The sequence below is a fragment of the Hemiscyllium ocellatum genome, chromosome 7 (assembly GCF_020745735.1).
Source record: "Hemiscyllium ocellatum isolate sHemOce1 chromosome 7, sHemOce1.pat.X.cur, whole genome shotgun sequence".
In the NCBI taxonomy this organism is placed as follows: Eukaryota; Metazoa; Chordata; class Chondrichthyes; order Orectolobiformes; family Hemiscylliidae; genus Hemiscyllium; species Hemiscyllium ocellatum.
The window spans coordinates 4,521,692-4,725,019 of NC_083407.1; the positions used below are offsets into that span (position 1 = coordinate 4,521,692).

Here is a 203,328-nt window from a genome sequence, read left to right on the forward strand (position 1 = left end):
TCAGAGCCATAATGTCATGCTGTAACTATACAAAACATTAGTGCGGCCGCACTTGGAATATTGTGTACAGTTCTGGTCACCCCATTACAGGAAGGATGTGGAAGCATTGGAAAAGGTGCAGAGGAGATTTACCAGGATGTTGCCTGGTCTGGAGGGAAGGTCTTATGAGGAAAGGCTGAGAGACTTGGGTCTGTTCTCATTGGAAAGAAGAAGACTAAGAGGGGATTTGATAGAGACATACAAGATGATCAGAGGATTAGATCGGGTAGACAGTGAAAGTCTTTTTCCTAGGATGATGATGTCAGCTTGTACGAGGGGGTATAGAAGTATCAAAGAAGATTGATGAGGGCAGAGCAGTAGATGTGATCTATATGGACTTCAGTAAGGCATTCGACAAGGTTCCCCATGGGAGACTGATTAGCAAGGTCAGATCTCATGGAATACAGGGAGAACTAGCCATTTGGATACAGAACTGACTCAAAGGTAGAAGACAGAGGGTGGTGGTGGAGAGTTGTTTTTCAGACTGGAGGCCTGTGACTAATGGAGTGCCACAAAGATCAGTGCTGGGCCCTCTACTTTTTGTCAATTACATAAGTGATTTGGATGCAAGCATAAGAGGTACAGTTAGTAAGTTTGCAAATGATACCAAAATTGAAGGTGTAATGGACAATGAAGAGGGTTACCTCAGATTACAACAGGATCTGGACCAGATGGGCCAATGGGCTGAGACTTGACAGATGGAGTTTAATTAAGAAAAATGCGAGGTGCTACATTTTGGGAAAGCAAACCTTAGCAGGACTTATACACTTAATGGTAAGGTCCTAGGGAATGTTGCTGAACAAAGAGACCTTGGAGTGCAAGTTCATAGTTCCTTGAAAGTGGAGTCACAGGTAGATAGGATAGAGAAAAAGGCGTTTGGTATGCTTTCCTTTATTGGTCAGAGTATTGAGTACAGGAGTTGGGAGGTCATCTTGTAGCTGTACAGGACATTGCTTAGGCCACTGTTGGAATATTATGTGCAATTCTGGTCTCCTTCCTATCGGAAAGATGTTGTGAAACTTGAAAGGGTTCAGAAAAGATTTACAATGATATTGCCAGGGTTGGAGAATCTGAGCTACAGGGAGAGGCTAAACATACTGGGGCTGTTTTCCCTGGAGCGTCGGAAGCTGCGGGGTGACCTTATAGAGGTTTACAAAATTATGAGGGTCATGGATAGGATAAATAGGCAAACTCTTTTACCCGGGGTTGGGGAGTCCAGAACTAGAGGGCGTAGGTTTAGGGTGAGAGGGAAAAGATATAAAAGAGACCTAAGGGGCAAGTTTTTCACGCAGAGGGTGGTATGTGTATGGAATGAGCTGCCAGAGGAAGTGGTGGAGGCTGGTACAATTGCAACATTTAAGAGGCATTTGGATGGGTATATGAATAGGAAGGGTTTAGAGGGATATGGGCCGGGTGCTGGCAGGTGGGACTAGATTGGGTTGGGATACCTGGTCGGCATGGACGGGTTGGACCAAAGGGTCTGTTTCCATGCTGTACATCTCTGTGACTCTATAACTACAAATTGAGAGGTGATAGATTTGAGACAGATGTCAGAGGCAGGTTTTTACTCAGAGAGTGGTAAGGACGTGGAATGCACTGCCTGCCAATGTAGTTAACTCAGCCACATTAGGGAGATTTAAACAATCCTTGGATAAGCACATGGATGATGATGGGATAGTGTAGGGGGAACAAGCTGAGAATAGTTCACAGGTCGGCGCAACAACGAGGGCCGAAGGGCCTTGTTCTGCACTGTATTATTCTATGTTCTATATTCTATAACCTGGTGTTGTGTGATGTTTAACTTTGACCTAGTTTCATTTGCCAGTGTTTGGTCCATATCCCTCTCAGCCCTTCTGATTCATATACCCATCCAGATGCCCTTTAACTTGATCTAATTAGAGTCATAAAATTAGAGAGATACACAGCACAGAAACAGACCCTTCGGTCCAACTTTTCTATGTCGACCAGATAACCCAACCTAATCTAGTCCCATTTGTCAGCAGTTGGCCCATATCCCTCTCAACCCTTCCTATTCATACACCCATCCAGATGCCTTTCAAATGCTGTAATTGTACCAGCCTCCTTGACCTCCTCTGGCAGCTAATTCCATACACGTACCACCCTCTGTGTGAAAAAGATGCCCCTTAGGTCTCTTTCATATCTTTCCCCTCTCATCCTAAACCTATGCCCTCTAGTTCGGGACTCCCCCATTCCAAGGAAAAGACTTTGGCTATTTACCTTAACCATGCCCCTCATGATTTTATAAACCTCTATAAGGTCACCCCTCAGCCTCCGATGTTCAAGGGAAAACAGCCCCAGCCTGTTCAGTCTCTCCCTGTAGCTCAAACCCTCCAATCCTGGCAATATCCTTGTAAATCTTTTCTGAGCCTTTTCAAGTTTCACAACATCCTTCCGATAGGAAGGAGTCCAGAATTGGACACAATATTCCAAAAGTGGCCAAACCAACATCTTGTACAGCCACAACACGATCTCCCAACTCTTGTACGAAACGCTCTGACTAATAAAGGAAACACACCAAAAGCCTTTTTCACTATCCCATCTATCTGCAACTCTGCTTTCCAGGAGCTATGAACCTGCACTCTAAGGTCTCTTTTTTCAGCAACACTCCCTAGGACCTTACCATTAGGTGTATAAGTCCTGCTAAGATTTGCCTTCCCAAAATGCAGCACCTCACTTTCATCTGAATTAAATTCCATCTGCCACTCCTCAACCCCTTAGCCCATCTGATCAAGATCCCGTTGTAATCTGAGGTAACCATCTTTGCTGTCCACTACACCTTAATTGGGACCCTTCAGATTCAGCCATCTTTCTCTCTCTGTAACGCAATCTCCCTGCGACTTTAAACAGAAATGAGTTCAATTATCAGCTGGACTTCAATTCTCTGAGAGACCAAACATTGATCTGTCCCAGTATTAAATATATCCAATAATGATGTATCTACAACCTTCAAGTCCCAAAGCTTTATAACTTCTGCATAACTGAAGATGGATCCCTGAACTCAAAACGCTAACTCTGCTTCTCTCTCAGACCTGCTGAGCTTCTCCAATGTTTTGCAATGTTTTTATTTGTGTTTCAGATCTCCAGCATCTGCAGTTCCTTTATTTTGCTAAGACACCAGGATTACATTCCAAATTTATTTAGCTGTTACTTTCTGTTAAAGATGAAATCAAATTGACCAATAATCTCGCAGGTATTAATGCAGAAAAGTGGATCTTGCAAGAGCAAACCCTCCATTGTGTTCAGTGAGATGAAACAGCTCAGAACTGCTGTTAAATAAATTAGACCTTGTACACGCTCTGAAAGAGTGTGCACACAGAAACGCGACATAGATTGGTAAATTTCAGCATTTTTGGTTTTCGGTTTGCTCAGTCCAGTCCTGTTTAGAATGTATTCCAAAAATACAATCTGGGAAAATCAGATTGATGCATTCCCCCATGACCCCACTTTGTAAATTGTTGGAATCGCAGACTGGACTGGATTCCCTAGCTAAGATGAATGGACAGGAAGCAGTGAGTCTGACCACTGTTTACACAACCCAAAAGGTTAATGGATGACGTCTCATTGCATGATTCAGTATTCAGTGGAAAAGCCTGTGATCTCATTCACATGTTCATCACTGACCTCCTCCTCACCTTTTTGGGTCAACACATATCTTCACACCTAACTGCACTGATCCTAAACTGGACCGTGCTCTAACGTAGGGCAGTAGGGAGCATACCCTCTTTTGCCATGGTCCTCTCTCACCACGGAGACAGGAGGTTGTTAGTTTAGTTCCATGGAGAAAGTGAGGACTGCACATGCTGGGGATCAGAGTTGAAAAGTGTGGCACTGGAAAAGCACAGCCGGTCAGGCAGCATCTGAGGAGCAGGAGAGTCAACATTTCAGGCATGAACCCTTCATCAGTTTAGTTCTATCTCCAGTGACTTGAACAGACCATTTACCCCGTCCTTCACAGTGGAATACTGAGGGAGCGCCGCACTGTTAGAGGGTCAGTACTGAGGGAGCACCGCACTATCAGAGGGTCAGTACTGAGGGAGTGCCGCACTGTCAGAGGGTCAGTACTGAGGGAGTGCCCCACTGTTAGAGGGTCAATACTGAGGAAGTGCCACACTGTCGGAGGATCAGTACTGAGGGAGTGCTGCACGTCGGAGGGTCAATGCTGAGGGAGGACTGCACTGTCAGCGGGTCAGTACTGAGGGAGTGCCGCACTGTCAGCGGGTCAGTACTGAGGGAGTGCCGCACTGTCAGCGGGTCAGTACTGAGGGAGTGCCGCACTGTCAGAGAGTCAGTGCTGAGGGAGTGCTGCACTGTTAGAGGGTCAATACTGAGGAAGTGCCACACTGTCGGAGGATCAGTACTGAGGGAGTGCTGCACGTCGGAGGGTCAATGCTGAGGGAGGACTGCACTGTCAGCGGGTCAGTACTGAGGGAGTGCCGCACTGTCAGCGGGTCAGTACTGAGGGAGTGCCACACTGTCAGCGGGTCAATGCTGAGGGAGTGCTGCACTGTCAGAGGGTCAGTGCTGAGGGAGTGCCGCACTGTCAGAGGGTCAGTACCGAGGGAGTGCCACTCTGTCAGAGGGTCAGTGCTAAGAGAGTACCGCACTGTCAGAGGGTCAGAGCTGAGGAGTGCCACACTGTCAGAGGGTCAATGCTGAGGGAGTGCTGCACTGTCAGAGGGTCAGTGCTGAGGGAGTGCCGCACTGTCAGAGGGTCAGTACCGAGGGAGTGCCACTCTGTCAGAGGGTCAGTGCTAAGAGAGTACCGCACTGTCAGAGGGTCAGAGCTGAGGAGTGCCACACTGTCAGAGGGTCAGTGCTGAGGGAGTGCCACACTGTCAGAGGGTCAGTACTGAGACAGTACCGCACTGTCAGAGGGTCAGTGCTGAGGGAGTACTGCACTGTCACAGGGGTTGTTTTTAAGATGAGCTATTAAACTTTTTATTCATTTTTTTGGGATGTGGGCATCGCTGTCTGGACCAGTATTTATTGGCCAGTTTGGAGGGTCATTGTGAACCTGATGGCCAAATAGCCTCTTTCAGCACCGTAAGGATTCCATGATTAAAGCATTTAAAGAAGAACATGGCAGTTGTTGCTGGTGTCCTGAGTTAATGTCAGGCAGGGGCAGATAATTCAGTCACTATGACGCTACTCCTTGAGGGAACTTGCTGCGTCCAAACTGACTTCCTCAGGACAACACTTCAAAAGTACATCATTGGTTGTAAAACTTTTTAGAACATCCTGAGATTATGAAAGACATTTTCCAAATGTACGAGTAAAAAGTGAGGTCTGCAGATGCTGGAGATCAGAGCTGAAAATGTGTTGCTGGTTAAAGCACAGCAGGTCAGGCAGCATCCAAGGAACAGGAAATTCGACGTTTCGGGCCTGATGAAGGGCTCTGGCCCAAAACGTCGAATTTCCTGTTCCTAGGATGCTGCCTAACCTGCTGTGCTTTAACCAGCAACACATTTTCAGCATTTTCCAAATGTAGGTTATTTTTAATGGACATGGCGATAGGTACATGTATAAGAAAGCTTTGGAAGGATGTGGGCCAAGTGCAGGTAGTTTGGGAAACCTGGTCATCAGACCGAAGGGTATATTTCTGTGCTCTGTGGCTCCATGAGTCTGACTCTCGTTGAGTATTTGTGATTTGCTGGGACGTTCAGTGTGGGAGGAGAAATGCTGAGTACTCCCTTGGAAAAAGAGTTTGTGAGTTTCCATCAGAGTTTGGGATAGACAGAGGTGAGTTATGGGGGGTGATGGCCTAGTGACATTATTGTGGACTGTTAAACTAGAGACCCAGGTAATATTCTGCAGCCCCAGTTCAAATCCTGTCATGGCAGATGGTGCCATTTGAATTCAATTTTAAAAGTCTGGAATTAAGAGTCTAATGATGACTGTGAATCTATTGTCAATGGTCACTAATGTCTTTGAGTCTTTACACAGTCTGGCCTACATGTGACTCCAGACCCACAGCAATTTCATAGAATCATAGAGATGTACATCATGGAAAGAGACCCTTTGGTCCAACTCATCCATGCTGACCAGATATCCTAAATTAATCTAGTCCCATTTGCCAGCACTTGGCCCATATGCCTCTAAACCCTTCCTATTCATATAACCATCCAGATGTCTTTTAAATGTTGTAACTGTACCAGCCTCCACCACTTCCTCTAGCAGCTCATTCCACACATACAACACTCTCTGTGTGAAAAAGTTGCCCTTAGGTCCCTTTTATAACTTTCCCCTCTCACCCTAAACATATACCCTCCAGTTCTGAACTCCCCCACCCCAGGAAAAAGACCTTGGCTGTTTGAGGTTGACTCCTAACTGTCCTCTGGGCAACTAAGGATGGACAGTAGAAGCTGGCCTAGCCGGTGAGCTGCCATCCCAGGAAGGAAGAAAATAAAAGTCTTGTCATGGCTCCGCTCCCTGCCTGTTATTGCTTGGCTCAGTCTCAAGGGAAGCACCTGGTTAATCTCACTCAGCACTCTGCCCTGACTGAGCCCCTCAATGCTCACAAAATGAATCACAGGCAGAAGCAGAAAATCTGTGTCACTGTCACTGGCTCCTGCCATTTCGGACCTCTCCACCCGACTCAGGTGGAGGACCTTGCCATTTTGGAACATTATACAGGCCCTGTGTTCAGCCTTTCACTAAACCAGTCAGCTCAAGACATGTATTTTTCACTTTACTTCATGAAAGTGTGAGCTCATGATGGGACACTGACACTGAGGCTGTTTCCTGTGTGGGAGAGTTGAGAGCCAGAGGGGCATCATCTTAGAGTTAGGGGGTCACCCTTTGAAGACATAGATGAGGAGGAATTTCTTCTCCTGGGGGGGGGGGTGAATCTGTGGAATTCTTTCCCACAGAGGGCAGTTGAGACTGGGTCATTCAAGGCTGAAACAGACAGATTTTACTCATCAGTGAGGGTATCGAGGCTTGTGAGAAAATAAAAGAAAGTGAAGCTGAGGGTGATCAGACCAGTCATGATCTCAATGAAAGGTAGAGCAGACTGGATGGGCTGAATGGCCAACTTTTGCTCCATTGTTTTATGGCCTAAGGTCTTATAACAGTTTATTTCCTGAACTGATCCAATTTTAACCATAAAGACATTGAAACTATTTGCCCCAGGAGGAGGTCATTAATATGAACACATGAATCAGGAATAGAAGAAGGCCACTTGACGCTTCGAACCTGTCGCCATTTGATAAGAGCCAAGTATTCCACATTCCCTCATACTCCTGAGAATCTTGTTTCTCTGTTTATGATGCCTGTGCTGGCTATCCAGTCTGATCCCACCATTCAGCTGTTGATCAGTAATATTGTCTGTTATATAGCCAAGGTCTTTTCAGTAGAATGAGGCGTTCGGTTTCCACTTTCCCCTCGGGTGGTGAGGTTCAGATCCCTACCGCGCTCTGGTGACAAAATAATTCTTCAACTCCACTTTGATTCTTCCTTAGACGATGTTGAATCTTTGTCTGCGGTTACAGAGAGGCTGTAAGGGCAACAGCTCCTTATAGTCTCCTGTATCCTGTAGCTCATAGTTTTATAAACTTCAATTAAACCCCTAATCCCACTTCTGCTGATAACCATCTCACACCCTCCAATCCTCACGGCTGGAGAAATGAACGAGAGAATGATGGAGAAATAAATTCAATCAGGGAGAGGAAGAGAGGGCAAGGCCAGTTCAAGAGAAAAAGGAGGGGTCGGCAAGATGGCGGTGATTCTGTAGAACTGCCGTGAACAGCTCTGCCTAACAGCCAAGGCATACCGGTGATTTTTTTACCATCCCTTGCCAACTTATATGGAGGAATTGTTCATTTAAAAACTTGAAGAACACATATTGGTTGACAATTTGCAGTGGGTAGCTTGCCAGGAAAAGGAGAGAGCAAACAGCAGCAATGAAAACACTCCCCTCCAGCACTGGGCATGCAGCAGCAGCCTCTCCCGAACCCCCCGAGGGACCTGACGGACTCACTGGAATTAAGAGTGGCGATGGCCAGGCCTACTGTGAAGGTCGAGGCTGCAATCGAGAAGATCTGTGCCCAGGTGAAAGATAAAAGCTTTAAAGGGGATACACATGGAAAGTACTTTACGCAGAGGGTGGTAGGTGCCTGGAATGCGATGAAAATGTGTTGCTGGTTAAAGCACAGCAGGTTAGGCCTCATTCCTGATGAAGGGCTTATGCCCGAAACATCGAATTTCCTGTTCCTTGGATGCTGCCTGACCTGCTGTGCTTTAACCAGCAACACATTTTCAGCTGTGATCTCCAGCATCTGCAGACCTCATTTTTTACGCCTGGAATGCGATGCCAGCAGAGGTGGTAGAGGCAGGAATGGTAGAATCGTTTATGGTGCGTCTGGACAGATACATGAGTAGGTGGGGAGAAGAGGGATACGGATGCTTAGGAATTGGGCAACAGGCTTCGACAGTGGATTTGGATCAGCTCAAGCTTGGAGGGCCGAAGGGCCTGTTCCTGGGATGTAAATTTTCTTTGTTCTTTGGACCAACCCATCGTGTCCATGCTGCAGAAGCATGAGCAGGAGTTCCAGGACCTCGGGGAGTGGATGGAGGAGGTGGAGGGTCGAGTCACAGCCTCAGAAGCGGCGATCGAACCCAGGTACTAGAGCTGGAAGTATGGGCCTTGCGAGATCAGGTAGGCAACCTCGATAATCGAGGTCAGAGGACAAATCTTTGGTTAGTTGGGCTCCCGGAGGATGAAGAAGGTGGGTAGCCAGTCAGCTTCTTTGTAAACTGGCTGCCACAGTTCCTGGGCATTCAAATTGAAACCAGGCGGCTGCATATTGAAAGGGCCTATCGGGTGGCGGTGCGCAGGTCTGGGCCAGTACAGTGCCCCTGCCCGGTCCTAGTGCACTTCCTCACATACAGGGACAAGCAAAGAGTGATAGAAGCCTCCAGATTACTGGGGAAAGATCCACGGGCACTGCTGCACAAGGGGTCAATAATCATGTTTTTCCAGGATTACTCGACAGCTTTCATTCAAAAGAGGAAGTCCTTTGATGAAGTTAAAAAGAGGCCAACGATCTTGGGCATCCAGTACTCCATGAGGTACCCCGTGGCGCTTTGTTTCAGCCATGAAGACTCAGTTTATACGTTTGACTCGGTGGATAAAGCCAAGAAAGTAGACACTTTAAAATAGACTGATGGGTCTGAAGAATACTGTTAATGTTCATCCTCTTTTCCTTCCTTCCCTGTGTTTTCTCTTTTCCTTTTATTTCCTCTTTCCCTAATAATTTTACCAAAAAAAAACCAAAAACCTTGGAATATGTTGTTCCTATTATATGTTTATAACTGGATTTGATCGGGGAAATTTTGTGGGTGCCCTTTGTTGTTTTCCGTTCTTTTTCTCTTTTAGTCACAAGTCGGGGAGACATGGAGCTGGGATGGGCGGAGTGCTCATCCTGACTTTGTCTTCTTTGGTTGACTTAAGGATCACTCCTTGTTTATTTACTTTTTTTTGCCTAAGGCTAGGGCACAGTCCTGAAGGAGCTGTGCAGGAGGGTGAGTGCCCTCTCTGGGCAGGGGGGGAGAGAATCTCCCCTTCAAGGTTTTATAGTTGTTTCTTTTTGTAGTTTTTTGGTAGCAATATTTGTTTGTAATTATGATAGATTAGTTTTTGTATACACGATTCTGTGACTCTGAGTCTCCATTTATTTGTGCTTGGCACATTGCAAACAGGGTTCTCCCTCCCAAGGGTTCAAGGGTTTCTGAAAGGGGATATGGCTAAGTATCTTGTTAAATAGTGCATCTGGAACATCAGGGAAAGTCATTCACCTGTTAACAGGAAAAAAGTGCTTTCTAGTCTTAAGAGGGAAAGGGTTGATATCACCTTCTTGCAGAAACCCATTTTGATGATGAGGAACACCTGAAGTTACAGCGGGGGGATTATGATCAGGCATTCTTTTCTTCTCCTTTACTACTAAAAGTAGGGGAGTGGCTGTACATATCCAGAAAAATCTTCCGTTCTCATTATTAGAGCAGGTGAAAGATGAGCAAGGGCAGTTTGTGATACTTAAGGCTGTGATACGTGGGGAGGAATATGGCATTTTAAATGTCTACCGTCCTCCGGCACATCCCCTCAAATTCTTGATTAGTGCCTTTTCTAAGTTGAGTGCCTTTGGAACAGGGCACATTATTAAAGCGGGGGGGGGGGAGTTTCAATGGCCTTTTGGTTCCGACAGACGACAGGATGCCTCGTGCGCTCCCAACTATGTCTTCACAGGCCAAGCAGGTGGCTGACTTATGTGTGGAGTTGGGGCTGGTGGACATTTGGAGATGGCTTCACCCTACCGGCAGGGAGTTCACTTTTTTTTTTCAAGCCCACATAAATATCACACAAGGATTAATCTTTTTTGGGTCCCTCGACCCTTCTGGATTCGATTATGGTTTGTAAAATTGGGAACAAAGCTCTCTCTGATCACGTGGTATACTTGGAGGTTAAGACCAAGAGTGAGGGGCTAGGATTGCGGCACTGCTATCTGGATCCTTTTCATCTCAAGGATTCCAAACTTGTGGAATGTTTTTGAGGGAGCTTCAGGAATTCTTGACTATTAACTCAGGCACGGCTAGTAGTCCATCAATGCTATAGGAGACGGCTAAGGCCTTTGCTAGGGGATTAGCTATTTCCTATTCGGTAAGCCAGAAACGACCAAAGGGGGAACACCAGAGTCTATTTGAGACACGGCTGATAGCGTTGAGGCAGCACATTTCACGCGGCCTTCGCTGACCAATTTACAGCGGATCACGGCCCTTCAGGCTGCCTTGAATTCAACACTTACACAAACCACAATAAAAGAATTTGCTTTTGCTGGACAAGGGCTGTTCAAGTAAGGGGCATCTCCAATGTGTCCCAAATGTAAAATATGTGTAGGTTCTCTTACCCATTGCTTCTGGACATGCCACAGGCTCCGTGTTTATTGGAACGCTGTGGCGGGAGACATAGGGAGGGTTTGAGGACCGAAGTTAAAGCAGACCCGATATCTCTCCTTCCGAATTTATCAACTTCAGACAGGCATGGGAGGACAATATTTAATATTCTTGCACACTGTGCACGGAGGAATATTCTGATGAATTGGGTATCTGACAACCCGCCGGGATTGCTGGGATGGCGGGAATTAATTATGGAGCACATTCCGTTGGATTTTTTTCACAAATATGGTGCACCACACAACAGACTTTTTTTATTTGACATGGCAGCCCTTTTGGAGTTATTTGGACACAGATCTGTCTGCTATCTTAACTAGGGCGTTCGTTTAACTAGGATGGTTAGGTTTGTAGAGCCCTGGGCCCTGGAGAGGGGGGTCTCCTGAGTTAATACGGGTATACATACAACGCTCCTTTTTTGTAGTTTGGGAGCTTTATGCCAAGCATTGTTATTTTGCATTCTTGTGTGTTCTTTTGTTGTTGTTTTTTGTTTAATTAGTCACTTATTTATTTATTGGTGCTGTTTTCACAGTGTTTGGTTTTGTTTTATACTACAGGGTAGGTTAGTAGTTAGTACACAGTAGTTGTACTGTAATTTGCGTTTTTTTAATATACTGGTATTTGTTATATCTTCAATAACTTTATATTTTTCATAAAGTCAAAAAACACTTTTTTTGCTCATAAATATATTTACAAAAAAAAGAGAAAAAGGAAAATCTCTGACAACAATTGACAATCAGGCTGAATTATTCCTGTTCCAGGTGAGAGGGATTAATTGATGCTGCAATGTGATGATTGTCAGATTGTTAAATAATGGGAAAGTTGCCATTGTCCCACTGTCATGTTAAGGAGATAACTGGTGATGGTTTAAACTTAGGGTCAGGTGAGGGGAGAGGTTGAGAAGGACAGTCCTTCATGGTAACCTCACCCAGTGCAGGGAATGAACCCAGGTTGTTGGCAACACTAACCAACTGTCCAGCCAATGGAGCTAACCAAACCCCACGTTGTTAAATGGCGATTGAAATTATTAGTTACCAGCCCAAACATGAGTTGAATTGGCAATTAACAAGTCTATAAATCTTATCATATAGAAATGCGGCAAGTCCCTTAAAAAATGACATTTCTGTTGAGGAGTGGCAGATGGAGTTTAATTTAGATAAATCAGATGTGCTGCATTTTGGAAAAGCAAGCCAGGACAGGAGTTATACACTTAATAGTAAGGTCCAACGGAGTGCTGCCAAACAAAGAGCCCTTGGGGTACAGGTTCATTGTTGCTTGAAAGTGGAATCACAGGTAGACAGGATAGCAAAGAAGATGTTTGATATGCTTGCCTTTCTTGGTCAGTAAGTATAGTAGTTGGGAGGTCATGTTGCAGTTGTACAGAACATTGGTGAAGTCACATTTGGAATACTGTGTTTGCTGCTGGTCTCCCTGCTGTAGGAAAGGTAAGAACAAAGAACAAAGAACCCTACACCATGGGAACAGGCCTTTCGGCCCTCTCAGCTTGTGCCAATCCAGATCCTCTCTCTAATCCTGTCACCTTTTTTCTAAGGGTCTGTATCCCTCTGCTCCTTGCCCATTCATGCATCTTAAATGATGCTATTGTGCCGCGTCTACCACGCAATGCATTCCAGGCACCCACCACCCTCTGCATGAAGAACTTCCACACATATCTCTCTTAAACTTCTCCCCCTTCACGTTGAACTCATGACCCCTAGCAATTGAGTTATCCACTCTAGGTAAATGTTTCCTGTTATCCACCCTGTCTATGCCTTTCATGAGTTTGTAGGCCTCAATCAGGGTCCCCCTCAACCTCTGTCTTTCTCATGAAAATAATCCTAATCTACTCAACCTCTCTTCATAGCTAGTGCCTCCTCTGCACCTTCTCCAAAGCATCCACATCCTTTTGGAAATGTGGAGACCAGAAATGTACACAGTATTCCAAATGTGGCCAAACCGTAACATGACCTGCCAGCTCTTGTACTCAGTACCCTGTCTGCTGAAGACAAGCATGCCATATACCTTCTTGACCACTCTACTGACCTGTGTTGCCACCTTCAGGAAACAATGGACTTGAACACCCAGATTTTAGAATTAGAATCCCTTACAGTGTGGAAACAGGCCCTTTGGCTGAACATGTCTACACCAACCCTTCGAAGAGTAACCCACCAACACCCATTCCCCCTACCCCATATTTACCCCTGACTAATGCATCTAACTTACACATCCCTGAACACGATGGACAATTTAGCGTAGCCAATTCACCTAACCTGTACATCTTTGGATTGTGGGAGGAAACCGGAGCACCCGGAAGAAACCCTCGCAGAAATAGGGAGAATGTGCAAATTCCACACAGACAGTTGCCCAAGGGTGAAATCGAACCCAGGAACCTGATATCTCTCTGTACATCAATTTTCCCCAGGAATTTTCATTTATTGTATAGTTCATTTTGAATTGCATCTTTCAAAATGCATCACCTCGCATTTTTCCAGATTGAACTCCATCTGCCATTTCTCTGCCCAACTCTCCAGTCTATCTATATTCTGCTGTATTCTCTGACAGTCCCCTTCACTATCTGCTACTCCACCAATCTTAGTGTCATCTGCAAACTTGCTAATCAGACCATCTCTTCCTTCATTTATATATATCACAAACAACAGTGGTCCCAGCACAGATCCCTGTGGAACATCACTGGTCACGGTTCTCCATTTTGAGAAACTCCCTTCCACTATTACTCTCTTTTTCCTGCTGCCCAGCCAGTTCTCTATCCATCTGGCTAGTACACCCTGGACCCCATGCGACTTCACCTTCTTCATTAGCCTACCATGGGGAAGTTTACCAAATGCCTTACTGAAGTCGATGTATATGACATCTACATCCCTTCCCTCATCAATCAACTTGTCACAGCTTCAAAGATTTCTATTGGTTTGTAAGACATGATATTCTCTGAACAAAACCATGCTGCCTATTACTAATAAGCCAATTTTCTTCCAAATGGGTATATATCCTATCCCTTTGTATCTTCTCCAGCAGCTTCCCTACTGTTGATGTCAGGCTCACAGGTTTGTAATTACCTGGATTATCCCTGCCACCCTCTTTAAACAAGGGGTAAATATTAGCAATTCTCCTGTCCTCTGGGACCTCCCATGTGTTCAAGGATGCCGCAAAAATGTCTGTAAATGCCCCAGCTATTTCATCTCTCGCTTCCCTCAGAATGCTAGGATAGGTTCCATTTGGACCTGGGGACTTGTTGGCTTTAATGCTTTCTAGAATACGCAACACTGCTTCCTTCCTTGTGCTGGCTCGAGTAATTAAAGATCTATCCCTAACCTTAACATCCATCCTGTCCCTTTCCTCAGTGAATACCGATGCAAAGTACTCGTTAAGAATCTCGCCCATTTTCTCTGACTCCACTTTCCTCCTTTGTCCTTGAGTGGACCATATCTTTCCCTCGTTACCCTCTTGCTTCTTATATTTGAACAAAAAGCTTTGAGATTTTCCTTAACCCTTTTTGCTAAAGATATCTCATGACACCTTTTGGCCCTCTTAATTCCTCATTTCAGATTGGGCCCTACATTCCTGATATTCTTCGAAAGCTTCGTCTGTCTTCCATTGCCTAGACCTTATGTACGCATCCTTTTTCCTCTTAGCTAGTCTCACAATTTCACCTGTCATCCATGGTTCCCTAATCTGGCCATTTCTATCCCTCATTTTCACAAGAACATATCTCTCCTGAACCTCTCTATAAAAGCCTCCCACATATCGAATGTGGATTTACCTTCAAAAAGCTGCTCCTAATCCACATTCCTCAGCTCCTGCTGAATTTTGCTATAATTGGCCTTCCCCCAGTTTAGCACTCTTCCTTTAGGACCACTCTTGTCTTTGTCCATGATTATTCTAAACTTATGGAATTGTGAGCACCAAAGTAATCCCCAACTGAAACATCAACCACCTGGACGGGCTCATTCCCCAACACAACGGTGGTGGCATGGTGGCTCAGTGGTTAGCACTGCTGCCTCAGAGCCCCAGGTTCGATTCCAGCCACGGGTGACTGTCTTGTGAGGAGGTTGCACATTCTCCCTGTGTCTGCGTGGGTGTGCTCCGGTTTCCTCCCACAGTCCAAAAAGACGTGCAGGTCAGGTGAATTGGCCATGCTAAATTGCCCATAGTGTTAGGGGTATTAGTCAGAGGGAAATGCATCTGGGTGGGTTACTCCTCGGAGGGTCGGAGTGGACTGATTGGGCCGAAGGGCCTGTTTCCACACTGTAGGGAATCTAATCTAAATAAACCAGGCCCAGTATGGCCCCTTCCTGAGTTGACTATTTCCATACTGCTCTAGAAAACCCTCCTGGATGCTCCTTCCAAATTCTGCTCCATCCAGACCTCCAATACTAAGTGAATCCCAGTCAATGTTGAGAAAATTAAAATCTCCCATCATCTGTCGCTCCTACATCTTTCCATAATCTGTTTCCATATTTGTACATCCATCTCAAGCTTCTGTTGGGAGGCCTGTAGTTCAGCCCCAATATTGTTACTGCATCCTTCCTATTTCTGAGCTCTGTCGATATTGCCTCACTGCTCGAGTCCTCCATAGTGCCCTCCTTCAGCACAGCTGTGATATCCTCTCGGACCAGTAAGGCAACTCCTCCACTCCTTTTACCTCCCTCTCTCTCCCACCTGAAACATCGATATCCTGGGATATTTAGTTGTCAATCATGCCCTTCCCTCAATCAAGTCTCAGTAACAGGAATAACATCATACTCCCACCTGGGATGTTGTGAAACTTCGAGTAAAAAGTGAGGTCTGCAGATGCTGGAGATCACAGCTGAAAATGTGTTGCTGGTTAAAGCACAGCAGGTCAGGCAGCATCCAAGGAACAGGAAATTCGACGTTTCGGGCCAGAGCTCTTCATCAGGAATGATGCCCTGATGAAGGGCTCTGGCCCGAAACGTCAAATTTCCTGTTCCTTGGATGCTGCCTAACCTGCTGTGCTTTAACCAGCAACACATTTTCAGCTGTTGTGAAACTTGAAAGGGTTCAAAAAAGATTTACAGGGATGCTGCCAGGGTTGGAGGATTTGAGCTACAGGGAGAGGCTGAACAGGCTGGGGCTGTTTTCCCTGGAGCGTAGGAGGCTGAGGGGTGACTTTACTGAGGTTTATAAAATCATGAGGGGCATGGATAGAATAAATAGACAAGGTGTTCTGCCCAGGCTAGGGGAGTCCAAAACTAGAAGCCATAGATTTAAGGTGTGAGCAGAAGGGTTTAAAAGGGACATAAGGGGCAACGTTTTCACACAGGGGGTGATGCGTGTATGGAATGAGCTGCCAGAGGAAGTGGTGGAGGCTGGTACAATTACAGCATTTAAAAAGCATCTGGATGGGTATATGAATAGGAAGGGTTCAGGCAGATATGGGCCAAATGCTGGCAAATGGAACAAGAGTAATTTAGGATATCTGGTTGGCATGGAGGAGTTGGGTCGAAGGGTCTGTTTCCGTGCTGTACCTCTCTATGACTATATGATTCTAATTGAAGCTCAGATGAGAACATAGAACAGTACAGCACAGTACAGGCCCTTCAACCCTCAATGTTGTCCCAACCTTTTATTCTACTCTAAGATCAAACTAACCTATATACCATTCACTGTACTATCTTCCAAGTGACTATCCAAGCATCGCTTCAATGTCCCTAACGTCTCTGACTCTACTACTACCCACTGGCTAAAACAGCTGTGCTGAGGGAGGGCACTATGGAGGACTCGAGCAGTGAGGCAATATGGGCAGAGCTCAGAAATAGGAAGGATGCAACAACAATGTTGGGGCTGTACTACTACATTCCACACACCCACCACACTCTGGGTAAAGAACCTACCTCTGACATTTCCCCTAAATCTTCCTCCAATCACCTTAAAATTATGCCCCCTCGTGATAGACATTTCCGCCCTGGGAAAAAGTCTCTGGCTATCCACTCTATCTATGCCTCTGTCTTGTACACCTCTATCAAATCACCTCTCATCCTTCTTCGCTCCAATGAGAAAAGCCCTAGCTCCCTCAACCTTTCCTCATCAGACATGCCCTCTAGTCCAGGCAGCATCCTGGTAAACCTCCTCTGCAACCTCTCTAAAGCTTCCACATCTTTCCTGTAATCAGGTGACCAAAACTGAACACAATATTCCAAGTATGTTCTAATCAGGACTTTACAGAACTGCAGCAAAACCTTGCGGCTTTTAAACTCAATTCCTCTGCTAATGAAAGCCTTATGCCTTCTTAATAACTCTATCAACTTGGGTGATAACTTTGAGGGATCTATGAACGTGGACCCCAAGATCCTTCTGTTCCTCCATACTACCAAGAATCCTTCCTTTAACCCTGTAATCTACATTCAAGTTCAAACTTCCAAATGCATCACTTCATACTTTTCCAGGTTGAACTCCATCTGCCATTTCTCAGCCCAGCTCTGCATCCTCGGGTAAAAAATGAGGTCTGCAGATGCTGGAGATCACAGCTGAAAATGTGTTGCTGGTTAAAGCACAGCAGGTTAGGCAGCATCCAAGGAATAGGAAATTCGACGTTTCGGGCATAAGCCCTTCATCAGGTTTCCAACCCAGCTCTGCATCCTGTCAATGTCCCATTGCAACCGACAACAGCCCTCCACATTATCCACAACTCCACTAACCTTTGTGTCATCGGCAAACTTACTAACACACTCTTCCACTTCTTCACCCAATACATTTATAAAAATCACAAAGAGCAGAGGTCTCAGAGCCTTACTTCAATCACCTTAAAATTATGCCCCTTCATGATAGCCATTTCTGCCCTGGGGAAAAAAAGTCTCTGGCTATCCACTCTATCTATGCATCTATCTTGTATACCTCTATCAAGTCATAGAACATAGAACATAGAACATAACAGCTCAGTACAGGCCCTTCGGCCCTCGATGTTGCGCCACCCTGTCATATCAATCTGAAGCCCATCTAACCTACACTATTCCATGTACGTCCATATGCTTGTCCAATGACGACTTAAATGCACTTAAAGTTGGTGATTCTACTACCGTTGCAGGCAAAGCATTCCATACCCTTCCTACTCTCTGAGTAAAGAAACTACCTCTGACATCTGTCCTATATCTACACCCCTCAATTTAAAGCTATGGCCCCTCGTGCTCGCCGTCACCATACTTGGAAAAAGGCTCTCCCTGTCCACCCTATCTAACCCTCTGATTATCTTATATGTCTCTATTAAGTCATTTTGGACTAGATGGCTAACCACTGTGCCATCATGCCACCCTGTATGTGTGTGCATAGGAGTGTGTGTGTGTGTGTGTGTGTGTATAGTGCAATGGTGGTCACCTGTAATGTGACATGAACCCAAGGTCCCGATTGATGCCCTCCCTATGGGTATGGAATTTAGCTATCAGCCACTGCTAGGCCACTTTTCGCTGCTGCCTGTCCCGAAGTCCGTCTTGGAGGATGGTTACCCGAAGGTCCGAGGTCAAATATCCTGGACCGCTGAAGTGTTCCCCAACTGGGAGGGAACCTTCCTCTCTGTTGATTGTTGTGAGGTGCCCATTCATCGGTTGTCGTAGCCTTTGCTCGGTTTCCCCAATGTACCATGCCTCCGGGCATCCTTGCCTACAACATATAACATAGACAATGCTGGCTGAGTCACATGAGTACCTGCCACATACACGTTGAGAGGTGTCCCCACGCCTAATGGTGGTGTCCCTGTCCACACTGACATGTCTTGCAGCACCGAACGTGACAGGGTTGTATGGAGTTGTCCTGAAAGCCGCGCAGTTTGCTACGAACAATGATCTGTTTGAGGTTTGGCGGTTGTTTAAAGGCGAGCAGTGGAGGTGTGGGGAAGGTCTTGGCGAGGTGCTCATCCTCATTGATAATGTGCTGCAGGTCGTGAAGACCATGGCGTCATTTTTTGGCTCCTGGGAAGTACTGAACAACGAAGGGTACCCTGTAGGTTGCAGCACGTGTCTGTCTCCTGAGGAGGTCATTACAGTTCCTTGCTGGGACACGTTGGAACTGGTGGTCGATGAGTTGAGCATCAGACCCTGTTCTTATGAGGGCATCCCTGAGTACTACCAGGGAAACATTGGGGAAACTGAGCAAAGGCTAGAGTAATGGATGAATGGGCACTGCACAACCATCAACAGACAGGAGTGTGCTCTCTCAGTTGGGGAACACTTCAGCGGTCCAGGACATTCGACCTCGGACCTTCGGGTGACCATCCTCCAAGGCGGACTTCGAAAAGTGGTCGAGCAGAGGCTGATAACTAAGTTCCATACCCATAGGGAGGGCTTCAACCGGTGTCTTGGGTTCATGTCACACTACAGGTGACCACCATTGCACTACACACACACACACACACACACACACACTCCTACACACAGACACACGCACATACAAAGCCACTCCTATGCACACACATACAGATGGACACACATATACACGGACACACACACACTCCCACCCTCACACATGCATCCTCTCACAGACTTAGACCACTCTATATACACACACCCACATACATATACATTCTCTCTCACAGATACTCACAACTGCCCACCCCAGACACACACACACTCCTACAGACATACACACTCCCACACGCACCCCCTCTCAGACTTAGACACTCTACACTCACATACACACATATATACACACACTCTCATACTCACAACCCTCCATCCCAGACAGACACACACACACACGCACACATATGCATATATGTTTGTGGGGTGAATTTGTGCTTGCAGAGTTACAGTGTACTTTGCTCAAAAACTGTATGAATTCATGTAAGACTCTGTTAACTCACTTTTTAGATTAAAATCAGTCTAAACATTATGGCACAGACAGGGAACACACGGGGCTAACACCTTCAACATATTGTCTGGCTAACACCAATTATTACAGTTAACCTGAGAATGTAACTTTTAAAAAAAGGTTTTGTGATTTACATATGAAAGAAGTGAAACTATCATGGTATTTGAAAGATCAACAAACAATCAAGGTATTTTTTCAATGTATAATCTCAGTTACATCACACTGCAAACTTTTGCTATAAATTCTGTGCCTTACACTTGTGTTCTCCACAACAATTGATGAAGGAACGTCGCTCCGAAAGCTCGTGCTTCCAATTAAACCTGTTGGACTATAACCTGGTGTTGTGTGATTTTTAACAATCTAGGTTTGTTCAATATATCGTAGCAGTTGTGAGACACTACGATTTTGTGTTATAAATTCTGTGTCTTATGATCCTGTCCTACTAGCTACCTGACGAAGGAGCAGCGCTGTGATGGCTTATACTTCCGACTAAACCTGTTGGACTATATCCCGGTGTTGCATGATTTTTAATTTTATACACCCCAATCCGATACCAGCACCTCCTCATTATCATTTACAGTGGGACTGTTAACACAATGATTATTCAAAAAAATTCAATCCAATTGGGCAACATTATCTCACTTCCCTTATTTCCAATCCACCATTTTTGTTCACTCATGCCTGTCACATGACCAGCAACACACTGGACTGAATAGAACCAGGCCTGATACAAATTCCCAGCAGTCCCACTCTCTGTCTCACACAGCACAAAGGCTTTTACACCAGGGCACCCAGTGGGACACCCAGAGTCAATCACTGCTCAAAGCTCACCTTTTTAACAGATGTGTTCTTAAAATGGTTTCACAAGATGTGGCTGTTGCTGGATTGCCCACCCCTAGTTCCCTTGGGAAGGAACTGGCGGTGAGTCATTTTCTTGAACTGTTGTAGACTTCAGGCAGGAAGAAAGTGAGGACTGCAGATACTGGAATATCAGAATCGAGCAGGTTGTGCTGGAAAAGCACAGCAGGTCAGGCAGCAGCTGAGGAGCAGGAGAGTCGATGTTGAGCAGAAGCCCTTCACACATTTGTGAGCCTATAAAGGGTACAGTAAGGGGCTGAGTACGCGGGGTATCGGTGTTGAGGATTTATTGTGGAGGTGTTGTCACCTATTCTTACTGTTTGCGGTCTATGGGTCAGGAAGTTGAGGATCCAGCTACAGAGGGGGCAGCAGAGACCTTGATCTGAGAGTTTAAGAATGAGTTTTGTAGAGAGTGCTATCTGGTTTATTGTCCCCAGTTCCCCGGTTCTGAGATGAGGTTGAGGTAGTGGAGTGTGGTGTGGTGGAAAACACAAGAGGCGGAGGCTTCAGACGCAAAGGAAACTGGTTTTATTGATAACAAGCAAATTGAATAAATGTACAGCAATGAGGAAAAAAATGAATATTTCAAAACCCAACTATTATAGATCAAAATCAAATGGCGAAGACTTGCCTGACAGTTAACTTGAATCCCAGTCAATCCTTACAGCCCAGACATGATACCACATGTTTAAAATCACCAGTCAGTAATTACTAACTAATGGGTGGCAGAGAAAAGGGAGAGGGAAGAAAATGAAACTGACTAATCCCAGAGTTCTACCCTGCTTCCCTTCCCTGGGGATGCCCTGCACTGTCAGCCCCAAAGTCCACTTCCCCTTATCCTAACTAATCAAGCTGAGAGAGGAGATGTCAATGACCCCTGGAGTAAAATGCAGCCATAGTGCTCTCGTCCATAGCCTCCTGCTGTAGTTGGGCTCTGCTGCAGACGGTGAGTGCTGATCTTTCCTATTGTCCTGGATGGCGGTGGATGTTGCTGCTGCTGCTCCAGTCAGGATCATCTTTCTCTCTTTCACTGTTTTCGAGATCAGGGATCCCCCAGTTATAAGCAACTGGAGGCACCTCATCTCCCACCACATCTGGTTTCGATCACTAGCTACAGTTCATCCTCTCGGGGCTGAATAGGCCTCCTGATTACTGGATGGGGTGTAAATGGTTTCTCGATGGTTGGGAATGTCCAGTATTTCCCTTGATTGGTGCTCGTTAAAAGTTTGACTTGTAATGTGAATGGTTTTACAGGACAAAGTGAGGACTGCAGATGCTGGAGATCAGAGTCGAAAAGTGTGGTGCTGGAAAAGCACAGCAGGTCAGGCAGCATCTGAGGAGCAGGAGAGTCGATGTTTCAAACATAAGCCCTTCATCAGGAATTCCACACTTTGACTCTGAATGCTCTTACAACCAAAGGTGAGATAGGTTTACATGTCGCACAATGGGGTGGAATGTGCAGTATTTCTGTGCCCGAGCACTGATTGCAAGTTGAATAGCACTGTACCTCTGTGGACTCCAGAAGGTTAAAGTTGGTTTGCTCTGGGGTCTGGTTGGTTACACTCGAAACGTTACTTCTCCACCTGCTGATGCTGCCTGGCTTGCTGTGTCCTCCCAGCCTCCTGCTTGTCTACCTTTCATTGTTTTAAGCTGGGGCGTGAATGGGGATCTCCCTTTAGCTTTGCAAGCTGATCCCTGTTCCAGACAGCTGTCCTTAGGCTTACATACCACAGTCTGACCCAACAGTCTGTCCCATACAAAACGCTGGTGCGGCCACACTTGGAATATTGTGTACAGTTCTGGTCACCCCACTACAGGAAGGATGTGGAAGCATTGGAAAAGGTGCAGAGGAGATTTACCAGGATGTTGCCTGGTCTGGAGGGAAGCTCCTATAGGTCTGTTCTCACTGGAAAGGCGGTGGCTAAGAGGGGATTTGATAGAGACATACAAGATGATCAGAGGATTAGATAGGGTAGACAGTGAGAGTCTTTTTCCTAGGATGATGATGTCAGCTTGTACGAGAGGGCATAATTACAAATTGAGGGGTGATAGATTTAAGACAGATGTCAGAGGCAGGTTCTTTACACAGAGAGTGGTAAGGGCGTGGAATGCTCTACCTGCTAATGTAGTCAACTCAGCCACATTAGGGAGATTTAAACAATCCTTGGATAAACACATGGATGATTTTGGGATAATGTAGGGGACGAGCTGAGAATAGTTCACAGGTCGGTGCAAAATCGAGGGCTGAAGGGCCTGTTCTGCGCTGTATTGTTCTATGTTCCAACCAGTCTTCCCACATTCAGGTGAGGTCCATAGCCTCTGGAGTCCAAAGGTTCACCGAATTTTAGTCCAATGCACTTTCTATAAACTTCTCCAAAGTTCAGAGGGTTTTAATACAGGCATGTCCACAAGCTGGTGAGGAGTTTTGTCCAACCTTACAATTTGTTTGGAATTACGGTGTTGCAAACAGATGTTCCAGGGATGAGTGGAGGGCCAAGGAAATGGCACCTGCCATGGAGCTGTTGCGCCAGTAGGTAATTTGCAAAGGTCAAGGCAATCTGTGAGGCTGGAGTGGATGTGAGTCAAAATGTGTGGTGCTGGAAAAGCACTGCCAGTCAGGCAGCATCCAAGGAGCAGGAGAGTTGACATTTTGACCATAAGCCCTTCATCCAGAATGGAGTTGATGTGAGCACTTCCTAATAGAGGTCAGAGCCACCAGGAAGTAGTCATTGAGGCACACCGTGCTGGGATGATGGTGATCGTCCTGAAGCAGGTAGGGACTGCAGAGTGTAATGAGGAAAGGTTAAACTTCTCTGCAAATATCCTACCAACTGGTCCACACAGGATCTGAGTGCACGCCCAGGGTCTCTGCGCTGGTCGCTTTCTGCGGGTTCACACTCAAGGCCAATCTAAAGTCTACAGTGGTGACCATGAGTACAGGTACATCCAAGGCAGGAGTAGTAGTAACATCATTTCACTGACCTTCTGTCCAAAGCAAGTGTGGAATTCATTGAGCTCATTGGGTAATGATATACTGTTGCCTGCGATTCTACTCAACTTCACGTTGTAACCCTTGCCAGAAACGCTGGGTGTCCGTGTGGTTGGCGTGGGTCTCCAACTTAGTGCGATATTGCCTGCTGGTGTCTCCAATGGCCTTATAAAGGCCGTTCCTGGATTTCTTACGCAGGTCAGGAATTACGTACATTTTTAACAGTAGTTATTGTAACTTTAGGCTTTCTTTGGTCTCTGAGTTAGGAATAATGGCTTTTCCATGTATCTGAAGCTAATAATTAACAAGCCAACTAACTGTCTTGCAATTTCTTTTAACAGGCAATTTTCATGCGAAATCACCTTTGACATGGAGCTTAAGTGTGATGCAACATGGTCAAAGGCTTCTTTTCCTGAGACATTGCAATGAGTTGGCAGCAAGAGATTAGGAATGCAAAGGACCTTTCATTGTTTGACGTCTGGTGAATCCGCTGCACTGCCTGACTCAGTCTGTTAGTTTGGTGCTTCTTGCTTCGAACACTCTTGTTAATTCACTACACAAGGTTTACATTTACAAAGCTCACCCATGAAGAACTTCTGAAGCCTCCAGCAGCTGTGCTTTGATACAGGATCTGAAACCTCCAGGCTCACAATCAGTAAGTAGTTTAGGAAATGCACTCACAGCCGAATGCCCAATTCTTCAGAAAAAGAACTAAATTTTTACAGGGCTGCACCCACCTAGTTCAAGTCAAACAAAAAATCTTTTAAATAACTATACTCTAGAGAATTGAACAAATAAGAATATACATTTGAATTTCAGGTTGAACTAGAAATTGAAAGTCAGAGGAATGTATGAATTAGGAGCAGCAGTTCAATACAATTGTGGCTGATCGGATTATTCCATATTTTCATCGACCTTTCACCTCCTCGATTAACATGAATCCATCCAACTCTGTCTTTAAAATATTCAAAGGCTCTGTTTCCATTCCATTTCGTGGGGAGAGTTACACAGACTTATCACTTTCTGAAAGAAGGAATATTCTCCTCCTCTGTTTTAAGTGGGTGACCCCCTGATTATGAAACAATGAGCTTTCATCCCAGATTCTCCTGAAAGGGAAACATCTTTTCCACTCTTTAAAACAAAAAGATCAAGTTCAACACCACCCCGCTCCCCAAAACCCCACCACCACCCTCCACACAACACTCTCCATCCTGGGATGAGGACAGCACCAGATCAGGTCCAGAGCAAAGCTCACTCTACCCTTTTCATAAGCCCATTCTTGATCAAGAGTTTACGCTCGAAACTTCTATTCTCCTGCTCCTCGGATGCTGCCTGACCTGCTGTTCTTTTCCAGCAATACACTCGCGACTCTACCCTTTTCAAACAGAGTTAGAAATCTCAACACCAGGTTATAGTCCAACAGGTTTCTTTGGAAGCACTAGCTTTCAGACGGCTGCTCCTTTATCAGGTGATTGTCGAGTGTAAGATCATAAGACACAGAATTTATAGCAAAAGTTTACAGTATGATGTAACTGAAATTATATATTGAAAAAGACCTGGATTGTTTGTTAAGTTTCTCATCTTTGAGAATGACCATGTTGGTTTCAGTTCTTTCATATGTAAATCACAAAACTTTCTTAAAGTTACATTCTCAAGTGAACTTTAACAATAGGTGCCATGTTGGCCCAGATAATGCATTGAAGGTGTGAGCTGCCTTGTGTGAGACTGTCTGTGCCCCAGTAGTCACAGACTGATTCTAATCTAAAAAAGGGACTTACAGAATCTTACACAGATTCATGCAGTTTTTGAGCAAAATAAAATGTAATTCTGTAAGTACAAATTCACCCCACCAACTTGTGTGTCTGTGTATGTCTGTGTGTGTGTGTGTGCACATGCAGTGGGAGGGGTATGAGTGTCTGTGAGAGAGCATATGTGTATGAGAATGAGTTTGAGTGTGAAGTCCTACAGACCCATACACTCATGCAGATCCTCTCTCACATGTTCACACATACACTCCCACACACGCAGCCTCTCACAGGCTTATACCCCTTTACACTCTCACATATACACACACTGTCTCACACTCATACTGCTCCCTGTCCGCGCTCCCCCCACCCCCACCACCCCCACCACCCCCACACCCCCCGCTGCTCCCCACGGTGCTCTGAAAGCTAGTGCTTCCAAATAAACCTGTTCGACTATAACCTGGTGTTGTGTGATTTTTAACTTTGTACACCCCAGTCCAACACCAGTGCCTCCAAATCATGACTTTTCAGACAGAGAAGTAAAAGATTCCCCATGATCTGATCCAAAATCAAACTTCAGTGACTCTGGACAAAGAAAAGCAACAAATAAATAAAAACTGGCTTTTCTCAACTCTGCCCCCACCAACCACTGCTTGGAGTAGGGACAACAAGGTACTAAAATATGGAATAAATATTTTTTGATAAAATAAAAGCCCCCAGCGCTCTTCCAATGGGTCAAAAATTTAAACAAAGGGAAAATAAGACAGCCCTCTTCCTGGGGCACCAACCCAAAATCAAACAACTCAAAAGGCTAAATGGAAATTTATACTACAGAAATAAAAAGATTTACTAAATCAAAATCTTATAGCTCAGGTTTGTGAAGCCCTCCAGTGCCCTGGTACCCGTTGGTCACAAAAAACCTCAGCCATACCAGAGAGCACCGCGTACTCCCTCTCCAGAGGCACCGCACTGATGTAATCCCGAAAGAGGGGCAGTCAGGAACAATGAGACCCTCCCTCAGCCCACTGCCTGGACCTGTTAATGGCCATTCTGGGCAGAGCCGGCAGGAGATCCCACGTGAAGGCCCACTGACGTTTCCACTCCTCCCCTCCCCACAGCAGGTGCCTGGAGATCAGGAACATGGGGCTGAAGTGCAACCAAAATCTTAGCAGCAGCCCCTTCAAAAACTCAAAAGGGGCTGCAGATAAACACACTCAACATACGAGTGGGAGCATCCTCTGCACAGCCACCCTGTCAAGATCCCTCAGTATCTTCCCCGTTTTAATCAAGTCACCTCAAACTTATCCAAACCCCAGTCCAGCCTGGCCAACACTCCCTCCAAAGCATACCCCTTATTCCAGGTATTGATCTGATGAACCTTGTCTGAACTGTCTTCAATACATAAGAAATTTATCTCTGAATTTGAAAACTATTTCATGCGCCAGTAGGGTATATTGTTGAAGTAGAAGGATTGACCTCAATGACATACTCACAGCTTCTGTGCGTGGTAGCCCTTGAGACAGCTACACTCAAGCACTCAGACCCCACAAAGTATGAAATGTATCAGTCAGCTTGTGCACAGTAGGCAGCAATTGTGATAAAGACCAGGTTGTCTGTTGTATTGGTGATGGTGGAGGAAGAAATATTTGACCAGCAACACATTTGCAGCTGTGATCTCCAGCATCTGCAGACCTCATTTTTTACTCGAAGATTTTAACCTACTGCGAATCCTCTTACAAGGATGCCTTCCTTGAAGAAGCTCTCTTCCTCCGTCTACAAGGATTTCAGTGAGTCCCTCTCTCACTGCACCCCCCAGGTCATCTCCTCTGCACAGAAGCTCTTCAGCCACGTTCTCAAACAGACTCGTTACCACAGCCACATCTCCTTCCTCAGCCCTCAACTCAGCACCGCCCTCCTAACCTGCAATCCTCTTCCTGACCTCTCCGCCCCCACCCCACTCCGGCCTATCACCCTCACCTTGACCTCCTTCCACCTATCCCACCTCCATCGCCCCTCCCCCTAGTCCCTCCTCCCTACCTTTTATCTCAGCCTGCTTGGCTCTCTCTCTCTTATTCCTGATGAAGGGCTTATGCTTGAAACGTCGAATTCCCTATTCCTGAGATGCTGCCTGGCCTGCTGTGCTTTGACCAGCAACACATTTGCAGCTGTGATCTCCAGCATCTGCAGACCTCATTTTTTTACTATTAGAGGAAGAAATATTGACCATGACATAGCCCAAATATCTAATAAATAGAAAAGCAAAATACTCTGGTGCTGAAATTAAAAACAGAAAATGCTGGAGTGACTCAGCAGGTTTGGCAGCATTGGTGGAGAGAGAGAGAGAGAGAGAAACACAGTTAAAGGCAAGTGGTGAGGATGAGTTAAAAAGTATGGTGCTGCAAAAGCACAGCCAGTGCTTTACTCCAACCAGCATCTGATGAACAGGAGAGTTGATGTTTTGACCACAAGCTCTTCGAGGCATTCCTGATGAAGGGTTTATGCTCGAAACATCGACTCTCCTGCTCCTCGGACGCTGCCTGCGCTTTTCCAGCGCCACACTTTTTGACTCTAATCTCCAGCAATTGCAGTCCTCACTTTCTCCCAAGTGGCGAGGATGATGCAATGAGATGGCAGAGGGGTGTAGGCAGCTTAAGTAAGTGGACAAAAACTTAGCAGATGGAAGATAACGTGGGGAAATGTGAGACCATGCACTTTGACAGTAAGAATAATGGAACTGGACATTTAAATGGGGCAAGACGACGGAAAGCTACAGGACAACGGGATTTGGGATTTGGGAGTCTCTCTCCATGACTCACAAAAACCTTGTATCTGAGTTCAGTGGAATGTGGGGAAGGCAAATGTAACGTCGGCCTTTATCTCGAAGTGGATGGAGTAAAGAGATGGTAAGGTTTTACTCAAAGTATACAAAGCTCCAGTCAGACCACACTGGAAGACTGTGAACAGCTTTAGGCCCCTTACTAAGATAGACTGGCATTAGAGGCAGTTCAGAGAAGGCTTACTCGGCTGACACCAGGCATGGAGGGACTACTCATGGAGACGTTAAGTAGATTGGGTCTATTTTTGGAAGGAAATTAGGGTGGACCCTGTATCTCTCCTTTTGGGCTTTTCGAACCTCTCATTTCTGGATATGCACGGGAAGAGACTATTTTCTATTCTCTCTTTCTGTGCAAGGAAAAATATTCTGGTGAACTGGGTGGCTGAGGGCCCCCCTGGACTTTCAAATTGGCACAGATTAATTATGGAATATATCCCCCTTGACTTCCTCACAAATATGGTGCACCGAAAGACTGAATTATTTTATAAAATATGGCAGCCCTTTTTGAATTATATAAATGCAGATATTTCGGCTATCCTAACAAGGGCTTTTATTTAGTGAAGATTTCAGATCTGGCTGCTCCGGGGCCCCTTGGGAGAGGAATCCTGCGCGAATACGGGTTTTATTATATTTGATGTTTATACATTCCGAGCATGTAAGAGACTTAGGTATACACTCTGGTTAGTTATAGGTTAGATTAGTAGAAAGTTGAGTTTTTTTTTTCTTTTTCTTTCTTTCTTCAGTTCTTGTTTTTTTTTTCTTTTTCTTTTTGTTTTCTTTCTTTCTCTTTTCTTTGTTAAATTATGACTATTGTATATATGATTTAATTGTACATCAATGTTTGTATTTGAGAGTTTTGTTTATTTTTGTAAATTTGCAAAAATGTTAAATTTCAATAAAAATATCTATAAAAAAAAAAGTAGATTGGGTCTGTACTTATCGGAGTTTGACAGAATGAGAGGTGATCTTATTGAATCATACAAGATTTTTAAGAGACAAGACAGACTAGATGCAGAGAGTTAAAAATCACACAAAACCAGGTTATAGTCCAACAAGTTTAATCGGAAGCACTAGCTTTTGGAGTGACGCTGATGAAGGAGCTGATGATTTTTAACTTTGTACACCCCAGTCCAACACCGGCATCTTCAAATCATAGATGCAGAGAGGCTGTTTCCCCGGGTGGGAGAGTCTAGGACCAGAGGGCAGCATCTCAGAGTAAAGGGTCACCCATTTGAGACAGAGATGAGGAATTTCTTCTCTCAGAGGGGGTGAATCTGTGGAATCCTTTCCCACATAGGGCTATTGAGGCTGGGCCATTCAGGATACTCGAGGCTGAGAGAGACGGATGTTTAACTAAGAAGAAAATGGAGGGTTAGGGCAAAGGCAGGAAAGTGGAGTTGAGGAATACCAGGATCATGACCAGATGGGCCAATGGACTGAAAAGTGGCAGATGGAGTTTAATTCAGATAATTGCGAGGTGCTGCATTTTGGGAAAGCAAATCTTAGTAGGATTTATATACTTAATGGTAAGGTCCTAGGGAGTGTTGCTGAACAAAGAGACATTGGAGTGCAAGTTCATAGCTCCTTGAAAGTGGAGTCACAGGTAGATAGGATAGAGAAGGTGGCATTTGGTATACTTTCCTTTATTGGTCAGAGTATTGAGTACAGGAGTTGGGAGGTCATATTGCGGCTGTACAGGACATTGGTTAGGCCACTGTTGGAATATTGTGAGCAATTCTGGTCTCCTTCCTATCGGAAAGATATTGTGAAACTTGAATGGGTTCAGAAGAGATTTACAAGGATGTTGCCAGGGTTGGAGGATTTGAGCTGTGGGGAGATGCTGAACAGGCTGGGGCTGTTTTCCCTGCGGCGTCAGAGGCTGAGGGGTGACCTTATAGAGGTTTACAAAATTATGAGGGGCATGGATAGGATAAATAGACAAAGTCTCTTCCCTGGGGTGAGGGAGTCCAGAGCTAGAGGGCATAGTTTTAGGTTGAGAGAGGAGAGATATAAAAGGGACGTAAGGGGCAAACTTTTCACGCAGAAGGTGGCAAGTGTTTGGAATGAGCTGCCAGAGAAAGTGGTGGAGGCTGGTGCAATTACAGCATTTAATAGGCACTTGGATGGGTATATGAATAGGAAGGGTTTGGAGGGATATGGGCTAGGTGCTGACAGGTGGGACTAGATTGGGTTGGGATATTTGGTCGGTATGGACGGGTTAGACCGAAAGGCCTGTTTCCATGCTGTACATCTCTATGACTCTATGATCAGCTGTGATCTCAATGAATGGTGGCGTAGACTCGATAGACTGAATGGACTACTTCTGCTCCAACATCTCATGGTCTTAATATCTCATGTTAATGACCTTTTATCTAATGCTCCAATTAAGTGAGGGGGGCAAGATTTAAAAAGGGACCAGAGGGGCAACTTTTTCATGCAGAGGGTGGTGTGTGTATGGAATGAGCTGTCATGCAGAGGAAGGTGTGGAGGCTGGTACAATTACAACATTTAAAAGGCATCTGAATGGGTATATGAATAGGAAAATTTAAAGGGATATGGGCCAAATGCTGGTAAATGGGACAAGATTGAATTAGGATATCCGGTCAGCATGGATGAATTGGACCAAAGGGTCTGTTTCTGTGCTGTACATCTCTACACCGACTCTCCGAAGAGCAACCCACCCAGACCCATTCCCCTACATTTACCCCTTCACCTAACACTATGGGCAATTTAGCATGGCCAATTCACTTAACCTGCACATTTTTGGACTGTGGGAGGAAACCGGAGCACCCGGAGGAAACCCACACAGACACGGGGAGAATGTGCAAACTCCACTCAGAGTCACCTGAGGCAAGAATGCACCCAGGCCTCTGGCGCTGTGAGGCAGCAGTGCTAACCACTGAGCCACCGTGCCGCCCCATTTATATCTGAGTAGGCAGCCTCAGGTTTCCAGTCTGCTCTGAGAGAGGGTATCCCTGACAGTGCAACACTCCTTCACACTGGATTTGTGCTGAGGATTCTGCATTGCAGGTGTAAACCCACAACCTTCTGGGTTGGAGCTAAAAGTGAATACCTCAATACTTCGGAAATAAATAGCCGATAACAAAGATTCAGTTGACGCTAGCGTCACTGCCGCACATTTGGCAAACCCTTCGGAAAATTTTTCGCCACAGTTTGAAATATTCCTTGTTGTTGAAGACTAGGATGAAGGGGACAAAAGCAGCACTGCTGGTTCCTAAACAGGACAGGATGATGCGCGTCCTCGAACCACTGTTTTTCACAAAGAACGAGACGTGGATGAAAACAATGTAAGGGACCCAGCAAACCAGGAAGGTTATAAACAGCATCATGACACACTTGGTGTATTTAAAGTCCAGTTGTTTCTCAAGAGAAGCTGAGTCACTGTGCACTGCTCGATGCATCTTCTTAATTGCTTTCATTTGCTTTCGTGCCACGTGGAGGACTTGGCTCGTCATTGCTGTGATGGCTAAGATGGATGGGATAAGCAGGCCGTACATCTCCAGGTAGATGTAGGCTGGGGGGAAAATCCATTTGAAATAGCAATGCGGGGCACCAGGGCTCCAGTTGTTCCAGCCAAACAGGGGCAACGAGGCAAACAGCAAGGGCAGGAGCCAGGCGGTGAATATGACTATGGGGACATACTTGTGAATCCAGGAAATGGCATACTGGAAAGGAGAGATGATGCAGACGTACCTGTCATAGTGAACCACCAGCAGGTTGGAGAGGAAGGCCAGGAAGATGAAGTTTGGGAAGAGATGGAAGAAGAAGCAGACCTGGAAGGCAAACTCACTCTTGAAGTTCATCATGGGGATGGAAGGCAGGATGATGCCAGTGGCGAGGCCAGCCAGCAGCAAGCTCAGGAAGTAGTAGTTAGTGGGGTTGTGAAGGCTCTTGTTGCCGATGATCCCCACCATGATGAACAGGTTTCCTATGATGATGATGCTGGAGAGAGGAACCGCGATCAAGGTGATCAGAGCCATCTGGGAAGCAAGGCATGTGTCTGGATTTGAGATGTTGAAGCATTCTTCATCCAAGCTCTCATTCATATCACACACCCTGAGCTCTACCTTCAGGTGCAGAGAAATCCCATCAAATCCCAAGACTAGTCTGAGAGCAATTCAAATTTCAGAGGCTGACACATCAGAGAGTTATCAAGAGGACATTGAGTGGGATTCACTTCTTTGAAGAACAGGTCTGAGCCCACTCACCATCTATCCTCCAAGAGACTTGCTCCTATGAGTTTCCCCTTCCAATGGCAGGGTAACTGGTTAAAAGCTGCGATCCACCAGAGGTCACTTTCTGCACTGGGTTGAAGTTGAAGGCAGTCCTGATCCTTGCTTGCTGTAAAGTGAAGAGGAAACTCCGATTTAAATCATTCCAATAGATCTAACGGAACATTTGATCCTGGTTTAATTGACTGAGTTTCTCTGGATAAAATGTTGTTTCCTGTCCAAACAGTTTTGTCTTATGGAGACGGTGTTTGTATTTCCTGAAGCTCTCCAGGATGTTACAACTAAATGTATCAGTCTTCTGTGGAACAGAAACAGAATGCAGTTTCAGTCACGGTCTAAGTTCATGATTAAAACCTGCGACTTTCTCACAACTGAACAAGCTCAATGCTGAGTATCAGCGGTTGCTTAAAATAGCCCGAAATGTTCTCTTACGTATTTGTGACTTTATCAAATGTTGAACTGTCAGCTTCTGATGGAGAACTAATCGATTCATCACCCAATCACTATGCCTTAAAGTCCCTCTGCCCTACTCCTCTCTTCTACAGTCTCCGCCTCCTACCATCCAATCCCTCCCCACCCCATACCCCAAACCCACATCATCATTGACTTCTGGCCTCTGTATCCGTGCGTGCGCAGGCATTTCAACAAGACTTAGGGTTACTCAGGATCATTCATTCGTATGAAACGCTGCAGTGCCAAATGTCCTGACTGCCCTTTCAGCATACATAAATTATTCCAAATTTAAACTACCATATAAAAAATTCCAATTATTCCCATGATTTATATTCACGAGGTTCTAGGTCACAATTTTAAAGATCAACAATATGTACATCATGAAACATACAGCCCTGAGCTCCTCAATTAGATTCCAACCTTTAACTCATTCCCAGGTACCTGGTGGTCTATATATAAACCACCCAGAACCCATCAAGTAGATTCCAGTCTATAACTTAATCCCAGATGTCTGTTATTCTATATACAAACCACCCTGAACCCTTTGATTAGATTCCAGTATTTAACTCATTCCTGGGAATCCGTTACTGTACATACCACCTCAAGCCACTTGATTCAATTCCAGTCTGTAACTCACTCCTGGGTATGTTTTTCTATATATGAACGACCCCAAAATCCTTGATTAGATTCCAGTCTGTAACTGACTGCGGATATCTGTTATTCTATATAAAATGCACCTAGAGCCATTGTCGTACTTAAGGAGTGTAACAGATTAGTGCAGAGTTGAGGACATCCAGCCTCATCAAACAACACCCCTTTATTACCCTGCAACAGTGGGATAACTGCTAATGGGTGATGTCCTCAGGGTAAACTGATAGATTCTTGATGAGCTCAACACTCCTGATGTAACTCCAACCACAAGACAATATTTATCCCCCCATCCACTCCTAAAGATGTAGACTGTAAATGATTCACATTCACATTTGGAACTACTCGGGTACAGATTAATTCACATTCACATCCAGAATTATTCAGATTTGAATAAGGATTGACTCAGTTTCCCATTCAGAATGACCTCACCCCGTTGTTGACATTTTCCACCACTTTCAGTGCAATAATTGAGAGGGTGTTGATAGGGTGCCAATTGGCTGGGTCAGATTCATCGTTCAGTCTCTGAGCAATGGGTCGAGTTTCGACGTGGTCGCCTGAAGGATATTCAGCAGGAGTGAGCCCACAGTCAGCAGGAACAAAAACAGTTAATCCAATGAGCTTCCTGAAGTCAACAAAGTTATAAATCACACAACACCAGGTTATAGTCCATTCCTTCATCACTCATCCACTCCTGCCACAACCGCTTGATGAAGGAGCAGCGCTCTGAAAGCTAGTGCTTCCAATTAAACCTATTGGAATATAACCTGGTGTTGTGTGATTTGTAACTTTGTACATCGCAGTCCAACATCAGCACCTCCAAATCATGAAGTCAACAAGACTTCCTAATATGGAATATCTCAGTGCCAGCAGGTAGACCATCAACAGGACAAGTAGCAGAGAGTAGAAACTTTAAATACCAGTGTGCAACTTCACTAATGTCCAACTAACCACTCAACTATTGTACTCCGAGGAGGACCAAGCAATCAGATACTAAAGGAACAAAATACAAGACTTTAGTAGATCAAACATTAGTGGTTATTTTAGTCTGCGGAAGTGGATTATCAGATATTTCTCAATGTTCAGAAAGTTAACCCTTTAGATTCTGAAATATCTGATTTGCCAAATTAATTTGCAAAAAAAGAACAAATGCTCACACGGAGTATTCAGGTCAGAAATGCACTATCAAGAATGACACAGGCAAGTCCAAATAAGGCATTCAAGAGAGCACAGGATGATTATTTAAATGTGGGAAAGCACAACGACCATCCAGAGAGTCAGTGTGGACACGATGGACCAAAAGGCCGCCTCTTGAATTCATGTCCCCAGGCCATTCGCCCGAGGCCTCTGATTACTAGTTCAGTGACATTATTAAGATGTCACTATGTCAGAACAAGTAATAGGGCAGACAGGACAGAAAGGGTCAGGAATCTAACTTCAGGCACAGCAGGTCAGGGGACCACTATGAGAAGGGAGGGGCAGTTGACACAGGGCTGAGGGTGTTGCACTGAAATGCACACAACACCCGAAACAGGGTAAATGAGTTTGAAGCACTGATTGAAATTGGCAGGTGCAATGTTGAGGGTATTGCAGAGACATGGCTGCACTGGGATCAGGGCTAGGAACTAAATCTCCAAAGATACACATCCTATCGAAAAGGACAGGCAGATAGGCAGATGAAGCAAGGTTGCCTTGTTAGCAAGGAATGAAATTAAATCAATAGCAAGAAGGATGCTGTGAAAATAGAAAAGGTTCAGCAAGGATTTACAAGGATGTTGCCAGGGTTGGAGGGTTTGAGCTACAGGGAGAGGCTGAGCAGGCTGGGACTGTTTTCCCTGGAACGTCAGAGACTGAGGGGTGACCTTACAGAGGTTTATAAAATCATGAGGGGCATGGATAGGGTAAATAGACAAGGTCTATTTTCCTGGGGTGGAGGAGTCCAGAACTAGAGGGCATAGGTTTAAGATGAGCAGGAAAAGATTTGAAAGGGACCCAAGGGCAACTCTCACACAGAGAATGGTGGGTGTATGGAATGAGCTGCTAGAGGAAGTGGTGGAGGACTTGCATACCCTAAGGGGTATGGGGAGGAGAGTTGAAGTGGTCAGCCACAGGGCAGTGGGGTTGTTTGTTGTGTGTGTCCCAGAAATGTTCTCTGAAACATTCCACAAGTTGGCATCCTGTCTCCCCACTGTAGAGGAGACCACATCGAGAGCAATAGTTACAGTAGATGAGGTGTTTGGATGTGCAGGAAAATCTTTACCGACTCAACACGGACATTCACTATAAACCGACCAACTCCCACAACTACCTAGATTACACCTCCTCCCACCCTGCCCCCGTAAAAACGCCATCCCATATTCCCAATTCCTTCACCTCCGCCGCATCTGCTCCCAGGAGGTCCAATTACAATACCGAACAACCCAGATGGCCTCCTTCTTCAAAGCCCGCAATTTCCCCTCAGACGTGGTTGATGATGCTCTCCATGGCATCTCCTCCACTTCCCGCTCCTCCGCCCTTGAACCCCGCCCTCCAATTGCCACCAGGACAGAACCCTACTGGTCCTCACCTTCCACCCCACCAACTGCCATATACATCGGATCATCCTTTGTCATTTCTGCCACCTCCAAACAGACCCCACCACCAGGGATATATTTCCCTCCCCTCCCCTATCAGCATTCCAGAAAGACCATTCCCTCCGTGACTCCCTCGTCAGGTCCACACCCCCCACCAACCCAACCTCCACTCCCGGCACCGTCCCCTGCAACTGCAAGAAATGCTAAACTTGCGCCCACATCTCCCCCCTCACTTCCCTCCAAGGCCCCAAGGGATCCTTCCATATCCGTCTCAAATTCACCTGTACCTCCACACACATCATTTACTGCATCCGCTGCACCCGATGTGGCCTCCTCTACATTGGGGAGACAGGCCGCCTACTTGTGGAACGTTTCAGAGAACACCTCTGGGACACCCGCACCAACCAACCCAACCGCCCCGTGGCTCAACATTTTAACTCCCCTCCCACTCCGCCAAGGACATGCAGGTCCTTGGCCTCCTCCATCGACAGACCATGGCAACATGACGCCTGGAGGAAGAACGCCTCATCTTCCGCCTCGGAACCCTCCAGCCACAAGGGATGAATGTTGATTTCTCCAGCTTCCTCATTTCCCCTTCCCCCACCTTATCCCAGTCCCAATCCTTGGACTCAGCACTGCCTTCTTGACCTGCAATCTTCTTCCCGACCTCTCCGGCCCCACCTCCCCTACGGCCTATCACCCTCACCTTCCACCTATCGCATTCCCAACGCCCCTCCCCCAAGTCCCTCTTCCCTACCTTTTATCTTAGCCTGCTTGGCACACCCTCCTCGTTCCTGAAGAAGGGCTTATGCCTGAAATGTCGATTCTCCTGTTCCTTGGATGCTGCCTGACCTGCTGCACTTTTCCAGCAACACATTTTTCAGCTCTGATCTCCAGCATCTGCAGTCCTCACTTTCTCCTAATAGACTAGATGAGATTGGTTTAGGATATCTGGTCCGTACGGACAAGTTGGCCTGAAGGGTCTGTTTCCATGTTGTACATCTCTATGGCTCTAGGTGATTTAGAGTGAAAAGACACAGAATCCGTGTGAGTGGACTGAGGAACTGCACAGGGCAAAAAAAAAGACTGATGAGAGGCGTGTACAGGCCTTCAACAGCAGACAGGATGTGGGGAAGAAAATAAATCAGGAAATAGAAAAGGCATGTAAGAAAGGCACTATTACAATTATCGTGGGGCTCTTCAACATGTAGGTGGATCATCTATTGCATCTGCTGCACCCAATGTGGCCTCCTCTATATTGGGGAGACGGGCCGCTTACTTGCAGAATGCTTCAGAGAACGCCTCTGGGACGCCCGGACCAACCAACCCAACCACCCCGAGGCTCAACACTTTAACTCTCCCTCCCACTCCACCGAGGACATGCAGGTCCTTGGACTCCTCCACCAGCAGAACATAACAACACGACGGTTGGAGGAGGAGCGCCTCATCTTCCACCTGGGAACCCTCCAACCACAAGGAATGAACTCAGATTTCTCCAGTTTCCTCATTTCCCCTCCCCCCACCTTGTCTCAGTCGGTTCCCTCAACTCAGCACCGCCCTCCTAACCTGCAATCTCCTTACTGACCTCTCCGCCCCCACCCCACCCCAGCCTATCACCCTCACCTTGACCTCCTTCCACCTATCCCACCTCCATCGCCCCTCCCTACCTTTTATCTTAGCCTGCTTGGCACACCTTCCTCATTCCTGATGAAGGGCTAATGCCCGAAACGTCGAATTTCCTGTTCCTTGGATGCTGCCTAACCTGCTGTGCTTTAACCTTAACACATTTTCAGCTGTGATCTCCAGCATCTGCAGACCTCATTTTTTACCCGAAAATCAGGTTGGCAATAGATCACAAGAAAGGGAATTTGTGGAGTGTCTACAAGATGTTTTTTGGGAGCAGCTTGTGGCAGAGGTCACCACGGAGCAGGCGGATCTGAATTTGGTGATGCGTAATGTTTTTTATTTATTAGGATTTATTGTCACACGTATTCAAGTACAGGAATACAGGGGTATGGTAAAAAGTGTACAAGTTGTCATCCTCTGCAGCCTGTACAAAGACAGGATTAAAAACAGGAGCAGAAATAAGAGAAACGGTCAAAATAAAAGGAAACATCCAGATTAATCCTCCGTCTCTGCCATGAGTCCATCCCCCAGTCCCACGAACACTCAGATCACACCAGCACCTCCATCATCAGGTCCCCAGGCCCAGCCATGTCCTGGAGCCATGCCCACTGCTGCTGGCACTGTGTTGCTATCCTCGCCTCCATTTTGTCTCCATCGACATCGTTGCCACCACGAGTCCCCACTGGGCAGAAGCTAGCAGTGCAGCCACCGCTGCCGTGTCTTGAACCGGGTTCCGAACCCGACACCAAAGCAGCCAGTGCCACATTCTGGGTTACATTGCCACCTTGTGGATCTGCCATTTCAGCACAGGAACCCACCGCTGCCCACACTCTGGGAAGGAGCTGCTCCCACCAAAAAAAGAAAGAAAAAAAAAACAAAAAATGGAAGGCAGGTGGAAGCAGATGAGCCCAGGCTCTGCAGCCAGCCCCAAACACTGCCACCAAATTGGATATTTGTGAAGTATTTGCAATGAGACAGACTTGATTCAGGAGCTGACTGAGAAGGGACCCCTAGGGGACAGGGACCATAATGTGACAGAACTCCCCTTGCAGGGTGAGAGGGAGAAGCTGGAATCAGATGCAATGGCATTACAATTCAGTAAAGGTAGCTACAAAGACAAGGAAGGAGCTGGCCAGAGTTGATTGGAAGAGGACACCGACAGGGAAGATGGTGGAAGAGGAATGGCAGGAGTTTCTGGGGGTAATTCGGGAGGCACTGTAGGAATTCATCCCAAGGATGGAGAAACACACTAATAGGAGGACGAGGTAACCATGGCTGACAAGGGAAATCACAGACAGCACAAAGGCAAAAGAGAAAGCATACAATGTGGTGTAGCGTAGTGGGAAGCCAGAAGATTGGGAAGCCTTTAAAAACCAGCAGAAGATAACTAAAAATGCAATATACAGGACAAAAGATGAAATAGGAGGAGAAGCTAGCTGTTATATAAAGAAGGTTGAAAGGGTATTTTTAGATATAGAACAAAGAACAGTACAGGCCCTTCGGCCCACAATGTTGTGCCAAGCATTTATCATAATATAAGATCAATCTAACCTACACACCCCTCAATTTACTGCTATCCATGTGCATGTCCAGCAGTCGCTTAAATGTCCCTAATGTTTCCGACTCTACTACCACCGCTGGCAATGCATTCCACACCCCCCCACTCTCTGCGCAAAGAACCTACCTCTGACATCTCCAATCACATTTTCCTTCAATCACCTTAACATTATGACTCCTCGTGACAGCCACTTCTGCCCTGGGGAGAGGTCTCTGGCTATCTACTCTATCTATGCCTCTCACTACCTTGTACATCTCTATCAAGTCACCTCTCTTCCTCCTTCCCTCCAGTGTGAAAAGCCCTAGCTCACTCAACCTCTCTTCATAAGACATGTCGTCCAATCCAGGTAGCTCTCTGGTAAATCTCCTCTGCACCCTCACTAAAGCATCAACATCCTTCCTATAATGAGGTGACCAGAATTGGACACAATAATCCAAGTGTGGTCTAACCAGGGTTTTAGAGAGCTGCAGCAAAACCTCGTGGTTCTTAAACTCAAGCCTCCTGTTAATGAAAGCCAAGGGTATAAAAGATAAGAGGCAGGCTGGGAAAATGAGGATACAGAATTAATAATGGGGAACAATGAAATGGCAGAGGAACTGAATAGGTACTTTGCATCAATTTTCACAGTGGAAGGCACCATAGAGTCATAGAGATGTACAGCACGGAAGCAGACCCTTTGGTCCAACCCGTCCATGCCGACTAGATATTCCTACCCAATCTAGTCCCACCTGCCAGCACCCAGCCCATATCCCTCCAAACCCTTCCTATCCATACACCCATCTAAATACCTCTTAAATGTTGCAATTGTACCAGCCTCCACCACATCCAAGGTGGCAAATGGAGTTCAATGTAGCTAAGTGTGAAGTCATTCACTTTGGTAGGAGTAACAAGAAGATGGATTACTGGGCTAATGGTAGGCTACTTGGTAGTGTGGATGAGCAGAGGGATCTTGGTGTCCATGTACACAGATCTCTGAAAGTTGCCACCCAGGTAAATAGTGCTGTGAAGAAGGCATATGGTGTATGGGCTTTATTGGTAGAGGAGCTGAAAATGTGTTGCTGGTTAAAGCACAGCAGGTTAGGCAGCATCCAAGGAACAGGAAATTCGACGTTTTGGGCCAGAGCCCTTCATCAGGAAAGATGGTAGAGGAATTGAGTTCCAGAGTCCTGAGGTCATGTTGCAGTTGTATAAGACTCTGGTGTGGCCTCATCTGGCGTATTGTGTGCAGTTTTGGTCGCCATACTATAGGAAGGATGTGGAGGCATTGGAACGAGTACAGAGGAGGTCTACCAGGATGTTGCCTGGAATGGTAGGAAGATCGTATGAGGAAAGGCTGAGGCACTTGGGGCTGTTCTCATTGGAGAAAAGAAGATTTAGGGGTGACTTGATAGAGGTGTACAAGATGATTAGGGGTTTAGATAGGGTTGACAGTGAGAACCTTTTTCCGCTAATGGAGTCAGCTGTTACTAGGGGACACAGCTTTAAATTAAGGGGTGGTAGGTATAGGACAGATGTTAGGGGTAGATTCTTTACTCAGCGGGTTGTGAGTTCATGGAATGCCCTGCCAGTAGCAGTTGGTGGACTCTCCCTCTTTATGGTCATTTAAGCGGGCATTGGATAAGCATATGGAGGTTATTGGGCTAGTGTAGGTTAGGTAGGCTTTGGTTGGTGCAACATCGAGGGCCGAAGGGCCTGTACTGCGCTGTATTTTTCTATGTTCTATGTACATCCTCTGGCAGCTCATTCCATACACGTACCACCCTCTGCGTGAAAACGTTGTCCCTTAGGTCTCTGTTATATCTTTCCCCTCTCATCCTAAAGCTATGCCCTCTAGTTCTGGACTCCCCGATCCCAGGGAAAAGACTTTGCCCCTCATAATTTTGTAAACCTCTGTAAGGTCACCCCTCAGCCTCCGTTGCTCCAGGGGAAACAGCCCCAGCCTGTTCAGCCTCTCCCTGAAGCTCGATCCTCCAACCCTGGTAACATCCTTGTAAATCTTTTCTGAACCCTTTCATGTTTCACAACATCTTTCTGATAGGAAGGAGACCAGAATTGCACACAATATTCCAACAGTGGCCTAACCAATGTCCTGTACAGCCGCAACATGACCTCCTAACTCCTGTACTCAATACTCTGACCAATAAAGGAAAGCATATCAAACGCCTTCTTCACTATCCTATCTACCTGCGACTCCACTTTCCAAGGAGCTATGAACCTGCACTCTGAGGTCTCTTTGTTCAGCAACACTCCCTAGGACCTTACCAATAAGTGTATAAGTCCTGCTAAAATTTGCTTTCCCAAAATGCAGCACCACGCATTTATCTGAATTAAACTCCATCTGCCACTTCTCAGCCCATTGGCCCATCTGGTCCAGATCCTGTTGTAATCTGAGGTAACTCTCTTCGCTGTCCACTACACCTCCAATTTTGGTGTCATCTGCGAACTTACTAACTGTACCTCTTATGCTCACATCCAAATCACCACCACCCTCTGTCTTATATCTTTGAGCCAGTTCTGTATCTAAATGGCTAGTTCTCCCTGTATTCCATGAGATCTAACCTTGCTAATCAGTCTCCCATGGGGAACCTTGTCGAATGCATTACTGAAGTCCATATAGATCAAATCTCCTACTCTTCCCTCATCAATCCTCTTCGTTACTTCTTCAAAAAACTTAAACAAGTTTGTGAGACACGATTTCCCACGCACAAAGCCATGTTGACTATCCCAAATTAGTCGTTGCCTTTCAAAATACATGTACATCCTGTCCCTCAGGATTCCCTCCAACAACTTGCCCAGCACCAAGGTCAGGCTCAGTTCCCTGGCTTGTCCTTACCATCCTTCTTAAACAGTGGCAACACGTTTGCCAACCTCCAGTCTTCCGGCACCTCACCTCACTTATTGATGATACAAATATCTCAGCAAGAGGGCCAGCAATCACTTCTCTAGCTTCCCACAGAGTTCTCAGGTACACCTGATCAGGTCCTGGGGATTTATCCACTTTTAACTGTTTCAAGACATCCAGCACTTCCTCCTCTGTAATCTGGACATTTTGCAAGATGTCACCATCTATTTCCCTACAGTCTATATCTTCCATATCCTTTTCCACAGTCAATACTGATGCAAAATATTCATTTAGTATCTCCCCCATTTTCTGTGGCTCCACACAAAGGCTGCCTTGCTGATCTTTGAGGGGCCCTATTCTCTCCCTAGTTACCCTTTTGTACACCAGCAGCATGCCAGAACTTCAAGAGAGTTGGGGACAGGGGTGAATGTAGTGGCCATCACTAAGGAGAAGGTGCTGGGGAAAGTGAAAGGTCTGAAGGCAGATAAATCACCTGGATGGACACCCCCAGGTTCTGAAGGAGACAACTGAGGATATTTCTGGAGGTATTGGTAGTGATCTTTGAGGAATCACTGTAGTTAGGGAGGGACCCAGAGGACTGGAAAATGGCTAATGTGACAGCTCTGTCAGCTTACAGATGATTTAGACTTGAATATGAAGGATTGGTCCATGAGTTCATGGTTGACAGCAAAATTGATGGAGCGGTAAATAGTGAGGAGGATAACCTCGGATTACAGGAGGATATAATTGGGCTGGTCAGATGGGCTTTCATTTGTTTGTGCTTTAAGTATAGTGTTTAAATAAATTGTGTTTTGCTTACAGCCAAGTGGTTTGACCAGATACATCATACCTGGAACACGAACTTCACATCCACCTTTAAAATAAGAAAGAAAGTTAAGGTCTGAACTACTTTCTTAAAACATATTTTGAGGAGGTCTGGCCTGGTTCATTACGAGGTTGTTAATTATCTTACTTTATCTCAGGTCTCGTACAGCCTGGTCACCATTTTGCTACCTTGAAAACATTTTTTGAGCACTTTATCTAGGCTAACTTTGGCCTCTGATTTTTTTCAGTCTACATTTAGACTTCGAAGACTGCACCATTGGAGGGTCACCACAAAGGTAGTGCTGTATTGTTGGGCAGTCAATATAGGAGAACTTACAGAGAGATGGTGAAAGATTGGGGAGTAGGATGAATAGGATATCTCTACCATTGGCTTGACACTGAACAGCCTGTTATTTGCGTTGTACATTCAGACTGCACAAAGATGGTCAGATGTTTTGGTGACGATGGGTTCAATATGCAGGCTTGGGCTGAAAGGGGCAACAGCCACACCAGTGTCAGACAATGACTATCTCCAATAAGAGAGAATCTAACCAACACCCCATCACACTTGGGTTATCATCGCTGAAACCCCCATTATCAACATTCTGGGGGTTACATTGACCAGAAACTCAACTGGACTCACCACATAAACACAGTAGCTATAAGAGCAGTTCGGAGGCTAGGAGTCCTGCAGCAGGTAACACAACTTTTGATTCCCAAAAGCCTGACTGCCATCTACAAAGCACAAGTCAGGAGTGTGATGGAATACTCTCCACTTGCCTGGATGGGTGCAGCTCCAACAACAAGAATACAGTGGCTCAGTGGTTAGCACTGCTGTCTCACAGCACCAGGGTCCCAGCTTCAATTCCAGCCTCAACAGACTGTCTCTGTGGAGTTGGCACATTCTCCCAGTGTCTGCGTGGGTTTTCTCAGGGTGCTCCAGTTTCCTCCCACAGTCCGAAGATGTGCAGGTCAGGTGAAATGGTCATGCTAAATTGCCTGTAGTGTTAGGTGTGTTAGTCAGAGAGAAATGGGTCTGGGTGGGTTACTCTTTGGAGGGTCGGTGTGAACTGGTTGGGCCGAAGGGCCTGGTTCCACACTGTATGGAATCTAATCTAATCTAATACCATCCAGGACAAAGCAGCCGCTTGATTGGCACCACATTCATTTGCTCCACCACCAACGCTCAGTAGCAGCAGTGCGTACCATCTACAGGATGCACTGCAGAAATTCACTAAAGATCCTCAGACAGCACCTTCCAAACCCACGACCACCTCCACTTAGAAAGACAACGGCAACAGATACATGGGAACACCACCTCCTGAAAGTTCCCCTCCAAGCCACTCACCATCCTGATTTGGAAATATATCGCCGCTCCTTCAGTGTCACTGGGTCAAGATCCTGGAATTCCTTCCTGAAAGGATAATTGCTGGGTCCAGCCAGCGACATCCATGTTCCACGAGAGACTAAAACAAAGTCAAACTGGAGTGGAATGTATTGTACACCAGTCTAATAAATTGGTTGGAAGTGGAATGTCTCCTCTGTGTTTTTGCTCTGCTGAGTTTCTGTTGTCTTACGAAATGCCATTATAGCAACAAAGTAGAATCAGGTGGCTTGGGAATAGGGTTTTGGTCAGGATGCCTGAAGAACTCCCTTCAACTGGTGTCAGAACATGAGGAGTTCCCTGGAGCAGACACAGAATTCAGAGGGAGTCTTGGGTTAACATCAAACCGAAACATGATAAACACAATGCTTTCCCTGGTCTCTGTGATCAAGAAAACATGCTTTAAAGTTGAAAGCCTCACTTTTGTATTTCAGGAATTTATAAATATATATAATTCTAGATATTAATCTGTAGAACTGACGCAGAAAATTCCTGAGACATTGTTTTAACAAGTTGCTCCTTCTACTGTTATCCTCTGCAGTTGACTTTGTCCAAACTAAACAAGATTCAGTCAGTGTGGATGGAGACAAGGTTTAGCATATACAATGCATACCAAATGTGGTAGTCTCTGCGAAAGCAGTCCGAATCACTAACAGGAAGCTACATTCTGAAAAATAGCAGCAGTAAAACTACAACCTGCAAACTCTGCATACTGCCCAACCCCCAATCACTGATCAGGCACACAAATACCAGGCGAGTCAATCCTGTCTATTTCTGTTGCTTACCCACCGTTACGTTCTGCTTCCATTTTACTTTCTGAAGGTTTAACTAGGCCTACATCTAAGTGTTCACCAAAACAGAAGAAACAGCAGCCAGATGACTCTTCTGTCAGACTGTGTACACTTTGGGGTTTAAGTCTCTGTACCCCTCAATTCCCTGAGAGATCAAAAATCTATTGACCCCAGTCCAAACGTGTGCAACAATAGAGCTTCCACAAATGTCTGGAGCAGAGAATTCCAAAAATCTACAAACCTCTGAGTGAATAAATTTCTCCATATCTCAGACTGAATTGGTTTGCTCCTTATCCTGAAACTGGCTCTCCACACAGCAAGAACCAACTCTTACTGTACTCCAACAGAATGTCCAGAGATAAGAAGGATGCTACAAATTGTTAAAAACTATACTTACCTTTTCTTTTGAAAAATTATTTTCTAGAATTCTAAGTGGCCACACCACTTACAAGTTTGCCAAAGGTGCTGGAGGCTTCTCTCAGTGAATTGTAGGGGGCCAAAGCTGGACTGATTAACCTTTCTTTAATTCACCTGTGGAATGCAGACTTTGAACACTTATTGCCCGTCCCTAGTTGCCCCTTGAGAAGGTGGGGTTGATCTGCCTTCCTGAACCGCTGTAGTCCATGTGCTGTAGGTAGACCCATAATGCTCTTGGGAGGGGGGGAATGGAGGGGAATTCCAGGATTCTGACCCAGTGACACTGAAGGAGGTGATATATTTCCAAGTCAGGATGGGGTATAGCTGGGAGGGGAACATTCACGGAGTGGTGCCCCCACGTATCTGCTGCCCTTGCCCTTCTAGATGGAAGTGGTCATGGGTTTGGAAGGTGCTGTCTGAGGATCTTTGGTGAATTTCTGCAGCGCATTTTGTAGATGGTACACACTGCTGCTGCTGACCATCAGCGTTGGAGGGAGTGGATGTTTATGGATGTGATGCCAATCAAGCAAGCTGCTGCGGCCTGGATGGTGTCAAGCTTCTTGAGTGTTGTTGGAGTTGTACCCATCCAGGCAAGTGAGGAGTATTCCATCACACTTCTATCTTCTGCCTTGTAAGTGGTGGACAGGCTTTGGGGAATCAGGTGAGATACTCACTGCAGTATTCCCAACCTCTGACCTGCTCTTGTAGCCAGTGTGTTTATGTGGTGAGTCCAGTTGAGTTGATGGTCAATGGTAACTCCCAGGATGTTAATAGTGGGGTATTCACTGATGGCAAAGCCATTGAATGTGAAAGGGCAGTGGTTAGATTGTTTCTTATTGGTGATGGCAGAAGTGGGCACTGCAGATGCTGGAGATTACAGTCCAGATTAGAGTGGTGCTGGTAAAGCACAGCATGGCAGGCAGCATCTGAGAAGCAGGAAAAGGCTGACGAAGGGCTTTTGCCTGCAACATCGATTTTCCTGCTCCTCAGATGCTGCCTAACCTGCTGTGCTTTGCAAGCACTACTCTAATCTGGACTCTTATGGGTGATGCTCAAAGCCTGACATTTGTGTAACATAAATGTTCCTTATCACTTGCCAGCCCAAGCCTGGATATTGTCCAGATCTTGTTGCATTTGGACAAGAAGAATCAAGAATGTTGCTGAACATTATGCAATTATCGGTGAACAATCCCCCTTCCAAACCCTACCTTCATCATCACCATTTCAGTTTCAGCTCTCAAAAAGGACTCAAAATCTTAATGTCGTTTCTCTCTCCACAGATGCTGGCAAACCTGTGTTTCACAGCAAAATCTGTTTTTGTGTTATATTACTTCTACAGCCTCCCCCTTATCTCTTTTGCTTGTTACCTCAATTCTAGTAAATCTGTATTGTTTCCCCTTTACAAAGCCACATTGATTAAATTCTGCATTTCTAACTGCTCCTGCTACTACATCTTTTATAACTGACTCTAACACTCTCCCAATGACAGATGTTAAACTAATTGGCCCATAGTTACCTATTTTCTACTCTCTTTCCATTTTTGAATAACAGTATTATAGTGACGGTTTTGTTTTAAACTTGAACAAGGGCAGTTTAAAAAGTATGAAGACACTTCATAAAGTGAAGTGAGCTGGCAAATTAGTAATTAACATTATTTTCACACCAGCATACACACACACGTGGGTGCTGAGGAAAATAAGCACTACCGCAGTTGGGCGGTAGTGTGTGGGGTTGTAATAAAACAAAAGAACCAGGAGTGTCAGAGGTTCTGTTCACTGAAGCTGGCTTTGAGGGAGCTGGATCAGTGAGAGTGAAGGACTCTCCATCTTGTAAAAACAACAAACAGGAGACTGACACATCCTGTTCACTCAGAGCTGGCCCCAAGGGAGCTGGGAAAAAAGAAAAAAGTAATTAACAGTATACAAAAAGCAGCGCACCTTAGGGAGGCAATAGCAGACATTTAAAGGGTGTATTTGATAAGTCTCAGTACAGACTTACTCCAGTGACAAAGAATGATTCCTCAAGAGGGATGCATCAAGTTAAAAATAGTTTAAAACTGAAAGATCCATAAATCTGTAATGTGAATGGATAGGTGAGAGGAATGGTCAGAGACTGTACAAGAGAAAGCCACTGGTAATATAGAAGCACATGCTAAGTGCTTCAATTATTTAAATAGGAAAAAGAGTAACTAAAGCTAATATTGGGGCTCGAGAGAGAGAAAGAGGAGAATTGATACTGGAAAATGAAAAAAAACGGTGCATCATTTCACACATTTTTTGAATCTCTCTTCACTAGAAAACTTTGGACTAACATCCCAAAGGTATTTGAAAATTAAGGGCTGATCACGGGATGTGGGTTTTACTGATGTTGCTTTGTGCCCTCATTGTCCAGAGGGCAGTTAAAAGTCAACCTTTTGCCGTGGATCTGGAGTTAAATGTAAGCCAGACCAGGGAACGATGGCAGATTTTCTTCCCTAGTGAATCAAATAGCTTTTTCCTGACAGTGGTCATCATGAGGCTCTTAATTCCAGCTTTTTATAGAATGCAAATTCCACCAGTAACCATGCTGGGATTCAAACCCATGTCCCCACATTTTCCTGGGTCTCTGGATTAATAGTCTAGCAATAATATCATAGGCCATCATCTCCCTCATTAAGACAATCACCATCACCAGGGAAAAGATGCTGGATAAAAAAACTTTAGACTTAAAAGCGGTCATGTGCTCAGAACCAGATAGTCTTCACTTTGGACCTAAAAGAAATGGGTGTAGAGATGGTAGATGCACTGATTATAAATCTAAGGTATTTTGGAAGATTAAGGATCTCTGTGGATTGGGAAATAGCAAACGTAACACCTCCATTTAAGAAAGAAGATATAAAGCAGTAAACCAAAGGCTAATTAGCCTAATATCTGTCCTCGCTAAGTTGCTAGAATTTATAGCAGGACACCTGGAAAATCATACTGCGATGAGCAGATTCAATGTGGCTTTGTGAAAGGGAAATCATATTACAAGTAACAAGCAAGATGGATAGGGAACAATTAGATGCTTTTCACAGATGTTGGGACTATCTATTTATGGATTATTTGAAGAATTGGAGTATATTGAACTGTTTAGATACTTTCCAGATAAAACAGTTTTATAATGTCAAGAGCCAAGCAATGTTTTTAAAGAGTAACAGATGGAGTTTATTGCTGTTAAATTCTCGAAAATATGAAGACAACATAGGGCCCTGTACTGATAGTTGCCTAGCAACCCTTTCAGACCATGTTTTTTGTCTCAAAAAAAAAGGGAATCAGAACATAATCTTTAAAACTTGTAGTAAGGGCAAGTATCTCTTTTCTGAGATTCTCTCTCAGTCTGTGTGTTGAGAACTGAGATAAAGTTTCTATGTCTCAGTATCTCAACTATCTTGTAAAACCTGCAAAGGGTGAAACTGTGAGCACTTTCCAAAGACTTGGAAACGATTCACATTGCCATTCGGGCTGTAGCTTGCTTGTAAGATTTCCCATCAGTCTATGGCTGTCAACAATTCAGTTTCATCAGCAAGACACCCTCAGGGGCCTGAGAGAATTTGACAAATTCTACCCTTTAGTATCAGATCATTAGCCACTTAATCTACTTCTCTATTATTTTGCTCTTTAGAAATATCATCCCTGCAGTTGGATGACTATGCCTGGAGTTAAAGGGAATATGGTTCTAATTCCAGATTTTAACTTCGTCACTAACCGATTTTGTAACTTGCTTCTAGCAGTGGATTTTTGTTTCATAAACTCAAAATTAATTATTTTATAGTATGTGTCCAACTGATAACATCTTATTGTGGACAGCAGTAACGTAAAGGAAACTATTGGGTGGTTTTGGTCATTGAATCAAAACATTTACACTAAAGATGTGAATCATGGGCATTGCTGCCATCAGTCATAACAAAGGATCCACATAAGGTATTAGCATTGATGAAGGATTGTTTAGCTAACAAAAGGCAGACAATAGAAACACAAGTCTTTTTCAGGTTGGCAAGCTCCAACTAATGGAATACCACAGGGATCAGTGATGGGCCTTGACTATTTCCTATCTTTATCAATGATTTGAATATAAGCACCAAATGTATTATGGTTACATTTACAGATAATATCAAGATATGGGGGAAAGTAAATTGACAAGACGACGTAAGGAATCTACAAAAGGGACATGGATAAGTCAAGTGACTGGAGAGAAAATACTGGCTGATGATGTATAACGTGGGTAAATGTGAACTGTTCCACTTTGATGAACAGAAAAGCAAGTTGCTATTTAAATGGAGAGATTGCCAAACTCAGTGGTGTAGAGGATCTGGACGTCTCACTACATGAATGACAAAACATTAGTATGCAGGTACAGCAAGTAGTTAGGAAGGCAAGTGGAATGTTGCTTATTACAAAGGGGAATAAAATCAAAACGTTGGGAAGATTCACTGTAGCTGTACAGAGACTTGGTGAGACCACATCTGGAGTCATGTGTCAGTTTTGGTCTTATTTAAGGAAGGATATAATTGTTTTAGAAACAGTTCAAATAAGGATGGTTCAATTAACTAATTCCTGGAATGAAGGGCTTATATTATAAAGGCTGAAGAAGAGTTTCACAGAACGACAGGCCATCGTATTTAAAGATGCAAGCTCCGAGGAGGATAGGGTGGATACTGGCAGGAGTTTCCTTCTTGGGGAGGAGACCAAAGCGAAGGGACAGACCTTACGAAGAACAGGTATTCCTTTTAAGGCAGAGATGAGAATTAATTTATTTGAGAGTTGCTAGCCTTTGGAATTCACTTCAGAGAGGAGTGGAGGCTGGTTAATTGAATTTGTTCAAGGGTGGTTGAGATACCTTTTTGATAAGACAAATGAATCAAAATTTGTGAAGGTGCGGCCCATATAGGAAAGTGAAGCTGTGGTGATCAGATCAGCCATAATCTAATCAAATGGTAAAGCATGCTAAAAGGGCCGAGTGTGTTTGTGCTCTGAGATCCAGCATTTCACACTCACGTTACATTGGCACGGCATAACTCAAGTTCTGAATTTTCATGACTTCGTCAATGGTAGTTATCCCTTCAATGCTGCAGCACCAAACTTTAAGATTTCCACATTAAAACGCTCCAACGTTCCACCACCCACTCATCTAAGATTGTTTGTACAAACTACCACTTTACCAAGCTTTTTCACTCCTAACAGCTTGATGGTCAAGTTTTGTTCAGTTACACCGGTGAAGCATCTTGAAGTGTTTTGTACAGTCAAGGCACTGGGTGAATGTAGGTTAGTGCTGCAGGAACATGCCTGCTCATACACCGGTTTACCAACAAGGACCATCCAAATCCTATATCCATTCTTCACAAAATGCTTCTATGGGGAGCTGCTCACTGAGGGAAACAATAACAATTAAAGATTTCAGAATCATCTCCTCGTACTCTGCAGAGCAGCAGATCTCACTCCGAGATACCAAACACTTCAAGGAATCATCAAAGCTTACACCACACGGGGAGGCTTCCATTAGCTTTTTGTACAGTCAGTCCCACTCCCCCTGTGAATGCTCCCTTTTCAGGATATCCAATGGCAAATCATTACAGAAATGGGAAACAGGGAAACAGAGTGATATAGGTGAAGACAGGCAGGAGTCGGAATCAATGACAAATGATCCAACCATTTCCCTTCTGCTGTTCTAGAGAAGGCAGAAATTGTGATCAATCCTGTTGTCTGCTGAGTAATGTACTCATCACAAATAAACCGCTGCTAAATATCCTGAAGAAGGGCTTATGCCCGAAATGTTGATTCTCCTGTTCCTTTGATGCTGCCTGACCTGCTGCACTTTTCCAGCAACACATTTTTAAGCTCTGATCTCCAGCATCTGCAGTCCTCACTTTCTCCTCGCTGCTAAATATCCACCTAGTTTCAATAAATAGCCCAACGTAATGTCATGTTCACATTACGCATGGCAATTAAACAGGATGATATAAAAATATACTCCCAAGCGAGGTACAGCACACGGTCAGATACAGAGTCAAGCTCCCTAATCTTTTAGGTTGCACTAATGTAAAGCTACTTCTACATTGCTCCCCACTCAGAGTACAGGTATAGCATGGAACTAGATATGGAGTAAAGCTCCCTCTACACTGTCCCTATCAAATAATTCTCAAGACAGGGACAGCACAGGGTTAGATACAGAGTAAAGCTCACTCTATGCTGTCCTATCAAACACTCCCAGGACAGGGACAGCACAGGGTTAGATACAGAGTAAAGCTCACTCTATGCTGTCCTATCAAACACTCCCAGGACAGGTAAAGAGTAACAGTGCTCCTATGTTCAGTAGCACCAATAATTCCAGCATAAATGGTATTGACCAAACAAACCTCTTACGCAACTGCTCCAGGAGCTGAAGCTGTTTGGAAAAGATTCACGGAGATTTGAAATTTTTTTCCTGCTTCTGTCCCAAAACATGGCTTTTCCTGACACTTAGAGCAGAAAATGCAAACATTTTATTTTTTCTTTTAAAAGGTCCATCAGAAAGAGTCCTTGTTGCACAGCACAAATCACGTAACACAAGGGGCTGCAGCTGCTGAGTCTGTAAGCTGTGGGCTGTGAGGTCAGCGCCGTTAAAAAGAGATGAAATTGTTTCTACCGGTCGGGCCGCTGCAGGTGGAACACTTTTGCAGTTCGGTCTCCAGAGGCAGTGACAACCATGGATGCTTCCCTGTTGGGGAATAAACAAATCGTTGATTTACATCTAAAAGAAACTGGGAATTTAGGAACATGAACTCAAAATAAAAATGCTGAGTATACACTACAGGCTCAAACATCTTTTACAGAATAGAGATTGTCTCATGTAATGTGAAAAGGTAAAGCATTGGCAAATGGCAATTTAGACTGTGGGAGGTCAAGAGGTAAAAACAATGACTGCAGATGCTGGAAACCAGATTCTGGATCAGTGGTGCTGGAAGAGCACAGCAGTTCAGGCAGCATCCAACGAGCAGCGAAATTGACGTTTCGGGCAAAAGCCCTTCATCAGGAATAAAGGCAGTGAGCCTGAAGCGTGGAGAGATAAGCTAGAGGAGGGTGGGGGTGGGGAGAAAGCAGCATAGAGAACAATGGTCAAGAGGTTTGTCATGTGGCATACTGTATTACAAAGATGAACAGGAATATTATCCAAATCTTTAGGGACGTCAAGTAGCAGAGAAACGAGTGATTTTACACAGCCTGGCAGATCCCATTTGGAGCAACCACATTCAATTGCAGGTATTACACCTGAGAGTGGGTGCCCAGAGACTCCCCCTCAGACCGTTAACTATAAATCTGTCAATCTCTGCTTCAATTTTGCTCCTACTTTCCACAGCCGTTTGGGATGGGGAGCTCCAGATTTCCAAGCTCCTTTGTTTAAGAAAGTGCTTTCTGACATCATTTGGCTCCAATTTTAAAGGTTTGACCCCTTTCGCCCTCACTCACTAGCCACAGGAAATAATTTCTCTCCATCAAACCTATTAACTCCTTTAATCATCTTTAACAGTTCAAATAGACCAACTCTTCCAGACACAAACAAATACAGGTCTAGTCTATGGAATTTGCCCTCATAATTTAATCCATGAATTCCACAAAAATATGCAAAAAAAAAGCTAGTTTAGAGTCATAGAGATGTACAGCATGGAAACAGACCCTTCGGTCCAACCTGTCCATGCCGACTAGATATCCCAACCCAATCTAGTCCCAGCTGCCAGCACCCGGCCCATATCCCTCCAAACCCTTCCTATTCATATACCCATCCAAATACCTCTTAAATGTTGCAATTGTACCAGACTCCACCACTTCCTCTGGCAGCTCATTCCATACACATAACACCCTCTGTGTGAAAATGTTGTCCCTTAGGTCTCTTTTATATCCTTCCCCTCTCACCCCAAACCTATGCCCTCTAGTTCTGGTCTCCCCGACCCCAGGGAAAAGACTTTGTCTATCTAGGTAAAAAGAGGTAAAAACTGGTAAAAACAGTTCTCTCTCCACCCTTCAGGCACTCTGCCTGTATTCTTAATGAAGGGCTTTTGCCCGAAATGCAATTTTCCTGCTCCTCGGATGTTACCTGAACTGCTGTGCTTTTCCAGCACCACTCAAATCCAGAACTTTGTCTACCTACCCTATCCATGTCCCTCATGATTTTGTAAACCTCTATAAAGGTCAGCCTCCGACACTCCAGGGAAAACAGCCCCAGCCTGTTTAGCCTCTCCCTACAGCTCAAATCCTCTAACCCTGCTGGTTCAATAATGTCTTTTAAGGAAATCTATACCCAGTCTACACGTGACTCCAGACCCACAGCAATGTGGGTGACATTTAACTGCCCTCTGATCAACTAGTAATAGACAATAAATGCTGGCCCAACCAGCAACTCCCTCATCCAATGAACAAATAAAGCAACTGCAAAATCATATCTAATGCTAGCAGTGTACTGCAGATTTTGCAAACATGGACGGATTGGGTTTGGCCAGTAACTTGCTTGCTGCAAACAACTGAAGAGAAATGCTATTTGATATAATCCACCAGTCGTTGTGAGGTACTGTCTGTATCTCGTTTCGGATCAGCACTGAAATGCATTCTCCACGTTACTCATGGTTACGCATCCTGTTAGTACTGAAAACCACTTGAGCTATAATGGTATAGTGGCAGCATGAAACAGCACTTGCATGGTGTGGCTGTCAGATGTACTAATCCTCCTGATCACAGTGATGCCAGAGTGTGGATTCACTTCCTACACCAGCTGAGGTTAACATGAACACTCCACCTTCTCTACTTTGGTCCTCACTGGAGGCTTGGTAACGCTCAGGTTAAACTCACCACCAGTCCCCTCTCGATTTAATCAGACAGCAGTCCTACAGTCCTCCAGCAATATTATATTATTTAGGACATTAATAGACAGGGTCCCATTATTTGCAGACAGAAAGAACAGGCATATGCACTTGTAGTGCAAACACAATAGTGGCAGCCATTCTCTCTTTCAAGGATCCCAGTTGCAGATAGTTTACTTAAATCGCCCATAGAGTCAGAGATGTACAGCACAGAAATAGACCCTTCAGTTCAACTCGTCCACGCTGACCAGATATCCCAACCTAATTTAGCCCCATTTGTCAGCACTTGGCCCATATCCCTCTAAACACTTCCTATTCATATACTCATCCAGATGCCTTTTAAAATGTTACAATTGTACCAGCCTCCACCACATCCTCTGGCAGGTCAATCCATACACGTACCACCTTCTGTGTGAAAATGTTGTCCTTTAGGTCTCTTTTATATCTTTCCCCTCTCACCCTAAACCTTGACTCTCCCACCCCAAGGAAAAGACTTTGTCTATTTACCCTATCCATGCCCCTCATGATTTTATAAATTTCTATAAGGTCACCCCTCAGCCTCTGACGCTCCAGGGAAAACAGCCCCAGCCTGTTCAGCCTCTCCCTGTAGCTCAAATCCTCCAACCCTGGCAACATCCTTGTAAATCTTACAAGTAACAGAATAAATAGTCAACTTTGATGGATGAGGTTAATAACTTGTCTGAGTATGTGTGCGCATGTGATATGTGTACATGTGTGAATATGCTTATGCATGCATCTGTGGGTAAAATGCTTTGAATCCTGGAACCCATGAAGATGAATTGTATTCAATCTTTGCCAACCCTGGGCTTCTAGAGACAGAAGACAGGTCACACTTACTTATTCACCATAAAAGCCAGGATTTCTGCAACATGGCCGCAGCATTCACCCTCCATTCTTCCTGACCTGGCGTCCCAGATGCGCACGACTCCATCAAGGCTCCCTGTGTATATGATGGATGAGTGGTCCTCCCACAGAAGCTGCACAATACCAGCCTGAAAAATGGACAAACTCATCAAAGAGCCCACTGACAAACCATCCAGACTGTCAACACATTGACCCAGTGGTCTTGCCTATGTGTGTGCAGATCCAAAGGCAGGGTCTCCTTCCCAACAGCCGATCTGACAGTGAGAGGGGCCAAAGAGTTGGGGGAGGGTGGGTGCACATGGCGGGAGCCAGGGCTGGTGGGAAGAAGTAGGGGTGGGAGAGAGAGTTGAAGAGGGAGAGGGTGAGGGTTGGCAAGGTAATGGAAGGAGAAAGAGGGTTAAGAGAGAGCAAGAGGGAGTGGGATTAGACTCTATTTAGTTATTTCAATAATATGTACCCAAGTACAATGAAAAGCTTTCGCGCAAACAGATCAGGCTGATCATATGGTGCTTAGACAGAGTGGGACACACAAGGTTACAGCTGCACAGGAGGTGCACAAAGCAAGATTAACATTAGATTTGAAATTAGAAGGGTCCATTCAGCAGTTTAAGTGACACAAGTGAACCTGTTGGTGTGTTTAAGCTTTTGTATCTCCCACATGATGGAAGAAGTTGGAAGAGAGTATTACCGGGGAGGAAGCAGTCTTTGATGTCGGCAGCCTTTCTGTGGCAGTGAGAAGTGTAGGTGGTATCCCTGGATGGGAGGTTGGCTTCTGTGATGGTCTGGGCTGTGCACACAACTTTCTGTAGTTTCTAAGGCCCTGGGCATAGAATTTGCCACACAAGGGCACGTGCACCCAGATAGAATGCTCTCTATGGAGCATCTGTAAATGTTGGGTGAGGGTTTTTATGGGCATGCTGAATTTCCAAAGAATCCTGAGGAAGGAGAGGTCTTTTTAACCATAGTATCTAGGTGGGAGAATCAGAATAGATCATTGGTTACTATCAAACAGGAGCTTTACGCTGTCCACCCGCTTCACACACCCCTTGATGTAAATAATCAGTTCTTTTATTTTGCCAACATTGAGGGAGAGGTTGTTATCATTGCACTACGTCACCAAGCACTCTATCTCCTTCCTGTACTCTGACCCATCATTGCTTGATATACATTGCACCATGGTGGTGTCGTCAGTGAATCTATAGGTGGTGTTCATATGGAATGTGGCCACACAGTTGTGGGTGCACAGCGAGTACAGTAGGGGGCTGAGGATGCATCCTTGGGGGACTCCAGTGTTGTGTGTTATTGTGGAGGAGGTGTTGTCTATCTTCACTGACTGCGGTCTGTGGGTCAGGAAGCTGAGAATCCAGGTGCAGAGGGTGGAGCTGAGACCAAGGTCAGAGAGCTTTGAGATCAGTCTAGGGGGAATGATGGTGTTAAAGGTGGAGCTGTAGTCAATGAGCAGGAGTCTGATGTAGGTGTCCTTGTTGTCCAGATGCTCCAGGGATGAGTGCAGGGCTAGGGAAATGGCGTCCGCTGTGGACTCATTACATCAGGGGGATAAATGTAGGGGATCGAGGCAAGCTGGGAGACTGGAGTTGATGTGGGGCTCTTGAAGCACTTCATGATTATGGAGGTCAGCCACTGGGCAGTGGTCTTTGAAGCACGTTGCAGGTTTTTTCTTTGGTACTGGGATGATGGTGGTCTTCTTGAAGCAGGTGGGGACTTCAGATTGCAGCAAGGACATGTTGAGGACCCAGCCGGTCCATACAGGATCTGAGTGCACGGCCTGGGGACTCCGTCTGGGTCCGCCCCTTTCCTCGGGTTGATTCTCAGGGACTGAGCTGACATCAGCAGGTAGTGACGGAGGGAACAGGTGTGTCTGGGGCTGTCGGGGCAGATGTCACCGCGCCACTGGCATTCTGTTCAAACTGGCCATCGAAAGCATTGAGTACATCAGAGAGGGAGGTGTCTGTGTCTGGTATCTTGCTCTGCTTCATTTTGTATCCTGTAATGTTGGGTAGACCTTGTCCAGGTGGTTAGTTTGGGCCTCAACTTGGTTCGGTCCTGCCTTTTGGCATCTCCAATGGCTTCACAGAGTCATATCTGGATTTCCTGTATGGGCCCGGGTGGTCCAACTGAAATGCCTCACGCCTGGTCTTCAGTAAGCAGTGGATTTCCAGGTTCATCCAAGGTTTCCGCTTGGGGAACACACTGACTGACTTCTTTAGCACACAGTTCTCTAACCCCTTGCTAGTGAAATCCGTGACAGTGGTCTAGGATGTCCGCTGAATTCCTGCAAATGGTCCAGTCCACCTGAGTAGCCCCAGAGAAGGTCTACTGCTGCCTCAGACCAGAACTCTACTACTTTCAGTGAAGGATCCTCCTGGTACAACTTCTGCTTGTATCTGGGAGGAGGGACACAGCGCTGTGATCTGATTTTGCAAAGTGAAGACGGGGTATGGAGCGGTAGGCGAGAAGGTGGGAGATGAGCGAGAGGGAAGGAGGCCAGAGTGCTTGTTGAAGAGACAGATGGAGTGTGAAGGAGGGAGGGGAACAGAGATGGAGGACAACGGAGAGGAAGATCGAGTAAAGAATTCCAGGCCCAACACTGGGCCTGCTGAGATCCTGACACTGAGCCATGCAGCATCTTAGCGACAACTCAAATCCCGAGCTCGAGTTGTATGACATTGGGTAAAAATCTGGGCCTGTCCTTTGTGGTCTCAAAATCAAAGTGTGGTCTGGTATCTCCCAGGGTTCTCTCCACCCTGAAGGCTTCCTGCCTCTATTCCTGAAGGGCTTATGCCCGAAACGTCGATTTTCCTGCTCCCCAGATGCTACCTGACCTGCTGTACTTTTCCAGCACCACTTTGATCTAAACTCTGGTATCTCCCACAGGCTACCCTGGCACTGACACCAGCCCAGAAACAGGTGTCTTCCCAGCAGGAAGACAAGGCCCTTAAGGGAAAGGACAGGTTGAATTGTGGTCACCCATAAGGTTCCTTACCTGAAGCTGCCACTTATGACGAACTGTCTGTGATGGAATATCCCAGATCACCATGGTGCCATCCAAAAATCCAACAGCAACCAAGGGAAGCCTGCAGGAGCCAAACAACACAACTGTTCAAACTGAAAGAAATTTCCGGCATTGTTTTCTTCCAAAATTGTTATGTCATCATTGACAAGGTTAATTCTTAGAACCAATCCTTCATCACCCTGACAAGGTAGGCATCTCGGACAAGCTGCAGCCCTGCGTACTGAGGGTAATATTTGGGAGTGAATTGGGGACTCTGTTACAGAGCAGCTCAGCAGCCTGAGCAAGTGAGGAGCTGAATGGTTTAAGACACATGACACGATGACCAGCCAATCAGCAGCAATTTTGTCAGCAAAACGAACACATGGACCAGACCAGACTTGGCTGTAACAACCTTCATGTGGCCAAACAGCTGGCAGACAAATCTCAAGCAGGACCAGTTCTCAAGCTGGTAGAATTACTGGGAATATAAACCCAAAACCCAGTGAAAGAACAGCACCTTCAGGAGAGAAAGGAACCAGTCATTTCTCAGCCTCATATTTTGAGGGCCCTTGGGTCCCCAGAGATTATTTGACACTAGACAGACCCACGTCTCACACTGCAAAGATGACACTATATATACACAAGATTCTGGATCAGTGGTGCTGGAAGAGCACAGCAGTTCAGGCAGCATCCAACGAGCAGCGAAATCGACGTTTCGGGCAAAAGCCGGTTCCTGATGAAGGGCTTTTGCCCGAAACGTCGATTTCGCTGCTCGTTGGATGCTGCCTGAACTGCTGTGCTCTTCCAGCACCACTGATCCAGAATCTGGTTTCCAGCATCTGCAGTCATTGTTTTTAACTATATATACAAGAGCCCATTAATCTTACCACTATTTACTGTGGGATCTATACCAAGGCCAAGAAAGTATAAATAACTTCTTCGCTGACTGATCAGGGCTTGAGATATTCCAGCAGCCTCAGTAACAAAGGAAGCACAGTCAGCCACTCCTTACAGAACAAATCAGCAAACATTGTTTACAGTGCAAGATAGCAGATGATGACAAATCCCTCCCAAAATGTCACAATGCTTTGTATGCTCGCTTTGAGCAGCATTTCGGCAGAGAGGTAACACCTATTCCGACAAGTCCTGACGAACCTATCCCAACAGTCACTGCATCAGAGGCCAGATCAGTTTTCCTTTGTGTGAATCCAAGGAAAGCGATGGGACCAGATGGAGTACCAGGCCGTGCACTCAGAGCATGCGCAGACCAACTGGCAGAGGTCTTCTCTGACATCTTCAACCACTCCCTGCAGCAGGCCACTGTCCCTGCCTGCTTCAAGAGGCCAACATCATCCCTGTGCCTAAGAAGGTTCTTGCAGCATGTCTCAGTGACTACCGCCCAGTGGCCCTAACTTCGGTGGACATGAAGTGCTTTGAAAGGCTGGTCATGGCATTAATCAACTCCAGCCTCCCCACTACTCTTGACCCGCTCCAATGTGCCTATCGGACCAACAGATCCACATCAGATGCCATATCACTTGCCCTTCACTCTTCCCTCGAACACCTGAACACCAATAACAACTACGTAAGAATCCCACTTATCGAAAGGTGAACTGTAGTCAACACTATTATCCCCTCGAGACTGATTAGGAAACTTAGTAAGCCCCACTCTCTGAACTGGATCCTCAGTTTCCTGACCCGTAGGCCATGATCAGTGAAGATTGGAGACAATATTTCATCCTCACTAACATTCAACACTGGAGCCCCCCAGGGGTGTGTACTCAGCCCCTTACTGTACTCACAGTATACCCATGGCTGTCTCGCCAAATACCAGACTAATGCCATTTACAAGGTCACTAATGACACCACCATAGTCGGTTGAATCTCAGATGGCGACGAAACAGACCACAGATGGGAGGTGGAAGACCTGGGAAAATGGTGTACTGAGAACAACCTAGCTCTCAATGCTGGCAAAATCAAGGAACTTATTATTGACTTTCATTGGGATGTTACTCATGGCCCCCTACACATTAACAGCACAGAGGTGGAACCAGTGGAGAGTGTCGAGCTCCTGGGAGTGGTCATCCACAACAAGCTTTCTTGGACTCTTCATGTGGACGCACTGGTTACAAAGGCTCAACAATGTCTCCCCTTCCTCAGGCAGCTGAGGAAATTTGCCATGACGGCGAATACCCTTGCCAACTTTTATAGATGCGTCATCGAGAGCATTCTGTCTGAATGTATCACTAAATGGTACGGCAACTGTACCATTCAGGATCGGAGACGGTTACAGAGAGTGGGGAACTCGGCCCGGACAATCACAAAGACCAACCTCCCATCTACAGAATCCATCGACCAGGCCCACTGTCAAGGAAGAGCTGCCAGCATTCTCAAAGATCCATCCCACCCTGGCAATGTTTTTCTACAACCTCTACCATCGGGGAGAAGGTACAGAAGCCTGAACACACACACCAGCCGGTTTCGAAACAGTTTCTACCCAACTGTTGTTAGAATACTGAATGGACCCACAAACTCTTAACATTCACCTGTACCCGTGTTTTTGTTTTTGCTGCTATTTACCTAATATTTACTGACCTATGTTGCTCGCAAGACAATGTTGTTCATTGTGTCTCAGTACACATAACGATAAGTTCAAGTCCATTTAACACTGACTTCTGCAGGTACAAATATCCTTTACTCCAAGCCTTCTGATTTCCTACACTCAGCTTAAACACTGCACTGATAATCATTACTCTAATCATTAGAGTAAGGGATTAACTCTAAACAGCTGAAATTCACACCTCAATAATATGGTAATATCAAAACAAAGCAAACAAACAATTTACTCATGGTCATGACTGAACTGATCATCAACTGATCAGTGGAACAGGCTGCCCTACAGTCTATTGGCTGAACTGAGTTTGTATGGTGATGAGAACTGGATTCCCAACCAAGTCCTTGAAAGTTGACATCTACTGCAGCAAGTTGAAAACTGAAGTTCTGTAACTTGCTCCCTGTGTGGTTTGTGCACAGTCAGAAATTGTATAGCAAAACCCCAGATTAATGCAGAACTAGTTCAATAAATTGCTTCAGGGAAGGGAACTCACCATTCCCACCCAGTTCTACCTTTTCATGAATTCAACCCCACACTATAACACTTTACTAAATGTTCGTGACCACACAATACTGATTAACTGTGCAATGCTTACAGTCTCTTCCTTTTTTGGACAAATTCACTCAAACAGGTGAATTAGATTAGATTACTTACAGCGTGGAAACAGGCCCTTCGGCCCAACAAGTTCACACCAACCCTCTGAATATGTCTACCACTATGGACAATTTAGCATGGCTAATTCACCTAACCTGCACATTTTTGCACTGTGGGAGGAAGCCAGAGCACCCGGAGGAAACCCACGCAGACACGGGGAGAATGTGCAAACTCCACACAGACAGTTGCCTGAGGCAGGAATTGAACCCGGGTCTCTGGCGCTGTGAGGCAGCAGTGCTAACCACCGTGCCATCCATTAGGAGCAGGAAGAAGCCACTCATCCTCTCAGGTCTGCTTCATCATTGAATAAAATGGCAGCTGATCCAATTACTGCTACCACTGATCAGTCCAGAGGGAGATGATAGTATCGTGATAGTGTCACCAGACTAGCAATGGAGAACCCCAAACTCCAACATGCTGGTGAAATCTGAATTCAATAAAGTATGGAATTTTAAAAATCCATGTAATAATTGATAATTGTCATTTAAAAAAAAATTATCTGGCTCACTAATCAAAAGAAACAAAAAATGGGGAAAGATTTAAAAAGTACCTGAGGGGTAACTTTTTCACACAAGGGGTGATGCATGTATGGAATGAGCTGCCAGAGGAAGTAGTGGAAGCTGGTACAATTGCAACATTTAAAAGGCATCTGAATGGGTATATGAATAGGAAGGGTTTAGAGGTTAATGGAACTGGGAGTGAGATTAGGATGTCTGGTCAGCATGGACAAGTTGGACTGAAGGGTCAGTTTCTGTGCTGTATGAATCTAGCGCTGTTGGAAATCTGCAACAGAAGTAGAAATTGCTGGCAACACTCAGCAGGTCTAGCAGGAACTGTGGAGAGAGAAAACAGAGTTAACGTTTCTGTTTCAGAACTATTCTGATGAAGGCTTTCTGGACCCAAAACATTAATTCTGTTTCTCCCTCCCTCGATGCTGCCAGACCTGCTACATTTTTCCGGTCTTGTTCCATCTACGCTCACTAATCTCCTTTGGGAAGGAAACTGCCATCCTTACCTATTCTGGCATACACATGACTCCAGACCCACAGCAATGTGGTTGGCCCTGAGCTACCCTCTGGGCAATAAATGATGGCCTGCTGCATGAAGTAAAGAATCTCTCTCTCTCACTCTGCCTTAAAATATTCAAAAACTCTGCTTCATCACTTTTTTCAGGGAGTGAATACCAAAACCTCAGGAAAAAAACAATAATTTCAACTTGGCTTTAAATGGGAGACACATTATTTTAAAATACTGACTCTAATTCCAAATTCTCCCCAGGTTCACCCTGTCAAGGCCCCTCAGGATGCTAAACGCTTCAACCACCTGTTAACCTTACCTTTCACTCCAGTGAATGGAAGCTGACCCTATCTAAGTGGTTCTCATAAAACAACCAATGTCCAGGTTCCAGGTATTAGTCTCTGAAACCGACTTAGAACTGCTCCCACCCCATTTACACACTTCCTTAAAAAAGACCAGAAATTGTACACAATACTCCAGCTGTGGTTTCATCAATGCCTTGTATAACTGAAGCAGAATCCCCGTACTTCTGTACGCAATGGCCCTCACAATAAACAGTAACATTCTTCTAACTTTCCTAACTTCTTGTTGGCCCAGCACACTAACCTTTTGCGATTCACGCTGTTGTTGGAATGTCAGCATCGTCGGCAAGGCCAGTATTTGATATACATCCCCAACTCAATGGCATAGAACACAAGAACTATGAACAGGAATAGGCCATTCAGCCACTCAAACCCGCTCCACCAACTAACACTATCATGGCTGATCTGATTGGGACTCTGACTCCACCTACTGGCTTGAGACTTTCTTGTCAGTGGAGAATTTACCTCCCTCTGCCTTAAAAAGATTCAATGACTCTGCATTCACTGCTCTCTAAGGGAGACAATCTCATGAGTTTTTACTCAAGCATCTTAATGGCTAGTTAAAGGTAACCCCCACCCTCCTCGAGCTTATCTCTCCACGCTTCAGGTTCTCTGCCTTTATTCCTGATGAAGGGCTTTTGCCCAAAATGTCGATTTTACTGCTCCTCGGATGCTGCCTGAACTGCTGTGCTCTTCCAGCACCACTGATCCAGAATCTTAATGGCTAGTGTCAGGATGGAAACTGGTAAATATGGTGTTCCACAAGCGTTACAACTCTTCCCTTTATACATTAATGATCTGGATGAAGAAACTGAGGGCATTCTGGCTAGAATGTGGATGATACAAAGAAGGTGGAGGAGCAGGTAGTATTGGGTCGGTGGGGAGACTGCAGAAAAACTTAGACAGGTTAGGAGTGTGGGCAATGAAGTGGCAGGTGAAATATGACATGGGAAAGTGTGAGATTATGCACTTTGGTAAGAACACAGACATGGACTATTTTCTAAATGGGGAGAAAATTCAGAAATCTAAAGTGCAAAGGGACTTGGGAAGCCTAGTCCAAGATTCTCTCAAGATAATCTTGTAGGTTGAGTCAATAGTTAGGAAGGGAAATGCAATGATGACATTTGAGAGAAGCTATATATAAAAGCAGGATGTACTTCCGAGGCTCTATAAGCCTCTGGTCAGACCATATTTAGAGTAATATGAGCAATTCTGGGGGCCATAAGTCAGGAAAGATGCATCGGCCCTGGAATGGATCTTCATGAGAATGATACCAGGAATGAAAGGATTAACATACAAGGAATGTTTGAGGACTCTGGGACTGTACGCAATAAAGTTTATAAGAAAGAGGGAGGGATCTGATTGAAACTTTCAAAATACTGCACGGCCTGGATAGGGTGGATGTTGGCAAGATGTTTCCGTTCCAGATTAGAGTGGTGCTGGAAAAGCACAGCAGGTCAGGCAGCACCTGGGGAGCAGGAAAATCGACGTTTCGGGCAAAAGCCCTGCCTCTATTCCTGATGTAGGGCTTTTGCCCGAAACGCCGATTTTCCTGCTCCTCAGATGCTGCCTGACCTGCTGTGCTTTTCCAGCACCACTCTAAGCTAGACTCTGGTTTCCAGGATCTGCAGTCCACACTTTTGCCAAGATGTTTCCATTGGCAGGTGAGACAAGGACCTGAGGGCATAGCCTTAAGGTAAAGGGAAGACCCTTTAGAACAGATATAAGGAGAAACTTCTTTAGTCACAAAGTGGTGAATCTGTGGAATTCATTGCCACAGATGGCTGTGGAGGCCAGGTCATTGAGTATATTTAGAACAGAGGTAGATAGGTTATTGATTGCCAAGGGGATCAAAGAGAGAAAGCGGGAAAACGGAGAAGAAAAACCTATCAGGCATGACTGAATGGTGGAACATGATGGGCCGAATGGCCTAAGTTCTGCTCCTACATCTTATGATCTCATGGTCAAATGATAAGGCTACTGTGTTATTAACACACCCGCTAAACTCATTCAGTAACCGATCATCAGGTACAACATCAGACACATGGGAGGATTAGACTTACACCCGACAGAATCCCACTGACTCGACAGAATTAGAGTTGGATTCGGTATTCTCCATCTGGTCTTTGTCCACACATTCCTTTGCGTTATTTGGGACTGAAAAGACAGCAACTACCTGTGTAGGAATATTCAATGAGTTAGCCTTCAGTTAACTGTGAACAATGCATACTCTGAGCAATACTACGCTCACCTCATGGCAAGAGCAGTGACAGAGGCGGCATTAGACCGAGTGGGAGTATGGAGGGTACCATCCTGATAATCTCTGTGGTGGGATGGTGTGTGGATGGCTTTCCCCTACCATTGACAAAATCATGCTGGATGGAGTTTTGTTTTTAATTCATTAATGGGTTGTGGGCATCACTGAGTGGGCCAGAAGCTTTCAGCCATTCCTAACTGGACAGGTACAGAGAAACTGTACCCAATTGTAGACAGATTGAGAAGATGGCACAAATTTAAACTGTTTCTCAAAAGAAGCTAAGGTGAGATGAGCAAAAAAAAACTTGCTCCACACAGTAGGCAGAGGCAGGTACAATTACATCATTTAGAACACATTTGGACAGCTAGCATGGATAGGAAAGTATTAGAGGGATATGGGCCAAACGTAGGCAAAAGGAACTAGTTCTGCTTAAGAAACCTGGTTAGCAGGGATGAGTTGGGCTGAAAGGCTTGTTGCTGTGCTGTATGGCTCTAGTTAGGGTATGGAACACACTGTCTAGAAATGTGGAGGAGGCAGGGTCAACAGAGGCATTCAAGAGGGAATCGGCTCATTATTTGTACAGAAACGATGAGCAAGTGCGTGGGGGACATGGCAATGGGTACGAGATAAGGAGGCTTGTTTGAAAAACCTGTAGACAAACTGGGTTGAATGGCCTCCTCCTGTACCATAACACTTCTGTGGTCCTAGGCGAAAGCCTGCCACTGGTCAATCACGTGCCCCAGATCAGGCTGCCCATCCTGGATGTGAGCTCTCAGTCTCCAACCCACTTCCAAGAACACCATCGCCTTCACTGGATTCCATTGGAATTCCCACAGTCGGGATGGGAGAGAGAAACAACAGTCCATCTGTTATGGATCTTGCAAACAGAAGGTTGTGGATTAAAGTCCCAATGCAGTGACCTGAGCCCTAATGGTCAGGCTGACAGCTCACTGTAATGTGCCTGACCTTTCCCCTGCAGAGCATGAGTTCATTGGATCTCCCTCGCAGGCCAGGTTCCAAAAGCACTGACAAGCTAGAAAGCACACAAAGCAAGAGGGAGGAACGTGGGCATTCTTAAAGTCTCCAGCTCTGCCGTCCTCCTTAAAAAAAACCCATCTCTTTCCCCCCCCCAAAAAAAAACACACATCATCCACATAATATTTGTATCATTGGCTAAGCATGTATTTTGTCCTTGCATCTCTCTGAATACTATTAGGGTGCCTTAATACTAAGGGTACTGTACTAATATAAGTTGTCAAGACATATTAAAATTTAATGTCTCAGCAAATTTAAGAATTCCAAACCATTTTAACAAGAATAACCCCCACCCTCAACACTGCCCATTAATAACCACTGTTTCATCACACTGAGTTATGTCCAACATGTGGCACAATAAGTCATTGAGCCCAATGGGTTCATGCTCGTGTTTATGCTGAAGAGGAGATTTCTCTCAGTGTGCTTCAGCTCACCTTATTACTATATCCTTTACTGCTGTCTCCTCACGTTTATCCCGTTTCCACTGACACACTATTCACCTCCACTTCCCTGTGTTTGCAAGGTCCATATCCTCCCCACACTGAGTAAAGAAATTCATCGTGAATTCCTTATTGGTAAGCAGTATTTTGATGAGCATCAGTTTTGGCTTCCACATAAATGAAATATCGTTGGTGGAGATGATGAACAGTGATGGTCTCAGCATCACTTCACACTTTCCACCGCTGTCATTAACTACCCGAAACCAATTCTGTTTTGAAACCGGTTTGCTATCTATTCTGCCAGTAGTCACCATTCCACATGCTCCAACATCCCACAAGTCAGCTTTGTTAGATTAGATTAGATTCCCTACAGTGTGGAAACAGACCCTTCGGCCCAACCAGTCCACACTGACCCTCTGAAGAGTAAGCCACCCAAACCCATTTCTCTCTGACTAAAGCACCTAACACTATGGACAATTTAGCATGCCCAATTCATCTCTGGATTGTGGGAGGAAACCGGAACATCCAGAGGAAACCCACGCAGGCACGGGGAGAATGTGCAAACTACACACAGACAGTCGCCAGAGGCCAGAATCGAACCTGGGACCCTGGTGCTGTGAGGCAGCAGTGCTAACCACTGAGCCACCGTGCCACCCTACTGTTTTTAAAAACAAAATCAAAACATATCATGATGTCTACATTATGAATTGTTCCAGCACAATTCTTCAAACAGTTGTTCAAGTACAGCGTTTTTTTTTAAAAGAATCAATGCAGACTACTTTTTATTATACTTTTGATTTTAAGATTGTTCTTGATAATTCCATCATCTTTCCAATCTCAGAGTGTGATTAAAGGTCTGTGCTTCCTTTGACTTGATGGGAATCCCTTCTTAAGCACTGGGTTTAAACACAAGTTATGTGCCAGTCATCCAGCACCAGACCCTTTCTGTAAAGGTAATTCTGCCTCCAGTTCTTCCAGGATGTGGAGGTGCCGGTGTTGGACTGGGGTGGACAAAGTCAGAAGTCACATGACATTAAGTTACAGTCCAACAGGTTTTTGAAATCACAAGCTTGCAGAGCGCTGTTCTTTCACACAGCTGTGTGCTTCCCTCCACTTCACCTGATGAAGGGGCAGTGCTCCGAAAGCTTGTGATTTCAATTAAAACTGTTGGACTATAACCTGGTGACTTGTGACTTCTGACTTTGTCCATTTCTTCCTCAGTTTCTTTAAATTTAAAGAGAGATGGCAGTGCAGTTTTAATATCACTAGACTACTAACCCACACGTGTAGATTTGTTCTAAACCAAGGACTGTAGGAGTTGTTGCACTTGTAATAACAAATTACTGCAAAGCGGTGGGAGTTTATGCTGCTACTTTGCTGAAACAGTGGAGGAAGAGATTTAAGACACCACAGCAAGGGGATGTGTGTGTGCACAGTAAGCTTTGCCAAGCAGCAGATTGATGGCTGGTTTGTAGGTTGGGACCAGTTGTGGATGCCAGAGGTTGACAACTTTCTGATTGGCTCCTGGGCAGGCGAACACCTTGTGTGTTCAGAATAGACAGAGAAAAGATTCTAGACTGCAGAAAGGTCAAGATCTCTCTTCACCCCTCTCTCTAAAGCCGAGAAAACAACTACATATTCGTTCCTCCTAGATGCTGAGTGTTGTGGCATCTCATAAGTAACTGAAAGACTTTATATTTAGTACATTAACTACTCAGTGTCTTTTGTAAAGAATTGAAAGAATCTGAAAGTAAGGAGATAGGTGAACAGAAATCATAAAAAGCAAAATGGAGACCTTAGTGAGTTTGGTGGACTGGTACTATTGAACTGTGCTTTCCCAGTACTTTGTCCTCCAGACATAACATGTTTGTGGTACATCTGTGCCTGTCTCTATGTGTGTATAGGGGTTTCCAAAGAGGTTAGAGTTTCAGTGAGTAGAATTATATGATGGTAATTCACAATTGGGCTTGCGTGTGGTTAGAAATTATTTCTTTGTGATAAATTGTATATTCTCATTAAGTACAGAAACTTGACCAGTATTTTCTGTTAACCTGAGGAAAACTGAGGACTGACTATTGGATTAAATCCTTAACATTTATGACAAACCTGAGAGTGGTGGGATTCGAATAAAAACACACGTTGCCCAAATGGGTCGCGGGAGGCCTCAAACCCACAAATGCAGCTGCCCAACAAATCTCCAGTGTCAGTGACCATGAAACTAGCATCAACTCCTGCAGAAACTATCTGGTTCACTCCTGTCCTTTAGTATGCAGATTACCTTGCCCGTGAGAGGATTGAGGAGTTTGGCTGTGCAGTCAACAGACCCTGTCAGGACCAGGCTCCCAGTGTCATTCACAGCAAGGCAGGTTAGGGGACCCTGGTGACCATCCTTCCCTAGAGACAGGCACAAACAAAACACAAGGATCATGGTATATCTGAGAAACACTTCCATCTCAGCCACATCCAGAGAATCACACAATCATGCACTTTTTCCAATAAGGAGCACAAGAATAAGCTCAACAATTACAAACTGATCAGTTTGACTTTGGCAGTGAGTAAACCTCTGGAAATAATAACTCGGGATAGAATCAATAGTCACAGGCACAAAAGCAGGTCAATCAAGTAGAGCTAGCTTCATTCTGTAACTAATTTGTTGTAGCTTTTTTGAAGAGGAAACAGAGAGAGTTGACAAGGGGTTATACTGTCTAGTGTGGGGAATCTCCCAGAAGCTGTACGGCTTCAAGGGAATGCTGACCATAAAAGGAGTGGAGAGAATGGATAGGGATAAACCAATCCCACTCACAAAAGGATCAAGAGTGAGAGGGCATAGATGTAAAATAATTTGCAAAAGAAACAAATGCAATGTGAGAAAAAGCACAAGTAGTGTCTGGAAAGCACAGATTGGATGTGCGGTGGAGGCATTCAAGAGGTCACTGTTTATAGTCAAATAATCATCCAACGCGTAGGATTACAGAGAAAGGCAGGAAAATGACACCAAGCCATAATGCTCATTTAGAGAAGACTGTTTGATTCAGAATGTTGGCAAAATTGCCATTTCAGTCAGAGTGGTTATTCTGTGCTTTGATTTTAGTGGCCACATTAGATGTGTTTTACATTAATACTCAAGGTTTAAACAAGAGCTGAGCTACATGGTGCAGTTACTCTGTCCAGCCACATTATACCTTTCACCACATGAAGCTGCAATCCTTGTTTCAGATCCCAGATTCTTACTGTTCCATCTTCATAGCCAACAACTGCTCGGTAACCTAGGGAAACAAAACTGAATGTTTAATACAGAATTTAGGACAGAAGATCTTCAGTCACATTATGCTCATATCGATGGATACACTATTATTGGAGACAAGCCACAGAAATTTACCAAGGCTCTTTACACAGCACCAGCATCACATCCCCAATCAAATGTAACGGTATTACAGGTGAGTAAAGGTTAACTACAAAGATATGAGGGAGGAGTTAGCCAGTGTTGACTGGAAGGAGAACTTAGCAGTGAAGATAGAGATGCTACACCTCTACAAATAGTTGATAAGAGCACATTTGGAGTATTTTGTTGTGAGAAAAAGCCTAGTGGTATTATCACTAGACTGTTAGACCAGAGACCCAGGTTATCTAATGAGGACCCAGTTCGAATCCCACCCATTTGAATTACACAGGACATAGAACAGTACAGCACAGTAGAGGCCATTTGGCCCTCAATGTTGCGCCAACCTTTTATCATATTCTAAGATCAGACTTACCTACACACCCTTCATTTTACTATCATCCATGTGCCTATCCAAGAGTCACCTAAATGTCCCAATGTATCTGACTCTACTGCTACCGCTGGCAGCTCAATCTGCACACCCACCACTCTCTGTGTAAAAAACCTGCATTGACATCTCCCCATAACCTTCCTCCAATTACCTGACAATGATGCCCCCTTGTGATAGCCATTTCTGCCCTGGAGAAAAAGTCTCCGGCTATTCACACTATGTCTCTCAACATCTTGTACACATCCATCAAGTCACCCCTCATCCTTCTTCACTCCAATGAGAAAAGCCCTAGCTCCTTCAACCTTTCTTCATAAGACACATTCTCCAGTTCAGGCAGCATCCTGTTAAATCTCCTCTGCACCCTCTCTAAAGCGTCGACATCCTTCCTATAGTGAGGCAACCAGAACTGAACACAATATTCCAAATGTGATCTAACCAAGGCTTTGTGCAGCTGCAGCATAACCTCGCAGCTCTTCAGCTCAACCCCCCTGCTAATGAAAGCCAACACACCATACCCCTTCCAAACAACTATATTAACTTGAGTGGCAACTTTGAGAGACATGGATCCCAATATCCCTCTGTTCCTTCATACTGATAAGGATCCTACATTTAACCCTGAAATGTGCACTCCAATTCGACCTTCCAAAATGAATCCCTTCACACTTTTCCAGGTTGAGCTCCACCTGCAACTTCTCAGCCCAGCTTTGCCTCCTGCCAATTTCCCTTTGCAACCTACAACAGCCCTCCACACTATCCACAACTCCAACCTTTGTGTCATCAGCAAACTCACCAACCCACCCTCTTCCTCATCTAAGTCATTTATAAAAATCGCAAGCAGCAGAGGTCCCAGAACCAATCCCTGCAGATCACCACTGATCACCGAGCGCCAGGCTGAATACTGTCAATCTACTACCACCCTCTGTCTTCTATGGGCCAGTCAATTCTGATCCAGACTGCCAAATTTCCTGTATCTTATGTCTCCTTACTTTCTGAATGAGTCTACCATGGGGAACTTTATAAAATGCCTTGCAAAAATTCATGTACACCATATCCACTGCTCTACTTTCATCAATGTGTTTTGTCACATCCTCAAAGAATCCAATAAGGGCCTTACTTGCCCTTCACAAAGTCATCTTGACTATCTCTAATTAAACTATGGTTTTCCAAATAATCATAAATCCTATGTCTCAGGGTCCTCTCCAATAATTTGCCCATCACTGACGTAAGACTGACTGGTCTGTAATTCTCAGGATTATCTCTATTCCCTTTCTTGAGCAAGTGCCATGCTCCAATCATCTGGTACTACTCCAGTGAACAGTGAGGATGCAAAGATCATTGCCAAAGGCGCAGCAATCTCTTCCCTCACTTCCTGTAGTAACCTTGAGCATGTCCTGTTTGGCCTAGGGGATTTATCTACCCTCATGTTTTTCAAAATTTCCAGCACATCCTCCTTCTTAACATCAACCTGTTTCACGCTGTCCTCAAATATGACAAGGTCCGTCTCATTAGTGAATACCGAAACAAAGTATTCATTAAGGACCTCCCCTACCTTCTCCGACTCCAGTCACAATTCTGTAAACATCTAGAATTAAGACTGTAATGATGACCACAAATTTATTGTTGATAGTTGGAAAAAACCATCTAGCTCACTAATGTCCTTGAGAGAAGGAAATCTGTCATCCTTTCTCTGGTCTGGCCTACATCTGACTCTAGACTCACAGCAATGTGGCTGACTCTTAAGTACCCTCTAGATAATTCAGGATGGGTAATAAATACTGACCTAGTCAACGATGCCCTCATCCCATGAACGAATTTGAAAAAAAAGCTCTGGGCACCTTATTTAAGAAGGACGTTAAAGCCCTGTTGAGACAACATTGGAATGTTACCAGCAATGACGGATTTTAGATACAAGGAAGGATTAAAGAAATTGGCCTTATTCTACTTGGAACAGAGAAGATGAAAAGGTAACTTTATTGAAGTGTTCAAAGTTATGAACAATTTTGACAGGGTAAAGAGGAATATTCTGTTTCCACGAGTTGATATGTCAGTAACTAGGGATCACAATTTCAAGGCTGTTAGCAAGAGAGCTAGGACTGAAATTTGAAATGCTTTTATTCAGTCGTTCGGATTTGGAACTCACTGCCTGGGAGAGTGGCGGAGGCAAATTTCCATAGGAGGTTTCAAAAGGGAACTAGGTATATATTTGAAAGGGATGAAGTTAGAGAGTCACAGAGACAGCGTTGGAGAGTGGGACGAGACACGATAGGCTGAATGGCCTGCTTCTTGTACTGTAAAATTCAAGGATTCTGCAGTGGCGCAGCAATGGCAGGAGATTCTGGGAGTAATGCGAGAGATACAGCAGAAATTCATGCCAAGGATAAGGAAATATATGAAGGGAGGATGAGGCAACCATGACTGACGAGGGATGTCAGGGACAGCATAAAAGCAAAAGAAGAAAATGAAGATTAATGGAAGCCAGAAGATTGGGAAGCCTTTAAAAATCAGCAGAGGACAGCTAAAAATGCAATAAGGAGGGAGAAGATAAAAGAAGATTGCAAGAGTATTTTTTAGATATATATAAAGAGAGGGGCAAGAATGGACACTGCACCACTGGAAAATGAAGTGGTGAAGTTGTAATGGGGAACAAAGAAATAGCAGAGGAATGAATAGGTACTTTGTGTCAGTGTTCATGGTGGAAGACAGCAGAACTTCAAGAGAGTCAGGGGTCATAGGTGAGTGTAGTGGCCATCACTAAAAAGGTATTGGGGAAGCTGAAAGGTTTGAAGTTGGTAATTCACCCTTATAAGATGGACTACACCCAGGGTTCTGAAGGATATACCTGATTGGATAATGGAGACATTGGATGTGAGCTTTCAGGAATCGCTGGTGTTTGGGGAGGCTCCCCGCTGGAAAATGGCTAATGTAACACCTTGGCGAAAGTGAGGACTGCAGATGCCGGAAATCGGAGTTTAGATTAGAGCAGTAGCACAGCAGGTCAGGCAGCATCTGAGGAGCAGGAAAATCGACGTTTCAGGCAAAAGCCCAATACCTTGTTTAAGAAGGGAGGGAAGCAGAAGACAGGAAACTACAGACTGGTTAGCCTGACTTCAATCAATGTTAAGACTTTAGAGTCTGTATCAAGGATGAGATTGGAAGTACATCATAAAATAGGACCATGTGCCATTGCCAAGGGAAGGTCTGTTCAAATTCTTCAAGGAGGTAACAAGCAAGTTAGTCAAAGGAAAGTTACTTGATGGGATTTGGGCGTATGTGGATTTCCAGAAGGCCTGTGACAAGGTGCCATGCAGGAGGCTGTTAAATAAGAGTCCATGATACTGGGAGCAAGGTACTGACATGGATGGTGGATTGTCTGACTGGCAGAAGGCAGAGAGTAGGGATAAACAGATCTTTCTCAGTACGGCAGCTGTGACTAGTGGAGTTTCACAGCGTTCCACATTAGGAACGCAACTATTCATGCAATGTATTAACAACCAGGACAAAGGGACTGAGGGGATTGTTGCTAAGTTTCAGATAACACAAAAATAGGTCGAGGCAGTGTTGAGGAAGCAAGGAGGCTGCAGGAGGATTTGAACAGCCTAGGAGAGTGGGTAAACAAGTGGCAGATGGAATACAATGTGGCAAAGTATGAGGTTATGCACTTTGCTGGAAGTGTAGACTACTTTGTTGTGGTTCTGTTCGCCGAGCTGGGAGTTTTTGTTGCAAACGTTTCGTCCCCTTTCTAGGTGACATCTTCAGTGCTTGGGAGACTCCTGTGAAGCGCTTCTGTGCTGATTCCTCCAGCATTTATACTGGTTTGAATCTGCCGCTTCCGGTTGTCAGTTACTGTCCGCTGCAGTGGTCGGTATATAGGGCCTGGTTCGATGTGTCTGTTGATAGAATTTGTGGATGAGTGCCATGCCTCTAGGAATTCCCTGGCTGTTCTCTGTTTGGCCTGCCCTATAATAGTGGTGTTGTCCCACAAACCTTCTCACAAACTTTGAACACCTACAGGCGAGAGACGCTAAGACAAGCCAGGAAATGGGAATTCTGTGCTAACTGCCTAAGCGCCACATACAATCAACTCCGGTTCCTGCATGAATGCTGAAAGAATCGAATCCTTCCACCATGTGTCAGATACAGACCACCAGTCAACAACCCACAAGCCAGGGACACAGCCAGACAGAACGGACTCAGGATGATCCAGGTAATGATTACTGAAGCTCACAACAGACTCCACAAATACAGACAAGAAATTGCGCGCCAAAAATCGTTAATTTTAAAAACTACCAATCAGGAATGGACCCGGACCATAGAACAGGCTGTCACCATAGTACAGAACAGGACCACACACCGCAAAAAAAACGGCACTGAAAGAAAAAATGGCCAAACTAACACACAACGAAAAGGACACCACAACACACACCTGGGTTAAAAACCTTTCCCACAGACAGCTCACAGACATGGAAAGAACAATACTGGCCAAGGGACTTAAACTACAATCACAGGGACGCCAAGACAGCAGACTTCCTAGCAGCACTAGAATGCACACTCAGGAACAATGGATTGACAGAAGAGACACTTTCGTAATCATCAAAAACACGGAAATAGAAAAAACACACCGGATCATCAACGCCACACTCACAGGCATCCGATTCACGAGAGAAGTAGAAAAGGATAGCCAACTCCCATTCCTAGACGTGATAGTACAGAGAACACCGAATGGAGAATTCACCACAAGGGTACACAGGAAAACAACACACACAGACCAAGTCCTAAACTATGAAAGTAACCACCCCAACACACACAAACGAAGCTGCATCAGGACACTATTCAAAAGAGCTACAACACACTGCAGTACACCAGAACTGCGAAAAGAGGAAGAGGAACACCTATACAAGGTATTCGCCAAAAACGGATACCCGCGCAACTTTATCAACAGATGCCTAAGAGATAGACCACGGAACGAGGACATGCCACAACCAAAAGGACTAGCCACACTACCATACATCAGGAGCGTTTCAGAACTGACAGCCAGACTACTGCGACCCCTAGGACTCATAACGGCACACAAACCAACAGCCACGCTCAGACAACAACTTACTAGAACAAAGGAGCCAATACCCAACATGAGCAAAACTAATGTAGTTTATAAAATACCATGCAAGGACTGCACAAAACACTATATAGGACAAACAGGAAGACAGCTAACAATCCGCATACATGAACACCAACTAGCCACGAAACGACACGACCAGCTATCCCTAGTAGCCACACACTCAGACAACAAGCAACATGAATTCGACTGGGAAAACACTACTATCATAGGGCAAGCCAGACAGAGAACAGCCAGGGAATTCCTAAAGGCATGGCATTCATCCACAAATTCCATCAACAGACACATCGGCCTGGACCCAATATACCAATCACTACAGTGGACAGCTGAAACTGACACCCGGAAGCGGCAAGGACAGACCACTATAAATGCCGGAAGAAACATCAAAGAAGCGCTTCGCAGGAGGCTCCACAGCACTGATTATGTCTCCTAACCAGGGGACGAAACGCTTGCAACAAAAACTTCCAGCTCGGCGAACAGAACCACTACAACAAGCACCCGAGCTACAAATCTTCGCACAAACTTAGAGACACAACAAACAGTGAGACAAAGTATTGTACCTATGATAACGAGGAAAAGACAAACACACAACCTCAACACCAAGGAGAGGGAAGCACTAAAATCACTAAGAAACGAGAAGAACATAATCATACTACCAGCAGACAAAGGCAGAATGACTGTGATACTGGATAAGTCAGATTGCATTAATAAAGCAGAACAACTACTTGCAGACACCAACACCGATCAAAAGAGGGAGTTTGACCCCACCCCACAGCTCACCAATAGGATAAACAACACACTGAGGAACATACAAAAAAAACGGACAGATAACCAGGTCTGACCTACAGAGAATGAAACCGGAAAGCAACAACACCCCCAGATTCTATGGACTACCTAAAGTACACAAACCAGACATCCCACTCAGACCCATAGTATCACTACCAGGGACACCATCACACAAACTGGCTAAAGAACTACAACAGAAACTGAAACACCTGATCAGCAGATCCAGACACTCTATACAGTCAACACAGGAATTCTTGGACATCATCAGAAATATACACATAGACAAGGAAGAAACCATGGTCTCATTCGATGTAACGGCACTGTTCACCTCTATTGACAAAACCCTAGCCAGAGAAACAATATCCAACCTGCTGGACATACAGAACAGACAACAGGACGCTGAACCTATTAACAGACGGCATACTTAAACTACTGGACCTGTGCCTCACTACACACTTCACATTCAACAACCAGATATATGAACAAATCAACGGAACACCCATGGGCTCACCGATCTCCGGACTCATAGCAGAAGCAGTAATGCAAAGGTTAGAAAAAACAGTTTTAACGCAATTACAACCCAAACTCTGAGTCAGATATGTGGACGACACCTTTGTAATCATTAAAAACACAGAAGTAGAGAACTCACACCCGGATCATCAACGCCACACTCACAGGAATCCGATTCGTGAGAGAGGAAGAAAAGGACAACCAGCTCCCATTCCTGGACGTGATGGTACAGAGAACACTGAACGGAGAATTCACCACGAAGGTATACAGAAAAGCCACACACACACACACACAGACCAAGTCCTGAACTATGAAAGCAACCACCCAACACACACAAACGAAGTTGCATCAGGACTTTATTCAAAAGGGCCACAACACACTGCAGCACACCTGAACTACAAAAAGAGGAAGAACAACACCTATACAAGGTATTCACCAAAAACGGATACCCGCACAATTTCATCAACAGATGCCTTAGGGAAAGACAACGAAATGAGGACATGCCACAACCCAAAGGACTGGCCACACTCCCATACATCAGGAGCATTTCTGAACTGACAGCCAGACTGCTGCGACCACTAGGACTCATAACAGCACACAAACCCACAGCCACTCTCAGACAACAACTCACCAGGACAAAGGACCCGATACCCAGCAGGAGCAAAACCAATGTAGTGTACAAAATCCCATGCAAGGACAGCACAAAACACTACATAGGACAAACAGGAAGACAGCTAACTATCCGCATCCATGAACACCAACTAGCCATGAAACGACACAACCAGCTATCCCTAGTAGCCATACACTCAGATGACAAACAACACGAGTTCGATTGGGACAACACCACTATTATAGGGCAGGCCAAACAGAGAACAGCCAGGGAATTCCTAGAGGCATGGCACTCATCCACAAATTCTATCAACAGACACATCGAACTAGACCCTATATACCGACCACTACAGCGGACAGCAACTGACAACCGGAAGCAGCAGATTCAAACCAGTATAAATGCCGGAGGAATCAGCACAGAAGCGCTTCACAGGAGTCTCCCAAGCACTGATGATGTCACCTAGAAACGTTTGCAACAAAAACTCCCAGCTCGGCGAACAGAACCACAACAATGAGCACCTGAGCTACAAATCTTCTCACAGACTTTGTAGACTACTTTCTAAATAGGAAATCATTTTGGAAATCTGAAGCACAAAGGGATTGAAAATCCTAGTTCAGGATTCTCAAAACATTAACACGTAAGTTCAGTTGGCAATGACAAAAACAAAGAGTGTGAGTATTCACGGGGGTCAGAATACAAGAGCAGAGATGTATTGCTGAGGCTGTATAAAACTCTGATCAGACTGCATTTGGAATATTGTGAGTAGCTTTGTTTCCTGTATCTAAGCAAGTTTTTGTTGGTGTTGGAGGGGGTCAAGAGGAGGGTTCCAAGCATGATCCTGGGGATGAAGCAGCAGACACGAGTATTTAAGGACTCTGGTTCTGTACCCGACGGAGTTTAGAAGGATTGTTGGTTGGTGGGGGTGGTGGTATCTGATTAAACCTTACAGAATACTGAGAGGCCTGGATAGGGTGGACATTGAGAAGGAGAGACTAGGACACAAAGACACAGCCTCAACAGTAAAGGGACAATCCTTTAGAACTAAGATGGGGAGGAAGTCTACAGCCAGAGGGTGGTTAATTTGTAGAGGCCATTGTTGCAAAGGGCTGTGAAGAACAAGTTATGGAGTGCATTTAAGAGACAGATAGATAGATCTTTGATAAACAAGGGAGATGCAATTGAGAAACATATCAGCTGTGATTAAATGGTGGAGCAGACTCAATGGGCTGAATGGCCTAATTCTACTCTTTTATGATTTATTGTCTTTGGATATGGGACGTGGGCAGTACAGTCGAACTGGGGCAAATGATTAACTATAGAATGGTGGAGCAGAGCCAGTGTTCTTATTTCTTTTAATAGCATCAATCTCTTCTTCATGGGAGTAAATCCTACCAACACCTCAAAAGTCAAGGACACTACCTCCAACCCAACATGATAACCAAACGCTCTCTTACCATCAGGGAGGATCTTGCCACAGGTCGCTTGGCATCCAGGGCCTGAAAAGGTTTTGCATTCCCCACTGGGGATTTTCCACATCCAACAACTCCCTTCGTCTGTGCCAGTCAGCAGCACGTGGGCACAAGGATGCCACTCTACCCACTGTGCACACAGAAAACAAGAGATCACGAAATGCCAGTCGAATACAACTCTCTGCTTCATTCACTGCAATGCAGCCAAAAACAGAAAATTAAATCCGTTGTCATGTACAAAAACTGTTCCCATCAGTACCTGTATGACAGTGAGCTCCAGGACAGGGAGAGCATGGGGATAAACACACAGTAAAGCTCCCTCTACACTGTCCCCATCAAACACTCCCAGGACAGGGACAGCACGGGGTTAGATACACAGTGAAACTCCCTCTACACTGTCCCCCCATCAAACACTCCCAGGACAGGGACAGCACAGGGTTAGATACAGAGTAAAGCTCCCTCTACACTGTCCCCCATCAAACACTCCCAGGACAGGGACAGCACGGGGTTAGATACAGAGTAAAGCTCCCTCTACACTGTCCCCCATCAAACACTCCCAGGACAGAGAGAGCATGGGCTTAGATACACAGTAGAGCTCTCTCTCTACACACACTTAGTGCTATGGGATGTTTTTGTGGGTATGGTTGAGATGGTAATGTCACTTGATCCTTTCCTGTGGGTCCTATATTCTAAATCTGTAGCTGGAGAAACAGGTTTACATCAGGGGTCTGCTGGTTTGCTGCTATCTCTGTGGTCACTATGCTCACCTGGAGATCGCCTACTTCAAACGACCAGATTTCTTCCTTGGTTTCAACTTTCCAGACTTTGATCACTCCGCTCATGTCTCCTGTGACAACCAGAGCAGAGTCATGACTGAAGGAGGCTGAGATGACAGAATCTTTGTGGCCTAGAAGAGACAGAAATGAAGCTAGGGTCAGCTCCCTCAGCGCTGACCCTCCGACAGCGCGGCGAACCCTCGGCACTGACCCTCCGACAGCGCGGCGCACCCTCTATACTCTCTCTGGCAGGAAACAACACTATTCTGGAGAACCTGTTTGGAATCTCAGTGAGCAAGTTACCTGTGCATTCCAGCAGCACCTCGCCATCTGTCAATCTCCACACAAAAGCAGTGTCATCCTCACCACCCGTCACTGCCAATGAATTACTCTTTGGGTCCAAACTCAAGCAGAATACTGGCTCTGGAAACAGCAAGGATGTATGCTTTAACATTAGCCCATTTTAAGTTCACACTCACTCACTCACCCCCACCCTCACCAATTCTCCATTTACAGGGTTGTAGCACCACAGCAGACCTCAATTGTAATTGCACCAAATGAGCAATTAGAACATAGAACATTACAGCGCAGTACAGGCCCTTCGGCCCTCGATGTTGTGCCGACCTGTCATACCAATCTGAAGCCCATCTAACCTACACTATTCCATGTTCGTCCATATGCCTGTCCAATGACAACTGAAATGTACTTAAAGTTGGCGAATCTACTACCATTGCAGGCAAAGCATTCCACACCCTTACTACTCTGAGTAAAGAAACTCCCTCTGACATCTGTCCTATATCTATCACCCCTCAATTTAAAGCTTTGCCCCCTTGTGCTCGCCGTCACCATACTTGGAAAAAGGCTCTCCCTCTCCACACTATCTAACCCTCTGATTATCTTATATGTCTCTATTAAGTCACCTTTCAACCTTCTTCGCTCCAATGAAAACAGCCTCAAGTCCCTCGACCTCTCCTCGTAAGACCTTCCCTCCCATACCAGGCAACATCCTAGTAAATCTCCTTTGCACCCTTCCAAAGCTTCCACATCCTTCTTATAATGCGGTGACCAGAACTGTACACAATACTCCAAGTGCGGTCGGACCAGAGTTGTAGAGCTGTAGCATAACCTCATGGTTCCGGAACTCGATCCCTCTATTAATAAAAGCTAAAACACTGTATGCCTTCTTAATAACCCTGTCAACCTGGGTGGCAACTTTCAGAGATCTCTCTGCTCACCTACACCACCAAGAATCTTACTATTAGCCCAGTACTTTGCATATCGGTTACTCCGACCAAAGTAAATCGCCACACACTTGGCCGCATTAAACTTCATTTGCTACCTCAGTCCAGCTCTGCAGCTTATCTATGTCTCTCTGTAACCTACAACATCCTTTGTCACTATCCACAACTTCACCGACCTTAGTGTCATCTGCAAATTTACTAACCCACCCTTCTACGCCCTTATCCAGGTCGTTTATAAAAATGACGAACAGCAGTGGACCCAACACCGACCCTTGCGGTACACCACTAGTAACTGGACCGCAGGATAAACATTTCCCATCAACCACCACCCTCTGTCTTCGTTCACCAATTACTGATCTAAACTGCTATATCTCCCACAATCGCATTACTCCGCATTTTGTACAATAGCCTACTGTGGGGAACCTTATCGAACGCCTTGCTGAAATCCGTATACACCACATCAACCAGTTTACTCTCATCTACCTGTTTGGTCACCTTCTCAAAGAACTCAATAAGGTTTGTGAGGCACGATCTACCCTTCACAAAACCGTGTGACTATCCCTAATCAAATTATTCTTTTCCAGATGATTATAAATCCTATCTCTTATCACCTTTTCCAACACTTCACCAACAACTGAAGTAAGCCTCACTGATCCGTAATTACTAGGGTTGTCTCTACTCCCCTTCTTGAACAGGGGAACCACATTTGCTAACCTCCAGTCTTCTGGCACCATTCCTGTAGACAATGATGATTTAAAGTTCAATGTCAAAGGCTCAGCAATCTCCTCCCTGGCTTCCCGGAGGATCCTAGGATAGATCCCATTCGGCCCATGGGACTTATCTACTTTCATACTCTGCAGGATTTCTAATACCTTTTTCTTGTGAACCTCAATCCCACTTAGTCTAGTAGCCTGTATCGCAGTATTCTCCTCCACAACATTGTCGTTTTCTAGAGTGAATACTGTCGAAAAATATCCATTTAGTGCTTCCCCTATCTCCTCTGACTCCACACACAACTTCCCACTACTATCCTTGATTGGCCTTAATCTTACTCTCGTCATTCTTTTATTCCTTAAATACCTAAAGAAAGCCTTAGGGTTTACCCTGATCCTATCCACCAACAACTTCTCATGTCTCCTCCTGCCTCTTGAGCTCTCTCTTTAGGTCATTCCTGGCTACCTTGTAACCCTCAAGCGCCCCAACTGAACCTTCACATCTCATCCTAATATAAGCCTTCTTCTTCCTCTTGAACAGAGATTCTACTTCCTTCGTAAACCATGGCTCCCGCGCTTTATAGCTTCCTCCCTGTCTGACAGGTACATACTTATCTAGGACACTCAGGATCTTTTCCTTGAATAAGCTCCACATTTCTAACTCAGTGTTACCTGGACATGGGGTTTGAATCCAGAAGCTTCTCATTGTGACTTAATTATGCTCAAAATGCTGCATTATCCTGCTCAGAATAAACTCCACATCCCCTGCAGTTTCCTTCCCCATCCTATGCTTCCTAAATCTTGCCTAATCACATCGTAATTGCCTTTCTCCCAGCTGTAACTCTTGCCCAGTGGTATACACCTATCCCTTTCTATCACTAAAGGAAACATAACAGAATTGTGATTGCTATCACCAAAGTGCTCACCTACTTCCAAGTCTAACACCTGGCTGGGCTCATTACTCAGTACCAAATCTAACGTGGCTTCGTCCCCTTGTTGGCCTGTCTACATACTGTGTCAGGAAGCACTCCTGCACACACTGGACAAAAACTGACCCATCTATAATACTTGTACTATAGTGTTCCCAGTCAATATTTAGAAAGTTGAAGACCCCATAACAACTACCCTGTGTCTCTTAAACAGCACAAGTGCTCAGTGGGATTCTGGTTCGTCGGACTCAGCATTCAACAGGTCCCAGAGTAGCCACTCGATCACGAGTATGAGCAAGAATTCTACAGGATTATCCAAGGAGTGCTGGGGTAATGGTGAAAAATGCAGCATACCAATTTATCCAAAATACTGCAGACGCTGGGAATCTGAAGCAAAAACAAAATGCTGGAAAAACTCAGCAGGTCGGGCAGCATCTGAGAAGAGAGAACCAGAGTTAACGTTGAGTCTGACATGGACTTCTTCAGAACCCAGAGAAACTCTTATCCTCTTCCAAGTTAGATTTATCTGCGAATCACGCCAGAGATCCTCCAAACTTCCTCTGAAATCATGTCTATATTACCACCATCCCTCTCCGCCCTGCAGTACCCACCCAAGTAAGCAGCTCTATGTCCCACATAAAACTTTTCAGTTACTTGTGTGCCTGGAGAAAGTCAGATCACTGTCGTCTCGTACCACCTCCATGGTCTCATCATCTTCAGTCTCCCATTCCCCATCATCTTCATCTTCTTCCACATCATTCAGAAGGTCATCTGGCCAGAGACACGGAGAGTAAAAGGTTAGAGGATCAATTCCCATCTTAGCACATCACTGTCTGTAAGTCTGAGCCAATCCTCTCCAGGAATCAGGAGGGGGCAACCTGCAACAGACACATAATGATGTAGTGTTAATGTCACTAGACTAGTCACCCAGAACCCCAGGCCAAATTTCTGGGGAGGTGGGTTTGAATCCCATTGTGGTAGATGGTGCAATTTGAATTCAATAACAAAAACCTAAAACAAAGAGCTATCCTAATGGTGAACATGAGACTACTGTTGATTAGTGAACCTGATGTTTGTTTTTATCAATGTTCTTTCGGGAGAGAAATCTGCTAGCCTTGACAATCTACTCATAGTGACTCCGGACCCGACAATGTGCCCTCTGGACAGTTTGGTTAAGCAATAAATGATGCCCCAGATTCAATGAACAACTTTTTAAAAAGTCCACCGCTGGTAATAATCTCACAAATGGCGGCTGTGGGAAATCAGCACCACAATGATAATGTGTAGGAGGCAGTGTTAGACTTGGATGTACAAAGTTAAAAATCACACAACACCAGGCTCTAGTCCAACAGGTTTATCTGGATGCGTTAGCTTTCAGAGCGCTGCTCCTTCATCAGGCGGCTGTGGAGCAGGACCACAAGACACAGAATTTATAGCAAAAGATTATTTTAACTTTGTCCACAATGAGGCACAGGTGATGGTTCTTGCAATCACTTGACAGGTCACATGACATTGAACCAGTCCTGCTAGTACATCATACTCTGAAAATGTGTTGCTGGTTAAAGCACCTGAGATGCTGCCTAACCTGCTGTGCTTTAACCAGCAACACATTTTCAGCTGTGATCTCCAGCATCTGCAGACCTCATTTTTTACCAGTACATCATACTCTGCAAATATCCCAGCAGGATAATGCAGCATTTCGAGTATAATTAAGTCAAGACACAGTGCGGCAGCATTCTCAAATGAGAAGCTTCTGGATTCAAACCCCATTTCCAGGTAACACTGAGCAGAACAATGCATCAGGCTCGCCAAGCCCCTGTCTCTTCCTCACTCTCCCACATAGCCCTTGCACCTTCCTCACTCCCAGGGTACAGCCCCCACGCACTCAGATCTTAACATCGCATCTTTGTAATATCTCCCCATTATCAGCCCCCATAACATCTATCCTGACCACCTCTACCATATACATTTAACATCCTTTCCACCATATATGCACCCCTTAATGCCTTTCCATTTATCCTGCCCCCACCCCTCACCCAATATGTTCACCCCCTCAATGTATCCACTCCGCCCTCTATATGTTCACCTCCTCCATGTCCATCCCCTCTGCCGGTACATTTAATACCCACCCCCCCGCTCTGTACGTTTACCCCCCTCTCCCCGTACGCTCACACCCCTCTCCCCGTATGTTTACCCCTTCTCCCCGTGCGCTCACACCCCTCTCCCTGTACATTTACCCCCTCTCTGTACGCACACACCTCTCCCTGTACGTTTACCCCCCCTCTCTATACGTTCAACCCCTCTCCCTGTATGTTTACCCTCCCCGTTCATCCCCTCTCCCTGTACGTTTACTCCCTCTCTCTATTCACCCCCTCTCCGTATACATTTACCCGACTCTCTCTACATTTGCCCTACTCTGTATACATTTACCTCATTCTCTCTACATTTACCCTACTCTCCCTATACATTTACCCCTCACTCCCTATACGTTTACCCCTCACTCCCTATATGCTCACCCCCCGCTCCCTATACGTTCACCTCCCTACTCCCTATACATTAACCCCTTTGCTCCCCCCTCGCCCACTATACACTCACCCCCCCGGTCCCTGTACATTCACCCCCCGCTCCCTATACGTTCACCCCCCCACTCCCTATACATTCACCCCCTCCTCCCCGTACATTCACCCCCCTCGCCATATATGTTCACCCCCTCCCCCTATACGTTCACACCCCCTCCCCATACCTTCACCCCCTCTCCCCGTACCTTCACCCTCCCTCTCCCCGTACCTTCACCCTCCCTCTCCCTATATGTTCACCCCCCATAGGTTCACCGCCTCTCCCTATATGTTCACCCCCATATATTCACCCACCATTTGTTCACCTCCTCCCCCATATGTTTACCCCTTATATGCTCACCCCCCTCTCCCTATATGTGCACCCCCTCTCCCTATATGTGCACCCCCCTCTACGTTCACCATCCCCGTATGTTAACCCCCTGCCCTATATGTTCATCCCCCCTCCCTATATGTTCACACCCCTCTAAGTTCACCCCATTCACCGTACGATCAACCCCCTCCCCCCATATGTTCACCCCCTCCACGCTCACCCCACCTCCCTGTACGTTCACCCCCCTTCCCTATAGTTCACCCCCCCATATGTTCACCCCCCCCATATGGTCACACCTCCCTCCCCATACGTTCAACCCCTCGCCCTATACCATCCCCCCTCCCTATGTTCACCCCCTCCCCATACGTTCCCCCCCTCCCTACACGTTCCCCCCCACACATTCCCCCCCTACACATTCCCCCCCACCCTACACGTTTCCCCCCACCTCCCTACACGTTCGTTCCCTCCCCCACACGTTCATCCCCCACACGTTCATCCCCCCTCTCCCTACACGTTCGTCCCCCCATCCCTACACGTTCGCCCCCTCTCTCCCTATATGTTCACCCCGTTTATGTTCCCCCCTCTCCCTATAGGTTCACCCCCTATAGGTTCCCCCCTCTCCCTATAGGTTCACCCCCTATATGTTCGCTCCCCTCTCCCTATAGGTTCACCCCCTATATGTTCACTCCCCTCTCCCTATAGGTTCACCCCCTATATGTTCGCTCCCCTCTCCCTATAGGTTCACCCCCTATATGTTCGCCCCCCATTCCCCATAGGTTCACCCCCTATATGTTCGCCCCCCATTCCCTATAGGTTCACCCCCTATATGTTCGCCCCCCATTCCCTATAGGTTCACCCCCTATATGTTCACCCCCCATTCCCTATATGTTCGCCCCCTCCCTATATGTCCGCCCCTCTCCCTATATGTTCACCCCCTCTCCCTATATGTTCACCCCCTCTATGTTCGCCCCCCTCTCCCTATATGTTCACCCGCTTTATGTTCCCCCCTCCCTATATGTTCACCCCTATATGTTCCCCCTCTCCATATATGTTCACCCCTATATATTTCCCCCTCTCCCTATATGTTCACCCCTATATATTTCCCCCTCTCCCTATAGGTTCACCCCCTATATGTTCCCCCTCTCCCTGTAGGTTCACCCCCTATATGTTCCCCCCTCTCCCTGTAGGTTCACCCCCTATATGTTCGCCCCCCTCCCTATATGTTCGCCCCTATATGTTCCCCCTCTCTATATGTTCCACCTCCCTATATGTTCACCCCCTATATGTTCCATATGTTCCCCCTCCCTATAGGTTCACCCCCTATATGTTCCCCCTCCCTATATGTTCACCCCCATATGTTCGCCCCCTATATGTTCGCCCCCTCTCCCTATATGTTCGCCCACTTTATATTCCCCCCTCCCTATATGTTCACCCCTATATGATCACCCCCTCTCCCTGTAGGTTCACCCCTATATGTTCCCCCTCTCCCTATATGTTCACCCCCATATATTCCATATGTTCCCCTCCCTATATGTTCACCCCTATATGTTCCCCCCTCTCCCTATATGTTCACCCCTTTCCCTATAGGTTCACCCCCTCTCCCTATAGGTTCACCCCCTCTATGTTCCCCCTCTCCCTATAGGTTCACCCCCTCCCTATATGTTCACCCGCTTTATGTTCCCCCTCTCCCTACATGTTCACCCCTATATGATCACTCCCTCTCCCTATATGTTCACCCCTATATATTTCCCCCTCTCCCTATATGTTCACCCCTATATTTCCCCCCTCTCCCTATAGGTTCACCCCCTATATGTTCCCCCCTCTCCCTGTAGGTTCACCCCCTATATGTTCGCCCCTCTCCCTATATGTTCACCCCCTATATGTTCGCCCCTCTCCCTATATGTTCACCCCTATATGTTCCATATGTTCCCCTCTCCCTATATGTTCACCCCTATATGTTCCCCCTCTCCCTATAGGTTCACCCCTCTCCCTGTATGTTCACCCCCATATGTTCACCCCCTCTCCCTATATGTTCACCCCCTATATGTTCCACATGTTCCCCCATCCCTATAGGTTCACCCCCTCCCTATAGGTTCACCCCTATAGGTTCACCCCCCTCCCTATAGGTTCACCCCCTCCCTATAGGTTCACCCCCCTATATGTTCGCCCCCTCTCCCTATAGGTTCACCTCCTATGTTCCATATGTTTTCCCCTTCCCATATGTTCCCCCTCCCCTGTATGTTCACCCCTATATGTTTCCCCCTCCCCTATATGTTCGTCCCTATATGTTCCCCCCTCCCCCTATATGTTCCCCCTATATGTTTCCCCCTCCCCTATATGTTCCCCCTCCCTATGTTCCCCCCTCCCTATATATTCACACACCCCTCTCCCTATATGTTCACACACCCCTCTCCCTATATGTTCCCCCTCCCTATATGTTCACCCCATATGTTCCCCTCCCCTATATGTTCCCCTCCCCTATATGTTCACCCCATATGTTCCCCCTCCCCTATATGTTCCCCTCCCTATATGTTCCCCCACTCCCTATATGTTCACCCCATATGTTCCCCTCCCCTATATGTTCCCCTCCCTATATGTTCCCCCACTCCCTATATGTTCACCCCATATGTTCCCCCCTCCCTATATGTTCACACACCCCTCTCCCTATATGTTCCCCCTCCCTATATGTTCCCCCTCCCTCTCCCTATATGTTCCCCCACTCCCTATATCTTCCCCCCCCTATATGTTCCCCTCCCCATGTTCACCCTATATGTTCCCCCTCCCTATATGTTCCCCCTCCCCCAATATGTTCCCCTCCCCATATGTTCAACCTATATGTTCCCCCCTCCCCCTCCCTATATGTTCCCCTCCCCATATGTTCACCCTATATGTTCCCCCCTCCCCCTCCCTATATGTTCCCCCTCCCCATATGTTCACCCTATATGTTCCCCCTCCCCCTCCCTATATGTTCCCCCTCCCCTATATGTTCCCCTCCCCATATGTTCACCCTATATGTTCCCCCCTCCCCCATATGTTCCCCCCCTCCCCCTCCCCCTATATGTTCCCCCCTCCCCTATGTTCACCCTATATGTTCCCCCTCCCCCTCCCCATATGTTCACCCTATATGTTCCCCCCTCCCTATATGTTCCCCCTCCCCTATATGTTCCCCCCTCCCCCTCCCTATGTTCCCCTCCCTATATGTTCCCCCTCCCCCTCCCTATATGTTCCCCCTCCCTATATGTTCCCCCCTCCCCCTCCCTATATGTTCCCCCTCCCCCTCCCTATATGTTCCCCTCCCCCTCCCTATATGTTCCCCCTCCCCTCCCTATATGTTCCCCTCTCCCATGTTCACCCTATATGTTCCCCCTCCCCCTCCCTATATGTTCCCCCTCCCTATATGTTCCTCCCCCTCCCTATATGTTCCCCCTCCCCCTCCCTATATGTTCCCCCTCCCCCTATATGTTCCCCCTCCCCATATGTTCACCCTATATGTTCCCCCCTCCCTATATGTTCCCCCTCCCCCTATATGTTCCCCTCCCCATATGTTCACCCTATATGTTCCCCCCTCCCCCTATGTTCCCCCCTCCCCCTATGTTCACCCTATATGTTCCCCCCTCCCCCTATGTTCCCCCCTCCCCTATATGTTCCCCCCTCCCCCTCCCTATATGTTCCCCTCCCTATATGTTCCCCCCCCTCCCCCTCCCTATATGTTCCCCCTCCCCCTCCCTATATGTTCCCCCTCCCCCTCCCTATATGTTCCCCCTCCCTATATGTTCCCCTCCCCCTCCCTATATGTTCCCCCTCCCCTCCCTATATGTTCCCCTCTCCCATGTTCACCCTATATGTTCCCCCTCCCCCCTCCCTATATGTTCCCCCTCCCTATATGTTCCCCCCCTCCCCCTCCCTATATGTTCCCCCTCCCCCTATATGTTCCCCCTCCCCATCCCTATATGTTCCCCCTCCCCCTATATGTTCCCCCTCCCCATATGTTCACCCTATATGTTCCCCCCTCCCTATATGTTCCCCCTCCCCCTATATGTTCCCCTCCCCATATGTTCACCCTATATGTTCCCCCCTCCCCCTATGTTCCCCCCTCCCCCTATGTTCACCCTATATGTTCCCCCCTCCCCCTATGTTCCCCCCTCCCCCTATATGTTCCCCCATATGTTCCCCCTCCCTATCTGTTCCCCCCTTCCCCTCCCTATATGTTCCCCCTCCCCCTCCCCATATGTTCACCCTATATGTTCCCCTCCCCATATGTTCACCCTATATGTTCCCCCCTCCCCCTCCCTATATGTTCCCCCTCCCCTCCCTATATGTTCCCCCTCCCTATATGTTCCACCTCCCCCTATATGTTCCCCCCTCCCATGTTCACCCTATATGTTCCCCCTCCCTATATGTTCCCCCTCCCTATATGTTCCCCCTCCCTATATGTTCCGTTCCCCCTCCCTATATGTTCCCCCTCCCTATATGTTCCACCCTCCCCCTCCCTATATGTTCCCCCTCCCTATATGTTCCCCACTCCCCCTCCCCATATGTTCACCCTATATGTTCCCCCCTCCCTATATGTTCCCCCTCCCCCTATATGTTCCCCTCCCCATATGTTCACCCTATATGTTCCCCCTCCCCTCCCTATATGTTCCCCTCCCTATATGTTCCCCCTCCCTATATGTTCCCCTCCCCTATATGTTCCCCCCTCCCATGTTCACCCTATATGTTCCCCCTCCCTATATGTTCCCCCTCCCTATATGTTCCCCCTCCCCCTCCCTATATGTTCCCCCCTCCCTATCCCTATATGTTCTCCCCTCCCCCTCCCTATATGTTCCCCCCTCCCCCTCCCTATATGTTCCCCCCTCCCCCTCCCTATATGTTCCCCCTCCCCTCCCTATATGTTCCCCCTCCCCCTATATGTTCCCCTCTCCCATGTTCACCCTATATGTTCCCCCTCCCTATATGTTCCCCCTCCACTCCCTATATGTTCCCCCTCCCCCTCCCTATATGTTCCCCCTCCCTATATGTTCCCCCCTCTCCCTATATGTTCCCCCCTCCCCCTCCCTATATGTTCCCCCCTCCCTATCCCTATATGTTCCCCCCTCCCTATCCCTATATGTTCCCCCTCCCTATCCCTATATGTTCCCCCCTCCCTATATGTTCCCCCTCCCCCCTCCCTATATGTTCCCCCCTCCCTATCCCTATATGTTCTCCCTCCCTATATTTTCCTCCCTCTCCCTATATGTTCCCCCCTCTCCCTATATGTTCCCCCCTCCCCATATGTTCCCCCCTCCCTATCCCTATATGTTCCCCCCTCCCTATCCCTATATGTTCCCCCCTCCCTATATGTTCCCCCTCCCCCTCCCTATATGTTCCCCCTCCCCCTCCCTATATGTTCCCCCCCTCCCTATATGTTCCCCCTCCCCTCCCTATATGTTCCCCCTCCCCCTATATGTTCCCCTCTCCCATGTTCACCCTATATGTTCCCCCTCCCTATATGTTCCCCCTCCCCCTCCCTATATGTTCCCCCCTCCCTATATGTTCCCCCCTCTCCCTATATGTTCCCCCCCTCCCCCTCCCTATATGTTCCCCCTCCCTATCCCTATATGTTCCCCCCCCATATGTTCCCCCTCCCCCTCCCTATATGTTCCCCCTCCCCATCCCTATATGTTCCCCCCTCCCCCTCCCTATATGTTCCCCCCTCCCCCTCCCTATATGTTCCCCCCTCCCTATATCTATATGTTCCCCCCTCCCTATATGTTCCCCCTCCCCCTCCCTATATGTTCCCCCCTCCCTATCCCTATATGTTCCCCCCCTATATTTTCCTCCCTCTCCCTATATGTTCCCCTCTCCCTATATTTTCCCCCCTCTCCCTATATTTTCCTCCCTCTCCCTATATTTTCCTCCCTCTCCCTATATTTTCCTCCCTCTCCCTATATTTTCCTCCCTCTCCCTATATGTTCCCCCCTCCCTATCCCTATATGTTCCCCCTCCCCCTCCCTATATGTTCCCCCCTCCCTATCCCTATATGTTCCCCCCTCCCTATATTTTCCTCCCTCTCCCTATATGTTCCCCTCTCCCTATATTTTCCTCCCTCTCCCTATATTTTCCTCCCTCTCCCTATATTTTCCTCCCTCTCCCTATATGTTCCCCCCTCCCCATATGTTCCCCCCTCCCTATCCCTATATGTTCCCCCTCCCCCTCCCTATATGTTCCCCCCTCCCTATCCCTATATGTTCCCCCCTCCCTATATTTTCCTCCCTCTCCCTATATGTTCCCCTCTCCCTATATTTTCCTCCCTCTCCCTATATTTTCCTCCCTCTCCCTATATGTTCCCCCCTCCCTATCCCCATATGTTCCCCCCTCCCCCTCCCTATATGTTCCCCCCTCCCTATCCCTATATGTTCCCCCCTCCCTATATGTTCCCCCTCCCCCTCCCTATATGTTCCCTCCTCCCTCTCCCTATATTTTCCCCCCTCTCCCTATATTTTCCCCCCTCTCCCTATATTTTCCTCCCTCTCCCTATATGTTCCTCCCTCTCCCTATATGTTCCTCCCTCTCCCTATATGTTCCTCCCTCTCCCTATATGTTCCCCCCTCCCTATCCCTATATGTTCCCCCCTCCCTATGTTCCCCCCTCCCCCTCCCTATATGTTCCCCCTCCCTATATCTATATGTTCCCCCCTCCCTATATGTTCCCCCTCCCTATCCCTATATGTTCCCCCCTCCCTATATTTTCCTCCCTCTCCCTATATGTTCCCCTCTCCCTATATTTTCCTCCCTCTCCCTATATTTTCCTCCCTCTCCCTATATGTTCCCCCCTCCCTATCCCTATATGTTCCCCCCTCCCTATCCCTATATGTTCCCCCCTCCCTATCCCTATATGTTCCCCCCTCCCTATATGTTCCCCCTCCCTCTCCCTATATGTTCCCCCTCCCCTCCCTATATGTTCCCCCCTCCCCCTCCCTATATGTTCCCCCCTCCCCCTCCCTATATGTTCCCACCTCCCTATATGTTCCCACCTCCCCCTCCCTATATGTTCCCCTCTCCCTATATGTTCACACACCCCTCTCCCTATATGTTCCCCCCCTCCCTATATGTTCCCCCCTCCCTATCCCTATATGTTCCCCCCCTCCCTATATTTTCCTCCCTCTCCCTATATGTTCCCCTCTCCCTATATTTTCCTCCCTCTCCCTATATGTTCCTCCCTCTCCCTATATGTTCCCCCCTCCCTATCCCTATATGTTCCCCCCTCCCTATCCCTATATGTTCCCCCCTCCCTATATTTTCCTCCCTCTCCCTATATTTTCCTCCCTCTCCCTATATTTTCCTCCCTCTCCCTATATGTTCCCCCCTCCCTATCCCTATATGTTCCCCCCTCCCTATCCCTATATGTTCCCCCCTCCCTATCCCTATATGTTCCCCCCTCCCTATATGTTCCCCCTCCCTCTCCCTATATGTTCCCCCTCCCCTCCCTATATGTTCCCCCCTCCCCCTCCCTATATGTTCCCCCCTCCCCCTCCCTATATGTTCCCACCTCCCTATATGTTCCCACCTCCCCCTCCCTATATGTTCCCCTCTCCCTATATGTTCACACACCCCTCTCCCTATATGTTCCCCCCCACTCCCTATATGTTCCCCCCTCCCTATCCCTATATGTTCCCCCCTCCCTATATTTTCCTCCCTCTCCCTATATGTTCCCCTCTCCCTATATTTTCCTCCCTCTCCCTATATGTTCCTCCCTCTCCCTATATGTTCCTCCCTCTCCCTATATGTTCCCCCCTCCCTCTCCCTATATGTTCCCCCCTCCCTATCCCTATATGTTCCCCCTCCCTATATGTTCCCCCCTCCCTATCCCTATATGTTCCCCCCCCCTCCCTATATGTTCCCCCCTCCCCCTCCCTATATGTTCCCCCCTCCCCCTCCCTATATGTTCCCCCTCCCTATCCCTATATGTTCCCCCCTCCCTATATGTTCCCCCCTCCCTATCCCTATATGTTCCCCCTCCCTATCCCTATATGTTCCCCCCCTCCCTATATTTTCCTCCCTCTCCCTATATGTTCCCCTCTCCCTATATGTTCCTCCCTCTCCCTATATGTTCCTCCCTCTCCCTATATGTTCCTCCCTCTCCCTATATGTTCCCCCCTCCCTATCCCTATATGTTCCCCCCTCCCTATATTTTCCTCCCTCTCCCTATATGTTCCCCTCTCCCTATATTTTCCTCCCTCTCCCTATATTTTCCTCCCTCTCCCTATATGTTCCCCCCTCCCCATATGTTCCCCCCCTCCCTATCCCTATATGTTCCCCCCTCCCTATCCCTATATGTTCCCCCTCCCTCTCCCTATATGTTCCCCCTCCCCTCCCTATATGTTCCCACCTCCCCCTCCCTATATGTTCCCACCTCCCCCTCCCTATATGTTCCCACCTCCCCCTCCCTATATGTTCCCACCTCCCTATATGTTCCCACCTCCCCCTCCCTATATGTTCCCCTCTCCCTATATGTTCACACACCCCTCTCCCTATATGTTCCCCCCCACTCCCTATATGTTCCCCCCTCCCTATCCCTATATGTTCCCCCCCTCCCTATATTTTCCTCCCTCTCCCTATATGTTCCCCTCTCCCTATATTTTCCTCCCTCTCCCTATATGTTCCTCCCTCTCCCTATATGTTCCTCCCTCTCCCTATATGTTCCCCCCTCCCTCTCCCTATATGTTCCCCCCTCCCTCTCCCTATATGTTCCCCCCTCCCTCTCCCTATATGTTCCCCCCTCCCTATATGTTCCCCCTCCCTCTCCCTATATGTTCCCCCTCCCCTCCCTATATGTTCCCCCCTCCCCCTCCCTATATGTTCCCCCCTCCCCCTCCCTATATGTTCCCACCTCCCTATATGTTCCCACCTCCCCCTCCCTATATGTTCCCCCCTCCCTCTCCCTATATGTTCACACACCCCTCTCCCTATATGTTCCCCCCACTCCCTATATGTTCCCCCCTCCCTATCCCTATATGTTCCCCCCTCCCTATATTTTCCTCCCTCTCCCTATATGTTCCCCTCTCCCTATATTTTCCTCCCTCTCCCTATATGTTCCTCCCTCTCCCTATATGTTCCCCCCTCCCTATCCCTATATGTTCCCCCCTCCCTATATTTTCCTCCCTCTCCCTATATTTTCCTCCCTCTCCCTATATTTTCCTCCCTCTCCCTATATGTTCCCCCCTCCCTATATTTTCCTCCCTCTCCCTATATGTTCCCCTCTCCCTATATTTTCCTCCCTCTCCCTATATTTTCCTCCCTCTCCCTATATGTTCCCCCCTCCCCATATGTTCCCCCCTCCCTATCCCTATATGTTCCCCCCTCCCTATCCCTATATGTTCCCCCCTCCCTATCCCTATATGTTCCCCCCTCCCTATATGTTCCCCCTCCCTCTCCCTATATGTTCCCCCTCCCCTCCCTATATGTTCCCACCTCCCCCTCCCTATATGTTCCCACCTCCCCCTCCCTATATGTTCCCACCTCCCTATATGTTCCCACCTCCCCCTCCCTATATGTTCCCCTCTCCCTATATGTTCACACACCCCTCTCCCTATATGTTCCCCCCACTCCCTATATGTTCCCCCCTCCCTATCCCTATATGTTCCCCCCTCCCTATATTTTCCTCCCTCTCCCTATATGTTCCCCTCTCCCTATATTTTCCTCCCTCTCCCTATATGTTCCTCCCTCTCCCTATATGTTCCTCCCTCTCCCTATATGTTCCTCCCTCTCCCTATATGTTCCCCCCTCCCTCTCCCTATATGTTCCCCCCTCCCTCTCCCTATATGTTCCCCCCTCCCTCTCCCTATATGTTCCCCCCTCCCTATATGTTCCCCCTCCCTCTCCCTATATGTTCCCCCTCCCCTCCCTATATGTTCCCCCCTCCCCCTCCCTATATGTTCCCCCCCTCCCCCTCCCTATATGTTCCCACCTCCCTATATGTTCCCACCTCCCCCTCCCTATATGTTCCCCCCTCCCTCTCCCTATATGTTCACACACCCCTCTCCCTATATGTTCCCCCCACTCCCTATATGTTCCCCCCTCCCTATCCCTATATGTTCCCCCCTCCCTATATTTTCCTCCCTCTCCCTATATGTTCCCCTCTCCCTATATTTTCCTCCCTCTCCCTATATGTTCCTCCCTCTCCCTATATGTTCCCCCCCCCTCCCTATCCCTATATGTTCCCCCCTCCCTATCCCTATATGTTCCCCCCTCCCTATATTTTCCTCCCTCTCCCTATATTTTCCTCCCTCTCCCTATATTTTCCTCCCTCTCCCTATATGTTCCCCCCTCCCTATCCCTATATGTTCCCCCCTCCCTATCCCTATATGTTCCCCCCTCCCTATCCCTATATGTTCCCCCCTCCCTATCCCTATATGTTCCCCCCTCCCTATATGTTCCCCCTCCCTCTCCCTATATGTTCCCCCTCCCCTCCCTATATGTTCCCCCCTCCCCCTCCCTATATGTTCCCCCCTCCCCCTCCCTATATGTTCCCACCTCCCTATATGTTCCCACCTCCCCCTCCCTATATGTTCCCCTCTCCCTATATGTTCACACACCCCTCTCCCTATATGTTCCCCCCACTCCCTATATGTTCCCCCCTCCCTATCCCTATATGTTCCCCCCTCCCTATATTTTCCTCCCTCTCCCTATATGTTCCCCTCTCCCTATATTTTCCTCCCTCTCCCTATATGTTCCTCCCTCTCCCTATATGTTCCTCCCTCTCCCTATATGTTCCCCCCTCCCTCTCCCTATATGTTCCCCCCTCCCTATCCCTATATGTTCCCCCTCCCTATATGTTCCCCCCTCCCTATCCCTATATGTTCCCCCCTCCCTATATGTTCCCCCCTCCCCCTCCCTATATGTTCCCCCCTCCCCCTCCCTATATGTTCCCCCCTCCCTATCCCTATATGTTCCCCCCTCCCTATATGTTCCCCCCTCCCTATCCCTATATGTTCCCCCCTCCCTATCCCTATATGTTCCCCCCTCCCTATCCCTATATGTTCCCCCCTCCCTATATTTTCCTCCCTCTCCCTATATGTTCCTCCCTCTCCCTATATGTTCCTCCCTCTCCCTATATGTTCCTCCCTCTCCCTATATGTTCCCCCCTCCCTATCCCTATATGTTCCCCCCTCCCTATATTTTCCTCCCTCTCCCTATATGTTCCCCTCTCCCTATATTTTCCTCCCTCTCCCTATATTTTCCTCCCTCTCCCTATATGTTCCCCCCTCCCCATATGTTCCCCCCTCCCTATCCCTATATGTTCCCCCCTCCCTATCCCTATATGTTCCCCCCTCCCTATATGTTCCCCCTCCCTCTCCCTATATGTTCCCCCTCCCCTCCCTATATGTTCCCACCTCCCCCTCCCTATATGTTCCCACCTCCCCCTCCCTATATGTTCCCACCTCCCTATATGTTCCCACCTCCCCCTCCCTATATGTTCCCCTCTCCCTATATGTTCACACACCCCTCTCCCTATATGTTCCCCCCACTCCCTATATGTTCCCCCCTCCCTATCCCTATATGTTCCCCCCTCCCTATATTTTCCTCCCTCTCCCTATATGTTCCCCTCTCCCTATATTTTCCTCCCTCTCCCTATATGTTCCTCCCTCTCCCTATATGTTCCTCCCTCTCCCTATATGTTCCCCCCTCCCTCTCCCTATATGTTCCCCCCTCCCTCTCCCTATATGTTCCCCCCTCCCTCTCCCTATATGTTCCCCCCTCCCTCTCCCTATATGTTCCCCCCTCCCTCTCCCTATATGTTCCCCCCTCCCTCTCCCTATATGTTCCCCCCTCCCTCTCCCTATATGTTCCCCCCCTCCCTATATGTTCCCCCCTCCCCCTCCCTATATGTTCCCCCCTCCCTATCCCTATATGTTCCCCCCTCCCTATCCCTATATGTTCCCCCCTCCCTATATGTTCCCCCCTCCCTATCCCTATATGTTCCCCCCCTCCCTATCCCTATATGTTCCCCCCTCCCTATCCCTATATGTTCCCCCCTCCCTATCCCTATATGTTCCCCCCTCCCTATCCCTATATGTTCCCCCCTCCCTATATTTTCCTCCCTCTCCCTATATGTTCCCCTCTCCCTATATTTTCCTCCCTCTCCCTATATTTTCCTCCCTCTCCCTATATTTTCCTCCCTCTCCCTATATTTTCCTCCCTCTCCCTATATTTTCCTCCCTCTCCCTATATTTTCCTCCCTCTCCCTATATGTTCCCCCTCTCCCTATATGTTCCCCCCTCCCTATCCCTATATGTTCACCCCTCCCCCTCCCTATATGTTCCCACCTCCCTATATGTTCCCACCTCCCCCTCCCTATATGTTCCCCCCTCCCTATATGTTCCCCCCCCCTCTCCCTATATGTTCACACACCCCTCTCCCTATATGTTCCCCCCACTCCCTATATGTTCCCCCTCCCTATCCCTATATGTTCCCCCCTCCCTATATTTTCCTCCCTCTCCCTATATGTTCCCCTCTCCCTATATTTTCCTCCCTCTCCCTATATTTTCCTCCCTCTCCCTATATTTTCCTCCCTCTCCCTATATGTTCCCCCCTCCCTATCCCTATATGTTCCCCCCTCCCTATCCCTATATGTTCCCCCCTCCCTATATTTTCCTCCCTCTCCCTATATGTTCCCCTCTCCCTATATTTTCCTCCCTCCCTATCTCTATATGTTCACCCCTCCCCCTCCCTATATGTTCCCACCTCCCTATATGTTCCCACCTCCCCCTCCCTATATGTTCCCCCCTCCCTATATGTTCCCCCCTCCCTCTCCCTATATGTTCACACACCCCTCTCCCTATATGTTCCCCCCCTCCCTATATGTTCCCCCTCCCTATCCCTATATGTTCCCCCCTCCCTATATTTTCCTCCCTCTCCCTATATGTTCCCCTCTCCCTATATTTTCCTCCCTCTCCCTATATTTTCCTCCCTCTCCCTATATTTTCCTCCCTGTCCCTATATGTTCCCCCCTCCCCATATGTTCCCCCCTCCCTATCCCTATATGTTCCCCCCTCCCCCTCCCTATATGTTCCCCCCTCCCCCTCCCTATATGTTCCCCCCTCCCTATATCTATATGTTCCCCCCTCCCTATATGTTCCCCCTCCCCCTCCCTATATGTTCCCCCCTCCCTATCCCTATATGTTCCCCCCTCACTATATTTTCCTCCCTCTCCCTATATGTTCCCCTCTCCCTATATTTTCCTCCCTCTCCCTATATTTTCCCCCTCTCCCTATATTTTCCCCCCTCTCCCTCCCTATATGTTCCCCCCCTCCCCCTCCCTATATGTTCCCCCCTCCCCCTCCCTATATGTTCCCCCCTCCCCCTCCCTATATGTTCACACACCCCTCTCCCTATATGTTCCCCCCACTCCCTCTATGTTCCCCCCTCTCCCTCTATGTTCCCCCCTCTCCCTATATGTTCCCCCCTCTCCCTATATGTTCCCCCCTCCCTATATGTTCCCCCCTCCCCCTCCCTATATGTTCCCCCTCCCTCTCCCTATATGTTCACACACCCCTCTCCCTATATGTTCCCCCCACTCCCTATATGTTCCCCCCCCCTCCCTCCCTATCCCTATCCCTATATGTTCCCCCCTCCCTATATTTTCCTCCCTCTCCCTATATGTTCCCCTCTCCCTATATTTTCCTCCCTCTCCCTATATGTTCCCCCCTCCCCATATGTTCCCCCCTCCCCATATGTTCCCCCCTCCCCCTCCCTATATGTTCCCCCCTCCCCCTCCCTATATGTTCCCCCTCCCTATATCTATATGTTCCCCCCTCCCTATATGTTCCCCCTCCCCCTCCCTATATGTTCCCCCCTCCCTATCCCTATATGTTCCCCCTCCCTATATTTTCCTCCCTCTCCCTATATGTTCCCCTCTCCCTATATTTTCCCCGCTCTCCCTATATTTTCCCCCCCTCCCTATATTTTCCTCCCTCTCCCTATATGTTCCTCCCTCTCCCTATATGTTCCCCCCTCCCTCTCCCTATATGTTCCCCCCTCCCTCTCCCTATATGTTCCCCCCTCCCTCTCCCTATATGTTCCCCCCTCCCTATATGTTCCCCCTCCCTCTCCCTATATGTTCCCCCTCCCCTCCCTATATGTTCCCCCCTCCCCCTCCCTATATGTTCCCCCCTCCCCCTCCCTATATGTTCCCACCTCCCTATATGTTCCCACCTCCCCCTCCCTATATGTTCCCCCCTCCCTCTCCCTATATGTTCACACACCCCTCTCCCTATATGTTCCCCCCACTCCCTATATGTTCCCCCCTCCCTATCCCTATATGTTCCCCCCTCCCTATATTTTCCTCCCTCTCCCTATATGTTCCCCTCTCCCTATATTTTCCTCCCTCTCCCTATATGTTCCTCCCTCTCCCTATATGTTCCCCCCTCCCTATCCCTATATGTTCCCCCCTCCCTATCCCTATATGTTCCCCCCTCCCTATATTTTCCTCCCTCTCCCTATATTTTCCTCCCTCTCCCTATATTTTCCTCCCTCTCCCTATATGTTCCCCCCTCCCTATATTTTCCTCCCTCTCCCTATATGTTCCCCTCTCCCTATATTTTCCTCCCTCTCCCTATATTTTCCTCCCTCTCCCTATATGTTCCCCCCTCCCCATATGTTCCCCCCTCCCTATCCCTATATGTTCCCCCTCCCTATCCCTATATGTTCCCCCCTCCCTATCCCTATATGTTCCCCCCTCCCTATATGTTCCCCCTCCCTCTCCCTATATGTTCCCCCTCCCCTCCCTATATGTTCCCACCTCCCCCTCCCTATATGTTCCCACCTCCCCCTCCCTATATGTTCCCACCTCCCTATATGTTCCCACCTCCCCCTCCCTATATGTTCCCCTCTCCCTATATGTTCACACACCCCTCTCCCTATATGTTCCCCCCACTCCCTATATGTTCCCCCCTCCCTATCCCTATATGTTCCCCCCTCCCTATATTTTCCTCCCTCTCCCTATATGTTCCCCTCTCCCTATATTTTCCTCCCTCTCCCTATATGTTCCTCCCTCTCCCTATATGTTCCTCCCTCTCCCTATATGTTCCCCCCTCCCTCTCCCTATATGTTCCCCCCTCCCTCTCCCTATATGTTCCCCCCTCCCTCTCCCTATATGTTCCCCCCTCCCTATATGTTCCCCCTCCCTCTCCCTATATGTTCCCCCTCCCCTCCCTATATGTTCCCCCCTCCCCCTCCCTATATGTTCCCCCCTCCCCCTCCCTATATGTTCCCACCTCCCTATATGTTCCCACCTCCCCCTCCCTATATGTTCCCCCCTCCCTCTCCCTATATGTTCACACACCCCTCTCCCTATATGTTCCCCCCACTCCCTATATGTTCCCCCCTCCCTATCCCTATATGTTCCCCCCTCCCTATATTTTCCTCCCTCTCCCTATATGTTCCCCTCTCCCTATATTTTCCTCCCTCTCCCTATATGTTCCTCCCTCTCCCTATATGTTCCCCCCTCCCTATCCCTATATGTTCCCCCCTCCCTATCCCTATATGTTCCCCCCTCCCTATATTTTCCTCCCTCTCCCTATATTTTCCTCCCTCTCCCTATATTTTCCTCCCTCTCCCTATATGTTCCCCCCTCCCTATCCCTATATGTTCCCCCCTCCCTATCCCTATATGTTCCCCCCTCCCTATCCCTATATGTTCCCCCCTCCCTATCCCTATATGTTCCCCCCTCCCTATATGTTCCCCCTCCCTCTCCCTATATGTTCCCCCTCCCCTCCCTATATGTTCCCCCCTCCCCCCTCCCTATATGTTCCCCCCTCCCCCTCCCTATATGTTCCCACCTCCCTATATGTTCCCACCTCCCCCTCCCTATATGTTCCCCTCTCCCTATATGTTCACACACCCCTCTCCCTATATGTTCCCCCCACTCCCTATATGTTCCCCCCTCCCTATCCCTATATGTTCCCCCCTCCCTATATTTTCCTCCCTCTCCCTATATGTTCCCCTCTCCCTATATTTTCCTCCCTCTCCCTATATGTTCCTCCCTCTCCCTATATGTTCCTCCCTCTCCCTATATGTTCCCCCCTCCCTCTCCCTATATGTTCCCCCCTCCCTATCCCTATATGTTCCCCCTCCCTATATGTTCCCCCCCCCTCCCTATCCCTATATGTTCCCCCCTCCCTATATGTTCCCCCCTCCCCCTCCCTATATGTTCCCCCCTCCCCCCTCCCTATATGTTCCCCCCTCCCTATCCCTATATGTTCCCCCCTCCCTATATGTTCCCCCCTCCCTATCCCTATATGTTCCCCCCTCCCTATCCCTATATGTTCCCCCCTCCCTATCCCTATATGTTCCCCCCTCCCTATATTTTCCTCCCTCTCCCTATATGTTCCTCCCTCTCCCTATATGTTCCTCCCTCTCCCTATATGTTCCTCCCTCTCCCTATATGTTCCCCCCTCCCTATCCCTATATGTTCCCCCCTCCCTATATTTTCCTCCCTCTCCCTATATGTTCCCCTCTCCCTATATTTTCCTCCCTCTCCCTATATTTTCCTCCCTCTCCCTATATGTTCCCCCCTCCCCATATGTTCCCCCCTCCCTATCCCTATATGTTCCCCCCTCCCTATCCCTATATGTTCCCCCCTCCCTATATGTTCCCCCTCCCTCTCCCTATATGTTCCCCCTCCCCTCCCTATATGTTCCCACCTCCCCCTCCCTATATGTTCCCACCTCCCCCTCCCTATATGTTCCCACCTCCCTATATGTTCCCACCTCCCCCTCCCTATATGTTCCCCTCTCCCTATATGTTCACACACCCCTCTCCCTATATGTTCCCCCCACTCCCTATATGTTCCCCCCTCCCTATCCCTATATGTTCCCCCCTCCCTATATTTTCCTCCCTCTCCCTATATGTTCCCCTCTCCCTATATGTTCCTCCCTCTCCCTATATGTTCCTCCCTCTCCCTATATGTTCCCCCCTCCCTCTCCCTATATGTTCCCCCCTCCCTCTCCCTATATGTTCCCCCCTCCCTCTCCCTATATGTTCCCCCCTCCCTCTCCCTATATGTTCCCCCCTCCCTCTCCCTATATGTTCCCCCCTCCCTCTCCCTATATGTTCCCCCCTCCCTATATGTTCCCCCCTCCCCCTCCCTATATGTTCCCCCCTCCCTATCCCTATATGTTCCCCCCTCCCTATCCCTATATGTTCCCCCCTCCCTATATGTTCCCCCCTCCCTATCCCTATATGTTCCCCCCTCCCTATCCCTATATGTTCCCCCCTCCCTATCCCTATATGTTCCCCCCTCCCTATCCCTATATGTTCCCCCCTCCCTATATTTTCCTCCCTCTCCCTATATGTTCCCCTCTCCCTATATTTTCCTCCCTCTCCCTATATTTTCCTCCCTCTCCCTATATTTTCCTCCCTCTCCCTATATTTTCCTCCCTCTCCCTATATGTTCCCCCCTCCCCATATGTTCCCCCCTCCCTATCCCTATATGTTCACCCCTCCCCCTCCCTATATGTTCCCACCTCCCTATATGTTCCCACCTCCCCCTCCCTATATGTTCCCCCCTCCCTATATGTTCCCCCCTCCCTCTCCCTATATGTTCACACACCCCTCTCCCTATATGTTCCCCCCACTCCCTATATGTTCCCCCTCCCTATCCCTATATGTTCCCCCCTCCCTATATTTTCCTCCCTCTCCCTATATGTTCCCCTCTCCCTATATTTTCCTCCCTCTCCCTATATTTTCCTCCCTCTCCCTATATTTTCCTCCCTCTCCCTATATTTTCCTCCCTCTCCCTATATGTTCCCCCCCCCTATCCCTATATGTTCCCCCCTCCCTATCCCTATATGTTCCCCCCTCCCTATATTTTCCTCCCTCTCCCTATATGTTCCCCTCTCCCTATATTTTCCTCCCTCCCTATCTCTATATGTTCACCCCTCCCCCTCCCTATATGTTCCCACCTCCCTATATGTTCCCACCTCCCCCTCCCTATATGTTCCCCCCTCCCTATATGTTCCCCCCTCCCTCTCCCTATATGTTCACACACCCCTCTCCCTATATGTTCCCCCCACTCCCTATATGTTCCCCCTCCCTATCCCTATATGTTCCCCCCTCCCTATATTTTCCTCCCTCTCCCTATATGTTCCCCTCTCCCTATATTTTCCTCCCTCTCCCTATATGTTCCCCTCTCCCTATATTTTCCTCCCTCTCCCTATATTTTCCTCCCTCTCCCTATATTTTCCTCCCTGTCCCTATATGTTCCCCCCTCCCTATCCCTATATGTTCCCCCCTCCCCCTCCCTATATGTTCCCCCCTCCCCCTCCCTATATGTTCCCCCCCTCCCTATATCTATATGTTCCCCCCTCCCTATATGTTCCCCCTCCCCCTCCCTATATGTTCCCCCCTCCCTATCCCTATATGTTCCCCCCTCACTATATTTTCCTCCCTCTCCCTATATGTTCCCCTCTCCCTATATTTTCCTCCCTCTCCCTATATTTTCCCCCTCTCCCTATATTTTCCCCCCTCTCCCTCCCTATATGTTCCCCCCTCCCCCTCCCTATATGTTCCCCCCCTCCCCCTCCCTATATGTTCCCCCCTCCCCCTCCCTATATGTTCACACACCCCTCTCCCTATATGTTCCCCCCACTCCCTCTATGTTCCCCCCTCTCCCTCTATGTTCCCCCCTCTCCCTATATGTTCCCCCCTCTCCCTATATGTTCCCCCCTCCCTATATGTTCCCCCCTCCCCCTCCCTATATGTTCCCCCTCCCTCTCCCTATATGTTCACACACCCCTCTCCCTATATGTTCCCCCCACTCCCTATATGTTCCCCCCTCCCTATCCCTATCCCTATATGTTCCCCCCTCCCTATATTTTCCTCCCTCTCCCTATATGTTCCCCTCTCCCTATATTTTCCTCCCTCTCCCTATATGTTCCCCCCTCCCCATATGTTCCCCCCTCCCCATATGTTCCCCCCTCCCCCTCCCTATATGTTCCCCCCTCCCCCTCCCTATATGTTCCCCCTCCCTATATCTATATGTTCCCCCCTCCCTATATGTTCCCCCTCCCCCTCCCTATATGTTCCCCCCTCCCTATCCCTATATGTTCCCCCCTCCCTATATTTTCCTCCCTCTCCCTATATGTTCCCCTCTCCCTATATTTTCCCCGCTCTCCCTATATTTTCCCCCCCTCCCTATATTTTCCTCCCTCTCCCTATATTTTCCTCCCTCTCCCTATATTTTCCTCCCTCTCCCTATATGTTCCCCCCTCCCTATATGTTCCCCCCCTCCCTATCCCTATATGTTCCCCCCTCCCTATCCCTATATGTTCCCCCCTCCCTATCCCTATATGTTCCCCCCTCCCTATCCCTATATGTTCCCCCCTCCCTATCCCTATATGTTCCCCTCCCTATCCCTATATGTTCCCCCCTCCCTATATCTATATGTTCCCCCCTCCCTATATCTATATGTTCCCCCTCCCTATATGTTCCCCCTCCCCCTCCCTATCCCTATATGTTCCCCCCTCCCTATATTTTCCTCCCTCTCCCTATATGTTCCCCTCTCCCTATATTTTCCCCCCTCTCCCTATATGTTCCCCCCTCCCTATCCCTATATGTTCCCCCCTCCCCCTCCCTATATGTTCCCCCCTCCCCCTCCCTATATGTTCCCCCTCCCTATATCTATATGTTCCCCCCTCCCTATATGTTCCCCCTCCCCCTCCCTATATGTTCCCCCCTCCCTATCCCTATATGTTCCCCCCTCCCTATCCCTATATGTTCCCCCCTCCCTATATTTTCCTCCCTATCCCTATATGTTCCCCCCTCCCTATATTTTCCTCCCTCTCCCTATATGTTCCCCTCTCCCTATATTTTCCCCCCTCTCCCTATATGTTCCCCCCTCCCTATCCCTATATGTTCCCCCCTCCCTATCCCTATATGTTCCCCCCTGCCTATCCCTATATGTTCCCCCCTGCCTATCCCTATATGTTCCCCCCTCCCTATATGTTCCCCCCTCCCTATCCCTATATGTTCCCCCCTCCCTATATCTATATGTTCCCCCTCCCTATATCTATATGTTCCCCCTCCCTATATCTATATGTTCCCCCTCCCTATATGTTCCCCCTCCCCCTCCCTATCCCTATATTTTCCTCCCCCTCCCTATATTTTCCTCCCCCTCCCTATATTTTCCCCCTCCCCCTCCCTATATTTTTCCCCCTCTCCCTATCCCTATATGTTCCCCCCTCTCCCTATCCCTATATGTTCCCCCCTCTCCCTATCCCTATATGTTCCCCCCTCTCCCTATCCCTATATGTTCCCCCCTCCCTATATGTTCCCCCCTCCCTATATGTTCCCCCCTCCCTATATGTTCCCCCCCTCCCTCTCCCTATATGTTCCCCCCTCCCCCTCCCTATATGATCCCCCTCCCCCCTCCCTATATGTTCCCCCCTCCCCCTCCCTATATGTTCCCCCCTCCCTCTCCCTATATGTTCCCCCCTCCCTATCCCTATATGTTCCCCTCCCTATATGTTCCCCCCTCCCCCTCCCTATATGTTCCCCCCTCCCCCTCCCTATATGTTCCCCCCTCCCCCTCCCTATATGTTCCCCCCCTCCCTATCCCTATATGTTCCCCCCTATATGTTCCCCCCTCCCCATCCCTATATGTTCCCCCCTCCCTATATGTTCCCCCCTCCCCCTCCCTATATGTTCCCCCCTCCCCCTCCCTATATGTTCCCCCCTCCCTATCCCTATATGTTCCCCCCCTCTCCCTATATGTTCCCCTCTCCCTCTCCCTATATGTTCCCCCCTCTCCCTATCCCTATATGTTCCCCCCTCTCCCTATCCCTATATGTTCCCCCCTCCCTATATGTTCCCCCCTCCCTATATGTTCCCCCCTCCCTATATGTTCCCCCCTCCCCCTCCCTATATGTTCCCCCCTCCCCCTCCCTATATGATCCCCCTCCCCCTCCCTATATGTTCCCCCCTCCCCCTCCCTATATGTTCCCCCCTCCCTCTCCCTATATGTTCCCCCCTCCCTATCCCTATATGTTCCCCCCTCCCTATATGTTCCCCCCTCCCCCTCCCTATATGTTCCCCCCTCCCCCTCCCTATATGTTCCCCCCTCCCCCTCCCTATATGTTCCCCCCTCCCTATCCCTATATGTTCCCCCCTATATGTTCCCCCCTCCCCATCCCTATATGTTCCCCCCTCCCTATATGTTCCCCCCTCCCCCTCCCTATATGTTCCCCCCTCCCTATCCCTATATGTTCCCCCCTCCCCATCCCTATATGTTCCCCCCCTCCCCCTCCCTATATGTTCCCCCCCTCCCCCTCCCTATATGTTCCCCCCTCCCCATCCCTATATGTTCCCCCCTCCCTATATGTTCCCCCCCCCCTCTCTCCCTATATGTTCCCCCCCTCTCCCTATATGTTCCCCTCTCCCTCTCCCTATATGTTCCCCCCCTCTCCCTATATGTTCCCCTCTCCCTCTCCCTATATGTTCCCCCCCCTCTCCCTATATGTTCCCCCCCTCTCCCTATATGTTCCCCCCCTCTCCCTATATGTTCCCCCCTCTCTCCCTATATGTTCCCCCCTCCCCCCCCTCCCCTCCCTATATGTTCCCCCCTCCCTATCCCTATATGTTCCCCCCTATATGTTCCCCCCTCCCCATCCCTATATGTTCCCCCCCTCTCCCTATATGTTCCCCCCCTCTCCCTATATGTTCCCCTCTCCCTCTCCCTATATGTTCCCCCCCTCTCCCTATATGTTCCCCCCCTCTCCCTATATGTTCCCCCCCTCTCCCTATATGTTCCCCCCTCTCCCTATATGTTCCCCCCCTCTCCCTATATGTTCCCCCCTCTCTCCCTATATGTTCCCCCCTCTCTCCCTATATGTTCCCCCCACTCCCTCTCCCTATATGTTCCCCCCACTCCCTCTCCCTATATGTTCCCCCCACTCCCTCTCCCTATATGTTCCCCCCACTCCCTCTCCCTATATGTTCCCCCCACTCCCTCTCCCTATATGTTCCCCCCACTCCCTATATGTTCCCCCCACTCCCTATATGTTCCCCCTATGTTCACACCCCCCTCCCTATATGTTCCCCCTCCCTATATGTTCACCCCTATATGTTCATACACCCCTCTCCCTATATGTTCCCCTCCCTATATGTTCACCCCCTATATGTTCACCCCCTATATGTTCACCCCTCCCTATATGTTCACCCCCTATATGTTCCCCCTCCCTATATGTTCACCCCTATATGTTCATACACCCCTCTCCCTATATGTTCACCCCCTATATGTTCCCCCTCCCTATATGTTCACCCCCTATATGTTCCCCCTCCCTATATGTTCACCCCCTCCCTATATGCTTACCCTCCTCCTGCGGCTGTTGGTCGGGGTTCAGTTCGATCACTTCCACAATCTCCTCGCCCTCGTGTAATTCCAGCTGGGGGTTCAACTCCCCCTCTTCCATCCTCCCTCGAGCCCCTTGTTACCGCTGACCTAGTTAAACTAACTAACTTAACCCCGGTCACATTGAGCAGGCCGCTTCACGCACGCGCCCTCTCGAGGCCCGCCCCACCACCCCACGAACAGCCGGAAGCTCGGCGAGTGACTGACGGCGACTCCAGCCAATCCAGAATCGGCCTCCGGTGTCAGCCGCGTAACAGTGAGGACGGAACCGTGGGGCATCGACCTCAGGCCGCGGTGCTCCCTGGGAGTTGTAGTCACAGCTCTGGGGAGGCGCCAAACCCTCCTTTTCCACTTTCTCCAGCTCCGTCCCACAGTCTCTCAGCCGCGGCGGGAGCTGCGCACGCGCCGTAGTCTCTCTCCGTTGCATGCAGGGATACTGGAGGACCAAGATGGCGGGAGCTTGGAGGAGCTGTGGCTGGGGTGGAGGTAAATCCTGGAGTCCCATTAAAAAGTAGGCCTCTCAGGGAAACAGAGAGTATCTACTACACGTTTATGTGTGGAGAGAGACTGCAGCAGTTAGGACAATACTCACTGGAGTTTAGAAGAATCTTATAGAAACCTATAAAATTCTCACAGGACTGGATAGTGTAAACACTGGAGGGAGGCCAGAACCAGGGAGTCACAGTCCAAGGGGCCTGGGTAGGCTACTCTGGACTGAGGACAATGGGCTTTTGCCCAAAATGTTGATTTTCCTACTGCTCGGATGCTGCCTGACCTGCTGCGCTTTTCCAGCATCACTCTAATCTTGACTCTGAATTGGACTGAGATGAAAATGTGTTGCTGGAAAAGCGCAGCAGGTCAGGCAGCATCCGAGGAGCAGGAGAGTCAACGCTTCGGGCAAAATTCCTTCATCGGGAAACGTTTGCTTGAAATGTCGATTCTCCTGCGCCTCGGATGCTGCCTGACCTGCTGTGCATTTTTGTAGATTAGATTAGATTCCCTACAGTGTGGAAACAGGCCATTCAGCCCTGGAGTTTCCTGAAGAAGGGCTCATGCCCGAAACGTCGATTCTCCTGTTCCTCGGATGCTGCCTGACCTGCTGCGCTTTTCCAGCAACACATTTTCAGCTCTGATCTCCAGCATCTGCAGTCCTCACTTTCTTCTAAATTGGACTGAGACGAGGAGAAATAGAAGGTGATGCATTTAGGTAGGACAAACAAGTTAAAGGAATACTCTCTGAACAGTAAGACCTTGGAAAACACTGAAGATCAGAGGGACTTTGGTGTGGATGTAGACCGGTCCCATAAGGTGTCAGGGCAGGTGGATAATGTGGTCATGAAGGCATATGGTGTCTGTGTAATTATTTAGAGTCAAAAGGTGTGGTGCTGGAAAAGCACAGCAGGTCAGGCAACATCCGAGGAGCAGGAGTATTGATGTTTTGGGCAGAAGACCTTCATCAATAAGATTGTGGAGTAGCAAATAGCGAAAGGGACTGTCAGCGAATACAGCAGAATATAGATAGATTGGGGAGTTGGGCAGAGAAATTGCAGATGGAGTACAATCCAGACAAATACGAAGTGATACATTTTAGAAGATCCAAACGGAAAAGCCCTGGGGAAAATTGATGTACAGAGAGATCGAGGTGTTTATTGTTCCCTGAAGGTGGCAGAGTCCTTCATCGGACAAGCACAAGCGTTGGCAGGTCATGTTACGGTTGTAGAAACTTTGGTTTGGCCACAGTTGGAATACGGCTTACAATTGTGATTGCCACTTTACCAGAAAGATGTGGATGCTTTGGAAACGGTGCAGAGGAGGTTCACCAGGATGTTGCCTGGTATGGAGGGCGCCAGCTATGAAGAGAGGTTAAGTAGATAAGCGTTATTTTCATTAGAAAGACTGAGTTTTAGCAGGGAACCTGATTGAGGTCTACAAAATCATGAGATATATAGGCAAGGTGGATAGCAAGAAGTTTTTTTTAACCCAGAGTGGGGGACTCAATTGCTAGAGGTCATGGGTTCAAGGTGAGATGGGAAAGGTTTAAGGGAGATTAGATTTAGATTACTTACAGTGTGGAAACAGGCCCTTCGGCCCAACAAGTCCACACCAACCCGCCGAAGCGCAACCCACCCATACCCCTACATTTACCCCTTACCTAACACTACGGGCAATTTAGCCTGGCCAATTCACCTGACCCGCACACTTTTGGACTGTGGGAGGAAACCGGAGCACCCGGAGGAAACCCACGCAGACATGGGGAGAACGTGCAAACTCCACACAGTCAGTTGCCTGAGTGGGGAATTGAACCCGGGTCTCAGGCGCTGTGAGGCAGCAGTGCTAACCACTGTGCCACCGTGCCAGAGATATGTGTGGAAAGTTTTTTTACACAGGGTGGTGTGTGTCTGGAACATGTTGCCAGCGGAGATGGTACAGGTGGGCACGATAGTGTTATTTAAGATGTATCTTAACAGATACATGAATGGGCAGGGAGCAAAGGGACAAGATTAGTGTGGTGCTGGAAAAACACAGCAGGTCAGGCAGCATCCGAGGAGCAGGAAAAGAAATCGACGTTTTAGGCAAAAGCGCTTCATCAGGAATGAGGGTGAGAGGTGTAGGGCTGGTGGGAAGGTAGCTGAGAGTGCAGTAGGTCGATGGAGGTGGGAATGAAGGTAATAGGTCAGAGGGGAGGGTGGGGCTGATAGGTGGGAAGGAAGATTGACAGATGGGACAGGTCATGAGGGGGTGTTGAGCTGGAAGGTTGGAGCGAGGGTAAGGTGGGGGGAGGGGAAATCAGGAAACTGGTGAAGTCCACATTGATGAAATGGGGTAGAAGGGTCCCGAGGCAGAAGGTGAGCTGCTCTTCTTCCAGGCCTCGGGTGGTAAGGGAGTGGCGATGAAAGAAGTCCAGGACCTGCATGTTCTCAGCAGAATGGGAGGGAGAGTTGAAAATGTTACCGGGGCAGTCGGATTGATTTCCCCTCCATACCCAGATCAACCTTCCAGCTCAGCACCATCGTCATGACATGTCCCATCTGTCCATCTTCCTTCCCACATATCCGCTTCGCCCTCCTCTCCGGCTTATCACCTTCACCCCCACTTCCATCCACCTATTGCACTCTCAGCTACCTTCCTGCCCCAGCCACACCCACCTCCAATTTATCTCTCCATTCCTGAGGCTCCCAGCCTCATTCCTGATGAAGGGCTTTTGCCCGAAACGTCGATTTTCTTGCTCCTTGGATACTGCCTGACCTGCTTTTCCAATCTTGACTCTGATCTCCAGCATCTGCAGTCCTCACTTTCGCCTGGGGAGCAAAAGGATACAGACCCTTAGAAAATAGGTGACAGGTTTAGCTAGAGGATCTGGATAATGCAGGCATGAAGGGCCAAAGGGCCTGTTCCTGTGCTGTAAATTTGTGTGCTTGTTCTACCAGGAATGTTTATTTATTTAGCCAAGGTATGGCCACTTATAAGAGAAGGGAGGTAATGCTGGAAGCGTGTAAAACATGGGTTAGGCCACAGCTAGAGTACTGCGTACAATCCTGGAGTTCACACAACTGGAGAGATGTGACTGACAGCACAAGAGAGGGTGCAGAGGAGATTTACCACAAAGTGCCTGGGCTGAAGAGTTTAAGTTATGAAGAGAGATTGGACAAGCCAAGGCATCTTATCTTACTGCAGAGGAGATTGAGAGGGGGCATAGTTGAGGTGTATAAAATTATAGAATGGCCATGAAAAAATAATGGAAGGATCGCTGACTCTGGGATGTAGATTGAGGAGAAGAGGCAAGAAGGTTTCAAGGAAATGAGAAAAAACTTCATCAGCCAGATTCTGATTTTGAGGGTGGTAAACACAAAAACCCTCAGTACATTGAAGGAGGATTTGGATGTGCACTTGCAATGCCAAGGCATACAAGGCTGTGGGCCTAGTGCAGGAAAATGGGATTAGAAAAGTGAGGTGGTTGTTTCTGACCAGGATGGACATGATGGACTGAGTGCCTTTTTTCTGTGCTGTTGATTTCTAAGACTAAATTTCATCACCCAGAGTGGTGAATCTGTGGCATTCTCTTCAGATGTGAAGAATTGAAATTCTGAAGAAGGGTTACTGAACCTGTTCATTTTGCTTTCTCCATAAATGCTGATCAACTTTTCTAGCTATTTTTGTTTATCTTTCTGATTTCCAGCATCCACAGTTCTTTCAGGTTTTTTTTGTTTTCTGTGAAGGACACTCCTTCTCAACTTCTCCCCTGATATTCTCTCTCTCTCCCTCTCCCTCTCCCCCTCTCTCTCTCACTTTCCACCGTCCCCCACCCCTTCTCATGTTTAGGAGGACTATGGTGACTGTACCTTTTACATAAAAATCTGAGGGCGAAAGCGATCAATGGGTATGGGGAGAAAACAGGAACAGGGTTCTGAATTGGATAATCAGCCATGAATATATTGAATGGTGGAGTGGTTTTGAAGAGTTGAATGGCTCCTATTTTCTGTGTTTCACGCTACATACTATAATGGTGATCTCATTCCAAGTCAGAATGGTGAGTGGCTTGGAAGGGTATGTTCCCATGTATCTGTGGCTGTTGTCCTTCTAGCTAGAAGTGGTCAGGGGGTTGGAAGGATCTTTGATGACTTTTTTAGTGCAATTTGTAGATAGTACACACTGCTGCTACTGAGTGGATGGAGTGAATGTTTGTGGATGGGATTCTAAGTTTCTTGATGAAGGGCTTATGCCCAAAATGTTGATTCTCCTGCTGCTCGGATACTGCCTGACCTGCTGCGCTTTTCCACCACACTTCCGACTCTGATCTCCAGCACCTGCAGTCCTCACTTTCTCCTAAGTTTCTTGAGTGTTATTGGAGCTGTACCCATCCAGGCAAGTGGGGAGTATTCCATCACACTCCTGATTTCTGCCTTATAGATGGTGGACAGGCTTTGGGGAGTCAGGAGGTGAGTTTTTTTTTTGAAGGATTCAGGGACTCCCATTTTATCTCTTTTCATCCCTTACATCAATAAATGTCAGCATGGAATCATTTCAGGAATAAGGAATTCGACGTTTCGAGCATAAGCCCTTCATCAGGGCTTATGCTCGAAACGTCGAATTCCTTATTCCTGAGATGCTGCCTGGTCTGCTGTGCTTTGACCAGCAACACATTTTCAGCTGTGATCTCCAGCATCTGCAGACCTCATTTTTTACTAGCATGGAATCATTGAACATTACAGCGCAGTACAGGCCCTTCGGCCCTCGATGTTGTGCCGACCTGTCATACCAATCTGAAGCCCATCTAACCTACACTATTCCATGTCCGTCCATTTGCCTGTCCAATGACGACTTAAATGCACTTAAAGTTGGCGAATCTACTACCGTTGCAGGCAAAGCATTCCATACCCTTACTACTCTCTGAGTAAAGAAACTACCTCTGACATCTGTCCTACATCTATCACCTCTGAATTTAAAGCTATGCCCCCTTGTGCTTGTCGTCACTATCCTTGGAAAAAGGCTCTCCCTGTCCACCCTATCTAACCCTCTTGATGGTGAACACCAACTCCCATTACCTTCACCTCTGTGCCCCCCTTTATTTGCGTTGGAGGCCTCTCCGTAGACTCTTACCCATGCACCATTCCCACCCTGACTTCTGACCTGGCCTGACATCTTCATCAACAACTGTTGATCAGACACCTTAACTTCTCTGCTCCCCCACTCACTCGTGCCTGTCAACCTCAGAATTTGCTGAGCTCTGTTCTCTCCGACCGAATGTTGCTGTTGTTGTTAATCCTGCCACTAAGTGCAGGTAATGTTCCCTTTGTAATGTTGATAACCACCAGGATGTGGATTGTGAGGCATGTTTACGGATGATGGTGTTGTGGACTGGATGATTACGATGAGCAATGTGCTGTTCCTGTGCTCTTTTTATTGATCCCTGATGGGATGGTCAACGTGTGAGAGGGCTTCTCGATGCTCTGCCCGGCTGACATATGCTCCGTTGTGGTTACAGGCCAAGTGTAGACACACATTAAATCTGATGAGCTGGGTGTGCTGCTGTGAATCTGCTCAACCTGGCAGGTATAAGCTAGTGAGGGGTTGGAGAGAGGGAGAGATTGGAAAAAGACGGTGACAGTTTCTGGGATGTGGGCGTCACCAACACGTCCAGCTTTTTTGCTCATCCCTACTTGCCCTCGAAAGACGAGCCTTACTCAGGCCATTTCAGAGGGCAGTTAAAATGGCTGTGGGTCTACAGTCACATGTAGGTCAGACCAGGTAATGACAACAGAGTTCCTTCCTCATGGACCAGATAGAGTCATGGAGTTATGCAGCACGGAAACAGACCCTTTAGTCCTAATCATCCACGCCGACCCTGTTCCCAAATTGAACTAGTCCCATTTGCCTGCATTTGACCCATATCCCTCTAACCCTTTCCTCTTCATATACCTGTCCAAATGTCTTTCAAATGTTGTAACTGTACCTGCATCTGCCACCTCCTCTGGCAATTCATTCCATATACAAACCACCCTCTGTATGAAAAAGTTGTCCCTTCGATCCTTTTTAAATCTTTCCCCTCTCACGTTCAACCTATGCCATCTAGTTTTGGACTCCCCGACCCTGGGGAAGCAGCCTATTCACCTTACCCAGACCTCTCTTGATTTTATAAACCTCCATAAGGTCACCCCTCAACCTCCTATGCTCCATTGACGAAACTTTCAGCCGCTCCTGATAATTCAAATCCTCCATTCCCAGCAACATCCTGGTAAATATTCTCTCCAATTTAATACCCTACAGATGGGTTTTAATGACAAAATAAAATATTTTCATGGTCACTATCAGTGAGACAAGTTTTCGTTTTCAGGTTTAATTGAGTTCAAATTCCACCAGTGACTGTGATCGGATTTGAACCCATGACCCCAGAGTGTTCACACGGGCTTGTGGCCTCAGTTTAGTGAGATTACTCTCTGCTTATGTTACTGCCTCGGGCTGAGTGATGCCTGGACTCAGCACTGGTCTCATTTACCTTTCTCCAGTCACTGTGTCCCATGTTTCTATTCTTTTCCCCTCCAGGCATTTGGAGCTGCTGCCTGGCCAAGCTGGGGGCCCGTGCCCCCGTCACCATCCTGCCAGTCCACCGTAGCGTGACCATAGGTCCACGACACACCGTACAATCCATCCACTGTAACCATGGCAACAGACCGGTGTTACGGTCCGAAGAGGCTCCAGGAAAGTCAATCCCACAGCGTCCAGAGTACATTCCACAACGGAGAGCCAAGAATCCAATGGGAAAGATTGGCCTGGCCTGGTAAGAATGTATAGAATGTGTGTACAAAACGAGGGCAGACCCATTCAGATCATTGTGGTTCCCTCCCATTGGCTCTTTGTGATCTGAACCCAGTGATGTCGGTCTGTCTAGTGACAGAATGTCGTAGTGACTGTGAGGCGTGTCCAGTCTGAATTCATAGAATCCCTACAGTGTGGAAACAGACCATTCAGCCCAACAAGTCCACACTGATTCTCTGAAGAGCATCCCTTCCACACTCAACCCCCACCCTTTCCCTGTAATCCTTCATTTCCCATGGCTAATCCGCCTAACCTACACATGTCTGAATACAATGGACAGCATCGCGTGGCCAATCCACCCTAACCTGCACATTTCGGAATATGGGCGGCAACTGGAGCACTAAAGCTTTTTGTAGCTATGTCAGGAATAAAAGAATGACTAGAGTAAGATTAAGGCCTGTCAATAACAGTAGTGGGAAATTGTGCGTGGAGTGCGAAGAGTTTTGGAAGTGCTATATGAATATGTTTTGTCAGTATTCACACGGTTGACCTTGCAGCTGTACTGACCCCTGAGAAATGAATTCTTCTCTTTGCATGACCTATTGTATACTAGCACCTACTTATCAACTATTAACCAACACTGTCTAGACATCACGTGACTGAAGTTAATGACTGGGCAAGGTGTCTAGCTTGTTCATTATCCTGCAATTAACAGTTTGCTAATTGTTAATCGATTTTAACCTATATAATCACAACTTTCTGTACCTCGTCAGAGTGACTTGTGGCCATCCAATCGAGCCAGTCAACCTGTCTCTCCCCGTGAGCTCACGATTAAACCAGTCAATACTCAAGGCTTGTGTGATGCAATATTTGTAAATTGGACTGCTACGAGCGAGTCACCCACTGCATAATTTACTTCCTTCCCCAACAGCTGGCAATGAGACTAGATTAATTTAGGTTATCTGGTTGGCCTGGATGAATTGGACCGGAAGATCTGTTTCTATGCTGCATATTTCTATGACTCTACAAATCTTCTCAAAACTTGCTAACACAGGCTTTTAGCAAGCAGGCACGCAGATGAGATTCAAAATGGTTTCCAGGCTTTTAATATGTGACAAAATGGCTGCCATAAATCTAACAATTCTCTCACACCAACATTTGGTCCATATCCCTCTAAATTCCTGATGAAGGGCTTATGCCCGAAACGTCGAATTTCCTATTCCTTGGATGCTGCCTAACCTGCTGTGCTTTAACCAGCAACACATTTTCAGCTGTGATCTCCAGCATCTGCAGACCTCATTTTTTACCCATATCCCTCTAAACCCTTCTTATTCATGTAGCCATCCAGATGCCTTTTAAATGTTGTAATTGTACTAGCTTCCACCACTTCCTCTGGTAACTTATTCCATACATGCACCTCACTCTGTGAAAACACTGTCCCTTAGGTTCCCTTTAAATCCACCCTTCTCACCTTAAATCTATGCCCTCTAGTTTTGGATTCCCCTACTTTAGGGAAAAAGATCTGAGCATTTACCCTATCCATGCCCCTCATGATTTTATAACCTCTATAAGGTTATCCCTCAGCCTCCGCTGCTTCGGTAAATTAGCCTCCGCCTATTCAGCCTCTCCCTCTTGCTTTGAACCCTTTGCTGTTTAACAACATCTTTCCTCTGGCAGGACTTGAGGGGCATCAATCTTGTCTTCTATATTACTGACTAAATGGAAGTGATGTTCTACTATAACGGAGGTTTGTTGGACATAGGAACAGGAGTAGCTCATTGATCTCACTGACCCTGCTCCATCATTCCGTAAGGTCATGGCTGATTTGATTTTAATCACAGCTCTACCTACTCCAGTAACCTTTCAACCCCCTTGCTTGGCACCTCCATGTGAAAACAAGTCAGAGGTTCTGCGTCCAGCACCTTCTCAGGAAGAAAGTTCTGAGTGACTGACTCTGAGGTTCGCATTGGTTCACATTGGGTCGGGAAAAGAGTCTATTCAAACTGACAGCACAGAAAGAGACTACTCATCACAGGGGGCCTTGACCTCTGAAAGAGTCTGTCTTTACAAGTGAGGGAGATTGTAAATAGGGGACTGTGTGAAATGTTGAATGCTGAAGGTAAAGTGACAGTGAAATAGTAGTGTGTTTAACATCTGCTTCAGGTGGATAATTCGCCGAAATTGTATCATTGTTTGATAACTACAGAACAATCAGCCTACCTTAATTATTCTAAACATCCTAAATTAATGTCATGCATTGTTGTTTAGAATTGTTAATCAGAAACAAATTGGACAGATTCGAGAAGGGAATGCCCTGTCTGACTAATTGACTGGGGTTTTATGATGAGGTCATCAGGAAGTTTAATGAACTGGAAAGAAAGGACTGCGGATGCTGGAAATCAGAAATTGTTGGAGAACCTCAGCAGGTCTGTCAGCATCTGTGCAAAGAAAGCAGAGAGAGGTTTTGGGTCCAATGACCCTTCCTCAGTTGAGCTGAGTTTTTCCAGCAATTTAAGTTCAATGATGTAAGTAGGATCGATGCCACCTGGTGAGGTTTTTGGGGGGGGGGGGGGATGGTAAGGAGTGGGATGGTGCGCACTGATCGGAACATTAAAAGCACAAGCAATCCAAGGCGAGGTGTCACAACTTGGGGATAGAGCAAAGAATAATAGTTGACGGGCAGTTTTGTGACTGGACGGGTCAGTCCCACCGTGACAGGGCTGTACTGAGAGGTGAGCCAGCCGAGGGGTCAGTGTAAGTGAAGGTGGCCAGTACTTGCTACCTTTTGTTACCTGTTTTAGCTTTTGTGCTCTATTCTGCTCGGCTCACAGGCAGGTTTCAGATTGTCCTGTAAATCCAACCCATGCCCCTGCTCCTTTCTGCTCCAGGTTAATCGGTTTGCCATCTGGCATCATCACCTTTCTCCTTGCTAAACGGGAGGTGGATAAGAACCGTCTGAAACAGTTGAAGATCAGGCAGAGGATGAAGAATGCCAACGAGGGTGGGTACCAGAGTGAACGATACCAACCCAAGCTGGAGGGACACGAGCAGCCCATCATCACCTCACAAAGTAAACCATAGATTCCCGGCCAGTGGCTCAAATCCCCAGCACCTCTCATTTCCCACACCCTGAGGGAGGCTGCCAGCTTTCTGTCTCTCCCACTCTCAAAAGACTGAAGGAACTCAGTGAATGAACTGTCAGTTGGGGACTTAGTTCCTTCAACATATTCCTGATGGTGGCGGTGCTGGGGTGGAAGGGAAAAGTTCACTTTTGCATTGACCTAGTGTCTGATTATCAGACGACCTGATTTCTGTGTAAGTGTGCAGGAAGACAGCTCTGTAACTTTGATGGTAGTATACTGCTTGTAGTGTCATCACTGTTGATATTCTGAGATTTCACTTTGTTTTCTGTTGCATAACTGTAATAAAAGTGTACAGTATATGATTCTTATACATATTTTCCTTGCTATGTGTACTGATTGAGTAATTTTCAAGTAAATATTTACGGCCTGTTTTGTCTCAACCAGCACCTTATGGACCAGCACACTCAAGAAACAGGCAAAAATTATATACCTTAAAATACCAGAAGTTTACGGTATTATTACAAAGTCTGAGTTGAGGCACCATCTAAGGCAAAGCCACATCCATCACATTCACGCGTTCATGAGTGTGTCCATACCAGTGATCAAGTACGTATCTACTCTAATAAACACAAAATGCTGGAGAAACCCAGCAGGTCTGGCAGCATCTGAGAGAAACAATTAAGATTCCAAGCCTAGTACACAACTCTTCTCAGACCCTATCTACTATCTCTTTATTTTCCAAGTTAATTTAACCCCCACCAACTGTATTAGCAAATGCCATAACCACAAGGATGTTGGTCTCATTCTGGTTCAGGTACAGGCCATCCCATTTGTTGAGGTTCCCCAGAAACAGTCCCAAATCTCAAACCCTCCCTCCTCCTCCATCTCTTTGGCCACATTTGATCCTCTGATCCCTCTTGTCATTCGCACCAAATCAAAAGCGAGAAAACAATGTACAGCAGCCTCATTTCACAGCACTTTCCAAAACCAGACACCGGCACATCCTTTCAAGAACAATCAGTTATGCAGTTGAAAAAGAGGATAAAAGGTCCAGAGGAGAGAGTGGGGCAGTGGGACTAGTTTGGGGATTGATACAAGGCTATGGGGAGAGAGAGTGGGGCAGTGGGACTATTTGGGGATTGATACAGGGCAATGGGGATAGTGTGGTGCAGTGGGGTTAGCTTGAGGATTGATACAGGGCAATGGGGAGAGAGAGTGGGGCAGTGGAACTATTTGGGGATTGATACAGGGCAATGGGGATAGTGGGGTTAGCTTGAGGATTGATACAGGGCAATGGAGAGAGAGAGTGGGGCAGTGGGATTAGTTTGGGGATTGATACAGGGCAATGGGGACAGTGTGGTGCAGTGGGATTAGTTTGGGGATTGATACAGGGCTAAGGGGAGTGAGGGGGCCAGTGGGATAAGTTTGGGGATTGATACATGGCTACAGGAAGAGAGAGGGGCAGTGGGATCAGATTGGGGTTTGATACAGGGCTATGGGAAGTAAGCGAAGCAGTGGGATTAGTTTGGGGATTGATACACGGTTATGGGGAGAGAGTGGGACAGTAGGATTAGTTTAGGGATCAGTATAGGGCTATAGGGAGAGCAAGGTGGTGGGATTAGTTTAGGGATCAATACAGGGCTATAGGGAGAGAGCAGTGCAGTGGGATTAGTTTTGGGATTGATACAGGGCTATAGGGAGAAAGTGGTGCAGTGGAATTAGTTTTGGGATTGATACAGGGCCATGGGGAGAGTGCGGGGCAGTGGGATTAGTTTGGGGATTGATACAGGGTTATGGGGAGAGAGCAGGACAGAGGGATTAGTTTGGAGATTGATACAGGGTTATGGGGAGAGAGCGGGACAGAGGGATTAGTTTTGGGATTGATACAGGGCTGTGGGGAAGTGGATTAGTTTGGGGATTGATACAGGGTTATGGGGAGAGAGCGGGACAGAGGGATTAGTTTTGGGATTGATACAGGGCTGTGGGGAAGTGGATTAGTTTGGGGATTGATACAAGGCTATGGGGAGAGAGTGGGACAGTAGAATTAGTTTGGGGATTGATCCAGGGCTATAGGGAGAGCGCGGGGCAATGGGGTTAGTTTTGGGATTGATACAGGGTTATGGGGAGAGAGCAGGGTAGTGGGATTAGTTTAGGGATTGATATAGGGCTACAGGGAGAAAGCGGGGCAGTGGGATTAGGTTGGGGATTGATACAAGGCTATGGGGAGAGAGCAGGGCAGTGGGATTAGTTTGGGGATTGATACAGAGCTATAGGGAGAGCGCGGGGCAATGGGGTTCGTTTTGGGATTGATACAGGGTTATGGGGAGAGAGCGGGTCAGTGGGATTAGTTTAGGGATTGATATAGGGCTACAGGGAGAAAGCGGGGCAGTGGGATTAGGTTGGGGATTGATACAAGGCTATGGGGAGAGAGCAGGGCAGTGGGATTAGTTTGGGGATTGATACAGGGTTATAGGGAGAGAGCGGGACAGTGGGATTAGTTTGGGGATTGATACAGGGCTATGGGGAGAGAGCAGGGCAGTGGGATTAGTTTGGGGATTGATACAGGGTTATAGGGAGCGAGTGGGGCAGTGGGATTAGTTTGGGGATTTATACAGGGTTATAGGGAGAGAGTGGGACAGTGGGATTAGTTTGTGGTCTGATACAGGGTTATGGGGAGAGTGGGACAGAGGGATTAATTTGGGGATTGATACAGCTATAGGGAGAGGGCAGGGTAGTGGGATTAGTTTAGAGATTAATACAGGGCTATAAGGAGAGAACGGGGCAGTGGAATTAGTTTGGGGATTGATACAGGGTTGTGGAGAGAGTGCGGGACAGATGGATTAGTTTTGGGATTGATACAGGGCTATAGGGAGAGAGTGGTGCAGTGGGATATGTTTGGGGATTGATACAGGGCTATTGGGAGAGATCAGGGTAGTGGGATTAGTTTAGGGATTAATACTGGGCTATAGGGAGAGAATGGGAAAGTGGGATTAGTTTGGGGATTGACATAGGGCTGTGGGGAGTGAGCAGAGCAATGGGATTAATTTGGGGATCAATACAAGGCTATGGGAATGAATGGGGCAGTGTGAGTAGTTTAGGATTCATACAGGGCAATGGGGAGAGAATGAGGCAGTGGGATTAGTTTGGATATTGATCCAGAGCTATGGAGAGAGTGGGGCAGTGGGATTAGTTTGGGGATTGATGCAGGGCTATGGGAAGAAAGCGGGGCAGTGGAATTAGTTTGATGTTGATACAGGGCTATGGGGAGGATTGAGTTATCACCAAGAGCTGTTCCTGCAACACTGGGCCAAACAGCCTATGCTGTAAACTGCAATTCTGTTGCTGTTGAAAGTTGCCACATGTTTAATAACCACTAGAGAGTGACACTGAGCTACATGACACTGAGCTACAGTTGTGCAAATGCCTGTGACAGTAAACCAACTTCGTCTTTCTTCAATAAAAGAAGAATAGAAAATAAGAGTAGGCCATTCGGCCCTTCAAGCCTGGATGATCATACCACTTAGTCTCCTGTTCCCCCTTTCTCCCTATACCCCATGTGATCCCTTTAACCCTAAGAACTATATCTCTTCCTTGAAAACATTCAATATTCTGTTCTTAACCGCTTTCTGTGACAGAGGATTCCCCAGGCTCCCCACTCTCTGGGGCAAGACATTCCTCCCCATCTCAGTCCTAAATGACCTACCCCGTATCCTTACACTATGACCCCAGGTCTGGACCTCCCCACCATCAGGAACATTTTTTCCTACCTTTAACCTGTCTAGTTCTGTTAGAATTTTATAAGGTTCCCCTTCATTCTTCTAAATGACAGTGAATGTATTGCTAACAGATCAGTCTTTCTTGTCTCATAATAATTCGGACAGTGCACCTACCATCTTCCTTCAGAATACTATCCAATGGTACCATCAGTCCATTTCACAGAGTCCAGCTCTGCTGCTGGTTCCAGTGCTGAACTGACAAGTCTGCAGGTCTCTGGTCAGGCTATCTACCATGACTAACCAGATAAAGTCATAGAGTCCTAGAGATGTACAACACGGAAACAGACCCTTCGGTCCAACCCGTCCATGCCGACCAGATATCCCAACTCAATCTAGCCCCACCTACCAGCACCCAGCCCATATCCCTCCAAACCCTTCCAATTCATATACCCATCCATATACCTCTTAAATGTTGCAATTGTACCAGCCTCCACCACATCCTCTGGCAGCTCATTCCATACACGTACCACCCTCTGGGTGAAAAAGTTGCCCCTTAGGTCTCTTTTATATCTTTCCCCTCTCACCCTAAACCTATGCCCTCTAGTTCTGGACTCCCCGACCCCAGGGAAAAGACGTTGCCCCTCATAATTTTGTAAACCTCTATAAGGTCACCTCTCAGCCTCTGACGCACCAAGGAAAACAGTCCCAGCCTGTTCAGCCTCTCCTTATAGCTCAAATTCTCCAACTTTGGCAAAATTCTTGTAAGTCTTTTCTGAACCCTTTCAAGTTTCACAACATCTTTCTGATAGGAAGGAGACCAGAATTGCACGCAATTTTCCAAAAGTGGCCTAACCAATATCCTCTACAGCTGTAACATGACCTCCCAACTCCTGTACTCAATACTCTGACCAATAAAGGAAAGCATACCAAATGCCTTCTTCACTATCCTATCTACCTGCGACTCCACTTTCAAAGAGCTATGAATCTGCACTCCAAAGTCTCTTTGTTCAGCAACACTCCCTCGGACCTTACCATTCAGTGTATAAGCCCTGCTAAGATTTGCTTTCCCATAATGCAGCACCTCGCATTTATCTGAATTAAACTCCATCTGCCACTTCTCAGCCCATTGGCCCATCTGGTCAAGATCCCGTTGTAATCTGAGGGAACCCTCTTCGCTGTCCACTACACTTCCAAGTCTGGTGTCATCTGCAAACTTACTAACTGTACCTCTTATGCTCGCATCCAAATCATTTATGTAAGTGACAAAAAGTAGAGGGCCCAGCACCGATCCTTTAGCTGACTAGGACCAGTGAACAGGAAAAGCAAGTGTCTGAATTCACACCACGTCCCATGTCTCTGCATTTGCTGATCTGTATTGGCACTTAGTCCAGTGACACCGTAAATATTTTTAGACTTAGAATCCCTACAGTGTTGAAACAGGCCCTTCGGCCCAACAACTCCACACCGACCCTCCATAGAGTATCCCACCCAAACCCATTTCCCTACTCTATTAGTCTACATTTACCCCTGACTAATACACCAGGCCTACACATCCCTGGACACTTTGTGACAATTTAGCATGACCAATTCACCTAACCTGCACATCTTTGGATTGCGGGAGGAAACCGTAACACCCAGAGGAAACCCACACAAACACTGGGAGAATGTGAAAACTCCACACAGTCGCCCCAGGCTGAAATTGAAACTGGGTCCCTGGTGCTGTGAGGCAGCAGTGCTAACCACTGAGCCACCTTGCTGTTCATTTTCTTCCTTATTTCCAAATTCCCCAATGACCTCAGACCTCCTCATTCTCTCTAACCTCCTCCATACTCAAAAGTCCTCCCCAATATCTGTTTCTCTGAGTGTCCTCACATCCCTGCTTTTAACTGCTCCACCATCCCCCTTCCCTCTATCAGGATCCAGCATTTGTGAAGCGACAAGTAACTTTTTCCATCACACAAACACCAGGCAAAGACCTTTGCCATTTGACATTCAATGGCATTGCCAGCAATGAATTCATGACCATCAAAATTCTGAGGGTTACCAATAAGCTGGAGCTGGACTGGACCAGTCACAAAAACAGTGTTGACAAGAGCAGGTTAGAGGCAAGGACTCCAGCAGTAAGTAACTCCCCTCCTGTCTCTCCAAAGCCTGTCTACAAGACACAAATCAGGAGGTGAGTTACTCTCTGCAGTGTTCCTAGCCTCTCAACCTCTCTTGTAGATACTGTTTCTATGGTGCATCCAGTTGAGATTCTGGTCAATGGTAACCCCCAGGATGTTGATAGTGGGGGATTAAGTCACGGTAATGCTAATGAGTGTCAAGGGAAGATGGTTAGATTCTCTTTTGGTGTTGATGGCATCTGTGTGGCATTAATTTTACTTGTTGCTTGATATCCCAAATCTGGATATTATCTCGCTGCATTTAGACAAGGACTGCTTCAGTAATCGAAGAGTCCCTAATGGTGCTGAACGTTGTGCAGTCATCGGCAAACATTTTCATTCTGACCTTATGATGGAGGAAAGGCCTTCCCTAATGGGAGTGTGGGTGTCTCCACATTGCAAGGACATCAGTGACTGAAGGAGACAGCTCACTACTACATCCTCCAGGGCAATCAGGAATGCGACAGGTAATAAATAATCAGAACATGCATGTCCATCGAATGATTCTTTTAAAAACTTCTTGAAGTTTTCCATGTCCAGCACTTTTCTATTTAAAAATGCTCACTCATACTTGACTGCAACTTGTAACCAAAAGCATTTTAATACAATATTATACAGAATACAGCAACTGAAACAAACGTTGTAAACATTCAGCAGGTAAATAAAATTGTAAAGCAGCAATAATTCATTATAATGTTTACACAATAATGCAGAGCAATTTTGTCAGTTTGGAAGATTGAGATGCAATCTGATTGAGATATTCAAAGTGACTGATGAGATTTGTAAAATTCAGCGCAGGAGATGTGTTTCCTTGGTCGGAAACTACATCTTCGTGTCAAGCTGAGGCACTCGGGAGCGATACCAAGAATCACATACTCACACAAAGGAGAGTGGAAATTTAAAACTCAAAAGTGGAATTTTGAGGGGTTTGAAGATCAACTGAAAATTTCTACACTGAAATTGATCAATTTTTATTGATAGGTAAATCAAGGAATAGTAGATAGAGTTGGGTAAATGGAATACTTCGCCATGATCTGCCAAATGGCAGAATAGCTTGGGGGGCTGAAAGGTCTCTAGTTCCTATATAACAAACTCAAAGAGCTGAATGGTCTCTTATTTCAAATGTAACAGTCCTGAGGAGCCAAACCACCTCCTGTTCCTGTGTAACAGACTTGAGGGGCTAAATGTTTTTATTCATTCACAGGATGGGGGTACTACTGAATCCACTATCATTTATTGCCCATCTCTAAGAGGGCATTTAAGAGTCAAACATATTGCTGTGGGTCTGGAGTCACATGTAGACCAGACCAGGTGAGGATGACAGTTTCTTTTCTTATCAAACATCGGTGAACCAGGTGGTTTCCTGAAATTTGACAATGGTTTAATGGTCATCCTTAGATTCCACCATTTGCTGCAGTGGGATTCAAAAACAAGTCTGGAGAATATTTCCTGGTTCTCTGGATTAAGTATTCTAGTGATTACCATGGCACCATTGCCTCCTCAAGTTAACTCCAGTTCTGTGTAACAGGCTTGAGGGGCTGAATGGCCTCTTCTAGTTCTGTGTAACAGGCTTGAGGGGCTGAATGGCCTTCTGCAGTTCTGTGTAACAGGTTTGAGGGGCTGAATGGCCTCTTCTAGTTCTATGTAACAGGCTTGAGGGGCTGAATGGCTGCCTCCAGTTCTCTGTAACAGACTTGAGGGGCTGAATGGCTGCCTCCAGTTCTGTGTAACAGGTGTGAGGGGCTGAATGGCCTCCTCCGGTTCTGTGTAACAGGCGTGAGGGGCTGAATGGCCTCCTCCTGGTCTTTGTAAAGCATTGCTGGAATGTGGTCAGAGCTGCTTTGGCCAGCATTTATTGTCTAAGTACCGATGTAGAGTTAATCTGCACCATTCAGAAAAATGAAACAAAGCTTCTGGCTGACATGATCATGTGACTGTCTTCTCATGTTCAGACGCAAACAATTTAAACCATAGTGAGTGAAACACTCTCAGTTTTATGGTAAACATAGACAGCGTTGTACAGCTGAAAGTCAAATCAGCAAAACAGTCACAGAATAACAAAACAATCAATATCTCTTACTGCACAGGCTGGCCATTCAACCCATCACTCCTATACTGGCTCTTTGAGTAGAGAGCTGAAAATGTGTTGCTGGAAAAGCGTAGCAGGTCAGGCAGCATCCAAGGAGCAGGAGATTCGACGTTTCGGGCATAAGCCCTTCTTCAGGAAAGGCTGAATAATTACCCTGCCCCAGGGTGCCATTCCATTGACCTGCCCATACCTCTCCATGTGCTACTGTCTCACATACGATTCCAGGTGATGAGGATTAGCTGACTATTTGACCACAATGGGCATCACAATGAGGCCAGATCGTGCTTGAACCAACACCTGGACCCATCCTACCCACAGGCTCTTTTAAGTCAGACTCAGAATAGCAATCCAAGAATGATCCAGTCCAAAAGCCCCTTCCCCTTGAATTCTCTTGATTGCAATGGATGCTGCCTGACCTGCTGCGCTTTTCCAGCAACACATTTTCAGCTCTGATCTGCAGCATCTGCAGACCTCACTTTCTCCTCTTTGGTAGAGAGATCAGCTTCGTGCCGATTTCCCCCACTCGCTCTATACCAAAACTCCCCCGTCAACCATTTCTCCAACTCCCATTTTTGAAAGTTCCTGTTGCCTTCGCTTCAATCGCCCTTCCAAGCAATTTACAACTCACTCGGGGAAGCACAAACTCTTCTCCTCAGTACCTCCTCTGTGTTTTTTTTTGCCAATCTCCTTTGCCAGTCTCTCGATGTCCCAGCGGTCTTCCCAAGTGAACTTTCTCCATTTTGATCGTTCATGGCTCGGGTCTCCATGAGTCATCGGGGTGGGTGACCTCTCCAGGGAGGCTTTGAGGATGTCCACAAAGTGTTTCCTATCATCCTCTTGGAAGTCCGAGTCGAGCAGTCTCATTGGGAATCCAGATCAGGCTCACGAATGACATATACTGCCCAGTGGAGCTCAGGTTTTAATAGACTGTCCCTCCAATGATGGGAGAGGATATTGCTGTCAGACTCCCTTTTCTGCCCTTGGATTTGGAGGATCTTGTAAAGGTGACACTGGTGGGACCTCTCAAGTGTTTTGAGATGCCCAGTGCAGGCATTCCAAATCTTTAAAGCCAATTGGGATCACTGCTGGCTGGAAGGCTACGGCTTTGAGACCCTGATCCTAAAGTATCACCGTGCGGAATGCTTCAGCCTGAACAGAATGAACAGAAACTGCAGGAAGTAATCAGCAGGTCAGGCAGCACGTGCACAGAAAGTCACAGAGTTAACGTTTCTGATCAATTACTTTTCAGCTTTATCCCAAACCCTCTTTTAGGGGCGGCACGGTTAGCACTGCTGCCTCACAGCGCCAGGGTCCCAGGTTCGATTCCACCCTCGGGTGACAGTCTGTGGAGTTTGTGCACTCTCCCCGTGTCTGCATGGGTTTTCTCCCACAGTCCCAAGTTGTGGTTAGGTGAATTAGCCTTGCTCAGTTGTCCATAGTGTTAGGTGCATTAGTCAGAGGGAAATGGGTCTGGGTGGGTTACTCTTCGGAGAGTCAGTGTGGACTGATTGGGCTAAATGGGCCTCTTTCCACATTGTAGGGAATCTAATTTTCTTCACTATTCCTATGGCTTGGACTTGCATAAAGCATCTTTCCAGTTCTCATCAAATCTCATTAACCAGAAACATTCACTCTGTCACTCTCTCCAGAGAGAGCTGTCAGACCTGTTCAGTTTGTCCAGTGGTTTTGGTTCTATTTTAGAATTGGTTTCTTTCCAAGACCAGGCTGGTATGGGGTGGATGATCGGGGGAGTCCGTGACTGATGATTCCAATTACACTGAAGGTAATGTCTTTCCTACATTCTACAAGCATGAGGTTATTTTGTACAAAGAAAGGACAGGAGGAGGGAAGCTGAAGAGTTGTGCCTGTAATAGGATTGCACCTTGTGTCTTCATCTGGATCCAAACAGCTGAAGAAGGTGGATGAAGATTTGGACAATGTCGACGTAGAGACGGAGCGCACCATAAACATATTCCTCCGGGCTGATGGAATGTTTCCTGTTTCCCAGGATCAGCTGGGTGTCAAATGCCAAAAACTAGAGAGAGGAAGAGAGAGAGAGAGGATTAATGAAGGTTGAAGTTGGGAGTAGCGGGGGCGGGGTGAAGGCAGGAGCAGACATGTGGGAATGATCCAGGCTGTCCGATAAGGCAGACTTCAAGACAAAAGGCTCACAACACCCTCCCACCCCACACTGAGGGAGCGGAGAGAGAGGAAACTGCTCCCCTGCTTCACCAGGAGGGGTCAGTGTCCATGTCTGAGGACAGCAGCTCTGCATTGCTGTGACACCTTGAGTCAAGGCAATTGTTAACGTCTGTCCTGCTGTGAAGTGGTACCGGTCTTTGAAATAAACAGGAAATGGCCATGCCACAGTCACACAACCGAGGGAACTCATCCAGAAATTGTGGCAGTGTAGAGGGTTCTGTATCTAACCCCGTACTGCCCCTGTCCTGAGAGTGTTTGATGGGGACAGTGTAGAGGGAACTTTACTCTGTATCTAACCCCGTGCAGTCCCTGTCCTGGGAGTGTTTGATGGGGACAGTGTAGAGGGAGCTTTACTCTGTATCTAACCCCGTGCAGTCCCTGTCCTGGGAGTGTTTGACGGGGACAGTGTAGAGGGAGCTTTACTCTGTATCTAACCCCGTGCAGTCCCTGTGCTGGAAGTGTTTGATGGGGACAGTGTAAAGAGAACTTTACTCTGTATCTAACCCTGTGCTGTCCCTGTCCTGGGAGTGTTTGATGGGGACAGTGTAGAGGGAGCTTTACTCTGTATCTAACCCCGTGCTGTCCCTGTCCTGGGAGTGTTTGATTTGGGGACAGTGTAGAGGGAACTTTACTCTGTATCTAACCCTGTGCTGTCCCTGTCCTGGGAGTGTTTGATGGGGACAGTGTAGAGGGAGCTTTACTCTGTATCTAACCCCGTGCAGTCCCTGTGCTGGGAGTGTTTGATGGGGACAGTGTAGAGGGAGCTTTACTCTGTATCTAACCTCGTGTAGTTCCTGTCCTGTGAGGGTTTGATGGGGACAGTGAAGAGACAGCTTTACTCTGTAGTATGAATGATACAGTTAATGATACAAGAGTCTGCCGTGACAGTCAGCCGGAACTGAGATCTGGACATGATTTACTGACAAAAGTCAACATCCCTTACCAGAGTGAAAACAATGGCTGCGATTGCAGAATACAGCATGTGAAGCCATGGAATCTGCCAGAACACAAACATATTGGATTATTGCAGCATTTAACCTCATCAGTAGCACCTTCCAAACCCTCGACCACTTCCATCTCGAAGGACAAGGGCAGCAGATACAGGGGAACACCACCCCCTGCAGGTTCTCCTCCAAGTCCCTCATCATCCTGACTTGGAATTATAGGTAACTATAACTTGTGGATAATTTAGTTTTAAAGACAGTAAAAAAACAATTTGGAAACCGAAGGAACTACTAATATTGTAAGTCAGAAACAAAAGCAGAAATTGCTGGAAAACCTCAGCAGGTCTGGCAGCATTTTACAGAGAGAAATCAGAGTTAATGGTTTCAGAACCATACTGAGGAAGAGTCATAGGACCCAAAACATTCACTCTGGGTCTCTCCACAGACGCTGCTAGACCCACTGAGCTTTTCCTGCAACTTCTGTTTTTAAGAAAACTATTTCACAGGTATACTCTACACACCCCTTAAGGAGACTTCCCATTCTGATACAATCAATGCAGATTGATTCCTTGTGTTCCTAAGTGTGAGAACTTAAGAACTGGGAACAGGAGTAGGCCATTCAGCCCTTCAACTCTGCTCTGCTATTCAACAGGATCATAGCTGATCCAACATTCTTCATGTTCACTTTCCTGCGTTTTTCCTGTGATCCTTGATTTCCCCTCGAGTATCTAACAATCTGTGATCACCTCGATTACTGTTTTTCCTCAATTGAGTAACTTCAAACTCCAAAACAGACATAGACATAGACAGAGAGAGAGAGAAACAGAGACAGAGAGAAATGCGCGCGCACACACACACACACACACACACACACACACAATCCCTCACAGTGACGTGGAGAATTTTGGCCATTACTTACATATTTGAAGGACAGGACAATTGTAACTACAATCCCAGCAACGAAGAGACCAATTCCCAGAACACAGAACAGGCCACCACATGAGGTGAAATCCACCTGGAGTACAAATCATTGCAGCTATTAATTCTCAACACAACCTGTCACAACAGCCCCCCCACTTAGCCCCTCACCCTCAGCAGCTGTACCCTCTCCCTCTTTGGTTACCTTAGTCTGGAAGCAGAAGATGGTGACCCCAAGACACACCAGGGCGGTGATCCCCAGGCAGAGAAACACAGATTTGGTGCTGTAGTAACTGCGGACAGAGGAATGAAAGGTTACTCACCCACACAGAGCCTGAAGACAGAGCTCACATCAGCTCCAAGTACCCGACATCAAAGCCAACAGTACAGCAGGAGGCCTTTTGGCCCATCGTACTTGTGTCAGCTCCTTGAGTGAATTATTAAATTCGACCCTCCCTCCCAATCCTCTTCCTCCATCGTGCTGCAGGTAGCTTCCTCCTCAACTATTTCTCCTATTCCACCTTTTGAAAGTTCCTGGTGAACCTGCTGCCCCACACCCTCCCAGATCACAACAACTCGCTGCATAGAATAAAAGTTCCATAAAACAAAGAACTTCAAATGCTGGAGATCTGAACCAAAAACAGAAATTGCTGGAGAAGCTCAGCAGGTTTGGCAGCATCGATGGGGACAGGAAAGCAGAATTCACGTTTCGGGTCCAGTTTCCTTTTCTCAGATCACTGATGAAATCCGTTCCAATGAAGGGTCACTGGATGTGAAATTGGTTCTCTCTCCACAACTCCTGCTGAGTTTCTCCAGATCTACTCATCTTTCACGTTGGCTCTTGCCCTAGTTGCCAGCTTGCTGCGTCCATCTCCGTCCTGACCATCCTGTTGTGAGAAACTTTCTCCTTGCTGTATTTGTCCAGGAAGATCGTTCCTGATTCTGAACTCCTCGATGAGGTTTTCTTGTCAGCCAGTCTACTGGAAGGACAAGGATCGCAGCCTCCAGAGACTTTCCTAATTTCAATGAGGAGCAGAACGGCCTTGCGAGGTTTTGATCCTCGGTGATATTTGCAGGAAATCAGGCCCCTCCAGAATCAAGACTGCCAGCTGCCAGAACACTGCATTACTTCCCATTGACTCTTTTCCCTTCCCCAGGTGATGGGAAAATGTCCCATAGATAATTACCCACAAGCTGTGTCCCTCTAGTTAGTCCTGTCATGGATAGCTTGCTCTCAATGCTGGTATTGCCCCCGCTACACAATACCCCCAGTATCCAATACCCTCAATATCCAATGCCCCCCCAGTGCCTGTATTGCTCCAGTACCCAATGCCCCCAGTGCCTTTATTTCCCCAGTACCCAACGCCCCCAGTGCCTGTATTGCCCCAGTACCCAATGCCCCCAGTGCCTGTATTGCCCCAGTACCCAATGCCCCCAGTGCCTATATTGCCCCAGAACCCAATGCCCCCAGTGCCTCTATTGCCCCAGAACCCAATGCCCCCAGTGCCTGTATTGCCCCAGTACCAAATGCCCCCAGTGCCTGTATTACCCCAGTACCCAATGCCCCCAGTGCCTGTATTGCAACAGTACCCAATGCCCCCAGTGCCTGTATTGCAACAGTACCCAATGCCCCCAGTGCCTCTATTGCCCCAGAACCCAATGCCCCCAGTGCCTGTATTGCCCCAGTACCCAATGCCCCAGTATCTGTATTACCCCAGTACCCAATGCCCCCAGTGCCTGTATTGCTCCAGTACCCAATGCCCCAGTATCTGTATTACCCCAGTACCCAATGTCCCAGTGCCTGTATTGCCCCAGTACCCAATGCCCCAGTATCTGTATTACCCCAGTACCCAATGTCCCAGTGCCTGTATTGCCCCAGTACCCAAAGCCCCAGTATCTGTATTACCCCAGTACCCAATGTCCCAGTGCCTGTATTACTCCAGTACCCAATGCCCCCAGTGCCTGTATTACTCCAGTACCCAATGCCCCAGTATCTGTATTGCCCCAGTACCCAATGTCCCAGTGCCTGTATTACCCCAGTACCAAATGTCCCAGTATCTGTATTGCCCCAGTACCCAATGCCCCAGTATCTGTATTACCCCAGTACCCAATGTCCTAGTGCCTGTATTACCCCAGTACCCAATGCCCCAGTATCTGTATTGCCCCAGTACCCAATGCCCCAGTATCTGTATTACCCCAGTACCCAATGCCCCAGTATCTGTATTGCCCCAGTACCCAATGCCCCAGTATCTGTATTGCCCCAGTACCCAATGCCCCAGTATCTATATTACCCCAGTACCCAATGCCCCCAGTGCCTGTATTACTCCAGTACCCAATGACCCCAGTGCCTGTATTGCCCCAGGACACAATGCCCCAGTATCTGTATTACCCCAATACCCAATGCCTCTAGTTGCTGTATTGCCCAGTACCCAATGCCCCCAGTGCCTATATTACTCCCCTGTATTGACCCAGGACCCAATGCCCCAGTATCTGTATTGCCCCAGTACCCAATGTCCCCAGTGCCTGTATTGCCCCAATACCCATTGCCCCCAGTGCCTGTATTGCCCCAATACCCATTGCCCCCAGTGCCTGTATTGCCCCAGTACCCAATGCCCCAGTATCTGTATTACCCAAATGCCCAATGCCCCCAGTGCCTGTACTGACCCAGGACCCAATGCCCCAGTATCTGTATTACCCCAGTACCCAATGCCCCCAGTACCTGTATTGCCCCAATACCCATTGACCCCAGTGCCTGTATTGCCCCAATACCCATTGACCCCAGTGCCTGTATTGCCCCAATACCCATTGCCCCCAGTGCCTGTATTGCCCCAATACCCATTGCCCCCAGTGCCTGTATTGCCCCAATACCCATTGCCCCTAGGCCTTTGGTTTCTCATGCCCCTCTCCCATTGTCTCTATTCTGGTAAGATTGAAATGTGAGACAAAGGTGTTCGGTGGGAATCACTGACAATGAGCATCACAGAGTCAGGCCACAGCTCTGCACTGAGGCTTTCACAGTGTGGAACTTGTTCAATTACACATTTACATGGGCCTCTGTAGGAGGCATCGCGTATACACACACGAACACACTTACACACACTCGTGCACACTCCCTCACTGTCGTACATACCCACACACACTTGCAAACTCTCTCCCTCAGTCAGATGCCCTCACATAGACACATACACATTCACATTCACACACACTGTCGTATACTCAGCAAAACTGTACGTACCTTGCAATTGTTCCAGTCAAATATGACATAGCCAAGGTCTGGGTGGAGAAACAAGGGGAGAGGGTGTCAGTAAGACTGAGATCACAGGCAACAGCACAGGGAAGGGGACAGTAAGGTAATGTTACTGCACTCATACTCCAGACAATACCAGGGAAATGGCCCATGGTGGTGGTGTCAGAAAGTACATCCAGATCAACGATTCTGGGAATGCAAGCCTGGATCAGTGACAGTGCACATGCAGCTGTTGGCCTGTTGTTAAAAGCCCATCAGGTTCACGAGTATAATCGACAAGATCATCCGCCCTGAGGGAGGCAGCTCTGATTCTATGTGCTCAGGTATCCAGACTGGGGACTTGAACTAAGAACCTTCCAACTCTGGGCTGACAGTGCTGCCTTCGACTAGAACCGGCATAGACACAAAGGGACAGACAGGCTGGATGCAGTGAAGGTCCGGGGAGTCTAGAACCTTTTAAAATGTAAGTTTTAATGGGGGGGGGGGTCCACCGAATTAGAAATGCAATTTTATTTTCACGGAGGGTGGAGAATCTTTGGATGCAAACTCAGTCACTAGGGTCACGAGGTAGATTTAAAATAGAGATGTATTTCTGATTATTAACGGGGTAAATGGTTCTCGGGATTAAACTGGCAGACACCATGGAAGTGCTCAATCAGCCAGGATTGTGTTAAATGAGAGAGCAGGGTCTAAGGGCCGAATGGCCTGCTCCTTTGTATGTGAACCAATAAAACAGCATAATACCCTTCACAAGCGCACATTCAAACCATCCTGACTTGGAAATATATTGCCACCCCTTCAGTATCACTGGGTCAGGATCCTGGAATTCCCTCCCTCAGGGAGGTTGTGGGTCTGTCTACAGCACATGGACTGCACTGGGTCAAGAAGGCAGCTCACCCCCACCTTCTCAAGGGGCAACTAGAGACGGGCAATAAATGCTGGGTGCCACCCACATCCCATGAATGGGCACATAAAAAAAACTGACACCAACAGAAGTAGGTGATGTTAGGACTGGTGTGTGAGAGTGAGTGAGTGAGTGAGTAAGTGAGAGAGAGAGAGATGGAAGGAAGGGAGAACAGGCTTAGGGAAGGTGTAGTAGACCTCAGGGCCAAGGGAGCTATGGGCACAGTGTCAATGGTGGAGTGATTAAAATTGGAGAAATGGAGGAGGCCAGCAATTACAGGAGTACAGAAATCTCAGCGGGTTGTGGAACTGGAGATGATTACAGAGATAACAGATGAAAAAAAAACAGGTGTTGCTTGACTTGGTGTCAGTGAAAATCAGGCAGCACAGGGCAGATGGGAGAACGGGACACTTGGTGCATGTTCCAGTACGAGTAGCAAGGTTAACCAGATCACCTCACATCTCGTGGGATGCTGCCTGGATCGGAGTGTTTAAGGAGAGGTTGGACAAACTTGGATTGTTTTCACTGGAGAGTCAGAGACTGGGGACAATCTGATAGAAGCATATATAATGATGAGAGGTATGGAGATGGGGATGAGGTGGGGTCTTTATTCCAGGGTGAAAATGTCAAATGTTAAGGGACATGGGTTTAAGACAAGAGAGGGAAAATTTAAAAGGCAAGGTTTTTGTTTTACACAGAGGGTAACAGGTATGGAATGTGCTGCCAGTGGAGATGGAAGCAGTGTTTAAGAGGCATTTAGACAGTCACATGAACAGGCAGGGAATAGAGAGAGGCAAGAAGATGGGATTAGTTTAGAATCGCATCATGGTTGGTATAGTCATGGTGGGCCGAAGGGCCTCTTCCTATGCTGTACTGTTCTATGTTTACGGAGGTTGGAATGTGGATGGTCAGTTGGGGGGAGTCTCAGCAATTTAAAAAACAAATTCTTCCAACGGGACATGGGCATTGCTGGCTGGGCAAACATTCCCTACCCAAACCCAGCTACCCCTCACTAGCTTCTTACAGTGTACTGACAGACACAATGCTGTTAGGGAGGGAGCTGGAGGAACACTGGGCCAATGGCAAGCTGAGACAGATGTGACGTTGGGAAATGACACAAAGGTGGAAAATGGAAGCCATTGAATTAAACCATAAGGCCATGATGCAGGATCAGGATGATGAAAGACAAACTGAGAGCAAATATCAAGAAAACGAAGGAAGCAGATGTCAGATGTGCACAGCAGGGACTGACTGATTCCCCAGAAGACTGTAAGTGCAGTATGAGTATACCAAATAGGGAAATCAGGGAGGAGATAGCTTTAGTGGATAGGGTTCGGCAGAATCTAAAGGGGTTCTACAAATACATTAAGGACAAAAGAGTAACGTGAGAGAGAATAGAGCCCCTTAAAGATTAGCAAGGCTGCCTATGGGTGGAACCGCAGGAGATTGGGGAGATACAAAGAACAAAGAAAATGTACAGCCCAGGAACAGACCCTTCGGCCCTCCAAGCCTATACTAAATTAATATTTTGCATCAGTCCTTACTGTGGAGAAGGGTAAACTAGAGAACTTGGGGAAACAAATAGCAATACCTTGAACAATGTCTATATTACAGAGGAGGAAGTGCTGGATGTCTTAAAATACATAAAGGTGGATAAATCCCCAGGACCTGATCAGATGTACCCTAGAACTCTATGGGAAGCTTGAGAAGTGATTGCTGGGCCTCTTGCTGAGATATTTGTATCATCAATAGTCCCAGGTGAGGTGCCAGAAGACTGCAGGTTGGCTAATGTGGTGCCACTGTTTAAGAAGGTTGGTATGGACAAGTCAGGGAACCACAGAGCACTGAGCCTGTCCCTGGTGGTGGGTAAGTTGTTGGAGGGAATCCTGAGGGACAGGATGTACATGTATTTGGAAAGGCAAGGACTGATTAGGGATAGTCAACATGGCTTTGTGTGTGGGAAATCATGTCTCACAAACTTGAATGAGTTTTATTGAAGAAGTGAAGAAGATTGATAAAGACAGAGTGGTGGCCGTGATCTATATGGACTTCAGTAAGGCGTTCAACAAGTTTAGATTAGATTTTAGATTAGACTTACAGTGTGGAAACAGGCCCTTCGGCCCAACAAGTCCACACCGACCTGCCGAAGCGCAACCCACCCATACCCCTACATTTACCCCTTACCTAACACTACGGGCAATTTAGCATGGCCAATTCACCTGACCCGCACATCTTTGGACAGTGGGAGGAAACCGGAGCACCCGGAGGAAACCCACGCAGACACGGGGAGAACGTGCAAACTCCACACAGTCAGTCGCCTGAGTCGGGAATTGAACCCGGGTCTCAGGCGCTGTGAGGCAGCAGTGCTAACCACTGTGCCACCGTGCCGCCCAAGTTACCTCATGGTAGGCTGATTAACAAGGTTAGATCTCATGGAATACAGGGAGAACTAGCCATTTGGATACAGAACTGACTCAATGGTAGAAGACACAGGGTGGTGGTGGAGGGTTGTTTTTCAGACTGGAGGCCTGTGATGAGTAGAGTACCACAAGGATCGGTACTGAGTGCACTGCTTTTCTTCATTTATAAAAATGATTGGAGTGTGAACATAGGAGGTATAATTAGGAAGCTTGTAGATGACACAAAAATTAACAGCGAAGGAGGTTACCTCAGAGTACAATGGGTTTTGATCAGATGGGCCAATGGGCCGAGGAGTGGCAGATAGAGCTTAATAAATAGAACTTAGATAAATGCGAGGTGCTGCATTTTGGGAAAGCAAATCTTAGCAGGACTTATACACTTAATGGTAAGGTCCGAGGATGTGTTGCTGAACAAAGAGACCTTGGAGTGCAGGTTCATAGCTCCTTGAAAGTGGAGTCTCAGGTAGATAGGATAGTGAAGAAGGTGTTTGGTATGCTTTCCTTTATTGGACAAAGCATTAATAGGAGTTGGGAGGTCATGTTGTGGCTGTACAGGAAGTTGGTTAGGCCACTGTTGGAATACTGTGTGCAATTCTGGTCTTCCTCCTACTGGAAGGATAGAACATAGAAAAATACAGCGCAGTACAGGCCCTTTGGCCCTTGATGTTGCGCCGACCCAAGCCCACCTAACCTACACTAGCCCACTATCCTCCATATGCCTATCCAATGCCCGTTTAAATGCCCATAAAGAGGGAGAGTCCACCACTGCTACTGGCAGGGCGTTCCATGAACGCATGACTTGCTGAGTAAAGAAGCTACCCCTAACATCTGTCCTATACCTACCACCCCTTAATTTAAAGCTATATCCCCTCGTAATAGCTGACTCCATATGTGGAAAAGGTTCTCATGGTCAACCCTATCTAAACCCCTAATCATCTTGTACACCTCTATCAAGTCACCCCTAAACCTTCTTTTCTCCAATGAAAACAGCCCCAAGTGCCTCAGCCTTTCCTCATACGATCTTCCTACCATACCAGGCAACATCCTGGTAAACCTCCTCTGCACCCGTTCCAGTGCCTCCACATCCTTCATATAGTATGGCGACCAAAACTGCACACAATACTCCAGATGCGGCCGCACCAGAGTCTTATACAACTGCAACATGACCTCAGGACTCCGGAACTCAATTCCTCTACCAAAAAAAGCCAGTATGCCATATGCCTTCCTCACAGCGCTATTTACCTGGGTGGCAACTTTCAGAGATCTGTGTACGTGGACACCAAGATCCCTCTGCTTATCCACACTACCAAGTATATGACCATTAGCCCAGTACTCCATCCTCTTGTTACTCCTACCAAAGTGAATCACTTCACACTTACCTACATTGAACTCCATTTGCCACCTTTCTGCCCAGCTCTGCAGCTTATCTATATCCCGCTGTAACCTGCCAAATCCTTCCTCACTGTCAACAACTCCACCGACTTTCATATCATCTGCAAACTTGCTCACCCAACCTTCTAGCTCCTCCTCCAGGTCATTTATGAAAATGACAAACAGCAATGGTCCCAAAACAGATCCTTGCGGAACACCGCTAGTAACTGCACTCCAAGATGAACCTTTACCATCAACTACTACCCTCTGTCTTCTTCCAGCCAGCCAATTCCTAATCCAAACCTCAAACTCACCCTCAATGCCATACCTCTGTATTTTTTGCAGTAGCCTACCGTGGGGAACCTTATCAAACGCCTTACTAAAATCCATATACACCACATCTACTGCTTTACCCTCGTCCACTTCCTTGGTCACCTTCTCAAAGAATTCAATAAGGTTTGTGAGGCACGACCTGCCCTTCACAAAACCATGCTGACTATCCTTGATCACATTATTCCTATCCAGATGTTCATAAATCCTATCCCTTACAATTCTCTCTAAGACTTTGCCCACAACAGAAGTGAGACTCACTGGCCTATAGTTACTAGGGTTCTCCCTACTCCCCTTCTTGAACAAGGGAACCACATTTGCTATCCTCCAGTCTTCTGGCACTATTCCTGTAGACAACGAGGACATAAAAATCAAGGCCAATGGCTCTGCAATCTCCTCCCTTGCTTCCCAGAGAATCCTAGAATAAATATCATCAGGCCCAGGGGACTTATCTATATTCATCCTTTCCAGAATTTCCAACACCTCTTCCCTACATACCTTAAAACCATCCATTCTAATAATTGTGACTCTATATTCACATCGCAACAATGTCCTGTTCCTGAGTGAATACTGACGAAAAGTATTCATTCAGTGTCTCCCCAATCTCTTCAGCCTCCACTCGCAACTTCCCACTACTATCCTTGACAGGACCTATTCCTACCCTAGTCATTCTTTCATTCCTGACATACCTATAGAAAGCCTTTGGGAAATCATGGGATGTTGTGAAACTTGCAAGGGTTCCGAAAATATTTACAACGATGTTGCCAGAGTAGGAGGGTTTGAGCTATAGGGAGAGGCTGAACAGGCTGGGACTGTTATCACTGGAGCGTTGGAGGTTGGGGGGTGACCATATAGAGGTTTATAAAATCATGAGGGGCATGGATAGGATAAATAGACAAGATCCTTTCCCCAGGGCAGGGGAATCCAGAACAAGAGGGCATTGGTTTAAGGTGAGAGGGGAAAATTTAAAAGGGACCTAAGGGGTAATGCATTCATACAGAGGGTGGTGTACGTAGTGAATGAGCTGCCAGAGGAAGTGGTGGTTGCTGGTATAATTACAACATTTAAAAGGCATTTGGATGGGTGTATGAATAGGAAGGGTTTGGAGGGATATGGGCCGGGTGCTGGCAGGTGGGACTAAATTGGGTTGGGATATCTGGTCGGCATGGACGGGTTGGACCGAAGGGTCTGTTTCCATGCTGTACATCTCTATGATTCTATAAATATCTAGACAGATGATCACTGTGAAGTATTGTCCAGATCGGGTCAGGACACTTCAGATTATGTCTGAATGAACAGGATCCTGGAATGGGGAAATGGGAAAAGGGGTAGTTAATTTAAAAGATAAATTATTAAGGAATTTTGAAGATACTTACAAAAATAGCCAATAGGATCATATTCCATGGAAATTTCCTCCTGAAAAATATAGACATATGATTAAACAAACATTGATACAATTTGAAGACAAAGGCAGCATGGTGACTCCGTGGTTAGACTCACAGCGCCAGGGATCTGGGTTCGATTCTAGCCTCGGGCTCCTCGTGTCTGCGTGAGTTTCCTCCAGGTGCTCCAATTTCCATCCATAATCCTAAGATGTACAGGTCAGGTAAACTGGCCGCACTAAATTGCCCATAGTGTTCAGGAAGGTGTAGGCTAGGTGCATTAGTCTGGGGTAAATGTAGAGTTATAGGGTAGGGGAATGGGTCTGGGTGGGTTGCTCTTTGGAGGGTATGTGTAGGCGTGTTGGGCCAAATGGCCTGTTTCTGCACTGTAGGGATTCTATGATCATTCTACAATAACTTGGCACCAGGTCAGATCTCGCTGGGAAATCTTATTGATATCTAAGAATTACTTAAGGTAGTTGGAAGAGATGGAATCATTTGGACATTTTCTACATTAAATAGACTCATGGAATTTCCCGGAATTGTGTTCAGCAGAATGTGGTTTGTGATCCCACTATGAGCCGCTGAAGTCAAAGTGTAATGGGTGCTGTCAGCTGCCTTCCAAACAGAACAGAAATGGGCTTTAATGGCTGCAACGGGCAGAGTGGGGATGAAAGGGGAATGGTGCTGCATGGACACACACACTGGGTGGTTCACCCTTACACACAGGACAGACAGCATCAGGAGAAGCATGGAAAACCCAGACCCTCGGTCACGACTCAGAGATCTCTGGGGTAGGACGTGGAGTCGGTGGGGGGACGGGAGATTAATGGGGAACAGGCCCACCCTCACCGCACTCCCACCACCCACTATTCCCTCAGCCACACACCCCGTCCTCTCCACCCTCACCCCAACCCACCCCTCACCCACACTCCCCTCCCCTCCACCCTCACCCCCAACCCACCCCTCACCCACATACCCCCTCCCCTCCAACCCATACCCCACTCCCCCACCAGCCCCTCACTCTGACACCCCCAACCACAGGACTCTCACCCCTAACGCCCGCCTTCATCCAGACCCCCCCCACTTCACACTGCTCCCACTGGTATGGGAGAAAGAGGCTGGTGATAACAGGGGAACCTACCTGGGTCCTTCACAACAGATCAGGACAAAATATATCACGATGAACACTCCACTGGGGAAGGAAATCAGAACTCAGTCAGTCAGTATTACACAACAGTGAGGAGAGGGGCAACAATAGAACAACAATTTGTATTTCAATAGCGCCATTAACACGATCACGTCCCCAACGCCACTTCCCAGGAGCTTCACCCGTCAGAAAATTTGATGGTGAACCACCTCAGAACAGATGCTCAAATGGCCTTGGTTTAAAGAAGAGGGGGACAGGGGGGAAGGGGGAAAGGGAGGGAGGGAACTCTGGAACTTGAGCACGGGGCCCAACAGCAGAGCGATTAAAATGGGGAACAGACCCATCAAAACGACACAGGGCTCTTGGGAAACTATGGGGTGACAGCAGGTTACAGAGATAGGGTGACCTGTGACCTGGGGCCTAGAGGGATTTGAGTCAAAAAGTGTGGTGCTTGAAAAGCACAGCCAGTCAGGCAGCATCCGAGGAGCAGGAGAGTCAATGTTTCGGGCATAAGCTCATCATCGGGAATTGCTAATGAACGGCTTTCGCTCGAAACACTGATTCTCCTGCTCCTCGGACGCTGCCTGACCGGCTGTGCTTTCCCAGCGCCACACTTTTTGACTCTGATCTCCAGCATCTGCAGTCCTCGCTTTCTCCTTCCTGGGGGGATTTGAAAACAAGATGATAATATTTAAATCAAGGGGCTGTGTGACTAGGACCCAACACAGGTCGGTGAGCACACGCTGGAGTACAGTAGGAGGGACTCGCTGTACGGTCAGGCACGAGCAGCCAGGTATATGCGGCACGATGGCACAGTGGTTAGCACTGCTGCCTCACAGCGCCAGAGACCTGGGTTCAATTCCCGCCTCAGGCAACTGTCTGTGTGGAGTTTGCACATTCTCCCAGTGGGTTTCCTTCGGGTGCTCCGGTTTCCTCCCACAGTCCAAAGATATGCAGCTCAGGTAAATTGCCCGTAATGTTAGGTGAAGGGGTAAATGTAGGGGAATGGGTCTGGGTGGGTTGACCTTCAGGGGGTTGGTGTGGACTTGTTGGGCCGAAGGGCCTGTTTCCACACTGTAAGTAATCTAATCTGATCTATGCTGGGATAGTCAGAGTGTGGAGGTGACAATGGGGGTGAATGAAGGTTTCAGCAGCCGAACAGCCCAGGTAGGGATCAAAGTCGGGTGATGTGACAATGTAGAGACAGCTGGTCTGAGTGATGATGGGGTGGTGAAAGCTGAGCCCAAGGCTGTGAGCTGACTGGTTTAAGATCGGCCTGTTTGTGTGGACTACGGCCCCCTGAGATTTTCCTCAATCAGAAACCACACTGTCCCCTCAGCACCAATTCCAGATCCTCACACCCTCCGGAAACCCAAATTGTGATTATTTTGCTTCAATATCAAGCAACAACAATTTGTATTTACACCAGACACAGGAGCAGGAGGAGGCCAATTACCCCCACAAGCATGTCCTGCTGTTCAATGACATCATCGAATTCAACACCATAGAACATAGAACACAGGAAAGTACAGCACAGAACAGGCCCTTCGGCCCATGATGTTGTGCCGAGGATTATTCCTAATCTCAATTAAAATAGCTGAAAATGTGTTGCTGGAAAAGCGCAGCAGGTCAGGCAGCATCCAAGGAGCAGGAGAGTCGACATTTCGGGCATGAGCCCTTCTTCAGGCTTATGCCCGAAATGTCGATTCTCCTGCTCCTTGGATGCTGCCTGACCTGCTGCGCTTTTCCAGCAACACATTTTCAGCTCTGATCTCCAGCATCTGCAGTCCTCACTTTCTCCTAAAATAAAATAACCTAACCTACGCCCCCCTCAACTCACTGCTGTCCATGTGCGTGTCCAGCAGTCGCTTAAATGTCCCTAATGACTCTGCTTCCACCATCACCGCTGACAACGCATCCCATGCATTCACATCTCTTCCAGAACTTTTAAAAATTCATTTGTGGGATATAGGGGTCACTGGCTGGGCCGTGCATTTACTGCCCCATCCCTAGTTGTCCGTAAGAAGGTGGGGGTGAGCTGGCTTCTTGACCCGCTGCAGTCCATGTGCTGTGGGTAGACCCACAATGCCCTTAGGGAGGGAATTCCCAGATTTTGACCCAGTGACGGTGAAGGAACGGTGATATATTTCCAAGTCAGGATGGTGAGGGGCTTGGAGGGGAACTTGCAGGGAGTGGTGTTCCCATGGATCTGCTGCCCTTGTCCTTCTCGATGGAAGTGGGTGTGGGTTTGGAAGGTGCTGTCTGAGGATTTTTGGTGAGTTTCTGCAGTACATCTTGTAGATGGTGCACACTGCTGCTACTGAGCATTGGTGTGGAGGGAATGGATGTTGTGAATGTCCTCTGAAGGTTTTGGGGGAACTATACCCTTGTCCCTTCATGTTTGTAATATGTAAAAGTCTAAAGACTTGAACCTGCTGAAAGACTGAACTTCTACAACTCCAAACATTCCAAACATTCACCCCCACTGACACCTCCCACAAGTGAGGAGGAGAACAAGGTAAAATTCCACACCTTTAACATATTACACATCACAGGTCAGTTCACCGAGACAGTTAACAATATCAGGCAGAGACTGTGAGGAGACACTCTGATAGGTCATCCAACGACGTGGTGAATGGGGTTTTTAAAGGAGCAGTTCAGAGGAGGTGGGAGTTGGGTTTTGGGGAGGGGTTTAGGAAGGGTCCAAGAGTAACCATGAGCAAAATTCCAATTGTGCGGGTGCCAGAACTTTGGATCGGAAAGAAATGGCACTCACCAACAAAATCCAATTGGATATTCAAGAAAAATGTCATTCCACAGCATTCCCAGAGACTTGGGAGAATGGGGGACTCGCTCCCACAGAGAGTGGGAGAGAATGGGGGACTTGCTCCCACAGGGAATGGGGGAGAATGGGGGACTCGCTCCCACAGAGATCGGGGGACTCGCTCCCACAAGGAGTGGGGAAGAATGGGGGACTCGCTCCCACAGGGAGTGGGAGAGAATGGGGGACTCGCTCCCACAGGGAGTGGGGGAGAATGGGGGACTCGCTCCCACAGGGAGTGGGGAAGAATGGGGGACTCGCTCCCACAGGGAGTGGGGAAGAATGGGGGACTCGCTCCCACAGGGAGTGGGGGAGAATGGGGACTCGCTCCCACAGGGAGTGGGGAAGAATGGGGGACTCGCTCCCACAGGGAGTGGGGGAGAATGGGGACTCGCTCCCACAGGGAGTGGGGGAGAATGGGGGACTCGCTCCCATAGGGAGTGGGGGAGAATGGGGGACTCGCTCCCACAGGGAGTGGGGAAGAATGGGGGACTCGCTCCCACAGGGAGTGGGGAAGAATGGGGGACTCGCTCCCACAAGGAGTGGGGGAGAATGGGGGACTCGCTCCCACAAGGAGTGGGGGAGAATGGGGGACTCGCTCCCACAGGGAGTGGGGAAGAATGGGGGACTCGCTCCCACAAGGAGTGGGGGAGAATGGGGACTCGCTCCCACAGGGAGTGGGGGAGAATGGGGACTCGGTCCCACAGGGAGTGGGGGAGAATGGGGACTCGCTCCCACAGGGAGTGGGGGAGAATGGGGACTCGGTCCCACAGGGAGTGGGGGAGAATGGGGACTCGCTCCCACAGGGAGTGGGGGAGAATGGGGACTCGCTCCCACAGGGAGTGGGGAAAAATGGGGGACTCGCTCCCACAGGGAGTGGGGAAGAATGGGGGACTCGCTCCCACAGGGAGTGGGGGAGAATGGGGACTCGCTCCCACAGGGAGTGGGGGAGAATGGGGACTCGCTCCCACAGGGAGTGGGGGAGAATGGGGACTCGCTCCCACAGGGAGTGGGGGAGAATGGGGACTCGCTCCCACAGGGAGTGGGGGAGAATGGGGGACTCGCTCCCACAGGGAGTGGGGGAGAATGGGGACTCGCTCCCACAGGGAGTGGGGAAGAATGGGGGACTCGCTCCCACAGGGAGTGGGGAAGGATCGGGACCTGCTCCCACGCGGAGTGGGTGGCAATGGGGGGCTCACTCCCAAAAGGATTGGGGGAGAATGGGATTTCCGTCCCACAGGGTTTGGAGAAGATTGGGGGCCACACGCTGATGGGGAGAGGAGACAGAATGAGAAACTCACTCCCACAGAGTGAGGGGACTCATGTACCTTGATTCCCAATGTCCCCAACAACCCACCTCCACAACCCCTCCCTCCCACTCCCAAGCCCAACCTCCATCTCCAAGGAGGTCAACACTGAGTGAATGGACCGAATGGTCTCTGGTTTGATGAAGCTGACGTGGAATTATTACTTACTAAGCTGCCCAGTAAACTGCGGAGTTCCTGCGTACAAATTGCTGCACTGGAGCACTGCAAAGGATGAAAGAACTGTTACTTTCTCCACAACAAAACCCAAATCAAAAAGATTCATTAAAAATAATATTTAAAGCAGAAAACCCATTTTCCCTTCTGGACGTGTACAGTCCCTGACATGCAGCAAGACAGGCTGTCAGACAAACACCGGCTCTCTCACTATCTGATAGTGAGGATGGTGAACACTCAGGCTATTTGACTCAGCAAGGCATCACAGTCGTGTTTGAATATTCCAGCAGCAGGGGTAACTGTGTCACTGGCTCTTAACAGTTTTATCAAACGAAAACTGAAACTGAAAGCTAGAACTCTGCAGTCAGTTAGACATAAGAGCAACAAGACAGAGGTAGAAAAAGGAGGCTTTGCATTACAGATGTCGGGGGAGGGAGAGATAAACAGAGAATGCATGTGTATACACACACACACACACACACACACACACACACACACACACACACACACACACACACACACGTCATTCAGACAGTGCAGCACTCCCTCAGCATTGACCTGATGACAGTGTCAGCACTGAGAGAGGTTGTGTGTGAGTCCCCGTCCCACTCACCCACCCCGAAGTGGAGCAGGTGACCCTTGCACAATGCCAGAGATACCTGGCTCCTGGCTTCAGTACAGGCAGGAACAGAAACTTCCTGGGATCACACCCGCTCCAGTCGAACTCACCTGAATGTGAAGATGGCGACAATCCCAAAGGTGACCAACAACTGAACTGTAAGGATCATGTAAACCTGTGGGATAGAGATTGATGTGGGGAGGGAGAGGGGTAGAAGGTTAGGGAAAGGAAGGAAGAGATTGAGGGTCGGGGAGGACAGAAAGTGTGAGATGGGGTGAGGGGGTGGAGAGAGAGAGAGAGAAAAGAGAAGAAAGAGAGAAATTGTGAGAGAAAGAGAGAGAGAGAAAGAGACAGAGAGAGAGAAGAGAGAAGAGAGAGAGAGAGAGATGCGAGGCCACAAAAGAATGGTAAAGGAAAGATAGGGATGGGAGAAAGAGACATGGAGGGATAGGGAGAGCCAGGGGGTGTAGGGAGGGAGAGGGAGGGAAGAAGAATGGAAAGGACAAAAAGGGTGCAAGAGATGGGGAGAGGGGACAAGGAGAGAGAGGGGATGTGGGGAGAGAACATGTGAACATTAATGGACATTCCAAGCCATTCCACTTCAATCCTCCCTAGCCTGGGGTCATTGAGCATAGAACTGACCCTTCCTGGCCGTGCTGAACTACTGACATTAGTCCCACTTTCCCACTCTAGGCCCATAGCCTTGCCTGTTCTGAAATTGTCAAGTGCTGATCCAAGTGCTTTTTAAAGGTTGTGGGTTTTCGTATCCCCCCAAGGCAGAGCATTCCAGGATCCCTCCACCTTCTCGGGGAAAATCTTTGTTCAACTCTGCTCCAAATCTCCCACCTTTCACTTTAAAATGATGCGCCCATGTTCTTGCCCCTTCAACAGCTGTTTCCTATTCCCCTTCCAGTCCATGCCCCATACACACCTCTATCAGATTAGATTCCCTACAGTGTGGAAACAGGCCCTTCGGCCCAACTAGTCCACACCAACCCTCCGAATGGTAACCCACCCAGACCCATTCCCCTCTGACAAATGCACGTAACACTATAGGGAAATTTAGCCGTGCCAATTCACTGAACCTGCACATCTTTGGATTGTATGAGGAAGCTGGAGCACCCGGAGGAAACCCACGCAGACGCAGAATGTGCAAACGCCACACAGATAGTTGCCCGAGGCTAGAATCGAACCCGGGTTGCTGGTGCGGAGAGACAGCAGTGCTAACCACTGAGCCACCGTGTCACTCAGCCACCCCTGGTTGCCCCCTCCGTCCCCAGCTTTCTCTGCTCTCAGGAAAACACTCCGAGCTTATCCAGCCCCTCTTCATCGCTGAAATGCTCCATCCCAGGCACCTTCCTGGTGAATCTCCCTCTGCCCCACCTCCAGTACAATCATATCCTTTCTATAGTGTGGGGACCAGCTGTGGCCTAACCAAAATCCTGTCCATCTCCAACATCACCTCCCTGCTCCTTATAGTCTATGCTATTCCTGATGAAGGGCTTATGCCCGAAACGTCGAATTTCCTGTTCCTTGGATGCTGCCTGACCTGCTGCGCTTTTCCAGCAAAACATTTTCAGCTCTGATCTCCAGCATCTGCAGTCCTCACTTTCTCCTCCTTATAATCTATGCCTTGATTGGAAAAGGCAAGTGTCTCATTTGCCACCTTACCCACCCTATTACCCTGCCCTGCCACCTTTAGGTATCCCTGGACAAGCTCCCCAAAATCCCTCTGAGCATCCTCGTGTCCCTGCCATCCATTGAATACTCCTTTGTCTTGTTCCTTCTTCCAAAGGGCACTCCGTCACATTTATCAGGGTTCAATTCTATCTGATACTGACCTGGCCCTCTGACCAATCTATTTACACCCTCCTGTAACCTTACAGCTTCCTCCTTCATGTCAATCTTTGTGCCACCCAGACTTACTTATAACCAACACCCTTCTGCTACTACGCACCACCGTTCTCATCTACATCATTTCTGAATATCACCAACAACACGTGAGCCATCCCTGATCCCTGTGGTACACACGACGTACTGAGGCCTCCTCCACCACCCTCTGTCTCCTGTTACTCATTCCTGAAGAAGGGCTCATGCCCGAAACGTCGAATCTCCTGCTCCTTGGATGCTGCCTGACCTGCTGCGCTTTTCCAGCAACACATTTTCAGCTCCTGTCACTCATGTCAATTTTGGATCCAACTTGCCATGTTGCACAAGATCCCCAGAGTTACTAGCTTCTGTATCAGTTTCCCATGTGAAACCTTGTTAAACGCCTCACTGAAATTCATATCAACTACATTAACTGCACTACCCTTATCCAAACACTTGATCACCTCCTCAAAATATTCTGTTTTGTCTGGCATGACCTCCCTCCAACAAAGCCATATTGTCTATACCAAATTAAATCTTGCTTCTCTACACAGAGATTAATTTTCTCCATTAGTTCCCTACTACAGAGGTTAGAATCCGTCATCTATCATTCCCTGGTCTATCTCTACCTCCATTCTTGTCAAATGGAACCACATTCACTGTCCTCTAGTCTCTGGCACCTCCCCTGTGGCCAGAGATGATTTGATAATTTAGGTCAGGGCCTCTGTAATTTTCTCCCTCATCTCCCAGAGCATCCTGGGATACAACCCATCTGGGCCTGGGGATCTGTCCCCTTTAAAGTACGCCAAAACCTCCAATACCTCTTCATTCCCTGTGCAAAACTGCTCACAAATCTCACAGTCCCTGTCCCCAAACTCTGCCACATTCACCTCTACCCTTTTCCAGAACTGATCGACTTGGGGAGTCAGGCAAAGGGTGCGGAGAGGCTTCACTGAACCATACACAGGCCCTGGGGGCACTCACAAACAAAACTCATACTCCAGGTGGGAGAACACAGGGGACAGCATGCCAGGAGCAAAACCAGTCATGCCTAAAAACCTGGTGAAGCTTCCAAACAGGATGACTTGCATTGCCACACAGCAGAAGCACCAAGTGATTGACAGAGCTAAGCGATTCCACAACCAACAGATCAGATCTAAGCTCTGCACTCCTGCCACACCCAGTCGTGAATGGTGGTGGACAATTCACTGGAGGAGGAGTCTCCACAAATCTCCCCATCCTCAATGTTGGAAGAGCCCAGCACATCAGGGCAAACAGTAAGGTGGGAGCATTCACAGAGTGTCGAGTGGATGATCCATCTCAGCCTCCTCCAGTGGTCCCCAGCATCACAGATACCAGTCTTCAGCCAATTTGATTCACTCCACGTGATATCAAGAAATGGCTGGAGGCAATAGATACTGCAAAGTCTACGGACCCTGACAACATTCCAGCAATAGTACTGAAGACGTGTGCTCCAGAACTTGCCTCTCCCCTCGCCAAGCTGTTCCAGTCCAGTTACAACACTGGCATCTACCCGACAATGTGGAAAATTGCCCAGGTATGTCCTGTACAGAAAAAGCAGGACAGATCCAACCCGGCCAATTCCCGCCCCATCAGTCTACTCTCGATCATCAGTAACGTGATGGAAGGGGTCAGTAACAGAGTTATCAAGCAGCACCTGCTCAGCAATAACCTGCTCAGTGACGCCCAGTTTGAGGTCCCCCAGGGTCACTCAGCTCCTGACCTCATTACAGCCTTGGGTCAAACATGGACAAAGGAGCTGAATTCCAGAGGGGAGGGGAGAGGGACAGCCCTTGACATCGAGGCTGCGTTTGACCGAGTGTGGCATCACGGAGCCCTGGCTAAACTGGAATCAATAGGTACCAGAGGAAAATTCTCCACTAGAGATTTATCAGGATGTTGCCAGGTACAGAAGGTTTGTGTTATAAGGAGAGGCTGGGACCTTTTTTCACTGGAGTGTCGGAGATTGAGAGGAGACCTTATAAAAGTTTATGAAATAATGAACAGCATAGATAAGAGTTAATGGTAGCTGTCTTTTGCAGAGGATAGAGGATTTGAAGGTGAGAGGAGAGAGATTTAAGATAGACATGAGGGGCAAATGTTTACACAGAGAGTGGTTTGTGTTGGAATGAACTTCCTGAGGAAGTGGTGGATTGTGGGTACAATTATAACGTTTAAAAGACATTTGGTTAAGTACATGAATAGGAAAGGTTTGGAGGGATATGGAGCAAGCAGGTGAGACTCGTTTAGTTTGGGATTATGTTTGGCACGGACTGGTTGGACCGAAGGGTCTGTTTCCGTGTTGAGACTCTATGGTTTGAGTCATACCTGGCACATTGGAAACTGGCTGTGGTTGTTGGAGGTCAGTCACCTCAGCTCCAGGACATCTCTGCAAGGGTTCCTCAGGATAGATATTTTCTAATCAAACACCTCTGTTCAGAGATGTTATTACATATCTCTGCATCAAGTGAAAATTGAACCCAGATCCCTGGTCCAGAGCTAGAGACACTACCACTGTACCACGAGAGCACCACAGAATTCCTCAGAATACCTATTGTCAACCTGTTCAGAGATGTTATTACACACCTTCGGAACAGGTGGGACTTAAACCCAGGCCTCCTGGGCAAGCGGTAGGAACACTACCATTACGCCAAAGAGGGGCTTGGAGTTCCTCAGGGTAGTGTTCTTGGCCCAACCATTTTCAGCTGCTTCACCAATGACCTTCCCTCCATCAGAAGGTCAGAAGTTGGGATGTTCACCGCAGATTGTACTAGTCAGCACAATTCTCAACTCCTCAGATACTGAAGCAGTCCAGGTTCAAATGCAACAAGATCTGGGCAATATCCAGGTTTGAGCTCACAAGCGGCAAGTAACATTCGTGCCTGGTGCACCTACCTTTCGGATGAATGTGTGACGAACTTTCCGATCATCCCAGGAATTGGCAGCGAATCCTTGGTTGCCAAGTTCTGGTTCTGGTTCTGGTTCTGAGCTACCATAGGTCCCTGCACACGGAGAGAGTTAACAAATTAATGCAGCTCCACAGAACCCCCAGCCATCGTATCCCTAAAGACAGAGAGAGATAGACCCCCTCCTCTTCAGAGAGAGAGAGAGAGAAGAGACAGAGAGACAGCGGATGGGGGAGAGAGAGAAAGAGAGAGGCAGGGGAGAGAGAGAAAGAGCGAATGGGAGAGAGAGAAAGAGAAAGGCGGGAGAGATAGATGGGGGAGGGGGAGGAGAGAGAGAGAGAGGGGGAGAGAGAGAGAGAGAGAGACAGACAGACAGACAGACCCTCTCCTCTAAAGACATTCACCCCCCCATAGCCCCCTCCACTGACGCCCCCTCCCCAGACCCCAACACACCCACTGGTTAGCAGGTTGCCATGGTTACTTCTCTATCTCCCAAACTGCTCTCCGACAGGGGGCATCACCAGAAAAGTAAACCCTTCCCACCTTTTGTGTAGATGCAGGAAAAGGGAAAACCAAGGAGTAGAATTTCTGAGGCTGTTCCCATTCACTGACAGTCACCTTCTGAGTCAAAGGGCAAGGAAGGAACGGAGCTACATTCCCAAACCTCTCCGAGCCACTCAAGACTCTGACTTGGAAATATGTCGCCGTTCCTTCAGTGTCGTGAGTCAAAATCTTGACTGCAGCGATTCAAGAAGGCAGCTCACCCCACCTTCTCAAGGGGCAACTAGGGACGGGGAATAAATGTTGATCCAGCCAGTGAATAAAGAAAAAATTACCTAAATTCCTCATTCCAAAGTCTTGGAGTTAAATGGAAGGTTCTGAGTTTCCTAGTGTCAGGAAGAGCCAGGGAGAAAGGTTTGCATATTGAGAGGCAGCCTCTGCCTGTGGTTTGACACTGTCTCTGAGACCCATTTGCGACATTATTGTCCTTGAGGGGAATGTAAAGCTCCTGTATTCTAATAAGTACGTCTTCCCACTGTTACTGGGTAGTTTAATTGGTTAACCACCCTGCCCACTGCATTCTGGCCAACACTGTCTCAACTGTTCCTCAGAAGTAGAACCTATCTCCCAGCTCCTTCAGGATCCTGCCTGGAGGACACAACAGATCGGCAGAGGGACACACTGGGTCACTACGTAAGGATATAGTATCGTCCATTTTGGACTGAGATGAGGAGAAATGTCCTCACCCAGAGAGTGCGGAATCTGGGGAATCCTCTACCACAGAATGTAGTTGAGAACAGAATATTTAATGTTTTCAAGAAGGGGTTAGATATAGTTCCTAGGGATAAAGGGAACAAAGGGTATAAGGGAGATAGGTGCTGAAAATGTGTTGCTGGAAAAGCGCAGCAGGTCAGGCAACATCCAAGGAACAGGAGAATTGACGTTTCGGGCATAAGCCCTTCTTCAGGAATGAGCTGATTCCTGTTCCTTGGATGCTGCCTGACCTGCTGCGCATTTCCAGCAACACATTTTCAGCTCTGATCTCCAGCATCTGCAGTCCTCACTTTCTCCTATAAGGGAGATAACAGTAACAGGGGACTGAGTTTGGCCATGATCTTGCTGAATAACGGAGCAGATTCAAAGGCCCAAAAGGCTTACTCCTGATTCTATTTTCTATGTGTTAGCACAGTTCAGCTCAGCTCTGCTCTGTGGGTCTCTGTGCTCTGTTTTCAGGGCACACACTGAGACAAGGGCTGGAGGACGGTAAGCCCAGTTTCAGATGCTCTTTCCCCCAGGAGCTCAGAACTCTCTGCCAACCACTGGGTATTGCAGACTGGCACATTCCAAGCTCTCGAGCTGAGCCCAGAGGGACACACACATGTCTGGGGAAGCTGCTGCAGATGGGGGAGATGTCGAGGGTGCTCCTCCTCTATGGCCTCAGTAAAAACCTCTGGAATGGGAAACATCACAGAACGTATGTGAAACATACGCAGACTCAAAAGCTCTTGTTGTGGTAATGTCCCAGCCTCTGGTCCAGGTTCAAGCCCCGATTGCCCAGAGATGTGTCAGAGAACACTAACCAGAATTATTTTTAAAAAGTCTTTGTATTTTGTTTGTAAAGGTGAAGTCAGTGTACTCTTATTGGACCAAAGCTTTGTTCTCTGATTACAGATCGGCAGGTGCTGGTGGTTTAACCAGAGGGTCACCATGCTCATGGCCAGGGGAGAGCTTGGGGAGGAGGAGTCCTTAGAACATAGAAAAGTACAGCACAGAACCAGCCCTTTGGCCCACAATGTTGTGTTGAGTTTTAATCCTAATGTAAAATATAGTAACTTAACCTACGCAGCCCTCAACTCATTGCTATCATTGTGCATGTCCAGCAGTCGCTTAAATGTCCCCAATGACTCTGCTTCCACCACCACCGCTGGCTACACATTCCATGCATTCATAGCTCTCTGCTTAAAGAACCTACCTCTGACGTCTCCTTTATAGCTTCCTCCTAATATCTTCAAACTATGACCCCTCGTACCAGTCAATCCTGCCCTAGGGAAAAGTCTCCAGCTACCGACTCTATCTATTCTACTCATTATCTTGTACACCTCGATCAGGTCACCTCTCTTCCTCCTTCTCTCCAGAGAGAAAAGTCCAAGCTGATTCAACCTTTCTTCATAAGGCAAGCCCTCCAGTCCAGGCAGCATCCTGGTAAACCTTCTTTGCACCCTCTCCAAGGCCTCTGTATCTTTCCTATAGTAGGGCGACCAGAACTGGACACAATATTCCAAGTGTGGTCTCACCAGGGACTTGTAGAGCTGTAGCAAAACCTCACGGCTCTTAAACTCGATCCCCCTGTTAATGAAAGCCAAAACACCATATGCTTTCTTAACAACCCTATCCACTTTGATGGCAACTCTGAGGGACCTATGTACTTGCACACCCAGATCCCTCTGTCCCTCCACACTGCCAAGAATCCTGTCTTTAATCCTATATTCAGCATTCGAGTTTGACCTTCCAAAATGCATCACTTCGCATTTATCCAGGTTGAACTCCATCTGCCATTTCTCAGCCCAGCTCTGCATCCTGTCTATGTTGTGCTGCAGCCTGCAGTAGCCCTCTATACTATCGATGACTCCTCCAACCTTTGTTCATCTGCAAATTTACTAACCCATCCTCAACCTCCTCATCCAAGTCATTTATAAAAACTACAAAGAGCAGAGGCCCAAGAGCAGAGCCCTGCGGGACCCCATTCAACACTGACCTCCAGGCAGAATACTTTCCATCTACAACCACTCTCTGCCTTCTAACAGCCAGCCAATTCTGAATCCAGATAGTCCTTCATGATAACCTCAACCGGGACAGGAATTGAACCCATGCTCTTTTTTTTTCATTCGTTCACAGGATGAGCATTTATTGCCCATCCCTAATTGCCCAGAGGGCAGTTAAGAGTCACCCACATTGTTGTGGGTTTGGAGTCACATGTAGACCAGACCAGGTAAGGATGGCAGTGTTCTTCCCTAAAGGACATGAGTCACCCAGATGGGTTTTTCCTGATAATCAGCAACAGATCTTTGGTCAACATTAGACTCTAAATCCCAGATTTTTATTGAATTCAAACTCCACCATTTGCCGTGGCAGATTCAAATCCAGGACCCCAGAACATTAGTTTGGTTGCTGGATGAACAGTTCAGTGATAATCCCATCAGACCATCGTCTCGCCACAATTGCGTGATACTGCATTACAAACCAGTTGTCCAGCCAACTGAGCTAACCGAATCCTCTTCCCTGTTCTGTAAGTATACTCCGTAATACAAGTGCAGTAAGGTGCCCCATGCCCAGGCAGATTATGTGATAACAAATTTGGACTTTTTGTAAATTTGTTGAACAAAGTGTACTTTGGTAAAATAAAAATTTTAAATCTTGGTTTGTAACTCAATCTTCCCCAAAATAATAAATTCTATATCACATTAAAGCCACTTGTTACATCTGTACTGTCTGGGCCTCAGTCAGATTAATTGTTCATTGCTCAAAATAAAATGATCAATAGTCAATAGAAATGAGTCACATCTGGGACTCAGGGATGGGGGTGTTGGGGGAGGGGGAGTCAGATTCAGGAAAGGGGTGAATTTGTTGAGCAGTTCACATTCTAATCCTGACAGGAAATCTTAAATCTCCTTGCGGAGCACTCTGTTATTTGACTTGTCCAAACCACCTATCAGGTAAAAATTCATCTCCTGCTAAAACCATCCACCAGGTAAAAATCGACACCCCATTCAACCCCCTCTACCCTTCCCACCAACCCCTCCCCACTCCCCAGAAACCCCCTCTACCCTTCCCACCAACCCCTCCCCACTCCCCAGAAACCCCCTCTACCCTTCCCAGCAACCCCTCCCCACTCCCCAGCAACCCCTCCCCATTCCCCAGCAACCCCTCTACCCTTCCCACCAACCCCTCCCCACTCCCCAGAAACCCCCTCTACCCTTCCCAGCAACCCCTCCCCACTCCCCAGCAACCCCTCCCCACTCCCCAGCAACCCCTCTACCCTTCCCAGCAACCCCTCCCCACTCCCCAGCAACCCCTCCACCCTTCCCAGCAACCCCTCCCACTCCCCAGAAACCCCTCCACCCTCCCCAGAAACCCCCTCTACCCTTCCCAGCAACCCCTCCCCACTTCCCAGCAACCCCTCCCCACTCCCCAGCTACCCCTCTACCGTTCCCAGAAACCCCTCCCCACTCCCCAGCAACCCCTCCACCCTTCCCAGCAACCCTTCCCCACTCCCCAGCAACCCCTCCACCCTCCCTACCAACCCCTCCCCACTCCCCAGCAACCCCTCCACCCTTCCCAGCAACCCCTCCCCACTCCCCAGCAACCCCTCCACCCTCCCTACCAACCCCTCCCCACCAACCCTTCCACTGTCCCCAGCAACACCTCTACCCTTCCCACCAAACCCTTCACCCTCCCTAGCAACCTCTCTGGGGTCCCCACCAACCACTCCCCACTCCCCACTCCCAAGCAACCCCTCTACAACTCCAACAATCCCCTCTACCCTCCCCAGCAACCCCCCTACCCTCCCCAACAAACCCCTCTACCCACCCCTACAACCCCCTCTACCATCCCCAACAACCCCCTCTACACACCCACCAACCCCTCTACCCTCCTCACCAGCCCCTCCACCCTCCCCAACAATCCCCTCTACTCTCCCCACCAATCCCTTTACACACCCACCAACCCCTCTACCCTCCCTAACAACCCCCCTACCCGCCCCAACAACCCCCCTACCCGCCCCAACAACCCCCCTACCCGCCCCAACAACCCCCCTACCCTCCCCAACAACCCCCCTACCCTCCCCAACAACCCCCCCTACCCTCCCCAACAACCCCTCTACCATCCCCAACAACCCCCTCTACACACCCACCAATCCCTCTACCCTCCTCACCAGCCCCTCCACCCTCCCCAACAATCCCCTCTACTCTCCCCACCAATCCCTCTACCCTCCCTAACAACCCCCCTACCCTCCCCAACAACCCCCCTACCCTCCTCAACAATCCCCCTACCCTCCTCAACAACCCCCCTACCCTCCCCAAAACCCCTCTACACTCCCCATAAACTCTTCCACCCTCCCCAACAACCCCTCTACACTTCCCACCAACCCCTACACTCCCACCAACCCCCTCACCACCCCCACCATCCCTTGTCTTGTCAACTCACCCGAATTCCCTCCGGGCCAGGTAGGGTTCAGTGGGATTGTTGGCATCACTGGCGGTCCCATCGGATTTCCTGAATGAGGGAACATCGGTGGGAAGACGGAGTTTCCCCCAGGTGGATAAGGGGCATTTCCCCCAGGTGGATAAGGGGCATTTCCCCCAGGGGGGTAAGGGGCATTCCCCCCTGGCGGGTAGGCTGGGTAAGGTCCAGGCTCACCCGAGGGTGGGTACAATGGGTTGATTGATTCTTCATAAGTAGGGGGAGCACTTGGATGAGACATCGCACGTTAGTCACTGGCTCCTGCACCAACTGTCCAGATCCAACTCTAGAAAACAATAAAACATGAAAAGCATTAAGACCAGGTCAGATTCATTCCTGGGTTTCCATCCAGGTTTCCAGCCCAGGTTGTGTGAATCCCACACCCAGCACTTACTGTGTTCCTCCCAGGTGAACCCACTTCAGAACTGTTACATAACGAGGCCATTCGGCCCACTGTATCTGCGCCAGCTCTTTGTCTATTTTACTTTGCGCAATCTCCTTTCTTTCCCATATCCATATCCCATTGTTTCTGTTTGGCAAACATTTCCTGACATGAGTCAGAAGATCCCTCCTCAGTCTCCTCTGCTCTAAAGAAAAAAATCCTAGCTTGTCCTACGTTTCCCTACAACTCAGACCATTGATTCCTGGCAACATCCTTGTAAATGTCTTCTGAGCTCTTTCCAGTTTAGTAACATCCTTCCTGTAACAAGGTGACCAAAACTGAACACAATACTCAAAGTGTGGCCTCCAAGTCCTGTACAACTACAACGCAACTTTCCAACTTCTATACTCAATGCCCTAACTGATGAAGATCAGTATGCCAAAAGCCTTCTTCACTGCCCTGTCTACCTTGCATCTGAACTCCAAGGTCCTTCAGTCCCATCACAATCCTTAAGACTCTGCCATTCCCCACGACATCTAGAGGATCTGATTTTCTTCATTCATCAGATATGGGGATCACTGGCTGGGCCCAGTACTTATTACCAGTTGCCCCTTGAGAACCGCTGCAGTCCATGTGCTGTAGATCGACCCACAATGGCCTTATGGAGGGAATTCCAGGATTTTTACCCAGTGACAGTGAAGGAGCGACAATACATTTCCAAGTCAGGATGATGAGTGGCTTGGAGGGGAACTTGCAGGGGGTGGTGTTCCCATGTACAGAGGAACCTTGATTATCCAAATATCAGATTATCTGGCAAAATCACAAGGTCCTGATGCTTGGCTAAACTATGTTATCCGGCATTCAAATTATCCGGAATTCCATTAACCAAACAAAATACCCCCTCCCCAAATCGATCGGATAATCGAAAATCCTCTGAATCTGCTGCCCTTGTCATTCTAGATTGAAATGCAAATTCACTTGATCTATGTTGGGGCTGTCAAAACAGTCAAAATACGAGAATCAGGGTAAAAATTGAGGTCTGCAGATGCTGGAGATCACAGCTGAAAATGTGTTGCTGGTTAAAGCACAGCAGGTTAGGCAGCATCCAAGGAACAGGAAATTCGACGTTTATACAGGTTGTCCTGGTTGGGTCCAAATTCATTCCTGATGAAGGGCTTATGCCCAAAACGTCGAATTTCCTATTCCTTGGATGCTGCCTAACCTGCTGTGCTTTAACCAGCAACACAAAATACGAGAATCAGTCATGTGTACACGTTGATCTTGTTTGAGTTTTGAGGAGTGAAGTGATTTAATCATTGTTTCCTTTTATCACTCAAAAAACAATGAGGTGAGTGAAGAGAAACTGCTGTGAGTAAGATGAGCACATGATCAGTCATTGCTGACCACACCTCCCAGCTCGCTAACAAACAGGGGGCCAGCGTAACCAAAAGCTCAGATCTTGCAACCTGCAACGTCCTAACTGCAGGGTTTGGGAGGAGGGGTGGAGGCAGACCTGACAGTGGGGCAGGGAGACAGCACAGTCACATCTCACCATCACCTCAAGGGGCAACTGGAGAGAAGCAATGAACATTGGCTCAGCCAGCAACATCCATAGCCAGTGAGTAAACTGGAGCAAAGGCATTGGGAGATGACATGCAGTGAGATCTTTGTCACAGAAAGGACAGGGGCTCACTCCCCAGCTGGCGGTGGGCACTGGGGATTAATTGGAGCGCGAGAATGAGCCTGACACATTTTGTTGATGAAGAGTAACAAGGGATGTGGATCAACAGCTGAATTATAGATCACTCATTCACCATGTGAATGGTGGAAGAGGTTCAAATCATTTAATTACCTCCTCATTGTGCCTGGGTTAACAGATCCAGAGGGGCAGAATGGCGTCCTCCTGTTCCTGGGCAGCAGGCAGAAGAGAGGCCGAATGGGCTCCTGCAATAACCTGTTCTCTCAGCAGACATGGACTGAGCTCGGGGGAAGGGGGCAGGGATTGAGCTCGGGTGGAGGGGGCTGGACTGAACCCAGGCTGGGAGGGTGTGGGGGTAGGTACGTGCAGCTGGGCTGTTCTCCCTCATGTCCTGGTTAACATTTTAACTTCAGCTAAGCCCAGCCGCAGAACAATCTGCTCAGCATCACACTGCACTTTGTGAGATCCTGGTGTGCTTCTCTGGTTTCCTTCAGTCCAATAGTGGATACACACCAATCGCCGCAAACCTCTTACAGGCTATGCTGACATCCCAAAAGGCCCTATGCAAATACAAGTCCTTGCAAAGGGAGGGAAGCGGACAGGGGTTTATTTCAATCTGAGTGTGACTGAGGTCCTGCAGGAGCCAGAGTGAAAAATGAGGTCTGCAGATGCTGGAGATCACAGCTGAAAATGTGTTGCTGGTCAAAGCACAGCAGGCCAGGCAGCATCTCAGGAATAGAGAATTCGACGTTTCAAGCATAAGCCCTTCAAGGGCTTATGCTCGAAACGTCGAATTCCCTATTCCTGAGATGCTGCCTGGCCTGCTGTGCTTTGACCAGCAACACATTTTCACCTGCAGGTGCCAGACCCTCGGCTGCAGGAGTGAGACATGAAGAGCCAAGGTCTCATCTCCCCACACTCAACCACAGAAACAGTGTCAGAGCAGAGGCTCCCACAGTGTCGGTGGATGTGACTGAGATCTCACCATTGCTTTGTTGGGCCTAGCTCAACCACCCGTCACCATCACAGTGACTATTACAGACAGTATACAGGCTGACTCCACTCCACCAGGAATTCCCAACAGACATCACAAAGCAATTCACAGCAAATATTTCCCTGTCATATTTTTCACAAAACCAAGGCCCGTTCAGTTGTGATGGTGGTGATTCACTCAGAGTCCCAGGGTCAGCTAGAGGTTGAGACTCTGTTATTCTGCTGGAAAAGTATCACAGCTGCAAATGTGTTGCTGGTCAAAGCACAGCAGGTTAGGCAGCATCTCAGGAATAGAGAATTCGACGTTTCGAGCATAAGCCCTTCATCAGGAATAAGAGAGAGAGAGCCAAGCCGGCTGAGATAAAAGGTAGGGAGGAGGGACTAGGGGGAGGGGCGATGGAGGTGGGATAGGTGGAAGGAGGTCAAGGTGAGGGTGATAGGCCGGAGTGGGGTGGGGGCGGAGAGGTCAGGAAGAGGATTGCAGGTTAGGAGGGCGGTGCTGAGTTGAGGGAACCGACTGAGACAAGGTGGGGGGAGGGGAAATGAGGAAGCTGGAGAAATCTGAATTCATACCTTGTGGTTGGAGGGTTCCCAGGCGGAAGATGAGGCGCTCCTCCTCCAGCCGTCGTGTAGTTGTGTTCTGCCGGTGGAGGAGTCCAAGGACCTGCATGTCCTCGGTGGAGTGGGAGGGGGAGTTAAAGTGTTGAGCCACGGGGTGATTGGGTTGGTTGGTTCGGGCGGCCCAGAGGTGTTCTCTGAAGCGTTCCGCAAGTAAGCGGCCTGTCTCACCAATATAGAGGAGGCCACATCGGGTGCAGCGGATGCAATAGATGATGTGTGTGGAGGTACAGGTGAACTTGTGGCGGATATGGAAGGATCCCTTGGGGCCTTGGAGGGAAGTGAGTGTGGAGGTGTGGGCGCAAGTTTTACATTTCCTGCGGTTGCAGGGGAAGGTGCCGGGGTTGGAGGTTGGGTTGGTGGGGGGTGTGGATCTGACAAGGGAGTCACGAAGGGAGTGGAAAAGTATCACAGTCTACCGGATCCTGCTATATCTGTCCTGACAGCAGGCAAGAGGTTCATAGAGATGTACAGCACAGAAACTGACCCTTTACTCCTGCTCCTCCACCCTGACCAAACATTCCAATATGATCCAGTCCCATTTGCCAGCACCCGGCCATATCCCTCCAAACCCTTCCTATTCATATACCCATCCAAATGCCTTTTAACTGCTGTAATCGTACCAGCCCCCACTACTTCCTCTGGCAGCTCATTCCATACACATACCACCCTTAGGTCTCTTTTAATATCTTTCCCCTCTCACCTTAAACCTATACTCTCTAATTCTGGATTCCCCCACCCCAGACTTTGTCTATTTATCCCATCCATGCCCCTTCATGATCTTATAAATCTCTATCAGGTCACCCCTCAGCCTCTGACACTCCAGGAAAAACAGCCCCAGCCTGTTCAGCCTCCCCCTATAGCTCAAATCCACTAACCCTGGCAACATCCTTGTAAATCTTTTCTGAACACTTTAAACATTTTGACAACCAAATGCTGACCAAGAGTCATCCAGACTTGAACCGCTAACTTGCTCTCTCTCCATGGATGCTGCCGCCTGACCCGCTGAGATCTCCAGCATTTCTTGTTTTCAGATTCCCCCCAAGTGATTAGCTCCCCCCAAGGTCTCGGTGTTCGGCAACACTCCCCAGGACCTTATCGTTAAGTGTATAAGCCTTGCTCTGATGTGCTTTCCCAAAATGCAGCACCTCGCATTTATCTACATTAAACTCCATCTGCCACTTCTCGGCCCATTGGCCCATCTGGTCAAGATCTCATTGTACTCTGAAATAATCTTCTTCGCTGTCCACTACACCACCAATTTTGGTGTCATCTACAAACTTACTAACTATCCCTCCAATGTTCACAAATCATTTATATAAATGACAAAAAGCAGTGGACCCAGCACCGATCCTTGTGGCACTCCACTGGTCACAGGGCTCCACAACCACTTTCTGTCCTCTACCTTCTAACCAATTTTGCATTCAATTGGCTAGCACCCCCGGATCCAACCTTGTTAACCAGTGTATAAGGAGGAACCTTGTTGAAGGCCTTACTGAAGTCACATTGATCATGTCCAGTGCTCTGCCTACATCAACCCTCTTCATTACTTCTTCAAATAACTCAATTAAGTTTGTGAGACATGATTTCCCATTCACAAAGCAATGTTGACCATCCCTAATTAGTCCCTGCCTTTCCAAATACATATAAATCCTGTCCTTCAGGATTCCCTCCAACACCTTAGCCACCACTGACATTAGCTCACCGGTCTGGAACTCCCTGGTTTTTCCTTACCAGCCAGTGATTGTATTGATACCAGGAAAGGTTCAATGGGCAGAGTGACCTTCTCCTGCTCCTTGTTCATGTGAACATCCCTTTCGATGTCCACAATTGCCATTTAAGAAATGCTTTACACTTCAGTCCCTCCTACCAAATGGCTAACCTCAAAATTATCCATTGTGTACTCCACCTGCCATGAAAACAAGAGCACAGGAAATAGGAACAGGAGTAGGCCATTCTGCCCATCAGGCCTACTCCGCTATTCAATACGATCTTGGCTAGCCTTGGACTTCAACTTCACTTGCCTGCCACCTCCTCATCTCCCTCAATTTCTCAAGAGTCCAAAACTGTGTCTGTCCCAGCCAGAAATATATTCAATGATGGAGCATCCACAACCATCTGGGACACAATTCGAAAGATTCACACCGCTCTGTGTGAAGACGTTTCTCGTCATCTCAGTCCTAAATGATTAGTTCCTTAGCCTGAGACTGTGTCGCTCTAACTCAAATTCCCCAATACCCCTCAGTGTCAACTCTATCATGCTCCTTCAGAATTTCATCAGTTTCAATGAGATCATCTCACATTCTTCTGACCTCCAGAGAACACTGACCCATTTTCCTCAGCCTCTCCATCCAGGACAGCTTACTCTTCGAAGGGAGCGATCTAATGAACTGGACTATCTCCAAGGCAACTTCAATGTGTATGGGGGAGAAGCAGGAGCAGGGGACTGTGTTGGATGGTCAGCCATGATCATATTGAATGATGCAGCAGGATCAAATGGCGTACTCCTGCTCTCTATTTTTTTAAATATGGAGTTCAAAACTCCTCATAAGATTTTCTGTGTGGGCTCACTAATCGCCCCGATATCGCTCTAGCAAGACTTCCTCATTCCTGCACTCAATTCCTCTTACAATAAAGGCCAACATAGCAGCTACTTTCCCAATTATTTGCATGCTGACTTTCTGTTTCTTGTATGAGTACACCAAGTCGCTCTGAACTTCATCATTTACACATTTTGCACTTTTCACCAAATATTCTGCTTTTCTTTCAAAGAATGAATAACCTCGCACTCCCCCTCCCCAACCGGATATCCACTCATTTAGGCCGCCTCTATCACTTTGCACCTCTCTGTGTCCTGCCCATAGTTTCTAATCCCACCTTTGTATCATCATCAAACATGGATACATTACTCTCTGTGTTTTGGAGGTACCGGTGTTGGACTGGGGTATACAAAGTTAAAAAAACACCCAACACCAGGTTATAGTGCAGCAACTGTTATTTGGAAGCACTAGCTTTTGGAGCACTGCTCTTTCAGTAGGTGGTTGTGGAGTATAAGGTACTCTCTGTCTTTGTCTAAGTCATTACTATAGGCTGTAAATAGCTACGGCCCCAGCACTGAGCCTTGCATGCTCCAACTGTCACAGCCTGTCAAATTGACAACATTGTATTTGTGCTGAAAATGTGTTGCTGGAAAAGCGCAGCAGGTCAGGCAGCATCCAAGGAGCAGGAAATTCGACGTTTCGGGCATGAGCCCTTCTTCAGCCCTCCCCTTCCTAGAAAATGGACTGTCTCAGAGTCCTCCCTCCCCTTCCTAGACCTCTCCATTTCCATCTCGGGCGACCGAATCAACACGGACATTTACTATAAACCGACCGACTCCCACAGCTACAAATCAAATAAGCATTGTATTTGTGCCCACCCTCCGCTTCCTCTGTCCATGCTAACATATTACCCCAACCCCCTAACCTCTTATCTTGTGTGGTAACCTTTTCTGCAGCACCTTATCAAAATCCTTTATCAAACCAGCTGTATGGCATTTACTTCTTCTGGTTTCATCTATCTCATGAGTTATGCCCTTAAAAAACTCAAACAGGATTTCCGTTTTAGAATCCCATGTTGACTTGGTCTAATGGTAATTTTTTTTAAAAATGCACTTTACGACTTCCTTAATGATACATTCCTGCATTTCCCCAGTGAAGCATCTCAAACTAATTGACTTCCAGTTCCATTTTCTCTCCCTTTTTTCTCGAATAATGAAGTTATATTTCCTAATATTCATTAGATTAGATTACTTACAGTGTGGAAACAAGCCCTTCGGCCCAACAAGTCCACACCGACCCGCCGAAGCGCAACCCACCCATACCCATTACCTAACACTACGGGCAATTTAGCATGGCCAATTCACCTGACCCGCACATCTTTGGACTGTGGGAGGAAACCGGAGCACCCGGAGGAAATGCACGCAGACACGGGGAGAACGTGCAAACTCCACACAGTCAGTCGCCTGAGGCGGGAATTGAACCCGGGTCTCAGGCGCTGTGAGACAGCAGTGCTAACCACTGTGCCACCGTGCCGCCCACATTCCAAAATCTAAGATGTTTTGGAAAAGTGTAACCAGTATGTCCACTGTCTCTGAGCTTCCTCCTTTAGAATTGTGGATGTAGGGCATCAGGTCACAGAGATTTGTCAGATTTCAGTCCTGATACTCAATATCAGTCAAGAAACTCACTTGATTACACAAAAGAGAGATGTTGCTAGGCTTCTCATCTTGCACTCATCAGGACAAGAATGCCAAATTTCAACCAATCACAACAATTTCTACTGCAGGAGAAAAGAGTGCTGATTGGTTGGTGAGTTGTCTCTTTTAGATGGGCCACAGTGAAAGCATTAGAAAACTATTAGCTCCCAATATTCCTGGCACTGCACTCAAGGGAGTAAGGCTGGAAAATGCTCCTTTTCTTTGGAAGGAACATGCCCCTGCTAACTCCCACTCCTTCTCAGGTTTACATGGAACTGTGTCTGAGAGATTAATTGACAACAATTTGCTGACTGGGATTTCAAAACAAGTTCTAACAGAGTCCGTGGAGTTGTCAGAATCTGAATATCACTGGCATTTAACTGCGGAACGAAAAAGGTTGGTTTGTTCTGTCTGAGAGAAAACATCTCAGAGGAAGTGGTGGAGGCTGGTACAATTGCAACATTTAAGAGGCATCTGGATGGATATATGAATAGGAAGGGTTTAGAGGGATATGGGCCGGGTACTGGCAGGTGGGACTAAATTGGCTTGGGATATCTGGTCAGTGTGGATGGGTTGGACCGAAGGGTCTGTTTCCATGCTGTACATCTCCATGACTCTGTGACTCTATGGTCAGTGCATTGAGACTCGGAGTTGGGTGGTGATGTTGTGACTTTACAGGACATTGGTTAGGCCACTTTTGGAATATTGCATACAATTCTGGTCTCCCTGTTAAAGGAAGGATGTTACAAAACTTAAAAGGGTCCAGAAAAGATTTACAAGGATGTTGCCTCCTTCGTCAGCCCAATTTGAATTGTTCCACCATCCACAGCTGTGTCTGCAGCTACTTGGGCCCTGGGCTCTGTAAATCTTCTCCTTTCAGATGGTGTAGAGGGTGGAATGGTGGCTAATGCCCTCATAATCCCAGGGGCCTGGGATAAACACTCTGGGGACACGGGTTCAAATTCCACCACAACTGCGAGGAAAATTTTAATTCAATTCATAAAACGTGGAATTGAAAGTAATAAGAACTAGGAGCAGGAGTAGGCCGTCTAGCCCCTGGAGCCCGCTCCACCATTCAATAACATCATGGCTGATCTTTTCATGGACTCAGCTTCACTTAACCGCTCTCTCACCATAACCCTGAATTCCTTTACTACTCAAAAATCTATCTTTGCTTTAAAAATATTCAGCGAGGTAGCCCCAACCGTTTCACTGGGCAGGGAATTCTACAGATTCACAACCCTTTGGGTGAAGAAGTTCCCCCTCAACTCAATCCTAAATCTGCTCCACTTAATTTCGAGGCTATGCCCCTAGTTCTAGTTTCACCTGTCAGTGGAAACTAACTCTCTGCTTTTACCGCATTTATTCCCTTCATCATTTTTGTCCCAGTGAGTATAGTCCCTCAGTCTCTCCTCATAAGCCAACCCCCTCAACTCCTGAATCAACCTTGTGAGCCTCCTCTGCACCCCCTCCAGTGCCAGCACGTCCTTTCTCAAGTCATAATGATCACGAATTCATCATGGATCATTGTAAAATTTCATCTGATTCACTAATTATGAAATGACAACAAATAACTGTCCAGCTGGTGAGCGAAGCTATGTTGCTGTAAAATACCCTCTTTGGCCAAGCTGTTGGAAACCTGCCCTAATATTGCTGAGTGTTAAACATTAATCTAATGACACTCCTGTGTGGTGAGTGGGTTGTTATATTTAGAGGTGTTATATAAATGTTGACAAAGAAGCGTGTGAACGTAGAGGAGATGGACAGAGAGAAAACGTGAACCGTGAAGGTGGGGAGCAATTGGCAAAGTGAGAGAGAGTAAGAAACAGGAAGGAAACAAGGTGAACGCACACTTCCTTCGCTCGATCAACAACCGAGGGGCAGACTGGGGCTCTCACTTTCTCTGACGTCAGCAGAGGGATTTACTGGCAATTGGTATCACTATTGGCAACCATTTCATTCAGAGCTGAGGGAAATCAAAACAAGCATCTGGAAACGTTTACTTTTTGGAAAGGAGTGGAAATGAACAGCAGCTGCAAATCCAGTGTGGCTGTGGAGAGGGAGAAAGAAGAGATGGGGAGAGTGAGGGACAGAAAGATAGAGAGAGGCAGAAAGATAAATAGAGACAGAGACAGGGAGATGGAGAGAAAGAGAGCGAGACAGAGAGATAAGGAGACACAGAGATAGAGAAAGATGGGGAGAATGAGGGAGAGGGAGATAGAGCTACCAACAGAGAAAGAAAGAGAGAGTTGAGGAAAGAGAGACAGACAGAGAGAGGGAGAGAGAGAGATAGGAAGAAAGATAGAGAGGGAGAGATAGAGAGAGACAGATAATGGGAGAGGGACATAGATATGGGGAGAACAAGGGAGAGGGAGAGAGAGAAAGAGAGAGAGAGAAAGAGATAGGGAGAGAGAGGGAGATATAGAGAGATGGGGAGAGAATTTAAAGAGACAGGAGAATGAGAGAGAGAGACAGAGAGAGAGAGACAGATAGAGCAAAAAGAGATAGAGAGAAAAATAGAGGGAGAGAGTGTGGAAGACTGGAGGAGGGGGTGTGTGAGAACGGGGAGAGTGGAAGAGGAGTCGAGAAAAAGAGAAAGATAAGGGGAGAGAGAGAGAGCATGATAGGAATAGAGGAAGTGAGAACATGAGAGAGGGAGAGAGAGCATGAGACAGGTGCTGGAGAGAGAGAGAGTGTGTGATGGTGAGAGAAACTGGCAGGGAAAGAGAGAGAAAGGAGGGGCGGGGGAAGTAAAAGAACAAGACTGTGTGAGAGATTGTGGGTGTGGTAAATAGAGAGAGAGAGAGAGAGAGAGAGGACAATCAGAGTTTCTGGAGCAGTTCCATTTCAGAATTAGCCAGGTAATCAGGCAGTGAGCATCAGTTCCTAAACCCTGCTCCTTTCACTCTCCCCCTCATCACAAACAGCCCAGTTACACAGGGATGAGGTGGGGAGGAAATACCAACACTTTTCTGAGAAATTACAGCACTGAACTGGCCATTCGGCCTGACAGTTTATACTAGACATTATGCTCCACACAGAGCCAGATCAAACTCCCCCACAATGACGCTGTGTTTGCAGGAGGAGGGTAATGGAGATGATGTAACACCATAATCTAAAACTTCAGGAACACCAAGAGTCCCTGCTGCTTCTCGTTCACACTGGCATTCAGAGAAACTCTGCAACTTCCTTTCTTCATCCAGGGGATGTGAGTATCACTGGGTGGGCCCAGCATTTATTACAAGTCCCTAGTTGCCCCTTGAGAAGGTGGGGGTGGGCTGCCTTCTTGAACCCCTGCAGTCCGGCACAGTGACACTGGAACGGCCAGTTACAATAGGCTTCAGTATTCCTCGCCTCCGACCTGCTCGGTAATAACAATATGTATGTGACTAGGTAAAAAGTCTAGTTGTGGACACCACATGGTTTTATTTCTCTTTACAGGCAGCTCCTGGGTAGTAAATAGATTCCGTATTGAATCCTTTCACAGATCGATTTGTAACCAAGTTGGAACACAATGCAAGGGAATATAAAATAACCATAAGCCCCAGGAAACATTCATGTGCCAGATCTTTAAGATGAATATGAATACACTCCTGTTTGGAATCAAGTTGTGAGCATTTGTAAGCCAGACACAATGTATTTTGGATTGTGAACTAAAATGGGGCAAGGACTGCTTTAAGCTGAAAATATGTTGCTGGTTAAAGCACAGCAGGTTAGGCAGCATCCAAAGAACAGGAAATTCAACGTTTCGGGCCAGAGCCCTTCATCAGGAATGGGCTTTAAATCAAGGAAACTGCTGCACTTTTAAAGACAAGGTACTTGAACATATCGTGGATTGTGTTTCCACTGTTGCTTTGATCAAGCAATTGGGAAGATGTCTAACGCACCACAGTGGACTATGTGTGGAGAGCAGGCTTGTCCAGAGACAGACTGCTGACAGGTTTGAGTAATCAGGAACAGTTATGGAGGCTGAGAGTTATCAGCATGATGACAACTCTCTGATTACCTTCCAGACAGGTGAACAGACAGAATACATATAGTTGCAGAAGGCTAGAGACTGCAACAGACAAAGGGCCAGTCTCCCTCTCTCTCTCTTTGCAATGATTAGATTAGATTAGATTAGATTAGATTACTTACAGTGTGGAAACAGGCCCTTCAGCCCAACAAGTCCACACCGACCCGCCAAGGCGCAACCCACCCAGACCGATTCCCCTACATTTACCCCTTCACCTAACAGAGCTGAAAATGTGTTGCTGGAAAAGCACAGCAGGTCAGGCAGCATCCAAGGAACAGGAGAATCGACGTTTCGGGCATAAGCCCTTCCTCAGGACACTACGGCTAACTTAGCATGGCCAATTCACCTAACCTGCACACTTTTGGACTGTGGGAGGAAACCGGAGCACCCAGAAGATGCCCATGCAGACACAGGGAGAATGTGCAAACTCCACACAGTCAGTCGCCTGAGGTGGGAATTGAATCCAGGTCTCTGGCGTGTGAGGCAGCAGTGCTAACCACTGAGCCACCTAAATCAAAACCTAGAAGATAGCTAGTTATTCTGTCCCACCATTTGCAATAAGCTGTTGCCTCTAATCAGACTGAAAGACCAAACAATTATCCTGCTAACCACCTGCGTCCTTTGCAAAGAATTGAAAGAATGTGGAAATAAGGAGAACGGAGAACAGAAGATTTGGGGCAGTAAAAAGGCACCTCATTGAATCCTGTGGCGTGGTGCTATTGAACTGTGCTTCCCCAGTATTTTACCACCTAGACATAACACCATGTTTGTTTGTGTGTGTGTGTGTAGGAGGTTTAAGAAGGGGGTTGTGTTTCAGTGAGCAGAGTTATATGTTGACAATTCAGTTTTGCTTGCTTGTGTTAGAAGTGATTTCTTTGTAATAAAAAAGTAATTTCTTGTTGAGTACAGAACCTGATCAGTATTTTCTGTTAACCTGGGTTCGACAGACAGGAAAGTTGGGGATTTTGAGTAATTTGATTAAATCCCTAACTCTTCTGATGGCCCCATGACTAGCGGGGCTTGAGAGTCAATCACTTTCCCCAGGTGGGAATGACAAAGTTCAATTTCTGGTCGATGGTAACCCCCAGGATGTTGGTAGTTGGGGATTCAGTGACAGTAACACTATTGAATGTCATGGGCAATGGATAGATTTTCTCGTATTGGTGATGGTCATAGCCTGGCATTTGTGTGGCAAACATCACTTGTCAGGCCAAGCCTGGACATTGTCCAGATCTTGTTGCATTTGGACATGGACTGCTTCAGTATCTGAGGAATGGTGAATGGTGCTGAACACTGCAATCATCGGTGAACATCCACCACTTCTGACCTTCTGATGGAGGGAAGGTCATTGATGAAGCAGCTGAAGATGGTTGGGTCTAGGACACTCCCCTGAGGGACTCCTGCAGAGATGTCCTGGAGCTGAGATGACTGACCTCCAACAACCACAACCATCTTCCATTTCTCACTTTCAAATAGAATCAGGTGATAAAGACCTTTTGGCCCTTCATGCTTGTACTAGAAAAGTTTTGGCAATAACTTATTTGGCAATAAGTTTGGGCGGCACGGTGGCACAGTGGTTAGCACTGCTGTCTCACAGCACCTGAGACCCGGGTTCAATTCCCAACTCAGGCGACTGACTGTGTGGAGTTTGCACGTTCTCCCCGTGTCTGCGTGGGTTTCCTCCGGGTGCTCCGGTTTCCTCCCACAGTCCAAAGATGTGCGGGTCAGGTGAATTGGCCATGCTAAATTGCCCGTAGTGTTAGGTAAGGGGTAAATGTAGGGGTATGGGTGGGTTGCGCTTCGGCGGGTCGGTGTGGACTTGTTGGGCCGAAGGGCCTGTTTCCACACTGTAAGTAATCTAATCTAAACTTGATTAAATCCAGGTACCAGCAGACACTGAATTGTAGATCCACATTTTTCACACTGCAAGAAGTAATCAGGGGAAAGAATTCAAGTTATTTAACTAAATAAATCAGGAGGTTTTTTTGAGTTAGAATGTGCAACCTGAAAGGGCCAGTGGAAACAGATTCACTTGTGAAGGAGAATGAGATCTTGCTGAACAGACAGGTGTATTACTGAGGGTTTTTCATCTTACACTCATCAGGACACACTCAAGAATCTCAAATTTCAAACAATCAAAACGACTGATAGTACAGAAGGATATTGACTGGACAATAAAATGACTCTGCTTGACCAAGGTATCACCATGGGGAAGGGAAGAGGGCCCTCTCGTTCCCCAAGCTCCTGGATAATTCAAAGGTGCAAAGCCTGAACAGATTCCTTTTCTTTGCAGAGAACGAGCCCCGGTGTATGAATGTGTATCACTTCCAAGTGAGTGTAGGCGTGCCACATTACAAACTCAACTGATATCACTTAATCTCGGTGTGCCTGGAGCTATTAACTCAATCAAGGGTATTTAATGAGTGTTGACCAATCACGGAATCTGACACAAATCTGTTTGGTTTTGGGTTTTGCAAGTGTGGGCTTGTTGAGAAGTTTGTTTTCTGTCTGTCATGAACAACACAAGGAGGGTGCTGTTTGATTTAATAAGCCTAACGCTGAGATAAAAAATTTAAAATCTGATTGAAGATTTGTAGCTCGGGTGTCCGTTGTTGTGGTTCTGCTCGCCGAGCTGGAAGTTTTTGCTGCAAACGTTTCGTTCCCTGGCTAGGGAACATCATCAGTGCTGTTGGAGCCTCGTGTGAAGCACTGCTTTGATGTTTCTTCCGGTATTTATATTGGTTTGTTCTTGCCGCTTCCGGGTGTCAGTTTCAGCTGCAGTGATTTGTATGTGGGGTCCAGGTCGATGTGTCTGTTGATGGATGTTCTTGCCGTTTCCGGGTGTCAGTTTCAGCTGTAGTGGTTTGTATATGGTGTCCAGGTCAATGTGTCTGTTGATGGAGTTTGGGGATGAATGCCATGCTTCTAGGAATTCTCTGGCTGTTCTCTGTCTGGCTTGTCCTATGATAGTGGTGTTTTCCCAGTCAAATTCATGTTGCTGGTTGTCTGAGTGTATGGCTACTAGAGATAGCTGGTCGTGTCGTTTTGTGGCTAGCTGATGTTCATGGATGCGGATTGTTAGCTGTCTTCCTGTTTGTCCTATATAGTGTTTTGTGCAGTCCTTGCATGGTATTTTGTAAACTACGTTAGTTTGGTTCATGCTGGGTATTGGGTCCTTTGTTCTAGTGAGTTGTTGTCTGAGCGTGGATGTTGGCTTGTGTGCTGTTATGAGTCCTAAGGGTCGCAGTAGTCTGGCTGTCAGTTCTGAGACGCTCCTGACGTATGGTAGAGTGGCTAGTCCTTTTGGTTGTGGCATGTCCTCATTCCTCGGTCTATCTCTTAGGCATCTGGTGATAAAGTTGCGTGGGTATCCGTTTTTGGCGAATACCTTGTATAGATGTTCCTCTTCCTCTTTTCGCAGTTCTGGTGTACTGCAGTGTGTTGTGGCCCTTTTGAATAGTGTCCTGATGCAGCTTCGTTTGTGTGTGTTGGGGTGGTTACTTTCATAGTTTAAGACTTGGTCTTAAATCCAAAGCAGCGCTTCACACGAGGCTCCAACAGCACTGATGATGTTCCCTAGCCAGGGAACGAAACGTTTGCAGCAAAAACTTCCAGCTCGGCGAGCAGAACCACAACAGAGATAAAAAATAGATAAGTACTTGAAATGAAAAGGTACCAGGTGATTGGGGATAACGCAAAGAGAGCAAGACTCATTGATTAACCAGCACAGACACAGTGGCCTGAATGGCCTCCTCTGGGGAATACGGTTCCATTCCATGACACATCTCATCCTCTTCCCTGTCTCTCACGAGGTCTGTCTCTCTGTCTCTCTCTCTCTATGACTTTTCTTACATTTCAAAAACAAAACGCTGGTCCCAGTTAAAGTGACTGTATGGATTTTGGGATCTTTGTTAAAAGCCCACTAGATCACTCATGTCCTTGAGGGAAGGAAATGTGCCATGCTTACGTGATGTGGCCTACACGTGACTCCAGACACACAACACACCTCCTGTCAACTGGCCCTCAGTCATATCAAACTCGGGATGAACAATAACAGGCAGCCTTGCCAGCAGCACCCATACCCTGTTCACAAATAAAATTAAATCTTTTGCAGTCTGCTCCTTCCCCTCCACTCCCTGTAAACTCACCAATCCTTTTCCCTCACTGTGTTGCGTGTTTCCTCACATCTTTTTGTGTGTGGAAGTGCTTTCTAACATCTCTCCTGAATGCTCTGGCCCTCATTCTCAAACAAATTGCCCCGTTCTAGAATCCCCAACCAATGGAAATAGTTTTTCTTTATTAACCCTGTCTTTTCCCCTTAAATTCTAGAGAAAATGAACCAAATGTGCACAATCTCTCCTCGTAACTTAACCCCTGAAGTCCAGGTATTATTGTTGTAAACTTATGTTGTACTCCCACCAAGACCAATCTACCCATCCTAAGGTGTGGTGCCCCGATCTGCTCACAATGCTCCAGGAGGGGGTCGAACCAGGGTTTTGTATAACTGCAGCATGATGTCTGCACCCTTATTACTCCAACCCTCTGGATACAAAGGCTAGTATTCCATGAACTTTCTTGATTATTTGCTGCACCTGTTCTTGACACCTGAATCCCCAAATCTGTTTGGACATCCACCGTATTTAACTTTGCTTCATCTAGAAAGTTCCCTGATTTATCCTTTTTTTGGTTCAAAATAGATAACCTCACACTTGCTTACATTAATCTCCATATGCCATAGTTTCGCCCATTCACAATTTATCAACATCCCTTTGTAATTTTTTGCTAACATCTACACTGTCTACCTCACTTTGCATCATCAGCAAATTTGAATAGATGACTTTCTATGACTTTAAACAACTTATTCGAGTTGTTAATGAATTATGTGAATAACTGAGGCCCTAACACAGATCCTTGTAGGACAGCACTGGTCACTTCCTGCCAAGTTGTGCTCCTACCCCATTAGGGATCAGCTGGTTCTATAGGCAGGCACTGAGGAAGGAGATATAGCTGTGGCAGCGAGTCTGCTTCAGGACATGGCTGAAGAGCTACAGGGCAGAGGAAATGATCTAGGGGGTGCAGTGAGAGAGAGACCCACTGAGATCCTTTTTAGAGAGAAGAGGAGAACTTCTTCAAAGTAGACATCCTTGGAAGAAGTTTTGCAGTAAGGTTAAAATCAACAAGGCAAAAGCGAGGAGTGCAGATGCTGGAGATTAGAGTCGAAGGGTGTGGTGCTGCTGGAAAAGCACAGCAGGTCAAGCAGCATCCAAGGAGCAGGAGAATCAATGTTTCAGACAAAAGCCCTTCATCAGGAATTCCAGCACCAGCACTCTCATCTGCAATCCTCACTTTGACCATCACCTCGACTTTCTGTCATCTGCCACTCAGCCAACTTCCCGCCATGTCAGTTATTTGCTGCAATTCCATGGGCTTCTACCTGACTTAATTGTCTCTAACGGAGGACTTTATGAAATGCCTTCTGGAAGTCCATTTGAACACATTCGTAGATATTTCTATGTTCACTACCTACAAAATGTCAATGAGGTTTGTCAGGCATGGTCTACTGCTCTTGGTCCATTCAGGCTCCTGATGAAGGGCTTATGCCCGAAACGTCAAATTTCCTGTTCCTTGGATGCTGCCTGACCTGCTGCGCTTTTCCAGCAACACATTTTCAGCCCCATTCAGGCTCTCCTTGATTAACTGAAAATGATCAAGGTATTGAGTTGCTCCATCCTTGATTATAGAGGCCAACAATTTCTCCATCACTGATTGGAATAACTGGTTTGTAATTTCCTGGGTTTCCTCTTTCACCCGCCTTAAAAAGCTGAATGAAGGGCAACTTGTCGATCCGCAAGGACAACTCCAATATCTAGGCAATTCAGAAAGGTTACATTCAGGCATCCACAATGTGCTACCCTCCTTCCTATAACACCTTCGGGTGGAAACCATCAGGTCCTGGGAATTTGTCAGTTTTTAATTCCATTAATTTCCACATCATGAACATTTTACTTCCATTAATTTTCTTCAGTCCCTGTTCCTGTTCCACTATTAATTTCCTTGGGATTTCCAGTAAGCTACCCTTTCCTTTCTGTAAATACTGAAGCAAAGTATTTATTGAACATGCATGCCACTTCTCCAAGTCTAGATTAGAGTGGTGCTGGAAAAGCTCCGAGGAGCAGGATGCTGCCTGACCTGCTGTGCTTTTCCAGCACCACTCTAATCTAGACTTTGGTTTCCAGCACTTGCAGTCCTTGTTATTACCTAGTCACTGACAATACCCCACTGTCTGCCTTTGGTGGGCCAACGTTGTTCTGACCACCACCTTCCCTTGATGTAACTATAAAAATGCTTCTTACTGATTTGATGGTTCCGTTTATAATCCCTTCTGGCAGCTCTGAGAAGCTACTCTTTGGCCCTTTGTTGCTCTTTGTATCTTTCCAATTAGCAGCATCCGTGCTTCCTCTTTTGCATTTTTGTAAACCCTTTCCTTCAACTTTAGGCAATCTCTGAACTCTGCGCTTTTCCCCCTCAGAAGTAGAAACAAGATTTGTACTGTGTTAAATGTTTCTTTAAACATTCTCCACTGTTCTTCAGTTATTAGTGTGGACAGGTTCTGTCTCATCTTGTTTAAATCGCCTTATCTAAACTAAAAACTCCAATAATGATTCATGCTTTTTGCTTTCAAATGCTACATTGAAATCAATCTTGTTCTAACTATTTGATAAATGATCATGAATTATTAGGTTACTAATTTGATCCAGTTCATTGCCATTACCAAATCCAATATTGCTTGTCACCTTGATGCATCCAGAACATAATTTCCTACAGCAATATCCCAGACAAGCTGCATAAACTCACTGCCTTTCTGACAGGTCCTTGTCTGTCTCTCCCAGTCTATGAAAAAGTTAAAATATACACTTGCCTAATTTCTGCTTTTATACAAGTCAGCATGACAGAGCGGCCAGTCTGTGCACAAAGTTAATCACAGTTTTAGATCCTTTACTGTTCCTCAGTTCTCCCAGATGGTGTCTACTGAATGCCTTTCCCACTTTATATCCTCCCTCATCATTGAAGTAATTTTGTTTCTAATCAGTCAGACTATTCCCACCCCCTCCGCCATTTTCCCTGCCTCTCCTGTAAATTTAACAATCTGCTATTTTTAGGTCCCAGTCCCAACCATCCCGCAGCCATGTCTCAGTAATGATAATATATCATCATCTCCAACAACAGTTCATTTAAATCATTCCTTACGTTCGTTTTATCTGGGTTACACTCTGTAACCTGCCCCTCAGCACTGATGCCTTATTTACCTGTTTATTAATATTTCTCTCGCTTACAGCTTTGCCATTGCCTGTTGTGTCTGTAGTAGGATTCCTGACTGTTTCCTCATTCCCACGTCACTTCATTTTGAAACTGTATTAACTTCCCTGGAACACCCGCCCACCACTTCAGAGTTTAAAGCAGCCTTTTAGAACAGTATTTTTTATTTTACCTTCTCCCTCTATAGTCTTTCGGCGAAAACAATTCACTTCACACTTTTCTGCATCCAATTTTATTTCCTTCTGAAGTTGTACGCTACTTTCCTTCCAGTTCACGGTATTTCCAAATGTTGCACTGTGTGCAAATTTCGTATCTGTGCCCCATTCACCAAAGTCTGAGTCATGAATCGCAATCAGGAAAAACTGTGGTGAAAATATGTTGCTGGAAAAGCGCAGCAGGTCAGGCAGCATCCAAGGAGGAGAATCGATGTTTCGGGCAGGATTCCTGAAGAAGGGCTCATGCCCGAAACGTCGATTCTCCTGCTCCTTGGATGCTGCCTGACCTGCTGCACTTTTCCAGCAACACATTTTCAGCTCTGATCTCCAGCATCTGCAATCCTCACTTTCTCCCAGGAAAAACTGTGGCCCAAACACTGCCACCAAGGGATCTCCACTCTTCTTCAATCTAAAAAAAACAGCCAATAGCCATTTTCTCTGTTCCCCATTTCCCACACAACTTCCTACTCATGTTCTCCCGTTGTTTTTACTCCGTAGCATTCAGCTTCACTCACAATTCTGCTGTAAAGCACTGTATCTAAACCATAGAAACTGTACAGTGTGGAAGCAGACCTTTTGGCTCCAAAGAGCAACCCATCACCGCCAACCCTAAATTTTCCATGGCTAAACCACCTAGCCCAGTACACTATGGATAATTGAGCACAGCCAATCCACCTAACCTGCACACCTTTGGACTATCAGAGGAAACCCACACAGACACAGGGAGAATGTGCAAACTCCACACAGACAGTCACCCGAGGGTGGAATCGAACCCAGGTTCCTGGAGCTGGGAGGCAGCAGTGCTAACCACTGAGCCGCCATGCCGTCCACAAAAGCTTTATGGAAGACGAGGTCCACCATATTGACTTGTATCAGACCACTAATTAGATAGCCCTCTGTTCAGCCCCTCCTCTCTCCAACGAAATGGGAACGGGGGGGGGGAAGCTCCCCCTTGTTGGACTTAAATCTAGCACAAAGGAAGATTCAAACATACAGATCAAATAGGAGTGAAAGAACACTTCTTGGCTCCTCAATCTTCCTTTGCCTTTCAGTAAGATCAAGGCTGATCTGGTTTGTATTTCGAATTCCACCTTTCCATCAACCCTCAAGCGTGCATGACTGCCCTGTCTAACAAGAATCTATCCAACTCCACCTCAAATTATTCAGTGAGTACACCTCCACCACCTTCTGAGGTACAGAGTTTCAAACATGAACAACGCACAGAGAAAAATATCCCCATCTCTGTTGTAATTTTAAAACAGTGCCTCCTAGCCCTGGGCTGACCCACGAGAGGTAATATCCCTTCCCAAGCCCATGCTGTCAAGGCTGTTCAGAGGCTTATATACTTCAATCAAATGGTTTTTGAAGGTCAGTCATCTCAGTCCCTGATGGCCTCATTCCTGATGAAGGGCTTTTACCCAAAATGTCGATTTTCCTGCTTCTCGGATGCTGCCTGACCTGCTGTGCTTTTCCAGCACCACTCTCATCTTGACACAGGAGACTATTCAGCCCATTATATCTGCACTGACTTCCACCCGAGCATCTCGATATATTGCCACTCTCCTGCCTTCCCTCTTTAACCTTATGAATTGTTTCCTTTCAAATCCTTATTCAATGCCTCAACCAAACTTACTTTCTCCACACGTTCTGGCAGTGCATTCCATTCCCTAACTACTTATATTTTTATTATTTGTTCATTGGATGAGGGTATCGCTGGCTAGACCAGCATGTATTGCCCATTCCTAATTACCCAGAGGGCAGCTGAGAGTCAACCACGTTGCTGTGGGTCTGGAGTCACATACAGGCCAGACCAGGTAAGGATGGCAGAGTTCCTTCCCTTTCGGACATCAGTGACCCAGATGGGTTTTTCCTGGTAATCAAACAATGGATTCTTGATCGTCATTAGACTCTTCTTCCAGATTTTTGTTGAATTCAAATTCCACCATCTGCCATGGGGGGATGTGAGCCCAGTTCCCCAGAACATTACTTGGGTCTCTGGATTAACAGTCCACTAGGCCACTGCCATCAAAAGAAAATGCTGTTTCTCACCTCACATTTGCTACATTGCAAATCAATTTAAATCTATACTCTTTCTTTCTTGGGCATTTTACGAGCGGCAACAGTTTCTCCATACCTCCTCTGTCCAGCCCTTCACGATTTTGACACCTTCCACCAGAACTCCTTCTAGTCTTCTCACCAAGGAGAACAATCCTAACTTCTCTGATCCAACCTCATCCCTGGAACCTTCTGGTAAACCTCTTCTGCACCCTCTCCATTACATTGGCATCTTTCTGATAATGTGGTGCCTAAAGGCTCTATACAATCCTCAGGCTGAGGCCTAACAAGTTCAGCACCACCTCCTTGCTCTTGTACTCTGTGCCCTTATTAGTAAAGATGACACCTAAGGGTTTATTAACTACTCTCCTCCTATCCTGCCACTTTCAATCATCTGTCCACAAAAACACCCAGCTCCCTCTGCTCCTGCACCCTCTTTACAATCATACACTTTATGTCGTATTGTTTGTCCATGTTCTTACAACTAAAGTGCAACACCTCACTTCTCTACGTTAAATCTCACCTGTCACATATTCACCTGTCCCACCAACTTGTCAGTATCCTTTTCGAGTTCCACACTGTCCACCTCCCACAGTTCATAATTCTTCCAAATTTCATGCCACAGACAAATTTTTAAACTGTCTCCCGCGTAAAAAAAAAACCCAGATCATGAATACATTCCCATGATTGAGGAGAAGTTGGCAGGTCAGAGATCAGTCAGTGATCTCCCTCTCTTACTTCCACAATAATGGAGTGAGATTTGTGATTTTGGAATCTAAGGGCACGATTCCTGTGCTCAGAGAGTTTTGGAGATGGATGACTGACATACCTGCAACTTCCTCATCTCATTTCTTTCCTGTTCCTGGTCATTTATTCATCTTATGTTCTGCTTTACCCACTACTTGCTTTTACTTATTGTGTGGGGTGGTGTGATTGCTCTCCTTCACGATGTTCTAGCTTTCCTGTCGTGCTGGTACTTTGACCTTTCCTTCCATAGTGAAAACAATTTTCTTTAACAATTTGCTATTGGTTTGTTTCCCAATCGAGTTTGTCTTTACCTCAAACGCCCAGATTTACCCTCCCACTCAAAGATTGAGAAAGATGTTTGGTATTTGTTTTGTTGACACTTGTAGATTTCCTCCAGATTCTTTTCACTTTCCCTGCGTTTCTTCGTTGCTTTTTACAACTCTCCCAGTCCACTGGGATCTCAAACTTTTCCTCAAGTTTGTCCAAACATTTTCTTTCGGCCTGTTGCCTATCGTTGAGTGAGGTTGCTTGACAACACAGATGGGGCTTTTGCCTTTTAGGGGGATTTCCCATTTGTTTTGATCTGTACCAGATAATGCTCCAAATACTTCCCACTGTGTGTCTTGGAATACACTCTTTAACACATCAGCTCAATTAACTGCGATCAGCTTCTCTCTCAGCTTCTGTTTGCCTCCCTTAAATTTAAAACATTCTAACATCAATATTTGTTGCATAATCATGGTGGCTCAGTGGTTAGAACTGCTGCCTCACATCACCCAAGGTTCAATTCCATCCTCGGGTGACTGTCTGTGTGGAGTTTGCACGTTCTCCCCGTGTCTGCGTGGGTTTCCTCCCACAATCCAAGGATGTGCAGGTCAGGTGAATTGCCCATAGTGTTAGGTGCATTAGTCAGAGGGGAAGTGAGTCTGGATGTTTACTCTTCGGAGGATCAGTGTGGACTTGTTGGGCCGAAGGGCCTGTTTCCACAGTGTAAGTAATCTAATCTAATCATGTGCAAGCTGCTTCATATTGTTAACTAACTCAGGCCTGTTACCTTTACAGTTTTAAAATATTATTCTAGAAAATTGTCCCAGAACACTATGTTGTCTTGACAATCAAAATGATTTAGCTTCTCCCGGTGCATGTGAGAATTCAAATCTCTCCACTTTACAGATCTCCCCCCCCCCCCCCAGTGCACCATCACGGTCAAGTGTTTCCCCACAATTTTTCATCCTTAGTGCTGTTTTTATTTTCCTTTAGTGGGCAAGACTGGGCAAGACCAACCTTGGTTGCCCATCCCTAATTGTCCTGGAGCTGAGCCTGGAGTCACGTGTAGGGCAGACCAGATTTCCTTCCCTCACCTTCTCATGGTTGCTATCACTACGACTAGCTTTATAATTCCAGATTTTAATAACTGAGTGTAAATCCACCATTTATTAGATTACTTACAGTGTGGAAACAGGCCCTTCAGCCCAACAAGTCCACACTGACCCGCCGAAGCGCACCCACCCAGACCCATTCCCCTACATTTACCCCATCACCAACTACGGGCAATTTAGCATGGCCTATTCACCTAACTTGCACCTTTTTGGACTGTGGGAGGAAACCGGAGCACCCGGAGGAAACTCATGCAGATATGGGAAGAATGTGCAAACTCCACACAGTCAGTCGCCTGAGGCAGGAATTGAACCGGGTCTCTGGCGCCCTGAGGCAGCAGTGCTAACCACTGTGCAGCCCTCTAGTAAGATTGCAGTACTAATATTTGAGCCCAGTGCACAGTATCATACTGGCCCTCTAGATTACAGTCCAGTAACATTATTGCGATACCACCATCTCTCCCTCGCTCTATTGGATTGGAAAGCAGGGATTTCTGCCCAACTTGCTCAGCTCAATCTTGTGGGCTGTGCACTGGAGGAACGTTTCTGGGTCAGAAGGTCTGTGCACATGGATCATAGACTTCCCACTTGCAGGTGGGTGGGGCGGGAAGGTGGGGGAAGGGGAGGGTGAGAGGGTGAGGGCAGGTTGGGGGTGAGAGGGTTCGGGGAGAGTAGGTGAGAGGGTGGGGCAGGTTGGGGTCAGAGGGTTGGGGCAGGGTGGGATTAGAGGGTTGGGGGCAGGGTGGGGTGAGGGGGTTGGGGAAGGGTGGGGGCAGGGAGGTGTGAGAGGGTTGGGGGAGGATGGGGGGAGGGTGGGGTGAGAGGGTTGGGGCCAGGTTGGGGGCAGGGTGGGGTGAGGGGATTGGGGAGAGTGGGGGCAGGGTGGTGTGAGAGTGTTGGGGGAGGGTGGGGGCAGAGTGGTGTGACAGGGTTTAGGGGCAGGGTGGGGTAAGAGGGTGGGGGCAGGGAGGGGTGAGAGCAGGGTGGGCTGGGGGAGGGTGGTGTGAGAGGGTTGGGGGAGGATGCGGGCAGGGTGGCGTGAGAGGGTTGGGGGCAGGGTGGGATGAGAGGGTTGGGGACAGGGTGGGATGGCAGGGTAGGGTGAGAGGTTTGGGGCAGGGTGAGGGCTGAGTGGAGTGAGAAGGTTGGGGCAGGATGGGGGGAGGGTGTGGGTAGGGTGGGATGAGAGGGTTGGGGGAGGGTGAGGGAAGGTGGGGTGACAGGGTTGGGGCCAGGGTGGGGTGAGGGGGTTGGGGGAGGGTGGGGGCAGGGTGGTGTGAGAGGGTTGGGGGAGGGTGGGGGCAGGGTGGCGTGAGAGGGTTGGGGGTAGGGTGGGGTGAGAGGGTTGGGGGAAGGTGGGGTGAGAGGGGTGGGGGCAGGGTGGGCTGGGGCAGGGTGGGGTGAGAGGGGTGGGGGGAGGGTGTGGGCAGGGTGGGTGAGAGGGTTGGGGCAGGGTGGGGTGAGAGGTTTGGGGGAGGGTGGGGTGAGAGGGTGTGGGGGAGTGTGGGGTGCGAGGGTTGGGGGAGGGTGGGGTGAGAGGGTGTGGGGAAGTGTGGGGTGAGAGGTTTGGGGGAGGGTGGGGGGAGGGTGTGGACAGGGTGGGGTGAGAGGGTGTGGGCAGGGTGGGGTGAGAGGGTGGGGGTCAGGGTGAGGTGAGAGGTTTGGGGTAGGGTGGGGGAGGGTGTGGACAGGGTGGGGTGAGAGGGTGTGGGCAGGGTGGGGTGAGAGGGTGGGGGTCAGGGTGAGGTGAGAGGGTTGGGGAGGGCGGGAGGAGGTGAACGACAAGCTGGACCTTCCAGGAGTGAATTCGGGAGGATGTCTCCTGGAGGACAGTGGACAGAGGGAACTCATTCGATGTGACGGCACTGTTCACTTCGATTGACAAAACCCTAGCCAGAGAAACATTAGCCAACCTACTGGACATACAGAACAGAAAACAGGACGCGGAACCTATCAACAAAGACGGCATACTTAAACTACTGGACTTGTACCTCACTACACACTTTACATTCAACAATCAGATATACGAACAAATCAACGGAACACCCATGGGATCACCAATCTCGGGACTCATAGCAGAGGCAGTTATGCAAAGGTTAGAACAAACAGCCCTACCACAAATTCAACCCAAACTCTGGGTCAGATATGTCGATGACACGTTTGTAATCATCAAAAACTTGGAAATAGAAAAAACACACCGGATCATCAACGCCACACTCACAGGCATCCGATTCACGAGAGAAGAAGAAAAGGACAGCCAACTCCCATTCCTAGACGTGATAGTACAGAGAACACCGAACGGAGAATTCACCACAAGGGTACACAGGAAAACAACACACACAGACCAAGTCCTAAACTATGAAAGTAACCACCCCAACACACACAAATGAAGCTGCATCAGGACACTATTCAAAAGGGCCACAACACACTGCAGTACACCAGAACTGCGAAAAGAGGAAGAGGAACACCTATACAAGGTATTCGCCAAAAACGGATACCCGCGCAACTTTATCAACAGATGCCTAAGAGATAGACCACGGAACGAGGACATGCCACAACCAAAAGGACTAGCCACACTACCATATATCAGGAGCGTTTCAGAACTGACAGCCAGACTACTGTGACCCTTAGGACTCATAACGGCACACAAACCAACAGCCACGCTCAGACAACAACTCACTAGAACAAAGGACCCGATACCCAACATGAGCAAAACTAATGTAGTTTACAAAATACCATGCAAGGACTGCACAAAACACTATATAGGACAAACAGGAAGACAGCTAACAATCCGCATCCATGAACACCAACTAGCCACGAAATGACACAACCAGCTATCCCTAGTAGCCACACACGCAGACAACAAGCAACATGAATTCGACTGGGAAAACACTACTATCATAGGGCAAGCCAGACAGAGAACAGCCAGGGAATTCCTAGAGGCATGGCATTCATCCACAAACTCCATCAACAAACACATCGACCTGGACCCAATATACCAACCACTACAGCGGACAGCTGAAACTGACACCCGGAAGCGGCAAGGACAGACCACTATAAATACCGGAAGAAACATCAAAGAAGTGCTTCGCAGGAGGCTCCAAAGCACTGAGGATGTCGCCTAGCCAGGGGACGAAACGTTTGCAACAAAAACTTCCAGCTCGGTGAACAGAACCACAACAGAGGGAACTCTGTAACTGGATAAACTGGTCAGATATTGGGTGGATTGTTCATTTGAAATTGGAGTTTGATTATTCGTTTGTTAACTGAAGAATATCAGGGAATGATGACGTGAAAGTAGAGTGTGGTTACACATCCGTATTGAATGACCTCCTCTGCCCTCAATGCCCCTGACTTTGGGGGTTTGGACTGTTTTTTTTAATGTTTTCTGGAATCCTGTTTGCAATGTTCTGTCAGAACGGAGGGCTGAGTCAGTCACTTATCACAAACTGTCCTGTCATCAGCCCGCCATTAACAAGCTTCTCCTTACCCTACCCTTGACATCTAAAGGACATTATAGTCAGGTCTCCTCCCACTTTCATTTCCAGGCATTATCTTTTCATCTTGAAGGTCACGTCTCTCTCACTCTCACTCTCTCTCTTCTCTCCCCCCCCCCCCCCCATATTCATTTGTATCTTAGACTTCTCTTAGTTCCCAAGATTCACATGACAAGGACTGAATTATATTGGTCCTGGGTCAGACTGGAGGGCTCAACAGTTTGACCACATGACTGTAGGAAACGCTGATAGGACTAAAATCCAAATCCATGCTGTTGACTTTCCACCATCCTGCTCGTCCTACAGTTATCATGAAGGGTCCCCTAACCCAACTTCACCTGACCATCCGGTTAACCTCTCCCCCAGTAGCCTGTCTGAATGGAGAGAGCAACCTACAATCTGCTGGGACTATGGTGCAGTCATGGATTTGGTCATCATTCACAGTGATCAGTCTCTGCCAATGAACGAGTCCTCACCAAAGTGAGGGAAAAAAAACCTCAAGGTGGAGAAATTCTCCAAATTCACACTAAGGCATGGTCACTCCTCAGCTCATCTTTCTCCAAAAGGAGTTAGATACAGCTCATGAGGTTAAAGGGATCAAAGGGCATGAAGAGAAAGGGAGAAAGTTACTGAGTTGGATGGACAGCCATGGTCCGATTGAATGGCAGAGCAGTCTCAAAGGGCCAAATGGCCTACTCCTGCTCGCTGTTTGATGTCTCCAAGAGTTGCACTGGTTGTGGCAATGCCTTGATTTTAAAATCCTTGTGATTAGATCTCTCCACAGTTTCACCCTTCCCTATCTCAATCATCTCCTCTTATCCTCCTCCAAGCTTGCTGGTTCCCCAACTCTGACCTGCTGTGAGTCCCCATCTCAGTTCAGTCCAACCAAAGGCATTCGTGTCACCAACTGGATCAGCTCCAAATGCAGGAGACTTCCCTCTCCAGCAGGCAAACTGGTTTTTCAAGAGCACATGAATTGTTTAAAGAATTTAATGTCAGATACTTGACGGTACAGGTGTGCCTGCAAATTACACCGACTCTGGACAGAGTTCCAAATGTATCACTTCAAATGTTGACATTAAACAAATGCCAGCAGCGACAGGAATTTCTGAGTCAGAGCCATTACGTCCCTCCAATACCTCTCCAAGTTCAAACTACTCCCTTTAATATACAATGTGTTCAATGTTGTTAAGAATGCATTGTTAGAATGTGAGCATTACTGAGAGCATTGGTGGCTAATTCCCTTAGCAAGCTTTATAGAGAGTTAATACTGAATACAGCCATTAAGGAATGAGAGCATAAGGAATAGGAGAAGGAGGCCGTTCAGCCCATTGAGCCTGCTCGGTGAGGGGAAAGGGGCTATATGAGGTTGAGTTGCAGGTCAGCCATGATTAGCAGAACAGGCTCCACAGGCTGATTGACAAATCAATGCAGAGGATAGAGAGGAATCTTCAGCATTACTATGGGGTAGGAGTCACATCTAGGGCCACATTGAGTAACAATGCTTTGGTCAATTGCCTATAGTGTTCAGGGATGCGCAGGATAGCTGGATGAGCCATGAAGAATGCAGGAACAGGGTGAAAGTCGGGTCTGGGTGCGATGCTCTTCAGAAGATGAGTGAGGACTCAATGGGCCAAATGGCCTACACCCACCCTGTAGGGATTCTACTCCAAAAGGCCAGATGTGAAGCACTGATCCAGCAGCCTCAACTTTCAAAGAACACAGAACAGTGCAGCACAGTACAGGCCCTTCGGCCCTCAATGTTGTGCCGACCATTTATCCTACTTTAAAATCAAACTAACCTACATACCCTTCATTTTACTATCATCCACATGCCTAACCAAGAGTCACTTAAATGACCCAAATGTATCTGACTCTACTCCCACTGTTGGCAGTGCATTCCATGAACCTTCACTCTCTGTGTAAAGAACCTATCTCTGACATCTCCCCTAAACCTTCCTCCAATCACCTTAAAATGATGCCCCCTCATGATAGACATTTCTGCCCGGGAAAAAGTCTCTGGCTATCCACTCTATCTATGCCTCTCATCGTCTTGTACACCTCTATCACACCACCCCTCATCCTTCTTCACTCCAATGAGAAAAGCCCTAGCTCCTTCAACCTTTCTTCATAGGGCAAGCCCTCCAGTCCAGGCAGCATCCTGGTAAATCTCCTCTGTATGCTCTCTAAAGCACCCACATCCTTCCTATAATGAGGCAACCAGAGCTGAACACAATATTCCAAGTGTGGTCTAACCAGGGCTCTGCAGAGCTGCAGGGAGAGAGTGAGCACGGCAGATGCTGACATCACAGTCGAAGAAAACTGATGAAGAGCTTATGCTCGAAACGTCGATTCTCCTGCTCCTCAGATGCTGCCTAACTGGCTGTGCTTTTCCTGCCCCACACTCTTCAACTCTGTACAGCTGCAGCATAACCTCATGGTTCTTAAACTCAATCCCCCTGCTAGTGAAAGCCAACACACCATATGCCTTCTTAACAACCCTATCAACTTGCACGGCAACTTTAACTGATCTAGGGACATAGACCCCAAAATCCCTCTGTTCCTCCATACTGCCCAGAATCCTGCCTTTAACCCTGTAATCTGCACTTAAATTCAACCTTCCAAAATAAAACACCTCACACTTTTCCAGGTTGAACTCCATCTGCTACTTCTCAGCCCAGTTCTGCATCCTGTAAGTGTCCCATTGCAACCTAAACAGACCTACACATTATCCATAACTCCACTAACCTTCATGTCACTGACAAACTTACTCACCTATCCTTCCACTTCCTCATCCAAGTTATTTATAAAAATCACAAAGAGCAGAAGTCCCAGGACAGATTCCTGTGGGACACCACTGGTCACCGAGTTCCAGGCTGAATACTTTCCATCTACTACCACCCTCTGTCTTCTATGGGCCAGTTAATTCTGTGTCCAGACAGACAGATTTCCCATGACTGTATCCCATGACTCCTAACTTTCTGAATGAGTTGACCATGGGGAGCTTTATCAAATGCCTTGCTAAAATCCATATACGCCACATCCACTGCTCTACCTTCATCAATGTGTTTTGTCACAAAGAGTTCAATAAGTCTTGTGAGGCATGACCTTCCCCTCACAAAGCCATGCTGACTATCTCTAATCAAACTATGGTTTTCCAAGTCATCATAAATCCTGTCTCTCAGAATCCTCTTCAATAATTTGCCCATTATAAACGTAACACTGACTGGTCTGCAATTCCCAGGATTATCCCTATTCCCTTTCGTGAATGAGGGAATCATCTGGTACTACTCCAGTGGACAGTGAGGACACAAGGACCATTGCCAAAGGGGCATCAATCTCTTCCCTCACGTTCTGTACTAACCTTAGGTACATCCCATCTGGCACAGGGGACTTATCGATCCGCAAGTTATTTTCTAAATTTTAGCACATCCTCCTCCTTAACATCAACCTGTTCAAGCATAGGTGCATCAGTCAGGGATAAAGGTGGTGTAATAGGGTAGGGGAATGGGTCTGGGTGGATTACTCTTCGGAGGATCGGTGTGAACTTGTTGGGCCTAATGGCCTGTTTCCACACTGTAGGGATTCTATGATTGTAAATCAGCCTGTTTCACGCTGTCCTCACAAACTACAAGGTCCCTCTCACTCACGAATACTGAAGCAAAATATTAATTAAAGACCTCCTCTACCTCAGGGCACAATTTCCCTCCACTATCCCTGATTAGCCCTACCCTTACTCTGGCCATTCTATTGTTCCTCACATATGTGTATAATGCCTTAGGATTTTCCTTAATCCTACCCTCTAAAGCTTTTTCATGCCCTTAGCTCTCCAGTCAATTCTTCAGTTCCTTCCTGGCTACCGTGTAGCCTTCTTGGGCTCTGTCTCATCCTTGTCTCCTCAATCTTAAGTAAGCTTCCTTCTTCCTCTTGACTAGATGTCACCTAAGGTTCCTTCACCCTACAATCCATTCTTTGTCTCAGTGGGTGTTGGGTCGTTGAAATAATGTTCTAATGCAGCTTCATTTGTGGGCGTTGGGATGATTGCTTCTGTAGTTCAATATTTGGTCTGTATGTGTTACTTTCCTGTGAACTCTGGTTTGAAGTTCCCCATTGGCTGTTCACTTTACTGTGACATCTAGGTATGACAGTTTGTTGCCTCAGTGGGACAAACCTGTCCAGAACTATCAGCAAGTGCTTCCTAAACAATCTCCACAACCTGTCACGCATTTCCCTGAGAAAATCTCTTCCCAATCTAGGCGCCCCAGTTCCGGCCTAACAGCATTGTAATTCCCCCTCCCCCAATTAAATACTTGCCCGTAATATCTGCTCCTATCCCTCTTCAGGAGTATAGTAATGATCACAGAGTTGTGATCACTATCACCGAACTGCTCTCCCACTGAGAGATCTGACACCTGACCTGGTTCATTGCTAAGCACCAAATCCAATATGGCCTACCCTCTAGTCGGTCTATGTACATATTGAGTCAAGAACGCTTCCTGGACACACCTGACAAAAACTTCTCCATCCAAACTATTTGAACTATGTAGGTTCCAATCAATATTAGGGAAGTTGAAGTCATCCATGACAACAACCCTGTTACTTCTGCACCTTCCCAAAATCCAACCCCCAATCTGCTCTGCTGTGTCTCTGTTGCTATTGGTGGGGCTGTAGAAAACTCCCAATAAAGTGATTGCTCCTTTCTGATTTCCACCCATACTGAGTCTGTAGACAAACCCTCCTCGACACCCTCCCTTCCTGCAGCTGTGACACCACCCTTGATTAGCAAAGCCACTCCCCCACCTTTTACCTCCCTTCCTTTTTTTTTGAAACACCTAAATCTTGGAACATCTAACAGCCATTCCTGCCCCTCTGATATCCAAGTCTTCGTAATGGCTAAAACATCACAGTTCTAAGGACGGATCCATGCTCCAGGTTCATCACCTTATTCTCATTGTATTATCACCCTTATATTTGTCATCTGCTTTCACTCAGAAAAAGGAGAATATTGTAGAGGAGAAGACTGAGGTACAGGCTATTAGACTTGAAGGGATTGAGGTTAGCAAGGAGGAGATGCTATCAATTCTAGAATGTGTGAAAGTAGACAAGTCCCCTGGGCTGGATGGGATTTTTCCGAGAATTCTCTGGGAAGCTGGAACAAGATGACCGAGGCTTTGGCCTTGATCTTTGAGTCGTCATTGTCTACAGGTTTAGTACTAAAGGATGAGAGGAATGCAAATGTTGTGCCCTTGTTCAAGAAAGGCAGCAGAGATAACCCAGGTAATTATAGACCAGTGAGCCTTACGTCAACTGTAGGAAAAATTTTGGAAAGGATTCTTAAGAGATAGGATTTATAATCATTTAGCAAGCAATAATTTGATTGCAGATAGTCAACATGGATTCATCAAGGGTAGGTCGTGTCTCACAAACCTCATTGAGGTTTTTGAAAAAGTAACCAAGAATGTGGATGAGGTGGGGCAGTTGACGTGGTGTACATGGACTTCAGTAAAGCCTTTGATAAGGTTCCACATGGTAGGCTTTTGGAGAAAATGCAGAGGCATGGGATTGAGGGTGATTTAGCAGTTTGGATTAGAAACTGGCTTTCTGAAAGAAGGCAGCGAGTGGTGGTTGATGGAAAATATTCAACCTGGAGTCCTGTTACTAGTGGTGTGCCACAAGGATCTGTTTTGGGACCACTGCATTTTGTCATTTTTATAAACGACTTTGACACAGGCATAGGTGGATGGATTAGTAAGTTTCAGCTGAAACTAAAGTCAGTAGAGTAGTGGACAGTGTGGAAGAATGTTGAAGGTTGCAGGGGGACTTGGATAAACTACAGAGAGGAGGAAAACAACAACAAACTGCCATTTCTAGATATCACAGTAGAGCGGACAGTCAATGGGGAACTTCAAACCAGCATCTACAGGAAAATAACACATACGGACCAAATATTGAACTACAGAAGCAATCATCACAACACCCGCAAACGAAGCTGCATCAGAATATTATTTCAATGAGCCAGCAGCACAGGAACTATGCAGAGCAGAGGAAAATCATCTATACTGTGTATTCACAAAGATTGGGTACCCAATGAACACACAGTCTGCCAGTTTCTCAGCAACAAACCCAAACAAGCAGATGAAACGCATCCAGAAACCCTAGCCACTCTCCCCTACATCAAAAACATCTCGGAAATGACTGACAGACTGCCCAGAGCCCTTGGCATCATGGTAGCCCACAAACCCACCAACACACTAAAACAGCAGCTAATGAACTTGAAAGACCCCATACAGACAACAAGCAAAACTAATGTCATTTACAAAATACCGTCCAAGGACTGTAACAAACACTACATTGGACAAACAGGCAGAAAACTAGCCACCAGGATACATGAACATCAACTAGCCACAAAATGACATGACCTTCTCTCACTAGTATCCTTACATACAGATAAGGAAGGACACCACTTCGACTGGGACAACACATCCATCCTAGGACAAACCAAACAAGCATGCACGAAAATTCCTAGAAGCATGGCATTCCAACTGGAACTCTATCAACAAATACATCGAGTTAGACCCCATCTACCACCCCGAGAAAAAAACAGGAAATAACATCACTACAGGAAATGACATCAACTCAAAGAAACCCAAACATATAAACAGAAAGAAGGAATCATCAGCATACTTCACCCGGAGGCCCACTGAAGATGTTACCTAGAGGGTGACAAAATGTCTGGAAATGAACCTTCCAGCTCAGCGAGGAGACCTACATCCAGAGCAATAGCAGAGACTTGGCTCCAAAAGGGCAGGACTTGGAAACCGTCTTTCTAGGACAGAAGAGAAAGGAAGGAGAAGGGATAGCAGTGTTAAGAAAGAACATTATGATGCTGCAGAGATGGAGGGGGGGGGGGGGGGTTCCAAGAGGGGTCAGGAACAGCATCTGATTAAAGCTGAAACAGCAGAGGTTCTGTGACATTGCTGGGTTCTTTCCTACAGACCCTCAATGGCAACAATTTAGAAAGATTAATTAGCAAGGAAATTACAGGGAGCGCTCAGAATTAGAGAGCAGTTATAACAGGGCATATTCATTATACAAATATAGACAGTTCAAAGACAATCTCAAAATGTCTATAGACGTCCATTCTGTTAACATTAACATATCAGAAACAGTTGCATGGTAAAGACCAACATAATGATTCATCCAGCCCAGGGTCAAAATCGTCCTGGGGAGCCACTGCGAGGGGAGACTGAGAAAGATGGAAAAAAGGGGGCAATTCACTGCCCATCCCCCACAAAGACCGACAGCTGATTCTGTCGCTGAGGGAGGCTGTAAAGTGAAGACTGAGCTCACAAGATACCAGTGACTCCAAATGAGTTCTGATGCATTGTTTGTAGTCAGTCTCCTACAAGGAAGCACCATGCTTAACATGAGGGCTGACCAGGAACTAGAGAGACAGGCATGGTCATGGTGTAATGGGGACAGAGAGGAGCAACACCACATCTCCAGTCCAATGAGGGAGCAGTCATTGCTGGGTCAGGCTATAGAGAATCCAGTGGATCAAACAGGGTAACACTGGAGGTTCAGTCTCCTGTTGTGAAGTGGATATGTGTCAATCTCTCACAATGTAAAGCACCATTTACAACTCCTCAGAGACTGAAGCAGTTGATGTCCAAATTTAACAAGATCTGAACAATATCCAGGCTGGAGCTGACAAGTGAAAAGTTACATTCATGCCCTACTGATGCCAGGCAAAGACCACCTTCAACAAGAGACAATCTAACCTCACTCATGCCTCAAAATTCAATGGCATCACCATCATTGAATCCCCTGACACTTTTCACGGGGTGTAAGTGTCAATTGCTAGGGGGACATACAGGTTTAAGGTAAAACAGGTTCAGTTTAAAGGTGATGTGAGAGGCAGGTTTTTTTTAACACAGAGGATGCTAAGTGCCAGAGGTGGTGGTGGAGGTAGATACAACAGCAACGTAGAAGAGGCATCTTGAAAGATACAAGAATAGATAGCAAATGGGGGGATATGTACTGCGTAGAGGGAAAAGAATTTTCATTTCAATAAAATATCATGGCTTGATGGGCCGAAGGGCCTGTTCCTGTGCTTTACTGCCTTCATTGTTCAGTTCCGAGAGCATTCAGAATGGAGTTAATCCACGCTCTCACACTCTCTCACCCCTGTGCAGGATTGGAATACAGCAACATCGAACACAGGAGCAGGAGTAAGCCATTCAGCCCTTCGAGCCTGTTCTAGCATTCACTTCACACAGTGGGTGAATGGAATGAGCTGCCTGAGGAAGTGGTGAGAGCTGGTACAATTACAACATTATAAAGGCATCTGGAGGGGTATCTGAACAAGAAAGGCTTAGCGGGATATGGACCAAGTGCTGGCAAATGGGACTAGATTAGGTTAGGATATCTGGTCGGCATGGATGAGTTTGACTGAAGGGTCTGTTTCTGTGCTGTACATTGCCATGACTCCATGACTTTGATCATGGCTGAAACATAGTATGTTTCTCCCGCCTCCAACACACCCCATCCACCTGGACGCCCCGTGCTGGCCTCTTACCCGCCCTCGATCTCTTGATTGCAATGGATGCTGCCTGACCTGCTGCGCTTTTCCAGCAACACATTTTCAGCTCTGATCTCCAGCATCTGCAGTCCTCACTTTCTCCTGAAACATAGTATGTCAACACGACTCCAATAGAGAAGATGGAAGGTTTACGTTCTTCCTTATTTCAAGGGAAATGGAGTTTGGGAATGGCAACGCCATCTCAGAATTCTCTGACACTGTGGAAACTGGGCTGGATGGACTGTCGTGGGAGAGACACCTTGCGACCTGTGGGTAGGAGAAAGTGAGGACTGCAGATTCTGGAGATCAGAATCGAAAAGTGTGGCGCTGGAAAAGCACAGCAGGTCAGGCTGCATCCAAGCAACAGGACAGTCGATATTTCAGGCAGAAGCCCTTAGTCACCAAGTTGAGAGATTCAAGACTATAAATGCTGCCTCAACAGTCAACTGGAGCAGATTCAACAGCAAACTTCAACAGAGAAATCAAATAAATACTCGGGACCAAAAATAATCTCACAGGGTTGTTGGCAAAGTGTGAGGGAGTGGGACTAACTGGCTGGATCATTCAAAAAGCTGACAGAGGAGGATGGGCACAATGGCTCCTGATGATGTCCTGTTGACAATGTGCAGAGTGTTGGGAATCAGAGAAGGCACGGAGTTTGTTTACAGTTCCATCATCTGACTGACCACTTTCAGAAATTCCTAACCCTGTGCACACATGACAAATATTACACGTTACGCAACTTCCAAAAAATGCTCAAGAAATGTTTCTTATTCACCCATGGGATGTGGGTGTGTTCACTAGGAAGGCCTATATTTGTTGCCTGCCCAGGACTCCTTGAGTTGAGAGGTTTGCTTGGCCAGACGCAGTTAAGAGTGAACCACAAAGCTGACAACTTATAAACCAGACACCAGAAAGACTAGGCTTTTCACGGCAACTGATGCCAGTTTCATTCTTACTGTTATCCAAAACAGTTCCTCATTTTATGAATTGAGTTTAAATCTCACCAGCTGCTTGGGTGGGATTTGTACCTTCTCCCCAGAACATTCACAGCATCCTCCAACACAGAACCTAAAATGGTTTTCCGTCAGTTGGTTTTTAGCACCAGATTCTGCGACAGTGTCATCGTGAAAGTTCATTCCCCAACTATAGGGATATATATGCTGGAGCTGCAGTTAACGCCCAGTGAAAACCTGAGTCACAATGAGTCATCAACTTTGGCTCTGTTTGACTGGATGGAGCAGCAAAGATAAAAGTCCTAAGACGGAGGCCTGACACAGAGATTTGAGAACATAATCCCAGCTACAAATGTTAGTGCTGACCGAGTGCCACACTGTCAAAGGGTCAGTGCTGACTGAGTGCTGCACAGTCAGAGGGTCAGTGATGAGGGAGTGCCGCACAGTCGGAGGGTCAGTCCTGAGGGAGTGCCACACTGTTGGAGGGTCAGTGATGAGGGAGTGTCGCACGGTCAAAGGGTTAGTATTGACGGTGGAGTGCCAAACTATCGGAGGGCCAGCCCTGAGGGAGTGCCGCACTGTCAGAGGGTCAGTGCTGAGGGAGTGCCGCACTGTCGGAGGGTCAGTGCTGAGGGAGTCCGCACTGTCGGAGGGTCAGTGCTGACGGAGTGCCGCACTGTCGGAGGGTCAGTGTTGAGGGAGTGCCGCACTATTGGACGGTCAGCGCTAAGGGTGCACCACGCTGTCAGAGGGTCAGTACTGAGGGAGTGCCGCACTGGTGGAGGGTCAGTACTGAGGGAGTGCCGCACTGGCAGAGGGTCAGTACTGAGGGAGTGCCGCACTGGCAGAGGGTCAGTATTGAGGGTGGAGTGCTGAAATGTCGGAGGGCCAGTAGAGAGGGCGTGCCGCAGTGTCAGAGTTTGTGAACTGCTAGGGGCCATCCCAAAGTTGGCAATACACCACGTTAATTTGGAAATTGTCTTGGAGGTAATTGGTGTCGTAGTCAAGTGGGTGTTGGCGGGAACAGAGAAACTGTCAATTAAACAGGCCCCAAGAGTGTTAATCCGTACAAATTTTACCACCCTCTATTCACGCCCTCAACTCCTCACTTTGTGACATCCCTATCCTCCACTGTTAGCGCACACACCTCCCTTGGAACAGGATCTGCATGTGCCAGCATTAAACAGGTTCCATAATTGTCACCTCTTCAGGACCAGGAACTGGAGGGATGCCATTCAGTCACTTGAGCCTGTCCTGCTATTAAGATCATGATTTGTCTGTATGTTAACCCCCAACGACCCAGTCTGGTTGGGGAACCAAGCATTCTCACCTACTTGCCTAACAAAGGGGGAGCACAGTGGGTCAGTGGTTAGCACTGTTCCCTCATAGCACCAGGGACCAGAGTTCGACTCCAACCTCGGGCGATTGTCTGTGTGGAGTTTGTACATTCTCCCCGTGTCTGCGTGGGCTTTCTCTGAGTGCTCAGATTCCTCCTGCAGTCCAAAGGTCAGGTGAATTGGCCATGCTAAATTGCCCCATAGTGTTCAGGGATGTATGGGTTAGGTGCATAAGTCAGGGGTAAAAGTAGAGTAGCAGGGAATGGATCTGGGTGGATTACTCTTCAGAGGGTCAGTGTGGACCTGTTGGACCAAATGGTCAGTTTCCCCACTCTAGGGAGTCTACAAATGAAGAGAAATATGGATTTGCTCTGGACAAAGACACTTCCCAATCTCCCATCCAATAGATGCTGCCAGGTTTGCTGAGTTTTTTCCAGCCATTTCTGATTTTGTTTCTGATTTCCAGCATCTGCAGTTCTTCCATTTTTTAAAAAAAATTCAATCAAAGCTGATTGTGGGATCTTGCTCTTCACAAATTAGCATCTGCGTTTCCTAAGTTAGGCTGATAAGTCACTTTCAGGGTTAACGATGAGCTCACATCCACAGTCAAGCAGTTTGATGTCTGTCATGGGAAGGGAATAAGAAACAATCATAATGGAAGTTACGCCTGAGAACTTAGAACACCTCAAAGTTTTGTTCAACAGAAATTACGTTGACCCAACTTATTGGTGTTGTTCGAACGGGTATCATGTGCTTTGGGTTATCTTTTCTTTATTTATTTGTGGCATGTGGGTGTCACTGCCTGGGCCCAGCTTATTTCCCCCGTCCCTAGTTGCCCCTTGAGAAGGTGGGGGTGAGCTGCCTTCTTGAACCGCTGCAGTCCATGTGCTGTGGGTTGACCCACAATGCCCTTAGGGAGGGAATTCCAGGATTCTGACCCAGCGACACTGAAGGAACGGTGATATATTTCCAAGTCAGGATAGTGAGGGGCTTAGAGAGGGACTTGAGGGAAGGGAATCTTGTGGACAGACTGTGCTTGAATGTTTGGAGGACACTTGATATTGTGCTACATCTGAGGTACTTGGAAAAAATAAAACATCATAGTGTAGGGGTGTCGTACAGACATGGAGAGACGATTAACTGTCAACACAGTGAGCATAAAAGGGTCTTTATCTGATTGGCAGAATGTGACAAGGGGTGTCCCACAGATGTCTGTGCTGGAGCCTCAACCTTTGTTAGTTTACATCATTCACTTGGATAAGAGGAGCTCACTTGGCAGATGACAGGACAGGTTGTGAAAAAGACCTGAGGAAGTTGCAGATGGGTTTCAGAGAGTCAGTGACTGGGTGGAAATCTGGCAGATAGAGAAAAACGTGGGAAAGTGTGAAGTTGTTCACTTTGGCGCGATAAATAACTGAGAATAACTGCAGAATTCCAAGGTACAGAAGGATCTAATTGTTCAACACAGGAGTTATGAAACGTTAGTATAAAAGGTACAGCACATGGTCAGGAAGGCTAATAGATGCTAGCTATTATGAGAGCCATTGAACTGAAAAGTAACGATTTTACACACGGCATGATGAGCCAACATTGTGAATACAGAAAATAACAAATGCTGGAGATCACAGCGTGCCAGACTAATGTTTGGAGTCTGCAAAATGTTCGCTTGCTCTCTCCCCATGGATGCTGTCTGACCTGCAGTGATCTTCAACGTTTGTTACATCCTGTACAGAGTCCGGCATCCGCAGTAATTTGCTCCTATATTGTGAATGCTGTGTATAGTTTGGTCACCTTACTTACTAAAGAATGTGAAAACATTAGAGGTATTCAGAGGAGGTTGACTGATTGAGGGAGTGCTGCACTGTCAGAGAGACTGGCTTTCAAACGAGAGAGTAAAGCAAGACTCGATCTGCCCTCTCTGAAGGATAGAGGAAATCCCAAGCCCACTATTTTGAAGAGGAGCAGGGAGGCGGTTACTGTTCTAACCAATGATTGCCCTTCATTCAACATCACAAACACAAATCATAGAATCCCTACAGTGTGGAAGCGGGCCATTTGGCCCTGCCAATCCTTTGGACAGCATCCTGTCCCCCATTCTATCCTTAACCTCATATTTTCCAGAGCTAATCCATTTAACCTGCACATCATGTGGACTGCAGGAGGAAACTGGAGCACCCAGAGGAAACCCATACAGACACGGGGAGCATGTCTGAGTGGAGTTTGCACAGTCACCTGAGGGTGGAATCAAACCCCCTCCCCGTAACTCTGCATTTCCCAGGGCTAACCCACTAGCCTGCATTCTACAGACAATTCCCACGGCCAATCCACCCTAACCTGCACATCCCTAAACACTACACTCTAGATTAGAGTGGTGCTGGAAAAGCACAGCAGTTCAGGCAGCATCCGAAGAGCAGGAAAATCGATGTTTCGGGCAAAAGCCCTTCATCAGGAATACTTCATCACCCTTCATCCCTAAACACTACAGAAAATTTCCCATGGCCAATCCACCCTAACCTACACATACACTCATAGAGATATACAGCATGGAAACAGACCCTTCGGTCCAACCCATCCATGCTGACTAGATATTCCAACCCAATCTAGTCCCACCTGCCAGCACCCAGCCCATATCCCTCCAAACCCTTCCTATTCATATACCCATCCAAACGCCTCTTAAATATTGCAATTGTACCAGCCTCCACCACTTCCTCTGGCAGCTCATTCCATACACGTACCATCCTCTGCGTGAAAAAGTTGCCCCTTAGGTCTCTTTTATATCTTTCCCTCTCACCCTAAACCTATGCCCTCTAGTTCTGGACTCCCGACCCCAGGGAAAAGACTTTGCCTATTTACCCAAGAATGTAGGGAGGCTGTGGAGAAGGTAGCACTGACAGGGAATACTTGCGGACACAGAGATGGGTTCAAGTGTGTATACTTCAACGCAAGGAGTATCAGAAATAAGGTGGGTGAACTTAAGGCATGGATTGGTACTTGGGACTACGATGTTGTGGCCATCATGGAAACGTGGATAGAAGAGGGACAGGAATGGTTGTTGGAGGTTCCAGGTTACAGATGTTTCAGTAAGATTAGGGAGGGTGGTAAAAAAGGAGGGGGGTGGCGTTGCTAATTAGAAATGGTATAACGGCTGCAGAAAGGCAGTTCGAGGGGGATCTGCCTTTGGAGGTAGTATGGGCTGAAGTCAGAAATAGGAAAGGAGCAGTCACCTTGTTGGGTGTTTACTATAGGCCCCCCAATAGCAGCAGAGATGTGGAGAAACAGATTGGGAAACAGATTTTGAAAAGGTGCAGAAGCCACAGGGTAGTAGTCATGGGCGATTTCAACTTCCCAAATATTGATTGGAAGCTCTTTAGATCAAGTAGATTGGACGGGGCGGTGTTTGTGCAGTGTGTCCAGGAAGCTTTTCTAACTCAGTATGTAGATTGTCCGACCAGAGGGGAGGCCATATTAGATTTGGTACTCGGTAACGAACCGGGACAAGTGATGGGCTTGTTAGTGGGTGAGCATTTTGGTGATGGTGACCACAATTCTGTGCCTTTCACCTTGGTTATGGAGAGAGATAGGTGCGCACAACAGGGCAGGTTTTACAATTGGGGGAAGGGTAAATACGATGCTGCAAGACAGGATCTGAGCAGCATAAGTTGGGAGCATAAGCTGTCAGGGAAGGATGCCGTTGAAATGTGGAACTTTTTCAAGGAACAGATACGATGTGTCCTTGATATGTATGTACCTGTCAGGCAGGAAACAGACGGTCGTGTGAGGGAACCTTGGTCAACGAGGGAGGTTGAATGTCTAGTAAAGCAGAAGAAGGAGGCTTACATAGGTTGAAGAAACAAGGTTCAGACAGAGTGTTGGAGGGATACAGGATAGCCAGGAGGAAACTGACAAAAGGGATTAGGAGAGCTAAGAGAGGGCATGAAAAGTCTTTGGCGGGTAGGATCAAGGATAACCCCAAGGCCTTTTATGCGTATGTGAGAAATATGAGAATGACGAGAACGAGGGTAGGTCCGATCACGGACAGTAGTGGGACACTGTGTATTGAGTCGGAAAAAGATAGGAGAGGTCTTGAATGAGTACTTTTCTTCAGTATTTACAAATGAGAGGGACCGAATTGTTGAAGAGGAGAGTATGAAACGGACTGTTAAGCTAGAAGAGATACTTGTTAGGAAGGAAGATGTGTTGGGCATTTTGAAAAACTTGAGGATAGACAAGTCCCCCAGGTCTGACGGGATATATCCTAGGATTATGTGGGAAGCAAGAGAGGAAATTGCAGAGCCGTTGGCAATGATCTTTTCGTCTTCACTGTCAATGGGGTGGTGCCAGGGGACTGGAGAGGGGCGAATGTTGTGCCCCTGATCAAAAAAGGGAATAGGGATAACCCCGGGAATTACAGGCCAGTTAGTCTTACTTCGGTGGTAGGCAAAGTAATGGAAAGGGTACTGAGGGATAGGATTTATGAGTATCTGGAAAGACACTGCTTGATTAGGGACAGCCAGCACGGATGTGTGAGGGGTAGGTCTTGCCTTACAAATCTGATTGAATTCTTTGAGGAGGTGACCAAATATGTGGATGAGGGTAGAGCAGTGGATGTAGTGTACATGGATTTTAGTAAGGCATTTGATAAGATTCCCCATGGTAGGCTTATGCAGAAAGTCAGGAGGCATGGGATAGTGGGAAATTTGGCCAGTCGGATAAAGAACTGGCTAACCGGTCGAAGTCAGAGAGTGGTGGTAGATGGTAAATATTCAGCCTGGAGCCCAGTTACAAGTGGAGTTCCACAGGGATCAGTTCTAGGTCCTCTGCTGTTTGTAATTTTTATTAATGACTTGGATGAGGGAGTCGAAGGGGAGGGTCAGTAAATTTGCAGACGATACAAAGATTGGTGGAGTTGTGGACAGTGAGGAGGGCTGTTGTCAGCTGCAAAGGGACTTAGATATGATGCAGAGCTGGGCTGAGGAGTGGCAGATGGAGTTCAACCCTGTCAAGTGTGAGGTTGTCCATTTTGGAAGGACAAATAAGAATGCGGAATACAGGGTTAACAGTAGGGTTCTTAGTAAGGTGGAGGAGCAGAGGGATCTTGGGGTCTATGTTCATAGCTCTTTGAAAGTTGCCACTCAGGTGGATAGAGCTTGTAAGAAGGCCTATGGTGTATTAGCATTCATTAGCAGAGGGATTGTATTCAGGAGTCGTGAGGTGATGTTGCAGCTGTACATGACCTTGGTAAGGCCACATTTGGAGTACTGTGTGCAGTTCTGGTCGCCTCTCTTTAGGAAAGATGTGGAAGCTTTGGAGAGGGTGCAGAGGAGATTTACCAGGATGTTGCATGGAATGGAGAATAGGTCGTACGAGGGCTTTTCTCATCGGAATGGCGAAGGATGAGGGGTGACTTGATAGAGGTTTATAAGATAATCAGGGGAATAGATAGAGTAGACAGTCAGAGACTTTTTCCCCGGGTACAACAGAGTGTTACAAGGGGACATAAATTTTAGGTGAAGGGTGGAAGGTAAAAGGGGGATGTCAGGGGTAGGTTCTTTACCCAGAGAGTGGTGGGGGCATGGAATGCGCTGCCTGTGGGAGTGGCAGAGTCAGAATCATTGGTGACCTTTAAGCGGCAATTGGATAGGTACAGGGATAGTTGCTTAAGCTAGGACAAACGTTCGGCACAACATCGTGGGCCGAAGGGCCTGTTCTGTGCTGTATTGTTCTATGTTCTATGTACCCTATCCATGCCCCTCATAGTTTTGTCAACCTCTATGAGGTCACCCTTCAGCCTCTGATGCTCCAGGGAAAACAGCCCCAGCCTGTTCAGCCTCTCCCTATAGCTCAAACCCTCCAACCCTGGCAACATCCTTGTAAATCTTTTCTGAACCCTTTCAAGTTTCACAACATCTTTCTGATAGGAAGGAGACCAGAATTGCACGCAATATTCCAACAGTGGCGTAACCATTGTCCTGTACAGCCACAACATGACCTCCCAACTCCTGTACTCAGTACTCTGACCAATAGAGGAAAGCATACCAAATGCCTTCTTCACTATCCTATCTACCTGTGACTCCACTTTCAAGGAGCTATGAACCTGCACTCCAAGGTCTTTTTGTTCAGCAACACTCCCTAGGACCTTACCATTAAGTGTATAAGTCCTGCTAAGATTGGCTTTCCCAAAATGCAGCACCTCGCATTTATCCAAATTAAACTCCATCTGACATCTTTGGACTGTGGGAAGAAATCCACGCAGACACGGGGAGAATGTGCAAACTCCAGACAGTCACCTGAGGCTGGAATCAACCCTGAGTCCCTGGTGCCGTGAAGCAGCAGTGCTAATCACAGAGCCACTGTGCCACCCAATAACCAGACAGACATGATTACTGCCAGGCCAGCTGTGCTTCCCCAGTAATTTCTGCTGTTGTTTGATTCAGAAATCTCGTATTCACAGATCAGTTTTATTTTACGTTTGCAAACTTGGTCATGTCCGAATGAGCTGCCATATTTTCCCATCCACAGCACTTAAAAAAGTACTTTGTTTTGTTTGTTGTAAAGTACTTCAAAGTTTCCTGTGGCTGTGAAAAAGACGACACCGGAGAAATGCAACTCTCTTTAAAGTTCGGGAGGTTCAAACTGAAACGTTGCACAAGACTGACCAGCAAGAATCACAGAGTTGATCTCAATAGCAGACAAGGCCATCCCAAGCTGCTCAGGCAATGGACTGGCTAAAGGCAATCATGGTTAGGTTGGACACATATTCACCATTACATTGAAAGAGTGACTATAGACAGCGCAGGGGGAGGATTGGAAAGACAAGGGGAGATGGAGGAGAAGGGAGGGTCGAGAGGGTGGAAAAGGGGGAAGGCAAGGGATAGAGAGAGGGAAGGAGAGGAGTAGACAGGGTAGGTGACGGATGAGGTAGTGTGGAATTTGGGGGGGGGGTGAAGAATAGTGGGAAGGTGAGGTTTAGTGGTGAGGGTGGAATGGAGGGTGAGGAGTAGGGGAGGTGGGGACCTGGAGATCGAAGGAAGGATGGGGAGGGTGTGGGGAGGATGGGGATCAGTGGGGAGGGGGGATCAGTGGGGAGGATGGGGATCAGTGGGGAGGATGGGGATCAGTGGGGAGGGGGGATCAATGGGGAGGATGGGGATCAATGGGGAGGGTGTGGGGAGGATGGGGATCAGTGGGGAGGATGGGGATCAGTGGGGAGGGTGTGGGGAGGATGGGGATCAGTGGAGAGGGAGGGGGAGGATGGGGATCAGTGGAGAGGGAGGGGGAGGATGGGGATCAGTGGAGAGGAAGGGGGAGGATGGGGATCAGTGGGGAGGGTGGGGAGGATGGGGATCAGTGGGGAGGGAGGGGAGGATGGCGATCAGTGGAGAGGGAGGGGGAGGATGGGGATCAGTGGGGAGGATGGGGGACAATGGGGATCAGTGGGGAGGCTGGGGATCAGTGGGGAGGATGGGGATGGGGGGTAGGGCAGTAGGGAGTGTGGGAAAGGTTGGGGGGGGAGTGTGGGAAAGGTTGGGGGGGGAGTGTGGGAAAGGTTGGGGGGGAGTGTGGGAAAGGTTGGGGGGGGGGAGTGTGGGAAAGGTTGGGGGGGGGGGAGTGTGGGAAAGGTTGGGGGGGGTGTGGGAAAGGTTGGGGGGGGGAGTGTGGGAAAGGTTGGGGGGGGGGGGGGAGTGTGGGAAAGGTTGGGGGGGGGGGAGTGTGGGAAAGGTTGGGGGGGGGGGGGGGGGAGTGTGGGAAAGGTTGGGGGGGGGGGGTGGGAAGCGGGCTGGCCAGGGTGAGAAACCCCGAGAGGCCGAGAGCAGCCGCGGGTTGTCCTGGGGGCGATGGGGAGCTGCTCCTCCCCATGAGCTGTCCTGCTGGGGAATGGAAAAATGTCAGGGAGGGATGTTTCATTCCCTTTCTCTGGACCCTTTCAGTTGGGAATGGGGGCTCTCTTTTCGATGGCCAACTGCCCCTTTCTCTTGTAATAAAGCTGCCGGGGATGTGGTCGGGCTGGAGGGGAGCTCCCTTCCCCACCCACTCCCCAAACAGCGAAACACAACTCGCCTGAAAGTTGAGCAGGAGTTTGGAGGAAAGTTTTGAAACTCACCGGGATCGCTGCTGTGTGCTCCGGGCTGGAGGCTCTCAGTCGCCCTGCCCCGAGCAGGCTGGGTCCCTCCCTGGGTCTCTCTCTCTCTCTCCCTGTGTGTCTGGGTGGGTGGGTGGGGAGAGCAGCCAGCGGGCCCCCTCTGCCGGAGACACGGCGCTCGAACCAAGCAACAGCTCAAGGCGGGACATTCGGCCCGCACAGCCTGTACTAGCTCTGTGGGTACGGCAGTCGGACTGATCCCAACCCCTCTGCTCTTTGACATTGCAAATGGAGATCATTCGGCCCATCGTGTCTGCACCGGCTCCTGATAGAGACACCCAGCTAGCCCCACTCTCCAGCCCCTAACCTCATCACTTTCAAATATATCTCCGGCTCTCCAGCCTCCTGTGGAATCAGTCTCCCAGGCAGCGCATTCCAAATCCACTCTGAGTAAAGGAGTTTCTCTCTATCTCACTCCCAATTTTCTTATAGAGCACAGAAACAGACCCTTCAGTTCAACCAGTCCCTGCAGAACATAATTCCACACTATTCTAGCCCCACCTGCCTGCTCCTGGCCCATACCCACCAACCCACCCTATTCATGAATTTAACAGTGTCTTTTAAACCTTGTTATTGTATTCACC

At 47.4% G+C, this 203,328-nt stretch overlaps 4 protein-coding genes across 8 annotated transcripts; 1 reads left to right on the plus strand and 3 right to left on the minus strand.

Moving 5' to 3' along the window:
- Window positions 1-31,377: 31,377 nt before the first annotated feature.
- Window positions 31,378-32,329, minus strand: gpbar1 (G protein-coupled bile acid receptor 1). The gene has a single exon (XM_060827719.1). It carries the CDS (start codon window positions 32,266-32,268, stop codon window positions 31,378-31,380), a length of 891 nt encoding a protein of 296 aa, XP_060683702.1. The 5' UTR covers window positions 32,269-32,329.
- Window positions 32,330-52,121: 19,792 nt separating this feature from the next.
- On the minus strand, window positions 52,122-108,131 carry aamp (angio-associated, migratory cell protein). Its single transcript, XM_060828206.1, has 11 exons — window positions 107,913-108,131; window positions 83,334-83,450; window positions 80,100-80,219; window positions 79,788-79,927; window positions 79,006-79,150; window positions 69,945-70,028; window positions 69,041-69,156; window positions 65,094-65,206; window positions 58,375-58,465; window positions 55,344-55,498; window positions 52,122-52,351 (listed from the first exon to the last, which is right to left on the minus strand). The coding sequence occupies exons 1-11, from the start codon at window positions 108,010-108,012 to the stop codon at window positions 52,276-52,278; spliced, it is 1,257 nt and encodes a 418-aa protein (XP_060684189.1). The 5' UTR covers window positions 108,013-108,131; the 3' UTR covers window positions 52,122-52,275.
- A 207-nt stretch (window positions 108,132-108,338) lies between these two features.
- Window positions 108,339-118,656, plus strand: si:ch73-71c20.5 (DUF4748 domain-containing protein). Its single transcript, XM_060828207.1, has 3 exons — window positions 108,339-108,437; window positions 114,993-115,227; window positions 118,094-118,656. The coding sequence occupies exons 1-3, from the start codon at window positions 108,377-108,379 to the stop codon at window positions 118,284-118,286; spliced, it is 489 nt and encodes a 162-aa protein (XP_060684190.1). The 5' UTR covers window positions 108,339-108,376; the 3' UTR covers window positions 118,287-118,656.
- A 6,135-nt stretch (window positions 118,657-124,791) lies between these two features.
- Window positions 124,792-202,801, minus strand: tmbim1a (transmembrane BAX inhibitor motif containing 1a). Of its 5 annotated transcripts, none has more exons than XM_060828208.1 (12): window positions 202,706-202,801; window positions 156,544-156,865; window positions 150,830-150,936; window positions 146,155-146,219; window positions 145,420-145,473; window positions 141,118-141,168; window positions 139,968-140,007; window positions 133,555-133,592; window positions 130,525-130,612; window positions 130,321-130,416; window positions 129,401-129,454; window positions 124,792-128,290 (listed from the first exon to the last, which is right to left on the minus strand). In XM_060828208.1, the coding sequence occupies exons 2-12, from the start codon at window positions 156,818-156,820 to the stop codon at window positions 128,147-128,149; spliced, it is 1,014 nt and encodes a 337-aa protein (XP_060684191.1). In that variant the 5' UTR covers window positions 156,821-156,865; window positions 202,706-202,801; the 3' UTR covers window positions 124,792-128,146. The 5 variants fall into 5 exon arrangements, with proteins under 5 accessions (XP_060684191.1, XP_060684193.1, XP_060684196.1 ...); XM_060828210.1 differs by lacking the exon at window positions 202,706-202,801 and adding an exon at window positions 193,319-193,447; XM_060828213.1 differs by lacking the exon at window positions 202,706-202,801 and adding an exon at window positions 190,444-190,533.
- Window positions 202,802-203,328: the final 527 nt, after the last annotated feature.

Excerpts from the sequence above, each read along its gene's own strand:
- tmbim1a (XM_060828208.1), bottom strand. The coding sequence starts at position 156,820 with ATGTCTCATCCAAGTGCTCCCCCTACTTATGAAGAATCAATCAACCCA. Across the intron at positions 150,937-156,543 it reads CTGGCCCGGAGGGAATTCGG|GGACCTATGGTAGCTCAGAA; the intron begins GTGAGTTGACAA and ends CTCCGTGTGCAG. Across the intron at positions 128,291-129,400 it reads CAGCCATTGTTTTCACTCTG|TTTTTGGCATTTGACACCCA; the intron begins GTAAGGGATGTT and ends TCCTCTCTCTAG.
- aamp (XM_060828206.1), bottom strand. The coding sequence starts at position 108,012 with ATGGAAGAGGGGGAGTTGAACCCCCAGCTGGAATTACACGAGGGCGAG. Across the intron at positions 79,151-79,787 it reads TTGAAGTAGGCGATCTCCAG|TGGGTAGAGTGGCATCCTTG; the intron begins GTGAGCATAGTG and ends CTGTGTGCACAG. Across the intron at positions 70,029-79,005 it reads TGGCAAGATCCTCCCTGATG|GTTACCGAGCAGTTGTTGGC; the intron begins GTAAGAGAGCGT and ends TTGTTTCCCTAG.
- gpbar1 (XM_060827719.1), bottom strand. The coding sequence starts at position 32,268 with ATGGCTCTGATCACCTTGATCGCGGTTCCTCTCTCCAGCATCATCATC.
- si:ch73-71c20.5 (XM_060828207.1), top strand. The coding sequence starts at position 108,377 with ATGCAGGGATACTGGAGGACCAAGATGGCGGGAGCTTGGAGGAGCTGT. Across the intron at positions 108,438-114,992 it reads GAGCTGTGGCTGGGGTGGAG|GCATTTGGAGCTGCTGCCTG; the intron begins GTAAATCCTGGA and ends TTTCCCCTCCAG. Across the intron at positions 115,228-118,093 it reads GGAAAGATTGGCCTGGCCTG|GTTAATCGGTTTGCCATCTG; the intron begins GTAAGAATGTAT and ends TTTCTGCTCCAG.